A 285,321-nucleotide genomic window follows, 5' to 3' on the forward strand; every position below is an offset into this window, starting at 1 on the left:
CTCTCAACAAGTCCATGAGGCCACCCAAGAAAGCGCACTTCCCAAATTGTGCCTCACAGCTACCACATGCTATCTGGACAGTCTTCATTCTCCTCCAAAGACCTTGAAATCTGACCCCCTGGAGGATGGGCTACCTGTGACTTGAGAGCATCCATCTGAGCCGGAGTGCCTGCCTCCTTGGAATGGTGGGACCAGAGACAGCCAGAGGAGTTGCTATGGGGACCAACTGACAAGGGAATGGGGTTTCCCCCTGGTTCTTATGTGGGGGCTACAATGGTCACTTTGGGCCTTCACAGAATCTCATGCCATCTTCTCTTTTCAACCCCCAGAAAGCCCCAGAGAGACAGGAAAAACCTAATACACCATTATAGGATGGGGGAGACTTGTCTTGGCAGTAAGTAAAGGTAAAGGTATCCCCTGTGCAAGCACCGAGTCATGTCTGACCCTTGGAGTGACGCCCTCCAGCGTTTTCATGGCAGACTCAATACGGGGTGGTTTGCCAGTGCCTTCCCCAGTCATTACCGTTTACCCCCCAGCAAGCAAGCTGGGTCCTCATTTTACCAACCTTGGAAGGATGGAAGGCTGAGTCAACCATGAGCCAGCTGCTGGGATTGAACTTCCAGCCTCATGGGCAAAACTTTCAGACGGCTGCCTTACCACTCTGCGCCACAAGAGGCTCTTGTCTTGGCAGTAGGATGTGCGAAAAGGATCTAGGAGTCTTAGTAGACAAGATGTTGAACATGAGTCAGCAGTGTGACTTGGTGGCTAAAATGGCAAATGGGATTTTGGGCTGTATCAAATGGAGTATCGTGTCCAGATCACGGGAGGTGATGGTACCACTTTACTCTGCTCTGGTTCGGCCTCACTTGGAGTGTTCAGTTTTGGGCACCCCAGTTGAAGAGGGATGTTGACAAACTAGACCGTGTCCGGAGGAGGGCAACAAAGATGGTGAAGGGTTTGGAGACCAAGCCATATGAAGAAAGGTTGGGGGAGCTTGGTCTGTTTAGCCTAGAGAGAAGACGACTGAGAGGGGATTTGATAACCATCTTCAAGTATTTAAAAGGCTGCCATATGGAGGATGGAGCAGAATTGTTCTCTCTTGCCCCGGAGGGACAGACCAGAACCAATGGGATGAAATTAATGCAAAAGAAATTCCATCTAAACATCCGGAAGAAGTTCCTGACAGTGAGAGCGGTTTCTCAGTGGAACAGGCTTCCTCGGGAGGTGGTGGGTTCTCCATCTTTGGAAATTTTAAACAGAGGCTGGAGAGCCATCTGACGAAGAGGCTGATTCTGTGAAGGGTCAAGGGGGTGGCAGGTTACAATGGAGGAGCGACAGGGTTGTGAGTGTTCTGGACTAGATGACCCAGGAGGTCCCTTCCAACTCTATGATTCTATGATTCCCAAGAAACAGATAAGCAGCTTTCAGATCAAAACCTCAAATCACTTTGCTATCCAATCTCTCTAAGCTTTCTCCAGAAGCTGAATGCTTCCGCATTGCTTTGGGTTGCGATGGCTGGAGAACTTCTGGAGTCCTGGCCCCACTGGTGGACCTCCTGATGGCTCCTGGGTTTTGGACCTTGTATGACACAGCGTGTTGGGCTGGATGGACCATTGGCCTGGTCCAACTCTTATGTTCTTATGGATGACACTGGTGATAAAGTAACATCAAATTGTGCAGTCAGAGTTCTCCTTTGCCAAAGAAAAGGTGGCGTTTTCCTTCTCAAGCTATGTGTCCCCAAGTCCCCACAGGAAAATCACACACTCCTCCACCGTGCTGGAGTAGATACTTCCTCAAATATCTTTATATGAAGCGAATCCACCTTTCTCAAAGCAAAGAGACGTGTGTGTCCTGCCCCCGCCCCATTCTCAAGTTTGCCATCTGTAACTCTTTTCCTTTCGATGTGGTTCTAGGCTCTCCTTTTTTATTCCTGTAATGCCTTTTACTTCTGCTTCTGCCAGGAAACAGGAAGTCAAGGCCACATTGGGGAGGTTCATGTGAGCGCATGTGCAGATCTCACTGCTGACTTCATAATGCTTTGACTTGGAACGGCAGAGATTGCATCCCATGGCTGTCTTTAGGCATAAAAACAACCTAGTCGTAGCAGCAGCACAGATCCCGTGACATTGTAATTCTCCCAAAATACAGACATGGTAAGTTTGATTAGTTAACACTGCACATTCTCAAGACCTCACCATTCATAGCTGTGGCTGGATGATGTGCCTTGCAACTGTCCATGCAGGGCCCTGGGTGGGTTTCTGCATTCTTTTGTGCAGTTATGTCAGAGGATTCACCGCCAGATTCAGGAAACGGAGCAGGAACCCGCCTGGACGACCAGCCATCTCCTGCCCTCTCTTAACATGAATTCACCAGTGCCCAGGCTGCTCCACATGCAGGGCCTGGAGACGAGCATAAACTGGGTCATGAACTAAAGTTTGTGAGGGATTTTGGTAAGTTTAAGCAGCACGACCTTTCTCGCAGCTTGTTGTGGGTGGACCCATCTCCAGTCCAGCTCCACTGGATCCAGATGTTTGCCTCTCGGGAAGGAACTGGAGGGACGGTCTCCTGCATGTCTTTAGTTCACACAGAATCCGTTCTCAACCCTCCTCAACCCACCCCTGTCGTTTCCCCAGAAGGCACTTTCCTGGGGGCACCTTCCTGGGAGGGGGGGGGGAGAATCAGATCTCATACATCCAATCCCCACCAACCTTGGGAGGGCAGGTTGAGGAGTGTCTGTTGAAGACCCCTTGCACTGGGAGGGAGGCACATTGTACCACATCACAAACCTCATGAACCAAACCAGTTTGGCATCTAAAAGTTTGTCCGTTGCGGTTTAGGCAGAACAGAGTTGAACCAAGAACAGTCATGAATTGTCTTTTCCCAGTTCATGCTCATCCCTGGAAGAAATTCACAAGCGAGCAAATTTCCTACTTTCACCAACTATTCAAATGGGTTTTCTGCACAGGCAATAAGGGAGCCTTCTGGTTCTTAGGCACCTTCAAGTGTTACCAGAAGCCTGCAGTCAAGGAATTGCTTAGAGAAGTTCAAATCAATGCTGTGTTCATTTCCTATTCTCCCTCTGTCTTGGTGCTGTAACTCTTTTTCCTCCTGAGTACATTTGGTTATCCTTAGGGTTGCACACTTCGGCAACCCTAGTTATCCCCTCCTTTTTCTCAGGGTCAGCCCCTTCTTTTCAGCTAGCCACATGCTTCTGTGCTTCCCTTTCTGTTGCCCAGTTCTTAGCAGGCCTCTATGCAAAGACTTCATGCCTGAGTGAGGTCCTGTTCCTGGCTAACCACACAGCAGTCGCTTCCTTCACAAAATCTGAGTGGCAGATATTCTGTGGCTGCTTATTCCCTGAGCACCTGACTATTTTGTGACATCACAAAGCCTACCTGATCAGTGTCAGACCTCACCATAGCAAGCATATTGCAGTGGTTAATTTGCATGGCTAACTTGCAGATGTGCGACTTTAACAGTAGGCTTTTGCATATCTACTCAGGCCACTGATTTTTTTAAGGACAGCAAGAACTAGCAAACAAGCTCTGCACTGGAAACGCCACAAGTACAATTTTAGTTTTATTCATATTTACAATGTTCTTCATGAGCAAGTAATTCTAGTTTACACATAATATCAATTGTAAAAAAAGGTCATTTGATATCAAATTTCAAACACTTCATTTAAAAACGTCACAAACATTTGCCCTTTTATACAGGTACAATTTCATATCTACAACACTTAGAATACGGATACTTTGGCAGAGACTGAACTTCTGGGAGTGAAGAAGTCCTCGTTTTGTTTTGTTTTTTTGGGGGGGGGGTTGCATGCCAGAGCACAAAACTTCCAATAACCGGCAGCATGATAGATGGCTGGCTAGCATTTCTGATACGGTTCCTCGATACGTCACTTGCACCTGTGCCTTTAGAGCTATCATACACAACTGCTACCAGGACGCATTGCAGGAGGTCGGGTGCAAATACCATGATACTACTTGCTACAGGGAGTGCAATTTACAAATGGGCAGGTGCATAAAGACAGAGCAGTGCTCCCACTCAGAGAGGACATGCTGAATGGCATCCGAGTTGGTGGAACGCAACAGCACACGTTTGCTTAAGGATGTGAATGGCACACACGGGGCGTCAGTTGTTGCTGGCGCTTGGAGGTTCTGGAGACTGAAGGAATTCGTAGGGGTCGTGAACCATGTCCTGTTGTTCTCCTACACTTAGGTGAGAGGGACTCCCTGTATGAAAAGAAAATCATTGAACCAGTGACTGGCCGTTGCTTTAAATTTACAGTAACAAATTCACCAAGCCCCCTGAACCACACGTTGACCCGTGCTTAGACCCTTCTATTAAGAAGAGTGAGACTGAAGGTGGGTTGGAGAAGACCCTTTTCTATGGTGGCCCCAAAGCCCTGGAAGAATTCCTTAGGACCTGACATCAGAGCCCCTCTTTTTAAAATTCTAAAACACCAATCTATAGGAAATCCGCGTGAATTAGTATTTGGATTGTTCTTACGCCTGTGACATACCTTACTGTAATTTAATTTGACAGCTGTATTAATAACTGAATTGTTGAATACAGAATAATGTGGGAAATTGGCTATCTTCAGTTATTTATATTTGCACCTCAGTCTTCCTCCAAGGACTTCAGGACTATCCACGCAAATGGGGCTATTTAATTTTTGCCTTTGCCACAATCTGGGTGGGTGGGTAGGTACGTAAGCCCCAGCTGATGGTGGTTAGATTCAGATGGGTAGCTGGAATGAAACCCAAACGAACTTACAAACTAAGTTTGTTATTCCTGTTTGGTCCTTGAATCTATGCCTTATGTCTTGTTGTCTCTAACGAAGCGTATGTGCCCATGAAACCTATACAGAGAATAGCACTTTGTTGGTCTTGAAGGTGCCTAACGGGACTTGAACTCTGTTCTCTTGGCAGTTAGTTTGCCATAGATGTCAGCGAAGTCTAACAGCATCTCACAAGTGGCTTGGCTTTAAATGGAAATAAAGGAAGTTCAGGCAGCCACCCTGTGAAGACAAGACTTACCTAGATGATGCTGATCTCTTTCTGAAGCGTTTGAGAGGGAGCTGAGGTTGGAAGAAGGCCTGGATCCTACCCTGTCAGTCTGAGCCTCATGAAGGTCCTGCAGGAGCTTTGTGGTTTCATCCAAGTGCAAGTGATTGTCGTCATGGTCCAGTTCCTTCTTCACTTTGCCTGCATGACAGACCACTGATTATGAACTGGGATTGTTGGATGAATGATCAGAAAAGTCAACGTTAAAGGAATTGGCTACTTCCCCCTGCCCTATCAGTGCTCTTTTTGCATTAAAGCCTAATGGCACTGCCCACTTTCTAAAAACACTTGGCAAATGCCCAGAAAGGAACCACCCAGTGGGCACCACATTCACGACCCTGGTTATACTCAAGTAAAACAAACCAACATACACCCAGCATCTTTCTTTTTGAGGGGCTAGCGACATTTCAACATTTCTTAGGCTGACAGCTTTTAGTGCACAACAATTGTGCAGATCAGAGTTTCTGCAGCAACTTTCCTGAAATCCCAGCAGCAGGACTTCTCGTTGGTCTTCCTGGGCCCCAACCACATTCCTGGCAGCAGACCATTCCACCAGGCTGGGGCCAATGCTGAAAAGGCTCTGGCCCTGGTTGAGGCCAGTATCACTACCTTTGGGCCAGGGATCTTAAGCCAATCTTGATCTGCTGATTTTAACACTCTTTGGGGGGTACGAGGGGATAGACCTGTAGATAGGTCAGTCCCAGACTGCTTAGGGCTTTCTGTTGTATTAACTGGCATGTAGTTGTACTACGTTTGGCTTGGTCTGGAAGAAACCCATCCCTTCCACAGACTATCTAAGCACTACTGAAGTGTCCCCTCGCCCCTCAACAACTCCACTGCGACAACCTACCCAGTGAGCTCAACATGGAGATATCAAGCGAGACATCATAGGGCTTCATAGACAGAAAATCCAAAACGGAACTAGAACTGTCTCCAATGGATTCTCCAATCTGAGAAAAAGGAAAGGATCCGAGTTACAGCTACAAAACCTTAATGACAGTGGAATTGTTGGAATATTTTAACATCTGATAGGGCATACATAGAGAGGAGGGCAGAGGAATTGCATTTTACCCATTTCTTTTGAATTGCTTGCACAATCTGGTACAGTGCTAATAGTATGATTGAGAAACATTTTCTTTTTAATAAATACTTTTTATGCTGGTAGTGGTTCTCGATACCACAAACACCCCCACCGACTTTTACATGCTATTTTAAAAGCAGCACCAGGAGGAAATGGGGGGCTCTCAGGTGGCAAGCCCAGTGGCACACAAAGCAGAGAGCAACTCCTACAACGGTCAGTGGGTGGCAGTGGGTTAGCAGTGAGAAAGAAAAGGCTCTCCAGGTGTTGAGAAAATCTTGGGAGGGAAGGATGGAACAGAGCCTGTAGGCTAGAGCAGGACTGTTCTGCCACAAGGAGAAATATTTCAAGTGATGATATGGACATTCACATCCAATTGTGCCTTCACACATATCCTGGAAACTGAATGTTAATGGATTTTTCCACTGCTGTTTCTCCAGGCACTCAGGGCTGTTTTCACTGGGTTTATCACATTTTAGCTTCTAAGCCAACCCAAGAAATTTGGAACCAAGTGAGCTCCACAGGCAAAAAAGACTTGAATCTGGACTAGCCTGGTTCCAACCTGCCAGAGTTACCCTGGATGTCACAGTGGCCTTCTCCCTGGCAGGAGCTTTTCTGAGATATCAATCAAAAGGCCCTGACAAAAATGAGAAAAGGGAACTGGTGAATTCCATTTCGAATGGCATCTGTTGCTCTTCTGGATGCCTCACTTCAAAAAGACATGGACAAAACTGAGAAGATGAGGATGATCTGGGGCCTGCGGAATGTCCAGGCTGAAGAGAAAGACGTGATCTCTGCCTTGAAGTATCGGAAAGGTTGTCACTTAGAGGAGGGCAGGGAGCGGTTCCTGTGGGCAGCAGAGGAGGGGACCTGCAGGAATGGCTTTACACTATGTACAGAATGGTACCAGCTAGGTCAGGGGTAGTCAAACTGCGGCCCTCCAGATGTCCATGGACTACAATTCCCAGGAGCCCCCTGCCAGCGAACGCTGGCAGGGGGCTCCTGGGAATTGTAGTCCATGGACATCTGGAGGGCCGCAGTTTGACTACCCCTGAGCTAGGTATCAGGAAAAAACCTTTCACAATCAGAGTAGTTCAGCAGTGGAATGGGCTGCCTCAGGAGGTGGGGAAGTCCCCCTCACTGGTGATCTTTAAGCAGCAGCTGGACAGACTCCTGCTTGAGGCTGATGCTACATTGAGCAGGGGGTGAAACGAGATGTTCTGTGAGGCCCCTCCAAGTCTATGATTCTCTTCAAGATGTGAGTGATATGAGAAGTCTTACCATGCTTTGCTTGGGAGCATCTGGGCAGGTATTGCGCAATTTGTGCTCTTCCTTTATGAGCACTGGTGGAACCTAGAAGACCAAAATACATTCAGGTCATTAGAAAATCACAATATGTTTTCTCCTTTCCTGAGGCCTTTTAATGGTTCAAAGCCACAAGAAAATGTTACATTCTACTGAGGAGGCCAATATTTTGTTTCATTCACAGTAATAGACCATTCAGTAATGTACTTTATAATCTATAGTAATAGTAATATAATATATATCGCATAGTCTGCTTTTCTCACTTGGACACAAGGTGGATTAACCAGACTGAGTCATTATAACCAACAGGAAAGGACATTCAATAAGCAATGCATTAGGATTAGGGTTGTAGAACCAATCAGTTGAAGAAAAGGTAAGGTAAAGGTATCCCCTGTGCAAGCACCAGGTCATGTCTGACCCTTGGGGTGACGCCCTCTAGCGTTTTCATGGCAGACTCAATACGGGGTGGTTTGCCAGTGCCTTCCCCAGTCATTACCGTTTACTCCCCAGCAAGCTGGGTACTCATTTTACCGACCTCGGAAGGATGGAAGGCTGAGTCAACCTTGAGCCAGCTGCTGGGATTGAACTCCCAGCCTCATGGGCAGAGCTTCAGACTGCATGTCTGCTGCCTTACCACTCTGTGCCACAAGCAAAAGGACACATTAAATCAGGGGTAGTCAAACTGCGGCCCTCCAGATGTCCATGGATTACAATTCCCATGAGCATTCACTGACAGGGGCTCATGGGAATTGTAGTTCATGGGCATCTGGAGGGCTGCAGTTTGATTACCCCTGCATTAAATGCTACAACAATTTCAGAGCAGAATCCTACTTCTAGCAAACTATACGCAGTAGTATAAAGCTGTCTAAGCAGCTTTGGGAATTATTTTGTACAGTGCAACCCTATGCAGGAAAGGCCTCTTGATGGATTCATTTTTGTATAGTTTGTGGAAAGCCAGGAGAGCGAGCCCTTCTCAGGCAGGCAGTTCCATAAGATGGGGGCCACAACAGCGGTGCGGTGGAAGGCTGCAAATCCCCGGATGCATGTACTGATAGATGTTGCCTTTGCCCATTTGCAGGTGAGCCCCTGCAGAAGGCCCGACTCACAGAAGCGAAATTGTCTCAGCACAGCTTATGAGAAGACAGACCACAGAAATGTATTTATTGGGTTGCATTTGTCAACTGCCCCTTTCTAATAGCAGACTCAGCCTGGTTAACAACATATAAAAACCTGAACTTACGTAGTTAAAATCTAAGCCGCTATAAACTAGTTTCCACGTTAAAAATAACAAAATGCTCCAGCAACACCCCCCCCCCACACACAGAGGTTTATACAATCTGAATTTAAATCTCGTGTCCCAGATTCGAAAGGGGGGGGGAGGAAAGGGGGGAAGGAGGGAGCCTGTTCCGAGGCTGCTCTGGGCTTGTGCTGACCTCAGCCATGTGCCTAGCAGAGTTTCACAGGCCCTTGGCAACTCTGGTAGCTGCAATAGGGCCTAGATCTCTACTGACAGCTCATTACAGGTTAGACTTCTGTAACTCGCTCTAGGCGGACCTACCCTCGGTTTGACCCGGACATTACAGCTGGCACAAAACGTGGCTGCCAGGGTCCTCACTGGGACATCCTGGAGGGCCCACATTCAGCCGGTGCTTTGTCATCTTCATTGGTTACCAGTCTGTTTCTGGATCAAGTTCAAGGTATTGGTTTTAACCTTTTAGGCTATACACGGCTCTGCTGATCTGTGGGACCGCACATTTCCATGGGGCAATTTGCTCTGAGGGTATGAATTTGCTGGCTGTCTCAGGCCCGTGGGACATTCGCCTGTCCTCAACCAGGGCCAGGGCTTTTTCGGCCATGGCCCCAACCTGGTGGAATGAGCTCCCTGAAGAGCTACGGGCCCCGAAGGAGACTTCAGCATCCTGCAGGGCCTGCAAGACGGAGCTCTTCCGCCAGGCGTATGGTTGAGACCATGGTTTTTTTGTTACCATGGGCAGATCCCTTAACATCAGTTAGATCAAGGCCCTCACTCCCACTGAAAGAGTTCTTGGCCCCAGTCGGACAGTGGGAGAGGTTGGGGTGGGGGGTTAGAACTCTGTATTGCCATTTTTTAATGTTAATGTCAATGTTTGTTACATTTTAAGGGGTTTTAGGGGATTGGACTGGTTTTTATTGTTTTGTTTTAAACTGCCGTGAGTCCGAATGGAGTGCAGCAGTACATAAATATGAAAATAAATAAATAAATAAATTCCACCAGGCTAGAGCCACAGCCAAAAAGGCCCTAGCTCTGGCTGAGGCTGATCACACCTCTTTGTGGCCGGGGATCACCAACACATGAGGATCCACAGAGAGACAGTCCCTCAGATACCCAGGACCATGTAAGGCAGAGGTAGTCAAACTGCGGCCCTCCAGATGTCCATGGCCTACAATTCCCAGGAGCCCCTGCCAGCATTCGCTGGCAGGGGCTCCTGGGAATTGTAGTCCATGGACATCTGGAGGGCCGCAGTTTGACTACCCCTGATGTAAGGCCTTGAAGGTTAGGAGCAACACCTCAAACCTGATCTGGAACTCAACTGGCATCCAGTGGAACTGCTGGGGAGTGGGTAGAACATGGGCTCTCCCACAGGGTCCTCGAGAGGGCCTCGGCATTCTGCACCAGCCGTAATTTCCAGATCAAGGCCAAGGCCTGTGCAGAGCGAGTTGCAGTAATCTAGCCCATAGGTCAGTGGTCTGCAACCTTTTTCAGCCCATTGCCAAGGGGTGGGGAGAGAGGGTGACCGGGGGCCACGCACAGGCGCGGCAGCCCCACGCAAACGCACATGCGTGGACCTGCCGGGCATGCGTGTTTGCGCCCAGTGGGGGCGCAAAGGCGCACGTGCGGCAGTTTCACGCATGCCGGGACCTGCTGGGCATGCGTGTTTGAGCTCCCAGCTGGGGCATAAACGCGCATGCGTGACGGCTCTGCGCACACGCGAAACTGCGGTGCATGCACATTTGCGCCTCCATTGGGCGCAAATGCGAATGCGCAGCAGGTCCACGCATGCATGTTAGTGCCTCCGGCATGCAGGTCCACGCATGCATGTTAGTGCCTCCGGCAGCCGCACTCCCCCCCCCCCCCGCAGCAAGAAGCTTGCCGGGCCGCAAGCTAATCGGCTGTTTTGGCGGCCGATTTGCTCACAGCCCGGTGAGCTTCTCGCTGCGGTGTGGGGGTAGGGAGAAGGAGCCATGGCCCGCTGCTGAAGCTCTCGCGGCCAGGCACTGGGCTGCAGACCGGGGGTTGGGGACCACTGCCATAGGTGACCAGCACAGGGACCACAAACAGAACACTTCAGCCCTCAAAATGACCACAGAATAAACAAACATGAATCCAATCCCAATTTTCTGTATGAATCCAAGAAGTGGTGGGTGTATGTCTGTGTGTCTCATAACTTACTTTGACTTCATCTGGTGGCCTCACTGGAATATTTCGCCTCTGAAAAATTACATTAAAAGATTCAGCAAAGGGAGAACCTTTCTGCCATTTTCCTTCTTGATGCTTTACAACCATTTTCATCCACCAGTAGGCTTATTTGGTGTACACAGAGTATTTCTGTTAACATTATTTTAAGCAACTTTATTATTATTATTTTTTTAATAATCATGGAAACTTGAGACAGAAAACTTGGGTCAGAAAAAAGGAATAATATTTGCATTAATACAGTTAATTTTTAAAAAGTTAACTGACAGTGTTAAAGGAAGCACGGGGCTTCTATAAAATGCAAATCTGGGTCAGTGGACAGAAGGGCAGCTGTGAGCGATTCTCCCCTGCCACTGCCGTTCGGGGAAGCCAAATCCGATGTGAAAGGGCCCCTCCTCCCAGCCCTTCCCCTTCATGGAGGTGGCGGTGGAGACGAAGACTTTCCCCTCCTCCCACTTGGGCCCTGCCATTTCCCTCCTTGGCCTCTCGTCCCATAGGGAGCCTGGAGAGTCCAGGCACAGGGATGGGGGCCCGACTGTTGTCCTGGCTGCATCCCTGGGGACAAATGTCATTCTGCTAAGCCTGTGTCCGGCTCAACTTCCACAGCAATGCATCACATGTGGGTTACTAAGAGGCCTGGGGGGAAATGTCATCTCCCTTGAAATACTGGGATTCTTAACGGGGTGTTCCTTCCCAGGGGATGCTATTTACACAGGCTGCGGAAAGCTTCATCGGTCCATTTCCATGCCTTAAAGCAACAGCAGACAAGAGCCAGACAAGGGCCAGGGACCCTCTCCAGCGCAGATGCTGGCACGTTGCCGTAATTTGGGCCTTACCTGCTTTAGTTGGTAGATGGTCTTTGAGTGATCGCCGCCGGTTATCTGATCCAGCAAGTCGTCCACTATTTTTTTGCTGTAGCTTCCGGAATCTTTCACGAATTCTTGCAAGCTAGACAGAATTTTGGGCAAACACAACTCATGCATATTTGTCCACGGGGGCAGAAAGTGCCGTCAAGTCGCTGCCGACTTCTTGCGACTCTGCCTGGATTTCCAGGGCAAGAGATGGTTCCCAGGCGGCTGGCCCTTGCCTGCCTGTGCACTATGACCCCGGGCCTCCTGGGCAGGTCCCATCCAAGCCCTGCTGAACTTATAGAATCTAATGAGATCGAGCTCACCTGGGACATTCCAGATCCGTATCATGTCCCCACGCCCTATTTCTTAGAAAGCGTTTAAAAACTGTTCTCCCTTCAGACAGAATCTGAAGTTGCAACGCTTTTAGCACTTTCACACAGGGGACCTGATGTCGTTTCAATCCACTTCAGGGACCGTTTGCAAGTGGACTTGGCCCTTTCACACAGTCCAGTCCAGTCCAGTTGCAAAGCACATTGAAAGTGTGCTACTTGGAGTGCGGGCAAGATCCCTTTCTTCCTCTTAACGCCTGCCTGACTGTCCCCATTCATACGCCCCTTGACCCTCAACGCTGCCGTGAGGAGCCCCAACACCAGGGAAGGGCCAGTGGTTGCCCATGCTGCCTTAGGCCAAGCCTACCTCAAGGCGCACTGGATTCCGGTTTCATCACCATATGCTGAATACAGCAGTTCCATTTCATCTGCTTTCAGGTCATGGAATACAGAATGGTTTTGCATGGACAGACCTGCATTGCTGCTTGAAAGAAAGGTAACTGAAAATACAAGGAGGGGAGAAAATGTTTGGAGTTTCTCTCTGTAAAAAGTTGCATTTCTCAGTGTTGATGCAGACAAGTAAATGCACCACTCGGTGACTGCTGCAACCAAAGTGACCCATGAGTGTGAATCAGCTGAGAGAGACCAAACAGAGTGGTCCTTTCTCAACTTTTGTACCCTCGAGAGACCCCAGAAGTGGTGCAATTGGGCAGAATATGGTTGGGAAGCAGAGCTGTGTATAATCCGGGAACCCTCCCCTTTCCACCCCCTCCAGGCCCACCATTGTCCATTTTGGGAAGGGGGGGGTCATACCACCCAATAAATGTTTAACAAATGTAAAAAATATATGAAAAATTAATTGACTCCCACCCATTGAGGAAACCCTTCCAGGGCTATCAATGAAACCCTGGTTGAGAAAGTCTGGCCTAACCACGATTTCCCAGAGATATTCCATTGCCATCCAGCATGTACTGAGTAACTGAGTGCTGTAAACACGCAAATTAATTCTTATTCAGGGCTCTTGTTGGTTTTGCAATGGAATGGAAGTTAGAAGGCAACCAGGGTTGCAGCCTGAGAATGTCACAAGGCATGTCCCGCAGTGGGAGACACAGTTCTCAATGCCAAGAAGAGCCCGCTGGGTGCAGTGGTTAAGAGCGGCAACTTCTAATCTGGCGAGCCGGGTTTGATTCCCCGTTCCTCCTCCCCTCCACACGCAGCCAGCTGGGTGACCCTGGGCTCATCCCAGCACTGATCAGAGAGGTGTCTGAGCAAGCAGGAATCTCAGGGTCCTCTCAGCCTCACCCACCTCACAGGGTGTCTGTTGTAGGGAAAGGGAAGGTGATTGTGAGCTGCTTTGAACTCCTTCTGGTAGTGAAAAGTGGCATATAAGAAACCAACTCTTCTTCTTCTTCCAAAGGACACCCTTACCTTTGTGCCTTCTTTCATCTTTAAATCCAAGTGCTGTGAAACCAGGCAACAATTTACTGGAAAGCGAGCTCAGATCCACCGGATGGGTTTCGTCCTCTGTAGCAAGTGGGAAAGATGTTTTAGTTATTGCCCTTCTCAAAATCACATCTTAATTGTACATGTAGAATATAATGGGATTAGTACGAGAATCATGATCTATTTCCTTTTTTAATTTTACAAGCAGCCAAGAAAAATCAGTTTCTCAATTGATTCTTAATGCAGTTATGCATTTTATCATTTAAAAAAAATGCAGCCTTCTAACTCAGTGATAGTCAGCCTTTTTGGAGAATAGATGGGGGTGCTACTCTGCTCCCACGGGGCCTTGCTGTGATTTGGGCCTCTCATCCACCTTGTGGAGAAGTAGGAAAGAACAGAATGAGAGACAGGCAAGGAGGAGGGGGGCAATCCTAATTTATCCTCCAGCTGCCTGTGCCACAACTTGGATACTCACATAAATCTAACCTAAACAGCGGGAAGATTAGGTAGAATCAACATATATTTATTGTAATCTGGCCAGAGGTGCCTCAAGCCAATAGCACAATACTTTAAACACAAAGTTTTTAAAACAGAACTTCATCGCAAATTAATAAAAGCACACCTGCTCTTATTTCAGTTGAACGGGGTGGCCCAGGTGAGTCTGACCTTGTCAGATCTCTGAAGCCAAGCATTAGTATTTGGATAGGAGACCGCCCAGGAAATCCAGGGGGGCTATGCAGAGGCAGGCAATGGCAAGGTCACCCGGGAACGTCTGAAAACCCTGCAGGACCCCATGAAGTGGCTGTGACTCAACAGCACTCTCCATCACCGCAGTTATTTTTAATATATATATATTGAAAATGTCAGAACAATTACCTTCCGTTTCTGGATCCGATGGATTGACTACACTGAAGACCAAAGAACCATCCCCATTCTTTTTCAAGTAGCCAATCTGCACTTGAACACATACATTAAAAAGTATACCTCAGTTTTATGTCTGTTGACAAGGACACAAACACCCAAGTTTAAAAAGAGCGACCCGTCACACATCTTGACCTTCTGGTGAAGGTTAAAAGACCAGCGCTGCCCTATTGGCCCTTGTGCACTGTGGCCAGCCCTTGGGCAAAAGGGGACAATCATAGAATCATACAGTTGGAAAGGACCTCCAGGGTCATCTAGTCCAACTTCCTGAAGAATGCAGGAAATGGCCACAAGAGCCAAGCAAGGACACAATCCCTTCTGTCCACCTATTTACAATCTGTCTAAGTTCACAGAATCAGCCTCTCCGTCAGATGGCTCTCCAGCCTCCGTTTCGAAATTTCCGACAATGGAGAACCCACCACCTCCCGAGGAAGCCTGTTCCACTGAGGAACCACTCTAACTGCCAGGAACGTTTTACGGATGTTTACCCGAAAATCCTTTTGAATTAATTTCATCCTATTAGTTCTGGTCCAACCCTTCTGGGGCAACAGAAAACAAGTCTGCTCCCATAGAGATGTGACAGCCCTTCAAGTACTTGAAGATGGATATAAATCTTTCCCTTCGCCTCTCAGCATCTTGACTACACTGGACATGGCTCTGAATTAAGGAACAGCTTCCAGTGTTGTGGTGCTGGACTTGTGGGGTTTCACTTCCTTAGGATGTGTTGTCAGCCACCTCCTTAGACGGCATACAAGGGGATTTTAAAAATTCTGTTATTTATTGACAAAAGATATGTCCCACCTTTCTACCTTCACCAGAACCACCCAGGGGGCTAACAGATTAAAAACCTACATAATAAGAACACAGCTTATTTAAAACAGACAAAAACATGTCATTCAAACAATTAAAAACAAGTTAAAATACACATACAATGTAAAGAGGAAAGGCTGAGGGACTTGTGAATGTTCAGCCTGGAGAAGAGGAGGTGGAGGGGGGACAGGAGGGCTCTCTGGAAATCTGTGAAAGGTGGTCCCTTGGAGGAGGGCAGGGAAATCTTCCTCTTAGCAGCAGAGGAGAGGACCACAGTAAAGGGTTTAAACTATGTGTAAAACAATATCGGCTTGTTGTGTTAATTACTAGCTGAAATGTAATTTCAAATTGTAGCTCTATTGATTCTTATGGCTGAAATCCTTTTCCCCTTTAATTTTTAGTGCATTTTATTTTATTTGTATTGCTGTTCTTGTTCTAGTACCGCGTTAATAAACTGAAACTGAAACCTTGCTATTTGGAAGACATCGGTTGATCCTGTCCCGGGCTTCATCTGCTGCATGTTCCACCAAAGCCAGGACATGCTCTTCCGCTGTGCTGTCGGTCAAGCTGCAGGCATTTCCCTCTGGCTCAAATAGACAACTGTAACAAACAGAAAGTTGTACAAATAAATATGGAAGCAGAGTCCCCCCCCCCCCCCACACACACACAGCAAGGCAAGAGATCGGAGGAAGGTCTACCTAGGTGAGGTGGGGCCAGGTGAGAAGTTTCCTTTTGGCCCAAATACATGTTAAATACTGAGCTTTGTTTAACTGGTTAGTGTCGTTGAATGAGTTTATTGCTGCACATAATATTAATCTACTGCTCTTTAACTGCTGATAAATCCTGCTTAGTCATTATTTTATTCTGCTGATAATTTCTTAGTTTGATTTTACATGGATGATTTCTTTTGATTTCTTTTTTGAACTTTCCTTAACAGCAGGCCGTTCTACAGAGTGACTGCCGGCTGGCTTAGCTGGTTTTATTCTGTAAACTGTCTTGTACTTTTGTTGCAACCATTCCTATAATACAGATCGGTCTTTTGGAACCTTTTGAACGTGGAGGAACCCCTGAAGTATTTTTCAGGATTTGAGGACCCCCATGCCCCTTCAGAAAAGCAGGCACAGCAGTAAGTTGTGGAAGCCAGCCAATTAATCAACATTTATTGTTTCCATTGTGGAGAGATTGGTCATGTAGAACAAACCAGTACATTTTATTTAAAAGATGGTCAAGCTGACAACTGACCAAGAGGCTGAATGGCTAATAAAAAGAATGCACACACAAACAAATCTGCAAATTAAGCATCTTGTAAAACATGCAACTACAAGGGGGGAAATAATAAAAATAAAAAATTGAAAAAATAAAGAGAGATTTCTCTCGCCTGCAGATTTGCTCTGAGTCAGAGTTGGAAGAACCCAAAGTTCCAAATACTTCTGCAGATACTTCCCAAATTGTTCTGATGGCAGGTATGCGAAATGTTATTGAAGCAATAAAAATAAAATGAATGAAAGTACTGGCTCATGTAAACTGCCTGTTCATTAACAGCAAGAAAGCAACAAAAGAATTATCCTGAAAAGCAATGTCATTCTTAATAGAATTACTAAATGGGGACCACTATCCATTTCAAAAGTGCTTGGGGAAAAAATACAGAGCTGGGGAAAAATAAAACATTCCTGACTACCAAGGTCACCCAGCTGGCTGCATGTGGAGTAGTGGGGAATCAAGCTCTGAATTTCCCTAGGACACCAGGCTGGCTCTCAAGACACCAAGTTGGGACCGAAGAGGCCAACAAGGCTTTTGAGTCAATGCTTTCTTCATCATTCTCTGACAAGGGGAGCAGTGACCGAAAGCTCACATTCCAAAAGACTTGGTCTCTAGGGTGCTGCTAGGGATTGGTGATTTGGCTTGGGAAAGCCCCCCAAAATTCAGTGATTTCAGTACTTTGGGGGCTTATCCAAACTGAATCACACATCCTATCAGTTTAAATCAGCCGAATCAGAGAAGTCTGAATCAATTTGAAGAAGAAGAAGAAGAGTTGGTTCTTATATGCCGCTTTTCCCTACCCGAAGGAGGCTCAAAGCGGCTTACAGTCGCCTTCCCATTCCAGAAGAAGAAGAAGAGTTGGTTCTTAGATGCAGCTATTCCCTACCCGAAGGAGGCTCAAAGCGGCTTACAGTCGCCTTCCCATTCCTCTCCCCACAACAGACACCCTGTGAGGTGGGCAAGGCTGAGAGAGCCCTGAGATCACTGCTTGGTCAGAACAGTTTTATCAGTGCTGTGGGGAGCCCAAGGTCACCCAGCTGGTTGCATGTGGGGGAGCGCAGAATCGAACCCGGCATGCCAGATTAGAAGTCCGCACTCCTAACCACTACACCAAACTGGCTCTCTAATTTGGACTTTGATATGGCTGAACCGTGATTGGGCTGACTGAAGATCTGAAGATCAGCTGCTTGGTGGAGTCATTCTCCCCCAGAGACCGTTCTGAGGCTGTAGAGAGAGTGCACTCTGCAGCTTCAGAGGGGTCTTCAGGGTAAGCATTTAAAACCCCACCAAGCAGCTGATTCTGTGGATCAGCTGCTTGGTGGTGTCTTTCTTCTCTGTGGACCCTTCTGAGGTTGCAGAGACAGGAATACCCCAACCCACTTGGGGCTGGCTCAGCAGATCCCAAGTCTGTCTGCTGCCCTCCCTGAGTCCCTTTAAATGTCTCCCAAGTCACAAACAGCTGATCCCTGGAGGGGCTTCTCTTTGTAGTAGAATCAGCTGTCAGGTGGCTGATTCAGTCAAATTGATTTGAGTTACCCTGAATCAGCCAAACTCAAATCAATATGCCAAATTAGTGATTTGGTTGATTCAAATTGTACCAAATCAGGAAAACTTAAATCCGAAAAGTACTGAATTTTTTTCCAGTGCACATCCTTAGGTGCTACTGGGCTCAAACCTAGTTGGGATTAGGGATTAATTAGATCAACTGGATCACCTACACCAATCTTCCCCTGCAATATACAGCCACAACAAAGCATTGGATATGCTCGAAGGAGAGCTTGTTGTGCATGGAGGAGGGCAATGACGATGTACAGGTCAACGCTCTATGTGACCAGGCTGCATACCCTCAGAGATCCCAGGCCTTCACCAATTCTCTGGAGTCCTGCAGCAAACATGCAGGGATTCCTTAACTTACATGGCTATGCCAACAAAGGGACCCGCAAAGGCAGGAAATCTGCAAATCTCATTCTCAAACCAATGTAGGAAAAGAGGCAACATCCGGCTGAACGCAAAAGCCCTGCAGACTTTTTTTTTTTTTTACCTAATCACTTCTTTACTTGGCTTTTTGGATTTCTTGGTAGTCTCTACATTCACAGGAACAACTTCGGGCACGGGCTCCTCGACAGCCGTGTCTTCGTCACCCAGGAGAGCTGCCTGCTGAGAAAAATCCATGTCCTGCATAAACGACATGCTGCGCTTCAAAGCTAACAGCCGTTCCTAGAATTAGAAAGGACAGAGCAGCAGGGACTTTACACCTTTCCCTCATAGCCAAGGTGCTCTGACGATGGGATGGGATGGGGATGGCCATGGCATTGCGCCTAAGAGCTACTGCTGCGATGGGGATGCAACATGGAGTCGTTCATGGCGGCACGAGGCCTGAATATCGGCAGCCTAGGAAGGAAAACAAACACACGCCCAGGCAGTCACCTACCTGCGGGTGTGACTGGCCACAACCGTTACATAAGGGAGGCCACAAGCAGTAGCTTGTATAAGAAATCACCTTCCTCAAACATGTTTCAACATCTTCATGGTGCTTTTAAAATAGGCCCTGTATGCTTTCCATTCACCTCTTTTGCACCTTTCTTTATAAGTTAGGGGACAGAGTGTTATTGTGACATTCATTTGCTGCCATTATTTTGCTGTGCTTGACCAAAGAATGTCTTAGGAAATGTCTTGCAGTAAATTTCCAAAGAGCCTCCTCTGTGTCTCCTGGTTCTCTGTCAACCTTGGGCAGCAGGGACTGCATCCTTGGTATGTCTTGAGCAGTCTCTTCCATCGTTTCTGCTTTGGCAGGCTTGCAACATGGGGACATTAAGTTACAGCACTTGGTTTTTTGCTGCCAAAAGGTACCTGGGGAATGGGCTTTGGGGCAGCCATATAGGTAGGCATTCTTGAACTGACTTTAATTTCAGCAAAGGGCTAATTCTTTCAATAAAGAGATTTCTTCAGTCAAGAGTCTGCTTATTGGGGAAGTCAACTGGGCACTGACAGTGACTGAGGTTTGCTGTAGAGGGGTGGGGACTTCTGTGCTCCACAGTTCATTGATCCTCATAACCAGCAGAAGCAGATTATGCAGAAATAACAAAACTCTTGCAAGGGTCCTTAATACAAACATGTAGTAGAGTTAAGTTTCTCTTGGCACGGAACTTGGACTTTTTTGATTTGGTGGTATAGAGTATGCGTGACCCTTCATTGGCCATAAAGGGCCATTATTATAATAGCTAAAGGCAGATGAAATAATGCTCTGCTCGTTATAATATTTTTAACATGTATGACTGGTATCATGCTCCCGTGCTCTTTTACAGCTGTCTTACTTTGCTCATCATCTTGAAGCCTGTATGGAGGATCTTCTTGGCCAGTTTGTAGTACACGGTGTCTGGTCTGTTGTATGTCATTGCATTGTCACACATCAGTTTAAAGTCTGCCTGAAAAACAGAATGCAGCATTGTCACGGTTTCAGATGCTACCTGTATATGCAAATACTCAGTTACCACTACGTCACTAGATTTGTAAAGATTGTAAGAATGGGAAGTAAGGCTGATGAACAAACACCAGTTAAGACCAAGTTAACTTATGAAAGGTTCTGTCTCTGGCTTTTAAGTAAAAGCCTGAATAGCTGCTTAGTTCCTTTAATTTTGGCCAGTTTTTAGATCTTGTTCTTACAGAACAGCTAATGAAGTGGTAATCTGTGCCTGGACAAGACTGCAGGTGAGAAACTGTCCGCTACTCACACAAAAAAGCACATTTTCTATGTGAAGGAAATTATTTTGTATGGAGGGGCAGTTGTTAAGTCTCTGTCTGTCCTTTTAAATGGCATATGTCACAGGTGGCACAAATAAGACGTGCTCCTTGTCAAAGCCGCTTCTTGGCGGAAAGACAAACAGCTTTAAAAACACATTTTACATATATTCATGAGATGTTGAACCTCTTTCTGTAAGAAGAACCTAATGTTAGACTGGCCCCTGAGTTTGAAAATAGGTTGCCCACTAATAGGCAGAACGATTTTCATGATTTCATGTAAAGTCACTTTATTTCTGTGTTACTGAAGACAAAAATGATCATTGCTGAAAGTTTTCCACATTGCTATTCATTCACCTTGAATTCTGTTACTGATTTGTATTCATTGTTTGCTATTTTGTCCTTCATTGTGCCAAAGTCCATGGGATGTTTGATTATCATGGAATAGCCAGGGGCAATGGCGTCCGTGACTGGGAAAGCAAAAAACCCATGAGGATCTTTCCTTAAAAAAAACAAAACAAAGCACAGAAACACAGGAATTAAATGTTTAATACTATGCTCAGGAATATTACAAGCTATTTTTTGTCATAAAAGCCATTTTATGTCAATTACAGGACATCAAGCGTCACGTTTCAGAGAAAAGAAAAGAAAGTAATTTGAGTTCTACTCACCAAGCTCCACAGGGCCTGCAAGATGGAGCTCTTCCACCAGGCCTTTGGTTGGGGCTCGTGAATTCCAAGTAGCATCTAATAACATCTATTGCCTGCCCCCACCCCCACCATCGAATTGGACTTATTATGGGAGATCTGAACATGGTACATCACCTGGTTGCTGAGGCTGGCAGTGTTTTAATACTGTTTGATACCGTTTTAAATTGTGATTAGTTTATAAACCTCTGATTTATTATAATTCAATTGAATGGTCTTAATTTCACTGTTGTTATTGAAACATTGTACACCACCCTGAGTTGGCTGCTGGGTAGAGTAGCATATCCATCAATCAAATAAATAATAATACTTTCGGTGAGACAAATTCTTGGGTATTAAAAACAAGCAGCAAGTCCTGCCTGAAAAGCCACTTACAATCAAATGTACCGTATTTGCCGGCGTATAAGACGCCTGGGCGTATAAGATGACCCCCCAACATTTCCACTCAAAATATAAAGTTTGTTACATTACATTACAGTACTGTGGGCCACTATGTCTATCCCAACTGAAGTGCACCCGGCGTATAGGACGACCCCCCCACTTGGAGGCATGTTTTTCAGGGGGGAAAAGTAGTCTTATACGCCAGCAAATACTGTAGATGGTTTGATTTTAAATTTGGTCTATTGTGAATTAAAAGAAGAAAAGGCACCCGGGAACCCCACAATAAGAGTTTGTATTAACCCTAAGGGACACCTATATTTGAATCAAGTGGAGGAGAGGAGAACAATGCAAGCAGGTTTGGGTCCCTACTGGAGGGCAGGGCAGGGCAACCTGTAATGTCCATTTACACTGAAACTGATCCCCCTGCCCCCGTGAAAATGAATCACCTTTGTCCAATCTGGTGACCCATGAATGCCTCAAACTGGAAGAGACTCCAAGAGTTCTGTACATGCATCCACGTGAGCACGCAAAATATTTGCCCAGTTTCTGGAAAGCATTAATCTAAAAAATATAATTACTTCATCCACCTCAAATTCACAATGAATGTTTGGAAATAACACATCATGGCTTATTCTGGATCTAAGCCAAAAACTGCATGCATCAGCAGCCTGTCATTTGAGCACAGGTCTGCCCCAAACGTGAAGAAGAGATGGTTTTTATGCTCTGCTTTTCTTTCCCCGAAGGCGTCTCAAAGCAGTGTCAGGATCAGTCCCTGCTCTCTGCCATGTTTGGTTCAGGTTGATCTGAGAGACTCCATCTTTGTGTGTGTGTACCCTTTGTGCTTTTATGACTCTGTAGTAACTCTTTGAACCTCTGGCCCCCTTTGATGACCCTGAGCTTTTTCGCACCGCCTTCTCCCCTGCTGTGACACTTAGTTGCAAATGTTCCTCTGAGCTATGTTACCTACAAAGAAAGTTGCCAATTTCACCAAGGACGCTGGACCCAGAGATGGTCTGGCAGGAAGCCCAGGATGGCACCTGGTGGGGGGAATATTCCTCCCTGGGAACTGGGGACAATTGGGCGGGAGAATTGCATTGATAACTGCTTGCTTTCATTATATCTATCAGTCTTCACTTCAGATATTAGAGTGTTCAGAACTACTTCCAATTAAAGCTTTCTATTAAACCAGAAGCCTTGTTGTGAACCTTTGACAAGCACCTTACAATTGCCTTCTCTCCCTCTCCCCACAACAGACACCCTAAGAAGCAGATGGGGCAGAGAGTGCTGAGAGAGACTGCCCTGTGCTAACAGCTCTAAAAGGCCTGCAACTAGCAGGAGAAGAAGAGTTGGTTCTTATATGCCGCTTTTCTTTACCTGGAGGAGTCTCAAAGCGGCTTACAGTCACCTTCTCTTTCCTCTCCCCACAACAGACTCCCTGTGAGGGAGGTGAGGCTGAGAGAGCCCTGATATCACTGAAGAAGAAGAAGAGTTGGTTCTTATATGCCACTTTTCTCTACCCGAAGGAGTCTCAAAACGGCTTACAGTCGCCTTCCCTTTCCTCTCCCCACAACAGACACCCTGTGAGGTGGGAGAGGCTGAGAGAACCCTGATATCACTGCTCGGTCAGAACAGTTTTATCAGTGCTGTGATGAGCCCAAAGTCACCCAGCTGGCTGCATGTGGAGGAGTGCAGAAACGAACCCGGCATGCCAGATTAGAAGTCCGCACTCCTAACCACGACACCAAACTGGCAGGGATAGGGAAAAGAAGTTCAATTTTAAAAGCAGGCGGGGAGGTTTTTCCCACCCTCCCCACAAACTGTTCTCCCAGGAACATCATTTGGCCCCTTATATCTCTTTTGTTCTTACAAAAAACAATTTCATCCATTTGATAGATGAGCAGAGCAGAAGGGCATTTAAGAGACAGTTCTGCTACCAGAACATCTACACTGAGACTAAGTGCCAGAGAACAAAATCACAAACCAATCTAAAACACCTTTTTCCTAAACATTAAAGTCATACAAGATTACACACCCAGCTCAGAAAATTCAACTCTACTGTTGCCCACCAATCCCTATCATAGAACGTGCAGCCTCACCTTTGTAATTGGCGAAGAAAATGTTCCAATAATTGCTGGATAGGCGTGCTCTCGTTTTCTGCTGCAATCCAACACAAGGAAAAGCAGACGATTAATTCTTTGACAGCTCTTTGTAACCGCTGCCTAACACAGGTTCATACCTGTCTGATGTGCTGCTTGGGAGATGCATGCAAATGTTTGTGGCTCTGCAAAGATATAGTATGTAGAAATCAGCAGGCACGTTCCATTTATGACTGTCAGAAACCACTAAATGTAATATGAATACATTTATTTGTAATACAACTCCAACCCGGGGGCTCCCTTGGAGGTGGGCTGATGCGGCGGGAGGCGCTTTGCGCCTCTCGTCGCATGAGGCCGGCGGCCGAAGGAAGTCTGTGGCGGTGGGAGTGGCGAAGTGCGCGGCGAGGGTCGGCCGAAGGTAGCAGGCTTCTCGCGGCCGCTCCAGCGGCCGGGAGAAGTCAGAGTTGGGCCGGTCTGTGGGTGCTCCTCTCCCCGCATCGAAGTGGAGGCAATGGCGGCCAAGGAGGCAATGGGGAGGTGCGCTTTGCGCGCCTCCCCATTGCCTCCTTTTATCCCGGACACAGCCCGCCCTAACTCCTCCGCACCACTGCTTAGCGCTTTATTTAGTCTGTGGCGCCGCCCGCGGCGCCACGGGCAGTTTTAAGATTTCAATTCTTGTCAAGCCACCCTGAGTCTTTATGGAAGGATGGGATACAAATGCAATCAATCTATTGCTAATTACTCACCAGGCTGAGTTCTACAGGCTCGAACTGGACGATCAGGAGGTGGATCAACCTCTACTTTTTTCCCAGGATCAAAATCATCGGTCTCATTCTCTGTGTCACATAATTCCTTCTCTCTTTTTCTTTTTTTCTCTTCCTGATACCAAGAGACAGAAACATGGAAACTGGTCAATAACTGTTTGTATTGGCAAACACACAAGACTGCATATTCACATCAGATCTTCTTCAGAGAGAGTAAGGTCTTCATTAATCTGACAAGTTTACTCCGTGGCTCTACTGAAATGCCACAGTAAACTCTGGTTTGTTTACCTTAGTAAGGTAGTTAACATAAACCGTGAGTAATCTACAGAACATATATACTATTGGGACGCTCAAACCCCATAACTAGAGCCTTGTTCTGTTAGCTGTCTGGTCTGCATCCTTGCCAGGAGTACAGGCCCAACCTTTTCTGTTCCACAGTACAATTCTCAAACCAACCAGCTGAGAAACCACACCCTTTCTAGAAGGCTCTAGAGCAATTTCTGAGATCAGCTGACTGATGGGACCAATGAGTGCAAGCCCTGGAGGCATCAGGCTGTTCCCAGCAGGCTGAGCTTTTTAGTTTGAGCAACTTTTGGGATATGTAAACCCAGCATATTTCTAAGGGAATTATTTCTAAGGGATCCTGACCACCGCCTGTGCCCAGTGCACACCGAGATGCCACAGTGGTTTTAGGGCTGTTCTAGATAAAGTCAATCATGATCAGTCTTCCCTTTCTTCTATATAAAGTCATGTCGACCTCCCCCCTTCCCAAATGGCCAAGGATGGGCCTGGAGGGAGTGGGAAAGAGAGGGGCCCTGGGTGGGCATATACACAGCTATGCTTCCCAACCATAGGATACCTGATCAAACCACTTCTGGCGTTTCTCAAAGCCTGAAAATTGCTTCAGGGTTTTCTCAACGGTAAAAAAACTTGAGAAAGGCTGGTCTAGTGAACACTCCATCATATCAATTCATTCTTATGCTGAATTGACAAGATTCTGCTAATCTGGAATTTCAGAACTGGTAGTTGATAAACTTTCTCATTTGTCATGAAAACAGTTTACCTTTCTTTTCCGTCTCTCCTCGTCATCAAGATGCTTTTCTTTATCTGACTTCTTTTTCTTTTTCTTCTTCTTTTCCTTATGGCGTTCTCTCTCGTGGTCTGATCGGTCATCGTAGTAGCTGGAATCATGTCCTGATCCTGAAAGTTCAGTCACTTCACTGCCTCCAACTTTCAGTACAAGTTTCAATGGCTTTTCCAAGGGTTTATCTACATAATCTACAAATAAGGCATACATATTAACAAAAGATTTCTATTTACATATTAACAAAAGATTTCTCCAGCAGGTTGTCTAGCACAGTCACTGCTTGCTAATACTGCTCAAAGACACCTTTTCAAGGATGATCTAAAGATATGACTTCGAGTTGCTCAAAAGACAGCATTCCCACTTATGGTAATTCAACAGCAAATTGAAATAACTATAAGGGAAAAGAGGCTACAACGTCTGGAAATGTTGTCAGGCATCAAATGTCCAGACCCATTAGGGCGGGGGTCCCTATTAAAAACTGCATACTTTCCCCTGGTAGCTCTGAATGATTAATAATTCTGTGACACCCTGAAGTAAACGCTAATTGAACAGCATTTACCACCCCTCCATGATCTGCCTGTCTGTGACAGGGAATGGATGACATTTGTGACCTGCTCCAAAGCCAAAGATTCATCCGCTACAAAAACAGCAGCTCCCCCCCACTGCAGTTGGCGGAAGTTCTGCCTTTGAGGCAGCTGTGGTGGCCCATGTTTGGCCTTGGGCTGCCCCGTGGATCCCGGAAATGTTAATGGGATGTACAGAATCGAGACCATGCGGAAGAGGTCCTGGCAGTCAGATGGGCTCCTCAGTGCAACAGGCCTCCTCCTTCCCTGGAGGTTTTTAAGCAGAGGCTGGGGAGACTGGGGGGGGGGGGGGAATTCCGGAGATTTTTGGCGGCCGGGGGGGGGAATCATTGGGCCTGACCCTGGAGGGCCCTTCCCGCTCTATGGTCCCATCTGCCACCCGCAGGGAGCGGGAAGGGCGGAGGCGGCGGGCCAGCGGTCTCCCTTGCCCCGGAGCCTCCCTTTCTCTGCGCAGTCTACCCTTCCCTCCCACCCACCGTCGTAGGGCGCGGCGCCGGGGCCGGCGGGGGCGAGGGCGGGGGCGGGCGTGGACCTCCACTCGGCCTTCTCCGCCTTGTGCTTCTTGTGCTTCTTCCCCATCCCACAGGCACCAAGGCGGCCCGCTACGGCCGCGGCGGAAGCGCGTCATGGCAGGAAGTGACGCAGGGTCGCTTCCGGCCGGCCCCGCGAGGCCCGTTGGCGGAGGGAGAAGCGCGCGCAGTTCGGTTGGCGGAGCCGGGAAGGCGGCGGGTGAGACGGAGGGCCGGGGCGGGGGGCCGGGCGGGAGGCCGGGGGATGCCACCCCCCCGGGGGGGGGGAGATTACAGCCCCACCCAGATGAAGGGGGTCAGTTTCCCTGGAGGGAGGGTGGACTCCAATCCTGGCCCCACCCCCAAAGTCTCCAGATATCTCCCGGCCCAGAGCTGGCAACCCCAGGGGTGTCCCTCCGCTACACTGGGGGGTCTTGAGCAAGAGAGCGAAGTTGGAGGCCAGGGGCACCTTTAACCCCAATGTGCTGCTCTTGTGAGGGGCCTTCCGCGGCCCAGGCCCGAAGATGCGCCTGGAGTCGCCCCCAGTTCCCCCGGAGGACTCTCTGGCTCTGAGCCCAAGTAGTTGGCAGCCCTGCCTGGAGTGGCAACTGAATAGAATGGTCAGTTCCCCTGGAGGCCTCTCTGGCTCTGAGCCCCACTGAGGTTCTGCCCCTTCCCCAAGCTCCAAGTAGTTGGCAACCCTGCCTGGAGATTGCCTGGAGTGGCAACTGAATATAATGGAGGGAGGACTCTCTGGCTCTGAGCCCCACTGAGATCCCTCTCCTCGGTAGACTCCAGCGTCATCAAGTGCCACCCCCAAATCTCTAATGGCCACACCTGTTTCCCCCTATATGAGACCTCCTCTGTACAGCCAACGTTACTATCATAATGACTGAATTTGCTAGTTCAATTTGTGGCAGCTATGGAATGTATTGCATTTTATTATGTTTTTATAGTTTTAAATGTATATAATTGTTTAAACCACCTCAAGGCAAGTCACTGGGGAGGGGTGGTCTATAAACTAAACTCTAAATAAATACAATCCTCAAAGGCAAGATACTTCAAGACATGTTTGAGACAGAAGTACTATAGCCCCTTTGTCTTTTAAATCAGGTTCTCATAATATGGATGAAGCAGCAGATGACTTAAAACAGGCTCTTCTGAATGATTGTGAATTCCTGCAGGTCCACGTAGAAGTTCATCAGAAATCCAACAGGTATCTCAGTCGCAGAAGGTGTCTTGGTGTAAGGATGTCATATACTGGAAAAGGGCTTATTCTTTGTCCCCAAGGGGATGGCACGGAAGGGGGCAGGCTGAAAGGAGTTATTTGATCTCACCCAGAGGGCATGAAGAGTTTAGAAGAACCAGCCTTTCTTAGAGTTATTCTCCAATGGATGTGCCATTAAACATACAAAACTGCTGTAGAACAACTCAGACCATTGCTTGATTTAGCTCCATCACTTCCCAAGATTAAAGTCTACTATCAGTGATCTTTCAGAGCTGTAGATATCTGGAATGCCATCAGGAGAATTTTGCATGCGGCTCTTGCCCTCTGCCACTGAGCAATGGCCTATCCCCTTTCTAGAAGCCAAAGAAAATTATTTTGTGGACAGGAGGGATCCAGCTCTTTACTTTTGCTTTTCATATAGGTTTTCCATGATCAGCATGTTCATAGCTGATCAGGACATTTTCACCCATGTTTCTTTCCATCTTCCCCTATCGATTTGCTAGGAAAAGATCTTTGCAAATCAGGGTGTACTGTGTTGTGTCTAAAGGTTGTGTCTAAAGAGACCAGCAACTCTTCACAGTCATGCTTTTATATTTGCAGCCCCTGTCTTGAATCTTGGCACTCTGATGAACTGGCTCTCCATCTTCCCAGGCCATGTTTTCCCTGGCTAAAATGCACCCAAAGTCTAATCACTACACACATTCCTAAGAGATCAGTCCAGTAAGGTCACAACAATAAAACACCTGCAAGTGGAAGATCGATGAGAAACCACCACAATTAAAACAGGTTAAAAATTGGTAACGGGGAACATTACTTAAGTAAAGCATAGAAGTAAAAAATCATAGAAGAAAACATTACATATAAACAGGTCAGGAAAGCATTACATGGCAAGATCATGAAAATAGCTCACAGGATCTTGACAGCAGGAGAGGGATACTTCCTGTCATTACAGCTCCTCTTGATCAGGGCTTCATAATTCCCACAAAAAATCCTCGCAATGCTCCAATCTAACATGAAAAAATGGGAAAACAGTTTACACTGTAAGTTCTGTTGTCCTTTCTTCCTTCCCTGTGGTGCCAAATCTGGCTACTCTATTTTTGTTGAAAAAGTGAGTTTGGTTCATTAGGTGTAGTTCATGGATTGGAGATTTTTAATTAGCTTGTTCCTTTAAGCTTCAGGAGTTGAATAGCTCTTTCAAGCCTCTTGAATGGCACAGTCATGTTTTCATGGATTTTGGGTGTATTTGGTGTGGGGGATGTGCAACTATGGGTAGGGGTATGCTGATGGATCCTTTCTAACATTACTGATTTGGCTAGTTAATAATATATTTTTGTACTCTTTAGCACTGCAAAGAGAGAAGATATCGAAGAGAGTATCCTAAGATTATTAAATAGGCATAACATTGTCTTTGGTGATTATAAGTGGACTGAGTTTGATGACGTCTTCCTAACAAATAATGTGCGGTCTGTTGCAATTGTGGATACAGAGCTAAAGCTGAAGGAGAGACAGGTATTAAGTATTAAGTATGTCTTATATTATGTAATCAAATATACAAAACTCATACAGAATTCTGGGCCATAAGAAGTGGCTGCAGGAGGGGATCAAATAAACATGGCGCAGAGGTCCAACAGTGGCAGCGAGCCACAAGGCATAGGTGGAGCATTCTCTCTGGGGCTGTAATATTCTTGGTGCTTGGTGTGGGGCCACAGTGAGTGGGCTTTTGAAGGTCTGGCCCTCCCGATGGTCCCCGGGTTTTGGCTGTTTGTGACATAAGAATGGTGGAATGGATGGGCCATTGGCCTGATCCAGCTTGGCTTTTCTTATGTTCTAAAACACTTTTCTGGAAAAAACGACCAGCCACTAAACAAGATTTTTAGAAGAAAAGTAACATTTTGCATACTTGATGCTTATTAAGGTGATGCTCTCCCCCCCCCCCCCCAAAAAAAGAAAGAAAATGATTTTGGCTTTGGTTGTGATCTGAGTTTGAACTCCCTATTCCAAACTACAGGAGATGTGTGCAGCTTTCCTAGAATTTGCATTTCTGTTATGAGAAAGTTTGAAGACTCCATTAGTGATGTGTTTACAGCTCAGACCGGAAAGCATGCAGCAGAATGAGTTAAGAGAAACCAGGGTGGGGGGGAGAGAAATCCCAGGTGGACTGTACTGCTTAAGGCTACTCCTGTCTTCGAAGGTTTTCCTTAGCCAAAAATCCCTGTGGATACAAAGCTGGCACCAGAGAGAATAGCGAGGACAGAGGCTGAGTCCAGTCAGGCACCTTGAAGGCCAACCAAGATTTACTCAAGGTGGGAGCTCTCAAGGGCAAGCCCTCTTCCTCAGGCGATGAACTCCCATCACGACAGTGGGAATATAAAGCAAAAGTTAATTATGTTAAATTAGTAAATTATGTCACACATCCAAATGCAGCCATATGATAATTCTTTGCCAAAACAGCCAATCAGTCCCCTCGAATTCAGTTGTACTTCACAAAAACATAGGAGAAATAAAACTGTCTATATCAGTGATCAACGCCGTTGAGGAAGAGTGCTTGCACTTGAAAGCTCACGCCTTGAATAAATCTTTGCTGGTCTTAACAGTGCTATTGATTTTATTATGCTACTTCAGACCAACAAGGCTACCCATTTGAATCTAAGGATAGAAGCTATGTCTGATGGACATTTCTTTTCTGCTAATGGGGCATTTTGTATTGGGAGAACATTCAAAAAGTGGTCTCCGTGGTAAACTCAGTACTACTGGATTCTGCCACTGCATTCTGCTGCCCTTACAGACCAGGTCTCATTTGCTATAAAGGTAAAGGTATCCCCTGTTCAAGCACCGGCTCATGTCTGACCCTTGGGGTGATGCCTTCTAGCGTTTTCATGACAGACTCAATACGGGGTGGTTTGCCAGTGCCTTCCCCAGTCATTACCGTTTACCTCCCTGCAAGCATTTTACTGAACTCGGAAGGATGGAAGGCTGAGTCAACCTTGAGCTGGCTGCTGGGGTCGAACTCCCGGCCTCATGGACAGAGCTTCAAACAGCATGTCGGCTGCCTTACCACTCTGCACCACAAGAGGCTCATTCTCATTTGCTATAGTTAAGGACAAACTATTATTATTATTATTATTTTTATTATTTATTTGATTTGTATGACCGCCGCTCTCGGAAACCGGCTCGCGGCGGTTCACAACATTTTAATACAGATACAATATATTAACCATTAAAATTCCCCATTAAAACCCCATTAAGTTTGATTGTGATTTGTTTTGTCCACCTTGGAAAATTATGTAAATGGAATCTGAATCTCCCCAGAGAACAAAACTCCTCTACTCCTTTGAGGCCTCTTCGAAGGCTAACTGTCTTTTCCCTTTCCACTGCAGCCTATTAACTTGAGCGAATGCAGCCTTTTCACTCACATTTTTCATCTTAATGAAGAAGGCCCCAACACTGAAAACCTGGAAGAAGAGAATGAGAATATAATTGCGGCCAATCACTGGGAGTTGCCGACAGGTACTTCTGTTTGTTTTAAGGTGGTCTTCAAGGATTCAGAATGTCACAGGTTGCGCATCTGGAAAATGGAAATATTGTTTGAAATAATTCTACGGGTAGAGCCTGACTTAGGTGTAAACTTCGATGGCAGAAAACAAGTTAATGAAAAGTGAAGCTACGCAGAATTCTGAAATAAAAATACACAAAGTTCTGAAGTGAGAAATATATTTTATTTATTTTTATTTTATTTCTATACTGCCCTTCCATATGGCTCAGGGCGGTTTACATACAACATCATAGGGGGATACATGGAACGCGTCAACATACAGCATAGTCAATATACAACATCAACAACCCAGGAGTTGCAAAGATGAATGAATTCATACGTTTGCAGGGTTCCTCAAGGTTTCAAGTTGCATTGTAAGGGGGCTGTCCAGCTGAAATTGAATAGCTTAAGGCCCAGCATGAGCTAAAGAGCAATCGGAGTATAGAGGTTAGAGCAGGGGTAGTCAAACTGCGGCCCTCCAGATGTCCATGGACTACAATTCCCAGGAGCCCCCTGCCAGCAGGGGGCTCCTGGGAATTGTAGTCCATGGACATCTGGAGGGCCGCAGTTTGACTACCCCTGGGTTAGAGTGTCGGACTAGGACTTGGGAGACTCAGGTTTGAATCCCCACTCTGCCATGGAAGCTGGCTGGGTGACCTTGAACCGATCATGCACACACAGAGCCTAATCTAGGGTTATGGTGCGGTTATTGTGAGCATAAAACAGCAGAGAGTGATGGACCTTGCTTAGACTCGCTGTTGGAGAGGAAGTGAATGAAAAATAAGTCATTTCTTTGGTTGAATTCCACAGGACTTTAGACTGTAGCAGGATCATGCCCTGTGGACTTCTTTGGGGTGAAGGAGGGTGTCATATCAGGCAAGAAGGGAGAGCATTGCAGTCATTTCTCCCCCTGTTAATGGAGGCATATTGGGTGGCCGTGTGACTTCCGCTTTTTATTCCTGTGCTTTTAACCTTAAGAAAAGAGGGAGGTTTGCTTATGATTCAGACTTCTGGTGCTCCACATTCTCTTAACTTGAGTGCATCGGATTGTAGGGATGGCTTGTTAAACTGAGAGAAACCGGACAATGATTTAAACAGCACAAGTTCACTGGACTGAAATAAGATGCTTTTGATCTTGATAGCTACTTATTGAATTTAGTAATTATGTTTTGCAGCTGAATTTCATGGTCTGTGGGAAAGCCTTGTTTATGAGGATAAAGTGAAATCAGATGTAAGTTGAAACTGTTATCTAAGCTCTTCTCCCCCTCCCACCCCCGAACTCAAGGTTGCCTACAATAAGAAAAATACATAAAGAAAACTAGAGCAAAACAACCAGCAAATGAGATGCACTTCTTCCATTTAGCCCTTCAGATGGCGCTCAAGGGCTCATACCTTGGTCTGTACCCCAGCTTTATAACATCGTAGACCAGGGGTAGTCAAACTGCGGCCCTCCAGATGTCCATGGACTACAATTCCCAGGAGCCCCTGCCAGCCGCTGGCAGGGGCTCCTGGGAATTGTAGTCCATGGACATCTGGAGGGCCGCAGTTTGACTACCCCTGTCGTAGACAGTGGAAGAGGAAAAACAATCTTTAGGAAGGAAGTTACACAGCTTTAAAATATGTTCCCTTTTTACTCTTTCCTGCTAAAATATTCAACAGTCCAGCAGTTCGATTCGAGTCCGTTAGCACCTTAGAGACTAACAAGATTTGCCAGGTATGAGATCTCGCTTTGCCAGACAGGAGAGGAATGGAGCCTTCATAGCCTAGTCAGAAGGCGGGGAGAGTGTTATAAAGAAGGAGCTCAGGATGCAGAAGGGACAGTGGATAGTGTGATCGGCTTGATTAGAGCAGAGGGGAAATGCTAGAAGGGCAGAAAATGGCATTGTGATTTTTCATTGTCCCTTGGAGTTCGTCTTTTGGAGGACTGCTGCTTCCCTACAGATGCATTTAAATACATCAGGGGAGGGCAGCATACGTACGTACGTACGTATGTACGTACATACGTACATACATACATACATAAAAAGGTAAAGGTAAAGGTATCCCCTGTGCAAGCACCGGCTCATGTCTGACCCTTAGGGTGACACCCTCCAGCGTTTTCATGGCAGACTCAATACGGGGTGGTTTGCCAGTGCCTTCCCCAGTCATTACCGTTTACCCCCCAGCAGCTAGCTGGGTACTCATTTTACCGACCTCGGAAGGATGGAAGGCTGAGTCAACCTTCAGCCGGCTGCTGGGATCGAACTCCCAGCCTCATGGGCAGAGCTTTCAGACTGCATGTCTCCTGCCTTACCACTCTGCACCACAAGAGACTCATACATACATACATATTTTCAAGCTCTGGAAGATCTAATTGTGGCTCTCCAGAGCAGGAGTTCCCAGGGTGCTCATGGGTGTCGTGGGGTCCTTATCATCTTTCCTGGCGTCCATAAAAATTTTTAGAAAGTGGATCAGGCCAGGTTGGGGCTTTTGTCTGGGAGCTGAAAACATTTGGCTTTCCCAAATATTTCCCCAAATACCGTTTTTGGGATTTGGTAATATGAAGAAATACCAGTATTTTGGGGTCTGACCCTGAAAAATGCCATTTTTGAGGGTGTGTGTGTGTGTGTGTGTTTCTTGTACATACCTAATAATAATCACCCCATTTACTATCTGCTTGAAACTTCTGTATCAGGTATCCAGTTATGCCAGCCTTTCTCAACTTTTCTACCATTGAGAAGCCCCTGGACCATTCTTCAGGATTTGAGAAAGCCCAGAAGTGGTGCAGTCGGTTGGGAAGCTTGCCCACCCGGGCCCTTTCCCTTCCCACCCCCTCCAGGCCCATCAGTGGACATTTTGTAGGGCAGAGCGGGTCAGGTCACGCTACGTGATAAATGCTTAACGAACTGAAAATATGCATAAAAAACCAATGAACTCCCACCCATTCCAGAGCTGCCAAGAAACCCCTGGGTTTAATTAGAAAGCCTGGGTTACGCTGAGTAATAATCATTTGTTCTTTTACCTGTTTGTTTCCCTTTCTAATTAGTTACTCGATTATGTGACCACAACGTTACTGTTCTCGGACAGAAATGTCGACAGCAACTTGGTATCCTGGAACAGAGTTGTTCTATTGCATGGTAAAAGTACTTGGCTAGAAGTCTGTTGGGAACTGACTTAACAGAAATCCCCAGTAATTGCAGTCTTTGGCATGTTAAAAGTGTTTCACAGAAGAAAAAAGGAAATCACGAGGCACAGTGATATAGTAGTCTTCTCTATGTTTAGAGGTGAAAAGGTTATAACATAAAGTCATAAAGAGTCAACCAAAACGGGATCCTAGGTTAAGTGACCCGGTTTCTGTTTTATCTTCGTCAGTGGCTGCTCTTCCAATATACTGTCATAGTAGTCATCGTAGTATCACATTGGCAAAATTCTCATAATCGTCTGATATCAGGAAAAAAATTCACAGTTTAAAGGAGTTCAGCAGTGGAACAGGCTGCCTAAGGAAGTGTTGAGCTCCCCCTTACTGGCGGTCTTCAAGCAGCGGCTGGACAGATCCTGGATGCTTTAGACTGATCCTGCATTTAGCAGACGGTTGGACTAAATGGCCTGGATGACCCCTTCTAACTCTATGATTCTAGCAGTGTCCTTATGATTATTTGAAATTGATCGCTACATACAGATGTCCTAAAAGTAAATATTCCCTGGCTAGATTTGTAAGATAGGATGAGAGCAAGTCACTTGAGCTAGGCCAGACTGTTTATGGCATGGAAAAGAATGAATCCTACCTTCTTAGAAAGAAAGGCTTGTCATGATTACCATTAGAATATTTTGATAATTAATAGATCTTGTGATTTTTACTGCAGGTCCCCCAGGAACTGGTAAAACTTCCCTGTGTAAAGCACTGGCTCAGAAGCTGGCCATTAGACTTTCGCATAGGTAATTCCAATGAATCTGTTCATATAACTAACCATTCAAGCAGTCCTGCTTTCATCCCCTAGAATGTCTCAACCACTAGCATTTGGTTTCATCGTTTGAAGGACCGTCTTCTCCCAGATGTTCTTGTCTGGGATTTAAGATCACAGGAAGAGGCCCTTGTGACTGGTCCACAAATCGAAGAAGCTGACCTGGGAGTCTCACCAGAGAGGATCTTCTTGGTGGCCGCCCCATGGAACAGTCTCCCCCATCACATTTGGCCTTTAAAGGGCATCCGAAGACACTTTTATGTAGAGTAGTTATCAACTTCTTTACCATTGAGAACCCCCTGAAACATTCTTCAGGCTTCAAGAAACCCCAGAAGTAGCGCAATCGTGCAGAATACAGTTGGGAAGCAGAGCTATGTACGCACCCACTCGTGGCCCCTCCCCCCAACAGACCTATCATTGGGTGGGTTGACATGCCCCTTAGCAGATTTTGTCTTAAGTCTGATTTACAAGGCCTTCCCTTCATTCTGGATCCACAAGGGCTGGTCTGAGATTCAGTGGCATGGAGGAGAGACAACTCTTGAGTGCTCAGAGGTACTCTCATAAAGTGACATTCAAGTTACATGCTGTTGCTTGGAGTGCTGTGTAGAGATCAGTCGTGAGGCTCGTCTGGCTGATGGGAATTGCAGCCATGGCTCTCAGTGACCCGTAGATCACGTGCCGCTAATGTAGTGCAAGAGGAAGCAAACTCAGCAGTGCACATCACGGTGCCTGTGGAAAATACACACAGGGCAAAGGTCCAGGATTCAAGCCAAGTCACTAAAACAGGACGGGGGGGGGGGGAAATGACAGTATTTTAGCTACAGATCAGTAAAATATCTTTTTAATGAGCGCGGTTCAAGGGTGCATTTCTATGAGAGAGTTTAGAAAGTGGGGCTTGGAAGTTCTTAAGTTTGGCTGGATTGTTCCTTGCATATATAAGTTCTAGAAATCTTAAGAAAATCAGAAAGACTATTAGGCATGATGCTGCCCCTGGATTTTCATTTTTTGGGGGGGGGGGATGGAAATCAATCATAAAGAGTTCCTTGTTTTAATTCATGTCAACTTCAATTTGGCATTTTTAGGTACAGCTATGGGCAGTTAATCGAGATCAACAGTCACAGCCTCTTCTCTAAGTGGTTTTCCGAGGTAAGCCTCTAGGCAGCTTTTCTGAGATGTGAATAATTTACTTTGTGTCAAGGGGTTGATGTTTAGGAATGCTGTAAATCTGTCCAGTTGGTAAACAGGCAGACTGCTGGGGGGATGGGTGCGGAGGAGAGCACCACGGACCATGCAGGCCCTGATTCTGCTTGGGGCTGTGGGAGAGAAGGGAGCTTAATCCTTCCTTCCTGCACAGTTTCGCAGGTGCCAGATCAGTCTGGGTGGGCAACATCTGTCTGCAGGTATTATGCACTCTGGGACTTTTCCCCACCCCTCGTCAAATGTTCCGTGCCTTCCGTGCCTCATAATGAGAGGATCTGAGATCTAAAGTTCTGTCCTTTCTGCCTGGGTAGGAGCAATTATGGTTCTAGTAAGTGAACTGTGCCTGATCACCTCCTGGTAATTAGTTACATGCTGGGGGGGGGGGCAGGTAAGTCATGCCTTGCAAAGGGATTAACCTGGAAGAGGAGGAAGAAATGTATCAATTTCCAGGTTTTTTTTCCCTAGAGCGGCAAACTGGTTACTAAAATGTTCCAGAAGATTCGTGAATTCATTGATGACAAAGAGGCCCTTGTGTTTGTGCTGATTGATGAGGTAGGACAGTAGTATCATTTTATATTAAAAACTGACAGCGCTACAAAACGTTTCTGTGGTGTCTGGAAACAGCACTGCTACATATGCCTCTCTGGCTCTCGGTATTCCTGGCCGTCAGGAAGACCCTTGTTTTGCTTTATTATCATTTTTCAAAGCTCTTGCACTTTCCAGCGAGTGTGGTATGGCTTTTGTTGAGAAAGATGGCAAAAGGCAAATTATTTAATTGCTTCTAAGCCTGACAATGCTGAATTTGTTTTACGGAGATGCTCTTGAGATTTCATGCATGCATTAGATACAGGATTGCACTGTTATGGTTCTTTTGATTATAGTTCTTCGTGAAACTAACAGTCCTCTTTTTTGGGGGGTGGGGGGGCGACAGGTGGAAAGTCTCACGGCTGCACGTAACTCTTTCCGGGCAGGTACTGAGCCTTCTGACGCTATCCGTGTGGTAAATGCAGTCTTGACACAAATTGATCAGATCAAAAGGTAACTTTCCTAGTATGAAAAGAGCAGAATCCTCTTCTACCTTTGCAAAAGTAAAACTGATTAGTAAAATATCCAGTTGGGAAACCAATAGAATTGAAGAGCAGTCACAAGGGCTGAGAGAGTCATTAGACTGTACACTTTATAGTCTTTAATTTGAATTATCCCTCAGTTCATTAACAAACATTGAGTTATATTAAACCTCGGTTGTTCTAGAAAAGAGCCAGAGTCCAGGAACACCCTCAGGACAACCGAGGTTTGTGGCGGGGGGAAAGCTCCTCCCTCCCCACAAGTGTGATTGGTCTTGAAGGTGTTCCTGGACTATTCCTCTTTTCTCCTGCTGCAGACAGAAGAACTCGGCTTCCCATCTGGGTTAGCTGTCCTCTTACAGAGAATGAAGAATCTCAACCCACAATACGTTCAGATAATCCCTGCAACGAGTTCTTCCTGTGAAATCGGAGCTTGAAGACTTTGGTCATCCTCCAGGAAGAATTTTTAAAAATATTAGCTGGATCAGGGCAGGCCACTTCTGTCCGCAGGCAGGATGCACTCCTAGGATATTTTTGTGCAGTCCAGGTATTCTTTGTAAGCTCCTAAATCCTCAGCTTTTAAAAAAATAACTCTTGATCCCATGCTAAATTTTTGGTAGCAGGAGGGAGATTTTCACCCATCTCCAACTAGCCATTCATGCAGTTTCCTGGGTTGTAGTGGGAAATTGGGGAAGGTACAGAACTCCGGTTGGCAGGGCAAGGGTGCAGGGTCCAGGTTGCTGCAGGGTCCAAGCCAAAGTTTGTTTCTAGCTCTTACAGCTGAAACAAAAAGAAATTGGAATATATAATGGCAGGGGAAGAAATCGTATGTGGTCTTGGCTCCACACACCACGTACGCAAAGACGACTCTAAAATCAGACTACTGAATGTCTCAAGCTTTAAAGAATCCTTAAGCATTTCATTTGCTGTTGTGGCTTTTTCTTTTAAAAGGTTTCCCAATGTCGTTATCTTGACTACTTCAAACATCACGGAGAAAATTGACATGGCCTTTGTAGACAGAGCTGACATTAAGCAGTACATTGGGCCACCCTCCGCTGCAGCGATATTCAAAATCTACCTTTCCTGCTTGGAAGAGCTGATGAAGGTAAAAACATTGTTCAGAGTCTTCATTTAATACAGTGGAATAGGCACCAAAATGGTAGAGGTGTGACTAAACTTGATTTCTATGCATTCAGTCCTGAGAGCAGGGGTGGCCAAAGGGTGGCTCTCCAGATGTCCACAGACGACAAATGCCCATGAGCTCCTGCCAGGGGCTCATGGGAATTGTAGTCCATGGACATCTGGAGAGCCATTGTTTGGCCACCCCCGCCAAAGGGTTTGCTAAGCAAGAGATGTAGAGAAGAGGTTTGCCATTACTTGCCTCTGCCTAGGATCCCAGGTCTTCCGTGTCCCATCCTGACTTAGCTTCCCTGATCTCACAATGGGTTGGTCTGGGCCATCCAGCTCCAGGCAGATCTAATCAGGCCTTTTTTCCTTATTGGTTCCTCATGGTTATCTTCCCCCGTGGTGAAAGATTTTTTAGGAGGTTTCTTTTTGAATTAATGCAGGGGTAGTCAAACTGCGGCCCTCCAGATGTCCATGGACTCCAATTCCCAGGAGCCCCTGCCAGCATTCGCTGGCAGGGGCTCCTGGGAATTGTAGTCCATGGACATCTGGAGGGCCGCAGTTTGACTACCCCTGAATTAATGCATCACTTCTACATCGTTTTAGCATCCTCCTTAGCTGAGCTGGAGCGGTACACCCAAGTGGCCAGTGCTCTAACTGTGCTCCGTCAATGCTGCACAAATACTTTTAATGACTATGTCCCTGACGCTCAGATATTGGCCTGGTGCATTTGACATCATCATTTCACAGATCAAATGCAGCCTCGGACTTGAGGGGAACGAGGGGAGAAAATCTCTTTGCTAAGAACTGAATTTAATTCAGCACAGCGTAATCAGTCCAGCCTTCGGAATGCAATGAAAGAGCAGCACAGATTTTTAAAACCGATTTCTGTAGAGCTGCTTTCAGAAGTGCAGTGGCATTTCAGCTTTTTACTGTTCTTACACATGAGATCTTTTTCCCCCCCTGAAGTGTCAGATAATCTATCCTCGACAGCAGCTGCTGACCCTCCATGAGTTGGAGGTCATTGGCTATGTAGAGAACGACGTGTCAAAATTGAGTCTTGTTTTGAAAGAAATTGCAAGGTAGGACTCCTGAGTTCATTACTCTGCCTCTTTCTGTCTCCTGAAATCAAACTCAAGTGTCTTCTTAATCCAAGTCAAAATGAAAACATTCTCCCTTGCTGGATGTTGATGTAGTTATATATGATACACGATTATAGCCAGTGCTTTGGGGCTATAATAAGAGATTGTTGGGCTTCTAATAGCAGAGGCCTAAAAAACCTCAATTGAAGAGGTTTGGTTTCTATTTATACTTGAGAACCAAGTTCTGTCTAAAACTGGGGTTCTCTTCCTTGGGGAGATCTCTCTACAAAGGACTCTAGCATGTCGTGGAGAAGGCCTGGCTTAGAGCCCTCCTTTCTAACATGCTAGTTGTTGATGTACAGGGATTTCCTGCCCCTCCATAGAATAAATGATGCAATCATAATAAATGAAACTCAGGTACAGGTTTGCTAGCTTATACGCGGTTTTTGAGAACAACAGAGCTTGGATATCCAGTTGGTTTTGCTCTGTTAGGACAGAATATATAGTCGAAGTCTGAACCATGAGACATACTTTTGCTGCATACAGTCATGTAGCTCAGTTGAGGCTTCCTTACACGACGGTGACCTCAGCGTCTTGAAATCTTCTCCAATACAGGAAAAGCGAAGGACTCAGTGGCCGCGTCTTACGGAAACTTCCTTTTCTAGCTCACGCGCTTTACATTCAAGTAAGGTTATACTCTCTTTGTTTTGGATCTCTCCTTCTGTTCCTAGGGTGAGGCACTATGTTGAGAGCCAACATGGGGTAGTGATTAGAGCAGCCTGTCTCAACATTTTTGCCTTTGTGAAGCCCCTGAAACATTCTTCAAGCTTTAAGAAACCCCAGCAGGGGTGCAGTCAGGCAGAACACAGTTAGGAAGTGTAGCTGTGTACATGTCCACCTGGGGCCCCTCCCCTTTCCAGCCCTTCCAGGCCCGTCATTGGCCATTGGGGCGGGGGGGGGGGAAGCCTTTGGCCAGCCACGGATTCCTTCTTAACCTCCACCATGGGGTCATTGGGAGGGTAAAGCAGAGGGGAACCTCCGGATGTAGGATGCTGCTTTATGGCAGATCAGACCTCAGCCTATCAAGGGCAGCCGTGTCTGCTCAGGCTGGCAGATGTCATTTGTATCCCTCCAACCTGAACCTTTAAACTGAAGGTCTGGGATTGAACCTGGGACCTTGTGCGTGCCAAGCAGAGGCTCTTCCTCTGAGCCATGGCTGCAGAATGACATCACCCAGATTGGGTCCCCACTGGGGAGAAATGAAGTAAAGCGATAAGCATGTGCCATGGATGCTTCCCCTTGGCCTGGCCATTAACCGCGACAAAGGTGATAAGGAGCCCTTCCCAATGCACAGCAGCTGCTCCTTGGGGGATAGTTCAAGCTTTTGGTCCCATGAATGTTTTAAGTTTTTCTCAGCATTTTACTATTTGATCAGCCTTTCATTCTCACTTTTAAAGTCCTTAACACAGGGGTAGTCAAACTGCGGCCCTCCAGATGTCTATGGACTACAATTCCCAGCGAACGCTGGCAGGGGCTCCTGGGAATTGTAGTCCATGGACATCTGGAGGGCCGCAGTTTGACTACCCCTGCCTTAACAGCCTGGGACCACCATATCTTCAGGACCACCTTTCCCACTGTGAACCCCAGAGAGCTTTAAGATCCAGCCAGCAGAAGCTGCTCAGGATCCCTGCCCCCCCCCCCCCCCCGAAAGATCGGCTTGGCCTCAGGTGGAGCCAGGGCAGCCTAAGGGCATGGTCTCCTGACTGAGATCAGAGCCGTGAGCGATTCCAGATAATTCCTCAGGGTTGGAAGGCAAAGCGATTCCGCCCGGCCTGTAGTTGAGGCCTGAAAGCAGCGGGTCAGCTGGCTGGCTTCCTTGTCAGAACCCACCAATTAACTTAAATGGACATCTTTATGATCCCCCTCGTTCCCATGATAGAAGAGCGGACAACTCGTTTAATTCATGTTACTTTAAATCTATATTTTGTGCTATAATCTTACATGTGTTTGTTCTTGTAATCTGACCTGAGTCCCACAAGGTAGGGCAGATGATTTATTAATTATATTTATATACTGCCCTCCATGGAGGCTCAGGGCGGTTTACATAAAGCGTAGAAAACAATACAAGAAACAATTCATAACATACAGATAATCATAACATTAATACTATTAACACTGAATTGTAACAATGGTAACAATGCAAACAGGTCCAGGAGCAGAATGCATTGATGGATTTCCAGAAGGGAGGGGGCAGGGGCCCTGCAGGTGTTGTTGGTTATGCCTGGTCTCAACCAAATGCCTGGCAGAAGAGTTCCATTTGCAGGCCCTGCAGAACTGTTTTAGCTCCGTCAGCGCCCTGATCTCCTCTGGGAGCTCATTCCACCAGGTGGGGGCCAGGACAGAGAAGGCTCTGGCCCTGGTCGAGGTCAGGCGGGCTTCTTTAGGGCCAGGGACCATCAGCCGGTTGGAGGCAGTAGAGTGTAGAGCTCTTTTGGGGGCATAGGCGGGGAGGCGGTCCCTCAGGTACACTGGGCCCTGACCGCGAATGGCCTTAAAGGTAATTACCAGAACCTTTAGCCTGATCCAGAATTCAACTGTAGCTGGTGGAGAATGGGCTGCATGTGGAACCTCCATGCTGTTGTGAGAATCCTGGCCACTGCGCTTTGATAAATATTATTATGTATGATAAATAGTAATAATAAAGATACATTTACTTTGAAAATAACTTGGTTGTGGGACCAAGCAGTCCTTCGGAGAGGAGCAAGAATGCCTGTTCTGTTGCTGACTGTATTTTATTTTTTCTCTTCTAGTCTCCTAATGTTACAATGACCGCCTTCCTCCATGCTCTGTCGCTAGTGGTGGACAAGCAATTTGAAGAACAAGCCAAACTTTCAGACTGTGTTTGACGTTTGCTTTCCTCCTCCTTCTTGCACCACGCGTAGAGGACCTTTCACGGAATTGTGTCGTTGGGACACTTTGTCATTTGTCAAGATCCGCGGGGCTTCTTAAATCGGACTGATAAAAAAAATTGGGGTGAGGGCCATTCAGGTAGCCGAGCGCTTGTTTTCTTCAGTGATCCCAAGTGTAATTTATGCATGAAATTTTGTATGACTGAGCAATTCTTCTCCCTTGGGTCATTGTACATATTGCTGCTTTGTTTGATTCCTAGCATGGCCCCTATTTTCCACCCTTTTTAATGATTACTGTGGAGAGTTGTATTAAATATTTTCTACTATGTTCCTTTGATCCTGTGTCATTTTGTATCTTTTTCTGTGTGTGAGCCAGGTGATTGGCAGTGACTTAATTTTTCCAGGTTTTTACAAAAATATTGCTGAAACATGTATGTAAGTGATTCCTTCCTTCCCTTTGACCTTCGACTATAGTGGATAGTAGCCATCATCTGCAAGGGACCAGGCAAGGAAAATTGGTGGGTCGAGAGAAACTTTTCTCCCCTTCCCCATCCCTGCGATCCGTTTGTAAGAGGTGACTAAGAGATGCATCAGTGGGCAACAATAATGAGAGCCAGTGTGGTGTCGTGGTTAAGAGTACCAGGCTAGTAGTGCCTGGAAGACCCGGGTTCCAATCCCCACTCTGCCCTGGAAGCTTCCTAGGTGACCTTGGGCCAGTCACACGCTGCCAACCAAACCTATCTCACAGGGTTGTTGTGAGGATAAAGTGGAGGAAGGAAGGATGTAGGATGGCTTGGGTCCCCCATATACATGAAATCAATGACATTTAAAAAAAATGAGTCAACTCTAATTAATTTGCAGTGGCTGCCGATTAGCAGTGTGAAGCCAAATCATGACTTCAGTTTGTATGAATGAGTCTGCTCACATTGAGGCTCCTTCTGGCTCCTGCTTCAATTCAGTCCCTCTCAGACATTCTGCGCTGCTAAATCTGAGCAGGACAAGCGATGGTTGAAGCCACAAATGAAAACTACAGGGCTCCTATTTAGTGGGCAAACTGTTTTGTGGGGAAAGCTGAGATGCATATAGGTCATCAGCTTTCTACATGCACGGGATTTCTGCCATGCAGCTGTTTAGAAATCTGGTGTCACATTTTCCCTCCATATGGAAAAAGATTTGTGCCAAGTGCATTTTCTCCACACTCTCCAGCTACATGGGAACTGGCAGTGGGCACCTGCTACTGTTGAGTGACAGAGCGAGATCTCCAGACTCTGGCTTCACTGGCTTGCCTTTCAAGAAATGGCCTGGTTTCCTGGTTTATCTAGTACATTATTATTTTCCTCCCCTTTCATTTTATACCTATGACAAACCCTGTAAGGTAGTTTCTATCATTCCAGAGAGTGTATGAAACTAAAATATTCAGAGGAAACAGTGCTGGAGGCCACATTATGAGGAATAGGTTCAAAGTCTGTTGCAACTTTTTGGTAGGTATCCCCTTGCTATTTTTACTGCATTTTTACTGCACCTTATCCTCCCACATTCTATATTCTGATACGGCATTCCTTAAATAGTTATTTTGTTTTTGTTGGCGTTGTCTAGGGATGGGCATGAACTGTCTCACAAAGGAAAGCTTGTGATGAATTGTAATTTGCAAACTGAACAGCTCTGACACACTTCCATGAATTTTAAGGCTGTTCATGGCGGTTCATGAAGAAAGTGGTAGGCAGGGAGCGAAAAGCACGGGTTCAAATGGCTTGGAGCCAATTATACCCTTAGTTCAAAAGTGTTTTTTTCTTTTTTTTAAATGCATCTACCAAGGATATATCATGTTTGAGCTTCAGTGTGCTGAAATTCAGTTTCCCTGAATTCCTTCTTCCAGATTCTAGTCTTTCCCACTGCTGAAAGCTTACCCAAGCCTGTAATAGTGGGAAACTTTTATTGGCTTCTGAAGCTCAATTCCAAGTTTCAGTCTTTAGGGCAGCTGTAGCCACTAGGGGGCACACATGCCTCCTGCGAGCATCAGCCACCAGCCTGAGGACATGGAATCTATTTATATTCCACAGACCTTGTGGAAAAGACTCTTGTTGTCCTGCATGTTCCAGCCCTTCTGCGTTTTGCACAAAATATGTCTCACCCATAGCTCAGCCCACATTTTTTGTTGAGTGCCTAAATTGTATTGCTCTAGAAACTATATTGTTCTAGGAAATGTTTAAGAAAAAAACTTTTCTGATTTTAGCAAATTAGAATCTCCTAGTGAATGCCTCTTGGTGCAAGCATAGTGCCAGCAGATGTGTTGACTCGCAGTAGAACAGCTCAGTTGGAGCCAATTAACACTTTAGAGCAGTGGTCCCCAACCTTTTTATCACCGGGACCGCTCAACGCTTGACAATTTTACTGAGGCCCCGGGGGGGGGGGGGTAGTCTTTTGCCGAGGGACATCACTGCTGCCTGAGCCCCTGCTCCTCTGGCTTTCCCACCGGCACCCCTGATTTCCTGCCGCCCGCTGGGGGTGCTGCCAGCAGCAGCTCTGCAGTGCCATGCTGAGGAGGAGCCCCAGCCATGGTGGCTGTTGGAGAGCACCAAAGGTGAGCCTGTGGCAGAGTGGCAGGGCAGCAGCCGGGGAGGAGGATGAGGAGGAGCTTTCATGAGAGGCAGCTTGGTGTGGTTGAGAACAGTGGCTTCTAATTCGGCGAGCCAGGTTTGATTCCCTGCTCTTCCTCCACATGCAGCCAGCTGGTTGTCCGTGGGCTAGTCACAGTCCTGATAGTGCCGTTCTGACAGAGCAGTAACATCAGGGCTCTCTCAGCCTCCCCTCCCTCACAGGGCGTCTGTTGTGGGGAGAGGAAGGGAAGGCGACTGTAAGCCGCTTTGAGCCTCCTTTGGGTAGGGAAAAGCGCCATATAAGAACCAACTCTTCTTCTTTGATGCTTATACCCCCCCCCCAAATCTTGTTGGCTTTGTCTCAAGGGCTAGTGGACAGGTGGTTTTGTCTGAGGTGTTGTTCACATTTCATTCCCTAGGAACATCCCTCTCCTACCAGGGGCTTTTGGAACACATTCAATTAGCTACACAGACCTTGGCCATTCAGTACAATGAAGCAGCACTGAATTTAGCAGCCAATCTTGTGCTTGATGATGCTGAACCGTATCCCAGAAAACTAACCTTTTATAGATAATCCCTAATTTTACATGAATGGGAGGACAGGCAGAAATGTAAAGCAAGAAGTGTTTGGCTTTTCCGTTTCTAAAGTTAGAAATTAGAGTTTAGGAATGCGGTCCATTTTTGCTTGAACAAATACTGTCAACTCAACAAAGGCTTCGGAAGTTTACTCCACCCAGCCGTTTGAGCCAAAATAACTGATTTATGGTAAGCCTTCTTAATTCTCTGCCTCTCTGCATGTGGAAAAAGACATGCTTTTGATAAAGCTGATCCTTACTGCCCACAGTTCAAAATGAAGCACCAGCTAACGTTTGCCAAATGAGCCAGGCACTTCCAACTCGAGGGATGGGACAGTCGTAACTCAGTGATGGAGCTTCAGCTTTGCATGCAGAAGGTCTCAGGTTTAAGCCGGCATCCCCAGTGGCCTCAGGAGAAGAAGAGGGTTTTTTTACCCCACATTTCACTGCCCGAAGGAGTCTCAAAGCAGCCTCCAATTGCCTTCCCTTCCTATCCCCACAACAGCCACTCTGTGGGGTGGGTGAGGTGCCCTCCTATTTCCATGGCAGCCGCTGGTCAGGAAGCTCCTGTCAGATCTGGTGTAACTTGAACCCTGAACCCCTCCCATTCCTGTGTTGGCAGAACTGCTACGGAGGTGTTCTTCCCACTGTTGATAGGTTCAGGTGGGCAGCCGTGTTGGTCAGAAGCTGCAGAACAAAGTCAGAGTTCAGGCCAACAGAGTTTAATTCTGGGTAGAAATGTTTGTGGACATGTCCCCTTCCTCGGATACCTCCAGATGCCCTTAAAGGAGCCCCGGGGCTCAAACTGCTTCCCCTGCCGATGATCTTACGACTTGCCTGGCCTTGTGTGATTCCAGCAATTAGGACAGACCTCCTCTGAGTGTTTTCTTGCCTGTCCCATGGTGGTCAGAGAGACTCCTCTAAGGAGCCAGGTAGAGAGCTGGCTCATGGCTTTCAGGTGGACATGGGAGGGGGGGGAGTGTGCTGTCAAACTGCAGCCAGCTGGTGGCAACCGCAAGGCTTGAGGCAAACGGGGGAGTTGCCCTTGCCTGCCTCTAGCAGCCCTGGCTGACCCTGCTCAGCTTCTGAGATCTGATGGGAGTGGCCTAGCCAGGTCTCAACAGGTATCCATTCTGGCTCCAAGGACATAAAGGGCCCATTAAAAACGGGGCCAAGGCTGATGGGGCAAACTCAGGTAAAAATATACTCAGTCAAATTTCAGTTCTGTTTCATCTGGCTGCTAGGATAAAGATCTTCCTGTGACGATTACCTTCTGGCCTTTTATGCCTTCCGAAGAAAGCCTGCAAGAGAGACAGGTGGGTGGCATTCAAAGAGGTGTCTTATCCCTGTTCTTGACAGTCTGAAGGACAGAATAAGCTCTTGCCGTTTTGTGCCTGACTGCTATTTTGGGACCTGGATTTTAACGTTTAATGTTATTTATATAATTTTAACTATCTTCCTGTCAACTCAAAGTTGTTATTGTGTATTACAAGTTCCCCTGACGAAATCTGTTGGCAAAACGCAAAGGGAGTTTTTGGGAATTTCACTGAGCAGTAACGTTCACACTGGCCAGAAAACTTTATTTGTGGGCCAGTAACTTTTGCTAAAGCTCAAATAACCAAGCTGCAGCTATTGTATTGTGGTCATATTATCATAAGAGATTCGTCTTACGCTAAAACACGGTCCCGCTAGGAAAAGTGAGAGGCGGCAGGAAGAGCGGGAGACCCAACCCGAGAGGGACTTGGTCAGTCAAGGAAGCCACGGCCTTCATGGTCTGAACAGGGTGTTTTGGCAGCCATTAAGTCGGCTTATTTGCAAGGCTGCATTAATAGGGACAGCAACATGGACTCAAAGAGAATACAGCCCCTCAGAATTGTGCCAACGCATTTTCCCTGATTGATTTCTTTACTTCATTTGTGCCCTGGCTAACTCCCCGAAGGGGGGCCTCAGGGGCTTTCATCATTCTCCTCTTCTCCATTTTATCCTCCCTCTTCAAGAGAGGCCCCCCAGGAAGCGTCCCTGGCAGAGTGCAGATTCCACCTGGGTCTCCCGGATCCTTATCCAAAACGAGGCAGGAGGCTCACTCTCGCTGGGTACCCTGTGGGCCTCGATCCCTGCTTTGCAGAGGGCTTTGGTGGTCATGCTGCATCATGTCCCCTGGGATTTATCACTGTGCCACATAATGGATTTTTATCACAATGGTCTTTGTGGACCTCATTTGTAAATCACCACGAGCTGATGGTTTGGGAGTGGCGATGGATAAATACAAGCATAAATAAATTAAAAAAAAAAATTTATCCTTGCTCAACACCAAGGAAAGGTTAACTTTTATCGGCTCCGTGTCTTGTGGAGCTGGAGAATTTGCTAGTTCTGCTGCAGATGTTGAGTCTGCTCCCAAAGGAGAACAGCAGTCCAAATGCTACAGCTCGCTATTAAGGGGAGAACGTTCTACATAGTTGCTCAGTTCCTGTGAGATTGGCTGGAAACATGAAGCGCTGGAACGGAACCCTTCACATTTCCCGTCCCCTGAGAGCCATGCCTTCCTCTTGCCAGAGTCTCTAGAAAGTTAGATCTTCTGTCTTGAAGAAAAACGAGGGGGAAGCTGCAGGCATTTCCTGTGTGCAGTTTTGTTCACTGTATCTCAACAGATTGCAGAAGTGCAGGAGAGGGAAAAGGTTCAGGAGAGGGAAACCAGGTTGATTAAGGGGAAAGGTTAAGAGGTCTATGGGCTTGTCAGTTTAGAAATGGAGGGCAAAACAGAAGGTCATAGAACTACTCACTACTTAACTCTAGAACTTGGCGGCAGTGGTGGAACATCCTCTGAAGTCATAGCTTATGGGGACCTCGTAGGGCAGGGGTAGTCAAACTGTGGCCCTCCAGATGTCCATGGACTACAATTCCCAGGAGCCCCTGCCAGCGAACGCTGGCAGGGGCTCCTGGGAATTGTAGTCCATGGACATCTGGAGGGCCGCAGTTTGACTACCTCTGTCGTAGGGTTTTGGTGAGAGTTGAACAGAGGTGGACTTCCTTGGCAGTTTCCCATCCAAATACTAACCAAGGCTGACTCTGCCTGGCTTTTGAGATCAAGCTAGCTGGGCCATCCGGTCAGGGCACTATAAGTTAGGGGCAACCAATAAAGCTGCTGGGCAATAGATAACTGAGTGGGAAAAGGAAATACGCCATTCCTCCACAGGTAATTCAGTCGCGGGGTCACCTGGTGGTGGGTGTTAGGATAGCCCATCTTTCATGACAGAACCCAGAGTCCACAAGTGTCTGTTTGACATGAGGAGGAGCTGTTGCGATTCAGTTGGCCAACCAGGTATGCCCGTTGTCTCTGAACAGACAAGAATGCCGGACGAGGATCAGGGAGATGCAGGTTTGAATCCTCACTCAAGCTATGGAAGCTCACGGGGTAATCTCGGGCCAGTCACACTCGGACTGGCCTACCTCAGATAAAGTGGAGGAGAGGCAAATGGGGCAAGCCATTTTGAGACACCCCCCCCACACACACACACACACACCGGTGGGGAGAAAAGCCAGGTACAAATGAGGCAAATAAGGTAAAAATATGTGTGCACTTCAGTACCCAAAGCAGATTTACAATATTCTCTGTGTACATGGCTCCCCATACAGCAGCCTTTTTCAACCTTTTGAGGAGGCCTGGGACCGGTTGAGAAGGGATGTCAGCTGGCCATGCCCCCTGCCATGCCCGAGGACTGGGCAGGGGAAAGAAAGGAGGTGGTTTAAGGCAAGAGTTGGCATCCAGTCTGCGCCCCGTTCTCCAGGCATGGTAGCCAGGCGAGAACGCCAGCCCCAGGCCAATGGAAGTAGCCATTTCCCTGCCCTCACGGCAGCGCCAGCAATAGCTTGTGGCCAAGTCCATTAAGGCAGGATATGGGGAAGGCCTTGGGGAGCTGTCACGGACCCCCAGGCGCCTGGGGGAATCCTTGGAAGTGACAAAGGGGAAGGGGAGACAACCTACTGCCTGCTGTGTGCTGTTTGGAGGCAGGAGCCGCAAAGCCTTTGCCAAAATTGTGAGTTTCTGAAAAGCCTTTGGATGGTGGAGTGCTGCCGATCTTCACTCATTTGCCCGTATCGGAAGCCATTAAGCTGTCAAATGGCTCACAGGAACAAAAGTGCCTTATTTGTGCCGTTTCCTCCTGTGCCCCACGAGGAGGGGGAGATATTGTTTGTGGGCAAACTAGGCAATGAAAAGAGCAGAGCAGAACTTAACTTTATTCCCTTCCTTTTCCTTTTCCTTTTTCTTTCCCTTTCTGCAGCAAACCGTTCTCTTTGGGGAACCTCCTGCTGGCCTTAGAGTTCCCCCGCCCCACCCTGTTCCCAGGAAGCTGTTTTGCATCCAGAGAACTCCGTGTCGGTCCAATGGACGATCGGAAGAGAGGGAGGCCTGCAGCAACTGGGGGGCCGGCCTGAGCCCATTTCTCTGCAGATGTGTAGCTCAGGCTTCCAGCTTCTCAAAAGCCATCTTGAGTCATCTGGCGGACAACAGGGCTCTTTTGTTTGGGAGTTTCATGGGAAATTCACCCTAAAGCAGGGGTAGTCCAACTGCGGCCCTCCAGATGTCCATGGACTACAATTCCCAGGAGCCCCTGCCAGCATTCGCTGGCAGGGGCTCCTGGGAATTGTAGTCCATGGACATCTGGAGGGCCGCAGTTGGACTACCCCTGCCCTAAAGGAAGCAAAGGCTGTCTGAAACTGTCACAAGATGTCATAGTCCCATTGTATACGGCACTGGTCAGACCACACCTGGAGTACTGTGTGCAGTTCTGGAGGCCTCACTTCAAGAAGGACGTAGATAAAATTAAAAGGGTACAGAGGAGAGCGACGAAGATGATCTGGGGCCAAGGGACCAAGCCCTATGAAGATAGGTTGAGGGACTTGGGAATGTTCAGCCTGGAGAAAAGGAGGTTGAGAGGGGACATGATAGCCCTCTTTAAGTATTTGAAAGGTTGTCACTTGGAGGAGGGCAGGATGCTGTTTCTGCTGGCTGCAGAGGAGAGGACACGCAGTAATGGGTTTAAACTTCAAGTACAACGATATAGGCTACTTATCAGGAAAAAGTTTTTCACAGTCAGAGTAGTTCAGCGGTGGAATAGGCTGCCTAAGGAGGTGGTGAGCTCCCCCTCACTGGCAGTCTTCAAGCAAAGGTTGGATACACACTTTTCTTGGATGCTTTAGGATGCTTAGGACTGATCCTGCGTTGAGCAGGGGGTTGGACTAGATGGCCTGTATGGCCCCTTCCAACTCTATGATTCTATGATTCTATGATTCTATAAACTAGCCCCACCGCTCTACGTGGCAGGGGTTTTACTCATCACTGGTCTTGCGGTAGGTAAAGCAGCGGTAGGGTTGGGTACTTCACGTCCGAAGCGGCCATTCCCGCCTGAAGCAGCTGGCCCCACTTCAATGCCCCAAGTGCCCAACCCTAGTCCCCAGTGTGGTACCAGGGGGTGCTACGGCGCCTGTCGCCCCCTTTCCTGGCACCTGCGGAGTGTTTTTAGGAAGTGGGTGGGGCCAGTTAGGGCTTTTGCCTGGGAAGGATTTTGACGGAGTCTTAGAAATTCAGTTGGCTGTGCCAATTGTTTAAAATTGTTTCTTTTGCAGCAGCTGCCACCATAGTACAAGGATCTCACTGTCTTGTTAAGGTTAAGCCATGGCAACCATTTTGAGGCTGGTTACGCCTCCTGTGGCAGCCATTTTGTGGTGGCAGCCATGTCATTGTTGTGCCCACCATGCTGTATCAGAGGGCCAAACACTGCAAGGAAGAGCCAAAGGCTCAACATCTAAGAGGATCCTCAGGAGGAAATGGATCCTTTGGGAGATGGCCTCTATGTGGCCTTTTACCCCGCTGAGGCCCTCGTCCTCCCCAGGCTTCATCCCTCAACCGCCATGAGTTTCCCAAGCTGCTGGCCACCCTACTCTGGAGTCGCCATAGGTCTGCTGAGATTCGACAGCTTTTTCCACCAGGCTGCTGGCTTGCTTTTGTGAAAGGCAATACAGGTCTAGAGGAGGGGTCTAGCTTGGGCTTTCAGCCACGCTGCAATCTCAGTGACCATTTTCAATACTTGAAAATGAAAATTTAAGCTGTTCCTTTTCCTTGCCAGTTTTATGTCTTATTTTGAAAGTTGGCCACCCCCATTCTGCCTTTTCAGCGGGGTCATGCACTCCCCCCCCCATGTATTTACTGCTGATTTGCTCGTGATCAGCAAGTGTCTTGTCTCCATTTTTATTTTGCTTGTATTTATAATTGCATTGGGGGGGGGGGTCCACTGGGCCTTTGCTTTCAGTGTAAACAAGAAAGGGGAGGCGGCCACAGTGGAAACTTTACATTGACCCATCCAGATTCCAAGAGGTAATAAATAGACCAATGTAAACAATTCTTAAATGCTTTCTCTGCATTGGATGGAGATGTTTTCTCGAAGGGAAGGGAAGCAAAGCGGTCCCCTGCTTGCTTTGCACATTGGCCCTGGAATATTTGACATTCAGTCGTAGGGCGTGGGATGCCGGAGGAGAAAAGCCGTGCCCAACAAAGGATGTAGTGTTACGTGGCTCTAAATGGGCATGTGCAGACGTAGCACACCGAACCATATTTCCGGGGGACACTTTGTGTCTATTCCTTTCCTGCAGCCTCTCCACAGATTGAGCCGGGCAGAGGGGAGAACCCTGGGTCAATGACCCTAAGGCACTGTGGTGGTGTAGGAGGCGATTGATTCATTTATATTTACATTTATTTCCCGCCCTCTTTCGTGAGGCAAGGGGTGGATCATCGCGTGTACACGGCCGATTGCATTTGGAATAACTATCCAATTCATGGGAGGCCTCTATGTGCAGCCCCCAAATGTATGATCTGTAGCAGGAGTCCTCAACGTGGTGCCCACTCAAACCTTTTCTGGTGACCATCTAGTGTTTTTAGGAAGTGGATGGGGCCAGGGAGGCCTTCTGCCCAGCAAGACTTTGGATTGACTGTGGGAGATTTGAATGGCTGTGAGGCTTTTTTCAACATTGCTTTGGCAACAGCAGCCACCACAGCACAAGGGTCTAAATCAGGGATGGCCAGTCTGTGGCTCTCCATAGGTCCATGAACTACAATTCCCATGAGCCCCTGGCAGGGGCTCATGGGATTTGTAGTCCATGGACTTCTGGAGAGCTACAGTCTGGCCAACTCTGATCTACACTGTATTAATGAAGTTAAACTGTGGCAATCATTTTGTGGCTGCCTCCTGTCACAGCCATTGTGTTTCTGCACCACCAATAGAATATTCACCAAGGTCTTCTGGAATTAAAAATTTACTTCAGAAACACTGGCATTTGCTTTCTTCTCTACCAAGTTGTCAAATTCCACCTCTCATAGCCAGGAGATGCATGAGGAACATCAAAGATTGGCCAGTTACATTACAGTTGAAATCAGGCTCCGTTGTCCCTGTGGACATTGTAACATCTGCAATTTAATGCATGCCACTAAGCTGATAGAAAAACAGGATGTTTTCGAACTGTCTGCATCGTTTTTTGCTCATAGTCAATCTCGAGATATAGCTTATGCAATCATATGTTTTCTTTGTGATAAATGGTCTGTGGGTCAAACTACTCGAACTGTAAGGTCTTGTATTGTTGAGCATAAGTCTTGAATTAGGAATATGAATAGTGATTCCCCTGTAGAACAACGTTTCCAAAGACAGCATCAATGAATGGGATCATTTATGTTGTAGCTTTGAAAATCCTCATAAAACCTCAGTATGAACGTTATGATTTACAGAGATGTTTCTTACAGGAAGAAAGGAAGAAGAAGAAGAGTTGGTTCTTATATGCTGCTTTTCTCTACCCGAAGGAATTTCAAAGCAGCTTCCAATCGCCTTCCCTTCCTCTCCCCACAACAGACACCCTGTGAGGAAGGGGAGGCTGAGAGAGCCCTGATATTACTGAAGAAGAAGAAGAAGAAGAGTTGGTTCTTAGATGCCACTTTTCTCTACCCAAAAGAGTCTCCAAGTGGCTTCCACTCGCCTTCCCTTTCCTCTCCCCACAACAGACACCCTGTGAGGGAGGGGAGGCTAAGAGAGCCCTGAGATTACTGAAGAAGAAGAAGAAGATTAAAATTATTTCTAAAATATAGATCGTAGTTATTATCCAACCTTTGTTGTAGGCTAAGAAGTGAGATACAAACCATTGAGAACTTCGGTCCTGATATTTTAGTCAGTTTCACATGCATATAACTTTATGCATATAACTTTATGCATAATGAGGTTGTTTCACACGGCTATTCATATCTTTAACGTTATTGTTTTAACCTAGCTGATGTTGCTGAAGAAGGTTATGAAGCAAGCATAGTTGAGATTTCTTCCTTTGGTTTTCCAAGGATTGGATAATAAGCAGGACGTAAGTTTTGATTTACAGTTTGTTATATCATTTTATTGTAAAAAACGACAAACTGTCTGTTTTTGCTGTTTTTCTTGTTTATGTCCTGTTGTCTATTGATGACTGTAAGTGCAATGCATAGAAAAATGGAAAATATTAAATATATGAAAATTCATGTGATTATTGACAATCAAAGTTAAGAACACTGTAAAGGCTCCATGATAGCCTCACTATAAAGTCACACATGGACCAAATGGTCTGGATCAAAAGTGTTTCAGCTGTCAAGCATAGAGAAGTACACATGCAAATGAAAGCTTATACCCAGAATTAAACTCAATTGGTCTTAAAGGTGTCCCTGAACTCCCAACTTGGTCCTGATTCTTCAGACCCACACAGCTGTCCACCTGAATATATTCTTCATTTTGGTTAATGCTGAGATGTAAGAATACCCTTTAACAGCAGAAATATCAGAACAAAATTTGAGTCCAGGGGCACCTTTAAGATCAACAGAGTGTTATTCAGGGTGTGATCTTTCGTGTGCAGGCACACTTCCTCAGCCAGTGCAACAGGCATCGTAAGAATACAGATATAAGGAGAGAGTAAATTAGTAGAAAATTAGTAAACAGCCTCATGAAGACATCCCCAAAAACACAGCATGATAAATGAGATCGGATAATTCCTTGCTGGAAAGTTCACACCTTGAATAAATTGGTGTTGGTCTTCAAGGTGCCATTGGACTCAGAATTTGTTCTGCTGCTTCAGATCAACACGTCGATCCACCTGGATCTATTTTGATGGAAAGCAGACGTATCAGTTAACTTCTGCTGATGGGGCTGGAAACGTAGGCACAAAGCACTTCCCCGCTCAGACAAAATGTGTGCAGTTAGTGGGTTCAAGGAAAGGGGGACACAACTTAAATCTGGGCTGAGGAGAACGTATTTCTCAGAGCAGGCGGGAAAAGTGACGGGGAAATTACCCTGGCAGCAGGGAGGCCTGTCTTCCTCCAGAGATGATGTTTATCCCTCCAAGGGGTTTTGTGTGGGAGGTCGGAACATTTGCTCCGCTTCCCTCGGTCGTCTCTCAGGGACCCGGAACTCGGAATCGTTGGGCTTGTTGCCCGTGGGAACCGCAGCGACTGCCGTGGCCTGAAAAAGACAGCCGGCTGCCTCAGCCTGTTGCCAATTCTTGCTGTACTCTTCCTCGCAGATGCACAGATTAAATGTGGCCATGAAATGAACACAGATAGCTCTGAAATTTAATCTGTGGACTCAACGGAGCTCCCGCACCCCTCCGGGATTGCGTCTTTGAAGGGCTCCGAGAGGCTTGAAGTTGTACAGCCAGAAACAAATTTTGATGATGATTTTTTGGCATGAAAAGATGAGGATTAATCAGGGAAGGGCAAAGGGAGCTCTTTGGGGGCCGTGAGAGGCAGAGGGAACAAGCCCAGGGATAGGGGGGGAGATGTCTAGGGGGCCTGCAGGGAGCTTTTTGCCCTGGGTGGCTGGTTGTGTGCAGGCATCTACCGGGAGAGCTGCCTGACTGTGCCGTTACGCCAAGAAATGAAGAGGATGTTACCATTCTCCGGCCTCCTGGAATTTAAGCATGTTAGGGTTGCCAAATCCCAGTTGGAAAACTCCTAGAGATCTGGAGGTGGTGCCTGAGGTGGATGGGTTTATGGGAGGGAACTCAGTGGGCTACAGCTGCCCCAGAATCCACCCCGTAAACTGACATTTTTCTCCAGGGGAGATGGGAGGCCAGTCCTCAGGTGGGACCTGGTGGGCATCCTCTGGTTTTGCAGCTAATCTCCAGGCAACAGAGATCCCCTTGGAGAAAATGGCTGCTTCAGAGTGTGGACTCCATAGCATTATAATCCACTGAGGCCCCTCCCCATCCCAAACCCCCCCCCATTCCTGGCTCCACCCCCAAAGTTTCCAGGTATTTCCCAACCCAGAGCTGGCAACCCTAAGGGGAACTGATATCTGTTGTCTGGGGATCAATTATAATTCTGAGGCCCCCACCAGGTGGCATTAAGTTGTGACCATGTGTCATGAAAACAGCGGGACGGTCCTGACTTTTTACCAAAGGACCATTGGCAGAATGTCCCACGGCGTCCACCACTGCCACTGCACTCAGGAGGCGATAGTGAGCCGGGGAGGGAGGAAGGGGGGCCCTGCCGTGCTGCTGCGCTCAGGAGGGGACGGTGAGCCGGGGGGCGGGGAGCGCCGCCACACTGCTGCCCTGCTCTGGAGGCGATGGTGAGCTGGGGAGGGAGCGAGGGAAGGGAGGGGGGTGCCACCTTACCTCCCTCCAACTCTGGTCACTTTAGCCAGTTCCTCACCCAGGGTTTCAGGATACCCTGCCGTTTCTTGACTGCCCTGGAAGATTTCCCAAATGGGTGGGAGTTAATTTTTTATAGATGTTTTAAATTTATTGAACATTATACTGCCATATATGGTCAAGTTGACCCCCCTGCCCCCCCCAAATGGCCAATGATGAACAGCTATGCTTTCTAACAATATTCTGCATGATTGTGCCACTTCTGGGGTTTCTCAAAGCCTGAAGAATGTTTCCGGGGTTTCTGAATGGTAAAAAAAGCTGAGAAAGGCTGCAATACAGGATCACACTGACTTTACTGGCTGAAAATTATTTTATTGATCTACCAATACGCACTTAGGGGGGTTTTTGCTCTTGTCTACATCTCCTCTCCTCTGTTACACTTTGCTTTTGCAAAATATTTTGCATTGCACAGTAAAGAGGCCAGAGGAAAAGGCCTTTAGGGTGTAACTGAAGGCTTGGCTGTGCTTGGGAGAGTAACTTGTAGATTAAGGACGGTTTGCTTGGTAGCTAGTGAAACATTTCCCATTCAGCAGATGCCTTTTAAGTAACGGACTGGCAACCTGACGTTGGCGCTGTGGTATTTTAACACATGCTTTATTTCATGTCTCCTTCCAAAGCCATGACAGAGAAAAATGAACTCTCTGTGCAAATGAATATGATTTCCCTTCCCTTCCTCAGCCTGGCTGGGTGACAGCATGTTTCTGGACTCTTGATGAATAGCCCTGACCTAGCCGGCCCAGGCTAGTCTGATCTCACCAAGGCAGAGTCTGCACTTACTTTCTTTATTCCATTGTCAATCCTGTTGAATTCAGATCGCTTTGAACTCGATTCTTCCTCTCCCCCCCCCCGCCCCATTGAAACAGGAAAGTCTTCTGCACGTGGTTAAGGAGGCTCAGAAGGGGGGGGGGAGGGAGGCAAGCCTCTTTCTTTCTTCTCTTGAAGGGGGGGGGGAGAGGAGCCAGGCATGGAGCCTCTTTCTTTTCTTGGGGGGGAGGGGGAGAAGATCGAAAAAGGCAGAGGAGGGAGGAAAAATCCAGGACCGACAGAAGTTGAGAGAAATTAGGGGCTTCTCCTTTAAGGCAAGCATGTCACATGACCAGGTGTGGCCTATCAGAGGTTCTCTACCACGGAAATTTCTTTTCCAAATGGATATTGAGGATTTTCAGCACTCTGAGATATTGCACAATAAAGGTAGGGTCACACCGGATCAATCCTTCTTGCTGCAGAAGGAAAATTAAAATCGCCCCAAATCCAAACGGAAATCGCATTCTGTGTAGAGGGCAGGGACTGAATCGATCTGGGGCTGGAATAAAAGCTCCGTGCAGTTTACACCCAAGTCTCAGAAGCTAAGCAGAGTTGGCCCTGCTTGGTACTTGGAGGGGACACCACCAAGGATGCGCAGAGTTGCTCTATAGATGCAGACAATGGCCTGTGTCTGAATGTGACTCATGTCCAGTGTATGGTCTACTAAGCCTCCTAGATCCTTTTCGCACATGCTGCTGCCAAGACAAGTCTCCCCCATCCTATATTGGTGTATTTGGTTTTCCCTACCTAAATGCAGAACTTTACATTGAACTTGATTTTATTCAGTTTAGTCCACTTCTCGAGCCTATGAAGATCATCCTGTATTCTGTTGCTGTCTTCAGTTAACTTGATGGCACTTCCTACCCCTGCCAATGAGGAATGACCACCCAGTTTTGTTAGCCCCTCTTGGCTTGCCTGGTGTTCCTTGTTCCTTTGAGGGCTTCCAGCCGGTGGTCCAGGCCCCCAGACACACTTGAGAGAGTGAGCAACGGTTCCATACTAAGAACATAACCGTTGAGAGGGATAAGCTTTGCTTTTGTGGGAGATACCAACATGATCAAAATTGCCAAGTCAGATGAGGGGGGGATGAGATTTGGGGGGTCAGGCCTGAGGGGGTGGAGTTTGGAGAGGTAAGGGAGCCTCGCAGGGAATAGTGCTATAGGGTCAGTGGGCACAATGCCAGACAGTTCACCTTGGAAAGTGGCAGTTTTCTCCATGTGAATGGACCTCAGTCGCCGGGAGATCACTTGTAATCCCAGGAGATCTCCAGTCATCATCTGGAGGTTGGCACCCTAACTCTGGTCACTCCTAGATGAGCAACCTTAAATGGTGGTACAGTGGGGCTGCCAACCTCCAGGTGGGACATAAGGATCCCCCCAGGATTATTACAGGGATCAGTTCCCCTGGAGAAAAGGGATGCTTTGGAGAGCAGCTCCACAGATATCTCTGTCCTTTGGTGTAGTGGTTAAGAGTGCGGACTTCTAATCTGACATGCCGAGTTCGATTCTGCTCTCCCCCACATGCAGCCAGCTAGGTGACTTTGGGCTCTCCACAGCACTGAAAACTTTTCTGACCGAGCAGGAATATCAGGACTCTCTCAGCCCCACCTCCCTCACAGGGTGTCTGTTGTAGGGTAGAGAAAAGTGGCATATAAGAACCAACTCTTCTTCTTCTTCAGTAATCTCAGGGCTCTCTCAGCCTCCTCTTCCTCACAGGGTGTCTGTTGTGGGGAGAGGAAAGGGAAGGCGACTATAAGCCACTTTGAGACTCCTTCTGGTAGAGAAAAGCAGCATATAAGAACCAACTCTTCTTCTTCTTCTTCTTCTTCTTCTTCTTCTTCTTCTTCTTCTTCTTCTTCTTCTTCTTCTTCTTCTTCTTCTACTGCTGCTATTACTACTACTACTACTATTACTACTACTACTACTACCCAGGCACCACCCCAAACCTCCAGAAGTTTTTCCGGCAGCCCTCATCCCCCTTCTCCTCTCTGGCAGCCAGGGGGGACTTGGCAACATAAGGGGGCCGCCCCCAGATGGCTGCCTGAGGCGCTTCGGGTTCTGTGACCTTTCCGGTTCCCCCTGAATTGCTTCAGTAAATGTTGCTGGTTTTTCTAATGCTGTAACAGTCAACATTGTAGCCACATGCGCATAGCTGATTCTCATGTCCTTGTCATGGGCACGAAAGATCAAACATCCCGCTCCCCGTGAACGCTTGTTTTGACGCCCGGCCCCTTCTGTCAGGCCACCTACCCCTCCAGCCTCTTCAAAGGACGGAGCGGATTAAAGACAGACTAGTCCAAGAGGAATGAACGTCTGCGGAAATTTTGTTGACAAAAGGAAGTGCTCAAAACAGCTGGAAGAAGCAGGAGGGAAATTATAAAGAGTAACATCTGCGCTGGATTGCAATCTTGCAGGCCAGACGAAAAGGAGCAGGCCGCTCCTTCCACAAAGCAGGGTGTTTGCCCAGCCTTGCTGTCTTCCCACAGTGATCATCCCAAGAAACATGACTCTTCTCTAGCTGTGGTCACCTGAGCCAAAATAAAAACATCAACTCCTCTAGACCAGGGGTCCCCAACGTGGTGGCTCTGGGGACCATAGTGCCCACCACCACCTTTCATAGCACCTGCCAAGTTCTCTTAGAAAGTGGGCTATTCCCCAGTAAGGCTTCTGACTGGAACGTCATTCTGTGAGTAAAAGTAAGCCACGGCAGCCATTTTGTGGCTGGCTCCGCCTCCTCCAGCAGCCATTTTGATGGTTGCCCCCACCACATTGTGTCAGAACCCCAAAGGTGCCTGCTGGCTCAAAAAGATAGTGGACCCCTGTTCTAGATTTTGGTATGCATAAAATGACCCTCTTTCTCTGGAAACTGCCACCTGAAACGGTGCTTTGGAAGAGAGTCCCTTGTCCGAGCTGTAAGGAAGGAACCAGCTGCAGAACAAGTGGAATTGTTGCAGATGCCCCAGAGAAGCTTCAGCTGCAAAGATTCTGCTTGTTATATCTGATTCTCTGCATACTCTTAAACCAGGGGTATGTCAAACTGTGGCCCTCCAGATGTCCGTGGACTACAATTCCCAGGAGCCCCTGCCAGCATTCGCTGGCAGGGGCTCCTGGGAATTGTAGTCCATGGGCATCTGGAGGGCCGCAGTTTGACTACCCCTGCTCTTAAACACTCTCGATCAGAAAAAACTGTCCCTGTTGAGGGGCGGCCAAGCTGTGGCTCACCAGATGTCTGTGGACTACAATTCCCATGAGCCCCTGGCAGGAATTGTAGTCCATAGACATTTGGAAAGCCACAGTTTGACCACCCCTGGTGTGTACCATCCTGTGCAAATCTGTATTCTGTTTTCATTACAGGAGCCTATTGTGCTGGGTGAATCTGATAACCATACATTAAATGGGATACAACTTATTGGGAATTTTCCGACATTTTTCCCTGGGAGGGATCCAGAGCCTTCTGTGCGATAAGGCCATTTGGTTTTCTCTTTTCCTGTCTTTGTAGACAGGGAAATGCTCCTTCTGCTGAATTTCTCCTCACCATATTCCTCTTACAAGAAGAAGATGCAGTCCTGGGCATCTCCCCCCCCCCCACTCCATATTAATAGCACATCTTCAAGAGCTGACTGTCTTGTTAAGGATTCCATGTAATTTCAAACTGAATTCTAAGAACTGTCAAAATGAGAGCTGGTTTTAAACTGGTAATTTGGACACTTCAAGACTGACATGAAAATATGATTCCTCCCATTCTGGTATGTTATGAAGAACAGCTTGTTTGTTTACTGAGGGGTCCTGGTGCCTCCGAAATGACAGGGTGTCCATGAATATATTTATCTCCTTTCCCTCTTCCTATGTTTAGACATTTTACTTTGAGATTTGCATTGAAGGAAGAGTCCAATTGTGCTTCTGCTTCGTCATGACTTAGTGGTGCTATATTGCAGGAAGTCTTTGTCCAGCAGGGATGTGGGCTTTGACCACAAATGCCAAAGGTCTGGGGGGGGGGAGAGATGATTGTTTCCAGGACTGCGTCCCACAGAGACAACAGCAGACCGCTCCCCGAGCGAATGCAAGGCAGAGCAACACAGCACTGAACCAGAAAAGTCACCGTGCTGTCCACAAGCCCAAGTAGGGCAGCCATGTGAGTCTGTTTGTAGGAGGAGGAGGACAGAGAGTCCAGCAGGAGCACCTTCAAGACTAGACCCCAGGGCAGGAGAGGAGCTTTCGGGAATATCTGAAGAAGGGTGCAGTGACTCATGGAAGCTCATCCTCTGCCACAAATCCCATCATCCACAAAGTGTCTTGTATATCCTGAGGCCTAAGAAGGGGGGGAGGGGTGGCTCATGGCAGGCCGACCTTGTGTCCTCCGGAAGCCGGTTCCTTACAACAGGAACCCGAAGCGGCAGCAGCAGCAGCAGCTTGATTTGAGTCCCTTCAAGACTGACAGGATTTTCAGGGAAGGAGTGCTCAGGAGCCAAAGCTCCCTTAGTCCAATTGGCAGGAATTGGTCTCCCTGAAGCTGATGTGTTCGTGAGCAGTCTGGCTCACACGGAAGGTTATCCGCATGGTCCGGAGGGACCCCGGCACACGTGTTGATTAGCCTTTGAAAAAATCTCATGCTAGCAAGCTTCTTTGGAAATCTAAGCAGGGATTGGACTCCCCACCCTGTTAGAATCATAGAATTGGGAGGGGCACACAGGCCATCGATTCCAGCCCCCTGCTCAGTGTAGGATCAGCCCGAAGAAGGATCTGTCCAGCCGCTGCTTGAAGACGGCCAGTGAGGGGAGCTCCCCACCTCCTGAGGCAGCCCATTCCACTGCTGAGCTACTCAGACTGTGAAAACTTTCCCCCTGATATCTAGCTGATATCGTTCTCCACATAGTGGAGGACCTCCATGAATGCGGGACCTCTGCTGCAAACAGGAACCTTTCCTGGTCCTCCTCCAAGTGACAACCTTTCCAATACTTAAAGAGAGCCATCCTGTCCCATCTCAACCTCCTCTTCTCCAGGCTGAACATTCCCAAGTCCCTCAGCCTCTTAGAGCTTGGTCTCCAGGCCCCTGGATCAACCTCGTCACTCTCCTTTGCACCCTCTCCATTTTGCCAACTTGCTTTCTGAAGTGAGGCCTCCAGAGCTGCACCCAGGACTCCAGGTGGAGTCTGACCAATGTGGTCTACAGTGGGACTAGGACATCTTGTGATTCTGATGTGATGCCCCTGATGATACAGCCCCAGACTGCATTAGCCTTCTTTACTGCTGCATGACAGTCTGCTCATATTTAGTTTACAGTCCACAAGTGCCCCAAGATCACGTTCACGCCCCGTGCTACCCAGCAGTGTACCTCCCATCCAGGTTGCACTTTTCCCATTTGTGTGACCCAAATGGAGAACTCTGCACTTCTCCCTATTGAATTGCATCTTGTTCTCATTTGTGCATTTTCAGACCTCATTGAACTCTATGTCTTCTGTGGTGTTTGCTACTCCTCCCAATTTGGTGTCATCTGCTAATTGAAGATCATTGATGAAAATGTGTAAATGTTCCTTGATGCACTAAGCACAACCCCCAAGGTGAGTAGGGAACAGCAGATCCAGCCATAAAAATCCATCCTCACGCCCACCTCTGCTCATTGGGGTCCAGGCCCAGGATCCTGCCCAATCTGACTTTGTCTGACTTTCTACCAGATGCAGGGAGGATCTGGGGAGCCCTGTGCTATGAATGCTTCGGTGCCACGGGCTGTTTGCCCACGGACAGACTTCGTCACAGCCTTGCTTTTGTGGCTTGTTTCCAGAGAACACTTCAGGAGGATTCAAAGACGCACTCTGGCATGGTGTGTGTTCACCTGGAAGAGGGTGACTGGGGAGGCAAGGGCAGAATACGGAGGTTGCCCGCAGGGGACGCTGGGACTGGGTTTGGCAGGAAAATATTGCGTGGAACGGAAGGGAGGAACAGCCAGAAAAAGAGGCTGGGAAGTTTAAAATGGAATGCTATTTTTGTAACTGATAGAAAAAGAGAAAGAGCTCCGAGCCAGCTTTCGGGTGTTGTGTTTGCAGCAAGCTAGTCAGACTGTATCATCCCAGGGGATGGGATGGTCAGAGCTTCTGTAAGTGGACTTCAGAGTGTCCAAGGCAGTTTGGGGAGGGGGGGGTCACAGGGGCTTCTTTGCCTCTCGAGAGAACCTTCTCTGGCTTTGTCATTCCAGGGAATTATCACCCATCTGAAAGTGGTCATTGGGGTGCTTCATTGGGGTGCTTTTTTAGTTGGTTCATGGTCATCCCTGTATCGGCTTTGATTGTGTTGAGCCAGCGGATCCTTTGGCGACCACGTGTCCTTTTGCCGCTGACCATGCCGAGCATTAATGATTTTTCTAGTGAGTTTGATCGCATGAGCTTTCGCCGTAATATCTTCCCTTCTAATGACATAGTTGGTTTGCTCCTCTCTAAAACTATCTTGTTGGTGACTTTGGCTGTCCAGGGTATTCGCAGCATTCGTCTCCAACACCATAACTCGAAAGCCTCTATTCTCCTCCCGTCTTCCTTCTTCAGGGTCCAGCTTTCGCATCCACAGGTTGTTATGGGGAAGACAACGGCGTTGACTAGCCGGCACTTTGTATTAAGGCTGATATCCTCACTCTTCCATATCTGGTTCATGCCCAACATTGTGTTCTGGCCCAGTGTTAATTACCGTTTGATTTCATGGCTGCACTTTGATTGATCATAGAGCCAAGAAAGATTAAATCATCAGTACATTCAATGTCCTCGTTGTCAATCGTGACTTTGGTGCTACTGCCAGTAGTTGTCATGATCTTGCTCTTTTTGATATTTAGGTATAGACCCATTTTTTCACTTTCTTCTTTTAGTCCCTTTATTAGGGTCTTCAGATCACGCTCCGATTCAGCAAGGAGTGTTGTATCATCTGCATAGTGGAGATTATTGATGTTACAGCCTCCAATTTTGGCTCCAATCGTAGATTCTTCCAGATTAAGCTTCCGCATAATTACCTCTGCATAAAGATTAAAAAGGGTGATAAGATACACCTTTGTCTCACTCTTTGGCTGACCTTGAACCAATCAGTGTCTCCATAGATTGTTCATACTGTGGCCTCCTGGTTGGTGTACAATGAACTGATGAGGAGGATTAAGTGGGACGACACTCCCAATTCATGTAAGGCAGTGGTCCCCAACCCGCGGCTCCCTCTCCCCGCCCCCCCCACAGTAAAAAACTTCCCAGGCCGCAAGCTTGCGGCCCGGGAAGCTTCTTACTGCAGGAGGGGGGGAGAGGGAATCAGGGCTGTGCCCACGCATCGCACATGCGCAGTACTTTCGTGCATGCGCGAAAGTGCCACGCATGCGCGATTTCGCCCGTGCATGTGTGCATGTGCGGCCCAGGCGTGCATGCGTAATGCGCGGCCACAGCCGTGCATGCACGGGGCACGGGGCGCATGCGCGACATGTGCAGCCGGGCAGTTGCCCTGCCGGTCCCCAGCCTCAAAAAGGTTGGGAACCACTGATTTAAGGCATCCCATAGCTGCTTGTGATCAACACAGTCAAACGCTTTAGAATAATCAATAAAGCGTAGATAGATGGCCTTTGGATATTCGTGTGTTTTTTCAAGAATCCAGCACAAATTTGCAATGTGTTCTTGGGTACCGCGACCATGTCTAAAACCAGCCTGGACATCTGGTAGCTGAACATCAATGGTTGATTTGAGACGGTTCTGGGTGATCTTCAATAAGATTTCACTTGTGTGGGAGATCAGTTTGATAGTTTGAGCAGATGTGAGCATCACCTTTCTTTAATAATGGGATAAAAACAGACCTTTTCCAGTCTATCGGCCATGTGCCAGTTTCCCAGACTACCACTCCATACCATAGTTGGCATACTATACCATGGGGGGCCTACCACTCCATACCATAGTTGGCATGCTTTCCATAGATTTTTCCATGCCCCCAAAAGAGCATTATGCTCTGCCACCGCCAACTGGCTAGTGATCCCTGCACCTAATACAGGAGGGTAATAATTGGAAGAATGTTACACATAGGAGTAAAAGAATAAGGAGAAGGTCTGACCCACTGATGCTCAGCAATCGGTTTCAAGGTATGCCTGAAGAAGTTGATTCAGGAACCCAGGAGCATGTGCAATCCCCCATGCAGAACAAACCCCAATGTAGACCAGGAAAAAAGTCTCAGGCCCCCACAGGTGAGAGTTCTAGGTCTTCTTCCCCGCTGACCCCACAAAGCACAGGAAACACTTCACAGTCCCCCACGAGAAAGAGTTTTAGTTCTGCTCCCAAGGGTACGAAGAAACGGGGACTGGTAATTGGGGATTCCCTGCTAAGAGGTGTAGAGGCCGAAGTGTGTAGACCAGACTTGTTGTCTCGAGAGGTCTGCTGCCTACCTGGTGCACGCATCAAGGATATGACAGAACGGCAGGACAGGTTCCTCAAGCCTACAGGTCATTACCCCTTCCTTCTCATCCATGTAGGAACAAATGATACTGCCCAGCAGAACATGGAACATATTAAGAAAGACTTCATGGATCTGGGGGGAAAGGTAAGGGACCTGGGAGCACAGGTTGCGTTTTCATCAGTCCTTCCTGTAAGTGGCCGAGGCAGAGGAAGAGAGAGGAAAATCATGCAAGTGAATGACTGGCTACGTCAATGGTATTGACGGGAAGAAATTGGATGTCTGGATCATGGTCAACGATGTCAATATGAGGGGCTACTATCAGGAGACGGTGCGCACCTCACAAGGGACAAAAAAAGTATTTTTGGGAGAACCCTTGCACACCTGGTGAAGAGGGCTTTAAACTAGACACAAAGGGGGAGCGAGACGTAAATTCAGAACTTGGTGTGATGGCAAGATCTGAAGATGAGAAGATCTCAAATCTACAGGGAATGTTACATAAGCAGGGAACTGCTAGCTTACAAGGAAGTTAAAAAACCAAAACCATGAGGCACACAAAGGATGGACTACGATGTCTCTACACCAATGCACAGAGTATGGGAAACAAGCAGGAGGAACTAGTAATCGTAATAGAGGAAGGGAGCCATGACCTAACAGGAATCACAGAAACTTGGTGGGATAATACTCACAATTGGAATACTAAAATTGAGGGCTACAATCTATTCAGAAGGGACAGATAAGAAAAGAAGGGGGGAGGTGTAGCAATATATGTTAGGAATCTTTATACTTGTGAAGAAATACAGGTACCCGAGCATGAAAGTTCAGCTGAGTGTATTTGGGTAAATATAAAAGGAGTAGGAAATGAGAGTGGTATTATTGTGGGGGGTCTGCTATAGACCACCAAGCCAGTCAGAAGATTTGAATGAGATACTGCTAGACCAAATTACGCAATTTTCAAAAAAGGTGGAAACAGTGGTCATGGGTGACTTCAATTACCCAGATATCTGTTGGAAGACCAACTCTGCTAAAAATGCAAGCTCCATTAAATTCTTAACTTGTCTTGCCGACAACTTCATTTCCCAGAAGGTAGAGAGGGGCACCAGGGGCTCTGCTATTTTAGACTTGATTCTCATCAATAGGGAAGAACTGGTGGATGAGGTGGAAGTAGTGGGCACACTTGGTAGCAGTGACCATGTGCTTTTGGAATTTTCAATCGTGGGAAAGAGAAAACCTGTATGTAGTCGTACGTACAGACTGGACTTCAGAAAAGCTGATTTTCACAGACTTAAAGATATGTTGCGTAGAGTCCTATGGTCAGAAAAAGAGATGGGAGTCCAAGAGGGCTGGGAGTTTCTTAAAAGTGAAATACTGAAGGCTCAATCACAAACAATTCCCTTGAGAAGAAAAGATGGAAGGAGCCTAAGGAAGCCAAGTTGGCTCCATAAGCAGTTGTCAAAAGATTTGAGGAATAAAAAAGATTCATTTAGGAAATGGAAGGAAGGCCTTATTACCAAGGATGAGTATAAACAAATAACCAATAATTGTAGGGGAAGTGTTAGAAAAGCTAAAGCTCAATATGAGCTTAGGCTAGCAAGGAATGCTAAACATAACAAAAAAAGGCTTCTTTAGTTATATTTCAAGCAAGAAAAAGAATAGGGACACCAAAAGGACCACTAGAAGGCAAATGGGATTTTGGGCTGTATCAAATGGAGTATCATGTCCAGATCACGGGAGCTGATGGTACCGCTATACTCTGCTCTGGTTCGGCCTCACTTGGAGTATTGTGTTCAGTTTTAGGCACCCCAATTGAAGAGGGATGTTGACAAACTGGAACGTGTCCAGAGGAGGGCAACAAAGATGGTGAGGGGGTTGGAGACCAAGACATATGAAGAAAGGTTGGGGGAGCGTGGTCTGTTTAGCCTAGAGAGAAGACGACTGAGAGGGGATCTGATAACCATCTTCAAGTATTTAAAAGGGTGCCATATGGAGGATGGAGCAGAATTGTTCTCTGTTGCCCCAGAGGGACAGACCAGAACGAATGGAATGAAGTTAATTCAAAAGAAATTCCATCTAAACAGCTGGAAGAAGTTCCTGACAGTCAGAGCGGTTTCTCAGTGGAACAGGCTGCCTCGGGAGGTGGTGGGTTCTCCATCTTTGGACATTTTTAAACAGAGGCTGGAGAGCCATCTGATGGAGAGGCTGATTCTGTGAAGGCAAAGGGGTGGCAGGTTACAGTAGATGAGCGATAGGGTTGTGAGTGTCCTACATAGTGCAGGGGGTTGGACTAGATGACCCATGAGGCCCCTTCCAACTCTATGATTCTAATCCTTCCTCTGACCTCAAGTTCTGTCCTTGGCAGGATAACTCACAGAACCACAAACACAACAGCTTTCGCTCCTGAGGTTTCTTTGGAGCCCCTCTGAGAAGAGCATAGGGGTCCAGCGCCCAACAGGGAAACATCTGGAGATCTGGGGATAGAACCAGGAGAGAAAGGGATTTGAGGGGGGGGAGAGGGGGTTGAGCAGGTTATAATGCCTTTAATCCACCCTCCAATTCAGCTATTTCCCCAGGGAACCTTGTAGTCTGGAGATCAGATGTAAATCTGGAAGATAGTGTTGCCAGCCTCCAGGCAGTGGCTGGAGACCTCCTGGAATTTCTCCCCAGGAGAAAATGACCAATTTGGAAGTGGATTCATACCCCATTGAAAACCCTCCTGTCCCCAAGCCCTCCCTTTCCCAGACTCCATCCCCCAAATCTCCAGGAATGTCCCATTCTGGACCTGGCAACCCTGCTGGCAGGCTGAATTCAGCCCTTTTCAACCTTTTGACCCTGGAGGTACCACTGAGAGATTTCAGGCGCACAGTACTTGGAAGTGATGTCAGCAGGCCACCCTGCCCCCGGAAGGTCCCTCGGCAGGCAAATGTTGAAATAGCGAAAGCCCCTCTCTTGCCCACCCCCTCCACGCACATTATTGGGGACTTTGGGAGGGGCGGGTCAACCTGCCCAACTAAAGGAAGATTTTTAAAAAATGTAAAACGTTTTCTTTCCGCTTTGTTGGGAGGCAGAAGCAGAGGGAAGACTCTCCCCAGCCGCCATTTTGAAAACATGAGCACCATTTGCGGTACTGGAAGGGAAACCGTGCTCTAAACCCCAGAAGAAGCTAAAGCCACGATACTGATAGTTGGTAACTCCACTGAGAGATTCTGAAGGGCCAAGAACACGGATTCTGCTGGAGAACTGAGACCTGTTTGGATTCTGTATTTCTTTGAGCAAGGATGAGTGTTCCTTAGGTCTTCCCAGGATGCAGAGCAGAACAGATCCCCTGACTCCTCTCCAGATTTATTTATGCTGTCGGAATGACCTTCATTTGGAATCGAGCCTTTCAAGGAAGTGATTGGCCTTAATATACCCAAAACGTTTGGCCAGAATTAGTGTTTAACATGTTACTAGTTAATAATGATGGCCCTAATCTAGTTTCATGAGGCAATAACAGTAAATTAAATTATATATGCAGTTAAAATCCACATGTGCGTTTTTAAAGATTTAATAAATACAAGTCACTCAAATAAACAGACTGTTGGCACCTATCCAAGAAAGTTTGCCCAGCTTGGGCCCTGCTTACTGCAAGCCTGTGTCTCCAGCACCGAGGAAACAAGCCCCTCTCCCTGAAACGCATTGCTTCACCCAAACGGCCCTGCAAAGCATATAAACAAATACTGTTTTTGTAATATATGTTTTGCTCAAAGAATGCTGGGGTGTGTGTGGGTGAGGGGGGGGATTAAGACAGCTTGAATAATGGAACAGCACTTTGCAGGTCAGTAATCATTATCTTAGTGGGAGTTCATAAATTTATTGCAAAGATTTGGGGGGGGAGGTTTTTTTTTTTGGGGGGGGAGTCTGATTTAAAATTACAGTCAGACATTGAGAGTGAAGTAAAACTATTTCATTTTCCAAAAAACCTCCAGTGGATTTTGCAGGCACCACCATAAGCTTTTGTTCCTGGTTACAGAACCTGAAAAAGTGAACAGGGTCTGTGGAAGAAAGAGCACCATTCATTCGCATGGCTTGCCACGTGTGTTCATAAAATGGCAGGCATTCTTTAGCCGGTTCAGATAGCACTCCTTTAAAAAAATGGCTCTGAAATAAATTAGCCTTACTCGTGAGCAGACGCTAGGCTGAGAGAGCACTCTGCTGCCCCATCTAGGCCTGCCTTGAGTGTCTTCAAATGAGCCTAAAATAAAACATTGGCTTGCTGTACGGAAACTTCTGCACATCATGGCTACAGTGGCCGACTCTGAATTAGGAAATTCCTGAATATTTGGGAGTGGAGTCCCCCCAGGGGGGGGGTTTGGGGGAGGGGAGGGACCTCGGTGGGGTATAACGGGAGGGCAGTATAGAAATCTAATAATAAATAAAAATCTTTAAACCACCAGCGGCGCCACGGGCACAGCGGACTAAATAAAGCAGTAAGAGCTGGTGGGGAGGAGTTAGGGTGGGCTCTGTCCGGGATAAAAACTCGGAGGAGCGAATCAGGAGCCGCAAAGCGGCTCCTGATTCGCTCCTCCGAGTGTCAATCCAAGGAGACAATGGGGAGGCGCGCTTCTTTCATAGAATCAGAGAATCATAGAGTCGGAAGGGGCCAGACAGGCCATCTAGTCCAACCCCCTGCTCAACGCAGGCTCAGCCCTAAGCATCCTAAAGCATCCAAGAAAAGTGTGTATCCAACCTTTGCTTAAAGACTGCCAGTGAGGGGGAGCTCACCACCTCCTTAGGCAGCCTATTCCACTGCTGAACTACTCTGGCTGTGAAAATTTTTCCCCCTGATATCTAGCCTATATCGTTGTATTTGTAGTTTCAATCCATTACTGCGTGTCCTTTCCTTTGCAGCCTAATGGAACAGCATCCTGCCCTCCTCCAAATGACAACCTTTCAAATATCATGTCCCCTCTCAACCTCCTTTTCTCCAGGCTGAACATTCCCAAGTCCCTCAACCTATCTTCATAGGGCTTGGTCCCTTGGCCCCAGATCATCTTCGTCGCTCTCCTCTGTACCCTTTCAATTTTATCGACGTCCTTCTTGAAGTGAGGCCTCCAGAACTGCACACAGTACTCCAGGTGTGGTCTGACCAGTGCCGTATACAATGGGACTATGACATCTTGTGATTTTGATGTGATGCCCCTGTTGATACAGCCCAAAATGGCATTTGCCTTTTTTACCGCTGCATCACACTGCCTGCTCATGTTTAGTTTACAATCCACAAGTACCCCAAGGTCTCATTCACACACAGTGCTACCTAGAAGCGTATCCCCCATCCAGTAGGCATGCTTTTCATTTTTCTGACCCAGATGCAGAACTTTACACTTATCTTTATTAAATTGCATCATGTTCTCATTTGCCCATTTTTCCATTGTGTTCAGATCTCGTTGAACTCTGTCTCTATCTTCCGGAGTATTTGCCAGTCCTCCCAATTTGGTGTCATCTGCAAACTTGATGTGTAGTCCCTCCACCCTCTCATCTAGATCATTAATAAATATATTAAAAAGTACTGGGCCGAGCACTGAGCCCTGAGGTACCCCACTACTCACCTCTCTCCAGTCTGATGAAACACCATTGACAACAACTCTTTGAGTGCGGTTCTCTAACCAATTCCCTATCCACTTAACTATCTGAAAATCCAGATTGCAGTCCTTCAACTTATCCATCAGAACATCATGGGGAACCTTGTCAAAAGCTTTACTAAAATCCAAGTAAACGACATCAACCGAATTTCCCCGATCCAGCAAACCTGTCACTTGGTCAAAAAAGGAAACCAGGTTGGTCTGACAGGACCTGTTGGAGACAAATCCATGCTGACTTCCTTGGATCACCAAATTGTCCTCCAGATGTTTGCAGATCTCCCTTTAATATCTGCTCCATTATCTTCCCCACAACAGAGGTCAGACTCACTGGTCTGTAGTTTCCCGGGTCATCCTTCCTCCCTTTTTTGAAGACTGGAATAACGTTTGCTCTCTTCCAGTCCTCCGGGACATCTCCAGTCCTTAAAGAGGTCCCGAAGATGATGGACAAGGGCTGTGCAAGTTCTCCGGAAAGTTCTTTGTGCATTTCATCCGGCCCAGGGGATTTGAACTCATCCAGTGCAGCTAAATGCCTCTCGACAACCTCTCTGTCCATGTCAACCTGCCACCCAGACACTATCCCTTGGCTACTGCAATCTCTAGATATGCCTAAACCCTTTCCTCCCCAGGAGCAAGCGTTTTTTAATTTCTTTGCTGCAGTCCCCATCTGCAGTTATCTTGGAACCCAGGAAAATAAAACCTGTCACGACTTCCATTTCTTCCCCATCTATTTGCCAGGAACTGAGAGGGCCGGATGCCATGATCTTTATTTTCTTGATGTTGAGTTTCAAGCCAACTTTGGCACTCTCCTCCTTCACCCGCATCAACAGGCTCTTTAGTTCCTCTTCGCTTGCTGCCATTAGAGTGGGATCATCTGCATATCTGAGGTTGTTGCTATTTCTCCCTGCAATCTTGATCCCAATTTGTGACTCCTCTAACTCTGCCTTTCTCATGATGTGTTCCGCATACAAGTTAAATAGGCAAGGCAACAGTATACAGCCTTGCCCAACTCTTTTCTCAATTTTGAACCAATCAGTGATTCCATGTCCGGTTCTCACTGTTGCTTCTTGACCTGCATATACGTTTCTCAATTGCTCTACACAATTAAAGGCTTTAGGATAGTCAATGAAGCAGAAGTAGATGTTTTTCTGGAACTCCTTAGCTTTCTCCATGATCCAGCGTATGTTGGCAATTTGATCTCTAGTTCCTCTGCCTCTTCAAAATCCTGCCTGTACTTCTGGAAGTTCTCGGTCCACATATTGCCAGAGCCTAGCTTGTAGGATTTTGAGCATAACTTTGCTAGCATGAGAAATGAGTGCAATGGTGCAGTAGTTTGAACATTCTTTGGCATTGCCAAAGAGGAATGGGAAGGCGACTGTAAGCCGCTTTGAGCCTCCTTTGGGTAGGGAAACGCGGCATATAAGAACCAACTCTTCTTCTTCTTCTTCTTCTTCTTCTTCTTCTTATAGAATCATAGAATCATAGAATCATAGAGTTGGAAGGGGCCATACAGGCCATCTAGTCCAACCCCCTGCTCAACGCAGGATTAGCCCTAAGCATCCTAAAGCATCCAAGAAAAGTGTGTATCCAACCTTTGCTTGAAGACTTCCAGTGAGGGGGCACTCACCACCTCCTTAGGCAGCCTATTCCACTGCTGAACGACTCTGACTGAGAAAAACTTTTTCCTGATATCTAGCCTATATCGTTGTACTTGAAGTTTAAACCCATTACTGCGTGTCCTTTCCTCTGCAGCCAGCAGAAACAGCATCCTGCCCTCCTCCAAGTGACAACCTTTCAAATACTTAAAGAGGGCTATCATGTCCCCTCTCAACCTCCTTTTCTCCAGGCTGAACATTCCCAAGTCCCTCAACCTATCTTCATAGGGCTTGGTCCCTTGGCCCCAGATCATCTTCGTCGCTCTCCTCTGTACCCTTTCAATTTTATCGATGTCCTTGAAGTGAGGCCTCCAGAACTGCACACAGTACTCCAGGTGTGGTCTGACCAGTGCCGTATACAATGGGACTATGACATCTTGTGATTTTGATGTGATGCCTCTGTTGATACAGCCCAAAATGGCATTTGCCTTTTTTACCGTTGCATCACACTGCCTGCTCATGTTTAGTTTACAATCCACAAGTACCCCAAGGTCTCGTTCACACACAGTGCTACCTAGAAGCGTATCCCCCATCCAGTAGGCATGCTTTTCATTTTTCTGACCCAGATGCAGAACTTTACACTTATCTTTATTAAATTGCATCTTGTTCTCATTTGCCCATTTTTCCATTGTGTTCAGATCTCGTTGAACTCTGTCTCTATCTTCCGGAGTATTTGCCAGTCCTCCCAATTTGGTGTCATCTGCAAACTTGATGAGTAGTCCCTCCACCCCCTCATCTAGATCATTAATAAATATGTTAAAAAGTACCGGGCCGAGCACCGAACCCTGAGGCACCCCGCTACTCACCTTCTTCTTCTTCTTCTTCTTCTTCTTCTTCTTCTTCTTCTTCTTCTTCTTCTTCTTCTTCTTCTTCTTCTTCTTCTTCTTCTTCTTCTTCTTCTTCTTCTTCTTCTTCTTTCTTCTTCTTCTTCTTCTTCTTCTTCGGGATTGGAATGTAAACTGACCTTTTCCAATCCTGTGGCCATTGTTGAGTTTTCCAAATTTGCTGGCATATTTAGTGTAGCAATTTTACTACATCATCTTTTAAGATTTTGAATAGTTCAACTGGAATGCTGTCACCACCACTAGCTTTATTGTTGCTCAGACTTCCTAAGACCTGTTTGACTTCACATTCCATGATGTCTGGCTCCAGTTCAGTAACTACCCCATCGTGGTTATCAGGGATGTTAAGGTCGCTCTTGTATAGTTCTTCTGTATAATTTTGCCACCTTTTTAAAAATCTGGTTCTGTGATGCCCTACCTTTATCATACCCAATTTTGCATGAAACTTTCTCTTCATATCTCCAGTTTTCTCGAAAAGATCTCTGGTCCTCCCCATTCTATTGTTTTCTTCTATTTGTTTGTACTGTTCATTTAAGAAGACATTCTTATCTCTTCTAGCTTTTCTCTGGAATTCTGCATTCAATTGGGCGTATCTTTCAATTTCTCCCTTGCCTTTCACTTCCCTATTGGTAAAGCTTCCTCAGACAGCCATTTTGATTTCTTGCATTTCTTTTTCTTTGGGATGGTTTTAGTTGCTACCTCTTGTACAATGTTGCGAACCTCCATCCATGGTTCTTCAGGCACTCTCTCTCTCAGATCTAATTCCTTAAATCTATTTGTCACCTCTACTGTATATTCGTCGGGGATATGATTTAGTTCATACCTGAGTGGCCTAGTGCTTTTCCCTACTTTCTTCAATTTAAGCGTACGTTTTGAAACAAGAAGCTGATGATCTGAACTGCAATCAACTCCTGGTCTTGTTTTTATTGACTGTATAGAACTTCTCCATCTTTGGCTGCAGAGCACATAGTCAATGTGATTTCTGTATTGACCGTCTGGTGATGTCCATGTGTAGAGTCGTCTCTTGGGTTGTTGGAAAAGAGTGTTTGCTATGACCATTGTATTCTCTTGACAAAATTCTACCAGCCTGTGCCCTGCTTCAATTTGTACTCCAAGGCCAAACTTGCCTGTTATCCTGGTTATCTTTTGGCTTCCTACTTTAGCATTCTAATCCCCCATGATGATAAGCACATCATTTTTTGGTGTTTCATCTAGAAGGTGTTGTAGGGCTTCATAGAACTGGTCAATGTCATCCTCTTCAGCAGCAGTGGTTGGGGCATAGATCTGGTTTACTGTGATGTTGAATGGTTTGCCTTGGATTCGAACTGAGATCGTTCTGTCATTTTGGGGATTGTATCCCAAGACTGCTTTTCCTACTCTCTTATTGATTATGAAGGCTACTCCATTTCTTCTGCGAGATTCTTGTCCACAGTAGTGTACCTTATGGTCATCTGAATTAAATTCACCCATTCCTGTCCATTTGAGTTCACTAAAATGTCGATGTTCAGTCTTGTCATCTCTTGTTTAACCACGTCCAGCTTGCCTTGATTCATGGATCTGACGTTCCAGGTTCCTATGGAATAAAAATCTTTACAGCATCCGACTGTCTTTTCTCTACCAGTTACTTCCACAACTGAGCATCCTTTCAGCTTTGGCCCAGTCACTTCATTCATTCTGGTGCTACTCGTACTAGCTGTCTGCTCATCCCCAGTAGCATATTGGACACCTTCCGACCTGAGGGGCTCATCTTCCGGCATCATATTGTTTTGCCTTTTGAACTTGTCCATTGGGTTTTCATAGCAAGATACTGGAGTGGTTTGCCATTTTCTTCTCCAGTGGATCACCTTTTGTCAGAGCTCTCAGCTATGACCTGTCCGTCTTGGGTGGCCCTGCACGGCATAGCTCATAGCTTCACTGAACTACGCAAGCCCCCTTGCCACAACAAGGCAGCAATCCTTGAAGGGGGAATATTTAACTTGGTAATGTATTTTAAAGTTTAGAGGTAGATGAAATTTACTTGGGTTAATTTAAAGTTTATTATATATCAGGATTTTATATTTATTTATTTATTCTTATATTTATATAACACCACTCTCAAATGTCTCGCTGCAGTTTACAAGTCAATAAAAACATAATATCCCCCCCAAAATACCCCTTAATACACGACCAACTATAAAATGCCAATCCCAATCACACTGGGAGCAAGGTATTTTATCGTTCTGTAATCTGCCCTGAATTTCCAAAGACAGAGTGATGAATGAATGAATGAATGAATGAATGAATGAATGAATGAATGAATGAATGAATGAATGAATGAATGAGGAGGGTGGTGAAGGAAGGAAATATCCCACTTCTCCAAAGCTCCTTAGCTTAGAAATCAGCCACATGTGTGTGTGGGGGGGGGGAGAAGTACCATTCAGCACGTTTTGGGGTGGGGTAAAAATGGTATTTCTCATGGAAACAATTTCCAGGCTTATCAATGGGGCCGCTGTTCCAGCGCTATCTCAAACATGCACAGACTCTGACATATGTAAACACTGCAGCCAGCGGAACAATTCTGTGGAAGAAAGAGCAGCATTATGGAATGAGAACTCGGCAGGGGACGTGGGGCCATTCCTCATGGTGCCCTTTGGGCATTTAAAGGTGCTTCTAGGCTTGGGGTGTGGGTGTGGGTGTGTGGGAAAGGTCCTTGCAGCCAGCCTGCAGGCACTTAGGTTGCCATGTTCTTCTCCTGGCAGGGCACCCACATACTTGCTGATTTAAATGAAGAGTGCAGGGCTGGGAAGGAGGGATTTCACTGGATGAAAACCTCCCTCCATATTCACTTGCAGTCAGATTTCTTTCAGGAAGAAGGGCACAAGAAATGTATCTATATTAAAGTGATGATGGGAAATGTTTCCCCTTTGATTCCCCCTTTCTGCCCAGTCAGGTCAAGGTCACGGCTCTGTGATCCCTGTGTGAGCAATGTGTGGGCGACAGGGAGAGGGTGGGCATTGCTAGACTCAACACAATCTGGGGCTGTTCCTGTGACACCAGTAAGATTTCTCTGACAGGTGGATGACCCCGGCTGGGGCCCAAAAGCCAAGAAAAAACCCTGTCAGAAATATCCCTCCAGGTCAAGTCGTGGCACAGAGTCCTGCCCCTTGCTTCCCCTAACCTGCCTCCGGGGTTGCCAACTCCAGCTTGCGAAGTTCCTGGATATTTTGGGCTGGAGCCTGAGGGACGTGAGGTTTGTGGACCTCAGCAGGGTATAATGCCGTACAGGCCGCCCCCCAAAGCAGCCGCTTTCTCCCGAGGTGAGGATCGTCCCACCATGCTATGTAGACCACATCCAGCTGCAGCCAATCCCTGCTTGCAGAACCATCCCTGGTGCTTCTCTGGATGAGGACTGTGGCAGGAGGGCCATCGTAGGGGTGGGGAGAGCAGCGGTGGGGAGGGGGCCTGGCTGGCTGGGGCTGCCTAGCAGACAGGGGGCAGGAAGCCTGAGGGGCAGCCGGCGCAGGGGAGGAGCGGGAGGTCCCGGCTGGTGTTGCGAGGTGGAGGCTGGAGCTTTGCAGCTGGAAGATGGTGGGCTCTGGGAGGAAAACTTAGAAGGAGTCAGGTTTCAGCCCAACTTGGAGGTTTGCAGTGACTCACAGGGAGCCAGCCTGAGAGAGAGAGAGAGAGAGAGAGAGAGACGCCTTTGTTCCACTTGGGCTCCGAGCCGGTGGGGGAGAAGACCAGTTTCTGCCTCTGTCTGCCTTCTCCAAAATGCCCCCTAGGTAAAGCTCCCCGCTTCCTTCCTTCCTTCCCCCTGAAGCGATGCCTCTGCGCCAGCCTTTCTCCTCTCACCTCTTGTCTTCTTTCCAATTCCCTCCAGCCGTTCCCGGCAGCCCTGGAACTTGCTCTTGCTGCTTTGGGCTTCCCTGCTCCCGGTGGGGTGGCCAGCCCAGGTCATAGAAGGTAAGACCCTCGCCTCGCCTCGGCTCGGGACGGGAAGGGAAGGGAAGGGAGAGGCGCATGATTCTCCTGTCTGGCTTTGCTCTCGGCGTGAGCTGGGGCTGGAGCCGGAGCCGGCCGGAGAGAGATGCTGAGGGTTGTGGGGACTTCAGGAGGGCTCGGCTGTCATCCCTCCTGGGGCTTGAAGAAGACATCCCACCGGAGAAACTACTTGGCTGTCCAGGAAAGCTGCTCGTGCTCGTGGGTGACGTGGGGCATGTGCGGCACTGTTTGGGGGTCTGCTGAACTCTCCGGAGTCAGGTTCCATAGCTCATTGGACTTTGACAGGGGAACTTCTGACAATGTCAGTTGGCTTTTGGCACGGGGGGGGGGAGGGGCATGGACATTGGGGCTGTGTGGCCTTCCTCACAGACAGTTTTGGGGTTTGCTGTGCCTTCTTCGGGGTATCCTTGCCTGCTGAGTGCCTTGGACATGGAGTTGGCCATCCTGCTGGCGAGGCTGTCTTCCAGGAAGCTCCATGTGGGGTAACCCAGGCTCAGTTTAGGATCTGCTCTTAAAATATTCTGGCGGCCAAGTCTGTTGGACACCAGGCAGGTGATCCCCTTGTCGCCCCCCCCCCCCACGGCATCCTGGTGGGGCTGAGGCTGGGATGGGGAGAGGGCTGTTCTTGCCAGGACGGTGCTGTGCTGTGGAGGTGCGCCTGCATTGTGTTGGATACTTGGGGGTGCCAACCTCCATCTGGGTCCTGGGGGCCTCCCAGAGTGATCGTTGATCTCCAGGTGATCAGTTTCCCTGGAGGATATGACTGATTTGCGGGGTGGGCTCCGGGCATTCTCCCTAAACTGAGGCCCAGCGTGCCCCACCCACCCCTGACTCCACCCCAACCCCTGAGGAACTGCTCCCACCTAGAACTGGCAAGCCAACCCCAGGCTGTGTTCAGTCCTCCTCATTCACCCAGCACTCCTGCTCCAGAGTTTGGGGCTTCCAGGTTGCCTCCCTGCAGTTTTTCTGCCCCATCTTGCCCGACTGCCCTCCAATCACAAGTTGCCTTCTCTTCCTTGCTGGAGTCAAATAGGGGCGCTCGCTCTGCGGTGGGGAATTCCTGGAGATCTTGGGGGCAGAGGCTGGGTAGAGAGGGCTCCTTGTGGGCTAAAGTGCTCTAGTTGCCCACTTTCTGAAACAGCCGTTTTCTCCAGGGAAAACTGATCTGAGTAGCCTGGATATCAGCTGTAATTTCAGGAAAGCTCTAACTGTCCCCTAGAGGTTGGCAACCTTAGTCAAAAGGGTGTCCTTCATTCTCTGATGGAGCCAATGCAGTGGTGGCAATTGTGGCTCTCCAGAGGTCCATGGACTACAATTCCCATGAGCTGGTCAGCAGGGACACATGGGAATTGTAGTCCATGGACCTCTGGAGAACCACTGTCTGGGCACCCCTGCAATAGTGTTATGAGGTATCAGCTGGGGGATTCCTGGAGATCGGGGGGCAGAGCTAAGGGAGACCAGGGTTTGAAGAGGGGAGGGATATTTCTGGGGTAATATGTTGAAGAGTCCCCCCTCCACAGCAGCCATTTTCTCCAGAGGAATCAATCTATGTTGTCTGGAGATCAAATGTGATTCTGGGGTCTCACCAAGCCTCACCTTGAGATTGGCTACCCTAGGTTCCAGTTCCAGGTAAATCATCCCCCCCCCCCCGCATACCTCTCCTTTGCATGGTTGACTTTGACGGCCTAACTGGGTCACTCGGGTTTATAGTTTTATTGTTTGTACTGTATTTATTGTTTTATCAGAGTTTATGCTTATGGAGAATAGTAAAGTGTTGTACACAGCAGTTTATAAATCTGGTAAGACAATATTCCAAAAATAATGGATTGGATAGAAAAACTGGGAGAACTGGTGAAAATGGCAAAGCTTACGAATTTAGTAAAGGGCAGATCAGTAGAAGAATTTGAAGAACATTGGGGCTATATTTGACAGTATTTAGCTAAATAGACATTTTTGTATTAATTAGATAATAGGGTAATCTATAAGAGCCTCTTGTGGCGCAGAGTGGTAAGGCAGCTGACATGCTGTCTGAAGCTTTGCCCATGAGGGTGGGAGTTGGATCCCAGCAGCCGGCTCAAGGTTGACTCAGCCTTCCATCCTTCCGAGGTCAGTAAAATGAGTACCCAGCTTGCTGGGGGGTAAACGGTAATGACTGGGGAAGGCACTGGCAAACCACCCCGTATTGAGTCTGCCATGAAAACGCTAGAGGGCGTCACCCCAAGGGTCAGACATGACCTGGTGCTTGCACAGGGGACACCTTTACCTTTAGGGTAATCAATTTCATTTATGTAATCCTTTCTTGTTCTTTTTTCTTATTTCTTTCTATAAAAGGCTGGAGAAATATATATATGGTAAATAAGAACAATAATAGTTCATGTGGAGTCTGAGCAGACTCTGTTGACCTTGATGGACCTTAATGGACCAGTGGCCTGATTCAGAATAAGGCAGCTTTGCGTACGTTCATACTGCACCAAGCACCATGGCTCTTGGTGTAGTATGAATGTACACAACAACAACAAGCCTTTAATAGCATATAAAAGTGCAATATAAGGAGGGTATAAAAGTGTATAAGGAGGGCATAAGGAGGATGAAGGTACCTAAAGCTGCCTTGTTCTGAATCAGGCCACCGGTCCATTAAGGTCCATCACCTGGAGAGAAGGTGCAGATTTCCCGAAGTGAAATTAAGGGAGCCAGATGGATTGCTGACGTCTTTCTCTTGCCTCTTCCTTTTCCGACTGTGGCCAGCCTTACGATGGGCGATTTGTGGTCTGCCTTCAATCTAGTGTCTCCTTTGACATTATTACAGGCTGTGGAGAGAGAAATCGCAACGGCATTTTGGCAGCGGCCGCCCTCTTTCCCCGTTACTTGCCTGAAACCGCAGCCTCTTGCCCCATTTACTCGATCAGCTCCTTGCTGGATTCTGTTTCAGCAACAGTCTGTGAAACCGTGCCTGTTGGCAGCCCTGCCCAAAGGGCCCTGCGCAAACTGCCGCGGGGAGGACTTGGAAATAATGCCTCTTCCCCCAGTCTGTGTCCCGGGAGGCCTTTGGGAAGCTGACTCGTCTCCTGTGTCTCAAGGGGTGAAAGAAAGTGGGCACAAGTGGCTGCAGGGAAGTCCACAACGTGGCACATCTTTCTTGTGGCCCGCCACGTGCTTTTAGAAGGGGGCTGGGGCCGGGTGGAGCTTCTGCCCAGCAGGACTTGCGGTTGGTCACTGGAGATCGGATTGTGATTGCAGATTAAAATAATGTTGTCTCAGTAGCTGCGGTCACTGCAATTTGGGGTTTGTTCTCTGTCACCTCTCTTGTCTCGGCGGTGATCACCTAGGTGTGGTTTCCTAGGAGGAATGTGGCTGGATGGACACACACACCCCTGTGCTTTCCCAGCAGCTGTCCTGGGGGCTGCACCGAGCTTCCTCCAGCCTGGAATGTCTCTGATCCACTTCCCCATTGAGGGCTACCAGATCCTTTCCCAGGGACCCTGCATGTTTCCTATCCCTTTCACGCTGGAGGCTCAGAGTATATATCCTCAACCAGCTCCCCAAGCCATGCCCTGCAAGGGCACAGTGGCACAGCTGGCCACCAGCACATCTCTGCTTTGGACCTGTGCCCCTCCTGGGATGGACTGTGGCTCAGGGAAGAGCCTCTGCTCTGCATGCAGAAGGACCCAGCCGGGGTCACCCCCAGCATTCCCACTCTAAAAGGAGCAGGTGCTAGGCAAGGAGGGGGACCCTGGAGAGCTGCTTCAAGCACTGGCAAAGGTTGGCTACACACTTTTCTTGGATGCTTTAGGATGCTTTGGGCTGATCCTGCGTTGAGCAGGGGGTTGGACTAGATGGCATGTCTGGCCCCTTCCAACTCTATGATTCTATGATTCCTTAGGATGCTTAGGGCTGATCCTGCGTTGAGCAGGGGGTTGGACTAGATGGCCTGTCTGGCCCCTTCCAACTCTATGATTCTCTGATTCTATGCTGCCAGCCTGGGTAGGCAGTACTGACCTTGATGGACCGAGGGTCTGACTCAGTGTATGGCAGACTCGTGTGTGTGTGTGTCCACACCCAAGCAGCACCACTAGGGCTTGCCTTGGACTTCTGGTGCACGGTGAGGCAGGCCCCAGAAAGGATGGGTGTGCTTTGCTTAGGGCAACACAATACCTGGAGTCGGCCTGGGCTGGCCTTGAGCTTGGGGCAAGCAGTAAGCCTCTGAGGCTGAGCTGGTAGAAGCTCTGGTTTGAGGCCCCCCTGAGCAGCTTGGACAAAGAGACCAGGACAGGTGGGACTGCGGTTTCCCTCCTCAGCCCATACATGTGTCTGATGTGCCGTTAACTCACAAACAACTTATGGGGCTTCAAGGCTAGAGAGAGGCAGAGATGGCTTCCCGTTTCCTTCTTCCGCGGAGTCTCCCCTGGTGGTCTCCCTTCCTTGTGCCAACCCTGCTTAGCTCCTGAGGCCAGATGGGATGGGGCTACACCAGATGAGGTTTGGTTGATCAGGAAGGAACTCAGGGTGGCTTCCGGGAGATCTGGGGAACTCATGATGGAGATGAACCAGCAAGATTGTCCCCTGCAGATGTATCAGTTCTGATTCTGGTCACCTTGTGGGAAAAGGAATATGCTCTCTGGGGAGCAGGGGTGCCAGTTCCAGCCTGGGAGATTCCTGGAGATTTGGGAGGAGGGAAACCAGCTTCTAGATGGGACCCCGGAATTACAGCCCATCTCCAGGCCACAGAGATCGGTTCCCCTGGAGAAAAGGGCTGCTTAGAAGGGTGGACTCTGTGGCATTATAACCCACTGAAGTCTGCCCCCTCCCCAAACCCCACTCTCTGCAGGCTCCACCCCTAAAGTCTCCAGGTTTCCCCCGCCCAGAGCTGGCCTCCCTGTTTGCGAGCAGTGCCTGTGGAGGGAGGAACCTGGACTGAGATTTAACTCCCTATGGTTTGCCACAGAGTCTGCCCCCGAAGCCGCCGATCTCTGCAGTGGAACTGAACTCTGTGATCTGGAAACCAGTTGTGACTCTGGGAGAACTTCAGGCCCCACCTGTAGGCCGGCCCCCCTGCCGGAGAGGGAAGCGCAGAGCGAGGAGCTCTGCCTCTCTCTCCTGTCGTCCAGGCAGCTGAACATCCTCTCTTCGTGGCAGAAACGCCACCAGAACCTGGCCTCGAGCATCTAGTGACTGTTTTTAAAACAGCTCAGAACCTCACGGCTACTTTTCATTCTCGGGTCGAAACATGAAATTAGTCACTCTTGTGTAAATGGTGTGTCACGGCGTTCATTCTTTCCAGGTGACACGTTTGCTACTCCCAGGCTTTGGGGGGGCGGATGGGGGCGGGTGGGACTGGCTGCCCTCTGAGCCGGCTCTGAAGAACGAGTCTCGTGAAGGGCAGCTGGTTCTCTCTCGGCAGTGTCTTGACTGAGCGAGTGGTCGGGGGACGGAGCGCTGGGGCTGCTGGGCATCTCCCAAAGGGCAAAGGGGCTCCAGAGGGGAGAGCTGAAGTAAGGCAGGCAGCAGAAGGCTGCCCCTCTCGAAGCGGACTCAGAATATGCATCTTAGATGGGCCTAGGCTGCTATCGATGCAGGAGCTAAGAAGTTGGACCTAGGGAAGCCGGGCATTTGTGGCTAACATGTGAGGGGAAAATGTGTTCAACTGAGTGACAAGCGAATTGCCAGATCTGCTTGATTCTGCCGCGAAGGGCTCCCGTGCCAGCTGGACAGCTTTGCTTTGGGTTTCGCCACCCCTGGGGGAGACTGCCGCCAGCCCAAACCGTTGGGCCACCGTTAATGTAGCTGTGTTAGACCCCAGGGTTCGTTTTCAACACAGCGCTTGTGTCTGATTTATGTCACTGTGAGTGATTCAAATGACGTGCCTGCTCAGCACGACAAGAGGGCAAAGCAAAATTCAGTTTGGCAGAAATTGGAAGCAACTCGACAGCACTGAATGCACACACAAGTCTAGCAACACCGCAGCCTGACTAAAGTTGTCGGGAACGCTAAGGGAGCTCCAGAGAGCAAAACCTTTCTGCAAGCTGATTATTCTGGGCTCCTGTTAACAAGCTGTGCCAGAGCGTGATCTCTTGGACTGCAGCCCAGTGGAGGCCGAAGGGGACACCTTGAGAGGACCTAATTAGGTGAGGCGGAGGGGGAAAGGATGCGGTGCAGACAATGACAAGCGGCTAGACTTGTGTGCAGTTTGCTGCAACTTAGAGGGTAGAAAGCAAAGCCAGGATGGGATTGGGGCCCCTCCTCTCACATCTTAGCACAACCCAAGTTTGGTTGGGGGACAATGCCTGGACTCAGTCGAACAGATCTGTAAACAGGGTGGTTGTAGTGTTGTGATGAAAAGTGTCCTCGAGTCACAATGACGGCCCTGCAGGGTTGGCCTTCCGAGGCAGAGGTGGTTTACCATTCCCTGCTTCCGCGTCACGATCCTGAGCTGCCTTGGGGGTCCTCTTCCCAAGTTCTACCCCAGACTGACACTGCCGAGCTCTCCAGATCTGAGGAGATCAAGCTAGCCTGGGCCATCCAGGTCAGGATGGGATCGTAGTCATAGTGTTGAGTCACAACATGAATGCCCTTGTTCTGGGAGGGGGCCTGCACGTCACGTTTCCCTTACCTTGGGCTCGCTGCGTGGGATGGCGATCACAAGGCTTCAAAACACAAACACGGATCTTTCTCGTGCGCCAAAGGATAAGCGCAGGACGATGGGAGAGGGAAACGGTTGCTAAGCGGCAGACAGACAGGCACTGCTCCGTTGGCACATGTTTTATGTCACTTGGACTGCTGTGCACGTAGCCATTGAGGTCTCCCGCCATATTCAAGGCTGACCCGATCTGAGGCTGAAGACCAAGTTCCTGATGCTGCAGTACAAGTGACCGGCTGCTCTTCCCTTATCTTACATAGAACTGGTGCTACTCCATTGCTTTATCTTTCTATTACTAAAGCATCTTACTACATAGGTTAAATTTTACAACTACTAGTAGTTTTTAAAATATAGTGGAAACGTAGTATTATTAATGGTCGGGTAGGCCTCTGAGTAGGGTTGCAAGTTTTCCACTGGGGAAACATCTCTTCTACAGCGGATGTTCAGGGGAGCATCAACTGGGTGTTGGGAGGAAATAACAAAAAAATCGGAGAGAAAAAACTTAAACTAAAAACAGAATTAAGAACCAAATGGTCCAAGACATCCACATTTAAGGGCCTCATAGTGCCACATCTCAGAACGTGCCATCAAATACAGGGAAATGCATGTGTTTAGTACAAAGGAATGAAAAACAAATGACATTGAATGATGGCACACCTGGCCGATTTGGCACCTGTGGGGGGTGGGGGTGGGCTGAAGCAAAGAGAACTTCTGCACAGATGTCCAGTTGTAGCAATGAGAGCTGAGCATAGAATTATCGGGGTGGAAAATGTGGGGTTGGTGGCCTGGGGGCAGGGCTTGTTTCTACCTGGAAGCCCCCAATCATGGCCACAACGCCCTCCCTCGCCAGCCTGTCTACCTGCGTTGGCAGAAGGTGCCCACTCCCCCATGGAATGAGCCCTGGCCAGAAAAGTCCCTAAATGAAAGGGACATGCTAGAAAGTGGGCTTTGGGTATTCTGGATGGACTGGCCTCACCCAACTCTCTTCTTCTTCTTCTTCTTCTTCTTCTTCTTCTTCTTCTTCTTCTTCTTCTTCTTCTTCTTCTTCTTCTTCTTCAACACAGCCTAAAAAGCTAACAGTGGCCCGTGACCGTGCTTGTAAGGCAGTGATGCTTTGACAGGGCTGCCTGCCCTGCAAAAGAGTTGTCTGGTTGTCGGTGATGAAAGATGAGCAGCCTTGGGGGCCTGTGGTCTTTCTCTCTTCAGGGGATTCTTTCCTGCTAGCATCTGTCTTGCGTTATTAACCAGCCTGTGCAGCAACTGCCTGTTGTAAATAAGGAGTTCTGCAACAGTCAGAGAGAGAGAGAGAGTAAATATTTGCCTTTCCCCCTTGCCCTCATCCCGTCTGTGTGCAGGCACAGCTGAGGCGGTCAGTGGGCTTTCGACCTAAACTTTGTGCTGCTGAAGTTCCTGCTGGTTCCAAGAGGTCTTGGAGACTCTGCCTTAGAAACTGTCTCTGAAGCACTTCTGACTGTCCTTTAGGGTTGCCAACTCTAAAGTGGGAATTTCCTGAAGATCTGAGGGTGGAGCTTCTGAAAGGGGTGGAAGGACCACTGCCATGGGGGTGGAAGGGGTGGAAGGATAATGCCATGGAATTAGGGTTGCCAGCTCGGGGCTGGGAAATTCCTGGAGATTTGGGGATGGAGTCTGGGGGGGGGCGGAATGCGGAGAGGGGAGGGACCTCAGCAGGGTACAAGGCCAGAGAGTCCACCCTTCAAAGCAGCCATGTTCTCCAGGGGAGCTGAACGGTTCCTGTTGGCAGAAGAGGAGAGGACCTGCAGCGATGGGTTTTAAACTATATATAAAATGGCACAGGTTAGATATCAGGAAAACATTTTTCACAGAGTAGTGGAATTTGCAGTGGAATCAGTTATCTAAGGAGGTGGTGAGCTCCTCCTCACTGGTGGTCTTCAAGCAGCAGCTGGACAGCTACTTATCCTGGGTGCTTGAGGCTAGCCTTTCCCAAATTTTTAAACCAAGAAATCCCAGATATATGGGACTTGTAATCCATGGGCATCTGGAGAGCTACAGTTTGGCTACCCCGGTTGAAGGCATTTAAAAAAATTAACCATATGCCTTTCATCAGCTTTATGTAGCAACATTGGTGGGACTCCGGCTCGTAGGAGGTGGCTCTCTGTGTGCGTGTGTGTGTGTGTGTTTGTGTGTGTGTTTGTGTGGTGATGGGGAATGGGTGTTCCACTCACAAGTGCCAATGATGTGGGTGTAAATCAGAATGCGTGAAGGGGGCCATTTTCCTGCATGTGAACAGGCAGGAGTCCATAAATGTGTTGAAGCAGATGGTGGAAAGTACCTCCAGCCTCCTGCCAAGAAAGGAAACAATGACTTCAGTGAGGTTTGACTCCAAGCAGCCCGGGATTAGCCTCTCTCATCCCACTGCTTTTCTGTGCTGGATCCTGTCCCCTTTCCCAGCCCTTGTGTGTTCAGCCTTGGTAGCTTTCAGGAGCATCTTCAGGGCGTTGCCAGCTGTGCTGGCTCACAGCCACACACAGACTTCCTCGATTTCTAAGGCTATTAAAATGTTTCCCCCTAATCAAATGGGAGCCAATTATTTGAGGAGGGGGTACACAGGACCGAGACCAGGAGTAATCTGCCCCAGTAATGCAAGGGGATCTGGTGCCACCTGTGGAACAAATTCACTAAGGCCAGTTTCTCTGATGGCGAGCATTTTTCAGAATCGATTACGAAGTGAACATGCCTCAATTTGCACAGGAAGCTTCAGCCGCACGGAAAAGTTTGCAAAGCTCCTGGGCTGGACAGCGGAGGGTCTCTGGGGGCCCCTTGAGGGTCTGCAAGTGACATGAAATGGGCTCTCTCTAACCCAGCGGAGGGGTGTTTCTTGGGAAGGGACGTGTAGGACACAAATCTGCATATTGTGGGATGGTGGGGCATGATGTCATTCATTGGCCTGGAGGGTCCTAGGCTAGCCGGGTCTCAACAGAAATACACTTGGGGGGTAAAGGAAGAAGTCTTGTGCATGTTGTGCTAGCCTTGTGCATGTTGTGCTAGTTTCCCACTTGCAGGGAACTATTATAAACAGGAGAGCTTTGAAAAATGTGGCTCCTTCCTACACGTCTTAGGTGGCATAGTCAGTTCTGTTTCCTTGGCTCTGCCGCTTCTCCACCACCAGAGTCTCTGGCCTGCAGGCTTGGCTCATTCAACATGATGCTGGCTGTTTCCACCTAGACAATGCAATGCACAGCTCTCATTGCTACAACAGAGAATCTATGCAGAACTCCTCTTTGCTTCAGCCCTTTGGGTAGGTACCATGGGGCCACATGGTACCACAAAGACCCCTCAATGGGGTTCTCAAAATGGCAGCTGGGGAGGGCCCTCCCATCCTGGATCTTGGACCATCAGTTCTTGGAAGCTCAGCTGGGTCAGAGACCAGCAAGGAAGTCCAGAGTCCCTACACAGAGGCGGGCAAGGGCAAACCACCCCTGAATGTGTTATGTTTTGAAAACCCTGAAGAAGAAGAAGAAGAAGAAGAAGAAGAAGAAGAAGAAGAAGAAGAAGAAGAAGAAGAAGAAGAAGAGGAGCAAGGGTTTTGTAGAAGAGTTGCTTTTTATGCCCTACTTTTCACTACCCGAAGGAGTCTCAAAGTGTTCCACAATCGCCTACAATTCCCAGTGAGGTAAGTGGGACTGAGAGAGCTCAGAGAACTGTGACTGCCTCAAGGTCACCAGCTGGCTGCATGTGGAGGATCGGGGAGTCGAAACCAGTTCTCCAGTAGAGTGGCTGCCGCTCTCAACCACCTCACCATGCTGGCTTTCATTAAGCCGGCTGTAGGTCTTCACAATCTAATTACTGACATGTTGACATCAAAAATATACGACCGGCCCTGAATGAAAGGAGGAAGTGCCAAAACCTGTTGGCTCTGGCCTCGGAAGAGTGTTCAATTGGGGTCCTGTTCTGGCAGCATTTCTACATATACAATGTTTGCCAAAGTTGTTTTACTTCGTAATCTCTTTTGTGTTGCATTAGTGCGGCGGCCGAGGCTGTTCTTGGGATTATTTAATTATTATTTAATTCAGGATAAGTAATTAATTGCCATTTTGTGGTTTCAGTTGATAAGAGGCAGGGCCTGGGAAACCCACTGCGATATCCTGCACTGGTGTGTAGAGGAGGGCCAAAAGGTGTGTGGAGGAGGGCCACAGGAGGGCCAAAAGCCGGACTCGGCTGAATGCCTGTCATCATCCTCATCCTCATGTAGAGGTGGAAGTTTTCCTCATAGTGTAATTATGTAACTCCAGGGCCCTTCCAGGTGAGGCCTGGAGATCTTCTGGGATTACAGCAGTTCTCCAGATGACAGAGATTCTCTCCCCTGGAGAAAATGACTGCTTTGGATGTGGGGTCTATGGCATTATTCCCGGCTGAGGCAGTTCACACTACTGTCCCAGGTCCCCCCCCCCCCAAATCTCCAGGGATTTCCCAGTCCAGCATTGGCAGCTGATTTGCATCTACAGAAAACAGATGCAATCTATACAGGTGCTTCATGTGTTGTGTGGAACTGGGAGCTCCTTCTGCATTGGAACACGGGTAAATACTAGCCTTTTCCTTGTTCTGTCTCAACGTAGTGGTTCAAAGTAACCAAGAGATTTGCCTCGGCAAGAAACAAGCCACGTTTCCTTCTAAACAACACAGGCCTGTCCTGGGCTTCAAACCACAAAGGTGGGCAACTCTGCCTGTTCTGGGGCGTTTTCAGGATGGAAGGTAGTTTGAGAGAGGGTTTGTAGTTTGGGGTGTACATGCTTGTCTGGTTCTTTGCCTGTGCAAACTGATCTTGCAGGAGGTTTGTTGTCTTTGAAAAACCTACAGGCGGTTCTATTTGAACTGATGCTGAGCCCAAAAGAAAAGATGCTGTAGGAATGGATGAGTTAGGTTCAAGTCCAGTTGCTTTTTAGAGGCCAACGAGATGCTGGGGGCGGGAGCCTTGGTGAGGCAAGGAACAGTGCACCTTTTGAAGAAGAGAGTGGGGAGTTTATACCCTGCTTTACCCGCCCCGCAGGAGTCCCAAAGCAGCCTGCAAATATCTTTTCCTTCCTACTCCCTCAACAGACACTTTGTGAGGTAGGTGGGGCTGAGAGAGCTCTGAGAGAATTGCTCTGTGAGAAGAGCCCTAAGAGAACTGTGACTGGCCCAAGGTCCCCCAGCTGGCTGTACGTGGAAGAGGAGGGGGGAATCAAACTCTCCATGCTAGAGTCCACTGCTCTTAACCACGACACCGTGATGCCTCTTTGTTTTCGGTATATTCATGAAGGTTGTTCTGTTATATTATATATATAATGATTTCCATCCTTGCCCTGTGTTAACCAGCTTGTCATAAAGCACCCCAAATGTGACTTTACCAAAGGGCAACTGCAGTGTAAGATCGGTCCTCCTCAGGGCACTTCCCCCTCTTCTGCTCCCCGAGGACTCCTCTCCCCTTGGACGCGTGAACTCTTCCGAAGAAATATGGAACTCATTTCACTCTGGAGCTTTCCAAGACAGCCATGCACTCTGTGTCAAAAGACACCAGGGGTGTGTGTGTGTGTGTGTGTGTGTGTGTGTGTGTGTGTGTGTGATGTCCCAAAAAGAGTCATTTCTTGTGCTGTTTTTAGTGTACCATTTGAATCTAATTAGGGCATTTCCATTGCATCAACTTTCCTTGCTGTGTCATAGCCTCTCTGCTCACAGCTGGAAGCTATAATTCCCACCCCCCAAAGCCGCACGCACAGAGAGTTTGGATTTTGTTTGTACAGTAAAGTCCAAAGTCCTTTCAGGGCTTCTGACATCGGACGTTGTGGCTTGGTGGACGCAGTTTAACAAATGGGCTGCCTCTCCTTTGGCTGCTTCAGAAGCCTGCAGCAGGGGGAAATGAGTCTCCGGACAGAGCTCTGGGCCACACTTGGAAATGCTAGGCCTGCCTTCTTCACCGAGGCCCTTGTAAGGCCCCGTGGAGGATGGAGAACTGCTAGCCCTGTGTTCAGACGCTGGCATTTGTGTAAGCCCCGGAAGCGGAAATTGCCCGTCCTCCCTTCCCAATTTGGGCTCCGAACCCATTTCAAATGTTGCCAGCTCTTCTCTCCCATCTGAGGAGCACACTGACACTGTGGGGTTGCCACCCTCCCAGCACTGGCTGGAGATCTCCTGGGTTTCAACTGGTCTCCAGGTGACAGAGATCAGTTCCCCTGGAGAAAAAGGTCACTTCGGAAGGTGGGCTCCGTGCCATTCTACCCTGATGCAATCCCTCCCCTCCCCTCCCCGCCCCCCACATTGCCCAACTTGGCAACTTAGAAGGGAGGGACCTTTCAGAGCAGCCTTCCTCAGTCAGGCTTTCGTGAAATCCTGGGTTTCTTGACAGCCCTGGAAGGGTTTCTTGAATGGGTGGGAATTAATTTTTATATATGTTTTAAAATTGTTAAACATTTATCAGGTGACATGGCCAATGATGGCCTGGAGGGGGTGGGAAGGGGAGGGGCCCCAGGTGGGCGTATCCACAGCTCTGCTTCCAAGCTGTATTCTGCACGATTGTGCCACTTCTGGGGTTTCTCAAAGCCTGAAGAATGTCTCAGGGGTTTCTCAATGGTAAAAAGTTGAGAAAGGCTGGTTTAGAGTGACCCTCTAGTCTTGGAAACTGCAGTCCAGGGCCTAGTCTGCACACAATAGATAATGCACTTTCAATGCACTTTAGAAGTAGATTTTCCTGCTCTGCCCAGGAAAATCCAGCTGCCAAAGCACATTGAAAGTGCATTATCCTGTGTGTGCAGACTAGGCCCTGGAGTTCTCTGACTGATCTCTGGTGGAGCCATTTGACCTTAAAATAGGCTATAATCCCATGGAATTCACTCTTCAAAGTAGCCGTTTGTGCCCAAGGGGAACCGAACTCTGTAGTCTGGAGATCAATTTTAATTTGTTGCAAATCCTGCAGAGTTCCAGGTCCCTCCTGGAGGTTGGCAACCATAAGGCTAAGGCAGTGCTGTTTACTCAAATAAACCACTTTTATGAGCAAATTCGGGGGGGGGAGCCTGGGGAGCACAGGGCTTGGGGGGGCAGGGAGCTAAGTGGGGTCTAATGTCACCCGCCAAAGCATCCATTTTCCCCAGGGGGACGGACTGCTGTTGTCTGGAGATCTGGTGTCAGTTCAAAAGAGGTTGGCAACCCTAGCAGCTAACTGTGAAGCTTCTGCAATCAGTACCAGGCAGCTTTAAGAGCAGATGGGGAAAGAATGGTTCCCTCCCCACTTTTTGAGCACCACAGCCCACCTCGGCCCACCCCCCGCTCCCAGGGGCTGCTTTGAAAGGCCAGCTGACACATCTGGAGTTCCAGTTCTGGAACACCTGCATCACATGTACTCTGGCCCTCTTCTTCCACATTCTTGATTGGGTGTAATTTTTTTTAAGTGCAGGGGTCAGGGCTGCCAAGAGCCACTGTGGGTCCCTGATCCAAAACAAATACATTACAAAACAAATCACTTGGCTTTCTGTCACAGTGAACAGCATATGAATTGCTCACTAGGTAGGAAACATTAAAAGAAAAGGGACAGGATTATTGACTAGGCCATCCTTGGTGATTTACACAGTGCCCTGGGCAAGGAGAGATGGTGCAAAACAAGCAAACAAAAACAGGAGTACGCTGACTCGGGAAGCCTCCCCAAACACACGTTGCAACGAATCTGCGTCGATTCGTTGCAACGGAGAGACCCATCTAGCTAGCAGGTGGTGTTTGAGCTGCCGTTTCATCGTCGCCACGCTCCCCCCGAGTGAACCCCCCCCCCTCACGGGTGCGATTTTCGGCTGAAAATAGAGTGAAAAATAAAGGGAAAATAAACCAGCAAACGGGGCTGTGTGTTGCTTGGTGCTTAAAACAGCTCTGGGGAGGGACTGCAGCCAGGGAAGCCTCACTGGGTAAACGAAGGCTTGCCGGTGCGTTGATCTCCGCTCGCTCCGAGAAAAAAAATGGCGATCGCTTCGCCGGAAGATCAGAGGAGAGAGCCAGGGGGAGGGACTTTGTAGAAACCACAACAATGGTAACGCACAGAACTTTCCCGCTAGTGTTGCAGATTGGTTGCAGGAGTGTAGCGCTTTCCGGAGGGTGAATCCACTTTTGGGGATTTCCCTGAAAGCACTACAAGGAAGCGCTTTTTGCGGATCGGTTTTAGGAGTGTTGCAGATTGTCAACGACGTTGTGCATAACAGCAAAACAGTAGCGATTTCAATTTGCAACCATTGTGCAATTTTGAATGAGTGCGGAATGGCCCCAACTCTTCTTCTTCTTCTTCTTCTTCTTCAGTAATCTCAGGGCTCTCTCAGCCCCACCTACCTCGCAGGGTGTCTGTTGTGGGGAGAGGAAACGGAAGCCGCTTTGAGACTCCTTCGGGTAGAGCAGCATATAAGAACCACCTCCCCCTCCCCTTCATCCTCCTCCTTATTCCCTAAGCTATATTTCTTGCTGAGTTGGCCCTTCCTGGCCACACTCTCCCACCCACTACCTACATGGAATGGTGGTGTGACTTCTGCCTCAGTGTATCTGGAGAAGTGGGTGTGCACACAAAGAAATGATACCCAGAACCAAAGTCTGTAGGCCTTAAAGGTGCCACTGCACACGAAAGCTTATACCCAGAATGAAAGAACGTTTCTCTTAAAGATCCCCCTCAGCCCTGAGGTCTGCTTGAGGTGCAAATTGGGAGCTCTCTGTCCTGTCTCGGCTATTGAGAGGGGTGAGTGTGGGGAGAACTGTGGGGTGGTGTTTGGAACAGACCAGGCTGCATCGGAATGGATCTTCTGGATGTTCAGCCTGGAGAAAAGGAGGTTGAGAGGGGACATGATAGGTTGTCATTTGGAGGAGGGCAGGATGCTGTTCCCATTGGCTGCAGAGGAAAGGACACGCAGTAATGGGTTTAAACTTCAAGTACAACGATATAGGCTAGATATCAGGGGGGGGGGGAATTCACAGTCAGAGTAGTTCAGCAGTGGAATAGGCTGCCTAAGGAGGTGGTGAGCTCCCCCTCTCTGGCAGTCTTCAAGCAAAGGTTGGATACACACTTTTCTGGGATGCTTTAGGATGCTTAGGGCTGATCCTGCAGTGAGTAGGGGGTTGGACTACATGGCCTGGATGGCCTCTTCCAACTCTATGATTCTATGATTGATTCTATGATTCTGGGATGGAATCCCTTGAACCTGTTTGAGGAAGAGATTTTATTAAGACTTTTTAGGCTCAAATATTTGGAAAGATAGTTTCAGAAGATGTCTGTGCTCGATTCCAGGCCAGTGGCACCTGCAAGTCCAAACAAGATCTTTGGGGTATGGTCTTCCAGGAATCAAAGCTTGAAGGGAGCTTTGACTCTCAGAATCTTATACCCTGAAAATCTTGCCGATCTGTAAGGTGCAGCTGGGTTTGAGAAGAGCTGCAAAGATCTACATGGAGCCTTAAAAAGGGGTGATCTGGGAACTCCGCTGGTCTGTCGAGAGGCATCAGAAGCCTTCTGGTTGGAAGTACAAGGAGAGGAAGCTGATTTATCTTATTTGGAAGACTTATCCAAGCTGGGATTTGGGCTGAGCAGAGAGATGCCTTCTTGCTTGGGCTCGTACATGTGTACCCACGTGGATAAACTCTTCACTTCCTCGGGTGTTCAGAAGGTCAGTTGGGAGAATCACAATGGTCCCTCTCATACATTGAAGAGAAACTGGCAGCTGTTGGCCGGTGGGCTGGCGTGTCTCAGCCTTGTGGTAAAGCCCCAGGAGGCCTCATGCGGGCCACGGCCGTGCCACCGTGCGCCAAACGGGAAGTGCTCCATCAGGCTCAATGCTGTCATTGCCTCCCCGCCAGCAGTTTACCTACCCCACAGGTTTCTCTTTCTCCTGGGTTGTGTTCCTAACTGTATGCAGCTGTACCCATGTGCAAGGCTGCCGCCAGAGAGGGCTCCACACCTTCCTCAGGAGGCTGGTAATGGAGATGTATGGTTGGCCCAGAGCTGGTCACGGGGACGCTTCCGAATGGGCCAGAGTGCCTCCCTTCAGTAGAAGCTGAAGGCTTCACCCCTCGGCTGAGCAAAGGGGTCAGAGTTGAGCCACCGGCTCCAACGCCGAGGCAAGAAAGCCCCCCTTCAATGCGGTGATGAAATCACATGTGCTGTGCCGGTACTTCATAGCCTGCTTTATTTTTCTGATTGCTGTTTCTGTTTGCCTTCTTGGCAGGGGGATTGCGGTCTGCCTTGGCAAGCCCTGTAGCCCCAGTGGGCAAAGGAGGTGTAGCGTTTTCCATGACATGTTCTCGGCTCAGAGTTGCCGCATCCGGGATAGGATGTCTTTGGAGATTTGGGGGGTGGAGCCTGGGGGAGGCGGAGTTGGGGAAGGCAAGGGACATTAAAGGGGCACAATGCTTCTAGTCCACCTTCCAAAGCACCTTTTGCTTGGAGATCAGTTGTAGCCCTGGGAGATCTCCAGACCCCACCTGGAAGCTGTGGACTGCCTTTCATGGCTGCCTTTCATTTTCATTTTTATTATTGTTTATTTGATTTGCAGCCTGCCACTTCCTTACGTCTCGTGGCGGGTTACAACTGAGTAAAAACTCCATAAAACCCCAATTAAAATCCTAGCATAAAATCACACACAATTAAACAACTCATAAGAGATACATGGCTGAAAAAAGTACCCTCAAATCTCAGTTATCCCAGTATCTTTGAAAAAAGTAGTGGGAGGGGGAAGGGGGCCGATGGTCCTAGCAACCGTCTCATTCCTGGAAGGGGGGCATGTAGATAGATCCCCCTGTCCGTACTGACCTCAACCATAGACCTGGTGGAAGAGCTCCGTTTTACAGGCCCTGCAGGATGATCAAAGCTCCCGCAGGAGTCCGGCAGCCCTGGCTTCAGAGTTTGGGTAGTTCTATTCGCTTCAATTGCCAGTCTTTCGCCAGAAATGTCTCCATGGTTCAGTATTTTATTTGTAGCCACAAGGTTCTGAGTTTTGGGTTTGTCGATGAGATTTTAAAACCGAGATCCACATAAATAAAACATAAATAAAACATGTCTTGGACACGACCCAGGTGAGAATGCTCTGGCAGGATTGCTCTGTGAGAATAGCTCTAACAGGACTGCGACTAGCCCAAGCCCACTCAGTTGGCTGCAGGTGGAAGAATGGGGAATCAAACCTGACCCTCCAGATTAGAGGCCACCGTTCTTAGCCGCCACACCAAGCTGGCTTTGTAATGCTGACAGTCCCAATAGATCTGCTTTAGGGAATCTGGGTAGAGCATCAGCTTTTGTACACCGCAGTCCCCAGGTTCAATCCCCAGAATGTCTTCAGTTTAAAGACCAGATGAAAGACATCTTCCGGAGACCCTGGAAAGGCAATGCCAGTCAAAGCAGGCAATACTGACCTAGATAGACTAAGGGAAGAATCTGAATACGGCCCTTTCACGTGTTCAAACATTTACTGCGCAACACAGAAGGAAGAGCTTTATAAGGGCCTTTTGTTCTGCAAGGGACTCCACTGGGAATCTTGCCTTTTCAGATCAAGCCCCTTCCACTTTGTTGCTGTTGTTGTTTTAGGGAGCCTGGGGAGCCAGTGGAGACTGCAGGAGGCTGTTTGCGTCTTCCAGGAACTTTCCAAAACCCTCGATAGAAAGTGGTCGTTGAACAGACCGTATCTAAATTTGCACAAAGTTTTGCAGATTGTTCCAGAAATGAACTGCCAAAATGAGTCAGTTCTGGTTATGCAATTAAAAAAAATTCCTATTTGTGAAGTATAGTTCTGAACAGGGCCTTGTGGGGGTAAACCCACAAACTTTAAAACAGAGCCATGGAAATAACTCACGCCATATGTTAGCCTTTGGGCCAGGTCTTGTGAGTGCATCCTTTGAGTTTGAGCTCTCTGGAGCCATCCCTAATTTGAAAGACTGACCCAGATCTGGTCTTCCCCAGAGATCTTCACTGTGGGATCCCAACAGCTTGACTTTGAACAGCAGCGAGAGAGAAGTCCTAAAATGGTGACTTGGGCTGGGTTTCCGTGTCTCGTCCGGGTAGCTGTAGGTTCTACCCCAGAATTTCTGCTGATTTGTAGAGCTCCTGGGCATCACTTCCAGGTTTGGCCTGGAAATGATGTCGAGAAGTAGGCAACATCTCACCCATGATGTCTCCACTTCCCAGCTTCCTACCAGTAGCCAGGTTTAGCCTCTGGGTGTGGGTGGATGTTAAGGGCTATCCAGCTGCTTTTGACTTACGGCAACCCTATGAACTGATGGCCTCCAAAATGTCCTTTCCATTAAGAGCCTTGCTCAGGTCTTGCAAACTGGAGCCCCCAGCTTCATTGATGGTGCCATTCCATCTCCAGTTGGGTCTCCCTCTTCAAACGGCTGCCTTCAACTTTTCCTAGTATTATTCTCTTTTCCTGTGACTTGCGTTCTCACAATGGGCATGATAGCCTCCAGCCATTTTAGATTCTAGGGAGAGTTGAGGCTTAATTTGATCTATAAACCCCCTTATTTGTCTTTTTGTCATCCTAAGGGCCCCATAAAACTCCCCTCCGAAACCCATGAAACTCCCCTCTGGCTCCCCGATATTCTAATGCAGGCTTTCTCAACCAGGGTTTCGTGAAACCATGGCGTTTCTTGATGGCCTTGGAAGGGTTTCCTGAATGAGTGGGACTTACTTAATTTTTTACATGTTTTTAACATTTGTTAAATATTTTTTGGGAGATATGACCATACTAGTAAAAAAAGCCCATTGTACAAAGGATACAATGGGCGCTAGGAGCCGGGGGCCAGAGCGAGGGACGGAAGGTGACCTTAAAGAGGAGGTGGGCGGCGGCTCCTTGGCGGCTCCTCAGCTCCTCAGCGCTGGCCTGCGGCGGCTCGTAAGCGGCAGCTCCACGGTTCTTGAAGGCTGCTCGTCATCGTAGCTCCTTCTCGGTGGTGCGTGGCGCTGGCAGGCGAGTTGCTGCCGCGGCAAAGGTCCCTCCATCGATCGCGGGGTGGGCACGGCCGTTCGGTGGGCGGGCGGCGCTGCTTCCTCAAGTAATGGAGGCTCTTCCGGTGCCCCCAATCGCGGCTCCGGCGTCGATGGCGTTGCCGCTGCTTCCGGTGCCGGGGGTTCTCTCGCCGCGTCAGGCCACTGGGCAGGGAACCCCCGGCAGCCGCGCTCTGCGCGACTGCCGGGGGTTCCCTCGGGCAATGGCCTGACGCGGCAAGAGGCGCGAAGCGCCTCTCGCCGCGTCAGACTGGGAGCAACTGGCAGGGGCTTCCTCGGGCGGCGGCCTGGCGCGGCGAGAGGCGCTTCGCGCCTCTCGCCGCGTCAGGCCGGGAGCAACTGCGAGCCGCGCTGCGCGCGGCTCGCAATTGCTGGGAATCAGAGGGACCAATCGGCAGGCGCAAAGCGCCTGCCGATTGGTCCCTCCGATTGTCTGTCATGAGGAAGGGTCCAATCCGGACCCTTCCTCATCCCGGACACATCCCGCCCCAGGAGGGCTTACAGCTTTATTTAGTCCGTGGCGCCCGCGGCGCCACGGGCGGTGTACAGATATGGTTGTATTAACCCACCTACCCCTCCCCAAATGGCCAATGATGAGCCTGGAGGGGGTGGGAAGGGGAGGGGCCCCGGGGGGGGCGTGTCCACAGCTCTGCTTCCCAACCCTATTCTGCACGATTGTGACACTTCTGTGGTTTTGTGAAGCCTGAAGAATGTTTCAGGGGTTTCTTAATCGTCAAAAAGTTGAGAAAGGCTGTTCTAATGGTTGGATTTAATGTCAAAAAATAATGATGGATATCTGATGTGAGAGCAGGTCTGCTGACCTCTCCTGCTGTACAAAGTAACGCTCAGGTCATAGGGCTGCTAACCTCCAGTTGGGATCCGCAGATCTGGAATTTCAACGGATGTTCAGACCACAGAGATTAATTACCTTGGAGGAAATGGTGGCTGCGGAGGGTGACAACAGAAAGGCGAAAGGGGAACCTGCCCCCCTTCTAAACGTGGTCCAGGTCCAGGCAATAGTGGGGACACCCCTTCATGTTGACAGTTTTCCTAAGCTGTTACCATTTTTTGATTCCTAATAGAAAAGGGGCCAAACTTATTAGCTCTCACCTGCCTTCTAAATTTGCATTTCTGACCATCTGAAAGGCCAGCTGTTTAAATATTTAGCTCTCCTCTGTGTAAACACTGTAAACACTCTAAGGTAAGGATGATGTGTGGGTGAGTTCAAAAGACACCACATCCTCTTTTGGTGCCAGCGGCGGAAGAATGAATGTCTTGGTAAACACATACCGTGCCTGTGAATAGAACAGAAATGTTATGAATAGCCAGGAAGTAGGTTGGTTTCTTTCTTTCTTTCTTTCTTTCTTTCTTTCTTTCTTTCTTTCTTTCTTTCTTTCTTTCTTTCTTTCTTTCTTTCTTCCTTCCTTCCTTCCTTCCTTCCTTCCTTCCTTCCTTCCTTCCTTCCTTTCAGCCTAGGGGCCACCTAGGTACTGCCCACCTTTCCTACAGAAAACAGGAGTTCATGATTGTGCGAGAGTCATCGAATGTACATAAAAAATTACACTTGGACATTTCAAAGATCTTACCTGCTCAAGAAAGTTTGAGGAACTTTTAAGGCCAAAAAAGTTTTATTTGAGGGGATAAGCTTTTGTGTACATGCACACTTCAGGATGCTTCTGCTCAGCTACCCTAATTAGAGATGGTAGGCCTTGGTGCCCCTGGACTCCTGCTTCAGACCAACTTGCTCTAGTTCATTACCCTCCAAAACCTGTTACCCAAATTGCTGGGGAATCATGAATATAGCAAGAGGCTGGGTAACGCAGGATTTTTACTACCAATTTTTACGGGGTCTTTTTCCTGGAAGAAACCCTTCTTAAATGAAGAAGACAAGCTTACACACAGGGGAAAATATCGGGGTACATTCAAAAACACACACAGAAGCAAAAACATTCATACACTCAGTTCTACAGGGGGACAAGTTCAAGATACTGCACCTTTCTTGGATCCCAGCAGCCCAGACACAGGGTTGACGACATCAGGGGTGGACAGGAGGCCGGGTGTGGAGGGAACAGCAGCATACACAAAACACACACACACACACACACACACACTGGGGTGTGCGCAAGGCTTGATATAGTGTTTGAAATTCCCGGGCCAGCCCCAGAGACTGCCCACTAGGAGATCCGTGATTGATGATTGGTCTCTGATAATACGAGTACCTGATAGGTGGGTTTGAACTGTGAGGTCACTAGAGTGGGAGGTGTGGAGTAATCTCATCAAGTAGAACAATACCTTGGCTAGGTGTAATGTGTTGCTAATGGCCCTGTCTTTGTTTTATCAGGAAGGACTGGGGGAAGACATTTGGGGATAAGAGATGCTGCTAGGCAGAAATTACACTGGACAAGAGAGACAAATGAAGTTGCAATTAGTACCTGGAAGGGATATTCCTTTTCTGCAGATAGTCTAATGGTCTTTGGCTGGGGGGGGGGGGGTGATTTAGATCAGTGCACATTTAGCTCAGTCAATTGGGCAAAGAGGAAATGGTTTAGTCCAGCTCAAACCAGATGGAAATCTGGCCTGGCTTTTCTAGGCAAGGGAAGAGATCTAGTGAAGCCCAAACAAGATGGAGACCTGGCCTGGCTTCCTAGGTTTCTTGAGGGGCCCTGCTGACTCCATAGTCAGTCTCTGCCAGGCTGGTTTCTGTGTGTGCCCACCTGCTCAGAGTCCAGTCCTGGGCTTCTGTGCATGAAGGAGTCTCTGTGTGAGGCCCCCTTCCATTATGGGCCACCATTAGGGTAACAAACCCATTAAGATCTTTGATCTCTTCTTGGTTTTGTATATGGAGTTTATTGTCAGACTTTGTTCCCGACAATAATTCAAGAAGAACCGTATTAAACTTCAAAGCCTGATAGGAGATGATAACACTGCATCATCAGCGCATAATAAAATGAGTATTTCTAGAGCCCTAGGTCTTGGCAAGTGAAATGTGTCTTGTTTAAGAGGAGGTGCTAAAACATTTAATAACCTATTAGTGGAGCCATCAGACATTCTTGCTTGACTCCAAACTTCATAGTAAATTTTCCTGTCATTTGCCCCTCTGGCCCACATCTAGCCTGGGCATCTCATAAAGCCATCAGACATTCTTGCTTGACTCCAAACTTCATAGTAAATTTTCCTGTCATTTGCCCCTCTGGCCCACATCTAGCCTGGGCATCTCATAAAGCATCTAGATCAACCACAGCAGTCTATAATTAATTGTGGGTTTCCTGGGTTTTCGCCATAAATGAATCAGATGCCAATTTCAGATCCACGAAAGCCACACAGAGCTTTCCCTGAGCGTAGCGGCTCTATATTTCTGCCAAATACAAGGATCAATTGCAAAGGCTCCCGGAATCCTACCTGCTTGCTCTAACTGCAGCACTGATTCTGAATACGCCCAGTCCAGTAGCTTATGATAAAAAAAGGATGCTGCTTATTTACTAATCACCAGTAACACCCCAATTGGTTATAATTAGTTCTCCTTTCTTAAATATAGGAACAATAAGTGGATGTCTCCATTGGTCTCGCATTTTACCTGTTGAGTGAATGGGAATTGTAGGCCATGCCCTTCTGGAGAGCCACAGTTGGGCCATCCCTGCTCTGTAGCATAAAATACCAATAAGGTCCCTGCTGTGCCCAACTCCCACCCTCCTCTGGCTCCGCCCCTAAAATATCCAGGTGTTTCTCAGCCCGGAACGGGCAGCCCCAGAAGCCAGAAGTGTGCAATGGGACCTACTCCAGCCTCAGAGGAGAAACCTTCAGAAGATGTTGAAGGCCGTGTGGAGTTGCCATCAGTTGCTTGTGGGAGAGGAACCCCCGTTAGGGGGCAGTGACCGGCGGGAGCTTCCTGCAAGCCGTGCAACCGGGGGATTTCCGTCCGCATAGTGTGCGGGAGTATTCGAAAGGTTTAATCCACAACAGACGTAGTAGATTAGCCTATCAGTTAAAGCAATTAAAGGGCTACAGCCTTACATGTGGAAATGGTTTTTCTCATGTGCTTTGGATTATTCCTGCCCTAGGAAATAAAGGGTAACCTGGCAGAAATTCCCCATCCGGCACTGTGCAAATGGAATCAATAGCATTCTAATAGCACCTGGAAGGCCAACTCCACTTTAAGAAATATTCCGCTGTAAACTCTAGTGAATGAGACTCTTTTGTGGGGCTTGGATTGAAACAGGGTTGCTGGCTCCAGGCTGGGACATTTCTGGGGATTTGGGGATGGGGTCTGGAGAAGGCAGGGATGGGATGCCTTGTGTCATCTCTCCAAAATAATAATAATAATAATAATAATAAACAATATAATAATAAACAATCAGCAAAATTATAAAATCAATTCTAAATATAATAAAGCCATTCGGCATCGATAAGCCCCTCCGTAGAGGGATAAATTAAGCTCTTCTCTTGGGCTGAGGGCCTCTCCCCTGCCTCATCTCCCACCTCATGATATTCTCCTCCCCACAATCCCCCCCCCCCCGTTTTATCACGTCTTTCATAATGAAAAATACGAACCTACCGGGAATGACAAAGTCAGGTTCTGTTAACCCAGGAGGCTTGATAAACAATCCCCTTGTAGTGTGTGGAGCTGAGATAGTGAGGACGATGTTTATGCCCAATGGCTGCAGACAAAAGAGAGTCTGTAGGAAACACTCAGATATTCTGATTATGACTGTAATGCGGGACTTGACAGACCAGTCTTCGAGGAAGGTCTTCTACCCAGTAACCCCGCAGACAAAGATCCTTTGTGTGCCGCTTCAACAAGTAACCTTTTAGCGGCTTGGCTTCCTTTGCCAGCTTCTCAAGGCTACCTTTCAGGAAAGCGTTTTGTTAGCTTAACACTATAACTGTGCCTAGCGAGATTTTTTTCAAGTGCAATTTAAAGGCGGTCACAGCCAGGAAAAAAACACCCCTCTATTGTGTCTTGCAATAACGGCCGTTGAAGCCAACAGGAGAGATGTCAGGAATCAGGCTGAAGTCAGCGAGTAAAGTCTGCTATAAAGAAGCTTCCAAGATCCCAGACAGAGTAAGGATCCAAAAGAAAGGCTTTATTGAACAGAACAATTACAACAGCTAACATGGGCCAAGACTCATTGAGCAATTATATCTACAGAGAGTATATCTACAGTGGAAAGCATCTGGGTGAGGAGAGTATGTCTACAGTGGAAAGCATCTGGGTGAAAATAAGCGAGGGGAAAACAAACAGTGTGGTGGTTGGTGTCTGCTACCGACCGCCTGACCAACGAGAGGATGTGGATGCTGCACTTTGTGAGCAGCTTGAGAAAATATCCAAGCGGCAGGACCTTATCATCATGGGTGACTTCAATTTCCCAGATGTGTGCTGGGAGACAAACTCTGTGAAGCGTCCTCAGTCAATCAACTTTCTGACCTGCCTGGCTGACAATTTCATTTATCAAATGGTAGATGAACCCACAAGAGGTTCAGCCATAGTGGACTTAAAACGGACCAACAGGCAAGAGTTGGTGGATGAGGTGAAGGAGGTGGGGACCCTAGGGGGGAATGACCATGTCCTCATAGAATTCCTTTTGAGGTGGGGAGGCAAGGAAGCTTGTAGCCACACGCGGATGTTGGATTTTCATAGGGCAAACTTTAATAAACTCAGAGACATGATGAGTGTCATACCATGGACAAGAATGCTGGAAGGGAAGGGAGCATGTGAAGGGCGGGCGCTACTCAAACAAGAGCTATTGCATGCTCAATCAATGACTATCCCAGAAAGACAAAAACACTGCAGGAGCTCTAAGAAGCCCATTTGGATGAACAGAGAACTTCAAGAGGAACTAAGAAAGAAAAGGGAAACATTCAGGAAATGGAGGGAAGGACAGAGCTCTAAAGAAGAGTACCTACAGGTTACTAGGCACTGTAGATCAACCATCAGAAAGGCCAAAGCTGAGAGTGAGCTAAGAATGGCCAGGGAAGCCCACTGTAACAAGAAAAGATTTTTCAGTTATGTGAGGTCAAACGTAAAGTAAAGGAGGCAATAGGCCCACTGTTGGGTGCAGATGGACAAACTCTAACGGAGGATACAGAGAAAGCAGAAAGGCTCAGCGCCTGTTTTACATCTGTTTTTCCCCACAGGTCTAGAGATGGCAGTAGCCAAGGGATAGTGTCTGGGTGGCAGGTTGACATGGACAGAGAGGTTGTCGAGAGGCATTTAGCTGCACTGGATGAGTTCAAATCCCCTAGGCCAGATGAAATGCACCCGAGGGTGCTCAAAGAACTTTCCAGAGAACTTGCACAACCCTTGTCCATCATCTTCAGGACCTCTTTAAGGACCGGAGATGTCCCGGAGGACTGGAAGAGAGCAAACGTTATTCCAATCTTCAAAAAAGGGAGGAAGGATGACCCGGGAAACTACAGACCAGTGAGTCTGACCTCTGTTGTGGAAAAGATAATGGAGCAGATATTAAAGGGAGTGATCTGCAAACATCTGGAGGACAATTTGGTGATCCAAGGAAGTCAGCATGGATTTGTCTCCAACAGGTCCTGTCAGACCAACCTGGTTTTCTTTTTTGACCTTTTTTTGAAAAAATTTTTCACAGTGAGAGTAGTTCAGCAGTGGAATAGGCTGCCTAAGGAAATGGTGAGCTCCCCCTCACTGGCAGTCTTCAAGCAAAGGTTGGTTACACACTTTTCTTGGATGCTTTAGGATGCTTTGGGCTGTTCCTGTGTTGAGCAGGGGGTTGGACTAGATGGCCTGTATGGCCCCTTCCAACTCTATGGCCCATTCCGCACCAGGATCTATGTAGCAAATTGGTTGCGGAACGAAAAAACGCCATTTTAAATAGTGGAATTCGTCGTTATGCATACCTGCCTTTGTAGTGGAATCCAGTTGCGTTTCTATCGTTTCCCACAGGTTTCCAGTCTCGGCAAAAATCGCTAGGAAGGAAGCGATATTTGCCGAGCTTTGTCCCGCCCCTGGCCGTCAATCAAACGAGCAGCCAATGGGCAGCCGTTATCATGCTCCCGAAAAGCCCCTTTCCCTTTAAGGCAGGTTAAAAAAAAACAACAACAACATGTTGCAACGAATCTGCGTTGATTCGTTGCAACGGAGAGACCCATCTAGCTGGCAGGTGGTGTGTGAGCTGCTGTTTCATCGTTGCCACACTCCCCCGAGTGAAAAAAAATCCCTCCCCCCGTGCACAGGCGCGATTTCCGGCCGAAAATAAAGGGAACCAGCAAACGGGGCTGTGTTGTGCCTGGTGACTTTAAACAGCTCTGTGGAGCTCTGTGGAGGGACTGCAGCCGGGAAAGCCTCGCTGGGTGAATGAAGGCTTTGAAGATAAATGTTTGTGGTTTAGGGCTCGTGGCATCTTGAACTGCCAGGCATTAAGGACACACTGAGATGTATGAGGAGCACAGGAATCAGCAGTAGCTCCGCTCTTGGGAGACACTGTGGGAGGGACTGGGAAGCCAAGGAGGGCAGGGAGGGGAGACCCACGGGCATGGGGAGTGTGCCAGAGAGAGAAGATGACGACGTGTCCTTGAACTGAAAGGGAAAGGCATGGGATGCAAATCTTCTGTAAGAAATGAAATAATAAGGCATTATGGAATCAGGGAGCTGAGGAGGAGAATTAGGCAGAGGCCCTACAGCATGTAAAAGGTGCTCTGAATTCAGCCAGCCCACTTTGCTGAAGTTCAAGGGTTCTGCTGCCCACAGAGGAACAAAATTCCTCCAGTTGTATCTAATTTGCATAGGTCAATTAATTTAAATGTATGCACACTTTAAAAAATGGCCATTGTTGGATGGTACAATAAATGCCAATAGGACCACCCTCATTAAACTCCACAGGGCAGCCTTGTGATCTTTGCACGATCTCTTCCTGTAGAAATGTTCAGCTTAGGGATGCCATCTGTAGCCCTGGAAATTCCTGGAGATTTGGAGGCTGTGCCTGTGGGCAGCTAGCATGGTGGAGAGGTTAATAATCTGGAGAGCCAGGTTTGATTCCCCACTCCTCCTCCACATGCAGCCAGCTGGGTGACCTTGGGCTAGTCACAGTCCTGATAGAGCTGTTCTGTTTCTCTCAGAGCTCTCTCAGCCTCCCCTCCCTCACAGGGTGCCTGTTGTGGGGAGAGGAAAGGAAGGTGATTGGAAGCCGCTTTGAGACTCTTTTGGATAGTGAAAAGTCAGGTATAAAAACCAGCTCCTCTCCTTAAGATCAACTGTGAATTCATCCGGACATCTCCTGGGATTGCAACTGACCTTCGAGAACAGAGCAAAGTTGGTTCCCCTGAAGTAAAGGGTTGCTTTGAAGAGTAGACTCTCTGGCATTATACCTCACTGAGTTCTCTTCCCTGCCAAAGCCCCATCCCTGCTTCAGGTTCAACCCCTGTCATAGAATCATAGAATCATAGAATCATAGAATCATAGAATCATAGAATCATAGAATCATAGAATCATAGAATCATAGAATCATAGAATCATAGAATCTCCAGGAATTTAATCACCAAGAGTTGGCAGCCTTATGTGAATGACCAACTAGGGTGTTCCCTGCTGAATCCTGCTTAACCTGCACTAGCACACAGCAGTCTTTCTGCTCAGTCTAGGGAGGGGGGGGGATGCAATGCCTGCCTGCAAAGGTATTGATGTGCTGGCAATGAGGGGGTACTTTGTGAGGCACACTAGGCCTGGGACCCTCCACCTCTAGGGGACGGATCCCTGTCGTCTTGAGATCAAGTGCAATTCCAAGAAATCTCCAGGTTCCAGCTAGAGGTTGGCAACCCTCTGCTTTGTGCCAGCTCACCCCCGAGATGACCAGCCCAAAGGATACCACTCTGTGGTTCTCTTCCCAAGACTGCTGCCAACCCACACAATGTACTGGGACACAGCTTTAAAGGAAAAGGCAACCAAGACTCTCTTGTCATGAACCCTGGTGCATGCCCCCTCCTCTTGTTGCATTCTCCCCGTCTTCTTCAGGCCGGGTGTCATAAAACCATAAATCCCTGTGTTGGGTCATGACTGTCTCTGCATACCAAAGCTGCCCTCAGGGGGTATTCTTATTTCTCTTGCTTTTAGTGACTTGTTATTCTCGCTGGAGACTCAACAGAGGTGTCAGTTTAGATCAAAGCTGGGCCATCTGGCTCGGCTGGGAACTTTGTAACTTTTCGCAACTGTACCTTTCCCACCATCCTGACCCCTCATGCCGCCTCCCATACTTGGTCCCCCCAATGTCTGTTGTATCAGAGAATCATAGAATCATAGGCCCATTCCGCACAGATTAATTGTAGCAGGAGTGTGGCAAATTGTAATCGCTACTAAAATGCAGTTATGCACAACATCGTACACAATCTGCCACACTCCTGAAACTGATCAGCAAAAACCGCTTCATTATAGGACTTCCAGGGAAATCCCAAAAAGTGGATTCACCCTCTGGAAAGCACTACACTCTTGCAACCAATCTGCAATACTAGCGAAAAAGTTCTGTGTGTTACCATTGTTGCGGTTTCAGCAAAGTCCCTCCCCCTGGCTCTCTCCTCTGATCTTCCGGCAAAGCGATCGCCATTTTTTTTTCTCGGAGCAAGTGGAGAGCACTCTCTTTGCCAAAATGTAGGCTGTAAGATCCATTACGGTGGGGGTGGGCGTGTGGGGGTGGGGTGGTCTCTCTCTGGTTGCTTCTGTTGTTCTGTGATGTCCCATGTCCTGTACTAGTACAAAGCAGCAGAAGAAAAGTCTTTACTGTTTGATGTTTCTGTGGGTCCCTCCTCTTTCCTTTGGTGCTGAGAAACTGAGCAAGGGATGATCGGCTCTTGACCTCAGTCCTGTGTTGGAATTTAACAGTGCAGGAGACCCTTTAGATCAGGGGTAGTCAAACTGCGGCCCTCCAGACTGCGGCATTTGCTGGCAGGGGCTCCTGGGAACTGTAGTCCATGGACATCTGGAGGGCCACAGTTTGACTACCCCTGCTTTAGATTCTGCTCAATCGTGCCCTCTGCAGATCCTGCACATTCCAACACTATCATATTAACCGCAACCAATTTCTTCTAATCCCTGTGGTCATGCCAGGAGGTATTAGGAGAAATCCGGCAATGCTAGGACGGAATGCTACCATGCAAAAGGAGGCTGCTGGCCTTTGTTATCATGATCACAGCCACGTAGAGGCTCCAGCCTCCTGGTCCTGCCTGGAGATCCCCTGGATCCCCAGGATAGGAACTTCCTGATGGGTTTCAAAGGATCTCCTCCAGTTTCTTGATTGACTCAATGGGAGACTTCCCTCATTTTGAGCACACTTCCTCCCTGCTTGTCTCCAGAACCCGTGTTGAACCAGAAAATGACTGCGGCTAGCTAGATAAAATCTGCATCTCTCTCTTTCTATACACAGTTGCTTCTCTTCATAAATAAAACCGAGCCCAGCTGCATTGGCTCGGTTAGTAGCATGATGAACTACTACTCTGCAAGAGATCCAAATCACCCAGTGTGTGTGCTTGCAAATTGCTTGGTGCTCCACAAACAGCAGGTCATGCCCAAGTACAGTCTACAGTTCCGGGACAAATTGCAGGTCTGGGGAACTCACAGGGTTTTAAGAGGGCTCCTGACTTCTTCCAGCTGGGACGGACGTTCTATCTAGGTCAGGGCCTCCTGTTATTTCTGGCACTGGCCAACATGGCAGTACTGGCCCAGGCGATTTGAAAGACTTTCCTATTGAGGTTGAAAATCCATAATTCCCAACCACGGGCTTGGCCAGAGAGTTTAATTTTTAGAAGAGGAAATGGAAATGGTAGGAAAGGGAAGGGAAGGGAAGGGAAGGGAAGGAAACGTTACTTTTCCATGACAGAAAGATATCTTTGCCAGGAAACGGGGATGATCTCTGGCTGGCATGCGGTAGCCAAAGCAGGTCAGGAGGAGATTGGCCAGCAATCCATTCCTGCCCTCAATAGACCACACGTTTTATAGAATATTTTAGCAGGTTGTTCACTGCCCTGAGCCCTTCTTTTCAGCCCAGGTGGAATCCTGGAAGAAAGCTACTTCTGGACAGACCCTGCATGCCTTCCCCTCGACAATGGAGAGCTGCATGTCCTTTCCCCTGCTCTTGAGTAATCTGCTAGCATACTTAAAGCAACCCTGAAGAGGAAGGGTTTCCAGGTTCCTTCAGGCAACTGATGTGGAATGTTGTGTGTGTGTGTGTGTGGGGGGGGACTAGGAACTCTGCCATGTGATTAATAAATAACAATAACAACAACAACACCAATAGAAAGAAGAAAGCTTAGGCCACATTGTTTTCCCCCAAAACTGCATTGCACAGGCAGTGATGTCATCACGCCAGTGACCTCTGGGCAACTCCCTTGTGTGTGTGTGGGAAGCTCTGTGGTAAATCTGGCTTCTGCCATAGAGATTTTGCCCAAATACCAGAGTGTCGCCCAGAAGTCCTGGCACGATGACATCATTTCCAGTGCAACCCCTGCAAAGTGGACTAGGCTTCCTTCTTTCTGCTGGTAAGTCCCCCTGCTGGCCGGCTGATTGGCAGCTGGGGAACAGGGCCTAGCAGTCTGGCGACCCTGCGAGCAGTTGTCCTCCTTAAATGGCATTCGATAGTATACTGCCCCTGAACACGGAGGCTCTATCACAAGTAACGTCTACTCAGGGGCCTTTCCTCCTCCTTGTCTCTGTCTAATCCCCTTTTGAAATTTTCCGGACCAGTGGATGTTACCTATTATAGTAGTTTATTCAATAAATTAATTATGCAGCATGTGATTTAGTAGTTCGTTTTGGCTTTCTTAGATCAACTGTCAATAAAATTCATGACAGATGAACTGTAGCAGTGAAGTGGAGGGGGGGGGATCCTCCTCTTCATTTTCATCACCTTGTTCATTAGCTTATAAACCTCTAAGCACGGGCAGCGGTCCAGCCAAGCAATGCTGCCAAAAATGCCCTCCGCTTCTGTCTGTCGCAGATCCTGGAAACTCCTCTGGGTTCTTTCTCTCAGCCCCTGATCATTCGGGTTACACCATCTCCCCGGTTTGCACAGCCTCAGCCTCTCCCCATAGCCTTTGGTCTCATTTTGGTTGGTGTCGCCCAATCAGGTCTCAGAAGTGAAGCAGGGTTGATACTGGGAGGGGGGCCGCCAAGGAGGGCTCTGCAGAGGGAGCCAGTCACCTCCGCTTGATCCGCTGCTGGAGTCTCCATAATTCAGCCGTGGCACAACCGCCAATGCAGAAGGACGCCAGCTTCCTGCCTCTCATGAAACGGGCCCAGAGGTCATCAGGACTTCAGGTCACAGCAGTTTGTAGTCCGCAAATTAGAAGGAAATCTCTCTCACTTTGCATAACAAACTTTGCGACCAGGGGCACCGTGAAGACTCACAAAGCTTTATTTTGGGTATAAACTTTTGTGGTATTAAGCCTTGTTTGTCTCCAAGGTGCCCCTGGACCCAGACTTTGTTCTGCTGCTTCAGACCTGGAGATCATTTGTTATTGTGGGAAGTCTCCAGGGCATGCCTGGAGGTTGGCAATCCTAATTCCCCATGGGTTTCTCTGTCTCACCTTCAATAGAGAGTTTCCCCCCCACTTCCCCATAGAATTGTGGGGCACTTCTGCACTTTCCAGGGTTTCTCTGGCCTTTCTTTGCTCTTCCATCAAACCACCTGTGTTCCAAAATTTGACAAAAGGGCACAGTGACGTTTGGAGGGCTGCCCCGTGGGTGGGAAAGTTTGGCTCCCCCGCCACCCACACAAACACTCTTTCTCCTGAGACGCGTAAAAGGCTCCACGTACTCAGACACATGTTTTTGTTAAGCGTGCTAGTGGAAAGTCAAGATGTTAAGAAAATCCCTTTGCTTCACAAACTGTGAACAAGCACTTGATGTGTGTTGACCTTCAGTTGTTTTGAGATATAGAAACGCAACAGCAGTGAATGCTATTAAAAAGCTCTGCCGGTTTGCCCTCAGTCTGGGATACGTTGAGAGCCTTCAGACATTCTGCCTGCCTTGTTCCATCTCACTCAAACTCACTCGCTTCACATACAAATTAACCTTTCGTGGGAGGAGCCCTGGGGCAGGTTTGTGCAGAACCCGTTCAGTGGGAGGTGCCCTGGGGCCTTGGGGCTTGAGAAGTTACTGTGTGGACCCCAGGGGACATTTCAGGGGCAGGGACTCTGAAATTCTGGGTCATGTCCCCTCCTTCGCTGGGAATTTCCTTGCCCAGAGTTGGCATCCCTACTTGGCCCCGATTTTTTGGCAATGAGCCATAGATCTAACAGCTTTTGCTTTTTTGGTAGTTATATGGCTAAAAATATGCTCAAAGCAATATTAATTGTGTTTTGCTACAGAGAGAGGCTTTTAGTTGCCAGGTCCCCTATTTCGGGAGGGGAGGCCTGGCAGGTCCATGTTGGGAAATTTGGGAGATGGAGCCTGGGGAGGACAGAGACCTCTGTGGGGTAGAGTGTCGTAGAGCCCCCCCCCCACCAAAGCAGTCATTTTCTCCAGGGGTCCTGATCTCTGAGGTGTTGAGGTGGGACCTGGAGGTTGGCATCCCTTAGGCCTGATGCCCCCTAGTGTTCTGAATGACCAGTTCAGCAAGACAGGGACACTCAGCTCCAACCACCAAGCACTTTAGTGGAACCCGAAATGCTGAACAACAACAATAGAATTTATTGAGGCTTTATTTATAGAACCTTATTTATAGAACCTTAGAATTTATAGAACCTTTGAGGCTCCTGTCAAGTCACACAGTCGGACCTTAACGGAGGCCTGTGAATGGTCCATAGGTCTGTTCTGTGACTGGCCAAGAATCCGGAGCTGTCTCAGGTCCAAGCTCAGGGTTTCTTACAAGGCCCCTTTAAGATCAGCATGTTTGTTTAGTAGGTGGTGTGAGTCAGCAGCTGAGCGAGCCTTTTGTACAGAAACTGGTGTCTGCGGCTTTTCAATGGACTAGTTAGTGCATGGTTTTCTAGCTTGCCGTGTTCTTTTGTGAATGCGGCACAGACTAAGTTGGTGTCTCACCGATTATGTCGTGGTCTTGCAAGTCATAAGGCAATGACTGCATTTCGGGATGGTCCAAAGGCAGCTGCAAGCAAGAAAGATAGAAGCACACTTCTTATTTGAAGGAAAGAATAAGCTTTATTTATCTGTCTGAGGACAAACATTCCAAAGCTCCTGCTAGCAGCCGAAATGTACGTTCTTCATTAGACCTCCAACTTTTTCATTTGTGAAGGTCTTTTCTCCAGCATTTTCCAGACAGGACTTTCATATGTTTTTCATTTTCAGTACAAGCCTCTGTAGCATGCTGTGTCTCTGTGTGGCCTCCCCTTGACAGGATCCTTTCTCTGAGTCATCAGCTACAGTGCTGGCCTGTTCTTTCGCAATGGAGACTCTGGAGCCGTGGAGATGGTTGGGGGAGCTGGACGGAGAAATGCCCTTAAGTTTGCCTCACGCAGCGGCCGAGCAGAAGTGAACTTGTGCCTGTGAACGACAGCCTGAGTCAGGCTTTTCAACCAGGGTTTCAAGAAGCTTTGGGCTTTCTTGATGGCTCTGGAAGGGTTTCCGAAATGAGTGGGAGTGTATATGTCTTACATTTGTTAAACATTTATCATATGGCCATGTCGACCCACACCCCTCTGCAAATGGCCAATGATGGGTCTGGAAAGGGCGGGGAGGGGAGGGGCCCCAGGTGGGCGTGTCCACAGCTCTGCTTCCCAACCCTATTCTGCAAAACCATGCCACCTCTGGGGTTTCTCAAATATTTCAGTGGGTTCTCAATAGTCAAAAAGTTGAGAAAGGCTGGCCTAAGTGAACAACTGCCTAAGGAGGTGGGGAGCTCCCCCTCACTGGTGGTCTTCAAGCAGTGGCTGGACAGATCCATATCCTGGATGCTTTAGGCTGATCCTGCCTTGAGCAGGGGGTGGGACTAGATGGCCTGCATGGCCCCTTCCCACTCTAGGATTCTAGGAGTCTAGTTCAGCAGTGAAATGGGCTGCCTAAGGAGGTGGGGAGCTCCCCCTCACTGGCCGTCTTCAAGCAGTGGCTGGACAAGGACTTCTCCTGGATGCTGGAGGCTGATCCTGCACTGAGCAGGGGGTGGGTGTGACTAGATGGCCTGCATGGCCCCTTCCCAATGAGCCTATGACTTATTAATGACCTCTATGACTTCTGTGTAGTGTAGTGGTTGAGAGGTGGACTCTAATCAGGAGAATTGGGTGTGATTCCCCATCCCTCTTCCACATGCAGCCAGCTGGGTGACCTTGGGCTAGTCACAATCTCTTAGAGCTGTTCTCCCAATGCAGTTTTCTTAGAGCTGTCTGAGCCCCACCTCCCTCCTAGGGTGTCAGCTGTGGGGAGATGAAGGAAAAAATGTTTTGTAAGTTGCTTTGTGACTCCTGCATGTAGTGAAAAGCGGGGCATAATAAAATCCAGCTCTTCTTCTTCTTCTTGGAGGAAGTTCTCCTTGGAACCCTAGCTGTACCTCTTTTTGTTCCATGGTAGAAGAAAAGTAAGGTAGCCATGAGATAATTAAGTAAAAATTGCCTCGGAATGGGAAGGCAATAAGGAACGGGTCTGACTGAGCCATTTGGCCCTGGCAGTCTTTCCTGACATGGGCTCCCTGGGAATGCCAGGAACTGAAGCTCCGACATTCTGTGTGTCATGTGAGTGCTAAGCCGTGACAGCACCCTGCCTTTCGCGGGCATGCAAGGTGCACAGAGCAGAAACCTGAAGGGATCCTTAAGGTAGTCTGAGGCATGGCGTGTGGGGCGAGAGACCTGAGGCTCCCCTCTCATGGGGCTTAACTTTTTCTGTTTGCTTTTTTCCCTTGAAAGGCCAAAGGACAAATTTCCTTTCTTTGTGCTTTAAAAAAGAACCAAACTGATTTCCCTCCCCAGTCATTTTCTTCTTCTTCAGAAGACTGCAGTCACAAGATGCAGCTTTGGCCAACAGGGGCGTTCCTGAAACACACGGTGATATCCTCAACCAGTTCCAACCTTTCTAAGCCCATTGACTTCCTCTGGCTTCAAAGGGTGTAACTCCGCTTAGGACCACGCTTCTAATTAGCCGGTGCTGGCCTGCAGTTGGCGGCCGGTGTGCTGCTGAGCCCAGCTCATTCCACAGACCAGTGGGAGCGCATGATGCTCAGCTGTGGAGTCGGCTGCATCTGCCAGTGAAGAGCAGGCATGGAGAAAGGATAAAGGGGCCGTCTCATTTGGCCCTTGGAGAGGATAAAAGGCCACTTGAGAATATCAAGATGGCAGATTGAAATTTGAGTGCCAAGTGAGAGCAATTAGAGGAGCCCGTGCCAAAGTCAAGTGGGCAATAGAATCAGCATCGGAAAGCCTTCATTGGCATGTCAAACTGTATCAGAAAAAGAATTAGGGTAAGCCGGTGTCAAAGGCAAAATGGAATAAAATGACAGAATAGATACAGAGAACCCAAAGGGAACTCATAGGTGGACAGCGACACTCATCCTGACGCAACTCCATGGCACTGCGTAAAAACCTAACCACACTTTGTATTATTTCTCTCATTAAATTTGCGGATGCCACCAAATTGGGAGGAGTAGCGAACACCCCCAGAAGACAGAGATAGAACGCAACAAAATCTGAACATGCTGGTTTCTCTGGTTCGGGCAGGAGAGGCTGAGGAGGGGGTTGCTTTGAAGGGAACGGATGGGTCATAATACTTCCCGGTGAAGGATTTTTGTGTGTGCAGGGTGGGTGGGTGGGTGGGTGGGTGGAATCCTTGAGAGTAAAGGTGCCCGAGGATGAGGGGGGAAGAACACACAAGGCAAAACAGGCAGTAGCATGGTGCAAGGAATATCTCACTACCTGCACCCTCTCCTTGCTTTCCTGTAGGGAGGGATTCCTTTACATGCACAGTATTTATGACTGTATATTATGTGTCCCCGCAGCCATTCTGGCTTTCTTCTTTCCCAGTGACTGCAGTCATTGCCTATAGCTTGGGTATGCTGTCTCCTGTTTGCCTGGGGACCTGGCAGGGTGGATCCCTTGTGTGAAGGGTACAATCCTGGGGAATTTCAGCCCAGTTGGGTAGAAGCCAAAGGTGTGTTTCCCATTGAAACAAATGGAAATGAAAATGGATTTGATTCCCCATTCCTCCACATGCAGTCTTCAAGGAGCGGCTGGACAGTTCCTTCTCCTGGATTAAGGTGACCCGATTGTCCCACTTTTGGATGGACATCTAGGGGTACCTGGCAAATTTTACTTATGTTGAAATGAAAAAATATATATTTCAATACTATTTTTGCATTCTATGCATTCTATGAAAAGTTTTGTTGCTCCATATAGACCAATTTTTAAATCAAGACCCCCCCCCCCCCGGTCAATGGTGTCCCACTATACCAATGTTAAAATCTGGTCACCTTCCCCTGGATGCTTGAGGCTGATCCTGAACTGAGCAGGGAGTGGGACTAGACGGCCTCTGTGGCCCCCTCCCACTCTAGAATTCAATGAGTCTGGTTCAACAGTGGAATGGGCTGCCTAAGGAGGTGGGGAGCTCCCCCTCACTGGCCATCTTCAAGCAGCGGCTGGACAGATCCTTCTCCTGGATGCTTGAGGCTGATCCTGCACTGAGCAGGGGGTGGGACTAGATGGCCTGTGTGGCCCCCTCCCACTCTAGAATTCAATGAGTCTGGTTCAACAGTGGAATGGGCTGCCTAAGGAGGTGGGGAGCTCCCCCTCACTGGCCGTCTTCAAGCAGCGGCTGGACAGATCCTTCTCCTGGATGCTTGAGGATGATCCTGCACTGAGCAGGGGGTGGACTAGATGGCCTGCATGGCCACTTCCCACTCTAGGATTCTAGGAGTCTAGTTCAGCAGTGGAATGGGCTGCCTAAGGTGGTGGGGAGCTCCTGCTCCTGTTTAAAGCAATTCTTAGGGGCTTTCCGCACCGGGGTCCATGTAGCAAACTGTTTGCTGAACGAAAAATCGCCATTTTAAATAGTGGAATTCGTCGTTATGCATACCTGCCTTTGTAGTGGAATCCAGTTGCGTTTCCATCGTTTCCCACAGGCTTCCGGTATCAGCAAAAATCGCTAGCCAGGAAGCGCTGTTGCCAAGCTCGTCCCGCCCCTGGCCGTCAAGCAGCCAATGGGCGGCCGTTAGCATGCTCCCAAACAGCCCCTTTCCCCTAAAGAAGGTTTTTTTTTTTTAAACACACCAGTTGCAACGAATATGCGTTGATTCGTTGCAACGAGAGACCCATCCAGCTGGCAGGTGTGTTTGAGCTGTTGTTTCAACGTTGCCACGCTCCCCCCAAGTGAACCCCCCCCCCTCATGGGCGCGATTTTCGGCCGAAAACAGCGTGAAAAATAAAGGGAAAATAAATCAGCAAATGGGCTTCTGTGTTGCTTGTGCTTAGTGACTGTAAACAGAGGGACTGCAGACGGGGAAGCCTCACTGGCTAAACGGAGGCTCGCCGGTGCGTTGATCTCTGCTCACTCGGAGAAAAAAAAATGGCGATCGCTTCGCCGGAAGATCAGAGGAGAGAGCCAGGGGGAGGGACTTTGCAGAAACCGTAACAATGGTAACGCACAGAACTTTCCCGCTAGTGTTGCAGATTGGTTGCAGGAGTGTAGCGCTTTCCGGAGGGTGAATCCACTTTTTGGGATTTCCCTGAAAGCGCTACAACGAAGCGCTTTTTGCAGATCGGTTTCAGGAGTGTTGCAGATTGCCAACGACGATGTGCATAACGGCAAAACTGTAGCGTTTTCAATTAGTAACCATTGTGCTATTTTGAAGGAGTATGGAAAGCCCCTTAGTTTTTATTTATTTCAGTCACTTTATATATAAGTCTAGTAAATGTGGCTCTTAAGGTAACATGCAAAAATCCATAATAGCACAGAGGAAACCAGTGCGGGGCAGTGGCTCATTCCACACACATTAGTAAATGCACTTTCAGTGCACTTTAGAAGTAGAGTTTGTTGTTCTGCACAGGAAAATCCAGCTGCAAAAGTACACTCAGTGCAGTATCCTACACATGTGGAAGGAGCCCTGGAGAACCGGGTTTGATTCCTCACTCCTCCCCCACATTCAGCCAGCTGGGGGATCTTGGGGCAGTCACAGTTCTCTCAGAGCTCTTTCAGCCCCACCTCACAGTCTGTTGTGGGGAAGGGAAGGTGATTGCCAGTTGCTTTGAGACTCCTTTGGGTAGTGAAAAGTGGGGTACAAAAATCCAACTCTTCTTCTTCTTCAGTTTTATTATAACTCAGTTCCTGATGGAGGCCGGGGCTGACTCAAGCGCTAGTTCGGTGCTTGCCCAGGGCGAGAACTGTACCAGGGTCTTTTGGGTAAAGTAGCTTTCAGTTTCATGTAATCCTGCTTGCATTCCCTTTGTGTCAGCCCTGAGACGTCTGGCTCAAACCTAGCTGCTATGATCGTAGGCGAGCATACCCCAGTTCCTCCAAAGCCCTTTGTACAGTTCACTCAGGGTCATTGGTGAGACACCCAGCCCTCTTTCTACTGGGGCTGTTGTAAGACCCATAGAATGACTTGTGTTGAGTGTCTGAGTGTGTGGGGGGAACCTTTAGGCCAAAGGAATCCGGCCACGTCTCCTGAGGCTATTGTGGTGGGTGGGCTCTTCCTATCAGAGCTGCGGTGTAGAGGGACAGGGGGTGTGGAAGTTGGCCTTGGAATCCGGGATAGCGATGGGGCTCACATATGCACTTGGGTGTGCTTTGCTTTTGCACTCTGCGCATGTTCTCACACGATCTCCACTCGGACTGAAATTGCGTTGGTAAGACGAGCAACATGCAGCAGAAAACCTTTCCCTTGCCCGGCAGAGCTCTCTTGAAGGACTGAGAGGAAACCCCCCAGCCAACCCCCCAAGCCCTGCCCCCTGCACTTTGTCCCTGTTCCCCGCCGCCTCTTGCCTGCATCTTTTACTGGCACGTCGTGCAGCTGCATCAGCTCTTTGCCAAAGCCGACTGGAAGGGTCAAGCCACACAGACGGCAGAGTCTGTTCCAACATAGAAAAGCAATGTGGATTGTTCCCCTTTTTTCAATCAAAGGGAAAAATGAGAATTGTTTTGTTGCTTAGAGACACATTCTGTGATGTTTAGGCTGCGGCCCTGAGCACCCTTACATGGGTGTTCACTCCGGTGACTATGGCACTTGCTTCTGAGTAGACGCACCTAGGCCTGTGTGAGAAACTCCTTACAACTGGGAGGAGAACAGCAGTTTTGGAATAGTTCAAGTGCACTTTTGGCATTGCACATTTAAAGTCTGGCTGAGCAAAAGGCCTGGGCAGAAGAGCTGGTCTGTCTTTTGGGCCCCATTTTTCATTACCTGAAGGAGCCTCAAAGGGGCTTGCCATCACCTTCCCTTCCTCTCCCCGCAACAGACACCCTGTGAGGAAGGGGAGGCTGACGTTATCTCTAAGAGAACTGTGGCTGGCCCAAGGACACCCAAGGACTGACTGCATGTGGAGGAGTGGGGAATCCAACCCAGTTCTCCAGATTAGAGGCTGCCGATCTTAACTACAACTCCATGCTGGTCTTAAAGGTGTCACTTGACTCAGACCTTGCTTGGTGCCTTGAGCAGAGCACCCCTCTCCCCGTTCCTTAATTCCTGAGTGCCAGGATTCAGGAATATAAATCACGCAAAAAAATAGGCTGTGGTCTCCACAAAGTCTTTCCTTCCTTCCCTTCCCGGAGCAGGCTTAATTGAGAAACTTCCCCCCTCTTTCTGCCTATAGGGCACCAATCTCCCTATCACAAAAAGTTTCTTCATTTTTGCAAGCTGCTGAGGAGGCCAGGCCTTGGGCAGGGGGAGTGAAGAGGCCGAGGGCTGCCGGCTGCGATTGGCGAGGCTGGGAAACTCCTCCCGGAGCCGGCCAGCAGACCCTTCATTTCCCTGAGAAAAGCCATGGGTGACTGACAGGCTTCGCGAGACCCTCGGAAGACAGTGGGCTTTCCCAAGCTGGGCCTGCTGGAACCCCTGAAGCCGTCCTGGACGATGGAGCGAGGGCTTCTCCCTCTCTAGAGGCTGGAGGGAGTGGTGGAGAGCGCTGACCCTTTGGGCCGTCCCCGGGCGGGAGGAGAAGATGCATCCTCAGATAGGCTGCCTGCTCCTGCTCCTCCAGGTGGGCCTCGTGGAGGGTCCGTGGTGGTGGCAACGGCTTTGGGGAGCCCAGGAAGCCACCGCTTCACCTGCCACGACGGCTGTCGCCGCGGTCCCCTCACCCAACCCAAAGGACTCCCTGGCCAGCGGCCCCACAGCACTGTCTCCAAGACCGACCCCTCGTAGTCCCGGAGCACCTCCAGGGTCGCCCCCACCCCACGGAGTCCCCCTCACCAGCCGGCCTGTCCCAAGGAAGACGCCCGCGGAGCTAGCGCTGGAGTTTAACGTGGCCAAGAAAATCTGTCGGTGGAAAGAAAGGAAAGCAGGTAACCGTCCCTGCAAAATGCCCCTGCGGGGTCGGAGTGGCCGGTGCACAGAAACCGGATCCTGGCACTTCCCGCATTTGGGTGGGGGGGGGGTCACTTCTCAAATGGGAGCGGCGCCTCTTCTCTTGGTGGGCCAGATATTATGTTAAGGCAGCGGTAGTCAAACTGCGGCCCTCCAGATGTCCATGGACTACAATTCCCAGGAGCCCCTGCCAGCATTCGCTGGCAGGGGCTCCTGGGAATTGTAGTCCATGGACATCTGGAGGGCCGCAGTTTGACTACCCCTGTGTTAAGGGATGACTATCAGTGTGGCTCCTGCCCTCAGGAGAGGATATGCCGCCTGCCTGGGGGGCCATCTGGGGGGGGGATGTTGGGAATGGAGACCAGGGAGGGCAGCGTCTGTAGAGAGGAGGATGTGATGCCCTGGCCTACACCCTCCACAACATCTGTTTCTCCAGGGAAACGGATCTCTTTGGCCTGGAAATCAAATGCAATATTAGGACAGCTCCAGGTCCCACCTGGAGGTTGGCAGCCCTACCCTTGCCTGAAGAGTGAGGCCAAACGGGCCAGAGAGGGGTCTCCATGCCTGTCTCTGGGAGCGAGAGGGAGGAAGCTGTTTCCTGTCTTCTGCAACCTGCGTATTCCTCTGCTCTGGGACGTCCGTTGCCTTTTGGCCTTTCAATCCCCCCCCCCCTCCCGGTATTTCTTTACAAATTGCTGTATCTATTCTGATGGGTGCTGGGAGGATTCGCACCCCTCACTGCCTTGAAAGGGAAACTGAAAGGAGCACGAAGAGCCAGTCTGGCAACGTTATGTTTTTTGAATTGCCTTCTGGTTTTCTCCCTGGTTCCGGACAGTTTCCTCTTCTTTTACAGCCAACGGGAAATCCTTATCCACGAAGTCTTTTGCTTGGCCAGTGTCATTCTCGGGCAAGGCCAAGGTGTCGGTCTGTCATTCCTCTGCTAGTGTCATTTGCCTACTAGTGTCATTTGGCATCTGAAATCGCTCCAGTCTCCAAGATATGAGGACGGATCGACTGACCCTAATGCTGGTTCTGGGGAAGGGGGCTGCAATCTCATCCCCTGCCGTGAATTTGTTGGTCGAAGGGCTGGTTTTTATACCCCTTTCGCTGCCCAAAGGAGCCCCAGAGCAGCGGACAAACACTTTTCCCTTTCTCTGTCCCCAACAAAGACCCTGTGAGGTAGATGAGACTAAGAGAGCTCTGAGAGAATTGCTCTTTGAGAACATCCCTGAGAGAACTATAACTGGCCCCAGGTCGCCCAGCTGGCTGCATGGGGAGGAGGAATGGGAATCAACCCCGTTCTCCAGATCAAAGTCTGCTGCTCTTAACCGCGGCACCACGATGACTTTAAGGTGCTCCTGGACTCTGGCCCTTTCCTGAAGTCCTTTTTGTTGGCTTCTTGGTTTGGGAGCCCCCATAGTGAGGTTTAGAAGAAGAGTTGGTTTTTATACCATGCTTTTCACAACTCGAAGGACTTCCAAAGCAGCTTACTATCGCCTTCTCTTCCTCTCCCCACAAGAGAAACCTTGTGAGGTAGGTGGGGTTGAGAGAGCTCTGACAGAACTGCTCAGCAAAAACAACAGATCTGTAACCAGTCCTGATGATGGAAATTGTTGCTTTTCATCATATGGCCCCCAGACTATTGAGATTAGTCCCCCAGAGAAAAGGGCTGCTTTGCAGGGTGGACTCTGTGGCCTTGGACCCCACTGAGATCCCTCCCCAGGCTCCACCCCACGTCTCCAGGAGATTTCCAACCTGGATCCGGCAGCCTGCCCTCCCATCCCCCCGCCAGTGGCCAGTGGAAACCACCAGCCCTATTTGGGGGTTAAAGTGGGCACTGTAGCCAGCAGCAGCTTGTGGGGAGGGGCACAAGGAGGAGTCCCCCTCCCACCCTTGAAGGGACAAGGGACATTCCTAGAGGCTGTCCAGCCCCACTGGCTGCCATGCTGGGCAGGGGGAGGAAATGCTGGGCAAGGGCGGGGAGGGTGATTGATCTGTCCAGTGTGACGATGTCCTGATGTCACCGGGCAACCTTCCAGCATAGAGTTTCTAACCATAGAGTTTGGGACATTTGCTAGAGTTTCCACATGGCCTCAGCACAAGAATATCATTTCAAGGCCATGCTGGGAGTGACACCTTTGCAGGGGGATGCCAGTCGTCCCCCCCCCCCTCCGTAATGTGGCAGCCCGGCTCCTTGGCAGGCTGTGCCCAACAGCTCTGAGCTGATCCGACCCGTTACTTGCATTTTTCTTGCTCCGTCTCCAGGTCCGCCGGTGAGCCAAGCCGGCTCACGTGTTCCAGAGGATTAGCGTAAAGCCCTTCTATAGCTCAAGAGATTAGGCTGCATTCTCTGTTCTGCGGCCTCTGTGAGTTAAGTGAAAGGTTGTCCTTCCAGCTTTCCAGGCAAGCATATTAGCAGCAGAGGGGCTTCCCCCCCTTCTTCAAGCAGAGCTTCTGCTTCACCCCAGACTTCCCTGCAAGGCTCCCCTCGCTCTGTCCCTTGCCCTAAAATGTCCACTGGACAATAGGGAGGCAAGACATAATCTTTGGGCATTTCCACACGTAAGAAAAAACAGCATTGCGCCAGCGTAATGCTAAACATTATCCAAAGCAACCATTTTCTCCAAGGAAATTGACCTCTGTAGTCTGGAAATGTTGTTGCAACTCTGAAAAATAATTATTTCTAATATTAATGCGAAACCACTTGAGTAATTCTAGAAAAAATTTCAGTCACGAATTGCCGAGAGGGAGAGTTGCTCTCAAGGCCGAGTCTTCTATGCCTGTCATTTCTGAGAGAGGCTGGGAATGGAAGAATGTGCCCAAGGAACATGTTCTGAGTGTATATGTACTACGGAGGACGGAAACTGCTGCGTGTTCTAGTGGCTTTGCTTTTGTCTTGCTGGGGACGTGGTTGGGGACAGGAATCAAGCGATCTATGCACCGCAGAGAGTGTTGTTGGCAGTCAGTGTTCATGGCCACTGCACATGGCAGCGGATGCACCTTCTGTTGATATCAAGCCCCAGACCAGATTTTCAGCATTTCGCGAGCCGAATCTTTTTTTAAAGAAAGGCCACAAGCTAAGTTTAGCTATTGTATGACCTTATCCTCTGTCAAGAGATTCCTTAATAAGTTGAAGTTGGTCCTTAAATATAAAAACTGTCCCTTGAACAAGCTGTAGGCGAAACGCGTCGGAACTTGTGTGAAATAAGAATAAAAGAATTACTGAAACTGAAGAGAAACGACTCTCTTATATAAAGTCCAATTTGGATATATTTTTAATTGCCATATTGGTTTCCCAGTGTGTCTGTATTGTTCTATATTTGTCTCTTCACTGGGACCCACCCCTCCCAGTTCATTAAGAATATTAAGCTGACATGTTGCAATATATCATATTTTACCTTCTTGGTGTAGTAGTCAAAAGTGGTGGCTTCTAATCTGGTGATCTGCACTTGATTCCCAGTTCCTCCACGTGCAGCCAGCTGGGTGGCCTTGGGGAGAGGAGGAGCTAGCCTTGCCAGTCATGAGGACTTGGCTGGTTTGGTGCCGCTGCTGGGCTAGCAGAGAGAGAAGGCAGTCTATCTAGGTTGTCCAGAGCCCGCTTTCTACCACGTCCCTTTCATTTAGGGACTGTTCTGGCCAGGGCCCATTCTGCAGGGACTGGACACCTTCCTGTTGAAACTGGCAGGCAGGCTGGCGGGGGAGGGCATTGTGGCCATGGCTGAGGGATCCCAGGTAGAAGCAAGCCCTGCCCCCATATCACCAAAGCTGATTCTGCACTTACTTTGTCTTTTCTGTTGTCGATCCTGCTGAATTCAGATTGATTTGAAACCGGGTCTTCCTCCTATCCCCTCCACCCTGAATTGAAACAGAAAGTGTTCTGCACTTGATTGGGGAAGCTCAGAGCGGGGAGGGGAGTCAAGCGCAGCAGGAGGCTCTTTCTTTCTTTTCCTGAATGAATGAGGAAGGGGGGAGGATTGAAGACAGCAGCTCACAGAGAATGAGGAGGGGGAAATAAATCCAAGAGGCAAATCTCTGCTGGGAGAAGTGTGGGCTTCTTGAGCACAGTCACTTTAAAACAGGGCAAAAATAAGTCTTGGGAGGGAAGCCTTGCAACTGGGAACTAGGAAGTCTTTGAACTGATGCCCTGGCCAATCAGGGAAGTCTGCTTTGCTAGGTCAGCGTTGCAGGCATGGGGCAGGAAGTTAATCTGCAAAATGCAGAAGACCTATACTAAACTGGGTGCTTTAAAAGCAGGGTCTTCAAATATAATGACTTATATTCGCTCCTGGATATTGTGGGGGAAAGGTAGGGTCACCATGGATCAATCATGGAAGTAGCAGAGGGAAAATTTAAAGCACCCAAAATCAAAACAGAAATCAAATACAGTGCAGAGGGGAGGGGTTTATTCAAGCTGGGAGAGGACAAAAAGCAAAGTGCAGACTCGACCCAGTTCTCTGCCTACTCATTAACTCCAGAAGACTTTCTAAACTGAGAGACCAGAATGGTGAAGTGATACATTTAGTGGCTTCAAAAGAGAGAATTATTGTTCAATTCATATATGAAAGCTATTGAAAAAGACTTATATTTTCAAAAACTGGGTTATGCTGGATCTCGTTCTGGCAAATTTATAGAAGGAAATAAAACTTTAGCCATAAGCAGCCAACTGGGTGATTTCTTCTTTTCCTCTTTAGTTTGTGTAATTGGGCTAGCCTTGCTCATCCAGGTTAGGTCACAGCCCCTTACCAGCAGCGTAATGTTTGTATGGAGTATGTCTAGCATTTTGTTGCACGAGAACCATAAGTGATGGAATCCTTATCCTGTGTTTTTATCTTGCGCTACAGAACGAGGCTCAAAGGGGCACCTGGACCTCACAGAACTAATAGGTGTCCCCCTTCCTCCCTCCGTCTCCTTTATCACTGGCTACGGAGGGTTTCCAGCATACAGTTTCGGACCAGATGCTAACATTGGCCGACTGACAAGGACTCTGATACCTCAGCGGTTCTACCGAGATTTTGCTATCACTGTCACAGTCAAGCCAAACAGTGACCATGGAGGGGTGTTGTTTGCCATTACTGATGCCTTTCAGAAGAAGATTTATCTGGGAGTCCGGCTGTCCCCGGTAGACGATGGCACCCAGAGGATAATTATGTATTACACCGAATCCAGGTCTCCTGTATCCCGAGAGGCAGCTTCGTTCAAAGTCCCAGTGATGACCAACAAATGGACCCGCTTTACGCTGACCGTTCAGGAAAACGATGTTGTATTGTTCATGGATTGTGAGGAATATCACAGGATCCCATTTCAGCGCTCACCTCAGGCTTTGTTCTTCGAGCCCAGCTCAGGAATATTTGTTGGGAATGCAGGAGCCACAGGATTGGAAAAATTCACTGTAAGTATCACCACTTGATAATGCCTCTGGCTGACCTCGCTGCCAGGCTATCGCTGTACATCTGAACAGTTACGTTTCTCAGAACCTCGTGTCTCTCTGGCTAGAAGATCTGCTGGAACAGGATTTTCCAGCCAGTCAAAGAGGGGTCAGTCTCATCTCCTGAGAAAGCAGGTTCCACAGGGGTGGCTGAGGTTCCATCAGGTTCCAAATCAACCAAACTACATTTTGAGTTGGCTCCTCAAATAAGGCTCCATGCGCAGACCTCAAAGCTATAATACCTGTAAGAACATCAGAAGAGCCCTGCTGTATCAGATAAGTGGTCCATCTTGTCCAGCATCCTGTCGCATGTAGGGGCCAACCAGTTCCTCCGGGGGTTCCACAACTGGGTGTAGAGGTCAAGGCCTTCATAAGAACATCAGTAGAGCCCTGCTGGGCTAGACCAGTGGCCTATTTAGTCCAATGTCCTGTTTTACACAATGGCCAACCAGCTTGAAGCTTGTCTCCAGCCTCCCTGGGGTTGCCAGATCTGGGTTGGAAAATACCTGGAGATTTTTTTGGGTGGAGCCTGAGGAGGGAGGGATTCAGGGAGGAGAGGGGCATAATGGGGCGTAATGCCACAGAGTCCACCTTCCAAAGCAGCCGTTTTCTCCAGGGGAATTGATCTCTCTCACCTGGAAAATCAACCATAATCTCAAGCGATTTCTAGCCACCACCTCCTCCATTGGCAGAAGAGCCACTTTGGTTGGAGGAAGGCTTCTTGGAGCACGGGTGGATCCACTTTCTGGCAGCTAGTGGTCTCTGCTCAGGAGGGTGCAGTTTCTAGTGAGCGGGTGGAGGAAGTGGGAGTGTGACGCGATGAAGCACTCTGCGACAGAAGAGGTCCTCAACATGCTGCCCGCCAAATATTTTTAGAAAGTGGGCATGGCCAGGGGGTGTCCTGGCAAGGCCTCTGATTGGCAGTGCAATTTTTTTTTTAAACTGTTGCTTTGACAGCAGCTCACCCACTACAGTTTGGTGTAGTGGTTAGGAGTGCGGACTTCTAATCTGGCATGCCGGGTTCGATTCTGCGCTCCCCCACATGCAGCCAGCTGGGTGACCTTGGGCTCGCCACGGCACTGATAAAACTGTTCTGACCGAGCAGGAATATCAGGTCTCTCTCAGCCTCACCCACCCCACAGGGTGTCTGTTGTGGGGAGAGGAATGGTAAGCCGCTTTGAGCCTCCTTCGGGTAGAGAAAAGTGGCATATAAGGACCAACTCTTCTTCTTCTTCAGTAATATCAGGGCTCTCTCAGCCTCACCCACCCCACAGGGTGTCTGTTGTGGGGAGAGGAAAGGGAAGGCGACTGGAAGCCACTTTGAGCCTCCTTCGGGTAGAGAAAAGTGGCATATAAGGACCAACTCTTCTTCTTCTTCAGTAATATCAGGGCTCTCTCAGCCTCACCCACCCCACAGGGTGTCTGTTGTGGGGAGAGGAAAGGGAAGGCGACTGGAAGCCACTTTGAGCCTCCTTCGGGTAGAGAAAAGTGGCATATAAGGACCAACTCTTCTTCTTCTTCAGTAATATCAGGGCTCTCTCAGCCTCACCCACCCCACAGGGTGTCTGTTGTGGGGAGAGGAAAGGGAAGGCGACTGGAAGCCACTTTGAGCCTCCTTCGGGTAGAGAAAAGTGGTATATAAGGACCAACTCTTCTTCTTCTTCAGTAATATCAGGGCTCTCTCAGCCTCACCCACCCCACAGGGTGTCTGTTGTGGGGAGAGGAAAGGGAAGGCGACTGGAAGCCACTTTGAGCCTCCTTCGGGTAGAGAAAAGTGGCATATAAGGACCAAGTCTTCTTCTTCTTCAGTAATCTCAGGGCTCTCTCAGCCTCACCTCCCTCACAGGGTGTCTGTTGTGGGGAGAAGAAAGGGAAGGCAACTGGAAGCCACTTTGAGCCTCCTTCGGGTAGGGAAAAGCGGCATATAAGAACCAGCTCTTTTTCTTCTTCTTCTTCTTCTTCTACAGTACAAGTATCTTCTCTTTGTGTCTGAAGTTAAACTGCACCCAACTGGCTACCCTACCTGTGGCAGCTGACACCAACCACGCTATGTTCCAAAGATGCCTGTGGGCTCAAAGAGATCGGGCTACAACATCTCTCCTGGCCTACTCATGTTAGGGAATTAGTAATCACAACAGTTTTTAATTGCTTTAATGAGCATGCCAGAAACGAGCAAGAGATGGTCGTACGGATTTTCTGGCTGCCCAGTTCAGTGGGGAAGCATCCACAGAGCTGCATTTACAGGTGCCAAAGGAAGCCCTTAGACCAGGGGTAGTCAAACTGCGGCCCTCCAGATGTCCATGGACTACAATTCCCAGGAGCCCCTGCCAGCATTCGCTGGCAGGGGCTCCTGGGAATTGTAGTCCATGGACATCTGGAGGGCCGCAGTTTGACTACCCCTGCCTTAGACAGATCACAACCTGTGCCTGGGCATGCCATGCTCCTAGAAGGAAACAGATCCAAGCTCCAGGACGTCATTAGTTTAAGTAAGCCCTCCTCCTCCCGCAGAGTCTCGCTTGCAGTTAACAACCAGCTGGATTGTAGCGGAAATGGGGAAGCTAGCCAAAGGGAAAAACTGCAGCCAAATGAAAACAAAGATCTCAAGTTTTGTTTTCTCTCATTTAATTAAATGGTAATATCGACTATAGTGGAAGAATTTGGTGTCGTGACTTGTGAAAAAATGGGTCAAGAAGACTTCCTGGCAGATCCCAGGAGCCATCCAGCCCCAAGCTATGCTGGGAAAGAGCAGAGCAGTTCTTCTCGATCATTTCAAAAAGGAAGCTGGCAAAACTGAGAGAGTGCAGAGGAGGGCAGAGGAGAGGGACAAGGAGGATCCGGGGCCTGGGGACCAAGTCCTGTGAGGAGAGGCTGAGGGACTTGGCAATGTTCAGCCTGGAGAAGAGGAGGCTGAAAGGGGACAGAAGGGCTCTTCTTAAGTATTTGAAAGGTTGTCACTTGGAAGAGGGCAGGGAGCGGTTCCTGTTGGCAGCAGAGGACAGGACCCCCAGTAATGTGTTCAAACTATGTGTAGAATAGTACCAGCTAGATATCGGCGGTGGGGGTGGGAATTCACAGTCAGAGTAGTTCAGCTGTGGAATGGGCTGCCTAAGGAGGTGGTGAACTGATCAGGTGGAGGCTGATCCTGCATTGAGCAGGGACTGGGACTAGGTAGCTTGGATGGCCCCTTCCACTCTAGGATTCTGTGAGTCTAGTTCAGCCGTGGAATGGGCTGCCTAAGAAGGTGGGGAGCTCCTCCTTACTGGTGGTCTTCAAGCAGTGGCTGGACAGAGACGCTTGAGGCTGATCTTGCATTGAGCAGGACTAGATGGGCCTGTAGGGCCCTTTCTGACTCTTCATCCTATGATTCTAAGAGAGATCAAAATTCTGCCATTTGGTCCCCTCCCCCCCTTTGCATTATGCTTGGCTGTTATGTCTGGGGAAATGTAGTGTTCTCTCCCTTCAAGAGAGAAATTAACTCAATAGACTTTCACCTGTTTCTTTTGATCCATTTGTTCTTTCTGCTATCCATGTAGGGAGATGTCTTGCAGCTGACTGGATAGCACACATCATAGAATCATAGAATCATAGAATCATAGAATCACAGAGTTGGAAGGGACCTCATGGGTCATCTAGTCCAACCCCTTGCACTATGCAGGACACTCACATCCCTCTCGCTCATCCACTGTAACCTTTAGTCTTCACAGAATCATCCTCTCCGTCAGAGGGCTCTCCAGCCTCTGTTTAAAAATGTCCAAAGATGGAGAACCCACCACCTCCCGAGGAAGCCTGTTCCACTGAGAAACCGCTCTGACTGTCAGGAACTTCTTCCAGATGTTTAAATGTAATTTCTTTTGAATTAACTTCATCCCATTCATTCTGGTCTGTCCCTCTGGGGCAACAGAGAACAATTCTGCTCCATCCTCCATATGACAGCCTTTTAAATGGTTATTAGATGGTTATTAGTCGTCTCAGTCGTCTCCTCTCCAGGCTAAACAGACCAAGCTCCCCCAGCCTTTGTTCATACGTCTTGGTCTCCACACCCCTCACCATCTTTGTTGCCCTCCTCGGGACATCACGAGGCAATTGACAGAATGATGCACAGAGCTAGTTTCCCTTAACATCTGCATGCAGCTTTGGGTAAATCAACGGACAGTTTTGCTTTCGTGGTTTTTCAGTCATGGCCACTGTTAGGGAACTGGCTGGCCACAGCTGAGAAACAGGATGCTGGACAAGGAGGGCTTTGGGTTGAAGTCCACAGAGGTCAGCGTCTCACCTGAAAATCTAGGAGGAGGGGAAGACCTGGGCTGGTGGAGGAGGGAACAGAACAATGGGGAACAATTCTAGAAGAAAATGCATTTTAGAATGTCAACAGACCCAGAAATTTAGACCAAATGTTAAGACCAAATGTCCATTTTTTCTTGCTGACTATTAAATACACGTCTTTCCTGAGTCGCGGGTTTTCATGTGACCTTCGTCTACATCAGGGGTAGTCAAACTGCGGCCCTCCAGATGTCCATGGACTACAATTCCCAGGAGCCCCCTGCCAGCATTCGCTGGCAGGGGGCTCCTGGGAATTGTAGTCCATGGACATCTGGAGGGCCGCAGTTTGACTACCCCTGGTCTACATGCTGGTGTCTGGTGTCTCGAGACTGGCCATCTGTGGGGGACCCAAAAAAGCTTTCAAAAAAGAGGACAAAATGTACATGTTAATTTACATTTGCAAATCCTCTTCTATATAAAAGGCAAGCTAAGTTGCCGGCGACTCCCCTCCTCAAGCGTGGGGAGCGGGTGCTCAGTCTGTCGGAGGACACCCCACCTCATGCCTGCTCTCCCCCCACTTGGAGGCTCCCCCGGCTGAGCAGCGGCTGCTTTGGGTGGTGCTGGTTGGGCCAGGTCTTTGGGAAGCAGCTAGACTCCGCCAAGCAGCCGAGCCTCAGGACCAGCTGCTTGGCAGGGTTTCAGGTCCAGGCTGGAGGCTGCTCGCGTGAGCAGGTGGGGGAGGCTGGAGGCTGGCGTCTTTTGGGTGAGCAAGCCAGCGGAGCGGGAAGACGAGGCTGGAGGCTGCCAGCAGACCCGCTCCCCCCCTCCTTACTACAGCCTGGCGCACCAGCTCCCTCCCTTTTCTAGAGTCCATTGTATTTCCCCCAACAGTGGGTTTTATTACTACTTGATTGATACACAATTACTGTAACTGAAATTGAAATGCAACTCATAATAATTTGCCTACATATAGAAAAATCCTAGACTGTTAAAAAGAAATGTTGAGCCCATCTATTGTGCCTCTGCACAGTTTGTGTGTCTGTGTGTGTTTTAATGGATGAGCCTTCAACATGCAGACTCTCAGCTACAAAGTTGGGCCTGAGTTAAATATGCTGATGGGGAGACAGTAATCACTGACCTCTGGGCCTTTTTGCTCAGAGAGAGCCCTGGAGTGCAGGACTGGGGACTGTGTCCTAGACCAGTGGTCCCCAACCTGCGGGCTGCGGCCCGGCGTCGGGCCGCAAAGGCCATGGCGCCGGGCCGCGGCTCCCTCTCCCCGCCCCCCCCCCCCCCGCAGTAAAAAACTTCCCAGGCCGCAAGCTTGCGGCCCGGGAAACTTCTTACTGCGGGGAGGGCGGGGAGAGGGAATCAGGGCCGGGGCGCGGCCCGATCCGCGGGCGCGGCCAGGCGCGGCTCGTGGGCGTGGCCCGCGCGGTCCCTGCGGGCGCGGCCCAATGCCCTGCCGGTCCCCAGCCTAATAAAGGTTGGGGACCACTGTCCTAGACCACTGTGTATAGTTTGTACCATCTGCTTTTATAAGTAGGTTCCTGCTTTGCATTTGTTTAATGTGCCTTGTTAATAGTTGTTCTTTGCTTCACCTCTGGTTGGTTTTCCAGTTCTCCACAAGTCAAATGTCTGTTGCATTGCCTTTGGATGTTGTACAGTCTTTGTTGCTGGCTGGTCCTTGGCCTTCCTTTGCCTTGAGTTCTATGAGGTTGCTCCCAAGAGGATATTCTTCTCTCTCATGCTTGTTAGCAGCTCCTCTCGAGGAAGCCTGATTAATTTTAGATGCTAGATGCGAGGTGGCCTGGCTCATCCTAGGGGTGGGGATAGCCTGATTAATGATGTTCCTTTACTCATAGCCAGCAGTTAGGGTGTCTTAGTTTTACCTCTGCCTCTTGTCTGGAGGACTGGCTAAGAGTCACTGTGCGCGTGTGCATTTGAGATCCAGCAGATGGGAGCTTAGCCTGTTATTTCTCTATGCTTGATTTCTGCTTAATAAAATCATTTATTTGGAATTTTTGTGAACCTGGAGCTCCTGGCCATAGCTCCAAGCAGATGTTGAGGCCCAGTGAGAAAGGCAGAGTATACATCAGGGGTAGTCAAACTGCGGCCCTCCAGATGTCCATGGACTACAATTCCCAGGAGCCCCCTGCCAGCATTCGCTGGCAGGGGGCTCCTGGGAATTGTAGTCCATGGACAGCTGGAGGGCCGCAGTTTGACTACCCCTGGTATACATAATGGAAATATACATAAATAAACCAACAAATAAGCAAGATCACATGAAGGAGGTCCATCATCTGCTGGGGCTTGCACTAGTACTAATGAAATCTGAGTGCAATACTGGAGGCCATGATGCGTATATTATATAACCTCATTGCTTGGAATTTTTGGGAGGAAGGTCTCAGGCTGAGCAAACATGCTCCAATCTCAAAAAAGTTGTAAGAGTTCTAAACTTACTCTCAGCCCACTTCTCTTCCCTGCAGTTTTCCGCAGTCCTTAGGGGCTGCTACTGCTTAGTTTACATCTTGGTCAGAGGTAGCCAAGCTCCCACCAGTGTTGTGTGGGATAGAAAGGCTTTCATGCTGATCAGCTCTGCTTGTTCCATCCAGGGCTCTATTCAGCACCTCACTGTCAAACCGGACCCAAAGGCTGCTGAAGATCAATGTGAGGATGACGACCCCTACGTAAGTACTCGTGCATACATGTTCTCCACAGCAATGTCAAGGATCGGGGTTAGGAATAGCAATGGGGGCACTAACTGAACCCTGAAATAAGATTTGTCACGAATCTTGCCTTGTTTATGGTCTGCAGGCTGAAGTTCACAAATTTCCACAAACTTTTAACGCAGATGGTGGTTTGTGGATAGAGCAGAAAACAGGGGTTTAAAGGGACCCAGAGTCTCTTTGAACCCCTGGTATCTGTTCCCTGCAAAAGCTGCAAAAACAGCTGAGCAGCGGGGAGGTGCTGCAGAAGACAGCCCAAAAGAACAGCGGAGCGGAATCTGTGAATTTCCTGAGGTTTCCTGTACCCTAACTGGCCCCCTTGTGTAGATTATGGTGTCCACACAGGGCCATCCCTTCGGAATTACATATAGTGACATAATGCATGTGATGATGGTTCTCTACAAGTGTTGCATTATTTTCTTGTGAAGAACAAATCCTTCTGATCCAGGGGAGTTTTGACCAACAGTGTTGCCTTCTATAGTGGACCATGCTGCAAGGGTAAAGTTCACTTTGCAGGTGATACTGCCAGGAATTTAATGTGGAGGACATATGTGGTGTGTGGTTGCATTGAATGAATGCACTTAGTGTCCATGAAGTCCTTCATGATAACGTGCTGCAAGTTCTTCATTGTGCTCTGCTTCTCCTAGGCTTCAGGAGAGAGCAGCGGCCATGATGACGTTCAGGAACAGGAAGGTCCTGAGACACAGGAAGTGGTTCGGCCTGTCCCCACTCTCATCCCAGTAAGGACTGGACCCTTTTCTTCTGCTTTATTCTTGTTGCACAAATCCAGCCTTTGGCTGCTGTGTGTGTAGGGTGAAAGCAATGGCCACTTCATGTGTAGGGGGTTTCCAGGCAAAGGGATTTGCTGCTTATTCCTTTTATGTGCATAGACCAGCCTTTCTCACTTTTTTTTACCGAAAAAACCCGTAAGTGGTGCAATCGTGCAAAACACAGTTGGGAAGCATGGTTGGGAAGTACATGCCCACCTGGGTCCCCTCCCTTTCCCACCCCCTCCAGGCCCATCACTGGCCATTTTGGGCGGCCATATCACTCAATAAATGTTTAATGATTTTTAAATATATATAATAACGACTTATCTCCACCCATTTGGGAAACCCTTCCAGGGCCACCAAAAAATCTCAGGGTTTCATGAGCCAGCTGTTCTTGGAACAGTGAAATATAAGTGTAATAATAAAAAATAAAAATAAAAACCCTGGTTGAGAAAGCCTGGCATAGACAACAGCCCTTTGGGGACAGCAAAGATGTTTCTTTCTTAAGCTGTCTGCAGTTGACCCAACACTTGGCTATCTGCATTCCCCATCTTTGGGCGGATGACAATGTAAGCTACAGTCACTGGCTCGGACAGACCTGACTCCCAGGGACAGTGATGAGGGTCTCCGTGTTTCCTCTTTTTGTTTGTTTAAAGAGCAAATGAAGAGTCCCAGGGAGCTGCTGTCAAAATTGGGGGAGCATTGCAGGATAGGAGGGTGCTTAACTCTTTCCTCCCGTGCCCCTGCCGTAATTGGGAACACCCTAACTGCAAGGTTCTCTGGGTGCTGGGGGGAAAAGACTGGTCCAGACGCTTGAGCTTTCTCTTCCCCCATCCAGTGAGAATTGCTCCTTTGGAAGGGACATTAAATTGAATTATTGGCTTTTATAAATTCCGGCATCACATCTGCCTTTGTAGCAGGGTCCTCACGGAAGACAGAGCTATTGATATGCCAAAAGAGCAATCGCCATCTTTAGATCCCTGTAACAGGAAGTCCTTCATTGGCCAGAATTTTCTGCTGAATTTTCCATTTGAATGCTGCTCTTGGTCCTTTGTGCTGCAAGAAGGAAGTGGGTGATCGCAATAACAGAACATAAACAAGAAAGAAAAAGAATGTGTCCAACGGCTTAATCAAATATTAGAAATATAAGAGTCTCTGTTATCACTTTATTATAATTTCCACCCGGACTCAGCCAAAATGGTGTCTAGATGGTTTTCCCATTTTCAATTCAATATCTTTAATCAGTGGCAGTAATGAGTCCTCCACAAGGAAGTATTAATAAATTCAAAGCGATCTCAGTGTATTCTATCATCTTGCTTATCTTTCTTATAGTATTATCAGGGCAAAAAATGTTTGCCCGGTATAGAGAGCCAAGGCTGTAAGCCAGGAGCTTCCCATCCCCAGGGAAGCATGCCTAGCCTCAACCCTGACCCAGGTCCTTTTCGGTCCTGGCCCCGACCTGGTGGAATGAGCTCCCGGGTGAACTGCGGGCCCTGCAGGAGCTTTGGGCATTCTGCAGGGCCTGTAAAATGAGCTCTTCTGGCGGGATTATGGTCAGTGAGGACCATCTATCTATCTATCTATCTATCTGTCTGTCTGTCTGTCTGTCTGTCCGTCCGTCCGTCCGTCCGTCCGTCCGTCCGTCCGTCCGTCCGTCCGTCCGTCCGTCCGTCCGTCCGTCCGTCCGTCCGTCCGTCCGTCCGTCCGTCCGTCCGTCCATCCATCCAATGTTATGTAGCATCAGGGCTATCTGGCCCTCCTTCCTTCTCCCCCCCCCCTCTAGCAGTAGGGTTGGGGGTATATTTTGCCATGTTCTTATCTTGTTGAGATTGTAATGGATGGAATGTTTATGTCCTTTTAATGGGGGTTTTAACTTGGTTTTATGGACTTGTATAGCCCGGCACAAGCCGGCTTCAGGAGCGGCGGGGAAATAACAACAACAACAACAACAACAACAACAACAACAACAACAACAACAACAACAATAATAATAATAATAATAATACAGCCTTGGCTCTCCATACCGGGTGTGCGTTTTCGGCCCTAATTATATTTTACAAAAGATAAGCAAGACAGGGGAGGTTTGCTTTCTCACAAGGTGATGTGGTGGGGAACAAATTGATACCAGCCGGATGTACAGTCCTGACCCATCGGGGGCTGGATGCCCCAGACCTTTTCTGCTAGTGGGACGCTTTCTGCCAGTGGAAGGTGAGTGTCTCCTTCCTCCCGCAGGACTGAAGCCCACCTCCCAGCCTTTCCCCCTGGGGACGGTTTGTCTCTTGGAAGGTCCCTTAATGCACTTGGGGCTGCAGTGCTGGCGGTGGAGCCTGGCACATGAATATCGGGAGGGAGGTGATTTTGGGGTCTGCCCCCACCTCGCTCGCATCGACTCCTGGTCCGCTCCTTCCGGCCACTCCTTGTCGTTCTCTAGTCCGCCTCCAGGCAAAGAGCTGTCTGTGTGACTTCCCGCTTACAGCGAAAGGAAGGCTCCTTGGGCGAGGGAATCTCCCCGAGTTTGACATGGCCGAGGTTCCCGAGCCAAACGGTCTGGAGCCCCGAAGCCTCCTCGTGAGGCCATCCATTCTCCTCAAGCTGCACGGATTTAATGAGGGGAGGTCTCCACGGTTGTTAAAAGATTATATTAATCTAATGGCCTTGGAATGAAAAGTGCGCGGCGGGCAGAGCCACAGTCCATCACGTCTCTAAAGAGTCAGGCAGCCTTGAACAGAACTCGAAGGCATTGTTTGTCCACAGTGAAGCACAGAAATGCCGACATCCCTGGGTTTGGATTCTGGCTGGAGCAGGACCGGGGAGATTTCCATGTGGCCTTCCTTGCCAAATTCCAGACGAGAGGCTCAGCCTGTGATAATGAGCACAGCCACCAACAGATGCTTTTGGGAAGCTGATGTTCACATGGGGCTTGCCAGCCACTTAGCAAACTGGATTCCTGTGCTGGGTGGAAGCAAAGCGAGCGCAGGATCCCACGTGGGAAGACTCAGCTGCCGGCCAAAGGAAACTGCGCCCAGCGCCAGGGCTGCATAGACCACTGGGCCAGGGGCAAAGTGCTCCCGGGAGGCCCTGGGGTGCGTCCAAGGGGCCCAGCTGGAGACCTTCAGTCATGACATTGCAGACAAGCAAACCCTCCTTTGGCCCCACCTGTAGTCCCAAGTGAAGCACAGCATTTCCTTTTGGAACCAGTGACATCTAGTAAAAACTGGGGCGGGGGGAGGGGGGGAGCACACACACAGTCATCCTAAATAATTAGTGTCCTGACGTGGTCAAGGTCAGTTGCTCTAGTCCGGATCAACTGTGATGCTTCCTGACCATCCATATTCCTGAGCATTAGGAGGGAAAAGCCAAGAGACACAACTTCTCCCAAGCAGTTCTGAATTTGAAACTGTCTTCCTTCAAAAGGTGCAAAAGCTGAACAGCTTAAGATGGAAGCTGATGAAGGTCCTGGATCTGTTGACTGACCTTCCCTTGGCCTTCATACACTGGAAAGATTTGCGTAATATTAAGTGTAGATAGAACTGCATATTACTTTGAAAGGGATCTGAACAGATATTGTTAAATGTCAAAAACTATTTATTCTCCACTTCCTATGTCAAAGCCTTTTCTGTGGCCATATGTCCAGATCCTGTTTCCTTTATGTTCTTGCTTAGCAACAGGCTGGGAATCTGTCTGAAGAGATGACGTCTGGACCAGTGGGAGCACCACCGACCCTGTCAAGTAACGTTGAAGACGTGGACTTTTCAGGACATCACCTCTTGGAAGAAACTGCGGTCTCCACAGAAGTCCCAGAGCAAGGCACTGTATATTCTACTCTCTTTACCTGCATACTCTTCAGGGAAGAATCTTTTCTCTTAATAACAATAACAGGAATTGACAAAATGCATGAATGCAGAATGGTCTTTCAGAAGTTTTAGCATTTTAAAAGCAATTAAACCTACATCGTTCATTCAATTCAATTCAATTCGATTTATATACCAGCCTCCCAGCAAGCTGGCACACACAGAAGGCTTCAACTTCTACCTTCTCTTGTTCACTGACCTGTTTTTACAGGAGCCAAATGAACTTCTTTTCAGTACCTCTCTGGTTTTGATCTGTCTTCCTTCCTGGCAAATGTGATTTAACTGCGTAAGCATGACAGATATCCAAATTTGGGCTTCTAGGTGTAACCACTGTGGTACCTATAAATCAAACACTCCCCCACCCAACTCACCAGGAGAGTGAAGCAGCCACAGTAGTCCAGGAGACGTCAGCAGTGGAAGCTGGCCCTCAAGCTGGAGTTCCGCAAAGAGCACAATTTGAAACGGTAAGGCTGTAGCAGGGCTTTTCCTAGTTGGGATGGGGGACACAGACGGAGATAGCTCTGGGTTTGCCCAGGAGGCAATGTTGGGCTGGCATCCCTATGCTGAATTATGCTACCAGTATGCAGGTGGTGGTGGTGGTGGTGGTGGTGGTGGTGGTGGTGGTGATGGGGATGGGGAGGCACCATCATGCCACAGCCAGCCGATGCAAACCCCATAGGGTGTTCAAGGAAGAGCGGTGGTTTGCCATTGCTTGCCTCTGTAAAGCAACCCTGGACTTCCCTAGTAGTCTACTGACTAATGGGATGAAATTAATTCCAAAGAAATACCATCTAAACATCCGGAATAAGTTCCTGACAGTTAGAGCGGTTTCTCAGTGGAACAGGCTTCCTAGGGAGGTGGTGGCTTCTCCATCTTTGGAGATTTTTAAACAGAGGCTGGAGAGCCATCTGGCGGAGAGGTTGATTCTGTGAAAGTTCAAGGGGGTGGCAGGTGACAGTGGATGAGCGAGAGGGATGTGAGTGTCCTGCACAGTGCAGGGGGTTGGACTAGATGACCCAGGAGGTCCCTTCCAACTCTATGGTTCTATGACCAGAGCTGACCCTGCTTGGCTTCTGAGATCTGATGAGATCAGGTTAGCCTGGGCTACCTATGTCAGGGTTGCATGCAGATATGTAATTGCATAAGGAAAAGTCAGTATGTGTTAGGCTGTCAGGTTCGCTGCCTAGGAGGACTGCTGGCAGCCATGATCAAGCAGGTGTAGAGCTGCTCGATTCTGGTTGCTTCTGGACATTGTCTGTTCCTACGGGCTGTTCTGGACTTGTCTGTGACTAGCGCTAGCCTGACTGATGGTGATCTGCTCTCCACGTACTGCCCTTAGGAAAGCATCAGCTATTAACCACTAACCTTAACATTTTCACGTCCCTTATGTTTTTGTGAATGGCAACTGAACCTAAAGGAATGAGGAAAGTAAAGGAATGATGAATTCCAGCAAGGCATTATTAGTTCTTCATTATGCTGCATATCTGTTGGATATCTTCGTGATGCTCTTTACTAATTTACTGCTAATTTACTCTCTCTTTCTATCTGTTCTCTTGTGGTTCTTGTTCCGTGGTCTGAGGAAGTGTTTCTGCCCACGAAAGCTCCCACCTTGAATAAAACTTGGTTGGTCTTAAAGGTGCCCCTGCTGGACTCTGATGTTGTTGCGATTCAGCATAGGTGATCAAAGGCAAAAAGCTTAACCATTTTATCAGACAAAAGCTTAACCATTTTATAAATAACCATTTTATCAGACAAAAGCTTAACCATTTTATAAATAACTGTTAGGCTTTGACTGACTGACCAAAAGCCATTTGACAAAAAGCCATTTCCCCCTCAGTTCCACTCATACTGGACAAAAGGAGGTAGAATGGACGTAGGAGCAGATTCCTTCTGGGTCCAGGGGGCTTTGTTCTGAATAGACATGCTTCGGATTCCAGCCTGAGTGCGGTGTGTTTTCTAGGGTCAAAAAGGTGAAAAGGGCCAGAAAGGAGAGGAAGGACCCCCGGGGCCACCGGGAACCACAGGACCAGACAGAGCCCAGCCTGGGACTCACGGAGCCCCCGGGACTGCTGGAAAGCCTGGCCTGGATGGGAAGCCTGTGAGTATTTTGAACTTGCCGAGGCCATGCAGAGTGTTCTGTGGCTTCGATATCCTGGTATACCTGAGCCTGTTATTGGGGAGGTAGTTCTGCACATGCTGAACATCTGCATTGTTCCCTAGAGACGTTTGTGAACCTCGGCAGCTGCTGCTTCGTCGCCCTGTCTCTCTTTGCCTTCTTTGCCCTCACTTGGGCCTCACTGACCCTCACTGACCCAGCCAGAGGGATCCAATGGCCATCTTGGGGGGTTGTTTGGGAGCAGACAAGCATGTTACATCCTGGTCATACTTGCATGCCACTGAAAGCGCCAACAGGCATTTGCCTTGCAAAAAAATCTGGGGACCTGGATAAATGTCTGGTTTGTATCACATGTTCAGCTGTACATATGTTCACTGCCGTATGAGAATTATTCAATGCACCTGCAAAGAATGGACAAGCGTACACAGATTGTATGTGCATTCAGTGTAATGTGCTCTGGGCTTGCCTGTGGCTTCAAAGTGTCCTGTGGGTTGCCCTGACCCACGGAATTCCCTGGCAGGGAGGGACAGTGACTCTGCTGAGGATGCTGAGGGTTAAAAGGTTCACGCAGCACCCAGCCCATTGCCTTGCAGGGCCCAACTAGCAAGGCATATTGGCTGACGGCCCAAACCAGTTGGTTTTCAGAGGTTTGCTGCCTCTGTGGGTGGAGGATATTGGGATATTTGGGTTTTGCCCAGTCATAGAAGTGTGCAGGAAATAAATCTCCCAAGAAGTATGTTGCCAAAAAGGTAAACTCATATTTATCCAAGTGGATCCAGTTCACATTCACGTTGCAGTCGAAAGGAGAGAGAGAAGCCCAGTCCGGAGGGGACTCTTCTCTACCGCAAATGGCCAGCTTGCCTGGCATCATGTGTGTGGGAGGATGAGGGCATGGAGAGACCTGGCAGGAGAGACCTGGAGAGATATGTTCTCCCTGGAAGGCCACGTGCAGCAAGTGGGAGGACCAAGCCAGAGAGAGAGAGTCAGAGGGCAGCTCCGAGGCTAAGACAAAGGGAGGCATCCCATTCAGAGAACACCTGTATGCACTTAGTGCCTCCCCATCAAATGAAGGAACATTGAGTCACTCATTCCAACAGAAGCTCCTTTCAGTCCTCATGGCTAGAAGCTACTGATGGGCCTCCCCTCCGTAAATCCACCTGGTCCCCTTTTACAACCATGTTAGTTCATGGCCATGAGAGGGTCGTGGAGATCCCAAGCACGGATGAAGAACAGTAAGCTCCTAGTGGACACATTATATTCAGCGCCCAAGAAGGAGGCGAGAGCCGGGTGGGCTGCTCTTTCTCTCCCTCTGGCTCACTTAAATGACGCAACATCCCAACAGCGTCAGTTGTCCTTGGCAAGACGGAGGGAAAACCATCCAGACGTGGCTGTCCATCTGAGCAGGAAGTCCATGGAGGTGCAGAGATCACCAGCAGTGGGAATGCAAATAGTTACTCAGATTCACTCTACAGCTTAGCAACAGATTTATTTATGTATTTCTGGTTTATTTTTACTACCCTTTTTCTCCCAAAAGGATTCAAAACGGGATACAATGTTATTGGAATGGCAGTACAAATTATAACCATCCTAATCTCTGCTGTAACAAGAGCCAGAAACAGACTCCTCAGACACCTTTCTGTGCTTGCGTGTAAATTTGGTCAAAGAGTTGAGTAAGTGGCTGAAATAATAACTGTTAGTGCAGTTCAGGCTGTGGGTCAGATGCTTAAACGTATCTCTTGTTAGCAGACCTGCTTCCGAGGTCCTGGGACCTTGGAGCAGCCCCATCTTCTCCAGAGGACTTTCCTCAAGTGGCCCAAGGGAGATATCCTTCAGCCTGCCTACAGCTGAAGCATTTGTTCTGTCAACCACGTTTGCAGGGAAAGCTCACATATCTGAATGTTCAGACTTGGTATTCTTCTCAGGAGTACCACAGTTTAGAAAAACATAGAACAAAATCTAATGTTGCAGTGATCCCCGTCCAGCGTTAAAATATTACGTTCCAGCATAAACTAGTGGCAGTTGTGGTGTTGTTTTACAACTCTCATGCTGAGTTTTTGTTTTAGGGAATTCCTGGAAAAGATGGGTTAAGGGTAAGTATTCCTCCTATATACCATTCTACTCATTATGTGTGTATTATGTATCATTTTGTTTTTACATGAAGCTCACACATTGGTGGTGTCACCATGTCACTGGCTTGGACCCCCTCCACCACGAGTAAGTCCTCCCAGCCAGATACGAGGAGATTGGAGGCCCCACGTAGGGTACAAGTTGTATTTTTCAGTCATATAAACTGTAGGGCAGGGGTAGTCAAACTGCAGCCCTCCAGATGTCCATGGACTACAATTCCCAGGAGCCCCCTGCCAGCATTCGCTGGCAGGGGGCTCCTGGGAATTGTACTCCATGGACATCTGGAGGGCTGCAGTTTGACTACCCCTGCTGTAGGGCATATAAGTGCAGAGTCCTTGAGGACTGGGAGAACAGTTCTGGACAAGGAATGCATTTATCCTGTGTGTATGTCCTCTTTATTTTTAGGGGGAACCTGGAGATCATGGTGCACCAGGACAGAAAGGAGAACCAGGCCCTAAAGGAGAAAAGGTGAGTGCTCCTTTAATATAGAAGAAAATCTTTCGATTGCAGCTTGGCAGCACTTGAAATGTGGGCAAATGACTCTTCAATTACTCTGCTTGAAGGTCCATTGAAGGTGGAAAAGCAGAGGACTCTGGAGCATGCTGCCCACTTCCGCCAAATTTGAAAAAAATCCGTTTAAACTGAGACTGTAGTGGGCCCCAAAATGGCCATGTAGATCAGGAGTCCCCAAACATTTTGAGTCTGCATGCAACATTGGAATTTGGACCCAGCACCACCATAACATGGCAGATACCAAACAGCTGCCGCGGGAGTCAGAGCCAGCCCCAGCTGCTTCCCTCCAGTCACAAAGCAAAGATCCGTGGGCTGTGGTGGCAACTTCCCCTGTGGCAACATTGTAAAAAGTCTGCACAGTCAATCAAATCTCCAGTGGCCAATCAGGAGCCTTGTTGGGCACAAACCTTACCTGGCCCCACCCACTTTCTAAAAACACTTGACTGGCACCAGGAGAGGTGTCAGCTGACACCATTGCACTTATGGGCACGACTGGGGGAGCCATGGTGTAGATCGTGGACCAAGATGGAATGGACCATCCCAATATCAGGTCTCTACAAACACTGCTGTCTATCTCTACTTGGGATTCTGACTGAAACAAGGGATTGCAGGCATAAAGTGCACACTGGAAGTTCTCCCTTCCCCTGAAGAATGCTCGATTTCCTTGGGCTTTCTAAGGCTCCTGTGATCACTCTAGGAGTGACATCACAATGGGAACCAGAATCCCCAGCGAGGCAGATCTTTTCATCCGAGGCGACTGTATCTCCTTGGCTGAAACATCCTGGCGAAAGGGCAGAAGTCCTCCTGACTGGGCTACGCTAGCTGATGGCCACCGGAGTAATCAGGCCCTGCCTAGTCCTTTCTGGAAATATGCCTTCCTTCCCCTCCCAGCAGCAGCAGCTGAACTGGAATATTGATGGCCCTCCATTCCGGAGTGTACTCGGCATAATGTCTTTTTAATGGCGGAGAAATGAGTATGTGAAAGGGATTCTGAATTAATTTTGTTTTTCCTTAGAAGCGCCTTTGGCAGCTTGACAAGTGGATGTGTCGGCATAACTACCGAATAGTTCCCAGGGCCATAAATATTGTGGTGTAATTAAGAAAGCTGCAAGAAACATTTGACATCACTTTTCTCCAACCCTGATGGCATTCTCCATTTTTCTTCTTCCAGGGAGATGTTGGGGTTGGGTTGCCAGGACTTCCCGGGCTTCCAGGTCTGCCTGGACCACCAGCTCCATCCCGTGAATTTGTGAGTGTCGCTGCCTCTTGTGTGGAGCTCCCCCTTGGGTTGTCCTCCCACCCTGTGCTGTAGTGTGCCTGGGGCAGAGGTTCTGTGGTGCTATGATGCCATCTGCGAGGAGGAGAGCGAGAGGGCGGGTGAGGGAAGACGGGGTGCTTGAGAACTTGGAGGGAAGAGAAAGAGAGAGGTGAGAAAGGCGTGAGAGGAGAGTTGGATCGAAGGCCAGATTCTGCCAAGATTTGCTGCTTGCATCGCTCAGTGGCGGTTGTGTGAGAGATTTGGGAGCCCTGGAGATGCCTGTCACTGACTGTGGCAGAGAAGTACCTGGCAATTTGGGCGTGGTGCCCAGGGAAGGTGGAATTGGGGAGGGGAGGGACCTCAGTGGGGTATAATGCTCCATGATATAATGCCCCTGGGGCTCATGGTGATTGTAGTCCATGGACATCTGGAGAGCCACAGTTTGGCCACCCCTGTCATAGAGCATACCCACCAAAGCTGCCGTTTTCTCTAAAGGAACTAATCTTTGTCATCTGGAGATGAGCTTTAATTCCAGGAGATCTACAGGCCTCACCTGGAGGATGGCAACCCATTGTGCCACTTATTTCAATTCAGTTTCCCATCTAGTCCTTAAAGCCAACAGGCTGTTCAGCCAGTAAAGCAGCCATATAACCAAAAAGTTATTGCTGTTCAATATTCATTAAAATCCACTGAGGGTTCCTTGCAGCTGCTGTATATTTGTTACGTTGCAACCCAGGTCTGCTAACAGAGTCATTAAACGATCGCTAGAAAAGCAAGCAGACTTCTTATTCAAATGAGGAGCCAAGCGTCTTCCTCCCAGAGCCAAAGCAATTACACAGAAAAAGAAGAATTGCTCACTTGTTTCTCCGGAAGGCCTGCCACAGATGCAAGCTCCAGATCCCTTTTCCTTGGCCTGTATATATATATATATATATATAAAAACCTTTATTGGCATAACAATAAGAGGCAAGTACAGCCAAGCAGGGTAAAATTATAATAGAGTAAAATAAGCTAATATTATAGACTATAATACAGTAAAATCAACTGATTAAAACATCTTAATTCTAGTTTGATAAACAGCCATTAAAAATTCAGCTACACGCAATGTGGTCTCTGCAGAAAGATCGTTAAGCAGAAACTGGAGTGTAGCTTCATCATTTACTAGACCTCTGGGACAAAGTAGAGGATCCAGAAGTTTTCTGCGAAGACTCACATGAAGTTCACAGTCTAAAATAATATGTGAGGTTGAATCGGGACAGTTCGCAGAACACGGACACAATCTTTCCCTCCTTGGAACATGCTGGTATCTTCCTGCATGGCCTGTAAATTGTCCATGTAAGACAGCAAGGGGAAGAGAATTCACTCTTGCAAGAGAAAAATAATTTCTGAGAAATAACATGGGAACTGGCATTGATGGAAGTAAGAATGGCCAAAGTACATGGGTGAACCTTTCTTTTGGAAAACTGTGGGCCATTTTCCTACCACAGGGTGGCTACGAACCAAACTAAGTCTTTCGTCGGGCCAGAAGAGAGACAATCCAAATCCAGGGAGTTCAGTTTGCCTTGGAGCCCGGGGAGAAAAAAGAATGCAATACTGACTGTGAAGCCGGGCCACTGATTTATTTCTTTGTTGACATCATTTATAGCTTCTCTTTCTCCTCCTTGGGGGCCCAAAATGGCTTATATCGTTCTCCTCCATTTTGTCCTCCCAATGATAACAACAAAACTATGTTCCTGTGAGGTAGGCTGGGATGAGAGTGGGTCTCTGTTAACCTTCTCTAGTCCTCTAACCACCACTCCACCATGCTGGTTCCCACCCCACCAGCTGCAGGCGTCTAGGATTTGGTGAAGGCATTAGAGCTGACAATAAGAAGTCAAGCAGACTGAAGTCCAAGGTCAGAATTAGGGATGGGCACAAACCAGCTCACTTTGTCCCCCCCCCCAACCAAGGGTTGAAGGAGGCCCCTCCCCAAAACATTTCCTGGGCCTTTTGGCCTGCTGGGTTTGGACCATTTAAAACCACCATTTTGTTCCTCCCTTTCCAAATAGGGACACACACAGAGAGGAGTTACGTGCCTGAGTGCTGGCAGACCAGTTGTGCATCCTCAATATTTTACAAAAGTGTGAGAATCATTATGTTGAACAAAGTTTACCACTGAATTTGACCTCAGGTTAACATGGAGGTTCTGCTTGGGCAAAGTATAAAAGGCATTTGGAAGGAGGTGTGTACGTGAGGGCACGTGTGTGTTCACATACATTTAGGCTTTAATTTAATTTATTCCACCTAAAATGATATCTGGTGCAAACGTGAATGTTTCTGTTAAAGCGAAATATGTGAGAAATTTTCTGGGAATCTTAAAGAACTTTGATAAAATTAATGACATTCATGGGGGGGGGGTGGATTTTTTCTCACATCCCACCAGCAATATTTTAATTTTTCTACTTTGTTGTTTCAGCAAAGGATTGAAATGGATGGATCTGGATCTGGATCAGGCGATTTCGACAAAGACGTTGAACTTCCAAGAGTAAGTAGGTCACACTTCCTCAGCCTGGGTTTGTGAAACCCTGGGGTTTCCTGATGGCCCTCTAAGGCAGGGGTAGTCAAACTGCGGCCCTCCAGATATCCATGGACTACAATTCCCAGGAGCCCAGGGGCTCCTGGGAATTGTAGTCCATGGACATCTGGAGGGCCGCAGTTTGACTACCCCTGCTCTAAGGGTTTCCCAAATGGGTGGAATTAATTTTTAATATATTTTTAAATTTTGTTAAACATTTATTGGGTGATAGGACCATATATGGTCATGTCACCCTCCCCCCCCCATGGCCAGTGATTTTGCCTGGAGGGGATGGGAAGTGGGGGCCCCCTCGGTAGGCATGTACACACCCATGCTTCCCAACCATGTTCTGCACAATTGCGCCCCTTCTGGGCTTTCTCGATGCCTGAAGAATCTTTCAGGGAGTTCTCAACAGTAAAAAAGTTGAGAAAGAGTAAAATGGGTGCTGATAGTTTGCTGAGATTTTCTAAAGGCCTTTACAAACTATAGTACAAAGTTTGAGGTTGGGAAATATCTGGGGAATTTCCACAGATTGAAAAAAAATATTGCTATGCCAGCGAAATGGCGTAGCGCTAAAAATTATTGCACCTCCTGCAATTCCTCACCTTCTGGCTCTCTCGCTTTCATCTGCCACCTTCTTGCGCTTCTTATATTCTGCATGCCTGCTTGAAATGGCAGAAGAGAGCAACGGGCTTTAACAGCTCGTCTCCAGGATAGGGTGGCCAGCTCCAAGTTGGGGAACTCCTGGAGATTTGGGCGTGGAGCTTGGGGAGGCCGGGGACCTCAATAGGGTACAGTGCGATAGACTCCACCCTCCAGAGCATCCATTTTCTCCAGTAGAACTAATCTCTGTAGAATGGAGACGAGCTCTAATTCTGGGGCATCCCCAGGTCCTGTCTGGAGGATGGCATCCTTAATTATGGCCCAGTCCATGCTCCGGGGAGCTGCTTTTTGAAATAAAACTGTGTATCATTCCCACCCCCCACCCCCAGCCCAGTTTAACGAGGTAGAACAGTCACGGCCATTCCGCACCACCGCCAATGTAGCTAAATGTAAACGCTATTGTAAAGCGCTACAATTAATAGCGTCAGGTCTTGATAACGCACACAGATGTTTCTAGTGGGAAAAAAAGCTCTCCCACTAGAGCTGTTTTCGTCACCCACAAGTTTCCGGTCTCGCCAGAACTGCAACAAAGGAGGCTATATTTGTCCACGCTTCTTCCCACCCTGCCATCTATCAAATAGAACAGCCAATGAACTGTTGTGTTCGTGCTCCTGAAAAGGCCCTTTGCCTTTAAAAACTGTTTTTTAAAAACGCGAAAACACCAGTAGAAACGAATATTTGTTCCTTCGATGTTTCAGAAATACCCTTTTCATTGGCATAGGAGCTGGCACTTAATCGTTTACATGCTCTTCAAGTAAAAAAAAAAATGCCCCCTTGACGGGAGCAAATTCTGGCCGAAATTATAGGCAGTGTCGAACAGGGGGCTGTATTGTGCTTGGAAAGCTTAAAGACAATTGCAGAAGGGAGCTTTGTTTTCGGTTAAGCTTGTGGAGGGACTTCAGCCAAAGAAGCCTCACTTATTCATTGCTTTCGCCGGTTTAAGGGGAAAAAATGGCAATCGCGTCTCCGGAAGCTTGGGGATGATAGCTAGGGAGGAGCATTCTTTCTATCACTATATTGAGAATGCACATGTCTTTTTTGGATGTGTTGCAGGTTATTCTCAGGAATGAAGTTGGTTCTTTAAGGGGGAATCCACTTTTTACGATTCCCTGAAAAGTGCTACATTGAAGTGCTTTTTGCGGGAGTGTTGCAGGAGTGTTGCGGATTGTGTATGACGTCATGCATAATGTTAAAAAAATAGCGTTACACAACAGTTAGACTTCAGCAACATTAGCGCTGTGCAGAATGGCACTCAGAGATGCTTAAATGCTTGGGCATCATATTACAATGCTTTACAGATAACTTGTCGACTGGGAGTCTTCTGCGGTTCTTTGAGAAGGATTTTTATTCTGCTTTAATTTGTTTTCCCTCAATTATACTTGCAGTTTTAGGCATTTGTTTACACCCTGCAACTTCAGGAGGCTCACACTCATAAAGAAAGTGGGTAGCCGTGTTGATCTGAAGCAGCACAACAAAACAAAATCAGAGTCCAGTGGCACCTTTAAGACTATAAGCTGAAGAAGAGTGCTTGCACTCAAAAGCTCACGCCTTGAATAAGTCTTTGTTGGTCTTAAGGGTGCCACTGGACTCAGATTTTGTTTTGTTGTCCTAAAGCAGGGGTAGTCAAACTGCGGCCCTCCAGATGTCCATGGACTACAATTCCCAGAAGCCCCTGCCAGTGAATGCTGGCAGGGGCTTCTGGGAATTGTAGTCCATGGACATCTGGAGGGCCGCAGTTTGACTACCCCTGTCCTAAAGAAAGGCAGCCTTGCAGGCAGTGAACCTTTGTCAATCTGTCTCTTCGCCATACAGTCTATTTAAACTCCAATAAAAACCTGAACTCCTAAGGCAGGCCCTGTCAGTGGGAATGCTGTTCCTGAGCCCATGTTCCCATAAGGATGATTGGCACGATGGAGAAACCAAAGAATTAATTTGTTCAGTGTCGGGTCAAGATCAGATGCTGTGTGCAGAGTTTCTCCACAGTATCAAGTGCTACAAATGTGAACAGTCCTCTTTGGGGATTATTCTTAACAGCCCAGTCACATGCGCTGGGCCGTGACAATCGGGCCCATATTTTAAATTGCAATTATTACCTGCGTAGTGCCCCGAATGCTTTACCTACATTGTTATGAGAATCCTTAAAATGGCCTTTTAAGGCAGATCAATAGTTAGTGTATCATTTATAATTTTAGACATTTTGCAGGTGTGGTCAAACTGTGGCTCTCCAGATGTCCATGGACTATAATGCCCTGCATATGCTGGCAAGGGCCCATGGGAATTGAAGTCCATGGACATCTAGAGAACCACAGTTTGGCCACCCTTGCAAAGGCCATCACAAAATATACATACATACATACATACATACATACATACATACATACATACATACATACATACATACATACATACATACATACATACATACATACATACATGTTGTTATGTGCGAAGTCGTGTCCGACCCATCGCGACCCCATGGACAATGATCCTCCAGGCCTTCCTGTCCTCTACCATTCCCCGGAGTCCATTTAGGTTTGCACCTACTGCTTCAGTGACTCCATCCATCCACCTCATTCTCTGTCGTCCCCTTCTTCTTTTGCCCTCGATCGCTCCCAGCATTAGGCTCTTCTCCAGGGAGTCCTTCCTTCTCATGAGGTGGCCAAAGTATTTGAGTTTCATCTTCAGGATCTGGCCTTCTAAGGAGCAGTCAGGGCTGATCTCCTCTAGGACTGACCGGTTTGTTCGCCTTGCAGTCCAAGGGACTCGCAAGAGTCTTCTCCAGCACCAGAGTTCAAAAGCCTCAATTCTTTGACGCTCGGCCTTCCTTATGGTCCAACTTTCGCAGCCATACATTGCAACTGGGAATACCATAGCCTTGACTAAACGCACTTTTGTTGGCAAGGTGATGTCTCTGCTTTTTAGGATGCTGTCTAGATTTGCCATAGCTTTCCTCCCCAGGAGCAAGCGTCTTTTAATTTCTTTGCTGCAGTCCCCATCTGCAGTGATCCTGGAGCCCAGGAAAATAAAATCTGTCACTATCTCCATTTCTTCCCCATCTATTTGCCAGGAATTGAGAGGGCCGGATGCCATGATCTTTGTTTTCTTGATGTTGAGTTTCAAGCCAACTTTTGCACTCTCCTCCTTCACCCGCATCAACAGGCTCTTTAGTTCCTCTTCACTTTCTGCCATTAGAGTGGTATCATCTGCATATCTGAGGTTGTTGATATTTCTCCCTGCAATCTTGATCCCAATTTGCGACTCCTCTAATCTCGCATTTCTCATGATGTGCTCCGCATACAAGTTAAATAGGCAAGGCGACAGTATACAGCCTTGCCGAACTCCTTTCTCAATTTTGAACCAGTCAGTGATTCCATGTTCAGTTCTCACTGTTGCTTCTTGACCTGCATATAAATTTCTCAAGAGACAAATAAGATGCTCTGGTATTCCCATCTCTTTAAGAACTTGCCACAATTTGTTGTGCTCCACACAATCAAAAGCTTTAGCATAGTCAATGAAGCAGAAGTATACGTTCTTCTGGTACTCCCTAGCTTTCTCCATGATCCAGCGTATGTTGGCAATTTGATCTCTAGTTCCTCTGCCTCTTCGAAATCCTGCCTGTACTTCTGGAAGTTCTCGGTCCACATATTGACGGAGCCTAGCTTGTAGGATTTTGAGCATAACTTTGCTAGCATGAGAAATTAGTGCAATGGTGCGGTAGTTTGAACATTCTTTGGCATTGCCCTTCTTTGGGACTGGAATGTAAACTGACCTTTTCCAATCCTGTGGCCATTGTTGAGTTTTCCAAATTTGCTGGCATATTGAGTGTAGCACTTTTACTGCATCGTCATTTAAGATTTTGAATAGTTCAACTGGAATGCTGTCACCACCACTAGCTTTATTGTTGCTCAGACTTCCTAAGGCCCATTTGACTTCACATTCCAGGATGTCTGGCTCCAGGTCAGTAACTATCCCATTGTGGTCATCAGGGATGTTAAGCTCGCTCTTGTATAGTTGTTCTGTATAATTTTGCCACCTTTGTTTAATCTCTTCTGCTTCTGTGAGGTCCCTACCATTTTGGTCCCTTATCATACCCAACTTTGCATGAAACGTTCTCTTCATATCTCCAATTTTCTTGAAAAGATCTCTGGTCCTCCCCATTCTATTGTTTTCTTCTATTTGTTTGCACTGTTCATTTAAGAAGGCATTCTTATCTCTTCTAGCTTTTCTCTGGAAATCTGCATTCAGTTGGGTGTATCTTTCTCTTTCTCCCTTGCCTTTCACTTCCCTTCTTTCCTTAGCTATTTGTAAAGCTTCCTCAGACAGCCATTTTGATTTCTTGCATTTCTTTTTCTTTGGGATGGTTTTAGTTGCTACCTCTTGTACAATATTGCGAACCTCCGTCCATAGTTCTTCAGGCACTCTGTCTATCAGATCTAATTCCTTAAATCTATTTGTCACCTCTACTGTGTATTCGTCGGGGATATGATTTAGTTCATACCTGAGTGGCCTAGTGCTTTTCCCTACTTTCTTCAATTTAAGCCTAAATTTTGCAACAAGAAGCTCATGATCTGAACCACAATCAGCTCCTGGTCTTGTTTTTATTGACTGGATAGAACTTTTCCATCTTTGGCTGCAGAGCACATAGTCAATCTGATTTCTGTGTTGACCGTCTGGTGATGTCCATGTGTAGAGTCGTCTCTTGGGTTGTTGGAAAAGAGTGTTTGCTATGACCATTGTATTCTCTTGACAAAATTCTACCAGCCTGTGCCCTGCTTCATTTTGTACTCCAAGGCCAAACTTGCCTGTTATCCCGGTTATCTTTTGGCTTCCTACTTTAGCATTCCAATCCCCCATGATGATAAGCACATCATTTTTTGGCGTTGCTTCTAGAAGGTGTTGTAGAGCTTCATAGAACTGATCAACTTCATCCTCTTCAGCAGCAGTGGTTGGGGCATAGACCTGGATCACTGTGATGTTGAATGGTTTGCCTTGGATTCGAACTGAGATCATTCTGTCATTTTGGGGATTGTATCCCAAGACTGCTTTTCCTACTCTCTTATTGATTATGAAGGCTACTCCATTTCTTCTGCGAGATTCTTGTCCACAGTAGTATACCTGATGGTCATCTGAATTAAATTCACCCATTCCTGTCCATTTTAGTTCACTGATTCCTAAAATGTCGATGTTCAGTCTTGTCATTTCTTGTTTGACCACGTCCAGCTTGCCTTGATTCATGGATCTGACGTTCCAGGTTCCTATGGAATAAAAATCTTTACAGCATCGGACTGTCTTTTCGCCACCAGTTACTTCCACAACTGAGCGTCCTTTCGGCTTTGGCCCAGTTGTTTCATTCATTCTGGCGCTACTTGTACTAGCCGTCTGCTCATCCCCAGTAGCATATTGGACACCTTCCGACCTGAGGGGCTCATCTTCCGGCGTCATATCGTTATGCCTATTAGAACTGTCCATAGAGTTTTCATGGCAAAGATACTGGAGTGGTTTGCCATTTCCTTCTCCAGTGGATCACCTTTTGTCAGAGCTCTCAGCTATGACCTGTCCGTCTTGGGTGGCCCTGCACGGTATAGCTCATAGCTTCACTGAACTACGCAAGCCCCCTTGCCACAACAAGGCAGCGATCCTTGAAGGGGGACATACATACATACATACATACAATATATACTGTTAAAATCAATCTCTGACAAGCTCCCCTGAAGAAAATGTCTGCTTTGAAGGGTGGTTCCTAAAGCACGGTACCCTGGTGAGGTTCCCCCTCTCCCCAAACAGGGCCCTCCCCAGGCTCCATCCGCAGTTGCTTAGGATCAAGTGATGCCATTCCATTAACAGCCTCTCTCCTTTATCTAGGGTGCTCCTGGGCCTCCTGGGCCTCCGGGCTCCCCAGGGGAGCCAGGCCTGCCAGGCCCAGATTTGAACTCAGGAGTCCCTGGGCTGCCCGGAAGAAACGGGAAAGATGGCGACCCTGGGCAACCAGGCCTCGAGGTGAGTATCTGTTTCTGGGCAAGCTTTGGTATGTGCATGTTTGAGTGTGCACTATGGGGACTTCTACGGCCTATGTTAGCAGTACCTATGGGACTCAGGAAGGGACAAATCTCTACTGGAATAAAGAGCTTTAAAATAAGGTGACCAGATTGTCCCACCTTTGGAGGGACATCTGGGGACACCTGGTAAATTGTACTTATGTTGAAATTAAAAAATATATATCAGCCAGTCAGTAACCTTTTATTGGCATAAAATATGTATAAGACATATAAAAATAGGGTTTAAAATTTCAATAAAATAATAAAATAGGCCATGGGATTACATAACCAAACAGATCTTAAAATGATTAAATAAAGTATAAAAGATAAAATACAAGGTAGGCAGCATATTATAAAAGCATCTTAGTTAAAACTCTGGCAACTAAAATGGTTACCTCTGGGTCTTTGTCAGAGAGCAAAAATTGCAAGGTCATATTAGGCTTGTTTCCCAGCAAAGATTTTGAAGAGGCAGAGGAACTAGAGATCAAATTGCCAACATACGCTGGATCATGGAGAAAGCTAGGGAGTTCCAGAAGAACATCTACTTCTGTTTCATTGACTATGCTAAAGCCTTTGATTGTGTGGAGCACAACAAATTGTGGCAAGTTCTTAAAGAGATGGGAATACCAGAGCATCTTATCTGTCTCTCGTGAAACTTATATGCAGGTCAAGAAGCAACAGTGAGAACTGAACATGGAATGACTGATTGGTTCAAAATTGAGAAAGGAGTTAGGCAAGGCTGTATACTGTCGTTTTGCCTATTTAACTTGTATGCGGAGCACATCATGAGAAAGGCGGGATTAGAGGAGTCACAAATTGGGATCAAGATTGCAGGGAGAAATATCAACAACCTCAGATATGCAGATGGTACCACACTAATGGCAGAAAGTAAAGAGGAAATAAAGAGACTGTTGATGCGGGTGAAGGAGGAGAGTGCAAAAGTTGGCTTGAAACTCAACATCAAGGGGCTTTTTGCACGCCTTCAAAATAGCACAATGGTTGCCAATTGAAAACGCTACTGATTTGCTGTTTTGCACAACGTCGTCGACAATCTGCCACACACCTGAAACCAATCTGCAAAAAGCAGATTGTAGCGCTTTCCCCAAAAGTGGATTCACCCTCCGGAAAGCGATACACTCCTGAAACCAATTTGCAACACTAGCGAAAAAGACCTGTGCGTTAACATTGTTGTGGTTTCTACAAAGTCCCTCCCCCTGGCTCTCTTCTCTGATCTTCCGGCGAAGCGATCGCCATTTTTTTTTTCTCCGAGCGAGCGGGGATAAATACACCAGTGAGCCTCTTTCAGTTTAGAGGCTTCTCCGGCTTCAGTCCCTCCCCTTCAGTCACTAAGCACACAGAACAGAGAAGCACATTTGCTGATGTATTTTCCCTTTATTTTTTACACTTTCATTCAGCCGAAAATCAGGCCCGTGAGAGGGGGGGAGATTTTTTTTTTTTCACTCGGAGGGAGCGTGGCAACGATCAAACGATCAAACAACAGCTCAAACACACTAGGCAGCTGGATGGGTCTCTCCGTTGCAACGAATCTACACAGATTCGTTGCAATGGGTCTGTTTAAAAAAAAAAAACCTTTCTTAAAGGGAAAGGGGCTGTTTGGGAGCATGCTAACGGCTGCCCATTGGCTGCTTGACGGCCAGGGGCGGGACGAGCTTGGCAATAGCGCTTCCTTTCTAGCGATTTCTGCCGAGACCGGAAGCCTGTGGGAAACGCTACAAAACGCAACTGGATTCCACTACAAAGGCAGGTATGCATAACGACGAATTCCACTATTTTAAATGGCGATTTTTCATTCAGTGACCAATTTGCAACAAAGATCCCGGTGCGTAAAGCCCCCAAGAAAACAAAGATCATGGCATCTGGCCCTTTCAATTCCTGGCAAATAGATGGGGAAAAAATGGAAATAGTGACAGATTTTATTTTCCTGGGCTCCAAGATCACTGCTGATGGGGACTGCAGCAAAGAAATTAAAAGACGCTTGCTCCTGGGGAGGAAAGCTATGGCAAATCTAGACAGCATCCTAAATAGCAGAGACATCACCCTGCCAACAAAAGTGCGTTTAGTCAAGGCTATGGTATTCCCAGTTGCAATGTATGGCTGTGAAAGTTGGACCATAAGAAAGGCCGAGCGTCAAAGAATTGAGGTTTTTGAACTCTGGTGCTGGAGAAGACTCTTGTGAGTCCCTTGGACTGCAAGGCGAACAAACCGGTCAGTCCTAGAGGAGATCAGCCCTGACTGCTCCTTAGAAGGCCAGATCCTGAAGATGAAACTCAAATACTTTGGCCACCTCATGAGAAGGAAGGACTCCCTGGAGAAGAGCCTAATGCTGGGAGTGATTCAGGGCAAAAGAAGAAGGGGATGACAGAGAATGAGATGGCTGGATGGAGTCACTGAAGCAGTAGGTGTGAACTTAAGTGGACTCCGGGGAATGGTAGAGGACAGGAAGGCCTGGAGGATCATTGTCCATAGGGTTGTGATGGGTCAGACACGACTTCGCACCTAACAACAACAACAGAAAAATTCATGGAGGATGTCTATCAGTGGTTACTAGCTGTGGCGATGGAGGGGAACCTCTACATCCAGAGGCACTAAACCTCTGAATCCCAGAGCCAACATCAGGGGGATGCCTCAGACTCTTTGCCCTGATGCTGGCCATCTCGAGGAACTGGTTGGCCACTGTGTGAGACAGGAGGCTGGACTGGGTGGACCATTAGTCTGATCCTGCAGGACTCTTCTTATCTTCTTAGGAAGGCCTCAGCCTCCCTGCAGGCTGTCCACAGGGACTGGTTGGCCTCTGTGTGAGACAGGATGCTCGACTTGAAGGACCCTCACTGGTCTGATCCAGGCTCTTCCCTTGTTAACTCTGATCCTGATTGGCAACACAGCAGAACTTTATCTTCGCTTTCTCTATTTGCTAGTCCAGGCGGAGAGGGGGGTAATTGTGTTCTGCTTGCCAAGAAGAGGGAAATGCTAATGCAAGCTCCTTGGTCTGCCAAAGGTTTGCTAGGCCCCAGCTGGAGGCAGGGCATTTTCCATCTCCCTCCCCACAGACATACTGGCAATGGAGGGGGGGGGGCGTCTGGCATCACAGTAACCTCACTTCTGGTCACTAATGATTGGCAAATGCTCTTTGGAAAAAAGGACATCTACCAAAGAGTTTTTGCCCAAATATCAGAGCATCCCACATCACCAGTGATGTAATGGCATCTCTCTGTTGCTACTGACATTGCTGTGATGCTGGCCTAGGGCTCCACCCATTGCTGGTAAGTCTGAGGCCACCTTTATTTTTGTAGCCCCCCCCCTGCTGGCCATCTAATTGTCAGCACAGAGGTGAGGCCTGGGTGGGGCTCAGTCGAGAACATCTGGCTGGTATACCGTCCGCCCAACGCGCCACCAGATGCCCTGCCCCGCTTGCTGGAGGCGGCGGCCGCCTGGGCGTTACAGTTCCCTAGGCTCTTAATCCTGGTCAACTTCAATGTCCACGTGGAGTCGCCCACTTCAGGACTTGGTGGGGACCTGGTGTCATCCATGGCGACACTAGGGCTCTCGCAATTTGTTGCCGGTCCCACTCATCACACCGGCCACACGCTCAACTTGATTTTCGGTGCCAGGATAGAGGTGGTTCTGGAGCCAGCTTTGGCTGTGCCATGGTCAGACCACTATGCCCTGTGGGCCCGGCTTGGAATGCCACCCCCTCCCCAGTTGGGCGGCAGGCACATTTTTGCCTGCATGCGGAGACTCATGGATCCAATTGGTTTTCGGAATGCTTTGCGGGACCCGATGCCTCCTGGCAACTCACTGGTGGCGTCAGTAGAGGACTGGCAGTCCCGCCTGACAGCCGCTATAGATGAGATTGCCCCTAAGCGTCCTCTCTGCCCTCGACTCAAACGGGCCCCCTGGTACACGGGGGTGCTCTGGGAGAAGAAGAGGGAAGTGAGACGACTGGAGCGAGTGTGGCGGAAGACTCGTGACGAAGCTGCAAGAACATCTTATCGCACGCTTATGAGGGCGTATGAGATGGCGGTGAAAGTGGCAAAGCGAGAGTTCTTCGCCACGGAAATCGCGTCCGCAAGCTCTCGACCGGCCCAATTATTTAGGGCCGCCTCTGGTAGCGAGGTTTGATGGCTTCAGACGGCTCTCTTCTTCCAAAGTGGACAAGTTGCTGGGTCGGTCAGGGCGACCACCTGCCCCCTTGATCCCTGTCCCTCTTGGCTTCTCAAGGGGAGCGAAGAGGGGATAGGAGGCCAACTCAGGGATATTATCAACCTTTCTCTGATTTCCGGGGAATTCCCCGAGCGGCTGAAGGAGGCGGTGGTTCGCCCTCTCCTGATAAAACCAACACTGGACCCTCGGGACCCTGCCAACTACCGCCCAGTGTCGCACCTAGCGTTCCTGGGCAAGGTGGTGGAAAGGGCTGCAGCGGACCAGCTCCTAGCTTTCTTGGATGAAACTTCGGCACTCGATCCATATCAGTCTGGCTTCCGCCCTGGCCATGGGGTGGTGTTGGTCGCCCTGCTGGATGATCTCCATCGCCAGCTGGATAGAGGCAGGTCAGCCGTGCTGGTCCTCCTGGATCTGTTGGCTGCTTTTGACATCGTGGACCATGAGATATTGGTCCACCGCCTCACCGGTACAGGGATACAGGGTACAGCCTTGCGCTGGATACGCTCCTTCCTCCAGAACCAGACCCAGAGGGTTGTGGTGGGGAACGAGCTCTCGTGCCCTTATGGACTCCCTAGTGGGGTCCCACAGGGCGCTGTTCTCTCCCCCACACTATTCAACATCTTTATGTGCCCTCTGGCCCAGCTGGTACGGAGTTTTGGGTTGGGTTGCCATCAGTACACTGATGACACCCAGCTCTGTCTCCTCATGGACAGCCACCCAGACTCTCCCCCGGAACCATTTGCCAGATGTTTGGAAGCGGTGACAGAATGGTTCGAGCAGAGTCGCCTGAAACTCAACCCCTCCAAGACGGAGGTCCTGTGGCTGGGAAGTAGGGGGTGGGAACAGGAAACGCGTTTACCCACCCTGGCAGGGGCGCATCTTACCATCGCGTCCCAGGCCAGAAACTTGGGTGTGACCATTGATGCCTCCCTGACTATGGAGGCGCAGGTCAGAAAAGTAGTCGGCCAGGTGTTTTTCCATCTCCACCAAGCCCGACCACTAGCGCCCTACCTGTCCCCTGAACACCTGGCCACTGTGATCCATACAACGGTCACCTCCAGATTAGATTTCTGTAACTCGCTCTATGCGGGCCTACCCTTGTCCCTGATCTGGAAACTCTAGCTAGTGCAAAATGCAGCTGCTAGGGTCCTCACCGGCACACCTTGGAGGGCCCATATCCGGCCTGTGCTGAGGCAGCTGCACTGGTTACCAATTGCCGTCCGGATCTAGTTCAAGGTTTTGGTTCTAACCTTTAAGGCTTTACGCAGGCTGGGACCCACATACCTGAGGGACCGCCTACCGCCCTATGCCCCCCGCAGAGCTCTGCGCTCTGCGAGTGAGAATCTTCTGGTCGTTCCCGGCCCTAGGGAAGCACGCCTAGCCTCGACCAGGGCCAGGGCCTTTTCGGTCCTGGCCCCCACCTGGTGGAATGAGCTCCCGGGAGAGCTGCGGGCCCTGCTGGCCCTTACGTTCTGCAGGGCCTGCAAGACAGAGCTCTTCCGCCGGGTCTATAGTTGAGCCTGGGGCTGCTGTGGTACATTGACTGCTCTCCCCCAGGCTTCTTCTTGAACACCGTTGACCTCCTTCTCCTCCATCCCCCCTTTTTTTAGGAAGGGGGGTAGGAAGGGGATTTTATTATTGTGCCACCATGCTGTGATATTTGTAAGTCTTTTAATGGGAGTTTTAATGGGGTTTTAAGACACTGTAACCCGCCACGAGCCATCTGGGAGTGGTGGGAAATAAATTGAAATAATAATAATAATAATAATAATAATAATAATATTATTATTATTATTATTATTATTATTTCGGGATCTCAATATAACGCTTTGGAGTCTACCCTCCAAAGCAGCCATTTTGTCCAGCGGAATTCATCTCTCTTTCCTGGAGATTAGCTGTAAAACCAGGGGATCCCCAGGACTTACCTGGAGAGAATTTCTCTGTCTGAGAAAGCATCTTTTTTGGAATATTTGAAAGGTGATGGGGGAGGAAATTTTGGCTGCCAAGTTCACCCATTAGGCTGTCAACACGCCCAAAGGAAAAGGAAGCAAACGGCACCACATTTTTTGGCAGATTGAATTGCTCTAGGCCTGCCAGCTCTAGGTGGGGAAATATCTGAAGGTTGGGGGGGGACTTTCAAGGGGCAGGGTTTGGGGAGGGGAGGGGCTTCAGTTGGTTATAATACCAATACCATAGAGTGCGCTCTGCAAAGCCACCATTTTATCAATTCATTTCCAGTGGGAAGCATTTTGAGCCAAGAAGAGACATGTGGAGGGAGGTGCATGCTGAAACCTCCCTCAGCCTACCAACTTTTCTCCATAACACTTTCCCCTATCCCCCTGATAGTAGGGTTGCCAGCTCCAGGTTGGTAAAGCCCTGGAGATTTAGGGGTGGAGCCTGGGGATAGCATAGGGAGTGAACTCAGCAGGGTATAACACCCTACAGTCAACCCAACAAAGCTGCTATTTTATCGCCCATCCAATGAGAAAAAATAGATTCCCTGTTCTGTTTGTAAATTCCCATCATAGGAAATAATGAATGTTGGATGGGGATACCCTTTTTGAGTGCCCCTAGAATTGGCCCAATCTTTGGGATCCTCTGAACAAATTCAACTTGGGGGTTCTTTTGAGGAGAAGCTCCTGCAACCACACTGCGTGATGCCTCTACATCAACTCGCCCTCCCCTAGCCCCAAAAATATGAACTTTTTACACTTCTCTTTCCCTTTAAGGTTTAAGCAGCCTCTTGTCTGAATCTATGAACTGCACCAAATTGCAATTCAGCAATTCAAACAAGGTTGATTTGGCCATTTAAACCTATTGGGAAATGGCAATTTGGACCGAATTTGGCTGATTTGTGCCAAAATCAAGGCCAATTCAGGTACTTTTTGACTGATTCGAATTGCACGTCCCTCTGTATTGCTTCCCTCTGGTTGCTCCTTAAAAGACAGGAAACCACTTTGGGTTATTGCAAGGTTGCCATCATTGCAAAATGCTTTCTTTTTTGTGTATAAATCTGCAAAATGTTTGTTTTCAGGGTCCTCCTGGTCGTCCTGGTACAGATGGATTGGTCAGCTATGCAGGGCCGAAGGGAGAGAAAGTAAGTTCAACATAATGAGCTTCTCATCCAGATTTCTCCCTGGAATTCCCAGTGACCTGGTTATGTTACCAGAGCAAGATCAAGGCACAAACAACCTTCTGCTCTACTTCTTTTGATCCCCAAGCTTTTCTCTGACCAATGGCTGGCTGCAATTTCCTACAGTTTTTGCCAGGCGCCTAGCAGGTACACTAGGCTCAGCCAGGGCTATAAGGCCCCTGCTGAGGATGGGGAATTTCCTACCACCAGCCTCCCACCCCATCAGCAATGAGCTGGTGAGTGGGGGACTTACCAGCAACAGGGGGAAGCCCAGGCAGAAAGCTCCATACCATAGAGTTTTTACATAAATACCAGTGCATCCTGAGATGCTGGGATGGCAGCACATCTGATGTGCACCTGAAGTGATGTCACTACATCATTGGCTAGCCTAGGTCTCCACCCACAGCTGTCCCATCCACACGCCCACTGATTTTGAAATTGTCTGAAAAATAGCTGGGATATTGTGATGCATTGCTGGAGCATTACACTTACTACCTGTAGCTGTACAGTATGGGGAATGGCTTACTAGTGGAACATGTACCTCATGCACAGCCTTCTGGAAGTTTATGCCTTGTCTCTGTCCTTTAAATTTTTCTGGTTGGCAATTACTTGCGTAATGGATTCCTGTTGCATTTTGAAAGATTTTCTATATGGCTGCAGCATAAGATGTTTTCACGTGACTGAGACCTGGGCGTGGGAGGGCAAAACTATTGCCCTGAAAGAACTGGCCCTGCCTGGGTACTTGGTCCTGCATCAGTCTCGGATCCATGGTGGGGGGGTGGCAATCGTGGTCCGGAAGGTTTTCTCCTTCAGGGCTCTCCCGACATCGGAGATCGGGGGTATGGAGTGTGTCAGCATCGGTTGGGACTTGGTCGAGGGCTTGGTAATCTGGCTGGTGTACCGCCCGCCCAATGCCTCACCAGATGCCCTGCCATGCCTGCTGGAGGCAGCGGCCTAGGTTTATAATCCTAGGTGTATAATCCTGGGGGACTTCAATGTTCATGCGGATGCACCTTCTTCAGGACTTGGTTCGGACCTAGTGGCGTCCATGGCGACACTAGGGCTCTTGCAATTTGTTGCTGGGCCCACCCATCAGTCCGACCACACCCTTGACTTGATTTTTGGTGCTGGGATAGAAGTGGGTCTGGATACGTCCTTGGCCGTACCATGGTCAGACCACAATGCCCTGCTGGCTCGGCTCAGGATAACACCCCTTCCCCAATTTGGTGCTGGGTGCACCTATTGCCCATCCAATAGGTTTTTTGAAATGCTCTGCAGGACCTGATGTCTCCTGGTGACTCATTGACGATGCTGGTGGAGGACTGACAGTCCCGCCTTACAGCCGCCATAGTCAAGATTGCCCTTGGATGTCCTCTCTGCCTTTGCCTCAAGTAGGCTCCTCGGTACTCTGGGGAGCTCTGGGAGAGGAAGAGGGAAGTGAGACGATTAGAGTAAGTGTGGCTTATGAGGGCGTATGAGATGGCAGTAAAAGTGGCTAAGCACACCTATTTTGTCACGGAAATTGCGTCTGCAAGCTCTTGCCCAGCTCAATTATTTAGGCTAGTTCAGTCTCTCACCACCCTCAAGGAGGGGCGGCAAAATATTAGCAAATTGGATTTAAGCTGTGAGGCATTAGAAAGCTATTTTGCAGATAGTCTTGTTGCTCTGCTGTGACCTTCCTGCCACAGTTGATACAGAAAAGGAACTGGAGGCCTGTTGGCTGCCTTTGGAGGTGACTTTTGATGGCTTCAGGTGGCTCTTTTTAATCGAAGTGGACAAATTGCTAGAGTTGGTGAGGGCTACCACTTGCCCCCTGGATCCCTGTCCTTCCTGGCTCCTCAAAGGGGGAGGCCAGCGGATAGGAGGCCAGCTCAGGGATATTATCAATCTCTTCCTGTCGACAGGGAGGTTCCCTAAGTAGCTAAAGGGGGCGGTGGTTCATGCTCTACTTAAAAAACCATCTTTGGACCAGCAGGACCCAGCCAACTACCGCCCAGTTTTGCATCTTGCGTTTCTGGGTAAGGGGGCTGAAATGGCCGCGGGGGACCATCTTCTAGCATTTTTGGAAGAAACTTTGGCGCTGGATCCATACCAGTCTGGCTTCTGTCCTGGCTGCGGGGTGGAGACGGCGCTGGTCGCCCTGGTGGATGATCTCCGGCGCCAGCTTGATGGGTGTAGTTTCGCCATTCTCATGATGCTCAATCTGTCAGCTGTGTTTGATGTGGCCCACTGCCTTGCCATGACGGGGATACGGGGCTGGTTATGCTCCATCCACAATCGGTCCCAGGGGGCAGCAGTGGGAGAAGAGTTATCACGTCCTTATCAGTTCCCTTGTGGAGTTCCTCAGGGCGTGGTGCTCTCACCCGCTCTTTTTAACATCTTTATGCACCCTCTGGCTCAGCTGATGACACCCAGCTCTATCTCCTCATGGATGACTGCCCGGACTCCCCCCGGATTGATTCGCCAGTTGTTTGGAAGCCATTGCTTGGTGACATTAGCAGAATCGACTGAAACTCAACCCCTCCAAGATGGAGGTCCTATGGCTGGGTAGGAAGAGGGCAGACCAGGAAGCGTGTTTGCCCACCCTGGCAGGGATGCAACTGACCACCACGCTCCAGGCCAGGAATTTGTGTGTGACCTTGGATGCCTCACTTTCCATGGAGGCACAAGAAGAAGAAGAAGAAGAAGAAGAGTTGGTTCTTATATGCCGCTTTTCCCTACCCGAAGGAGGCTCAAAGCGGCTTACAGTCGCCTTCCCATTTCTCCCCCCACAACAGACACCCTGTGGGGTGGGTGAGGCTGAGAGAGCACTGATATCACTGCCCGGTCAGAACAGTTTTATCAGTGCCGTGGCGAGCCCAAGGTCACCCAGCTGGTTGCATGTGGGGGAGCGCAGAATCGAACCTGGCACACCAGATTACAAGTCCGCACTCCTAACCACTACACCAAACTGGCTCTCAAGTCAAGAAGGTAGCCTACCAGGCATTTTTCCAGCTTCGCTAGGAGAGGCTACTAGCGCCCTATCTGTCCTCCGAGCATCTGGCCATGGTGATCCATGTGACAGTCACTTCCAGGATTGATTTCTGTAACTCACTGTATGTTGGCCTACCCTTGTCTCTGACCCGGAAATTGCAATTGGTGCAGAATGCAGCTGCTCGGGTCCTCCCAGGAACATCTTGGAGGGCCCATATCCAGCCTGTGCTGAGGCAGCCACATTGGTTGCCAGTTGTGGCTCAGATCAGGTTCAAGGTTCTGGTATTAACTTTCAAGGCCTTATGTGGACTGGGACTCGCATATCTGCGAGACCCCCTGTCGCCCCTATACTCCCCGCAGGGCCTTGCACTCTGCGGGTTCCAACTTATTGGTCATTCCTGGCCCCAGGGAGGCTCGCCTGGCCTCAGCTAGGGCCAGGGCCTTTTTGGTCCTGGCCCCTCCCTGGTGGAATGAGCTCAAAGGAGGAATACCCCACCATGTGCCATCGGTGGGGGTCATCCTCTCCCTGATTCCCCAGCGAGGCGGGTGGGTTGATTGCCACTAGTTGTTTTTGGGTGGCTGCAGCAGCCATTTTGTGGCTGCTTCTCCCTCATGCAGCCGCTGGTTTGTGGCAGCCATTCTGTAACTGCCCACAGCCCTGTATAAGTCCTCCAGATGTGCCCACAGGCCCAAAGTGTTTGTGAGTCCCTGCATTTCGGTATTCTGTGGATTCCGTTTCTTCTCTTGGTTGGCCACACACCGTATATCTGACAGTGGGGACAAGTAGCCTCTGAAGAGGACCTCACCTGTTGTGTGTGGGGGGGGGAGGGGGGGTTTAGACCAGGGGTAGTCAAACTGCGGCCCTCCAGATGTCCATGGACTACAATGCTGGCAGGGGGCTCCTGGGAATTGTAGTCCATGGACATCTGGAGGGCCGCAGTTTGACTACCCCTGGTTTAGACTGTCCATAGATAAGAACCAGTCCTTGAAACAGAATGACTGAGCGGGGAAGTGCTTCGAACCCCGACATGAAGGCTGACTCAAGGAACTTCCAGGGTTTGGATGAACAGTTCAGAAAGGTCAACTGTTCTTCTGGAAACTTCCATTGGGGATTAGAGTGCAGACTGAGTTCTCTGGGCATGCACGGCTGCATTTTCTTGAAGTATAAATAGTGCTCTGGGGCTCTGTTTATAGTTCCCTCCCGAGGACTTTCAGTAAATTATTCAAGGCTCTAAATCTGAATGTTTATGCTTATTTCCCCCCTCCCCTCAAGTGCGCTATAAACCTTGGTTTACAGTACATGAGAGCATGTAAATCTCTTATTAGCCCCTCCGTTAGCCAAATTATAGAGTTAGCTGTGAGCTGTACTAAACAGAATACAAGTTCTTTTTCCACAGGCAGGCGGCCTGAGATGACGGCGTTGCATGATTGATATGGGCTGTGTTTATGTTACCAGCCCTTTCTGGTTTTGTTCTTCCTTATTCAGTGAAACTATGGGATTTGGCCCAAGCCAAAGGGCCTGTGGTTGGCCTGATTTAACTGTTCTGCCAGTCCCCTTGGTGGTCTAAGAGTTTCCATTATGTTGGGGGGGGGGGGGGTTGGCCAGAGAAGCCGGGTAGCTAGAAAGCCCCATCTCCTCATACAGTGGGGAACTGTGCCTCTTAGGGAAGCCAATTGAAGGGCCTGTGTGTCGAGGAGGCACCCCACTGTACCTCTGCATGAGTCATAGTTCTGGCCATGCCTCCAATTAGCTACTGCATGCGGTTTCATAGTTCTGTCATGTTGCTCCTGTGGGTGGGACTGGATGGTGCCAATCCACCCTTGAAGGAGGTGCCTGCTGAGGGTTTATACGAGCCAAGGGTTTTGGCCTGTGCTGGCCCTTTGGGAGACATACCAGGTCCTTCTGTCGTGACTACTGCTAGGCTTGCCTGTTGTGTGTCGGTGTTAGAGTGTGGAGGATGAATACATGAAAACCCACATTTCACCCCTGCAGGATAACTCCTGTTGTCGTGCAGGCCGGGTTTCCTCTTTACTACAACTGTGTCCCCAAGGGCAGCGCATGCACACATGAAGCTGCCTGTGCTGAATGAGACCCTTGGTCCACCAAAGTCAGTAGTGTCTACTCAGATTGGCTGTGGCTTGTCAGGGTCTCATGCGGAGGTGTTTCACATCACAGTTCTCTTAGAGATGTTCCCACAGGGCAGTTCTGTCTGTGCTCTCAGCCCCACCTACCTCACAGGGTGTCTGTTTGGGGAGAAGAAGGGAAAGGCCACTTTGAGACTCCTTTGGGTAACGAACAATGGGGTATAAAAACCAACCCTTTTTCTTCTTCTAGTAATCCCAGCCATTAAAAGTGAAGCCTGCGCCAACATGCCCTCTGTGTTCGTTTGTCTCAAATAACATCTGTAGAGAGCGACAGTTCTCCAATCCATCAGAACCTGCAGCAGTAACTGAAATGCCGATAGATATCCTTTCCCTACAGACCAGCCAAGACCAGTCAAGAAAGATCATCTGCTGAGACCGTGGGGTGGGGTGGGGTGGGGTGGGGGGACAGACATAAAGCGCCTTCGTTGCAGCCAATTTATAGCGGACCCACAGGGCTTTCCCATCAAAAGATGAGCAGAGGTGGTTTGCCATGGCTTGCTTTTACATAGTGACCACAAACTTCCTTGGTGGTCTCCTATTCAAATACTGGCTAGAGCTGACTCTGAGCCTCTTCGCTTCTGAGATCTGAGGGAATCTGGCTAGCTTGGGCCATCCACATCCAGGGTGCCATGACTATGGTACTTGCTATAAAATGAAGATACAAGAGCCTCTTGTGGCACAGGGTGGTAAGGCAGCCGACATGCAGTCTGAAGCTCTGACCATGGGGCTGGGAGTTCAGTCCCAGCAGCCGGCTCAAGGTCGACTCAGCCTTCCATCCTTCCGAGGTCGGTAAAATGAGTACCCAGCTTGCTGGGGGGTAAACGGTAATGACTGGGGAAGGCACTGGGAAACCACCCCTTATTGAGTCTGCCAACAAAACGCTAGAGGGTGTTACCCCAAGGGTCAGACAGGACTCGGTGCTTGCACAGGGGATACCTTTATCTTTATAAAATGAAGATAGCTAAATTTAGGTGTTGGTTTGAAGGAACAGAACAAAGCTTGAGTCCAGTGGCACCTTTCAAGACCAACAGAGTTTTATTCACAATATCAGCTGTCTTGTTTTGAGAGGTGCTTCTGGGCCCAAATTTTGTTGTAAAATGAAGGGCAGACAGAGTCACTTGGAACAATGCCGCCCGTTGCCTGCTTCCTTGCGCATGCGGAGCAGTGTCCTGTCTCGATCGTCTCCATTTACAGTTGTGTTTTCTTACAGGGTGACCAAGGTCCTTCAGGGGCCCCTGGACCAAAGGTAATGGGCACAACTTTGCCCACTTTTGATAACAGTTGACAAATATCATGAGTGAAATCTGGCATTCTCCCCCATGCATTGTTTATCATGCACTTCTTCGCAGTAATTTGGTGTAAATTCACTTCATATGACTCCTGTTAGTTTTGTTCATCCTGCGTTAAATAAATGGGTGCCATTATACATTTTGTCTTGGGTTCTTAGGAGCCCCCAAAGCGTTATGCTTAGGGTGACAGTTTGTTTTGAGGGGGGGGTGCCATAGCTGAAGGGTGAGCAATGGGGTGGGGAGATTGCCGTATGCTCTGGAGTCCACCATCAAAAGTGGCCATTTTCTCCAGGGGAGACAATCTCTGTAGTCTGGAGACCAGTGGTAATTCCTGGGGATCTCTAGGCCGCAGCCGTAGTGTTTGGACTTACGGGTGCATGGCGACTTTGTCATCCATCTTAGGGAACAGCCCTGATCCTTAAGTCCAAGTTGTTAAAGCAGGTTCCTGATGCTCAGTGATGAGGGACAGTCTTTGGGGAGATTCTTTAATGTTGATGCCTTTCTGTGTCTTCCAAGAAGGACCCAGAAGGATCAAAGATGCTGGGAGATGTTTGTCTCCAGGGCTATGACCTGCAGGACCTGCGGAAGATTTTCCCCTCCTGACACCATTGTGCCCCATCAGCCACTCTGCAATACAACTCGACAGACGAGGATTGGAAAATAATCAGTTCTCTTCCCTCAGGGAGATCCTGGCAGTATTGGACCACCAGGTGAGAAAGGGCAGGCAGGAGCTGACGGGGCTCCCGGAAAAGCAGGACCCCCAGGACTACCCGGGCCCCCAGGACCTCCCGGGCCGGGCTATGGATTTGGATTTGAGGTAACCTATTTAAAGAAGCTGCATTTTCAAAGACTGGAATCGTGTTTTGCCTTCCTCCCCACATCATTCCTTTCCTCACCCCTCCTCACCCCTTTACAGATTGTCCCCCAGCTCCCATTCTCCTTCCTCCCTTCCCCACATTGTTTCCCCCTCCCCTCACTGCTTTCCACTCCCTTCTTACATCCCTGTTCCCCACAGCGCCCGCACCTTCCTCTCCGTATCCCCTCCCAGCTTCCTTTTCCCCGCTGCCATCACAATTTCCCCTCACCTCCCCTCGCTTCCGCATACTCTCTTAACTCCCATTCTGTAGCCCTTCCCTCCAGACCCCATGCCCACTCCCCGTCCCCTCCTTCTCCAGTGAAAGTCACGGTGTCCCCACATACAATATTCCCCTTGGCACCCCATTCCCTCGTTCTCCTTCCAGCTTTCCCATCCTTTCGGACTGTCTGGCTTTCTGTCGCTGGGTGAGGTGGACGTTACGGGTTGGGAGGGCAGGGTGGGGCAAGTTTGGAAGTCCTACAAGAAACTCTCTCAAAATCTGGCCTCAGAAAGATGGGCAGCATCTCTCCTCAGTCTCAGGGACAGGCCTTTGGCAACTCTGCCACCAGAGATCCTTTAAACAGCAAACGTTGCTCTTGACATTGGGATCTTGTAAGGGGGAAAAATGTGTGTCGGGGGAAACCCTGTCCGGAATGGAAGGGGTCCAGTTCCAGAGTGACTCACCATTTTAATCTTGTAAATGAGACAGAGGCGTTCAGCCAGGATACAATAGATGGCACAATGATATTTTTGCAAGAACACACCCATTGGAAATGCAGTCCTTCCCTTGAATCCGGTGTTCTGAACAAGCTTTAATTAGATCCTCAATTTTCAGTGACGCTTTTGGGATCCACAGTGCGTAACAGCTAGAAAAGTGGAATGTTAGTGCTGACCTGAAACCTGGAGCAGAACTCTAGTTACATTGCTGAATTAAGGCATGGTGTTTTCTGAGGTGTAGTGCAAAGGTAAGGGGTGGGTGGGTTTCATGGACTGCAAAACACCTTGTCAGATAAAGTGTGTCCTAAGCCAGGGGTAGTCAACCTGTGGTCCTCCAGATGTTCATGGACTACAATCCCCATGAGCCCCTGCCAGCGAATGCTGGCAGGGGCTCATGGGAATTGTAGTCCATGAACATCTGGAGGACCACAGGTTGACTACCCCTGTCCTAAGCAACACATGGTTCCCTGGAGACCAGGACCTTGGTGGGGTACAATGCCACAGTGTTCACCTCTCAAAGCATCCATTTTCTCCAGGGGAACTGACCTTTGTAGTCTGAAGATGAGCTGCAATTCCAGGGGATCCCCAGCTCCCACCTGGAGTCTGGCATTCCTATTTAGGTGATGTTTCACATCTGTATGTTGGGTTCTCAAGTTGATTTTTTCCATCCATGAGATTGCAATAATAATAGAAATTCTGGCTTCATATAGTTTAAATAAGTCATGGTACTGCATGATATCTGAATTGAATCTGTGCATCTTTTGCCAGCTAGGACCTTCCCCCATTTCCCACCTCCCCACCCCCACCCCACACACACACTCAATTGTAGAAAACAGGCCGACCCCAAATATGCCCTTGCGAAGGTCTGAAACAGAAAGGCATAATTTGTGCCAGGAGTGGATGCGGCTGCCAGAGAAGGTGCGTCTCCCTCCCTCCCTCCCTCCCTCCCTCACAGCCTGCCTTTTTGCACTTAGTGGCATCTGCTATTATCAGTTAGGTGTGAAAATTAAAATATCAAGGGGCAGACAAAGAGACCCCGGCTTTGCTGGTTCTGGCGATTGCCAAAAGAACAGTTTGTGTTGCAGGAGCCACTTGGGCACAGGGAAAGCGACAGACTGTTTTCCGCAGGAGCTGGCAGAGGGGTCAGTCTGCTCTTTCAAGGCCATGCCATCATTGGGGAAGGAGAGCCGGCAGAAGAAGAGGCCAGAGTACAAGCTGTGGCTGAGGCCTGCACAGCAGTCCGGATGCCTCGTGGGGTGGTTTGCTCGGGGGCCTGTTCTTTAGGGAGGGAAGCAAAGGAAAGCTGAGCTATAGACATTCCTTCTCCTCTATCCCATGAAATTCCTGCTTCGTCCCTTGGATGTTGTATCAAGAAATAACTGCTTGGACTCGCATCTTCGTAACAGTCCAGTTTTGCTTCACAAATAAGGTTGCCAGTCCCCTGTTGGGGCCCGGGGATCCCCAATTTGGAGCCTCTCCCCCATTTCCGAGCTCTCCGAAACTGGGGAAAGTTACCAGGCATGGGAAGGGAAGGAACAGGAAGTAAACATGAGACTGTAGGTCTCTCATGGCTGTTGGTAGGAGATGAGGAGGGGCACCTTTCGGAAGCAGGGAGCAACACCAAAAATTAGCACAATGTGGATGTCATCAGAAGTGACATCGGCACATTGGGAGCGACTCTGGTTTGGAGGCAAAACTCTATGGTAAGAAGCTAATTCTACCATAGAGTTTTTGCCTGAAAGCCAGTGTGCCCCCCCCCCATGTGCTGACATCACTTCTGGGTGTTGGCAGAACTTGGTGTTAATTTTCAGGGCCATTCCGCACCGGGATCCATGTAGCAAATTGTTTGCTGAATGAAAAATCGCCATTTAAAATAGTGGAATTCGTCGTTATGTATATCTGCCTTTGTAGTGGAATCCAGTTGCGTTTCTATCGTTTCCCACAGGGTTCTGGTCTTGGCAAAAATCACTAGAAAGGAAGCGCTATTGCTGAGCTGTGTCCCGCCTCTGGCTGTCAGCCAGCCAATGGGCGGCCGTTATCATGCTCCCAAACAGCCCCTTTCCCTTTAAGGAAGGTTTTTAAAAAAAAGAACACACACACCCGTTGCAACGAATATGCGTTGATTCGTTGCAACGGAGAGACCCATCCAGCTAGCAGGTGGTGTTTGAGCTGCCGTTTCATCGTTGCCACGCTCCCCTCGAGTTGCCACGCTCCCCTCCCCTTCACGGGCGCGATTTTCGGCCGAAAACAGTGTGAAAAATAAAGTGAAAATAAAGCAGCAAACGGGCCTCTGTGATGCTTGTGCTTGGTGACTTTAAACAGAGGGACTGCAGCCAGGGAAGCCTCACTGGGTAAACGAAGGCTTGCCGGTGCGTTGATCTCCGCTCGCTCGGAGAAAAAAAAATGGCGATCGCTTCGCCGGAAAATCAGAGGAGAGAGCCAGTGGGAGGGACTTTGCAGAAACCACAACAATGGTAACGCACAGAACTTTCCCGCTAGTGTTGCTGATTGGTTGCAGGAGTGTAGCGCTTTCCGGAGGGTGAACCCACTTTTTGGGATTTCCCTGAAAGCGCTACAACGAAGTGCTTTTTGCAGATCGGTTTCAGGAGTGTTGCAGATTGTCAACGATGTTGTGCATAACGGCAAAACTGTAGCGATTTCAATTAGTAACCATTGTGCTATTTTGGACAAATGCGGAATGGCCCTCAGTGCTCCTCTCCACTCCCCAAATGTGCCCTTCCCCATTCCCCACCAGCAGCTACAAGGGACCTGGCCACCCTATTCACAGACGACTACAGCTGATAAAGTTGGCAGCTCCAGGTCAAAGTTCCTGGAGATGGGTTTTGGGGGGGGGTCTTAGCAGGGTCCAATGCCAAAGAGTCCACCCTCCAAAGCAGCCATTTTCCCCTGGGGAACTTATCTCTGTCATTTGGAGATCAGTTGAAGCTCCAGGAGATCTCTAGGTTCCACCCGAAAATTGGGACTCCTACTAGCAGAGGAGGAGCCATTTAAAAAACAAAGCCAAACCCCCTCACAGCATTAATTTAATTTTTGTTTTGCTGTCTGCCAAAGACAGCCTCCTGTGCAGGGGTGGTGGTGGTGTGTCTCTAGAAATGTTTGGAAGCCGATACCGTAACCTGCCAAGCAAGAGACTTGAATAACTTCTTCTTTGATTAGGACATGGAAGGCTCAGGAATCATCGGTTCGTCAAGTGGACCTGCCATCCTGGGATCCGGCGGGCCAGATGTAAGTGGCTGCTCTTGGCACTCTTCTAAGTCCTTGTTTTAAGTGATATACATCCAAAGGTTTGCCTCCTTGGACCAGCCCAGCCTTATCCAACCTGTTGACCATGAAGGAGCCCCTGAAGTTTTGATGAACCCCAGAAGTGATGTCATCCGGCCGCTACCCCCCTCCTAGGCACAGAAACCACAAGATATCCTGGGGAGGGGGGGGACCAATAGAAACGGCCAGTTCTCTAGCTTGTGGCTATTAAGATGGGAGGGGAAAGGTCATGGGCCCCCTCTGAGGGCTGTGGCCCCTGGTTGGGAATCTCTGCACTAGCGATTCCATCTAAGAATCCTGTGTCAAGACGGTGGCACACTGGCTTTTGCTGGTTTTTATTACTCTGAAGTGTTTGATTCTTCTTCCATCTAAATGTTTGATCATGTAGCAGCAGCTACGGCCTGCCTTCTCCAGGCTCCACCAAGAAACTGCCTTGCGGTCTGGGAACTGTGGTGTGCAGGGTGGGGTTGGAGGAAATGACTCAGGGCATGCTCTCAAGTCTGAACCAGACCTGGCTGTGACCCCATTCTCCCAGCAGTTATCCTAGGGTTTCCTCCCCCATCCCTCATGCAAGCCCATTCAAGCAAACAAGCCCACTCTTTGAAACAGAGAGTGCTGAAAAGAAGAGTGCATATTTTGAGGAAGCTGTCAATTAAAACCTGACGTCATGCCAGACACTTCCTCAGAGCCGCCGTTCTTCTTCAGCTGGAACAGCCGCTCTTCAATGAGACATTGTCAGCCCAGGTTTTGCATGATGTTGTGCAAGAGGGCAGGAAGTCTCCCAGAGCCCAGCTCCCTCCCCCCCCCCCTTCCCATGGTGGTTTCAGCACAGAAGAGAGGGTTGCCCTTGGCCTTCAGGAGCACAAAGGTGGCTCTGGGAATTTGACCTCTCTGCCAAAGCCTCAAAAGAGAGCAGCCTGATTCTTCTTCCCTGCTCCAGAATGGGGAGGGAGGGGTAAGCTGAGGTAGGAATCTGGCTCACTTTAGTAGCAGACAGAAGCTAGTGAAGCTTGTCAGGATCATAACCCCCCAGGGCCCTGCCCAGGTTGGGGTCTGTGTGATTTTTCAGCAACTTGTTGTTGTTGTTAGGTGCAAAGTCGTGTCCAACCCATCGAGACCCCATGGACAATGATCCTCCAGGCCTTCCTGTCCTCTACCATTCCCCAGAGTCCATTTAAGTTTGCACCTACTGCTTCAGTGTCTCCATCCAGCCACCTCATTCTCTGTCGTCCCCTTCTTCTTTTGCCCTCGATCGCTCCCAGCATTAGGCTCTTCTCCAGGGAGTCCTTCCTTCTCATGAGGTGGCCAAAGTATTTGAGTTTCATCTTCAGGATCGGGCCTTCTAAGAAGCAGTCAGGGGTGATCTCCTTTAGGACTGACCGGTTTGTTCGCCTTGCAGTCCAAGGGACTCGCAAGAGTCTTCTCCAGCACCAGAGTTCAAAAGCCTCAATTCTTTGATGCTCGGCCTTCCTTATGGTCCAACTTTCACAGCCATACATTGCAACTGGGAAGACCATAGCCTTGACTAGACGCACTTTTGTTGGCAGGGTGATGTCTCTGCTTTTTAAGATGCTGTCTAGATTTGCCATCGCTTTCCTCCCCAGGAGCAAGCATCTTTTAATTTCTTTGCTGCAGTCCCCATCTGCAGTGATCTTGGAGCCCAGGAAAATAAAATCTGTCACTACCTCAATTTCTTCCCCATCTCTTTGCCAGGAACTGAGAGGGCTGGATGCCATGATCTTCATTTTCTTGATGTTGAATTTCAAGCCAACTTTTGCACTCTCCTCCTTCACCCGCATCAACAGGCTCTTTAGTTCCTCTTCACTTTCTGCCATTAGAGTGGTATCATCTGCATATCTGAGGTTGTTGATATTTCTCCCTGCAATCTTGATCCCAATTTGTGACTCCTCTAATCCCACCTTTCTCATGATGTGTTCTGCATACAAGTTAAATAAGCAAGACGACAGTATACAGCCTTGCCGAACTCCTTTCTCAATTTTGAACCTATCAGTGATTCCATGCCCGGTTCTCACTGTTGCTTCTTGACCTGCATATAGGTTTCTCAAGAGACAAATAAGATGCTCTGGTATTCCCATCTCTTTAAGAACTTGCCACAATTTGTTGTGCTCCACACAAAGGGTTTAGGATAGTCAATGAAGCAGAAGTAGACGTTCTTCTGGAACTCCCTAGCTTTCTCCATGATCCAACGTATGTTGGCAATTTGATCTCTAGTCCCTCTACCTCTTCGAAATTCTGCCTGTACTTCTGGAAGTTCTCGGTCCACATATTGCTGGAGCCTAGCTTTTAAAATTTTGAGCATAATTTTGCTAGCATGAGAAATGAGTGCAATGGTGTGGTAGTTTGAACATTCTTTAGCATTGCCCTTCTTTGGGATTGGAATGTAAACTGACCTTTTCCAATCCTGTGGCCATTGTTGAGTTTTCCAAATTTGCTGGCATATTGAGTGTAGCACTTTTACTGCATCGTCTTTTAAAATTTTGAATAGTTCTGCTGTAATGCTGTCACCACCACTAGCTTTATTGTTGCTCAGGTTTCCTAAGGACCATTTGACTTCACATTCCAGGATGTCTGGCTCCAAGTCAGTAACTACCCCATTGTGGTTATCAGGGATGTTAAGCTCACTCTTGTATAGTTCCTCTGTATAATTTTGCCACCTTTTAAAATCTATTCTGCTTCTGTGAGGTCCCTACCATTTTGGTCCCTTATCATACCCATCTTTGTATGAAACGTTCTCTTCATATCTCCAATTTTCTTGAAAAGCTCTCTGGTCGTCCCCGTTCTATTGTTTTCTTCTATTTGTTTGCACTGTTCATTTAAGAAGGCATTCTTATCTCTTCTAGCTTTTCTCAGGAATTCTGCATTCAATTGGGTGTATCTTTCTCTTTCTCCCTTGCCTTTCACTTCCCTTCTCTTAGCTATTTGTAAAGCTTCCTCAGACAGGCATTTTGATTTCTTGCATTTCTTTTTCTTTGGGATGGTTTTAGTTGCTACCTCTTGTACAATGTTGCAAACCTCCATCCATAGTTCTTCAGGCACTCTGTCTATCAGATCTAATTCCTTAAATCTATTTGTCACCTCTACTGTATATTCGTCGGGGATATGATTTAGTTCATACCTGAGTTGCCTAGTGCTTTCCCCTACTTTCTTCAATTTTGCAACAAGAAGCTGATGATCTGAAACACAATCCGCTCCTGGTCTTGTTTTTATTGACTGGATAGAACTTTTCCATCTTTGGCTGCAGAGCACATAGTCAATGTGATTTCTGTATTGACTGTCTGGTGATGTCCATTTGTAGAGTCGTCTCTTGGGTTGTTGGAAAAGAGTGTTTGCTATGACCATTGTATTCTCTTGACAAAATTCTACCAGCCTGTGCCGTCTTTCATTTTGTACTCCAAGGCCAAACTTGCCTGTTATCCCGGTTATCTTCTGGCTTCCTACTTTAGCATTCCAATCCCCCATGATGATAAGCACATCATTTTTGGCGTTGCTTCTAGAAAGTGTTGTAGGGCTTCATATAACTGGTCAACTTCGTCCTCTTCAGCAGCAGTGGTTGGGGCATAGACCTGGATTACTGTGATGTTGAATGGTTTGCCTTGGATTCGAACTGAGATCATTCTGTCATTTTGGGGATTGTATCCCAAGACTGCTTTTCCTACTCTTTTATTGATTATGAAGGCTACTCCATTTCTTCTGCGAAATTCTTGCCCACAGTAGTATACCTGATAGTCATCTGAATTAAATTCACCCATTCTTGTCCATTTTAGTTCATTGATTCCTAAAATGTCGATGTTCAGTCTTGTCATCTCTGTTTAACCACGTCCAGCTTGCCTTGATTCATGGATCTGACGTTCCAGGTTCCTATGGAATAAAAATCTTTACAGCATCGGACTGTCTTTTCGCCACCAGTTACTTCCACAACTGAGTGTCCTTTCGGCTTTGGCCCAGTCGCTTCATTCATTCTGGCGCTACTCGTACTAGCCGTCTGCTCATCCCCAGTAGCATAGTGGACACCTTCCGACCTGAGGGGCTCATCTTCCGGCATCTTATCGTTTTACCTTTTGAACCTGTCCATAGAGTTTTCATGGCAAAGGTACTGGAGTGGTTTGCCATTTCCTTCTCCAGTGGATCACCTTTTGTCAGAGCTCTCAGCTATGACCTGTCCATTTGGGGTGGCCCTGCACGGCATAGCTCACAGCTTCACTGAGCTACGCAAGCCCCCTTGCCACGACAAGGGGGTTTTCAGCAACTACAACTGGGGAAAGGGCACTCACAGCTACAACTGGCTGACCCCCCCCACCCCACCCTCCACATTCAATATTTGGGGCAGTCCACCTACCCTGCCCCATTTGGGTTCCAAGGACTTCTACACACTGGGGGTCTGTTAATACAGGGTTGGTCAGACTGTGCAATCCCCATCCTGGCAGGAGAGCCAAGACTGCACCCCCCCCCCCCCCGTGAATGCACATGATAACTCTGGTGGGTTTTCCCCTCTGAGCACGCCATCAACATCCCCTGGAGGCAGCCTTTTCCTTACTGGGCTCCAGGGATGGCTCCTTGCAGAGGGGCGAGGGGGGTCCCCTGCCAGGCCTAAACTGGGTCTGTGGGATCTAGACTTGCCAATAAGCCAGGGGGGAAACGTTCTGTCCCTTTCATAGAAGTTTAATGTCTCCTTACATCTACAAGGCATATTATATGCAGCTTTTATTGATTTACGGGGAGCATTTGATTCCATCAAATAAAGGAATAAACTAGAATTTAAGCCTGCTGTAAACGTAATACAGCGGGCGCTAGCGGGGGGCACAGGATCAGCCTGGCTGCGTCGGCGACATAGCAAGGCTTTTCCCGGGGCCGGGAGAAGGCCGCGGCTCGCCCACCCACCCGGCATTGACCCGGGGCCTTCTCCCAGCCTCAGGAGCACCCTCGCCGCGTCTCAGACGCCTTCCTCTTGGGTGAGTCTCCGGCTTCGGGCTGGGCCTGGCCCGAGGCCCGGGGCGAATCCTCCCCTGCCCGGCTGGATCCCGGTGGAGTCCCAGCCGCCCCCCCCCCCGGCGTTCCCCCCAGCTTCCGTGCAGGCCTCGGAGCTCTGAGGGCCGCAGGGAAGGCTCCGCTGCCCGGGCGCCTATCTGGCGTGTCCGGGGCAGTAGAGTGAAGGCGGGGACCGTTGTGGGGTGTGGGGTGTGTGGGTGGGTTGGGAGGCACTGCATGCCTCCCAACTGGTCAGTCCATGGCCAAGGGATCAATCGCTGGCCCCCCCATCCTGGATTGAGCCCACCCCCACACCCCTTAGGCTTTTATTTATACCTCAGAGCAGTGTAAAGATTATTAGACAGAGAATCTGTGATATTGAGGGACAGACCATCGAAGCAGGAATCAATCGGACTTGTTCCCCCTGCTTTTTCAGCCTGACTTCCAATACAGGTCAGGGAGCTACTTATATGCAAAGTCTTATTAACCCGCTCCATCGTTGTGCTTTTAAGCTTTCTCGATTAAACATCTTCCCCTCAGCTGTTCTAGCAGGCAGATATAGCAACGTAACAATTGGGAACAGATTTTATCCATTAGAGCCTGATTCAGTGCCACATATTTTACTTTATTGCCCATCGCACTCTATGCTTAGACAACGACTTATTGTTCCCATCACGGGGGACCTTTCTGGCCCTGTGGACAGAATCAGACATTTGTTATCTGATAGGTCCCCAGATATAACGGGGCTGGTGGCCGAATTCTTGGCTACTGTGATACAAAGGGACAGTTCTAGACCAGGGGCATCTACAGTTGGTGGAAATTACCAATTGCTGGGCATTCTGGAGGAATCTATTGTTGGTTGCTGCTTATTTTATTTCTCTTATTTGTTTTATTTAGACTATGTGATTTTTATCAATTAATTATGAATTACCCCTATTTTCATGATATTTTTATATGCTATTAAAGGTTTTTTGAGATTTGAAATTTGTTTAATGTCCAATAATGGGCAATGGAAGCTTTTCAAGGTGTGGAGCCAGGATCCCAAACACGGTGACTATGGGTGCCCACTGATACCTTCTCTGACATCTGCCAAAGGTTTGGCTTCTGTTTGGCACTTGGAGGAAGGCTGTGTTAGACATTCAGTCATGTCTGCCTTTTGGCAAACCTATGGTTCAACTGTCGCCATGTTTTTTGATCTTGCACCACTTCTTTTAGTTGAATAATGCTCTGGCCACAATTTTGGTTTGCATGGAAACAAATGGGTCATATTCCCAAGATCAGTATTTCAGTCTGCGGATACCCTTAAAGAGCCTGGATGTTCACCTATGCATTCAGCACTTGTGAAAAGCAGTCCTCGTGCAGCAATCTCCAATTCTTGGTTTCCAATTTTTTGTTTCAGGGTCCCACTGGTGGGCCTGGTCTTCGAGGACCAAGGGGACCAAAGGTAATGGAAGAGGCAACAATGGAGTTGGGTTTGCCAGATCCGCTGCGCTACAACCAATCTATTCCTTTATTTGCTGCTCAGCATTCGTATTTTAAATATGGGGTTGGATCATGTTAGCTTTTCTATTTAGTTTCACTCAGTTCTACTCTTTACTACTGTCTGCACCTCATTTGAATTTGAATCCAGCAAATCTCAAGGCCATAATGTGTTCAGGAAATACGTGGGCCTCAGCTGAGCTCCACTTGTCAGTAAAATAGAGTTGGAAGAATGTGACGTATCATAATGTATGATGTCATAATGTTAGACTTTCCCTGCCCGGCAGCATCCAATGATGTACAGAAGAATGCTGGCGCCATAAGCCAACATCCGACCATTTTGCAATTACATGGTTCCAGAGAGATGTAGAAAGATAATGGCTGGTGTGTTGGTTTCAGACATTCTAAAATATAAAATCGTTCTCTAAATTCATGATATTCTGGGCCATTCCGCACAACTTAAATGTAGCAGAAGTCTTACCTTTGGTAAACGCTACTAATTCAAGGTTCCACATGACGTCGCACACAATCTGCAACACTCCTGCAACAAGCGCTTCGTTGTAGCACTTTACGGGAAATCCAGAAAAGTGGATTCCCCCTGAGAAAACAGCTACACTTCTGTGCACAAGCTGCAACACAACAGCGAAAGGCATGTGCGTTCTCAATGTAGCAGTAGGAAGAAAATCCCTCCTCCGCTCTCGCCGCCGAACTTCCGGCGAAGCGATCGGCATTTTTTTTCCTTAGACAGGGAAAGCAAAGAACGAGCGAGGCTTCTCAGAGGCTTCTCCAGCTAAAGTCCCTCCACAGAATTGATTAAAAGTTAAACAAAGCTCCCTAATGCAAGTGTCTTTAAAGTTCCCAAGCACAATACAGCCCCTTGTTCAACACTGCCCATAATTTCGGCCACAAATCTCGCCCATGGGAGGGAGGGATTTTTTTTTTTACTTGAGGAGCCTGTAAACGATTAAGCGCCAGCTCCTACGCCTGCAGAAAAGGTCAGTTTGGTGTAGTGGTTAGGAGTGCGGACTTCTAATCTGGCATGCCGGGTTCGATTCTGCGCTCCCCCACATGCAGCCAGCTGGGTGATCTTGGGTTCGCCACGGCACTGATAAAACTGTTCTGACCGGGCAGTGATCTCAGGGCTCTCTCAGCCTCACCCACCCCACAGGGTGTCTGTTGTGGGGAGAGGAAAGGGAAGGTGACTGGAAGCCGCTTTGAGCCTCCTTTGGGTAGGGAAAAGCGGCATATGAGAACCAACTCTTCTTCTTCTTTCTGATACATTGAAGGAACGAATATGCGTTGCTACAGGTGTTTTCGGGTTTCTAAAAAAGTGTTCTTAAAGGGAAACATGAACACAACAGTTAATTGGATGTTAAGGGGTGGGAGGAAGCGTGGAAAAATATCGCCTCCCCTATTGCAATTTCGGCGAGACCAGAAACTTGTGCATTACGAGAACAGCGCTAGTGGGAGAGCCTTTTTTTGTTAGAAACGGCTGTGCGTGTTACCGCGATCTGCCACTTTTGCCTGCAGCGCTTTTCAATAGCACACAGATTTAGCCACATTGCCCTTTGTGCGGAATGGCCCTGTTTTCCCTGAAGATGTGAGCAAAAACTTGTCCCTTTGGATTACAAATAACTTTTTGTTAAAATTGACCTATTTTCACACAGCATTTCCTTCCTTTCGAAAGAAGGAAATGCCATGAAATTAACATATTTTTGATCCCACACTAATAAATGCAAAGTCACTATAAAACCTACAAACCTTCATTTTCTGCGAAAGGAAGTCTGTTGTTTAAAATTAGAATTTTGTCCTCAGTGTGAAATTTCTCATGTACTTGTGTTTAGGGAGCCAGTGGAGATGTTGGACTACCAGGTCTAAAAGGTCTAAAGGTGAGCATTGTCTTAATCCCCTTCATAAGCAGCCGTTACTGACATGAAGGCAGATGTTTGGTGCTTGGGAATGCCTTGCAATGCCTGTTCTTTAGGACTTCGAAAGATGCCTGGTTTGGCCTGTGGTTAAGGCAGAAGTATCCCCCCTCCAGCACTGAGGTCAGACCGAGGCTGGGCTTGGTTTCATAAGGACCCAGCTGATACCATTCCTTTCCATGCTTTGGTCTTCATGCTGGAATAATACCACCCCTGGAGCGTCACTTCTGTTCTGGCCTGTATAGCCACAAGGCCAGACTACAGAGATCAGTTCTCATGGAGAACGTGGCTGCTTGGATGTATGTCAACCAATGTCTCTACCCTTCCTCAGTCCTTCAACTTAATCTCCAGGAAGCTCCCATCACAGAGTTGTCAGCCCTCGGCAAGCATGTTTGTGTCCCTCTGACCAGGCAGCTCCTCACTCTTCCCATCTTTAATCCGCTCCTGCAGAGCAGATTAAATAAAAGGCTAAGGCCTGTTGGGGAGGAGTTAGGGTGGGCTCTGTACAGGATAAAAACTCGGACGAGCGAATCAGGAGCCGCTCCTCTGAGCGGCACTCCAGGGCCAAGTGGCCAATTGGGCCACTTGGTCCATCTCCCAAACGGCCCCACCAACAGCTTCCACTCCTCCTGAGCCGCCATCTTCGCAGGATGGCTGCCAAGGACGACCCTCGCCCCACGCCACTGGACTACGGGAAAGCTCCTTTCCCGCCGCCCAGCGACTGCCCTTGCCAACGACTGCACCCCCCCCTTACCATCCTCCACCTGCCCGTACCCTCCCGAACCCCCCCCCCCACAGCACCTCACCGCTTGCGCCCGGCCTTCGCTGCCGCCGCCGCCCTGCCGTCCAGAGCCCCACAACAATGCCCACATCTCCGCCGAGATGCTCCGGCACAACACACGTCCGCTGCTGAGCCTCTCCACCGCCGCCCCACCCCGGCCCCCACGCCAACACGCAGATCCCCGGCCAGCCTCTCCACCGCCGAATTGGTCCGCCGGCCACACGTTCCACCGCGCCCGCTACACCCAGCCCTCGATGCCTGTGCGCGGCCACACACAGGATCGCGTGGCTCCCCCCAAGATGGCGGACTCACCCCACAGACCGCCGCCAGCCTCCTGCGCAGCCGACCTGCTACGTCGCGAGCCACAGCACATGGCCGCCCACCTGCCGGATCGCCGCCATCGCCCCGCAGCGCGCCTGGAACACTCCTGCTCCCTGCCAGCCTACCGCCGGTGAGTCTGCCCGCTCGCGACCCCAGCGTACAAGAGCTAGCGCCTGCTGTATCCAGCCTACAGCGGGCTTAATTTCTAGTGTTTAATAAAACAGAGACCCTGTTTTCTTTTTCCAGCGGGAACTGCTGGGACTGAGCTGTTATGCATGGCTCATTTGTACAAAGTGAACTGGGGCCGTTCCCCTTTTGGAATCACTTGAATTATGTGTTAGCTAACTGGAGTTCTGCCAGGGTAACGCTTAACAAACACGGCAGTTAATCATACCCTCACCATTAATGAGCAGTTCTGTCATAGGACAGCTTCTGCTTACTGTAATTTAGAAAACGACAGGATCCATTTGGGTGTGCTGCGTCATCTGCTGTACATAACTGTACATAGCTCGAATCCCTGGCAATCTGCAGGAGCCAGCTCCCTACCATGTTGCCTGGCAGCCATAGTGGCCCATGAAAGCTGCTTGGGCCAGGGGGACAGGCGTGGAGGTGAGTGGCAAGTTGGACAGGAGAGAAGAGTTACCTATCAGCAGACATGAAGCTGCCTTATACCGAATCAGAGAAAGGACCCATCCCAAGGCCACTAACAATCTTTTAAAAATTTATACAGAATAAAGTAAAAAGTCTTTTCATCCTTTGTTTCTTTGTTTGAGTAGAATCCAACCAAAACGGTTTCTAGATATATCCCGTTTTCAAAGGGTAGTTTTCCTCAGTGGTTGTCCTAAAACATAAATAATCAAAATTAATACCTTTTAACACTGAAAGAAGCTGTACATATATAAGTAAAGCTATGCTCTACCTCTCACTTGCATAGAAGTATATTGATAATCCAAATGGAAAATTCAACACCTGAGAAGGACATGACCCTAAAATCATTAAATATTAAATCACATAATGTAGCAGAATGCTCCCTGATCATATACAAATCTTGCCACTATTATATAGTTTAAGCATACTCGGTCCTTGGCTCTGCACTGCAGGGGGGCTGGTAATCCAACAGCCCCCAACAGTGTGTTCTATACGAACAATAAAGAAACAACTTTTTACTTTACTTTATTCTGTATATAAATTTTGAAAAGATTGTTAGTAGCCTTGGGATAGGTTCTTTCTCTAATGGTAAATGCTATAAACCGTCCCATTTGTCTGTATTTGTTTATACCGAAACAGACCTGAGAATTAAAATAGCAAAGGAGAAGTATACATGGGAGGATATGTGCAAATAAGAACAGAAATGTGCAGCTCAATCAATCCTGTAAGTTTCCAAAGTTTCCAAAGAATTCATCTGTTTCAACTGGAGGCAAGAAGAAAAGTCTTTCATATCAGTACATTTAATAATCATCAGCAAATGCAACCAAGATTAGTTTCCTAGATCATAGCTAGTTGTATAATAATTGCATGAGATCAGAGTCTCGGGTAACAGGAAAGGGGGCGTTGTACCGAATGAGAGGGTTGGCCCATCAGTGTCAGCCTTGTCCACCCACAGAGGCCCTTCTACCTGATCTCTGTCAGTGGAGATGGCAGGTTTTGAACCTTCTGTCTGCCTTTCTGGGCCATTGAATCATAGAATCATAGAGTTGGAAAGGGCCATACAGGCCATCTAGTCCAACCCCCTGCTCAACACAGGATCAGCCCAGAGCATCCTAAAGCATCCAAGAAAAGTGTGTATCCAACCTTTGCTTGAAGACTGCCAGTGAGGGGGAGCTCACCACCTCCTTAGGCAGCCTATTCCACTGCTGAACTACGCTGACTGTGAAAAATGTTTTCCTGATATCTAGCCTATATCGTTGTACTTGTAGTTTAAACCCATTACTGCGTGTCCTCTCCTCTGCAGCAAACGGAAACAGCATCCTGCCCTCCTCCGACAACCTTTCAAATACTTAAAAAGGGCTATCATGTCCCCTCTCAACCTCCTTTTCTCCAGGCTGAACATTCCCAAGTCCCTCAACCTATCTTCATAGGGCTTGGTCCCTTGGCCCCAGATCATCCTCGTCGCTCTCCTATGTACCCGTTCAATTTTATCTACGTCCTTCTTGAAGTAAGGCCTCCAGAACTGCACACAGTACTCCAGGTGTGGTCTGACCAGTGCCGTATACAATGGGACTATGACATCTTGTGATTTTGATGTGATGCCTCTGTTGATACAGCCCAAAATGGCATTTGCCTTTTTTACCGCTGCCTCACACTGCCTGTTCATGTTTAGTTTACAATCCACAAGTACCCCAAGGTCTCGTTCACACACAGTGTTACCTAGAAGCGTATCCCCCATCCAGTAGGCATGATTTTCATTTTTCTGGCCCAGATGCAGAACTTTACACTTATATTTATTATATTGCATCTTGTTCTCATTTGCCAATTTTTCCATTGTGTTCAGATCTCGTTGAACTCTGTCTCTATCTTCTGGAGTATTTGCCAGTCCTCCCAATGTGGTGTCATCTGCAAACTTGATGCGTAGTCCCTCCACCCCCTCATCTAGATCATTAATAAATATGTTAAAAAGTACCGGGCCGAGCACCGAGCCCTGAGGTACCCCGCTACTCACCTCTCTCCAGTCTGATGAAACACCATTGACAACAACTCTTTGAGTGCGGTTCTCTAACCAATTCCCTATCCACCTAACTATCTGAAAATCCAGATTGCAGTCCTTCAACTTATCCATCAGAACATCATGGGGAACCTTGTCAAGAGCTTTACTAAAATCCAAGTAAATGACATCAACCAAATTTCCCCGATCCAGCAAACCTGTTACTTGGTCAAAAAAGGAAACTAGGTTGGTCTGGCAGGATCTGTTGGAGACAAATCCATGCTGACTTCCTTGGATCACCAAATTGTCCTCCAGATGTTTGCAGATCGCTCCCTTTAATATCTGCTCCATTATCTTCCCCGCAACAGAGGTCAGACTCACTGGTCTGTAGTTTCCCGGGTCATCCTTCCTCCCTTTTTTGAAGATCGGAATAACATTTGCTCTCTTCCAGTCCTCCGGGACATCTCCAGTCCTTAAAGAGGTCCGGAAGATGATGGACAAGGGCTGTGCAAGTTCTCTAGAAAGTTCTTTGAGTACTCTCGGGTGCATTTCATCCGGACCAGGGGATTTGAACTCATCCAGTGCAGCTAAATGCCTCTCGACAACCTCTCTATCCATGTTAACCTGCCACCCAGACACTGTCCTTTGGCTACGGCCATCTCTAGATGTGCCTAAACACTTTGACCTGTGGGAAAAAACAGATGTAAAATAGGCACTAAGCCTTTCTGCTTTCTCTGCATCTTCCGTTAGAGTTTGTCCATCCGCACCCAACAGTGGGCCTATTGCCTCCTTTACTTTACATAACTGTTTGCTCCTCACATAACTGAAAAATCTTTTCTTGTTACAATGGGCTTCCCTAGCCAATCTTAGCTCACTCTCAGCTTTGGCCTTTGGTTTGATTTGGTATGAAGCAACTTCCTGCGTCCAAGTCTTATGCTCAGCCAGTGGCAAGTGAGCTGCTGATGCAGTAAATTTAGCTAGGAGAAGAGAAGCATAGAGATGCTCAGGTGGCATCCAAGGATTGTGCTGGGCAGGGAGTTTAGTTTAGTTTAGTTTTAGCCCTCCACTCCCACAAGACTCGTGGCGGGTTACAGCAGATAAAACCCCCAGATAAAATTCCCTAAAAAAATATACATTCCACAATCTCCTATACAGTCCAAGATATAATATCATATAATATCTTTTCCCTCTTAATAAAACAGTAAGGGGTGTTGGGGTGGGCTCAGTCCGTGATGGGGAGGGCAACAATTGGTCCCATGGCCCTGGACTGACAAGCGGAGGGGCCAATCGGAAGGTGCTTCGCGCCTTCCGATTGGCCCCTTACCAGGACAGACCAGAATTCCATCCAGCCAGGGGCAATCTGGAGAAATGGCTGCCAATCTGCTCCTGACCTCCGCAGGGAGAGGAGGTCAGCAGGGCTGCCAAGGGGGGTGAGAACAGAGGCTGCGCCAGCCCTTTTTGCCCCAAGGCTGTCCTAACTGTCAAGTCCAACTGCAAATCGCCTCAGAGCCCTGACAGAGCTGGCAGGAGGCTGCAGAGTGCGCTCCCTCTCCCCCCTCCCTTCAGGCCTGCTGCAAAGGAGCCTCTGACAGGCCCTGACTGAGGGGAGGGAGGTACTTCCAAGAGCAACGCAGGGGAGCCTCAGAGCATGGGGATGGGCATTCCTTTTGAGGGGGGGATTTCTCCTGCCAAACGGCTGAAAGGAAAGCCACAGAAAAGCCCCTTCTCACTTAAAATACTGCTCTGGCTGGGGGTTAGGCACAGCCAAGCCATGTGTATTTCTTCTTTGCAACTCTCTGCAGATTTGAGGCCTACTGCACAGCGTTATTCTGCACATAAAACTGGATGCTGTTGCGGAGGTTCTTGTCTCCTGTTTCATCTGCACAACAACCCTGTGCAGTGGGCCTCAAGTCTTTCAATTCAACAAGAGCTGGCTAGAGGCTGCAGAGTGCACTCCCTCCCCCCTTCAGGCCTGCTGCAAAGGAGCCTCTGCCCTGACTGAGGGAAGGAGGCCTTTCCAAGAGCAACGCAGGGGAGCCTGAGGGCCTTCCTTTTGAGGGGGGGGACTTTCCCCTTCTGCCAAACAGTTGGCTGACAGGGAGGCCACAGAAAAGCCCCTTCTCACTTAAAATACTGCTCTGGCCGGGGGTTAGACACAGCCAAGCCACGTGTCTTTCTTCTTTGCAACTCTCTGCAGATTTGAGGGCACTGCACAGTGTTATTCTGCAGAGGAAACGTTTTTTTTTTGTCTCCTGTTTCATCTGCACAACAACCCTGTGCAGTAGACCTGAAGTCTTTCAATTCAACAACAACAACCTGTGTAGGAGGCCTTAAATGTTTCTTCTCTACCACAACCCTGTCCAAAGTATCCCTTTCTGCCTGGGGAGCTGATCTTTATACTCTGCAGGTGAGCTGTAATTCCAGGAGCTCTCCAGGCCCAACCTGGAGGTTGGCTACCCCTGGGTTGGAAATATTCCTGGAGGTTTGGAGGTGGGACTTCAAAATCGTACAGTGCCTCAGAGTCCAGCCTTCAAAGGAGCCATTTTTGCCTGCAGTTCGGAGGGAGGGGTGCAGGTGTGTCCCTCCTGGCCTATGGGTTATGGCCAGTCCTTACCAGCAACTGTTTGTATTCTGGGGCACAGACAGGCAGACCAGCATCAGCCCTATGAGTCTGGAAAGTGCAGGAAGATCTAAATAAATACTTACAACCTGAAACTGTAAATAGTGAGAGGGAGAGGAAGGGAAGACAATTGGAAAATGCTTTGAGACACCTGAGGCCTGCTGGGTCACTGCGGCCCATTCCCAGTTCTCTCAGATCTCTCACAGCCCCACATACCTCACAGGTTGACTATTGTGGGGAGACGAATGGAAAAGGTGTTTGTAAACTGCTTTGAGACTCCTTTGGGTAGTAAACAACAGGGTACAAAAATCCGTTCTTCTAAGGAGCAACCATGAAAGAAGCATGTGGGCACATAACATTTTATCAACAGTGAAAAAAATGGAGAAGAAGGAACAGAGTGGACACCTGTGTACTGTGACTACCCCATGTGTATTAGGGCAGAGGGGCATTTTGGTGTCTGTGGACTAATTTCCACAAGAAGGGAAATGACGAAGAACTGGGGGGAATTGGTTGCCATGTAATCTTCCCCTAAGAAGAGTCTCCAGTCTGATTTTCCCTTCACATATCTGAGGACATGGCTCTGGAAAGCTCATCTGTAACCACTATGCCACAATTCCCAAAGGTCAGTCCTCTCCCACACTCAACTCACATTCTACACCACAGGTTCTTGACACCCATCTCTCCACACCCATGCCCTCATTTGTCACTACACCACCACAACCTCCCACACAACACATTCAGCCCCATGCCCTTACAGACTGGACAACTCCTCCCCTTCCTCTTCCCACTGCCAAGCTCTAGCACCCGTTATATAATATAACTAGAAAGAAAGCCCATTTTATCTCGAAATAAAATGGGCGCTAGAGAAGGAAGTTTGGGGGGGAAGGCCTCGGAAGCCGAAGGGCTCCGGTGGGCTCATATCGGGGCCTTCTGCCGCCCGGGCACCGGCGACTGCAGTGGGGCCAGGCAGCAGGCGGAGGGCGGTGAGTGCAGGCGAGAAGGCCGGCAGGGCGTCTTGGGTCCGTGGAGGCACGGGGCTTTCTGAGTGCAGGGAGGCGCGGGCGCGTGTTGAAGTGTTGGCGGGGCGGCGATGGCATGTCGTGTCGCGGCATACCTGTTGTCTGGTGGCGGCAGGCCCGATGGCAGCAGTCAGGCGGCGGCTGAGGGCGTTCGCAGCTCCGGGCGGGCATGGTGGCTGGTGGCGACGGTTTGGCGGGTGGCGGGAGCGACTGGCGTGGCCTCAGCGGTGGCGGCGGAGGTGGCGGCGATAGGGGGAAGCGGCGTGGGAAGCAGGCGGAGTGTGTGTCGCCCGTGGAGGCAGCAGGGCGGCGGGGCATGTCTGGCCGAGGCGATGGTTTGCAGCCAGCAAAGGAGCAGGGCGGCCGCGTCTTTGACGTGGCCGGCCTGCTCCGTTGCCGGCTGCGAACCACATGGGGATGGAGTGCAGGCAGGGAGGGCCAGGTGGCTCTTGGAGTGGCTACGCATGCTTCCCAATTGGCCACTTGGCCCCCGAGTGGCTCTCAGAGAGGGCCAATCAGGAGCCGCTTCGCGGCTCTCTGAGTTTTTATCCTGGACGGGTCCCGCCCTAACTCCTCCCCACAAGCCCTTACTGTTTTATTTAGGACGTTTAAAGATATGGCGGTGAGATCTTCTCCACTGACCCTGGTGAAGGGACACAGACCTTGGTTCAGAGCTCTCGTTGCATCGGATATGCCCTTTGCAAGTTCTTTTCAAGCTTTTTGGAACTTAGCCTGATTAGTTTTGCAGAGGGTTTTAAGAGGGCTTTAAGACCTTTTCAAAGTCCTTCTTGTGCTGTTGCATGGCTGGTTTGGCCCTGAGGGTCTCATTATACGAGAGATTAAATGCAAGGCAGTTTGGGGGTTTTGCAGCCCTGCTCACATTCCATGTCTGACCTGAATTCACCTTCAGAATTGTTTGTTGGGAGGCAACGTGCCCTCTAATTCTCCCCCCCCCCAAGCAGAGCAGTCCAGATCCTGAGCAGAATAGAACTGCCGTAACCTTCAGACGGGCCATGGGCAACGTAAGACCTGTGCAGCTTTAGACAACTGCTGAGTGGGGCTTCCCATGTTCATGAGCGGCCGCTCACATGTACAGTTTAGTACGAACACTGGGGTGGGGGGCAGATCAGGGCCATCCTAACTGCATTCTAGGCCCCCGGGCAAAGCCATACTCTGGGGTCCTTAACCACTCACAGAAATGAAAGCATAATAAAATATAATAAAATATTTAGCAGTACCTCCAGCAAAATCAGTGCTTAACCATTAAGACCCATGCGGTGCAGCAAGGATTAATCAAGACATGCATTTGGCCAATATAACATGAGCCAGCATACCAATGGGACTCAACCGATACATCATTTCCCCCTCATATAGAAACAACTTGTCCATTCATATCTCACAGGATATACAGGGATGGGCATGGGGCCCCTGTGCTTGTGGGAAACACCCCAGTGTACCTGGGGGGCAGCCCGGGGGGCAGATCCACTGTCGGGCCCTGTGCACTGGCAGGAGGGGCTTCAGCTTCCCCTCCTGTCCACCTGGCACTTCTTTCAACAGCCCCAAATGGGGGCTGCAGGTGGGGGAGGGTGTGTGGGGGGGTCCCAATGCTGATCCCACATGTCTGTCCACATGTTCAAGAAACCCAAACTGACCTGCATTTGGCACCTCATAAAGTGCGGTCTTTAGTTTCATGCTCTGGCCGCGGTTTTCCTGTTTCCGCTTCCCAACTCTATGGCTGTCAGCTGGAGGATTCTTTCTCTTTGCAGGACTCTTTCAGTTCTCTATCGACCTCCTGGAGTCTTTTATTAGTTCTGATAATATCAATTTCTCATGATACCCATATCATAATATCAATTCCAACACAATTAACATTTTTATGTGAGTGATTTATATGCCTTCCCCCCCCCCTGATCTTTCTGCCCACCTGTGACCAGCATCCCTTCCAGTCTCTACTGTCTCCTCTTGGATGGCTGCCCTTGTTTGCAGCTCTTAATCTCTCTCCAGCTGAATGTGTGGGGTAGCCCCCATATAATCTCTTGCCTCTCTGTCCCTGACACTTGCTTTTCACTCAGGTTCACATCCTGGAGCTCCGTGGATTCTTTGGCTGGCTGTTTCTGTTCTTTATGGTCTTGATTATTGCATTGTTTTTCTTTCTTACCTAATCATTTCTCATCTTCTGGTTTCTCCTCCTGCTTGGGATTCTGCTACCTACCTCTCCGCCTCCATCCTCTCCAGCATTAATTTTCTGTTCACTGGCTTCCTTTGCCTCATCATATTCTGTTTGAGTTTCTTATTATTTTTAAACTGCTCCTGCGGAGCGGATTAAATAATCGGGTAAGGGCACCTAAGGAGGGCCCTGTCCGTGATGAGGAAGGGTGCCGATAGGCCCCTTCCTCATGACTGACAATTGGAGGGCCCAATCGGCAGGCGCAAAGCGCCTGCCTATTGGTCCCTCCGATTGTCAGTCCGGCAGCAAGGGACCAATCATGAGCGGCTTGCGATTGGTCCCTTGCCGCCGGACTGACCAAATCGCCCCCCCCAAATCGCCCATGTCCGGACGCCCGACGCCATTTTCTCCCTGCCTGTCCGCCTGCAAAGGACCCTTACTGCCTGCCCGCCCGCGCCCGACGAGCCGCCCAAGACGCCCCCGGCACGCCTCGCCAACACCCCACGCACCTCCCTACCGTGCCTCGGCCTCCTGCTGCGGCCGCGACAGCAGCCAACCCGCCGCCGCCTTCCCCAGCAGCACTGGCCCCCACGCCCGCCGATCGCACTTCGCCGCCGGCCCGCAAAACCTCCCGGTGCTGCCGCATGCCTCCGCGCCTACAACGGCACACCCGCCCCCAATGGCGCCGGCCACGGCAATGGGCCAGCCACCACCTCTGCCACGAGCCACTGGCACCGGGACAGGCCCCGGCCGCAACGGCGGAGCCTCCACACCATGAACATCTGTCCCTTCACCGATCTGCCGCTGCCGAACACGCTCCACAGCCTGGGACGCCTCCCTTAGGTCCCGCACCGCCAAAAAGCCTCCAGGAACCGCAAGCCGACCCGGGACAATCTCGCCCCCCCCCCCCCCCATGGCTTACGGTCCGCGCCCGCCCGCACCCAGGACGCACTGCCACCCCCCCCCCACTAAAAGCCATTGACACCGTAGCGCCTGCTGTATTAAAATGACAGCGGGCTTAATTACTAGTTTGTTCATAAATTGTATGAATTGCAAGGCTGTATATTAACTTGCATTTTCTATGTTCTGTTGGTACTTTTTCATTCTACCTGGAATGCTAATACTAAATCCCGAGGGTCCATCACAAAGACTCCCTGGAAAGGGAGGCCAGATGGGGTGGAGTAAGGGAGTGCTTGGACCATGACAACTGCTTTCTCCTGAAATGCTCCCCATGCTTGCATTTACCCCTAGAGTCTAGGGCCTAGAAGCCACTGTACAAAGGGTCGGGGTATTCAACATGGTGCCCAGAATTTATTTTAGGATTTGCACAGGGCCAAGTAGGGCTTTTGCCTAACAGAGCTTCTGATTGGCTGTGAAGATTAAAAGGTATACAGTTAAAAAAGGACTTCTGCCTGAAATTCTGGAGACTTATTATGAGAGGTTTGCATCATTTTGCTCCCTGACATTTTGTGCTTGGTTCCGTCTCCTGTGGCAGCCGTTTTGTGATTAGCTCCCCCTCCAGCAGCCATATCCTCACCACGGTGTCAGAATTCTAGGTGTCCACAGGCTCAAAAAGGGTGAGTCCCCCTGAAGCAGGAGACCGGCAGAGGGGATGGGGCTGCTGCTCTTGAGAAGAACTGACTTGCCTGAGGGATGCCTCTCACGTGACTTTGGGACATAAAGAGCTGTGCAGTGAGTGTCCTTGTGTGTGTGTGTGTCCACAGGGAGAACAAGGTCTAGAAGGGAAGCCGGGATTTCCTGGTATTGCTGGGCGTCCTGGAGATGCCGTGAGTATGCTGCTGGATCATTCGTCATACAGGAGTTAAATGGGAATGGCCGGGGTTGCATTTTTTATTTGGGTTTGAGAAAGTAAGGCATGTCAGGGAAAGGCAAGAAAATTCACAGAAAAATTCACATTTTTTAGAATGTGCAACCGGAAACCAGATATGGAGCATCAGAAAAAAAAATGCCGTTCCAAAAGGACCTTCAGCTCATTCAAAAGTGGAAGTCATGAAATGGTTGTTTTATGTTGCCATGCTGCACAGAGTAGCTGTGAAAAGTCTAACACTCTTCTAGCACCCCAGGCCCTGCTCAGACGGATCCCTTCCCATGCCCCCAAAAAACCTCCCTGTCTTGAAGGTACCCCTCGACTCTATTCTGCAGACTCTTGTGTTATTCTCTGCCAACACTTCACAAAAATTCCAAGAGGAAAGGTGGTGGCCATGTTGGTATGAAGCAGCAGAACAAGTATTGCACCCACTGGCACCTCTAAGACTTTGTTGGTTTTCAAGATGCTACTGGGCTCAAAAAGAGGGAAGCAGGCATTCTAAAACATGGAGACCTCATTCCTGAATCGTTGTATGAAGACACCCAAAGGGCAGCGATGCACAGGACAGGGGAACAGGCAAGTGTGGTTGTAGCAGTTTGTGCTGCACATACACACGACTGTCAGCCCTGCAGCTCCAGCTTTTTTTCCCCACTGCCAGATATATTCCAGATTAAATTGCAGTAGAGACATGACTGACTTAGAACATTGGTTATGGATTCCCCCCCTGCCTTTGTCCCTCGGAGTAATTATGGCAAAGACAAACACGGCAGCCCCCACCCCGCCCCCACCCTGGGGGCTTTGCCATGTCTACTTGCCTGCCATTCAAGTCCCTTTGGATTGTCTCTAACAGCGGCTCTGAATGAAGGTGGCCAGCAATCATCATCATCATCATCACCTTGACTTTTATATCCTGCCCTCCCTCTGCTCAGGGGTTGCTGAGGCCGAGTCGCCTGCAGTGCAGGGGTGGAGGCACCTCCCTCTCTAAGTGGCGTGTGGACGTGGGCCTCACTCAGAGCCAGACTGGCCAGCGATGCTGGGCACAGGGCTGACCCATGGCCATTTTGGAAACATTTGCACCCCTAGAAAAATTGCCCCAGGATCCTACTTTGGGGGGGGAGGGGGGGAGAGCTGCTGTGGTGCTGTGCTGCAGGTCTATCTCAGGCCGGGGCCTTGCTGCAGTTTTTAACAAGTGACCAATGCTTCTGAGATGTTGTCGGCAGCCACAGGATGTAGCCATGCTTGCGGCCACTTGTCAGTTTGGTCCTCAGTCAAAAAAAAAATCAGTCAATTAAAACCCCTGGTGCACCATTCTAGGGGGAAATATTTTGGCATGTGTGAGCCATATTATTATTTCTGTCATTATTGTGTAATCATGAGCCTCCTTTTATATCTCTAATGCTAGCTTTTCGGTTAAATTCAGGGATCTAAAGGAGAAAAAGGCGACCTAGGACCCAAGGTAAGAGGAAAGGACATCTTCTGCAATTTGATGCCCATTTTGATCTCAGCATTATAGAAACAGCCTTTTAAAATGAAATCATTGTTCTTTTGTCACAGGGTGAACCAGGAGAACCAGGGGATGGTGTTATTGGACCACCAGGGCCACCTGGACCCCCTGGGCCCATTATAGCCATCCCAAGGGTAAGCATCACTTTAGATAAACCTAATTATAGAGTTACCCTTTTGCATCATTGAAACTGCATTTATTTTAGATTCGTCACCAACATTTGCCAGTTGTACAATATGGATCAAGCGATTACTTCCAAATTTGGTGAAGACCCTGCCCCAAAACCTCAAAGCATTTCAGAAATCCTCAAGCTTGTTGTCCAGTCTGGTCCACAGAGTCTCTTGTCTGCAGTTGCCTAGGTAATGCAAAATGGCTGCCGCAGTTTCATTTTAAAACCTGAAATGAGCTGTGTCACATCCTCCCATTTGGTCCACGGTCCACTTGGGCCTCGGTTATAGGGTTGCCAGCTCTATGTTGGGGAATACCTGGAGACTTTAGGGGTGGGGCTGGGAGTGGGTGGGATTTGGGGCAGGGGGATCAGAGTGGAGTATAATGCTGTGGAAAAGCAGCCATTTTCTCCAGGAGAATTGATCTCTTTAGTCTGGAGCTGAGTTATAAGTCCAGGGAGTCCCCCAGGTCCAACTTGGACACAGGCATCCCTATTTGGATTGCCAAGAGCCTGATGGAACTGGTTGTATCTTAAAAAAACATTTTTACTTTCCACATATACCCAACCCCCCCCCTCCCAACACACCCAGACAAACACTGGGGGTTAGCCCAGCATAAGCTGCCACCATCAATAGAACTTTCCCCTCATGGTTATGCTTTACCCTGTCTTTCTTGAGCACCAAGAGAGTGTGTGTGTGTGTTTGTGTGTGCGCGAGAGAGAAGCAGAGCCTCGAGGTCTGTCTCCCCACCTTCTCTCCATCTGTCTCCATCAGATCCATCCTTACTCAGCTGCCTAGTCTCTAACAGTCTTAGTATTGTGCATGAGATCTTCCCTCAAACCACCTCCACTGAACACCCAATGGCCTATCGTAAAAGAATCTTTACTGACTACACATAAATCCCAGAAAGCACAGAGAACAATCAGGGCCATTCTGCACAAGGACCAATGTGGCCAATTGCTTTCACAAATCAGAAACGCTATTTTAAATAGTGGAATCTCGGCGTTCCGCATACCTTCATTTGTAGTGGAATCCAGTAGCGTTTCATTCGTTCCCCACAGGTTTCCGGTCTCACAGGAATCGCTAGAAAGGAAGCAATTTTTTTCTGTGCTTGGTCCCGCCCCTGGCCATCAATCAAACGGAACAGCCAATGGGCAGTTGTTATCATGCTCCGGAAAAGCCCCTTTCCCTTTAAGCACAGGTTTAAAAAAAAAACACGTTGCAACGAATATGCGTTGATTCGTTGCAATGGAAAGACCCATCTAGCTGGCGTGGGAGCTGGTGATTCATCGTTATCACGCTCCACCAAGTGGGGGGAAAATCCCCCCCCCTCGCATGGGCGCAAATTTTGGCCGAAATTAAAGGGAACTGGCGAACAGAGGGCTGTGTTGTGCTTGGGGACTTAGGGGAGCTTTAAAGCCCTTCTGTGGAGGGACTGTAGCTGGAGAAGCCTCGCTGGGTGAATGAGGCTGGTTCAATGAGCCTCGCTGGTTCGTTGCTTTCCCTGCTCCAAGGAAAAAAAATTGCCATTGCTTTGCTGGAAGTTCGGAGGAGAGAGCCAGGGGGAGAGACTTTGTTGCAACTGCTACATTGAGAACGCACATGTCTTTTTCGCAAGTGTTGCAGGTTGTTGACAAGAGTGTGGCGATTTTCTGAGGGTGAATCCACTTTTCCTGATTCCTCGAAAATCGCTACAACGAAGTGATTTTGGCGCTAGTGTTGCAGGAGTGTGGCAGATTGTTCATGACGTCATGCGTAATGCAGTTTTAGTGGCGAAAAGAAAAATGTAAGACTAGTGCTATATTAAACTCGTGCGGAATGGCCCTCAGTGTTTCCAGCAGAATACTTAGGAAAGAGTTGAAAGCTACATTGCTATCAAATCCGGTACTTACGAAGAGACCGTTGATTAATACTCCTCTTCTAAGAAGCCAGAAGATACATGACACGTGGGCATGATCCAGCGCAGGACAACTTGTGGCCCCCAGCCCCATTTTAAATGAGAATGTATCAGTTTAACAATTGACCCAAGTGATTCATTGGTACTATGTGATATTGTTGCATCCCCCTCCTCCTCAAGCACCAAAATGGCTGCGGAGAGCTGTTTCAGCAGAACAAGATAATAGGATACTGTCATTGCAATTTATAAACTGCTAAATTCTTTTCTAAAGTGGTGTCGGCAGCCACCGGTTGTCCCATGCCCACCTCTAGCATGTAGTTTGGCTCTCAGAATGGAATCTCCTGGCAGGGCTTATTTTACCTATCAGTGTGTTCAGAGTGTTAACACAGAAGTTCAAGCCAGGTTAACAGTTATATAAGTTATGCAAGTTGAGAGCCAGCGTGGAGTAGGGGTTAAGAACAGCAGCTACTAAACTGGAGAACTGGGAGCCATTCCGCACAACCGCCAATGTAGCTAAATGTAAGCGCTATTGTAAAGCGCTACAATTAATAGCGGCAGGTCTTGACAACGCACACAGCCGGTTCTAGCGGGGAAAAGGCTCTCCCACTAGCTCTGTTTTCGTTACCCACAAGTTTCCAGTCTCGCCGGAATCACAGCAAAGGAGGCAATATTTTCCCGCCGCTAGCCATCAATCAAACAGAACAGCCAATGAACTGTTGTGTTCATGCTCCTGGAAAGCCCCTTTCCCTTTGAAATCTGTTTTTTAAAAACCCAAAAACACCAGCAGAAATGAATATTTGTTCATTTGATGTCTCAGAAAGACCTTTTTTGCTGGCAAAGGAGCTGATACACACTCTTCAAGTAAAAAAATTTTTTCTCCCTGATGGGTGCAATTTCTGGCAAAAAATAACTGTATTGTGCTTGGAGAGTTTAAAGGCAATTGCAGAAGGGAGCTTTGTTTTACTGTTAAGCACTTCTGTGGAGGGACTTCATCCGAAGAAGCCTTGCTTATTCGTTGCTTTAGCCAGTTTAAGGGGGGGATAATGGCGATCGCGTCTCCGGATGCTCAGGGGCAAGAGCTAGGGAGGGACATTCTTTCTACCGCTATATTGAGAATGCACATGTCTTTTTTTGGATGTGTTGCAGGTTGTTCTCAGGAGTGAAGCGTTTTTTTTAAAGAGGAAATTCACTTTTTACGATTCCCCGAAAAGCGCCACATCAAAGCGCTTTTTGTGGGAGTGTTAAAAAAATAGTGTTACACAACAGTTAGACTTCAGCAACATTAGCGCTGTGTGGAATGGCTCTGGGCTTGATTCCCTACCCCCACCCCTCCTCCACATGCAGCCAGCTGGGTGACCTTGGGCCGGTCCCCTCTCTCTCAGAGGCAATGTGAATGGGGCCAGCGGGTTAACATTTTCCCCTTCCCAGCCGAATTTGGGCCAATTGCTTCAAAAGCCTGAATGGATTAAGTGCGAAGCGGTGAAATTCTAGCCTGGGTTATTCGTAATGCTGGGTTTTAATTTACAACTTTTAACATTGTGTTGTCTTCTGTTACTTTGTAAGCTGTTTAGGACAAGTTCCCCAGGACCGGCAGCATGAAAATCCCCTCAATAAATTAATAGAATGAATAAATTAAGACTGAAGCAAACAATATAAGAGGGGAAACAAACGTCTACCCCAAATCTTCCTACTTGTGTCAAAAGGGTCAACGTACGACCAATAAAAAATGAAATATTTATTGTATAGAGCGCATATATGAAATGAAAAACATTCAGGGTCGGGATGTCAGACTGTACAATTTACAAACACTCCTGGTGGGTGAACATGAGCTGTGGACCACATAAAACCAGATGCCTTTTAGCTTCCACAGCCGCCTTCTGTGATTACAGACACATTAAATCAGGGGTAGTCAAACTGCGGCCCTCCAGATGTCCATGGACTACAATTCCCAGGAGCCCCCTGCCAGCATTTGCTGGCAGGGGGCTCCTGGGAATTGTAGTCCATGGACATCTGGAGGGCCGCAGTTTGACTACCCCTGCATTAAATACACATAAACTCATATTCAGAGAGTATTATATATTTTTCCACAACCAGTTCTCGCCTATTTTGTGTGGTTAGGCAAAGGATTTCTTATATATGATGCCGTGGGTTCATCCTCATAACTTGGATAATATGGAAATTTCATAGCACCGAATGTGTATAATGTGTAGATATACTGGTTGACCTTTTTGACACAAATTGAATTAAAACCGATTAATCTAGGCTCCTCTGCCATGGATCAAATGGCAAATAGAACCATTTCCTTTGGATAGCCCACACATCACCATAATCCTGGCATGGAGCATGAGAACTTCCGTTACCCAGCTTAGAATGTATTCAGAGGTGGTTGAGGGGTTAGAATCCGTGCCTTATGAGGAGAGGTTGAGAGAGTTGGAAAAGAGGCGGGCCAGGGACCGTAGGACAGCTGTGCTGAACTACGTAAAAGGGGGACATGTTGAAGCGGGTGGCCAGCTTGTTTGCTGCAGCTTGAGAGACGAGGACTAGGAGTGGTGGATTCAAATTACGGACAAGGAGGTTCCACTTCAATATTAGAAAGCATTGTTTCTTTCTGCCTTGTTTCTACCTTGTTTCTACCAGAGGGGATCCTGGAACTCAGCCCTGCCAAGGGGGTACAGACAGGTTGGGAAGAGAGGATTGGTTGCTCCGCCCTTAGGGAAGCATTTAAAAGGCTGCCCAGGAGCTGCAATGGAGGAATGGGTGGCCTCAGCAGGTGGCAATAGGTACTTGGTAGGGCAGTGGGGGAAAGTGGGGAAGAAGAAACCTTCTTGTTGTGTTCTGAAGCTCCATTCTGGGCACTTGCCCAACAAAAACAAACCCTGGACAGTGAGGCAGCCCTGGACCAAGAACCAGAACTAGTCAGTCCTGACCCAATGAATGCCTGGCACTACCTGTTCCTCATCCTTCCTTTTCAGACACTCAATACTTCAGATGGAAGTTTTAACCTGACTGGACTTCAAGGATTTGGCCCTCCAGTGAGTAGAGTCCTTTGCATGATTTCTTTCACCCTGCAGTGCCTCAGTCCTGGGGATTGGTCAGGTGATAACACACCTCTTCTTCACCCAGGCCTTTCATGTCTAGTTTCCTCTGAGTGCTGAGAGGGAGGGAGGGAGGGTAGGGCTTATACTTTAAATGTTCTTAAAGTGTTGTAGATTATCTTATTCTGTATTGTTGTGACCCACACTGGGATCTTTGTGGGGTATAAATTCCTAAATAATAATAAAGCAACCTGCTAAGGAGGCCATAGAATCTTATTTGTTTTTTCCTACCTAAATGCAGAACTTTACATTTGTCCCCATTGAACTTCATTTTATTTAGTTTAGCCCACTTCTCAAGCCTATCATGATCATCCTGTATTCTGTTGCTGTCTTCAGTTGTTTTTGCTATCTCTCCAGTTTAGTATTGTCTGCAAATTTAATAAGTATCCTCTCTAATCCCTCATCCAAATCATTTATAAATATGTTGAACAACACAGGCCCCAGGACAGACCCTTGGGGTACTCCACTGGTCACTCTTTTTCAAGACGATGCTGAACCATTAACAAGTACCCTATGTCCACAGCATTCCCCTGATCCAGCAAGGTAGTCACTTTCTCGAAAAAAGAGATATGGTCTTCCTCAATATTGTTATTGTTATTGCTGTTGTTATTGCTGCTGCTGTTGTTATTGTTGTTGTTATTGTTATTGCCCACCACTCCCAAAACTGGCTTGTGGCAGGTTACAGATGTCTACTAAAACCCGCCGATAAAAAACCCATTAAAACGGACAATAAAAACACAATTGGAAACAGCAACAAAATGGTGAAATTACCTCAACCCCATCCCTACTTCAAGGGGAAGAAAAGAGGGTCCAAATGACACTGACCGCTGGAGTGGGGGGGGCACTGATCTTCCTCGCCTCCCCTGGCCTCAGCCACAGACCTGGCGAAAGAGCGCCGTTTTGCAGGCGTTATTTTAAGCAGAAGGGGCAGACAGTGGTGTAGAGCAGTGCTCCCCAACCTTTCCGAGGCTGGGAACCAGCTGGGCATCGGGCCACGCCCGCGGGCCGCGTCCACACGGGCCGCGCATGCGCCATGCGCGGCCCGGCCCTGATTCCCTCTCCCCGCCCTCCCGCAGTAAGAAGCTTCCCGGGCCGCAAGCTTGCGGCCTGGGAAGTTTTTTACTGCGGGGGGGGGCGGGGAGAGGGAGCCGCAGCCCGGCGCCATGGCCTTCGCGACCCGGCACCGGGCCGCAGCCCACAGGTTGGGGACCACTGGTGTAGAGGGCAAGAGTGCAGAGGGCAGGGGCAAAGCAGCCCAAGACTCCCTGCGTACAATCCATTCACAAAGCAATTCCAGGAAATTGTAAACATTAAAAAATGGGTGTGGCTGGGAGGGGAGGGGGAGTGGGGCTGACTGCAGTTTGGGAGTGAATGGCGATTCAAAAAGAGCAGTAGTCAAGCGTCCCTGAGTGAAATATTTTCACATGCTTGTTTTGTTGTTGTTACATTCCACAGGGGCCAGACGGCATGCCCGGACTGCCAGGATTTCCTGTACGTTTTAAGTTCTAGAACTCGTTAATATGTGCCTGCACCCATGAACACGTGGCATTTGCTGCACTGCTTAATTTATATAGTTCTCAGGGACCATAAAAATAAGGCCTTACAGTCAGAGGAGGTCATGATAAGAATGCGATTAGAACTGGAAAGAACTGTGTACAAATTGGAGGGGGGGGGGTGTCAGTTGTGTCTCAGGGGACCAGCGGTGTAAGGTTTCCTTTCCAGATAAACTCAAATTGTTTCGTTCCACCCATAAAATGTTATGCCCCTCTGTTTAATGAATTAAAAAAAAAAAGATGGTTTTAATTGTAAGCCATCTCACGCAGGGCTCTAAAGAGGCAGCCTGGTAATAAATAAATAATCTCTTGAGTTGAACAGCTGAAGGGAGCCATGACTCTCCACCCCACACCACCTGGTTGGCCCTGGGGTGCTACTGGACTCAGATCTAGCAGACCAACATGGCTGCCTCATGAACTGATCTGTAACTTGGACCAGAGCTAGAAAAGGGTAGAAATGGGAGGGGCTGTGTGTGATCCACTGTACCTGGGGAACCTTCAAACAGACACCAAAAGGTGCTGAAGTCACTCCTGTAATCGCTCCTTTCCACCTTGTGATTTAATTTCACACCTTTCCACAGCTCATGACCTGGGAAGTCTCCACTGCTCTATACAGGGTTTCCCCTTCCTTTTGCAGTACGGTTTCCCACCGACCCCTCTGTGCTGGGTTCCCAGTGGGAAATTCAAAGAGAAAAACAGGCTCAAGGGATTAGGATCTTGAGCCTAGTATAACCCAACCAAGGCTGGGTTGATCATCTCAGCCACATGGGATTCAACGAGACCCAGCCTGGATACTATTAATTTCCTATAATAGGGGGTGGGATAAAAGCACAGTATGGGCATGCAGGAACAGAGGTCTGGATCCTCTCTTCACTCCCACAAGCTACTTTTAAAAATTGTTTTTCACCCTTTGCAAAGTTCCTTCCTGTCTTGACTCCAGTCCAGGACAACTGATTAAAAACTGATTAAAACGTGAATTTGGGAGACAAAGCATGGGTAGGGAGAGGTCCCCACTGCCATCTACCCTTGCTGAGTTTTAAGCCACACCAACCTCACACCCCTTACCTAAGGATTGAACAGCTCTCCAGTTCTGTGTACAGGTCTTCTGCTTTCCTGTCTAATTTATCAACTTTAGAAGCTACTTAATGTTCCTCCTGCTTATAAAAAGGCATATCATCTTTTTCTAGGGCCCGAAGGGACCAAAAGGCGACATTGGGCTACCTGGGCTACCAGGTGAGAAAGGCAAGCAGGTAAGATGCAAGAGCAGACAATAAGTCCCCAACAACCCCGTTTCGAAATGTAAAGCAGTTATTGGGACCGTGTGGATTAACATTTCCCCCATAGGAAAAGAGGCAATGTAGGGGCCCTTCCCAGGGACTGGCCACCCAGGCTGAGGAAGTGGAGAAGATCTGGGAGCCAGAGAGCAGGCAGCGGGTGGGCCAGGAGTGCTCTGGGCTGCTTACACAGAGGGCTTAGATTGGGCTGTCAGCTATGGTTGCCAACCCCAGTTTGGGAGCTTTCTGGAGATTGGGGCATAAAGACTGGGGAGGGGAAGGTCCTCAGTGGAGTACAGTGCCCTAGACGCCACACTCTAACGCCGATATTTTCTCCAGGGGAACTGATGCCTGTAGTCTAGAGATCAGTTGTAAGGTTGAGAGATATCCAGGCCTCACCTGGAGGTTGGCAACCCAACTGCCTACAGTCCCTACTTCCAACCTGCAGTCCTTTGCCATCCACCTCTGGTTCATTGCAGCCACATATCTCTGTAGAAATAAAGGAGAGCCCAAATGGGCTCCCGATGGCACCCTAAGGGAGCTGAAGGCCTTCTGCCCCCTCCCCCAGCGGTTTTCCCACGCAGAAACAGTGCTGGGGAAGGGCGTTGCCTCCCCATTTCTTCCTCCCCCACATGCACAGACTACTCCATGTGGAGCCACAGATATACACAAAGAACTCCCTCCCGCCGCACCCCCCCCCCTTGGTTGTTTTCTTGCAGGAAACTGCCTCAGGCCCCTCCCCCACCATGGAATTCTGAGCCCACCTGGGCTCTTTTGTTTGTTTGTTTGTTTAGTTATATTCAGATACCTTGGCATACATAAAACAAAATTTAAACCAGAAACAAATTCCGGGCATAGACATATGGACAACAGTAATAAAGCCTTTATGTCGTACAGCCAATCTGCAGCAGAGATAGATGGTTCTCGAGATGATCAACAGAATTTTTGCAAGGTCCACTATCTGAGAAGGCTCCTTTGAGCTCAACATTTTCACTAGATGTTTCTCATCGATGCACAGACACTTCAGTTTTCCCCAAAACCCCACAGATAAAGATGGAACATTTGAAATTTGGGGCAGTTGAATAATAGGTGGCTAAGGGAATCTGGTACATTGCACCCTTGCGGACAGCTTCTCTCCTTTCGAGGAGTTTGAAAGAAGCGGCCTCTTGATGGGTTTGAAGGGAAAGGCCCTCTTTAGGGAATAGTCATTTAACACTTGAAGATTGATTTATAAGACAAGGGGATGCCCCAGTGGCCTGGCGAACAGATCCTGTGGCTTGATGTGCCTATTATCTGAACAATCTTTTTGTGATCAGCTCCAGGTCTATGCTCTCATCATAACTGACTAGAGTAGAAAAATCTACTTAAACCAAGTGTTAAGAATAAATTTTCATCAAATCAATGTCCTTTCATTTGAGTTCTTAATTTCTACCCACTCAAAGCTAAGATTACTTCTAAGTTTTCAATCTCCAAAAATTCCAGTCTTACATTCAAATAGACATAGTTATCTAAATTTATTTGATTTATTTATAAGCTTTTGCTCACAGTTGTTGTGTAGCTGTGGGAAGGAAAGGAAAGGAAGGTCTTTATTATTACGGTACTAACCAGTAGTCAAATTACAAGGTACATAAAAACATCTGGCATTAACAAGATAAAAGAATCATTGATAACTTAAATATTATTTTAAAAAAGATAAAAACATTCCAGCTATAAGAATCATCCTGGTTTTAAAACTCACAAGCATTATCTCAAGCAATTGAGACTATCTCTACCTAAGTTGCTCCGAATCCAACCAGCTCTTCCTTGTTTTGATTGCTCTCCAAGCAAATCTGGCCACAATAGAAGTTATTTCTGTGCTTTTGTCTGACAACATGTCTGTGATTGCCTCTGAGTTGGGCTTATTCTGTAGGGAAGATCTAAGTTCTCCCCTGAATTGATCGTATAGCCTACACTGGAGTAATACATGTTCAGATGTCTCAATGCTCCCATCCTGGCAGATGCATAAACGATCACAGATGGGTAATTTTTTGAATAAGCCTTCCGTAAAAGCGGATGGGAGCATGTTATATCATAAGAGAGTAAATGATCTCCTATGTTCTGGGAAAACAAGATTAGATAAATAAGGTAATGGCCTCAAATTATTAAGTGGAAGCATTGGAAAAAGTGGATTTTTTACTTGATTGAAATCCTGTTGGCGATGGATATCTAGGATTCTTTGTTTTATCGTTTCCTTTGCTCGGTTGAAACCCAGAGACAGTATTAACTGTTTGGACAGACCATATGAGGAAAGTTTTTTCTCAAGAGTGGATATCCACAGTACAACCAATGATTCAGACATCATTAGGTAAAGTGACGTACATATCCATATTCTGGTCTGGATAGAATACATTCCTGTTTCCACCCGGATTAAAGCGTTGGAAATGCTGGTTGGTACATGGAGCAGGGATCTTAAAAATTTAGCCTGGGTCTTTTCTAGGCTGGAAATATTGGCATTTATACACAATGGGGCCCCATACATCATCTGTGCTAGAGGTTTTGCCTTGAACAGCTTAAGGGCTGCGGGAACATTACGCCCACCTTTGTGCCAGAAGAATTTCTGAATGGCACCTGAGCTTCTATGGGCATTTGAGGAAATATATGATATATGGGAGTTTCTACGGCCATTTGATTGGAATAGTACTCCCAGATATTTGTAAAATCTGACCTGTTCTATGGGTGATGAATTGAGATGCCATGTATATGTTTTAGGTTTGTTACCAAAAACCATAATCTTTGTTTTTGAATGATTGACCTCTAGCTGGTTCAATCGGCAGGAAGTACCCAATAGAACCAAGGCCCTTCTCATTCCATTTGGCGTTCTTGATAACAGGACAGCGTCATCTGCATAGAGCAGTAGAGAGATATGTTTGTTAGCTATCTTGCCCTCCTCCAAGTGACAACCTTTCAAATACTTAAAGAGGGCTATCATGTCCCCTCTCAACCTCCTTTTCTCCAGGCTGAACATTCCCAAGGCCCTCAACCTATCTTCATAGGGCTTGGTCCCTTGGCCCCAGATCATCTTCGTCGCTCTCCTCTGTACCCTTTCAATTTTATCGACATCCTTCTTGAAGTGAGGCCTCCAGAACTGCACACAGTACTCCAGGTGTGGTCTGACCAGTGCCGTATACAATGGGACTATGACATCTTGTGATTTTGATGTGATGCCTCTGTTGATACAGCCCAAAATGGCATTTGCCTTTTTTACCGCTGCATCACACTGCCTGCTCATGTTTAGTTTACAATCCACAAGTACCCCAAGGTCTCGTTCACACACAGTGCTACCTAGAAGCGTATCCCCCATCCAGTAGGCATGCTTTTCATTTTTCTGACCCAGATGCAGAACTTTACACTTATCTTTATTAAATTGCATCTTGTTCTCATTTGCCCATTTTTCCATTGTGTTCAGATCTCGTTGAACTCTGTCTCTATCTTCCGGAGTATTTGCCAGTCCTCCCAATTTGGTATCTGCAAACTTGATGAGTAGTCCCTCCACCCCCTCATCTAGATCATTAATAAATATGTTAAAAAGTACTGGGCCGAGCACCGAGCCCTGAGGTACCCCGCTACTCACCTCTCTCCAATCTGATGAAACACCATTGACAACAACTCTTTGAGTGCGGTTCTCTAACCAATTCCCTATCCACCTATCTGAAAATCCAGATTGCAGTCCTTCAACTTATCCATCAGAACATCATGGGGAACCTTGTCAAAAGCTTTACTAAAATCCAAGTAAACGACATCAACTGAATTTCCACGATCCAGCAAACCTGTTACTTGGTCAAAAAAGGAAACTAGGTTGGTCTGGCAGGACCTGTTGGAGACAAATCCATGCTGACTTCCTTGGATCACCAAATTGTCCTCCAGATGTTTGCAGATCGCTTCCTTTAATATCTGCTCCATTATCTTCCCCACAACAGAGGTCAGACTCACTGGTCTGTAGTTTCCTGGGTCATCCTTCCTCCCTTTTTTGAAGATCGGAATAATGTTTGCTCTTTTCCAGTCCTCCGGGACATCTCCTGTCCTTAAAGAGGTTCCGAAGATGATGGACAAGGGCTGTGCAAGTTCTCTGGAAAGTTCTTTGAGTACTTTCAGGTGCATTTCATCCGGACCAGGGGATTTGAACTCATCCAGTGCAGCTAAATGCCTCTCGACAACTTCTCTATCCATGTTAACCTGCCACCCATACACTATCCTTTGGCTACGGCCATCTCTAAAGGTAAAGGTAAAGGTATCCCCTGTGCAAGCACCGAGTCATGTCTGACCCTTGGGGTGACGCCCTCTAGCGTTTTCATGGCAGACTCAATACGGGGTGGTTTGCCAGTGCCTTCCCCAGTCATGACCGTTTACCCCCCAGCAAGCTGGGTACTCATTTTACCGACCTCGGAAGGATGGAAGGCTGAGTCAACCTTGAGCCGGCTGCTGGGATTGAACTCCCAGCCTTATGGGCAAAGCTTTCAGACGGCTGCCTTACCACTCTGCGCCACAAGAGGCTCACGGCCATCTCTAGATGTGCCTAAATACTTTGACCTGTGGGAAAAAACAGATGTAAAATAGGCACTAAGCCTTTCTGCTTTCTCTGCATCTTCCGTTAGAGTTTGTCCATCCACACCCAACAGTGCCTCCTTTACTTTACATTTGCTCCTCACATAACTGAAAAATCTTTTCTTGTTACAATGGGCTTCCCTGGCCAATCTTAGCTCACTCTCAGCTTTGGCCTTTCTGGTGATTGATCTACAGTGCCTAGTAACCTGTAGGTACTCTTCTTTAGAGCTCTGTCCTTCCCTCCTTTACCTTTTCCCCCAGATCCACAAAGTCTTTAAAAATATTTTCTATGGTCTGCTGGGCAGTATTATTTGTTCCTACATGGATGAGAAGGGAGGGGTAATGATCTGTGGGCTTGATGAGCCTGTCCAGCCGTTCTGTCACATCCTTGATGCATGCACCAGGTAGGCAGCAGACCTTTCGAAACAACAAGTCTGGTCTACACACTTTGGCCTCTAAACCTCTTAGCAAGGAATCCCCAATTACCAGTCCCCGTTTCTTCGTACCCTTGGGAGCAGAACTAAAACTCTTTCTCGTGGGGTACTGTGAAGTGTTTCCTGTGCTTTGTGGGGTCAGCGGGGGAGAAGACCTAGAACTCTCAGCTGTGGGGGCCTGTGACTTTTTTCCTGGTCTACGCTGGGGCTTGTTCTTCATGGGGGATTGCACATGCTCCTGTGTTCCTGAATCAACCTCTTCAGGCAGACCTTGGAACCGATTGCTGAGCATCAGTGGGTCAGACCTTCTTCTTATTCTTCTACTCCTATGTGTAACATTCTTCTAATTATTACCCTCCTGCATTAGGTGCTCCTGATTTTGTTTTGATAGATTTCCCTCCTCCTGCAGTGTAATCAATCGTTTCTCTAATCCCCGGACCTTCTCCTCCAGCAGAGCCACTAATTTGCCCTTGCTGCATTTGTACAAATTGTCCCAGAGGTAAAAAGACAAACATCCCGCAGATGGCACATGTCACTACGCAACCTTCTTCAGTCTTCATGCCAGTTTGATTCTCATGGATCTGAAATTCCAAATGTTTATGTGAGGAACAGATACAATAGTACACAAGGGTTCTTTGATGCAGGCATTCAAGACATTCTTCTGTGGCTTTTGTAGGGTGAAAAGGGAGAGCCAGGAGCAATCTTTGCCTCGACAGACTCACTGACGGAATTGATCCGCAGGCCAGGAGAAAAGGTAACGTTCTTGTCTTGTTTGTCATTCCCTCCCTAGCTCTTGTCCCACAAGCTGCTCTGTGTTCTCCTTAATCATTTATGTCCCCCTTTTCTCACAGGGTGAGCCTGGAGATGTGGGACCACGTGGGCCAATGGTGAGGTTTTTCGTGTTTGATTTTTTCCTGTTAATGTGCTCATGTTCAAAACATTGTTTCAACACGAGCACCATATTTCAACATTTGCAGTAACTTAGGAGCTGCATAGAACCATGGGTAGAACATTCATGGTAGAAAGCAGAATTAAAAACTGGACGTCCATTCATGTTTTGAAATGTCTGCCTAAGCCCTCCCCTCCTGGAATTACAACTGGGTTCCCAATGACACAGATCAGTTCCCCTGGGGGAAATGGCCACCTTGGAAGGTGGACTCTGAGGCCTCTCCCCTCTGCAACCCCCTCCTCAAGCTCCAACCCCCCTCCCCTCTAATCTGCAGGTGTTTTCCAGTCCAGAGCCTGCAACCTTACTAGTCTGTCCTGCAAACTTTATCCAGCTCTGCCCTGCTGCCCTCACGGTGCCTCCATGCCTGGAATTCCTGTGCTAAACACCAAGATCTTGGGTTGCTCCAAGGCCCAGACTTGCATCTGTTTCTGGACTCCCACAACTGCTGGTCAGGTCTAAGGCAAGCCTCTGCCACATCACTGCAGGGGTTTGGCCCAAACCTGGCCAAGGTTGCAAACTCCTTTGGGTCCACACTGGGGGAGAAAGACAAAGTAGAAAGGTACAAACGAAATGAATGGATGCAACAGCGACAGGCCATGGCAAAATCAAAGCCATGAATCAGAGCGGTCCACAAAGGTTCCTGTGCCAGTATTAGTTACACATTTGTGCCAAATTACAAGAATCAAACTCACAGGCCTTTCCATCAGCACACTTAATGGAGTGGAACATTTGCACCCTAGGGCTGGTTGAGGCTTTCCTTTAGTGTCACTTCGTTACAGGGTTAACCATGACGGTTTTGGGACAGTTTATGTGCTGCACTCATGTGCGCATGCCAAGGTGGAACGACACTTAAGAGCAAAGAGAGCTTGAGAGTCAGTGGGAATAAATTCCATTTCAAATGAGGTTTACATAATTACACAAGGGGTAGAGAAGGTAGAGAAAGAAGTACTTTTCTCCCTTTCACAAAATTCAAGAACTTGTGGGCACTCAATGAAATTGATGAGCAGTAGGCTTAGAACAGGAAGGACTTCTTCACCCAAAGAGTCATGAACATGTGGAATTCATCCCCGCAGGAGCTGGCAAAAGCTACAAGCACAGACATCACAAACATGTGGAGCAGAGGTTTATCAATGGCCTTTAGCTATATATGATCTGCCTATGGCAGTGAGCTCCAACTTCTTGGTACTTTGGGGGCAAGAATGGGATGGGTTCTGGAGTTCTGGCCTCACTAGTGGACCTCCTGATGGCATCTCAGTTTGGGCCACTGTGTGACACAGAGTGTTGGCCTGGATGGGCCACCAGGCTGATCCAACATGGCTTTTCCAATGTTCTTATGAAGCCACAAGCATATTGCATGTTCATAGTATCTCCCCTGTGTTTCTTTCCCTGGGATAATCATCCTTTTAAATTTTCTCTTTAGGGACCAATAGGGCCTGCAGGGCCTAAAGGAGAACTTGGTTTTCCCGGCCGGCCTGTAAGTACATATGTTGTACATATGTAAGTACATATGTTGCCCCCACCTCCCAGCATGCCTTATTTTGGGGAACAAATTTATCTCCTTTTTTCCCCTTTCAGGGACGCCCTGGCTTGAATGGACTGAAAGGCATAAAAGGTGAACGGGGTGTGACATTATACGTAAGTTTGAGCTGAGCGATTTCTTGTTAATAGAGCTTGCTCTGTTTAGCCTGGAGAGGAGAGACTGAGAGGGGATCTGATAACTATCTTCAAGTATTTAAAAGGGTGCCATATGGAGGATGGAGCAGAGTTGTTCTCTCTTGCCCCAGAGGGACAGACCAGAACGAATGGGATGAAATTAATTCAAAGGAAATTCCCTCTAAACACCCAGAAGAAGTTCCTGACAGTTAGAGCGGTTTCTCAGTGGAACAGGCTTCCTTGGGAGATGGTGGGTTCTCCATCTTTGGAATTTTTTAAGCAGAGGCTGGAGAGCCATCTGATGGAGAGGCTGATTCTGTGAAGATTCAAGGGGGTGACAAGTTAGCATGGATGAGCAATAGGGTTAGAATCATAGAATCTCAACCATAATGGGTGGTGAATGTCCTGCATAATTCAGGGGTTGGACTAGATAACCCAGGAGGTCCCTTCCAACTCTTTGATTCTATTGTTCTATGATTCTGAGGTTGACTCTAGCCATTATAGCCTTTGGAAATTTGATGAGAATAAACCGAGTGAAGCACATATCTGCGAGAGCCCACGGAATTTGGGTCCCCCCCTCCCCAGGCTGAATGGGGTCTTTTGCTTCCTGTTTGGGACTGCAAAAGTAGATTTCTGGATACTGGCAGGTCGTGGCTGGGGGCTGGTGCTTGGTTTGGTGGGCTGCACGTTGTGTGGGTGTGCATTTCTTAATTCATTTCACTGAACTGCGTGGCCCTGTGGGGCAGAGGGAGAGTCGAGAGGCTTCTTCAGACACTGACCCTGAGTTTGCACATGCCCATTACCAAGCAGATAAGCATTCAGCTGACAGCTCTGGGAGAAACAAATAGATATAGATAGATATAACATGGTGAGTTTCATTTCTCCACCTGCAGAACTGTGTATTGAGTGATTCACTCTCCTGAACTACAGCAGAACAGAACAAGCCTCTCTAGTGAAGTCTCTCAGGTCTTTCAAGAGTCTCTTCTGTTGTGAAAATCCAAGAGAGAAAGAGATATTTCTAAGGAGGAAAGAGTAGGCAGGAAGCAAACCTCTCACAGGATTGCTGCCTTTGAAATAACAGGATTCAGAGTCCGTGCAATTAGCTGTTCACAAATGAAAAGCGGTGCATTCCATCAGAAGGTGGAACGGGGAGGACAGACCTTCTGAAGAGGCCAGGCTTGGCTGCTGGAAGGCCCCCTCCCCAGGACTTCTCGGCCCACGCCAACATTAGCTACCAGAAGTTGCCCTCCCAATTTCCGAGAAGAATGAGTGTTGGCATCCAAGAGGGACAGGCCAGCCGCCAGTGTCTGGGTGCCGGAGGGCCCTTGTGAGGCAGAGGACCCTTGATGTAGGGAGACACGGCTTCATTCCATCTTGCAGGTGCTGCTAGCTGAGCCTCTTTGCCTACGTGGCCCTCGTCATCTTCAAAGCCAAAGTAAGGATGGGGAGAATGGGCTCAGTGTGAGGACATGTGAGCCACAGGATGGGAGAGGGAGAGTCAGGAATGATGAGGTGGACTTCTAGGGGACTTCTAGGGGCAAGAACCCATCCTGATGGGTTGGTCATAATTGCTTGACCCTGCTTAGGCAAAAAACTATAAGTGGTCTGAGGACCGTGAGAAGAGAGGCTAGCTTGGAGACTGATGGACTCAAGACCTTGGCTGTGACCTGTGTTACACAGAGAGCACTTAAGCAGTGGCCTTTGATTTCATGGCTGAAGGATTGTGCCATCTTATTCAAACCTTGAATGTGTTAGATAGTTAAGTTAGTTTGTCTTGTTCTCTGTGCTGCAAGGTTTTAGAGACAAGTGCTTCTAATTCAATAAACCTGTAACTGGAGCATTATTGAAATAAGCTATATATCTGTAAACGGCTCCTGCGGGAGCGGCAGTAATAAAGCGGTGCGAGTCCGTGATTAAAACTCGAAGGGGCCTATCGGGAGCCGCGATTGGCCCCTCCGAGTGTCAGTCCGGGCCAAGGGGCCAATTGTATTACAAAATACAATGGGCTTTACCTCTAGTGCAGGGGTAGTCAAACTGCGGCCCTCCAGATGTCCATGGACTACAATTCCCAGAAGCCCCTGCCAGCAAATGCTGGCAGGGGCTTCTGGGAATTGTAGTCCATGGACATCTGGAGGGCCGCAGTTTGACTACCCCTGCTCTAGTGTGTATACAAAGCAGTGTTTTATTGGGCACACTGGCTCTGTGAGCCCACGGGGTTCAAGCTTGGACTCCTTGACCACCTTGCTGAGCCACTCTCTCTTGGCTGGTCAGAGAGCCATTTCTGACGTCTCCTTCTGGTTTCTCTCCTCAGGGCCTCCCTGGCGTGCCTGGCCCCCCTGGCCCCCCTGGCCCTCCAGGCCAGGTGGTTTACATCAAAGGAGTAAGTACGCTCTTGGGTGCTGTTTGATGCCCAGAGAACCGTTCCACGTAGAGTAGGGCTCCCCAGCCCATTTGAACCTGCGGTCACCTTCGGGATTCTGGCCCAGCATGATGGGCACAGCCACAGAATCAGTGCCACAAAATGGCTGCCACGGAAGGCTGGGCCAGTCACAAATTACCTGCCGGCGCTTCCTTTCAGACACACAGTGGAGATCCTTGTACCGTGGTGGCAGCCGCTCCTCAAACAGTGTTGTTGTTTTTTAAGTACGCCCAATCGTATCCAGTGGCCAATCAGAAAGTGTGCTGGGCAAAAGCCCCCTCTGGCCCATCTACTTTCTAAAGACACTCGGCAGGCACCAAGAAAGCAATGACAGACCTGTCGATGGCCATTAGCTCTGGCAGCTAAAGGCCATCTGGGAGAGGTACCCAGAAGGCCATGGGCCTCTAACCAGCAAGGGGGGGGGATCATTTCCATCTTGCTCTGCTAGTGAACAGCCCCAGGGCAGCCAGAGAGAAACCCTTGGCCTGGTCTAACACTGCCAGGTCACACTCAAGATTCAGGCCAGCTGCTTCAGCAACATTAGACAGCAGTTCCCAGCTGTTCCTAGAAGCTGCTTCCATAAGACCCAAACACAAATCCATGAAACCCTGCGTGTGTCTATCTGCCACCGTACAAAAGAGCCACAAGAAAGGCGGATCGACAACCAGTTCCCATTACAAGCACGTCTGCGCGAAGGTGCAGTCTGATCCGTGAGAAATGTCCCTTCATCCAGCTGTTACAGCCATCACGTGAACCGTCATATCATTCAACGCCCAGGCTATGAAATCATTGCTGTGTTCCTTGGAGTGCTTTCTGCTGGTTGTACAAGGGATATGATCAGACACCTTTTATTAACATTGTGGGTTTTTTTTAAGTCATTATTTACCTTATTTATTTTCCTCCAAATTTTAAATAGACAGTTTTCCCAATTTCTCCCAGGCCTCAGTGCAAGACGCCAGTAAGTCATCCACCATACACGAGTTTAATTTTATCGATTGCTAAATGTGGTGTGTGTGTGTGTGTGTGAGTGAGTTTGAGCATGGCAACCAGCTCCATAGGTGAATATATATCAGCCTGTCCTGTTGCAATCCGGAATGCAGAGGCTGCATCGCTGGCCTGGGCAGCCCTCCTGAATGTGCAGAAAATCAGCTGGATGCTTGGCAGGGAAGGAGACCAACAATCTAATCAGTGAACCTGTGCAGGAAGTGCCCTCCCCACACGCTCTCTAGGGACTCCCCCAGGTGGCCAGCTGGACTTCTGCTTGCTCTTGTGGTGGCCAGACATACTCCCCGTCTGTCCCCTTCATTCCCAAAGAATTCTTAAAAGGCAGCACCCCCTCCCCCCCCCCATGTCTACAGACTTTCTTTTCTGGTGGTGGCAGCTGGTGTGTGTCCAGCCGCAGCACCAGTGTCCCACCTTATGGGTGTCCCACCTTATGCAAGAGAACGTGTAGATTCTGCACGTTATTAGAAATGCTAGGTCAACCTTACTCTGGGGTCTACATCTGGAAAATAAGAAAAGAAGTGACCCTGGCACACCCTGATCTGCATGGCCTAGGCTAGCCCAACCTCACCAGGTCACAGAAGCTAAGCAGGGCTGGCCCTGATTAGGCCTGGATGGGAGACCATCAGTTTGCTACCCAGAGGCAGGCAACGGTGAATCTCCTCTCCTCATCTCTTGTCTTGAAAGCCCTATGGGGTCACCATACGTCAGCGGTGACTTAATAGAAAACATAAATCTATGTCTAATAAAATCAGTGTCCAGTGGCACCCTTAAGACCAACAAAGAGTTATCCAAGGCCTTGAATAAATCATTGTTGGTCTTAAAGGTGCCACTGGACACTGATTCTGTTGTGCTACTTCAGACCAGCACGGCGACCCATTTGAACCTTCGTCTAATATCCACAGAAGTCCATTTCTCAGGGGTGTGCCTTGAGTCGCGCGACATACGGCCACTGTCTTCTTTAGCTACCTGCCATGGCCGCTGTATGGAGAGACAAGGTTTCCTGTTTCAGCTTCCTCAGTCCAGGATCCCTCCCAAGCTGCCCGTTTTCATTGGCCTCGAGTCAGCTGTCAGTCACGTTAAACAAAAATCATGCTGGCTGCAGATCAGCTCTGCATTGTAACATGACAGGGTGCTATCAAACCCCGGTGGCTGCATGTCAGTGAGGACAGGGAACCTGGCTTCATCGGGAAGGCCTCTTCTGATCGGCTTCTTACTAACCCTGAATTCTGAATGTGTGCTTTGAGGACCAGCCTTTTAAGATAACAGAGAGTGGTGATCCAATATTGACATGCTCTGGGGAACAAAACAAGCCAAGGTTGAAGAGAAACATAAATCAAAGGGTAGTTGTTGGGCTGAAAGTTCTTTTGACATCATTCCTGCCTCATCTAACAGACAAGAACCTAAGTGGTCTCCAAGTGTTTGTTGCCCTTGAGGGGGACAATGGACATTGCTTTATGGTGGGCTTATTTTGCCTGACCTGGATGGTCCAGGCTGGTCTGATCTTGTCAGATCTTGAGAGCTGAACCGAATCAGCCCTGGCTAGCATTCAGACAGGAGACCGCCAAAGGGGGTTGCTGTGCAGAGACAGGCAGCGGCAAACCACCCCCATTTCTGTTCATCTCTTGCCCTGAAAACCCTACAGCAGGGGAGGCCAAACGGTGGCTCTCCAGATGAGCATGGACTACAATGACCATGAGACCCTGCCAGCCGTAATCATTCTGCTCTTTCCTGTACTTGTCACGCCTTGTCGGAAGGTCTGTGTCCTGTTCTGAATGCTGCGCTTTGCTAAGGCAGTAGATAAGTTGGAACAAGTTCCGAGGAGGGCACGGAAGGTGGTCCGGGATCAGGAGAACAAGCCCTGGGAGGACAGGCTGAAGGGACTGGTATGGTTAGGTGGGAGACGAGGAGTCATACCTGAAGGGCTGCAGGTCATGTTAGATGAGACAGTGTTTGGTGAAAGGGAATAGCAGTTCTGTGTTGCCCCCGATTCAGACCAGGCCTGCAGTGAAGGGTGAGGTCACCCTCCCTTCTCACCCCTCCACAAGCTGTGATAAACCCTGGAAGGGAAGAAAAAGAAAAAGACAGGCACTCACCCTCTCTTAATGGACATGTTGCCCTATCAAGACCAGCCTTGTCCAGATCTTGCAAACTGAAGGCTGTGGCTTCCTTTATCAGGGGCCCCATCTCCTGTTGGGTCCTCCTCTTTCTCTGCTGCCTTCCACCCTTCCTAATAATCTTGTCAATTCTGGTGGGTCTTGTCTTATTGTGATGTGTGGCCCTTTCCCATCCAGGGCTAGTCACCGGGCATGAGGGGAGTGGGCAAAACTGTATGCAGGGGGCAGAGTTAAAGTTCCCTCTCCCACAGTATCGCGGCCTGAATCTAAGCTGGGGCCAGGCATGGCTGTACTCCCTCCTGTCCCTAGAAATTGCTGGGATGGCTGTCAGTTGGGATGCCTTCCAGACTCCCAGGCTGCTTCTCTCACAGAGGGCTATTATGACACAGCGCCATGACACAGCAGCAGGCCCAGACTGACACTGGGGAGATGGAGAGGGGGAGTCATGGTCATTCCAGTCCCAGAGCACACCTCTCTCCATTGCATCGGTGTATTTAGGAGGCACTCCCCCCCCAAAAAAATTAATTTGGTTAAATAAGCCACAGAAGTGCCAGCACTGTCTGTTATCTTAAACTCTCCATTCTGCTCTGTCACTGGGACAATCAACGTACTACTCTAACTGGATCAGTCTAACGCAGGAGTGGCCAAACTCTGGTTATCCAAATGTCCATGGACTACAATTCCCATGAGCCCCTAGCAGGGACATCTGGAGAGCCACAGTTTGGCCACCCCTGCACGACATGGCAACATTACATTTCCTTCCAGCTGCAGGGACGCATGCTGCATGCTGCATGGGGGTGGACCCACGGTGTGAAACAATGGACGGGCAAACAATAGTGTTTTGGCAACTTGACTAGTATTACTGAAAGCCTTACAGCTATTTCTCATGTGAGATGCAGTTATGTATTTAAGCCCTTTCAGGGGCTTTGCAAGAGAAATCTCCCCAGAAAGCACCAAGTAAATTGATGTTAATTGCATTCTGAATACATTTTCTCTGCCTGCACAGGTAAGCAGTGTTCATTCAGGAAGCCAAGAAACTACCGAAAGTAAGTTTCTTGACATCTCCCCCCCCACACACACCTTTGCTAAGTCAAGTACAGGATGTGGAATTACAGATTTTAGAGCAAAGATTGCAGGAGTCTCCTGCCCCTCCCCCATTAATACATCGCAGAGTGTGGGCTGAATCTGCACGGAGCTTTTTTTCCAATCCAAGGTCAATTCAGTACTTGCCGTCTACACTGAATGCAATTTCCATTTTGATTTTGGATGATTTAAATTTTCGCTCTGCAACAAGCAGGATTGATCTGGAGTGACCCTACCTTTCCCCCATGATATCCTGGATATTTGAAAAATCAGCATGAGTAAAGGTGCAGCTCTCTGTTTTCCCCCCGAACTAACTTGTTACCGAGCCTCCAACGTTATAGAAAAGCCCTGATTGGCCAGGGCATCAGTTCAAAGGCTTTCTCATTCCCAGGATGCAAGGTTTTACTTAAAGGGGAAGCCCTAACTTCTCTCAACAGAGTTTTTCTTGGATTTATTCTCCCTCCTTTGCTGTCTCCAATCCTCTCCCTCCCCCCAAAAAAGAAAAAGGCTCCTGCTGCATTTGGCTCCCCCCCCCTTCTGAGCTTTCCTAATCATGAGCAGAACACTTTTCTGTTTCAATGGGGAGGGGGGCGTAGAGGAACACCCGAGTTCAAATCAAGCTGAATTCAGCAGGATCCACAATGGAATAAACAAAGTAAGTGCAGAATCAGCCCTGGACCAAAATCTCAATGGGAGCTAGGTCATACTCCCAGGCACAGTGATTCAGAACCCATTTTGGAGTCCAGATTATTTCTTGATAGGCTCTGTCAGAACCAGCTGGCAGGGGATGGGGGGAACTTACTGGGGGTGGAAGGGGAAGAAGCCTGAAGAAAAGGCACAATTTCTACATCTCCTGGATGTAGAAATTACCCAGCATCATAATGACATTGGGAGTGACATTCTGGATTTAATCACAAAAGATTACTCTAAATTACTGTCAATGCCACTCTTGAAAATTATTCTGGCAGGAGTAAAGATGGCTCAGTTACCGCGGAATAAACTGTTATTTTCACAACAATGCTGGATTCCCCCACCCCCCACCCACCCCCAAATAGGGTTTTTTGGTTCCCACTGGTCACAGGAATATTCTTTGGAATCCTAGGAGAATTGATGGAATCATCTCAGGAAACCAAGCAACAATTGGATGAACATGTCAAGCTAGTCATCTACTTTGGACCATAAATCATTCAAGTTGTCTTTGTAACTTTGTTTCAGAATACCATGGGTGTCCCCACAAGCTCAAAAAGATGGGAGGCCCCAACATTAATCCCTCTGTTTAGATTAATGACGCAGCAAATGCTCAAGAGAGTCCTCTGTAATCAACACATTCATTTACTGCAGAGTGCATCTTACAGCACCATTAACACCTTCTTTCAGCTGCATTAAAAATCCATTTTTTTGGGAGTGAAATTTTTTTAAAAGTTTATTAGCCACATATTCTGCTATCTAGACCAATTACTGCACTACATCTCCCTGACTGCTGCACACATTCTCAAGATGTTATAGCTGCTGTTCTCTGTTTTGATGTAATTATTTTGTGGCATGAAGTGTTGAATTCAATTTAGGTTGAAAGCTGTTGGGAAATGAAGGGGAGACAACTTCAGTAGCACGTTCTTTATTGCCTTTTCCTTGACTCCAGAAAAGTCAAAGAAGTAGATAGCTAATGTATGCAGAAAGAAAGAAAGAAAGAAAGAAAGAAAGAAAGAAAGAAAGAAAGAAAGAAAGAAAGAAAGAAAGAAAGAAAGAAAAGGCACATTTTAAGCAAGAGAAATAAGAAAATTGGCTGAGTATTAAGAAACAGTGACTGTACAATGCACTTATTTGTGCAGACTGCCAATATCTATATTCTTTATCTGTGACTTTTCCTCATCAGGTATCCCCCCCCTTTCTGGGGATAGAAGGGGAAGAGGAGCCAGTTTGGTGTAGTGGTTAGGAGTGTGGACTTCTAATCTGGTGAGCTGGGTTCGATTCCTCACTCCCCCACATGCAGCCAGCTGGGTGACCTTGGGCTCCCCACGGCACTGATAAAACTGTTCTGACCGAGCAGGAATATCAGGGCTCTCTCAGCCTCACCCACCCCACAGGGTGTCTGTTGTGGGGAGAGGAAAGGGAAAGCGGCATATAAGAACCAACTCTTCATCTTTTGCAGCCTGGGGGTGCGAATGGAATTTTGAGAGAACGCCACCCCAAAATGGCTGCTACAGGAATCAGAGCCAAGTGCTATAATGGCTGCTGCATGGGGTGGAGCCAAATGCAGCAGCTCCCTCAGCATTTTGCAGCCATGGGAAGCATTTTCTTTTGAATGAGAGGTACCAGTAGCCCTGCTTTACAGTGGCTACCACATACTTTCTAAAACGTTTGATGAATGCCAAGCAGAAGTTCAGTGCAGGGGCAGCACACTGGAGAAAACTGCCCTGCATTTTCTATATTAGCACACCTCTTATGCAATCTTTTAAAAAATCTATATTTGCTGAGGGTATGATAAAGGACCAAAATGGTAGGGACCTCACAGAAGCAGAAGAGATTTTTAAAAGGTGACAAAATTATACAGAAGAACTATACAAGAGCGAGCTTAACATCCCTGTTAACCACAATGGGGTAGTCACTGACCTCGAGTCAGATATCATGGAATGTGAAGTCAAATGGGCCTTAGGACGTCTGAGCAACAATAAAGCTAGTGGAGGTGACAGCATTCCAGTTGAACTATTAAAAATCTTAAAAGACTATGTATTAAAAGTTCTACACTCAATATGCCAGCAAATTTGGAAAACTCAACAGTGGCCACAGGATTGGAAAAGGTCAGTTTACATTCCAATCCCAAAGAAGGGCAATGCCAAAGAATGTTCAAACTGCACCATTGCATTCATTTCCCATGCTAGCAAAGTTATGCTCAAAATCCTACAAGCTAGGCTCCAGCAATATGTGGACCGAGAACTTCCAGAAGTACAGGTAGGATTTTGAAGAGGCAGAGGAACTAGAGATCAAATTGCCAACATATGCTGGTTCATGGAGAAAGCTAGGGAGTTCCAGAAGAACATCTACTTCTGCTTCATTGACTATGCTAAAGCTTTTGATTGTGTGGAGCACAACAAATTGTGTCAAGTTCTTAAAGAGATGGGAATACCAGAGCATCTTATCTGTCTCTTGAGAAACCTTCATGCAGATCAAGAAGCAACAGTGAGAACCCGTCATGGAATCACTGATTGGTTCAAATTAAGAAAGGAGTTCGGCAAGGCTGTATACTGTCACCTTGCCTATTTAACTTGTATGTGGAGCACATTATGAGAAAGGCGGGGTTAGAGGAGTCATAAATTGGGATCAAGATTGCAGGGAGAAATATCAACAACCTCGGATATGCAGATGATACCACTCTAATGGCAGAAAGCGAAGAGGAACTAAAGAGCCTCTTGATGCGGGTGAAGGAGGAAAGTGCAAAAGTTGGCTTGAAACTCAACATCAAGAAAACTAGGATCATGGCATCCAGCCCTCTCAATTCCTGGCAAATAGATGGGGAAGAAATGGAGGTAGTGATAGATTTTATTTTCCTGGGCTCCAAGATCACTGCAGATGGGGACTGCAGCAAAAAAATTAAAAGATGCTTGCTCCTGGGGAGGAAAGCTATGGCAAATCTAGACAGCATCCTAAAAAGCAGCGACATCAGCCTACCAACAAAAGTGCGTCTAGTCAAGGCTATGGTATTCCCAGTTACAATGTATGGCTGTGAAAGTTGGACCATTAGGAAGGCCGAGCGTCAAAGAATTGAGGCTTTTGAACTCTGGTGCTGGAGAAGACTCTTGTGAGTCCCTTGGACTGCAAGGCAAACAAATTGGTCAGTCCTAGAGGAGATCAGCCGTGACTGCTCCTTAGAGGGCCAGATCCTGAAGATGAAACTAAAATACTTTGGCCACCTCATGAGAAGGAAGGACTCCCTGGAGAAGAGCCTAATGCTGGGAGCAATTGAGGGCAAAAGAAGAAGGGGACGACAGAGAATGAGGTGGCTGGATGGAGTCACTGAAGCAGTCGGTGCAAACTTAAATGGACTCCGGGGAATTGTAGAGGACAGGAAGGCCTGGAGGATCATTGTCCATGGGGTCACGATGGGTCGGATACGACTTCACACCTAACAACAACAAAGTAACAGTGCAGAGCTGATGCAAGCAAAACTGTTTAGCTCCCTCCCTGGCTGACATTAGTGCATGTAAACTTTCTCCCTCCCTTTAGATGCACAAGGCAGCCCACAAAGGTTGCCACTGGGAATATTTATAAGGAAAAAGAGAAGGGCATTTCCCTCTCCCATACACCATGCTGACTCAAGGGACTGGAATTATGTTTTTTGTCCTAGTAGATCATTATACGTATCCTACAGAGAGTCAGGCATGAACATTCGAGTCCAAAGGCACCTTTAAGTCCAACAAAGATTTATTTGAGGCTTGAGCTTTTCATGTGCAGGCACACCTCCTCAGACTATGGAACAGGGGTCATAAGAGAGAGCCAATTTACACTTCCTTAGACGGCAAAGCAGGACTAAAGAATTATCCTGGAGATTCCCTGCTGGGAAATGATGTGGTCTAGTGCTGATGCTGTCTGTCTTGTGGGGGGGAAAAGAATCCTGCTCAACTGAGATTATTGTTTTCTCAATATTTCTTTCAAAACAGGTTCCTGGGGTGTCCGTGGTCCTTTAGGGATAAAAGGTGAAAAGGGAGACCGTGGGTCACCAGGTCCACCAGGTATCATTAAAAGGCTACTTCTGATTGTAGATGGTGTACTGTTGCCATGTACATTTTTTTTTAAGTGTTGATGTTGATATTAATTCACTTTCCATGGCTCACATGAAACATAAGGAAGGAAAGGTTGGCTCGAGATGTATATACGTCTTAAAGGATACCCCTAAATGTCAGCAGGGACCCAAGAGAGCCAATCAAGGATCTTCTAAAATTTTGCAAGAGGCCCTGCTAGAGCTAAAATTGAAATAAAGTTTATTTAGAGGAGGAGTATAAATCAACTGGGCTGGGAGATTAGCAAATGTTGAGCTGTTGAAACAACTGCAAGTTCTCAATGTAATTACCAGCATGAAGAAACCCACTAAAGAGTGAGCTATTCCAGGTTTGGAGGTGATAAGCAAATTACTCCTCCCCCGATGGGAACTAGGGATGTCAGGCCCTCTGGTGAAGGGCAGACCCCCCCCCCTGCTGCCAGGTACCACTGATCAGCTAGCTGGCATGGGGTGGGGGAATAACCCCCAAACAAGGGAGGAACACCTGACATTTCAGCAACCTATGGTAGAGTATCACCAACATGCCTACGTCACTTCTGGACTATGTTGGTGGTCATGTTGGCATGTCTCTGAAACATACGATGAATCTCCAAGCTCCCAGTAAGCCCACCCCCCATCCTCTCCCAGCTACCCAAAGGGCCCAGCAACCATTGTGGGCATGCAAGGGGCCAAAGATACCAAGGAGCCAAAGAGCAGGGAACCGGTCACTACTGATCCAAGGGGACAAAAAAAACACACACACACACAATAAAAATTCACTGGCACTAAACGTCTACTTCATTCTTCAGATGTGAAAAAACTCAGTTTTATCTTCTCAATTATGCATGTGATATTAACTCCAGTATGACAGGTATTGAATGAATTGCTCTTTATGTTACTAAGGTTTACTTTAATGGATGACCATTATATTTATGAATGTATTTCAGTCCCTTGATAAATGAAATGTTACAGACTGCAGTCTTCCTCGGTGAATGAATGACCTCCCCTTAGAGGTCGATGAATGCCAACAGTATTAGAAATAGGGGTGGTCATTTTTTCAGTATCAGTTTTGGGAAGCATCAGGCACTTGTTCTAAAACAATATCTTATCAGGCTACTAGATGTCCCTGCAGATGTTCTGTATTGGTTGAAATGTTGCCTTGGGAACCAGCTTTCAAGATTTCCTCGGGCTTTCCTATACTTAGCTGTTCTGACTGTATGGGCTTTCAATGCAGGGTGCTGAGTTATGGGGAGATCTGTTTTTTGTCAGGAGGTTATCCACAGTTGAGGGATCGATAGGGAAAGTTTATCACAGACTGGTGGCTCTTTGTTGAACAGCTCTACAGCTCTTCCAGTTTTGCGGTGGTGGAGGACTAGTCAGAATGGTCTGTTTCTCACATGTCTCTCAGGAAACGCATAACTGACAGAACCTGCCTTTGTCACGAAGCCCCTGTGGATTCTTAGAATGTAAAACTTGCTCAGTCACAATTGCTTCTAGCTGGCCTCGCCGCACCACCAGAGCTTAGCAGGGCCTTGTGGGCACTGGACGCCCCAGGGATGAGAGCTGGCACGCCTGAGAGAACAGCCATGAGCCTTCAGGGAGGGCGGTATGTAAATACGGTAATAAATAAGTGACAAATCTGACAGCAAGCGAATCCTTAGGGCCTGCTCTGCCCAGTGGTCATTCTTGTGGGTTACATCCATAGCACGTTGTGACAATTTAGCCGCCTTCTTTGCCAATAAAGCCCCTCAATTCCAACCTGGATTCCACTGACCTACAAGCAGAAATATCAGGGCCTCCTCTGGCCTAATTTTGTTGTGTGGATCTTTAGTTTTGGGCAAGGGGCTTGGAACTGTTTCCTCCTCCTCTCCTTGCCTAAGCCATGAGCCTCCAGGCTCTGAAAACCAGTTGAGAGGAACGATTTGGGGCTTCCTTGAGAAGAAGGTGCACAGCTCTGAAGGAGGCCTTTCCTGAAGAAGACTTCCTTTCATCCCCTCATTTCGAGAAGCTAATGGCTAGGTTAAAAGTCCGCCATTTGGGCATGTCAGCTCCAGGGCACTTTGGGAGGAAACACATTTTCGAGACCCATTTCATTCTGGCTTCAGTCTGTGCGCTGGCTCAAAACTGCCTTGTTTGATCTGAGAGCCTCCTGGTGTGGTGGTTAGGAGCAGCGGCCTCTAATCTGGAAAGCCGCTCCTCCACATGAAGCCAGCTGGGTGACCTTGAGCTAGTTACAGTTCTCTTATAGCTGCTTCCCCAGAACAGTTCTCTCAGAACTCTCTCGGCCCCACCTACCTCACAGGGTGTCTGTTGTGGGCAGAGGAAGGGAAGCTGCTTTGAGACTCCTTCAAGTGGCGAAAAGCGAGATATAAAAACCAGCTCTTTTTCTTCTACTACTGATAAAGAAACTGGAGACTGGGGCCTAGTCTGCACACACAGGATAATGCACTTTCAATGTGCTTTGGCAGCTGGATTTTCCTGTGCGGAACAGGAAGATCTACTTCGAAAGTGCATTGAAAGTGCATTATCTATTGTGTGCAGACTAGGTCTGGGACTCTATTGGTTCTTTGTGGGAATGTTGGCACCTCTGTGGTATCAGCCTGACTAGTCGTCTGGATTATTTGCTTGAATCAGGAGTTAGACGGCATTTCTTTGTGTTGGATTTGCTCTTTGTCCAGGCAGTTGCAGAAGACAGACCAGGGAAGAGCCTTTCCTGACTCCATGTTTTGCAGGCAGCATAAGGGGAGAGTATGGAAGAATAGAATTTAAATGCAGAGAATTGTTTTGACTTTTACAAGCTGAATCTGGTAAAATGGGCCCTTTGGGAGGAGAAGAGTGCTCTTTGGCCAAAGCTCTGTGTTAGCTACACCGACGTCATGAATAGCAGGTATGCCAGCTAATATCTCTGTTAACACAGAAGAGGAAAATTAGATCTGCCACATGGAAAGGTCAAAACTGTCTCCGTGAACAATTTTCACTGATATCATTCTGAAAATAGCTGTGGACGTTGAAAAATTGGAAACTGCAGATAATTCTTTCCGCTTGCTTTCCAGGTCCTCCTCCGCCATCAACATATTTTAGCCACTTCAAGGTAGTTACTGTCTGGAAGAAGCCAGGTTATGCCTGTTTGGGTGCTTTTTTCCTGACCCATTGCAAAAGAAGCAAGTGCAATCTGCTTGACAGAAGCAAATACTCCTTGATATTTTCAGCATAACATTAGCTGTACAACATGCTGCCCTGATGATTCACAGGATCAACGAAGTGTCAAAGGCCTTCATGGCTGGCGTCAACTGGTTGCGGAGCGGCATACTGGACAGAGCACTCAACTGGCTCTTAGGAGACCTGAGTTCAACCATGGAAGCTCTTTGGATAGCCTTGGATGGCCTCTCTCTCTCTCTCTCTCTGCCTAGCCGTCTTCACTGGGCTGTGGGGATAAAATGGGAGAATCCCAGGCAGAACACCTTGAGCCTGAATGAGAGCCTGAATCTTTGGATCTAGATCCTTGCCAAAAAAAACAATAACAAAAACAACTCCTGGGCCCACCAGTATACAGGAAATATTTAATGGCTGTCCGATAGCGAGTTTCCTAATGATTTTTATCTCTCCACCAGGAAATGCTTGTTGTGCATGTAGCCTGACCCTGACCGGGTTAGCACGGCCTATTCCAGGATTGGCAGATCTCTGAAACGAGGCAGGGTTGGCCCTGGCTCATATTTGGATGGGGACCTCCAAGGAATGCCTGGGTTGTGATGAGGCCATGGAAAACCTCTCTGAACCTCCCTTGCTGTGAAAACCCCACAGGCATAAGCCAGATGGGGCTTGACAGCAAACATATGTGTATATAGAGATACGGTTTTCCAAATTTCCTTTGGCAGGAGCTTTCGTGGTTCCGCAGGGCCTGGAAAACGAAGCTCTTCCGCCAGGCCTTTGGTTGAGGTGCCCTGGCCATGTTTTTAAAGTTTTTATTTGATGTGGGATTTTATTCTGTAACCCGCCGTGAGATGTGCTACGAGAACAGTGGGTAATAAATCAAATTAATAATAATAATGATAATGATGATAATAATAAGCAGCCCAAGGTCACCCAGCTGGCTGCATGTGGAGGAGGAGCGGGGAATCAAACCTAGCTCACCAGATTAGAAGCTGCTGCTTTTAACCACGACACCAAGCTGGCTCTCTGGGGTTTGCCAGCCTCCAGCTGGGTCCTGGAGATCCCCTGGAATTACAACTAATCTCTGGAGTGCAGAGATCAGTTTCCCTGAAGAAAAGGGCTGATTTGGAGGGTGAACTCTATGGTATTATGCCCCGCTGAGGCCCCTCTACTCCCTAACTTTGCCTCTCTCCTGTCTCTACCCTAAATTTTTTCAAGGAATTTCCCAAAGCAGCGTTGGCAAGTCCAGCACATGCACAGCCTCTGTCTACATATGTTATATTCACAAATCCTCTCTGTTTCTGCCGCACGTGTACACACAAACAAATGCCGCATGCCGCAAAGTTAACAAGGATATTCCTTGTTTCCAGGGTGAAAAAGGAAGCAACGGAGGAAATGGTCTGAAAGGAGACAAAGGAGAACCAAGTGGAGAATTTTTTATGACAGGACCTCCGGGGCTCCCGGGAAGACCAGGACCTGTGGTGAGGTTTTCTCCTCCGTTATAAATTCCTCGTCCACCGGACCCTTCCCTGGCTTTTGCTCCCCCAACAACCGCAAGATTAGTCCTGCACCTCGCCTTCCTCCTCCCTTTGATTCTGAAGCCTGACAGCCAGTGTGAACATGGCTTGATGGTGTCACCTTCTTGTCCTTCAAAAGCCTCATCCTCCAACTTTAGGGGAGCATCTGTCGATTAGGCACGACAGCAAACGTGTTGAGGGGGGGGGGGGTTAGGAGCAGACCGCACGTGATTTTAACAGGCTCTCCAAAGGACTTGGCTAAAACTGTATGTTCCTAGTTTGGGGGTTTTCAGTTTGCCTTGTCCGTTTTCCAGAGTAAAACTGAAACATTGGGGATCTTCTGTTGTTCTCTCTCTCCCCCCCCCCCCCTTCTAACATTCGTTCAGAACACTGCTGGTGTGTGGTTTGCCATAATTTCCCATTTCTTCCGTTCCTTTTCACGCCTTTCCTCCATCTCTCTGACTGATGTGCCTGTGCTCATTAATAAAAGTGAGGGCATAACTGGAAGGCACGCGACAGGGAGACGCCTCCGGGGAATGCTTCGTACATGCCCAGCACTGGGATGGAGGGAAGACAAGGATAAATGTTGAGGAAAGCTTGAGTCCAGGGGCACCTTTAAGGCCAGCACATTTTATTCAAGGGGTGAGTTTTCATGGGCTTCCTCAGACTATAAAATAGGAATCAACATTACATATAAGGAGAGAGTAAATTAACAGTAAATTAGTAAACAGCATCACAAAAATATTCAACAAATCTGCAGTGTGATGAAGATGTTTAGCAGATTCAAGTGCCTTGCCAGACTAAGAAGGTGTTTATTAATTTGCTGCTAATTTATACTCTCCTGATATGTGCAGTCTGGTGATTCCCATTTCACTGTCTGAAGGAGTGTGTCTGCACACAAAAACTCACACTTCTAATCAAACTTTGTTGGTCTTAAAAGGTGCCCCTGGACTCAAATTTTGTTCTACTAATTCAACACAGCTACTCACCTGAAAGGATAGGCACTGTAAGAGATAAACAATGCAAACAGCAATTCTGGAGGCATTTGTAAAGATTATTTTTGTGTGGTGTTTGACCAATATACGTAAGCGCATGCACACATCAACAGAACATCACACACAAAGGGTTTTGATGCTGTCAGTTACAACATGTCAGTATGTTATTTTATTTTTGTTTGTTGATTTATTATTGGACTTATTGCCCGCCACTCCCGGCTAACTGGCTTGTGGCAGGTTACAAAACAGGTCCCAATACACAAGCTTCTAATAAAACCCAGTGAAAACACATATCAAATCCATCATGTGAAGAGTGTTTTTTGGGGAGTGTTTGATCATTGCACATTCCATGTCAATAACAGAGAAGGAAGAAAGAAATTGGAGAATAGCCATTTTCAGATGTTGTTTTTTAACAAAACCTGTGTGTTTTTGTTTGGACAGGGGCCAAAAGGAGACACAGTGGCTGGCCCTAGAGGCCCTCCAGGAGTACCTGGCCTACCTGGGCCTCCTGGATTTGGGCCCGTTGGACCTCCAGGACCACCTGGACCTCCTGGGCCACCGGGCCCCCCTGCAATCTACGGTTCAGGTGTGCTTCTTGCTGTCTGATGCACATATTGATAGCTGTCATTCTCCCAGCGATTCTGGGGCCGACCCCTCCTGCCCTATGTGTAAGGTGAATCCAAAACAGTTTACACAAGGGCAGAAGTCGAGGACCCCGCCAGATTAAATGGTTTAAGGAACCTGTGAACTGTTGGGAAACACGGCTGGAGCAGGTGTGGAGTAGGGCTGTGCGCTTTGGCCACCGAAGCAGCCGTGGCAGCCTGAAGCAGCCAGCGCCATGACACAAGGGGGGAGGGGCAGCGCGTGTGCCAGCACACCACTCAACACACACACACACACATGCACGCTGTGTGTGTGTGCTGACTGGGGCTGGCTGCTTCAGACTGGAACAGCTGCTTTGACAGCCGAAGTGCACAACTCCAGTGTGGAGCATCCCCCAGAGATTGTGTCTTCTTCTGCAGAGGCTCTCAACTTTTTTGAGACCTGTGAGTGCCTTTGCAATTCTGACATGGGGTGGTGAGCACCAAGACCACATCGCTTCTGCAAGAGGTGGGAGCGCCAGCCACAAAGTTGTCAGGGAGTGAAGGTATGCATAGCTCTCAGAGCAAGTCTTGAGCATTTTAGGCAAAAGCTGTGTTTAGTAGAATGCCTTTCAATCTGCACAGAAGCACTACGGGGGGAAAGCTCTACCTGGCCCTTTGTGCTTTCTAAAGAATCTTGGCAAGCGCAAGGAAAGGTGTTTGGGGGGCACCCCGGGGCCCAAGGGTGACACATTCCACAGCATCTCCTGTTCCTGAATGGGAATGGCTTGTATGCAGTCTTTTTCTTTCTTTCTCTTTATGCAGCTGCTACCTCAGGGCCACCAGGACCACCTGGAGAACCAGGATTACCAGGGAGTAGGAACTTGGTAAGGTTAGACCTGGCTCTTAGAAGCCCGCTAAGACTCTTAAGTGCAACGGAAACATTAAAACTTTCTGGCAAACCTATCAGAAAAAAAACAGAGATGAATTGCATAGTGCTGCTGTTTTGTCCCATCCAGGTTATCCTACAGGTAGCCCATCACATTCCAGCCAGCAGGAATATGGGAGGCCATACCAGGGTCTGACTCAAAGGAGGAAATCTTGTTCTTTTTTAAAAAGCATATCTTGCCTTTTGAAGAAATGGCCAAGTTGGCCATTTCATCTTGGATGCTACAAGCATGTGGGTGACTCTGCATTTTTCCCAAAGGAAAGCCTCCATGTACATTCCTGTAAAGAGCCTCTTGTGGCGCAGAGTGGTAAGGCAGCCGTCTGAAAGCTTTGCCCATGAGGCTGGGAGTTCGATCCCAGCAGCCGGCTCAAGGTTGACCCAGCCTTCCATCCTTCCGAGGTTGGTAAAATGAGTACCCAGCTTGCTGGGGGGTAAACGGTCATGACTGGGGAAGGCACTGGCAAACCATCCTGTATTGAGTCTGCCATGAAAACGCTAGAGGGCGTCACCCCAAGGGTCAGACATGACTCAGTGCTTGCACAGGGAAAACCTTTACCTTTACCTTTACATTCCTGTAAGTTGGCTCAATATTTTCCAGGTTCCTTAGAGGGACTAGTTTGTTCTCCTGCAGGGGAATCCATACTCAGACTGCTGGGCAAGTGGAGATGAGACACAGAATTTAAGCAGCTCTCTTGGGAAACTCCATTGGCCCTTTTCCCAAGGAACAAGTTTACAGATTATAAACTGTACATAGGATTTGTGAGGCACACCTGGGGGAGACAGCCCAGCCTGAGGCCGGCACCACAGCTTCGGTGCCCCCCAGCCGAGTGTGGCCATTACTTCTTGCACTGGGCACAGGAGCTCCAGAAGGCACATGGAGCAAAAGCCAATGGAGATGGAAACTAGTGAGCCGTGGAGAGAAGTCAGCCGGCTGAGGAAGAGAGGCAGCTGCCTTTCAGAGCCAGATCCTGCCGCAGCAAGCAGGCATCGATTCCACAGAGGCAACCTTTTCCCACCACCACCTGTAGAACTTTTGCCTGTCACACAAGCTTTAAAGCAGCCTGTCACGCAGCTGGGTGCTGTCTTCTCCCACTGCCATGGAGCTGCTTCCCAGTGAAGAACAGTGGAAGAACTGCCCTGGATCAGACCCACTTTCTATTGGGACCAGCTCTTGGTTCACCCCCCACCCTCGACCGGTGGCTGATCAGAGGCCCCGGAGGCCCCGCCAGAGACTGAAGTCAGCCACTGGGACTCAGCAGAGGATGCACCCTCTCTCTTTTGGGGCTCCAGTTTCTCTTAAGTTGTCTGTGGTACATTTCATTGTATTTGTTAAATTGTACCATCTACACTGATTCTCCAATGCCGTTGGAAGGCTATAAGTGAAGTCAAAATAAATGCCTGTAGCCCCTGTTAAAAAACAACCCTGTTGTAGCAAATATTCCTTGTCTTGCTTTATAATTTTTTTTCATGTACTATAAACAGTTCTTTAAAAAGATGCATATTCCTGAATGGCAGACTCTGTTGACAGATAATGCTCTGTTTTTCTGCCATGACGGTTACGGATTACAATTTCCCAGAAATACACCTGAATTCAATATCATGTGCCAGTTGCTTGTGAAAGAACAGGGTACCTGAGCTGCATAAATATTAATTCTTAGCCTTTAAACGAACATGTCCTGCATTTTTAAAATGGGCAACTAGTTGTTAAATGTGGTAACCAGCCTTCCACCTGTGTTGGTTTTCCTGCTTAAAGGTAAAGGTAAAGGTATCCCCTGTGTGTGCAAGCACCGAGTCATGTCTGACCCTTGGGGTGTCGCCCTCCAGCGTTTTCTTGGCAGACTCAATACGGGGTGGTTGGCCATTCCCTTCCCCATTGCCATTCCCTTTCCTGCTTATGCTGGTGCAAAACATGCCACTGAAAAACGCCGGCAGACATTCACAGAGGTGATTGGGCCATTTGCCTGCAGTAATGAATGTTGTGTTTTACAAATTAAGTAGTAGCTGCCCCGCTAGCGCCCGCTGTATTGGAAGTACAGCGGGCTTGATTACTAGTAATAATAATAATATTACAAAGCAGGGTCAGGTTACCACTTGCCAGAACTACTGCAGTAGAGACGGGGTTACCGGGTGCCAAGCCCCACTGATGATTAGTTGGCTGGTGCTGGGGACTTACTGGGAATGGGAGGGGACCCAGTCGACGTTGCCTGGAAGTGATGAAATCACATTAGCAACATTGGGGTAATACTCTGGTATTTGGGCAAAACTCTATGGTAGTAGCCACATTTACCATAGTTTTTGCCCAAACACCAGAGCATTGCCCCGATGTCACTGCATGGTGATGTCAGGCCTCTCTCCCATGGTTGCTAGCAGGGACTTGGCATCCCCGGAGCAGGGTTTGGATGCAGAGTGTGCTGAACGTAGATATACCGGAGTGACATGTGCCCCTTGGTCTCCAGTTTAGTTTTGGGAAGCCCAATAGCAAAACCCTGAAAGTGGCACAACCAAGTGGGTAGGGCTGGGCCAGGCGGGGGCCCCCTAGGAATGCCGTGCCAATGAGGACTGCTAGTCCACCTAGCCCCCCAGGAAGTACTGAGCCAGGGATGTTGTTGTCATGTCCTGGTCGAATTCCCCCAATAAACAGGCTCTTGGTCGAAGACATCTCCTTTTTACCGAAACGAAGGATAGCAAAAACCTACCTGGATATAAGGTGCTCCCAACCCCCCTCCCCTGGACCCCTTGGCACCAAAGCCCAGGGGCATGCCCATGCAACAAGCCCAGGAAAGCAGGAAGACAGAGGGAAGCGGTGCCTGCTGCCCGGCCCTTGAGATAGCAAAGAGGCACCAAAAAGGCCAATGGAAGTTTACTGCCGGCCTCCCCAAGGTCACAGACTTAGAATAACATTGTGTAAATTTCCCAGCTACCCCTTGGTCTTTAGTCAAGCAAAGCTTGCAGAAACAATTGCGATCATAGCATTAATATGGCATAGACAAGTTGCAGACTGAGAGTTTGAAATCAGCAGGGTGTGGATGGGAGGCAGAGCTTGTGCCCACAGAGCACCTGTTGTGCCACTGAGCCACAGCCTCTGCTGTTGCAGACAGACTGAGCGCCGAAATTTCCATCAGCCACAAGGTTCTGCCATGCTCCAAACACTCATCTCCTTGGGCTTTTTTCATCCAGATAGAAACTTCATTTTGACGAGCGATTCTTTGTATTCGATCCATTTCTCGCCTGATCTTGATTTCCCCTGTGAAAGGTGACCACGCTTAGAAATGTCGGCAGCATGGTTCAGAACGCTCACTTTGTGTCAGAAGGCACCTTGATCTACCTGAGCGAAACCAGCGAGATTTTCCTCCGTGTTCAAGAAGGGTGGAAAAAACTGCAGGTAATAATAGTTCATTTGAGGACAAGCAGCTCACTTTACATTTAAAAAAAAAACATTGCCTGCTTTGCTTTGTGTAAGGAATGAGCTGGTGCTGCGGTTAACCTGAAATGATGTTTTTTCATCTAACACCACCTGGCTTCAGTCCTTGCTTGTGTCTCATGCTCTGCTGTCTTCCAGCTTGGTGAACTGATTCCCATCTCCGCTGACAGCCCGCCGCCTCCAGCAATTTCCAACCCAGTAAGTGTCTGTGTGGTTTTTCTCATTGAGTCGGGGTTGCTGGGATGTTGACCGGTGCAATCTTTATACAGGTTTTGCTGTATTCATATTTGGCTAAGGGCTAAGTGGGCGGAGAGTGGACCGGCCCGGCCCGGCTGAGGGGCCAATCGGAAGGCAGCAGTTCTAGCCAATCAGGTGAGGGCACAATCTAGGCCCTTGCCATGACAGGCCAGAAAGCGGCGGGGAAGCAGAAAGACACCGTGAGTACAGAAGGCGGCCTTCCCCTCGGGCCTAGAAGCTTCTAGGCCCCAGGGGAAGGCTGCGCCGCCGCTGGGGGGGGGGAGGAGAAGGCCTTCCCAGCAGGCCCAGAAACGCCGCACCCGGGGGCAATGCCGCCTCTATGTGTCTGATGGGCAGCCACGGCGGGGGAGGGGGGGCTTTCAAAGCCCATTCTCACGAACAGGCTTTGAATCTAGTAGTAGCACAATATTGGGTTTCAGGAGCATTCCAGCCTCTCCATCATCAAGAGGAAGTAACATGGGACCCAGTGAATGCGTGATCTGCCGGACCCACACTTTCTGTCCCTTTAAGACAGGCAGGGATTGTGAAGATGGGGCACATGTCCCCATCAGTGCATCGGCTCATAATCTGCATATCTAACAGAGATAAATACTTTGCCTCTAATTTCAGAAAGAGAATAGTTGTCCTTTCAGGACAGAAATCTCACCTGGGGTGAAGAAAGGTGTAACATTGCAAATGTGTGTACTGAGGCCTGCAAACTCAGGGATGTGTTTCTTGGGCGGGGGTGGGAATGGGGGTAGGAATCCACAGGAAAAGAGGTTCTGTGGGCTCTAGGAATGTTTCAGGTTCACTGTGGAAGGCGATTATTGACCAGCCCAGGTGGTGCCAGCAATACACCGTCCTGTGGTTTTGTGTCTGTTTTTTAAACCTTAGTCACACATTTCTGATTTCGTTATCTGGCTGTTTGGTGATCTTACTGCTGCGCTAGTATCCTGCGATGGATGTTTTGATTCTGTTGGCTTAAATCCCGTATATTTAAAGGGCTGGCTGGATTGTTTGAATGATGAGCTGATTCAGTCCCTGTTTATTTACTGAGAAGATGGGATACAAATACCCTGAGTAAATTTTGTGACATCCAGTTAGTAGTGTGGGTCAAGAACCCTTTTTGCACTCTTAAAATCTTACTGCTTTCTTCACCCTTGTTTGCTCTGTTTCGTATGCTTCATTTTAACCTTTGAAATTTGTTGTGTGTTAAACTAATAGGAATTTCAACCCCTTCCAGCACCGTTTCCAGCTTCAAGTCCTGACAGTGAAAGGCCCAGCGTAAGTTAGAGACTTGCAATGTTCTGAGTGACATGAAAACTGAGCATTCATGCTGCTATTCTTCCATGGGAAAGCGAAAACACGTCCCACCAGCAGCTCTCCTTGCCTGCTGCCCCTCCAAATAGTGTGGAAGAAAAAAAGAAGTCGACCTCCTGTGTGCTATTATGTCACTTCCAGCTTTTTCCTGGAATGGCAACTCTATGGCTTTAATGTGTGGTGGGATTATAGAGGGTGCAACATCCTGTGCCTTGTTAGGTCACTTCTGGGGGAAACTGGAAAGTGGTGTAATTAATTAGACTTTCCAATTAAACTGTAGAATTTCTTGAGCTACTCCACATCACTAAGGGTAAATCATGTGCCTCTTTTCCCCATATTCCTACTCCTGAACCTTGCACTAGCAACCCTTCCCAGGCTACATCCTCTCAGGGGCCCTTCCCAGTGTAATGATGTAATGCAGCTTAGCAAGGATTAGCAAGGAGGTAGAGGGTGGAGTGACCTCTAAAGGGCTAAAATATTATTGCCACCCAGCAGGAAACTGACCCACATTAATGAGCCTCTTGTGGCGCAGAGTGGTAAGGCAGCAGATAGGTTGTCTGAAGCGCTGCCCATGAGCCTGGGAGTTCAATTCCAGCAGCCGGCTCAGGGTTGACTCAGCCTTCCATCCTTCTGAGGTTGGTAAAATGAGTACCCAGCTTGGTGGGGGGTAAACGGTAATGACTGGGGAGGACAATGGGAAGGCCACCCTGTACCGAGTCTGCCAAGAAGATGCTAGAGGGCGTCACCCCAAGGGTCAGACTTGACCTCCTGCTTGCACAGGGGATACCTTTACCTTTAGAGCAGGGGTAGTCAAACTGCGGCCCTCCAGATGTCCATGGACTACAATTCCCAGAAGCCCCTGCCAGCATTCGCTGGCAGGGGCTTCTGGGAATTGTAGTCCATGGACATCTGGAGGGCCGCAGTTTGACTACCCCTGCTTTAGAGGGTGGAGTGACCTCTAAAGGGCTTAAAGATTATTGCCACCCAGCAGGAAACTGTCCCACATTATTTTCAAAACAGAACGTAACTCCGCCCCTCTCCCCATAAGGGTGATGTGGACGGTCCCCTGCAGCTACTCCCCCTATTTCCCTGGATTGGAACAGGCTCCAGGAATGTCACGACATGGCCAGAATGTACACAACATGAAGTGAGTCTTCCCTTTTGGAGCGGGTGCTCCCGGAAGCAGCCCAGGAATGGATGAATGAGTCAGTGCTCTCTTTTCCAGCGGGGCTGCAGGAGAAGAGGTTCCATTCCAGAGCTCAGCCCCTCCCTCCCCTTTTTCCTTGGCTCTGCAGCCCAAGCAATGCTCCCAGCCAGCAAATCCTGTCCTCAAGAGTGCGCCCAAGAGGCTGCTCAATCAGGAGGAGATTGAGCAGTGGTCCCCAACCTTTCTGAGGCTGGGGACTGGCAGGGCAGCGGGCCGCGCCCACGGGCCGCGCATGCTCAGGCCGCGCCCGCGCATCGCACATGCTTGGTCCGTGCCCGCGCATTGCGCCCGCACGAATGTTTCATGCACGGCCCAAATCGTGCGTGCGCTGCACTTTCGTGCATGCGTGCGTGCGCAAAAGTGCCGCACATGCGTGGTTTCGGCCGCGCATGCGCGATGTGTGATGCGCGGGCGCGGCCCTGATTTCCTCTCCCCGCCCTCCCGCAGTAAGAAGCTTCCCGGGCCGCAAGCTTGCGGCCTGGGAAGTTTTTTACTGCGGGGGGGCGGGGAGAGGGAGCTGCGGCCTGGCCTCATGGCCTTCGCAGCCCGGCACCGGGCCGCGGCCCACAGGTTGGGGACCACTGCTGTGCAGGACATCAGCTGGGCAAAGAGAATCTCCAGGCTGCCTTTCAGTTAGCAAGATGGAGCCGTTCCGTGCAACACATCTTGCCAGGCTGGAGTGCCCAGCTGTGAGCAGTTCTTCTGTGCCTCTTTATGGGTGCGCAGGCATTTCTGAGAGGAGGAGGAGGGTCCCCTCCCCCTAAGCCTAGGAAGCATCACTCAACTGCGGGGCCTGTCATGGGGAGGGGGGTGTGGGACCAACCTCCAGGAGGGTGGATGGAGATCTCCTGGGATAACAACTGATATCCAGGCAACAGAAATCAGTTCCCCTTGAGAAAACCTCCCCCTCCACCCCCCAGTCCTTCCAACTTACGCATCTTGTTGCATTTTCCAGGCCTGTGCTCAAAATGTGTCTGTAACTTTAAAAATCCAAGAATGCCTCTTAAAATTTAAATCGGCCATTAAAAATTAATCCTCAGCAGATGTGTACTTATAAAAAACAAAATAAAATCTCCTGCATTTTAAACTCGAACCGATGTACATTACGTTTTTAGGCTTAGCAGACTCATTAAAACATTTCATGCTGTTGACAGATCCAATCTGTTTTCCTTGGGTAAAGAACACCAAACTGCTTGTTGTGTTTGGTAAGGATCTCTTTAAACTTCACTTTATGACTGGAATAATTCCTAATAGAATAACAGCAAAATGTCCTTGTTTCTGAAGGATTTTCAAAAGTGCTTCCTTCTTTTTATTTGTAGCAGAATGCAGTGAAATTTCTTGGTTTCCTAGGAATTTTTGTGTTTGCATTTGACTTGCAACGGGAAAAGTCATTTGATTAACCTTGACATATATGCAGTGCAGGAAGCAAGAAGAATGAATGAGAACAAGATGAAAGAAATTACGACATTTTGCTTGGGGCGGGGGGGGGGGGGGCTGGCTCATGCTTGGCTGAAGCCCGAGGCCACACTTTCAGCCTGTCTTGGTGGCCAATAAGGGTTCTCCCCAACTCGTCAGTCTCCTCGGTGTCTCTTGGAAGGGGCTGCAGCTCTCAGCCTCGGCTCTGTTCAAGGGCACTAGATGTTATTTACGGGAAGAGAGGCTGAGCCACAGGCAAGAGAACTTTGGAAACGAGCTACAGATCTGCAGTCAAAGTGTTTCCAAGGAACTCTGAATCTTACGGGGATTTAAGGAGTCTTCTACATCTTGACAACCACTTGGGCCATCCATGCCTGCCTGTTCTCCTCCCTAGGTCCCTTTCCCGGTCCGCCTTCCGTGGCTTGCCCCCTTCCACACTTCTCTAGGCCTGGCTGACCTCTCTCCCACACCCATAAATGCCATCTCTGCCAGCGGTTTCACCCCCACCCCGAGACCACTTTGTGCACTGCAACTCAGGCCAGGTGTTCGCCTCTTTCCCTTTGGCAGCTCCACCTGGCGGCTCTGAACACCCCGTTTCCTGGCGACATGCGAGCCGACTACCAGTGCTTCCAGCAAGCCCGAGCCGCCGGTTTATTGTCGACCTACCGAGCCTTTCTGTCTTCACACCTGCAAGACCTCTTGACGGTCGTCAGGAAAGCGGACAGACATCATCTGCCCATCGTGAACCTGAAGGTAACCCACCGGCTGTGCTCCTCTGTGTTCTGGAAGTCAGTCTGTGCCGCCTGCCATTTCAGGAGGAGCGGTGAGGAGGGGGGGGACACTGATGTGGTTGACCCCTACCTGTTCGTTGAGTCATCAGGCTGCAGCTGTAGCCCAGTGGGGCCGGGCTCATTTTTTGCCCTGGCTGGATCTAACGTAAACGTCACTTTCTTGGGCTGGGCCACGCATGTCATAGAACATAATGGCAGGGAGCAGAGATACAAACTTTATAAAGGACAGCAGCTGGTAAGCTCTGTGTCCTCACTACAAGGCCCCATGTGTGCAGAGGAAGACCCGCATGAGCAGCCTGAAGAGTCAGCAGTGCAGTGCTGGGCAGGACCCCGCCCCCCCCCCCACGTGCCGGGAGACAGACCCATCCCTCAGCCTGCTAGTGCTGTGAGCCCAGCCCCCAGAATAATGATGTGAAGCAGCCGAGTGTGGTGTGCTCCCCCTGACCCCAAGCTGCCAGGAATGGGGGCTGGGAAGACAAGGTGACCTCAACACTCCCTCAATGAGGGCACACAGCAAGACCCAGCCCCAGCACAACCCAAGAAGCCAGAGAAGCCTGGCCAGAAGTAGCCGCCTCCGGCCAGGGCTGCTGGCTGATCCATGATAGGGCAACGCTGAGATCATCTGCATTAAGCCAGAGATCATCTGCAAGCCATGCCACTCACACGTGGCATCCAACACCCCACCTGAGCACCACGTACACAAGGCCATGCATATAGCAGAGTCCCCAGGCCATCCAGTGACCAGTTTGACCCGAGATGCCTGGCACCGCCCTCTCACAAGGTGGCAGCCACCCCCCCCCCCGGCATGAGGCCGCCAGATGTTCCATGGGTGAGGGAGGCTCAGCCGCAGAGTCATGTGCTTGGGGGCAGAACAAGCCCCCCAATGTGTGGAATAATCTGCCAAACAATGCTCCCCCATGGGCCAAAGTGGAGGGGGAGGGAGTGTGAATAATGCAGCAGTGTTCGCTGCCAGCAGGACCCAGCAGAGGAGTATCTACACACACACACACACATGCAAACGCAGAGTACTGTAGCCATACAGGAGAGCATCCCCAGAGCCACAAGCCAAGCAGAGAGATGTACAACCTGGCCTTGGAATCCTGAGCTGGCATCAGTGTGGCTGTGGCAGCTCTGAATTTTCCAGGAAGGCTGCCATGGAAGCAAAGAGTGCTGCACACAAAGCTGTTTGGCCACACCGAAGCCACAGTCGGCAGGGCTCTGCCCACTCCCCCCCCCCCCCCCGCAACTTCTTCTCACCCCATCCAGAACAGGGGATAACCCATTTGCTGGGCCAGACCTTGCCCCCCCCCCAGTAGCACCTCCACTTCGTTGGGGTTAAATTAATGTCACATTAATCTCTACAAGGGAGATCCCCTTTCTTTCTAACAGGGAGAAGTGCTGTTCCCTAACTGGGAGTCCATATTCTCGGGCAATATGGGACAGTTTGACACCCGGGTCCCCATATACTCCTTTGAGGGTAGGAACGTCATGACAGATCCAGCCTGGTAAGTCCGCCTTCCTGCCATTTCAGGGGTTACATAGACTGAGGTGAGTAGCCCTGTTCCCCTGCAACAGAGTTAACACTTTTTGGTCTGCAAAAATAATTCCGCTTTTGGGGGGTTCAGGCTGCAGACCCCGACAAACAGCTGGTGGAGTCTGCTGGAGAGACATTTCAAGAGCCCCCCCCCAATAGCCAGTACTGCCGAAAGCCGTTGGCAGGGTCTTTAAACGTTGCTCCAATGGCGATTCGGGAAACTCAAATCGGTTCATCAATTCAGCCTCCAAATCAGCTTCAAAATTGATTTGGGTTTTTCCCTCCTGTTCAGGTAAACCAAAATGCACATCCCTAGTTATCACCGCCCCGTCCCCCCACCCCCCTCCACGCTCACATATATAACCTGCTCATTCTTTGACTGCTGAGTCTTCTGTCAAGAGCAGGTTTCCCACACCTGGTTCTTCCACCTCACGTGTAGCTCAACAGGATGTCACACAAAGAGGCTCCTTCTGGCCCAACAGTCACCCCCCAGTCCAGGGCAGCTGGAAAGCATCTTCCTACCCTTGATCACCACTTTCTCTCCCAGGAGAATTTCTCTCAAGTGGGGGGCTCCAGTCGTTCCTATTAACCACTCCTGTTTTCCATTAAGTGGCCTTGTAATTGTGTGGGGTGCTCTAGAGCAGGGGTAGTCAAACTGCGGCCCTCCAGATGTCCGTGGACTACAATTCCCAGGAGCCCCTGCCAGCGAATGCTGGAGGGCCAGCAGTTTGACTACCCCTGCTCTAGAGTGTTTGTTGGCATGAGGCCAGTCCTGAAGAGCAGCGAGATTTAGGAAAGGGTGCAGCACGCTGGTCTGTCTCCCTCAGGTCAGTGGCCACACACTAGATTCTGCAGTCTTTTCTCTACTGCAGTTCGCTTAATTTCTACCCCTTTTAAAAAGTCCCCCTCCCGAATATCTGCTGAGACACTTGTATCGCACCAGTGTGCTGTCTCAGTTTTCGGGCTGCCAACCTCCAGCTGGCATCTGGAGATATCCCACTATTTCAAATGATCTCCAGGAAACCAAGAACAGCTCCCCTGGAGAAAATGGCTTTCTTGGAGGGTGGAGTCAATGGCATTATGCCCTCCCACCCTCAAAACCTGGTCTGCCTAGGCTTCACCCCACAAATCTTCAGGTATTTCCCAACTGAATGCTGACAGTCGTGCTTTCCACCCAGAAACGCAGGGGTACAAAATAAGGATGCCAGTCGCCAGGTAGGACCCGAGCAATCCCCCGGTTGGACAGCTCATCTCCAAATGCCAGAATTCTCCCCTCTACTTCTCCAAGCTCCTCCCCTCTACTTCAGACCCAGCCCAGATGCTGGATTACTTTGGAAAGAAATTGGCAATTGGATGTCAGAACAGCCAGTTTTTTCCAGACTATGGCATGGATCCAGACGAAATGTCAATGCCTACCAGTTCCCCCCTTCAGGCTCCCCCCTGCACCCTTGTTCCTGAGTCCCCCTTCCCCACAGGAGCAGCATGGCATGGCACTCAGTGGGCTGCAGTAGGAGAGGAAAAGCGGGGACTTTTTGCTACTGGGAAGTTTAGGGCACTCCCACTTTTGGTCATTGTGTGAACTGGCAAGATCCACCTAAAAATGGTCACTGAAGTGGATTGAAACTGCATTCCTCAGCATCTATAAGTGTCTTTAGTCTGGGCCCTGTCCTGTTTGGGGGGCAGACTCAGGTGGCTCTACCCCTCTTTCTGCTTCTCCGTACCTCGGGTGGGTGAGAATGGTTGGTGTATCAGATACGGAGCTCCAAGCACTAACGGCTGTCCTTTTGAGGCAAATCACCGAGGCTCCCCTCTCCCACTAGGCCCCAGAAGGTGGTTTGGCACGGCTCAAGTGTCAGCGGCACACGGCTGATCAGCAATTACTGCGAAGCCTGGCGGACGGCAGATCTGGCGGTCATGGGGCAGGCCTCGCCACTCCGGCCTGGGAAACTCTTGGATCAAAAAGCATACAGCTGCAGCAACCGGTTCATTGTCCTGTGCATTGAGAACAGTTATGTCTCCAGCACCCAAAGGAAATAAGAGCCCGTCTGAGCCTCCTCCCACCACCACATGGAAATTAAAATTTTATTACAAAAGCAAGGTTGACACTGAAATGTAATTTTTTTAATGATGTAAATATTGTATGGCAATTGCACACTTATCCAAGAAGGCAGTAAGCAAAGAATGCATACCTCAGTGCAAAATAAATATTCCAAGAAGGTGACATTCAATCTTTCAACAGCCATTTTGACCCTGTGCGGAAACGACGAGGAAAGTCAGAGGGGCTGAGCAATCATGTGGAAATGATTGATAAAATGCAGAGGCGCTCCCCTTCAAAAGCTCACTGGGGACTGGTGCTGAAAGCTGTCATGGGAGCGCCAGGCATGGTGTGCGGGATCACCCCTGTATTGTAGGGTCCTGAACACGGCCTGGGCCACTGCAGCCCAGGGCAAGAGTGTGGTTGTTGCTACTGCTGCCCACCGACTGCTCTCCGTGGCTTAGCGGCATCCTGTTTGGCCTCCACAGAATCCAAACTCCAATGCAAAGAGGTGAAGCTTTACACACACACACACGTTAACAATGCCTGATCCCCATGCCACTGTGCAAAGTAATTTTGAAACAGCCCCCAGTTTCAAAAGAACCTGGCACCATTGGAGACAAAAAGTGGACCAGCTTGTTAACTTAGCGGGAAATTTCCCAGAGGGCCAGCGGTAGCCAGGAGAAGCCTGAGCCACGTGCTGGCCACCCCCCCCCCCCGCTCTCCTCAGGTCAGATTCAGAGCACAGTCACCAATTTGAGTCCAATAGCAACAATGAGATTTTTTTTGGGGGGGGGGGAGATGAGCTTTTGAGAGTCAAAGCTCCCTTTGTCAAGATACCTTGCCAGGGTGTTGACTCAAAAGCTTCGACCTGGAAACTCTTGTTAGCCCTTTAGGTGCTATGGGACTCAGGTGACAGCTGTTCCACTGAAGACCAGCATGGCTAGGCTGCAGAGGTGATGGCCTTCATTGCTGTGGCCCCAGTCGGTCTTCCGTCTAAGCTCATCAGCACAGGAAGCCACGCAGGGTCTCACACTGCCCCTTCGCCGTTTTAAGGATACAGCAGTTCTATTCTGCTCAGGATCTGAACTGCTCTGCTCAGAAGGGGAGAGGAATTAGAGCAAGCACTGACCCCAACCCAAGTCAGGCAGCCTCACTGGCAGTGCCAGCACCTCAAGGGCCACTTGGCTCAGCTTCCTCCAATTTGCTCCTGTGCTTCTTAGGCAGCCAGTTCGAAAGCTGGGACCTGACCCAGCAGTTTCCATGACGTTTTCCTCTGGACACCCTTTCAGTTTCATCAATTATTCCTGTGGAAGTTGAATGTCACCTGTCTGGAAACAGGTGGTATTTTGGTGCTACTGTGGTCTGACAATCCCCAAATGGTATTAAGAGGAAAGCTAGACATTGGGGGGCATCCAGAGCTGCCTGGAGTACTCACACCACTGGCCACCCGAGGTCTGGCCTTCCCACGGGTTGCTTCCTTGCAGACAGACTCTCCGAAAGCCTAGGGCCATTTCCAGATCTCCAGGCGGGACAGAGGAAAACAGGAGCTCAGGGACACCTGCGGGATGTTGTACACTTGCTTCACAGCCTCTCCGGATCTTGGTGAACATCCTGTGTTTCCAGAACCATCTACAGCTACCGCACTCATGAGCACAGCGTAATGTGTTTGTGTTCTCCATCGCAGCAGAGAGAAAGCATCTCTCAAGCGACAATAAGAAAGTGTAGTGTGTTGTTGGGAGTGTTAGCCTATGTCAATGATGCACCCCTTACTCCTTCCTGGGAAGCCTCTCCCTTCTTCAGGATTGTGTTCACACAATGCAACTGTCAGTAGGGTCTCATTTGCAGCTCACAGAAATTGTCAGCAAGCAACGTGGTGTCCCGTACAGGGGAGAAAAAAAAACCCTCGCAGTATTATCATAGTGCTGTAGACTTTTGTCTTCTCTGGATTGTCTCACAGTGTATTTTAAACAAGCTAGACACTTATAACTGTCATAGCCTAACAAAGGTATAATTGTAGGTGGAAATCACTGTTCAAAATGTAACTTAATAGCTCTACGACTTGTTTGCCAGCAAATCAGTTAAGATAAATCACTATTTTTAATTCAAAAGATGTTTGCTTCCAGAGTCCTTACAATTTGTAACCAAATGTTGTTTTCATGTGTTGTAAAAATGTGAAATCCGGGTTTCTATTTTTCCATTATAATTAATATAAAAGCATCTTCCACTGCCTCTGGGTCAGGTATTCCTGTTTCCCTAGACATAAAGGCCTACACCACTGCAGAACGGTACAGCGAGAAAGTGAGGCATGGGATCGCAGCTTGCAATTTATACCGTGACCCGGGACACAGTGAAACTCATGGACATAAGAAGGGGTGTCAAGTCCAGCATTCTGTCCAGCCACCTTTAAGAAGGCCCCAAACAGAATGACAGCAACAACTCCCAGCCCCTGTGCTCCTCAGCAACAGGCATAAAGGGGCACTCTGCCTCCGCTACTGGAGTGTTCGCTGGCAGGGGCTCATGGGAACTGTAGTCCATGGACATCTGGAGGGCCGCACTTTGACCCCCTCATGACCAGTATCCCTTGATAGCCCTGTCCTCCATGAATCTGTCCCACTCCCCTTGTAAACTCTTCCAAGCTGGTGCCAACACCACATCCTGTGGCGGGGAGTTCCACAGTTTAGCTGTGCGCTGTGTGAAGTAGTACAAATTCATTGTGAGAAAGAAGTCCTTTTCTCCGTTTCTCACAATAGGAGGACTTACAGGCACTCAATGATATTAATGAGCAGTGGGCTTAAAAAGAGATATGTCTCTCTTCATGCACAAGGTCCTTAATAGCTGAGAATTACTGCCACAAGAAGGGGCAGTGGTGACATGCATAAGCAGCCTCAAGAGGGGTTTGAAGAGACATATGGAACTGAGGTCCATGACTGGCTCTTAGCCACAAGAGAGAGCACTCGGTCTGGGGGAGTGACACTCTGTACTCTTGGTACGGGGGGGGGGGGCAACAGTGGGAGGGTTTGGGGGATTGTGGCCCTGCTGATGGACCTTCTGATGACACCTGGGATTTGTGCCTTGTGCAACACAGTTCCAAGTGGAAGCATGTTGGCCGCCTGGAACACGAAGCTCAGAATCCAGCCAAAGGACTGGATGGGCCACTGGTGTGATCCAACATGGCTTCTTTTATGTTTTTATGTCTGGGGCAGGGATGCTCTGTCTTCTTGGTGCCTAGGAGGGCACAGTGGGAAGGGGCTTCTGGAGTCTGGCCCTGCTGGTGGATCATCTTGATGGCTCCTGGTTTTTGGCCACTGTGTGACACAGAGCATTAGACTGGATGGCCCACCAGCCTGACCCAACGGGGTGGCCTCCCTTGTGTCCTTTAGTACTTGATTTTGTCTGTCCTGAATCTCTCAAGCTTCAGCTTCCATGGATGACCCTGATGTGTCTCCTTTCACTCACTTTTCCTGAACATTTTAACAGATCCTGATAAGGCAGCTGCTCTGGCCCCTTGATCACTGTAGTTTGCTCTCTTATGCCTTTCTCCAAACTCTCCGATAGCCTTTAACAGGGAGGAGACCAGAAGGACTCTGAATTTCTTTAGCCACCCAAACTCAGTGAGGTCACCATAACATGGTTGCTGCTTGATGGCTAAACAACCATCGTCACAAAGGTGCTGAGTGTGCCCTCTTCAACATCTCCTCCCCCCGGAGCAGTTTGAAACAAAGGAGACTTGCAGGGAATTGGTCTTGCAAGCAGCCCGAACTGCCCTGCCCATGGGCACCAGCCATGAGGGGACCAGCATCTCTACTACGAGGGGACAGCCTGACCCGAAGCCCCTTTGGAAACAGAGAAGGGGGGCCTGGCCCCTCTTGCAAGGAAGGGACTCTCCCGTTACCTCGTTGGGAGCTGGCCGGGCGTGTGCTTTGGTTTTCCAGACAATGGTTCGCATCACTGTCTGGGAGAGGAAGACGGGCAGAAGTTCCAAGTGGATCATGTTGGCCGCCTGGAACACGAAGCTCAGAATCCAGCCAAAGGCCTCTTTCACGGCGACTGCCGCAGGTTCTGTGGTCTGGTTTCCGAGAAAGGCAGCACAAGGCTGCTTCCAGCGCATACGCACAGACTCGTTTCAGCCCAAACAGTTCAGGGTTAACTTTTGGAAGTCCCCTTCACCCCACCCCCTTCCCTGGGGAAGCTGAGGGATGGTTTTGATCTGTGCCTGGCAGGCAGAGCTTGGGGAGGTCCCGCCTTTTCCCGTCTCCCTCTTGCAGGGACAGGAGGTGGCCCCGGCTGACTTCTCTCTGTGGGCGGTGAAGCCACTCAAGGAGGCACCCAGGAATCTGCACTTTCTGGCCGCCTTGAACTCATGTGACCTCTTTTCCTGGGGAAGAGGAGGGGGCCGGGTGCTTCTCACCCCCCCCCCCTTCAGTGTGCAGACAATTCAGGACACACAAACAGCATGCTTGCAGTTCCTGGCAATTCTAAACCAGGCCCTTCTGTAATCCTGATTTGGGCCGAGTTCCGTTTTTTGTTCCTGAGCCTCTTTTCCATGCTGAGACTCCACTCCGAAGGGGAGAGTGGACTGGAGCATCTGGGGCCTGAGGTCTTTGGCACCAGGATTTGAACCCATGAAGCCGCCCGTTGTGCAGGGTTCCCCAACATGTTCTGTGCAAGAAGCCAAGAAGGATCAGGCCTTCTCGGACAGGAGACCACAGCGGAAATCCAGGGTTGCTCTGCACAGGCAGGCCATGGCAAACCACCCCTGCCTGCCTCTTGCTTGGAAACCCCCCTGGGGTCCCATCCGTTGCTTCCTGTCCCCACAAAGCCTAGACCGGGGGTAGTCAAACTGCGGCCCTCCAGATGTCCATGGACTACAATTCCCAGGAGCCCCCTGCCAGCGAATGCTGGCAGGGGCTCATGGGAACTGTAGTCCATGGACATCTGGAGGGCCACAGTTTGACCACTCCTGTCTTAGAGCAAGGGTAGTCAAACTGCGGTCCTCCAGATGTCGCTGGCAGGGGCTCATGGGAATTGTAGTCCATGGACATCTGGAGGGCCGCAGTTACCCCTGGCCTAGACTGTTCCCCCTTCAGATTAGCCAGAGCCGACCCTGCGCAGCTTCTGGAATCGGACAAGTTCCGGCGGCCACAGTGGCTGCTAAAGAGGCCTTGGGGGATTGACCTTTCACCGCAGCCCCCCGCGGCCAGCGTTGAAGGGGCTCCGGGACTCCGGCTCTTGCCCGAGGACACTTCACTGCAGCGTCTGGCTCTTCCTCGGCTTCTCCTCCGCGGCGGCCCGCGGAAAGCGCTGCAGGGCGGTCGGGCCGCGGCGAGGAGTCCCGTGCGAGCCGGGCCGTGATGCCCTGCCAGGACCGAGGCAGGCAGACGCGGGCCCGCCGGGGAGAGGCCTCGCGAGCGCGCGCGCCCCGCTTGTTGTCCGGCCTGCGGCGGCTGCGGCGCGGGACCCGGGGGCGTGGCCGGGCGCCTCTGCCCGTCCAATCAGAGGCCCGCGCCGCCGGAGCCCGCTCGCCCTGGGGCGTGGCCGAGGGGGACGTGGCGGGGGCGGGGGCGGGGGCGGGGGCGGGGCCGAGCCTGGGCGGGCGGGCGGCGCGCGGGCGCCTCTCCCGGGCTCTGCGAGGGGCGCTGAGGCGGCGGGACAATGGCGGCGGCCTCTCCTCACCCGCGGGCCCCGGCCTGGGCGGCGGCGGCGGCGGCAGCGGGTGGGCCGATCCTCTGGCTGCTCCTCGCCCTGCCTCCGGCGGCGACGGGTGAGTGGCCCCCTCGGGCCGGGGGGGGGGCGGGCTGGGGGAGGGGCCGGTCCTGCCGCCCTCTTCGCCTCAGGCAACATGGCGGGGCCGCCGCGGGGGGGGAGGGGAGAAGGGGCGGGGGGGCCGACACAAAGGGGGGCGGGGGGGCGAGACGAGCCTCTCTCTTGGGGCCGAAGTTGCGCGGGCGCTGCAAACTCTCCTCCGCGGAGCATCGCCCCCTCCCCCCCCGCCGCTTTGTCTCCTTCCTTCCCCCGCCCGTCCCCCCCTCCCTTGGCCGCACTTGGGACTCTGCGTCCAGCTGTCCGGCGCCGCAGCCCGCCTGCTCCGCTCCGCTCCGGTCTGCTGCGTGGCGGGCGAGGGGCCCCTCGGAGGCGGCGGGCGGGTGAGCGGCGTCTTCGCTCTGGCTCTGGCGAGGTCTGCGCGGGCAGGGCGCTCTCCCTCTCTCGCTCTCTGGGCCCCGACCAAGTTTGCGCCTTCTCTTCGGCGCGCCGCCACGTTTGCGAGGGAACCGACCGTGCGGCATCCCGGGCGAAGTCGGGGGGCAGCGGGAGAGCTTCTCTGCTCTCCCGGCCCCTCGCCCGACGCTTCTCCTGGGGTCCGACGCGGCGGGGAAGAAAGTTCGAGCGGACGCGAAGTCGGTGTGCGGGAAATGCGGCAGTGCTGGGAGACGGGCTTTTGAAAGCGCGGTCAGACAATCGCACGCAGAGTCGAAAGCTGTTTTATCTATTAGTGAGTTTCGACTAGTTTTTGCATGAGAAATGGGATTGGTATGCAAGGACGGCAGGAGCAGGACTATAAAGCCAGTTTCCATTGTCACTTGATTGCACCACAGAAACCTATTGCATTGAGTGTGGCCAAATTTGAGGCATCTATACTCAGATTTCTTGGCTTCCCTGTACAAATCTCCGTGTGCAGTTATAGCTAATGTCTGTGTGAACAGATTGCATGGTAAATATTGTACCATGAAGCACTATGACAATTTAAATTTGAAGTCTGGATCTTCATGGTTTTATATACATTTCCAAAATCTATCAAATCATCAGAGCTTGTGTCCCACAGAAATCACAATTTGCCGTTTTGTGATCCCATGATAGGGCACACTGATGGATCTCAATCATAGAGTTGGAAGAGTCCATACAGGTTCCTGTTGGCAGCTGAGGATAGGACATACAGTATTGGCTTTAAACTATGTGTAAATCAATCAGAGTAGTTCAGCAGTGGAATTGGCTACATAGGGAGGTGGTGAGCTCTCCCTCAGTGGCAGTCTTTAGTCAGTGGCTGGACAAATATTTATCCTGGATGCTTTAGGCCAGGGGTAGTCAAACTGCGGCCCTCCAGATATCCATGGGCTACAATTCCCATGAGCCCCTGCCAGCAAATGCAGTTTGACTACCTTTGCTTTAGGCTGATCCTGCACTGAGCAGGTGGATGGTCTAGATGGCTGCTTCCATCTCTAGGGTTTTGTAATTCTGTCTAGTCCAACCCCCCGCATTTATGAATCCGTATGACTTTGACATGAGGTAACCCTAAATCCACTGACTGATCAGAGCTGACATTGCTTCCTGGGGAGTGAAATCTGAAGAACCAACACATTAGGGCACCACTTCGGAGCAGGACACTAAATAGACAGTGCAAAGGAAAGCCAGTTTGGTGTAGTGGTTAGGAGTGCGGACTTCTAATCTGGTATGCCGGGTTCAATTCCGCGCTCCCCCACATGCAGCCAGCTGTGTGACCTTCGGCTCACCACGGTACTGATAAACTGTTCGGACCGGGCAGTGATATCAGTGTTCTCTCAGCCTCACCCACCCCACAGGGTGTCTGTTGTGGGGAGAGGAATGGGAAGGCGACTGTAAGCCGCTTTGAACCTCCTTCAGGTAGGGAAAAGTGGCATATAAGAACCAGCTCTTCTTCTTCTTCAAATAATTGAGGATTCTCTCTCTCTTTTAGATAAAAGCAGATGTTTCAGATGAATCTTATAAACACAGTTCATATTGAAACCCACTAGCAGTATAAAACAATGTTGCATCCAGCATCTCTAATGTGGTGCAGAAATCTAGGACTGTGACATGTAGTATGATCCTGATGAATTTTGCAGGCAGGGGTTTTTGTTGTTGTTGGTAATTATGCCTGTAAGTTACATTGCATTCCTGTCTACAAACAACATCATAAAAATAATAGATTCAGCTGAGGTGGTATGGCTGTGGCATGAAAGCATTGATCTGAGTTACTGATCTTAGTGGCTTTTACATTAAGACATTCTAAATTCTGATCATACATGCCTGCCACATGGTCTGCATCATAAAATAATGGATTAAGCATCTCTTGTGATTCAAAAATCTTATTTATGAAGCATGGACCCCCCCCCCATGCGTTTTTACGTGCAACTGCCTCAGATTCGCCATCTGTAAACCGCTCCGCGGTTAAAATAAAAGCCTAAGGGCAAGTTGGGAGGAGTTAGGGCGGGCGCTGTCCGTGATAAGAACTCGGCAGGGCGAATCAGGAGCCACGAAGCGGCTCCTGATTCGCCCCTCCGACTGTCACTCCTGGCCCAAGCAGGCAATGCCTGCTTGCTCGTCGTCGACTGCGCCTCGATGCGGGGAAAGGAGCAGGGACGGCGCGTCGAAGATGCGGCGGCCCTGCTCCCTTCCAGCCGCACACCCTCCCAACTTCAGCCCGAACCCGCACAGCATGCCCACGGCTCCCGCTCGCCCTTCCCTCGATGAATGTCCCAACGCCGCCGGCCTCCGGAACCCCACCACCGAACCCCACCACCGCCCCCACCGACCCAGGCAAGCCACCCACCGCCGCTACACCCCTAAGCTTACCACCCTCCCCATCCAGCCCCATCCCCACGCCCCACACCGCCTCCGTCGCTGCCCGCGCCAACACCCACCCCCCAACAAGCCGCCCCAACTCCGCCGCGCTTCCCAAACAACACCCTACACCCCCCACATGATCCTTTCCCCCCAACCCACCCACCCACCCTCCGACGCGCCCCTACTTGCCGCGTCGCCGCCTGCTGCCTTCTCCCACGCCCACTCCGAGCCGTTAGGACGCCGGTCCCAGGCCGCGCCCCACACACGCGGCTGGGACAACACCACCAAACTGATCCATGCATGCGCGCCGTCCCACGCATGCGTCGCTCTGTTCCCCCACCCTATCCCCGCCCACCCAACCCAGCCAGACCACGCATGTCTAGACTTCCGGACATGCGTCACTCTCCTGCGCCTCCCCCTCCCCCCCAACCCCGACCGCCCGATCGACTCCCGCTGCCCAATGCCACACCGGCCCATTCCCACTCCGCCCTCCACCCACGCTGCCCGAGCGCCGCCTCGCAACCTCCCCAAACCTCTCCTTCTGGCCCATTTTTATAAATGGGCTTTGTTTCTAGTCTAATTATATTGCACTTTGAAGATAGAATCATAACAAGCAGGAATCTAATGAGGTGTTGCTTGGATCTGAAGCACAGGTCCTCATGCATTTTGTTTGTAAACAGTGTCCCAAAATTTGTAATCTAGCCATAGTTCAAAGAAATCTGTTCCAACTGCAGGGGTATAACACCCATATGTGGTGATGGGTCACCATAGTTATATACAGACTGTAAGCCCACTGTGTTCTTTGTTTTGAATGCTCATGCCATGACTTTTAGCTTGAAAATCATGTATCCAATGTGTCCTAGCATTTCAGTGGTTGAAATCCAGAGTTCATGACAAAGATTATTATCTAAGAACTATAATTTATTGTTAATCTTGTGGCGCAGAGTGGTAAGGCAGCAGAAATGCAGTCTGAAGCTGTCTGCCCATGAGGCTGGGAGTTCGATCCCAGCAGCCGGCTCAAGGTTGACTCAGCCTTCCATCCTTCCAAGGTCAGTAAAATGAGTACCCAGCTTGCTGCTGGGGGGTAAACGGTAATGACTGGGGAAGGCACTGGCAAACCACCCCGTATCGAGTCTGCCATGAAAACGCTAGAGGGCGTCACCCCAAGGGTCAGACATGACTTGGTTCTTGCACAGGGGATACCTTTACCTTATTAGGTTGTTGTAGTGCTGACAGCAAGGGGGTTAGATCCTGCTGCATCCTAACTATTTTTCCAGTTAAATCCTAAAATGCTTAACTTAGTAATGAATTATGTATCCATACTCCCCATCTACTAAGTGATCCACATACAATGGAGAGGGGTCATTCTAGAGCAGATGGGATGGCTCCACATATGATTTGTGGTAGAGTTCCTTTCCTCCTTCCCAATTCTAGAAAATTGGAACACCCAACTCACATTTTTTTAATCTTTAATAAACAGGATCATTTTGCACAACTTTACCATAGTCTGGCTTTGTTCAGATAGGGAATATTCAGGAAGAAACTATCCCAGCAAGTCAGGAAAGGGGCTTGTGTATTTGTGGCTAGAACAGTGGTTCTCAACCACTAATGCCGCGGCCTTTTAATACAGTTCCTCATGTTGGGGTGACCCCCAACCATAAAATAAAGTGTTCTTTCACAGAAATTAAACCGAACCTGACCATTGTATATAAATGGTATATAAATTGTTGAGTGCCTTGAGGAGGAGCAGCAACAGCGGCGGTGTCCCCCCCTCCCCCCCGGGCCAAGCTGCTCACCCTGCTGCAATGCCTGTGAAAGGGTCATTCAGCCCCCCAAGGGTGTCCTGCCCCCCCCCCAGGTTAAGACCCACTGGGCTAGAAGCATACTCACTGCTTGAGGGGAGCTGCTGCTTCCTGTTCCTTTACATGTTATGTGTTTTCATTTGCAAAACCAATGAAAGAACCAACTACATGGATTGGGATGTAGGAAACTATATTACAAAAAGGATTAACTTTTGCTCATATACCTGGCCCTGGAACACCTAGCCGCAGTGATCCATGCGACGGTCACCTCTATACTGGACTTCTGTAACTCGCTCTACGCAGGCCTACCCTTATTATTATTATTATTATTATTATTATTATTATTATTATTATTATTATTATTTCGAGTTACAGTGTCTTAAAACCCCATTAAAACTCCCATTAAAAGACTTTAAAATGTCATAACATGGTGGCACAATAATAAGATCCCCTTCCTACCCCCATTCCTAAAAAAGGGGGGGTGGAGGAGAAGGAGGTCAACGATGTTCAAGAAGAAGCCCGGGGGAGAGCAGTCGATGTACCCCAGCAGCCCCAGCCTCAACCATAGACCTGGCGGAAGAGCTCCGTCTTGCAGGCCCTGCGGAACGTTGAAGGGTCCCGCAGGGCCCGCAGCTCACCCGGGAGCTCATTCCACCAGGTGGGGGCCAGGACCAAAAAGGCCCTGGCCCTGGTCGAGGTTAGGCCTGCTTCCCTAGGGCCGGGAACGACCAGAAGATTCTCACTCGCAGAGAGCAGAGCCCTGCGGGGGGCATAGGGCACTAGGCTGTCCCTCAGGTATGTGGGCCCCAGCCCGCATAAAGCCTTAAAGGTTAGAACCAAAACCTTGAACCGGATCCGGACAGCAATTGGTAACCAGTGCAGCTGCCTTAGCACAGGCTGGATGTGGGCCCTCCAAGGTGTGCCGGTGAGGACCCTAGCAGCTGCATTTTGTACTAGCTGGAGTTTCCGGATCAGAGACAGCGATAGGCCCGCGTAGAGCGAGTTACAGAAATCTAATCTGGAGGTGACCGCTGCATGGATCACAGTGGCCAGGTGTTCGGGGGACAGGTCGGGCACTAGTAGCCGAGCTTGGCGAAGATGGAAAAATGCCTGGCCGGCTACTTTCCTGACCTGCGCCTCCATAGTCAGGGAGACATCAATGGTCACACCCAAGTTTCTGGCCTGGGACACGATGGTAAGATGCGCCCCTGCCAGGGTGGGTAAATGCGCTTCCTGTTCCCGCCCCCTACTTCCCAGCCACAGGACCTCCGTCTTTGACCCGGAAACTACAGCTGGTCCAAAACGCAGTGGTCAGGATCCTCACAGCAACACCGTGAAGGTCCCACATCCAGCCCACCCTCCCCCAACTGCTATGGCTGCCAGTTGAATTCCGGATCAGATTAAAGGTTCTGGTAATTACCTTCAAGGCCATTCGCGGTCAGAGCCCAGTGGACCTGAGGGACCGCCTCCCTGCCTATGCCCCCAAAAGAGCTCTGCGCTCTACTGCCACCAACCGGCTACTGGTCCCTGGCCCCAAAGAAGTCCGCCTGGCCTCAACCAGGGCCAGAGCATTCTCTGTCCTGGCCCCTACCTGGTGGAATGAGCTCCCAGAGGAGATCAGGGCCCTGATGGAGCTTAAACAGTTCTGCAGGGCCTGAAAAAGGGAGCTCTTCTGCCAGGCATTTGGTTGAGACCAGGCATAACCAACAGTGAATGAAGGGCTTCTGCTCTCCCCCCCCCCACCCCCCGAACTTCACCAGAGCGCTCTGGACCTGTTGTGCCATTGCGCTGTTGTACTGTTATATTGTTATGCTGTTACAACCACTGTTATTAATATTATATTGCATGGTTATCAATGCAGATTGTTTCATGTATGGTTCATAAGTTCAATGTAAACCGCCCTGAGCCTCTGGGGAGGGCAGTATATATATATAATAAATAAATAAATATATTCCTACTGTTATGATGGTCAGTTCATAGTCTGACAAAGAGTGCTTGCACTCAAAAGCTCACGCCTTGAATAAATCTTTGTTGGTCTTAAAGGTGCTACTGGACTCTGATTTTATTAATGTTGCACTGTTAGTTTTCTTTTGCTTTGGAAGTAGGTTTTATTGTATTTGTGGATCGTTACTGGTTTTCCTGTTTGTATTTGTGCTCTGCCATGGGAAGAATGGGAGTTTCCGAAGACAGGGCGGAATATAAATCCCACAATAAATAACTATACAAGTTTAATAAATACATCAAGTGAACTGGCTCCATCTGGAGGTTGAGCTGTCCTGATTGCCACCTACTTTTGTGTGTGTTGCTGTGTGGGAGTTAATTGCATGCAAGTTGACCTGTGTGCTGCTAGCTGAAAGATGGTGTGGGATACACGAGACTCAATTGCCTCTGGATTATAATGGAACAAATCAAACACTTCAAAGTAGTGTGAATGCGCACAAAAGCTTATACCTTGAATAAAACTTGTTGATCTCAAACTTTGTTCTGCTGCTTCAGATCAACACTCTGACCCACTTGAATCTATCTTGATTAGAATTAGTTTCAGTTTGTCTTGCCTGCTGATACCAAGGCTGCAGTTAAGAAGTGTGAGTATAATCTTTGTGAGTTTGATCTGTATCCATTCTGGTTGGATAAGCAGTAATTAGTTGCTTTGCTTCCAGAGCTTTTATGAATGCATCATTTAGAGAGCAGAGTGCCAGATGGCTTTGAATCTGTAGTGGCTTGATTTCTCCTTAAACAAATCTGCCTCCAGATTTCGGTTCTGTAGGCAATTACCATCCTGTTTCCAATCTTAGCTTGATGGTGAATGTTGTGATGGTGAACCTGGCTCTCAGGTTTTAACCCACAACTGCTTTGGATTTAGGCAGGAAGGCTGAGACTGTACTTGTGGGCTTACTCAATAACTGGTTTCCAGAGAGAGTGGCAGACAAACCCCTTTGGACCTTTTCCCCTATTGACTTGTCTGCTAAGAAACTGCTGCACATTGAAGATTGTGAGGCATGTTCTTGGATGCATATTGGTCTGTTGAGCACTGGCTTTTTTGAAGTGAATGTGGTTGAGAGTTACTAGCAGTTCCCCAAAGCTGCAAGGTGTCATTAGGAGGACCTTTTTCAAAAAGAAAAACAGATGATAAGTGCTGTAGATAAAGGCAAGAATACTCCCATTGAAGAACCCTAATTAGCTTCCAAATGTAAGGACTTCCAGGACAATATTGGGATGCAGTTTGAAGCAATGGTCTTCATCTGTTCCAGAGACTGAAACTGTTCTGGAGAGGTCACCATGGGATCTGTCTATCCCTGTTTCTGTGTACAGTTAATAACTGGATAGTATTTTAGCTCATCTTTAACCGCTCCTGCGGTTATAAAATAAAGCCCTAAGTGCTATTGGGGAGGAGTTAGGGCGAGCTCTGTCCGTGATAAAAACTCGGAGGGGCGAATCAGGAGCCGCTTCCAAGTGCCACTTAAGGGCCAAGCAGCCAATGGGGAGGCGCACGAAGCGCCTTCCAATTGGCCCCCTCACCAGGACAGACCACAATTCCATTCACCCAGCCCAGTCTGGCTGCCAGTCTGCTCCTGACCACCGCAGGGAGAGGAGGTCAGCAGGGCTGCCAAGGGGAATGAGAACAGAGGCTGCGCCAACCCTTTTAGGTGTTTGGGCACTATGGATTAGAGAGGTTCAGGAGGTGCAGTGATGTCCCCCGCAAGCAGGAAGGTGCTTTCTGGTGCCAGCAGAGGGATTTTTGCTGGAAAGAGAAAAAGGGGTGTAATCATTTGATGGGCAGCACATTGTGGGTGCATCGTCAGAGGCCCCATGCGCATGTCATGGAGGCTCCTTTCATAGTCTGTGATGTGCGCAGGGGAGCCTGATTGCATGAGAGGGCAGAAGCTAAGGAGGGCTCTGCGTGGCCAGTAGCTGGATGGGAAACCATATAGGAGTTTGGGAGCATCTCTGCCTGTAGAGGCCTATTTGTGTGTCTGTCTGTCTGTCGTCCTTCCCAGTATTCTTCGACCCAGACATCCAGCCACCCATTCACCCCTTTACCTGCTTTCTCTCTCCCATCCATGCCTGTCTGTTGTAAGTGTCTGGCTTTCTGTATGTCTTCCGTTATTGGCCCCATCCCTGTATCTCCCTGTCTCTGCCTCCTTTCCTTCTTGCCTTGCATCTTTCCTGTGTTCCTTCCCTCCTGGCTTCCTTGTTTTCAGTCTCCTTCATGTGTTTTTTCGTTTTTCTCTGTCTCTCTCCATCTCTCTTTCTCTCTCTCGGTGTCCTCCTTCCTTCCTGCATTCTATCCTTCCATCCAAGCATCCATCTATCCCTTTATCTCCTGTATTGCTGCCAGCGATACCTCTCTCTGCGAACTTGCTCACTCTCTGTATTTCTTGCCTTCTTCCTGGCAGCCCTGCATCTCTCCATCTCTGTTTCTGTCTCTGATGTTGGGGGGCGGGGGGGATGTGTGAGCTCTCGGTGTCCGTGGCGTTCATTTCTGTGTCTCCCTGCTTGTATCTGTCCAGATCTATCTATGTGTCTCAGCCTGTCTGTCTTCCCTCCCTGCATTCTAGTGTCTCCATGCTTTCTGCCAGGCATCCATTTTTCGGCTTTCTTTCTAAACTGGCTGGCTGGCTGGGGAAGGAGGGAGGGAGAAGGGACTGCCTGGGACCTCTGGCCATTCGTGTGAGATATCTCCTCGTTGTGTCTTTCTGTGTGTCTCTGCTGTGTCTGGCCATATCTATCGCTGTGTATCTGGCTGTCTCCGTTCCTTCCCTGCATTCTAGTGTCTGCATGCTGTCTCCCAGGCATCCTTTGTCGGCTATGTTTGTAAACTGGCTGGCTGTTCGGGGGAGGAAGACGGAGGACGGTGAAGGGCTGGAGCAGGGACTGCCTCGAGGCTCTGGCCATTCCCTGGACTGGGGTTTTTTCGTGCCGGGTATGTCGGGCCTGGAAAGCTTGTTTTCCGGCACGAAGCCCTGTCCAAGGCCCCCTCCCACCCCAGGATCCCGGCTTCAGCGCAGGGAAAGGAGTTGAGCCACCGCGTCTGTGACACAGCGGCCCAGCTCCTTTCCCCGCTCCGAAGCCTCACGCGGTGGGCCTGCTCACCCGGTCGGGCCACTGACATCTGGGATGGGCCAAGGGGCCGATCAGGAGCCGCGCTAAGTTTGGTTTAATATAACTAATATTATTATTTTTTCTTTGTTACAGCTTTACAGTGTGTTTGCCTTCTTTGTGCGAAAGACAACTTTACATGTACAACAGATGGACTCTGCATAACTTCTGTGACTCGGAATGGAGATAAAATCATACGCAATAGCATGTGCATAGCAGAAATTGATCTGATTCCTAGAGACAGGCCATTTATTTGTGCTCCATCGTCAAGTGAAGGAGTTACTACTGTGCCTCATTGCTGTGACAAAGATTTCTGCAATAGAATAGACCTTCCAATTCCAACACCAGGTAAAAAAGAGTGTGTTTTTGTAAGTTATTTTAAAATGTAAAGGTAAAGGTAAAGGTATCCCCTGTGCAAGCACCGAGTCATGTCTGACCCTTGGGGTGACGCCCTCCAGCGTTTTCATGGCAGACTCAATACGGGGTGGTTTGCCAGTGCCTTCCCCAATGTAAAATGTACAATGCATAATATATGAGAGAACATAACGTCCTGATAAAATGAGCACAGAATGTGGATTAGCCGAAGCATTTTGAAGTGTGTCTACACAAGACCCAGGATGGTGTAGTGCGGCAGTTCTCAAACGCTTTTAGCTGGCGACCCTGAGGGCGGTGGGGTTGGCGCACACATGGGCAGGGGGTGCGCTCGCAGGCACACAGCACTCGGCTGGCGTAGAGGTGGCCATTACCAGGGCTCCTCCACTGCTGCCCACCGCCGGTGCCTGGGGTGAGCGAACAAGCGTTTCCTGCACCGGCTGCCAGGCGCAAGCACAAGAGCCGAGTACCTCTGCTGCTGCTGGCTTGGCTGTGGTTGGGCCCGGGCAGCTGCCTAAAGCCGCCCTCGTCGTCCTCCAGCTTGCTGCCTTCCCGCCGTTAAGGCCGCACCCCCCACAGAGTTTGCAGGAGACGCTGGGGCAGTAAGCTCAGGGCACACACGTCGTGCTGGTGACGGCTTTTTCTTTCCGCCTCCCTACATCTCCATTGGATCGCGGCAGCCAGGGGAAGTAAGGCGGGCAGGGCTGGCCACGTGTTTCGAGGTGCAGAGGAGCCTGCCAAGTGCCTCCCACTCTTTGGCGCTTGGTCACCTGGTTTAGTGGTGGGGGTGGGGGGGCTGCGTTTTTGGAGGCGCGGCAAGAATAAGAAGAATATTTGGTTCATATATGCCGCTTTTCTCTATATAAAGGAGTCTCAAAGCGGCTCACGATCGCCTTCCCTCTACTCTCCCCACACCAGACACCCTGTGAGGTGGTGTAGTGGTTAGAGTCCAGGACTAGGATGTGGGAGATCAAAGGCTTTTACGCACACTGGTCAAAATAGCGTGATGCCCGCCACATGGCGAAGTGCGATAGTTTATATCACCTCACTGGTGCTCCACATCTTAGAGCAGCTGTTCTCAACCTTCCTGGGGCTGCGACCCCAACTTTTGCGATGGCGTGCATGGGCGGGGTGTGTGGGCGCGTGCATGCACACAACAGTCAAGTTGGCATGGAGGTGGTGAGTGCCATGGCTCTGCCACTTCTGCCCGCCGCTGCCAAAGTTGGGGGTCGCGATTCAGGGAAGAGGCGACCATGGGGAAGCGCCTCTCTCCATGGCTGCTGTACCTGGCCTCTTCGCCTGCCTCTGCCGCTGCGAGACAGAGAGAAAGTGCAACCGGGAATGGCAGGCAGAGAGGACAGCCCACCGCAGGCACCACACCTCCTCCCTGCCTGCAGGCTACAGAGGAGATGGCTCTGGGATGCTCAGGGCCTCTTGCTTGTGCCCCCGGGTCAGCTAGGGCTCCTCAAGGGCATGGGAGTTGGTGGGCGCTCCTTCCCCTCATCCTCGTCCTGGCAAATGGTTGCTACTGCATATTCCTGGGGGCAGCCAGTCAGGCAGGCGGCAGGCATTCCAGCGTGCCACTTGCACCAGCAGTAGCAGTAGTGAGCTCTGGGCGAGCGTAGACAGGATGGGAGCGAAGGGAAGAGAAGGTATCCATTTGGGGACGAAAGGAGACGACGGGGGCGGGGAGATCTGCCTCAGCCGGTTCTGCCTCCTGCCGCCTGTGGAAGGGGCCAAGCGACCCCAAAGGCTGAGAACCACTGCCCTAGAGCTGTCCTGCCTTTTTTCTACCTACTTTTCGCACATCTTGCCCTCCTTATTTGCTGCTGGAAAAGACAGAGCAACACAGTTTAATCTTGTTGTAGTTTGACCTTTCTATCACTGTCAATCCCCTCCCGGCATAGCTGGTTGGCATTTTAAGTTCTGACAATTGCCGAATTAAAAAAAAAAATTATGCTCATTTGTTGAAATGCATATCCGCATATTCATTGAGGCATAGGATTGTTGAACTTGATATTTATTTTGATAGTTTAAGACAGATTTCATGTCGATCAAGCCTCCATGCCCACATGACACACCCACGGAACACCTGAATAAAGCTTCCTGGAAGCACACCTGTCCATCATTGTTCTTTGTCTGCCTCGTTTGGGTGACTGTTCTGGGATTAACTTCGAAATGGAGAATCTTCTGCTTGCCCTGCTGACCCAGATTTACATTCTCATGGGACGAGTTTATGTCACCCTCTTGCAAATGAGGGCAGACATGGCCGTGTTCTAAGAGAGGATGCTGTGGATATGGAGGAGGGTTCATCCTTGAGGATTCTTCCCCAGCTGTGCCCTGCAAAGCCAGACCTTGAGTCTGTTGAGGAGGGCTCACAGGACAGCAAAGCAAACATGGTTCACTCTCTCCGAAGTGCCTTTCCCCAAGCAAATGTGGGTGGACAAGAGAACCATGGACTGGTGGGATAATTTCATACTGGCCGCCTGGAGTGATGACAAATGGATCCTCAACTTCAGGTTGTCCGAGAGACCCTTTAATGAAATAGTCAATGTGCTTTGGGGGAGGCTGGAGCGCCAGCAGACATGGATGAGGCTGCCTATCATGGTGGAGTAGCAGGTGGCCAAGCCTTCTCCCCCTGGATCGGAGGACATCTGCAAGAATGGGTTTTCCCTTCGGCTTCTCAGGGAGGCAGGGGTTAATTAAACATCCTCCCTCACTTCCTGTCCTGTGTGCAGCGTCTCATTCCCCAGTCTTTCCCCTGCCTGGAGATAGGGAGACAGCATACACAGAAATCTCTGCTACTTTCATTTCTCTAAATCCTTTCTCTCAACTTTTCTAGCCTTCTTTCCCTCCTCCCACCCCTCCCTTCTCCCCTGTCCTCCTGTTTCATTGTTTGCTGGTCAGATTAGCGGCTGCCTGGAGGGGAGATTAGTGAGAGTGGTAGGAGAAGCCTGCTAGGCCTGCTAGGCCTGCTAGTGGCTTTTTGACGGGAAAGGAGCTGTGATGGCCCTTTTGAGAGCCTTATTCATTGCAGCTAAGCGCCTTTGGTCCCTGATTGAGTTCTTCTGGGACAATGAAGACTTCCTCTCAGCAGAGGAACTCCAGGTTCTCTTAGGGGCCTTGGAAAGAGAGGCAACAGAAGTACTTCAGGTCTCTTCTGTCGATGTCCCAGTGGTGGCCATCCGCTCTCCAGGTGCAGTCTCTGAGGATGGAGAGGGGAACATTACAGATACAGTGGCACTCCACAGAGCGCATGGGGCAATGGCGACGACAGTAAGAGCGATAACAATAACGTGTCCTTAACAGGGCAGCTATCGTGTGGGCAAGAAACTTGATACAGCAATTGCCAGCTGACAGCGCCAGGTTTCTTGAAGGAGTCAATAGACTCTTAAAGACTGCTTCCTCCATGGCAGATGCAGCTCCAGACAGCATAATATTTAATTCCAGGGCCAGGGTGTCCAGCACTGCGGCAGGCAGGTTTCTTTGGCTAATAGCATGGCCTGCAGAGATAAAAACATAACAAGAAACTATCAGGACAGCTTATCCCTTTGTTGGGAGATCATCTCTTCGGCCCTGGAATGTTTCCTCATCAAAATGAAGGATAGGAGTGATGCCTAGATACGTGAGGCGCAACACTGATAACAGACCTTCCCCTGGTGCCTTTTGCACGCAGGGTGCCCTACAGCAGCGGTCCCCAACCTTTTTATCACCGGGGACCACTCAACGCCTTTTATTGAGGCCCGGCGGGGGGGTAGTTTATTCCTCTACTCTCAACCACTGCCCTAACGCTCTGGTCGCTATGGTAATGTTTAAACATCCCTTCAAAATAAGATACAGACATGCCACAACAATGAACATAAGGAACATTTTATTTTCATGGAAGTTTTAACTCATGACAATGACAAATCAATGGGAACCCTGAGCTTGTTTCTCTGCAACAAGATAGTCCCACCTGGGAGTGATGGGAGACAATAACACCCGAAGTGTGTTGTAAAGGGCCGGGGGGATGAAGTAAAGGGCCAGGGGGGGGGGACAGAAGGCGTCCTTCGAGGCCCACCTCCAATTAGTCGAAGGACCACATGTGGTCCACGGCCCACAGGTTGGGGATCGCTACCCTACAGAACCTTTGCCAAGACAACTGCAGAGGATTGTGGTCACACTTCCGAAGGGGGCAAAGAAGAGGCAACTTCTGCCCCAGATGAAATAGGGGCACAGGTAACAGAAGTGACAAGATAGATAGAGGATAGCTCCCAGCCCAGAGCATGACTGTGGAGCATTCCACAGGTAGACAACTGCAAAATCAATACTGTGGAACAAGGTTACAAGATAGAATCAAGTACCTTCCACCAAATAGATTTTGATCTGTGTAATAGATCATCTTCTCTCCATCCAGGCAATGGAGGGCCCATTTCAGAGCGCTGCTGAAGTGTACTCTTTCTTCTTCCGGTTCCATAACCAAATGGGGATTGGAGAGCTTTCCTGGACCTGAGGTTCACAGGCAGGTACATCAAGCTAAACAAACAAACAAGCATAAAAACAAAAACGTTTTGCATGGACACACTCTGCTGCATTGCGGAAACCCTTCAGGATGTAGCATTCCTCACCTCTTTTGGACCTCGCTGAGTATACATTCATGTACCCATCTACCTACCACACCGCAGATTTTCTGGTTCTGCAGAAGGAAGATCACTACCAGTATTGAGCCCTCCTGTTTGGCCTTGTGACTGCGCCGAGTTTTTTCTCTAAGGTATTGGTCAACCTAATCCCGATCTGAACATCAGGAATGCATTTGCATCCATATCTCTATGACATTATTGTGAGATCGAGTGCTTGAGCCAGCTTGCAGAGCAGCACCTCACAGGTGCTGAAGGTCTTACAGGACATTGGTTCCATAGTCAACAAAATTAAGGGTATTTTTCACCAACACAGTCGATTCTCCTCTTGGGGGTAATCATAAATACGCTAAAAAAGTTCTTCCAGGGAAAAAAGTTCCTCAAAATGTAGAGCTGATGAAGAAGAACATGTCACTGCTGACTCTGGAGAGCGCGCAGGGTCTATTAGTGGTGAATACAGATGCCTCCAAATGACATACAAGGGGGATACAAAAATTCCTCAGGCCATTGCATTCTTTCATAATAGTAGGACAAGACAGGTCAGTCAAGATCAAACTTCAGTTGGAATAGAGTCTCACCTGGTGGGGCAAAATAAACAATCTCACCCAGGAGAGTTTTTGTTCAGTGTCCTGACAGTTTCAAATCTTCACAGATGGGAGTCTGAAAGGTTGGTGGAGGGGGCTGTCTTGGACTAGACCCATCGTCGTGCCTCTGCAATAGGCTAGTTCGCCCCTTCGTGAGTGACTGTCCAGGGCTCCTGGATGAAGGAAGGGGCACCCCTAACAATCAACACGCTAGAAGTGAGAGCCATCTCACTGGCAATACAACACTTCAAGCAGTGGGTCATGCACAGATACCTTCTGATATGGATGGACAACATAGTGACCAGAGCCTACCTCAACAAATGGGGATTCCCAATCCATAGCCTTCTGAAGGAGGTAACCAGGATTCTAGAGTGGTCGGAAAAGAATCTCCTGTCAATTCAGGCAGAACACACCAAGTGAATCCTAAATACACAGGCGGACTGGATAAGGTACAGGACCTGCGAGAAGGAGAGTGGTCACTGAAGACTGATTTATGCCCAGATTCTATCATATGAAGCAAAAAAAATCATACAACAGAAAGCAGCGGGCATCCTGGTGGCGTCATACTGACCCAGGAGACCCTGATTCTCAACTATAGTACAACTGACAGTGGAACCACGATTCAAGCTTCCATAGATGCCAGGCCTACTACACCAGAGTCTCTTATGGTATCCAGATCCAGACTGGATGAGAATGACCATCTGGAAATTGAACGGAGACATCTAACCGATGCCAGGTACTTACCGGAGGTTGTAGGAATAAACCTAGGTTCCAGGAGAGATTAAAATATTAGATTTTACAATGTCACCAGGAAGGCCTTTGTGAGATGAAGAAGAAAGAAGGTGTATTTTCCTAAAGCTTTCAGTAACAGTGATTCTGAACTTCCTACAAAACATGGTGGCTTAGGGTTAAAACCAGCCACCTTAAGAAGACAAATAACAGAAAATGCGACTGTTTGTCCACAGACTTTAAAGCCTCCACACATCGTTCGGTTTCTCGAGGGGGGAAACGACGAAGCCCTGCCACAAATACATAGTTCTCCCACATGGAAACTGAATGTGGTCTTACAAGCTCTGACAAAGGCTCCATTTGAGCCTGTCACAAAGGCTTTGTTAAAAGACTTGGGTATAAAAGTGATATTCTCATAGCCATCACATCAGAAAAATGCATGTCAGAATTGGAAGACTTATCCAAAGAATCAGACTTGTGTATCCTTCACAAGGATAAGGCAGTGCTACGCCTAGAACTGACCGTCAGATCTAAGATAGACACCATAGTACACAGCTCACAAGAAATCATTCTTCCATTAGTCTGACTGGATCTAAAACATCCTACAGAATGAGAATGGCACAATTAGAGGTTCTGAGAACTCTTAAAGCATATCTAATTTGCACAGAAAGCATAAAAAGATCTGACATTTTTTTCCTTTCTGTAGCTTCTCTGAATATCGGACAGAAGATGTCCAAAGTAGTGATCACTAGAATTCTGAGAACCTACATGGCTGAGACATACAAATCACTTACTTTGTCAATACCTACAGGGATCACTGCACATCTCACTCGCAGGGCATTTACTAATACAGCTTTCGTAAACAGAGCATCAGTTTTAGAAGTCTATAAAGTGGCAATGTGGTCATCTATTGCCACGCTTACCAGGCACTACGGGATTGATCAATATAGTTTAGTTGACGCTGCCCTTGGCAAGCGAGTCTGGCAGCATGTTCTGGAACCAGTCTAAAGTACCCACCCGGGTATATTGGGCTCTAGAAGGGCCCATTCTTGCAGATGTCCTCCGATCCAGGGGGAGAACGACCATTGGACTTAACGAAGAGGGTCCTTCTCCCCTGGAATACGGAGGACATCTGGCCCTCCCGATCTGATTCCGGAACATGAAACACTATTCCGGTAGCAAGAGACAGGTAAGCCTAGCGAAAGGCAGCATATTTCCTCTTTCCTTCCTGTTCTTTCTGTAACAAAAAAGTTTAAACATTAAGATAATTAATCTGTTTAAGGTTAATAAGTTCTAGTTTCAGTTATTCTACTCTATGGCTTTCGGAGTGTCCAGGCTGGGGAATGAGACGCTGCACACAGGACAGGAAGTGAGGGAGGATGTTTTAATTAACCTCTGCCTCCCTGAGAAGCTGAAGGGAAAACCCATCCTTGCAGATGTCCTCCGTATTCCAGGGGAGAATACCTCTTCAGTAAGTCCAATGGTCCTTCTGGTACCTTGCCGGCCCTACGTATTACAGAATGTCCACCGTGGGTGAGATCGCCGTTGGAATGTCCACCATGTGTGAGATTGTGCTGGAGTTCTGTTTCACCATGGAGACAGAGCTGTAGAGTTAGGAGGTGTCCCTGGGTGACAAAATTGGAAAGGTCTGTGGACCTCGTTAAATGGCCAAACTGTTTTTTCCTAGGAAGTCTCGCAGCAACAAGTAGGGGTTGTTCTTTGCCCCCCAGCAGATGCTAGGCCAGAGGGCAAGAACTTTGCAATTGATTCTCAAATCGATCATTTATCCTTTGTCTATTTTTAAAATGCAAAGAATAGATGAGTTTGAAAGGCTGGGGTTCCCACATTGTTTTGCGGCAGTGGATGGTTGCCACATCCCCATAAGAGCTCCGGAGTTTGGGAACAGGAAGAATTTTTGCTCTGTGCTCCTACAGGGAACGGTTGACCACTCAGGATGTTTTATAGATGCCGAGGTGGGCTGGAATGGAAAACAACACTACGCCTTTGTCTTTCACAAGTCAAACTTGCGCACTGCCATGGACGTCGGGGTCTTTGTCCCTGGAAACTCCACAGTGACTATCGAGGGAGTCCAAGTTCCAGTACTGATCCTGGGTGATGGTGCATACCCCTAAGAAGGTGGCTCATGACACCATACCAACGGTCACAAACAGATATGCAGAGCCATTACAAACTTAGGCATTCCCGCGCAAGAAACGTGGTGGAGCGAGCCTTTGGAAGGCTTAACGAATGATGGAGGTGTTTGTCATCAAGGCTTCATGATCACCTTGACAACGTAACTCTTGTGATAGCTTGAGTGGAGAAGGGGCAGGAGATCATGGTTTCCCAGGAGGAGCCAGAAGCAATGGTGGTTGATGAAGAGCCACCCATCACTGACCAAAGGAAAAAGGATTTATAATGAGGGAGTCTTGGGTAGAGACGCCATCGCTAGGTACCTTGACAGTCACAGAACTAGAAGATGACTGTCATTTTTTGTCAAAAGTTGAAATAAAGTTTGCTTTGTTTGTTTAAAGATCCAGCTTCTCTGCTCTTGCATTACTTATAGGGTTGGGGAAGGGTGCTCCTAGCCACATTTTGCCTTGTTCGTTTAAAGGTCCAGCTTCTCTGTCCCAGTATTACTTATATGCATCTTGTGGGAGGGTTTCCCGCGAGCTGGGTAAGGGAGCTCCTTGCCACAGAAAAAAAAGTTCACCCCCTGTGGTGCTCTGTGTGCAGCAGGGAAATCAGTTAAGTTCTCATGGCCCACTCTATTGGACAAGGACTTTGATACATTTTTTTTAAATATGGGGAGGGGTGAATAATTGTTGCTCTACTGGAAAACCGCCCTTCTCCAACATGCCCGCACCACGCAAGGGAGCCTTTTGGCAAAAGCATGAAGTTGAGGCTCTCCTGGAGCTGGTGCGGGCTTCGAAGAGCCTGCCCTGCATCATGGCCAGCACGCACATGATGACCTGGAGGGCATATGTGGTGCTGGCCATCAAGGTGGCGGGACGGGGCTACCACCGCACCTGGGAGCAGGTGCAGACAAAATTTAAAAGGCTGAAATTTGATTTCCTTGAGCAATGGCAGGGCTTCTGCAGGAGAGTGAGAGAACTCCCTTCCACTCCCAGAGTGGCCATCTGGGAGGCAGCAGGATGCCCTGCATTGGGACAGAAGAGGCATAGGTGCAAGTTCAAAGGAAGGAAACGCCTGTGTCTTCTTGATTCCCCCTAGTAAAAACAGAACTCTCCCCATCACCACCCACAAACCACCACAAACCTTGAAACATTACTTGAAGGGAACACCAGCATTGTGATGTGAACATTCACTCACTGCTCTTGGCATGTCCAAGAGAAAAGATGAGCACAAGCATTGCTATAACAAAATAAACCTTTTATTGTTAACAAAACCGTGGGTGGTTGCATGGGGAGAGTTCAGTGGTGGTGAATACTTGTCCCTGGGCTTTATTAACCTTTTCCTTCTGACATGGGGTCTTGAGGGGCTAGTTCCAGGAGTGGGGTGTGTGTGGTGGTGCTGGGGGGGTTGGTGTCTGTGGGAAGGTGGGGTGGGGTGGGATGGCCTGTTCCCTGTTCTCCCTGGCCTCCATGAAGAACACAATTCTCTCCACCAGGTCTCCCATTTGGTTCATGGATTTGCACAATCCTGCGAAGGATTGCACTGTTCTCTATGGAGGCATTAAAAGCTTCCCTTACTAACCTTCCTTCCTTCCTTTGGTTTTCAGTCTCCTTATTGGAGATTGCCTTCATCATGTCCACGCACTCCCTCTCCAAACACAGCATGGATGGACCTGCACTGGTGCATGCTCTCCTCTCCTTGCTCAAGGAGCCTCTGGCCAAGGTTCATGAGACATGTCCCTGTCAATGCCATTCCCACATTAGGCTCTCCCCAGCAGAGAAGGCACCCTGGGAACCTCAGTTCGCGCAGGCCTCTGCTCTGCAGGTTCTTCCTCCTTCTCTCCTGAAAGTTCATCTGCAAATTAAATGAAAAATAATTACTTATTTGGGGGGAGGGGGGTGGACTCAGTTCTCCACACAGCTTCCTTCTATTTGAATCAGCTTTGCAGCAGTCACTGCACGTTCCTTCCCCTCTTCCCTGAGGAGAGATTAGACTTTCAAAGGGAGAGAAAGAGGCATGTGCAATGCTTACCTCCTGACTTTCCAGTTTCCATTTATGTGGAAAGAAAACCGCTTGCAATCCCTCAATTAGACCGCTACTGCTTACCTCCAGGGGCTTGCGATCATCCTGCGAGGAGCATCAGGCAGGATTGGTAGAGTGGGTGGGATGTAGTCTGTGGAGAACATAATTGTTGACAAAGTGCATAAAACAAATAAAGCTGAGGGTATTTCTGTGCCACCTTTACAGAAGACAACCCTTCTCCGTAGAGGGTCATTTCCTGCTGCTCACAGGCAAAGTCAGCACCCTTCGCAAATACCCGGGATTTCCATGAAAGAGCACCCACCAATCTCAGTGGATGAGGAGTCACTGTCCCAGTCTTCCTTTGCCTGTGGTGAGACTTGCTCACTGGCTTGCATTGAATGTTCGGGAAGTTGTGTCTGTGTTAAAAAAAAAGCAACATGCACCTCTAGCAGTCCAAAACAGCCCCTAGAACCCCCGGAGGAAGGGATAATCTGGTTAAAATGTTGTTTAACACACCCAGGACCGCGTGCTATGTGGGAGAAAGGCAGAGGAACAGAGGCATAGGGAGCCCTGCCTAGCCCCCATGGAGAAACGAATAAGCGTAAACAGGTCAGGCAGGCCAGCCCACAACCCTGGAGCTCCATGCTTTCCTGAGGCTAGGGAATTGGGTGTCGGAGTGAGGCTTCCTCCATCAGGATTGGGACAAGATTTAGGGTAACATCTCTGTCCTCTCCAGCTCCATATGGATCCAGGGGCGAGACCTTCCAGTGGAGGGTCCCTCGTTGGGATCATTCTCCTGCTGCTGGCCGGTACCTGCTTCCTCTTGGTTAGCATTAGGCTTTGGCCAACACTTTTGGGCCACCCTTTGCCAGCGGAAATATTCCGTCCTCATGGTCTTTGTCTTGGACCAGCACTCCAGCCCTGTCCTAATGTGGCCACATCTGCATGGCCACCTCCTCAAAAACCTCCCGGTTCCTGTGGGAGGCGCTAAGGGAGAGCCAGTTTGGTGTAGTGGTTAGGAGTGCGGACTTCTAATCTGGCATGCCGGGTTCGATTCTGCGCTCCCCCACATGCAGCCAGCTGGGTGACCTTGGGCTCGCCACGGCGCTGATAAAACTGTTCTGACCGGGCAGTGATATCAGGGCTCTCTCAGCCTCACCCACCCCACAGGGTGTCTGTTGTGGGGAGAGGAATGGGAAGGCGACTGTAAGCCGCTTTGAGCCTCCTCCGGGTAGGGAAAAGCGGCATATAAGAACCAACTCTTCTTCTTCTTCTTCTTCTTGGACCTTTGCCTCTGCAAAGATTGCTGATAGGTCTCGTGCCTCCACATCCCTCCAAGTAGGCCCCCTGCCACTTGCCTGGAAGCTTGATGCCTGCGAGGAGGATTTCATCTCGTGCAAGGAACAAAAGGCAAAAGATGGCCCTCTGGGGGAGGAGCTTTTGTTTTTCTTGCTTCCCGTCTCGCTCCGGCCAAGGGAATTCTCAGCTCCTAATTGGATCGGGAGCATGGCTGGCCTCATTGACTGGCCAGATAGTGTCCCAAGTGCAATTGAATTCTTGCTGGCAACATTTCCTATGGTTGCTGCCAGTCAGTGTGCTGGTGTGGATATGAATACGCGTTTAGCCACGTTTTTATGTAAAAATAAAAAGAAAGGGATGTGAGCCGAACAAACCCGTTTAAGCATGCGGGGTGCCTTGAAAGCTGCTTTTGTTTCATGAGTTGCCCGTTTGAGAATGGCAAAGCACTCACACTTTGGGGGGCACAGACAATCCTTAGGCAGATTTTCCCGGGCAGGCAATGAAAATGTCGCTTTGGCAAGGCTAAATTGGAAGCTTTATTATTTTGGGAAACGAGGACCTAGGAGGAGCATGCTTTGCGTCACATATAAGGTGCTTATGTGTATCTGTGGCCTCGCCGGGGCACACGTCCGTCTGTTTGTTGCTCCAGGGAGTTTGCCATTTTTGTAAAGAAAGTTCTGTCCCTGGCAAGAAGGGAGAGGGAGGCGGATGCGAGGGCAGGACATGACAGAGGTGACTGTAGCGCTTCTAAACCTCCATGTGTTCCTTGTGCTGGTTGCCTGCCGATTGTCCGCCGGGGGTAGCACTTTTTGCGATTCCTGAAGTCATGCTTTAAAATGGAGGATGTAGCGAGCAATTTGCTGGCCAGGTATGGTATGTGGGTGATGTCATGCGGAGCGCCTGGAATATGGCATCTTCATAAGGTAAGCATGACACCACATTTATGGCATGCAGAAAAGCCCCAAGATTTGGATCTCTCCTCTGCCATGGAGGCTCACTGAGCGAACTTGGCCCTGTTGCATACTCTCAGCCTAACCACAGAATTGGTGTGAGGATGAAATGGAAGAGAGGAGAAGGATGTGAGCTGCTTTGCGTTCCCATTGTGGAGAAAGGTGGGATATAAATGAAGTAAAATGAAATAAACCAAAATTATAATAATCTTGCCATTATTCTCTTTCTAGCACAAAACTGTCTTTTAAACAGCTCAGTTTCCTTCCTCTAGCAAACCATGTCATTCCCCTAGGCCAGTGGTCCCCAACCCCCGAGTCCGGGGACCAGTACCGGTCCATGGATCAGTCGGTACTGGGCTGCGGCTCCTCCTTGTCCTCCTTCTCGGCTGCTGCCTTGGGGGCTGCCCCACCACTCTGCTGCCAGCTCACCTTTGGTGCTCTCTGGCGGCTGCCATGGCTGGGGCTCCCCCTCAGCGTGGCGCTGCTGCTAGCAGAGCTGCCCAGCGGGTGGCCAGGGAGTCAGGGGCACCAGCGGAAAAGCAAGTGGAGCAGGGGCTCGGGTGCCAGTGGTGACGTCCCTCGGTAAAAGACTCCCCCCCTCCTCCGGGACTCAAGTGTTGACCGGTTGGGAATTGTCAAGTGTTGACCGGTTGGGAACCACTGCCCTAGAGCATGTGATTCCTTCTGTCTTCCCCCCCCCCCTTTTTTTGACCAGTGGGATCCCAGCTAGCTGCATAGGATCATTGTTTGTCCCTTGAGGATTGGAGGAGCAAAACCCTGTGCAGCTTTATGCCATTACAGTCAATAAAAAATGACATACTGTTAAATAGACATCCCTTTTATGTCTTTCCTTCTACCCACCTCTAGGTCCTGCACCAGGAAAGCTTCCTTCTAATTTAGGACCAGTGGAGCTGGCGGCTGTTATTGCTGGACCAGTATGTTTCGTCTGCATTTCACTCATGCTGATTCTGTATATCTGCCATAATCGTGCTGTTCTACACCATCGTGTTCCAAGTGAAGAAGATCCTTCCATGGATCGCCCCTTCATATCTGAGGGCACCACTTTAAAAGATTTAATTTATGATATGACTACTTCAGGCTCCGGTTCAGGTAATGCAGGGTTTTTAAATGCATGCTGATAAATTGCTTTTTGAAGAAGGCCATGTGATTAATAGCGACAACTGCTTGTTAAATAAAACAAAACAATAGGGCCTCCGTGGGAATAACCAACTTCCATCACTGCAAAGTTGTGGTTGTAGCTAGAGGCAGCATCTCTTTGTGTTACAATATGGAGTTTGACGGGCCAAGCCAAACTACACCTAGCCACAGTGATCCATGCGACGGTCACCTCTAGACTGGACTTAAGTAACTCGCTCTACGCAGGCCTGTCCTTAGCCTTGATCTGGAAACTACAGCTGGTCCAAAACGCAGCGGCCAGGGTCCTCACAGCAACACCATGAAGGTCTCACATTTGGCCCATTCTCCATCAACTACAGTGGCTGCCAGTTGAATTCCGGATCAGGCTAAAGGTTCTAGTAGTTGCCTTTAAGGCCATAAAGGGCCCAGTGTACCTGAGGGACCGCCTCCCTGTCTACCAATCGGCTAATGATCCCTGGCCCCAAGGAAGCCTGCCTGGCCTCAACCAGGACCAAAGCCTTCTCCTTTCTGGCCCCCACCAGGTGGAATGAGGAGATCAGGGCCTTGACAGAGCTAAAGGAGTTCCCCGGGGCCTACAAAAGGGAGTTCTTCTGCCAGGCCTTTGGTTGAGACCGAGTGAAAGTGCAATGTCCACAGGGGCGCTGCTCCATCCCTCTCAGAAATCCATTTATGCGTTCTGCCCGGGACCTGTTTGCACTGTTACCCCTGTTATAGCTATTAATGTGAATATTATTGTTGTAGTTATTTACATGTTATGGAAAAACTAAGTTCCATGTATTGATTTTTACATTCCATGTAAACTGCCCTGAGCCTCAGGGGAGGGCAGTATATAAATATAATACATAAATAATTTACATATTAAGTATTAAAAAAAGAGGTAGGAGACTCCCTGTAAAAGTGGACCCAATAAAGAACGGAACCTCTTAAGCAATGTCCTGCTTGTTGGCATGGTACACTTGCTCTTAGGCTGTTAACCCCCACGAAGCCAGTGCTGGAATCCAGGGTGTCACCCTCCAGCTGCTGCAATCCTTCCTCCAAGGTTGTAGATAGTGGGTGATGACAGGAGAGAGAACTTACCAGTGGCATGCCGTATCAAATGGGGTTCCACAGGGAGCTATTCTCTCTCCAATGTTGGTGAACATATACAGCATCCCCTCAGCCAGGTGTCTGAAGCTTTGGCCTTGGAAACTCTTAGATAAAATACAATCTGATTTATTGTATTTATTTTGACACTTTAGTGGTTTAGAGTGGTGGACTTTAATCTGGAGCACTGGGTTTGATTCCCCACTCCTCCACATGCAGCCAGCTGGGTGACCTTGGGTCATTCAAAGTTCTCTTAGAGCTATCTCAGCCACAACCTCCCTCACAGGGGTCTCTTGTGGGGAGAAGAAGGGTAGGCAATTGTTAGCTGCTTTGAGACACCAATATGGAAGAGATGTCTCCCCCCTTTTAAAAAAAATGCTGTAAACACCCTCAAAGTGGAATTTTTTAGGCTGTGTGGGGGTAGTATACACTGTAAAAACTAATAGATTCTTTATATATAATTTGGGATGGATCCTGTCATTTTTCTACTGGTAGAAGAATTTTGTTACTCTTTCCCCATTGCTCCTTGAAACCCCTAAAAAGGCGGCATCGTGGATTAGAATCCTGTATGGAGAAAAAGTCTCATGGGAAAGTCTCATGGGACAGTGACATGGGGGATCTGACAAATAACCCTTCATCCACATCATGTCAGAAGAAGGGCACCAAAATCCACCTGACTCCTTACTGGAATGACAGATAAATGTAGAGTCATAATGCTTTTTTTCTCAATCACTCAGGTGTGACATTTCTTTACTGCTAGTTACAAAACATTTCTTAATTTTGCAGGTTTACCGTTACTTGTCCAAAGGACAATTGCAAGAACAATTGTGCTGCAAGAAAGTATTGGTAAAGGTCGTTTCGGAGAAGTCTGGCGAGGAAAATGGAGAGGAGAAGAAGTTGCAGTAAAGATTTTCTCCTCAAGAGAAGAACGCTCCTGGTTTCGTGAGGCTGAAATCTATCAAACTGTTATGCTACGTCATGAAAATATTCTTGGGTTTATAGCTGCAGACAATAAAGGTTAGGAAGATTCGTGATTTGCTAGGCTTGTAAAATTCGTTATGCCATCCGGGTCCTAACTTTTCCATATCACAAGTGGGAAATGGAGAGCATTGGCATGGGCTCAGGAAGAATGCCAGATAAGGGGCTACAAGAATGAGCCCTGAATTTCTCAGACTAGAAGATAATTCAAATACTTGTAGAGAAAAATAAATCCCTCTCTTTTATGTAAAATGCTACTAGTGACTTTTAATTCACAGAATTTTTCTCTGGCTTCCAAGCATTCTGGTCTCACGACTGTATAATTTCCATCTTCAACTCTGTATCTGATGGCTGTGTAAATCTGATTGATATCAATGACATTTAAGTAGCTCAAATAATGTGTAGAATTCAGCCTCTGCCATTCCTTGCTCCAAGTATATTACAGTACTTTCTATTCATTGTTGAGTGAAATACTGACCAGGTATGAATTGTTGAGATTTTGTTTTTGTTTTTTTAACTTAATATTTCTGTTTTTCAGATAACGGTACATGGACACAGCTGTGGCTCGTGTCCGATTACCATGAGCACGGGTCTCTCTTTGATTACCTGAACAGGTACACAGTTACTGTGGAAGGCATGATTAAACTAGCTTTGTCTACTGCCAGTGGACTTGCACATCTTCACATGGAAATTGTTGGCACTCAAGGTAACTTGCCACATGGAGTCTGCAGCCTGAAATATAGATTAATAGCTCATGGAAAGGTTTAGGAGAAGCATTATATGAAGTTCAGGTTTTGTTCTCAAAGAATATCCATTCTGGTAAAGTACATTTCTCAATTAGTCTGTTCAGTTTCAATTCTAATGTGCTGTATGTATTCCCATTTCCCCTTTTAATTCTCTGCCTAAAGTAGTTTTGGTCAGTTACCCTTTGGTTTCATTTTTAATGTGAACAAAACAAAAACACCTAACTTTTATTTGGCTAATTTTAGTTTTCCATTCCTTTTTCTATGGATCATAAGAAATAACACCACATCAGATGCTCGTGCTTCTTGAGTGCATTCCAGATTTCTGTATGTGGTCTCTGAACAGCAACAAAGGAACTGACTTTTGTGATAAATCTTGCTCCATAGCCATGTCCAGTCATTCAGCTGTGATTGCTTCCAATCAAAAAAGTACAAATGGGTAGTTTGACTTGGTGTAGTGGTTAGGGGTGCAGACTTCTAATCTGGTGAGCTGGGTTTGATTCTGCACTCCTCCACATGGAGCCAGCTGGGTGACCTTGGGCTCACCACGGCACTGATAAAACTGTTCTGACCGAGCAGTGATATCAGGGCTCTCTCAGCCTCACCCACCTCACAGGGTGTCTGTTGTGGGGAGAGGAAAGGGAAGGTGAATGGAAGCGGCTTTGAGACTCCTTCGGGGAGAGAAAAGCGGCATACAAGAACCAACTCTTCTAATAGTAAGATCGTCAGACCAGGAGTAGTGAGATGGTATGAATCAGAGGTTCTCTTTCACCAATAGCCAGGTCATCTGTCCTTTTTGTGTAATTGTGAGGTGCAGTCAGTGAGTCGCTGTGTTGTAGTGGTTAGATCATTGGAGTGGAACCGGGCTCAGATCCTCACTCAGCTTGTAGGCTGATTGTGGGCCAGTCACGTTTTCTCTGCCTAATCTCCCTCAGGGCTAACTCTGTGCTGGAAAGGGCTCTGTATGGGAAGGCTGGGATCTTAATGTGGTAGAATTCTTGAGCCAGTAGACAAAAGAGAAAGGTGGACAAAAGGAATGCTCAAGCGCTAGAATGGGAGATACCAGCACTATATAGCATCAGTTCTCAGCATTTTTGGGATAGTGACCCACAGGTCCACATTTACTTGGTATGGGCCATCCAGGGCCAGCGCAGGGTTTTTTGGTGCCCTGGGCAAATAATGACCCTGGCACACCTATAGTTCAGTATTCCATTTTCTACAGTGGCCAACCAGGTGGTTCTGAGAAACTTTCAGGCCTCACACAAAGAATGCAGCTGCCCCCACTATGATCCCCAGGCAAGCGACATTGTAATATACAAAGCCTTTGCATTTGGGATTACATTCAGCCTTTGACGACTCTGACACACAGGTTGGGAAACATGCTGTCAAGTACCTTTCCATGTGGATGCTTCAGTAATGACAGAGAGAGTCCATCTCTTGATTTGTACATGGCAATATTTCATGGATTATACTGAGTCCTGGGCTAAATCTGCACAGAGCTTTTATTCCAATCCCAGGTTGATTCAGTCCCTGCCATCTGCACTGATTGCGATTTCCATTTTGATTTTGGGCAATTAAAATTTTTCCTCTGCAAGAAGCATGATTGATACAGGGTGACCCTACCTTCCCCCCGCGATATCCCGGAGTGGATATAACTCACGATCTTTGAAAAATCGGTATGAGTAAGCTGTCTGCTTTCCCTGAAATAACTTGCTGCTGAGCCTGTAGGGGCTTCCCAGGCTTCCCTTAAAGGGGAAGCCCTAACCTCTCTCAGCAGAAGCTCCTGAAGCTCTAACGTCTCTTAGCAGAGATTCCCCCATCTGCTAAATCCAATCCTCTTCTCTGTTCAAGAAAAGAAAGAGGCACCTGTTGCACTTGGTTCCCCGCCCCTTCTGAGCTTCCCTAATACGTGTAGTACACTTTCTGTTTCAATGGGGAGGGGAGGGGATAGAGGAAGACCCGAGTTCAAGTCGATCTGAATTCAGCAGGATCCACAATGGAATAAACCACGTGCAGAATCAGCCCTGGATATGACTCCTACAGCAACTGAAGCTCGATGAATGTGCTTCAGCCGTGTGTCAGTGCACTGTGTGAGATCTTGTTCTCTTCTCGAAAACAGTCAGATCAATCTGGCTTAAGGATGAGAAAGCACACCTTTGTTTGTAACAATATCAACAGTGGCAATAATTTGATGTTTCATAGAATCATAGAACCATAGAGTTGGAAGGGGCCATGCAGGCCATCTACTCCAACCCCCTGCTCAACGCAGGATCAGCCCTAAGCATCCTAAAGCATCCAAGAAAAGTGTGTATCCAACCTTTGCTGGAAGAGTGCCAATTTTATCTACATCCTTCTTGAAGTGAGGCCTCCAGAACTGCACACAGTACTCCAGGTGTGGTCTGACCAGTGCTGTATACCGGGGGTCTCCAACCCCTGGGCCGTGAATCGGTATCGGTCCATGGATCAGTTGGTACCGGACTGCAGCCCATCCTCATCCTCCTCCCCGGCTGCTGCCTCAGGGGCTGCCCTGCCACACGTCTGCCAGTTCACCTTTGGTGCTCTCCAGCGGCTGCCATGGCTGGGGCTCCTCCTCGGCATGGCACTGTACAGCTGCTGCTGGCAGCACCCCCAGCGGGCGGCGGGAAGTCAGGGGGGCCAGGGGGAAAGCAAGTGGAGCAGGGGTTCAGGCGGCGCTGATGTCCCTCAGCAAAAGACTACCCTCCTCGGGCCTCAGTAAAATTGTCAAGCATTGACCGGTCCCCAGTGATAAAAACGTTGGGGACCACTGCCGTATACAATGGGACTATGACATCTTGTGATTTTGATGTGATGCCCCGGTTGATACAGCCCAAAATGGCATTTGCCTTTTTTACCGCTGCATCACACTGCCTGCTCATGTTTAGTTTACAATCCACAAGTACCCCAAGGTCTCGTTCACACACAGTGTTACCTAGAAGCGTATCCCCCATCCAGTAGGCATGCTTTTTATTTTTCTGACCCAGATGCAGAACTTTACACTTATCTTTATTAAATTGCATCTTGTTCTCATTTGCCCATTTTTCCATTGTGTTCAGATCTCGTTGAACTCTGTCTCTATCTTCCGGAGTATTTGCCAGTCCTCCCAATTTGGTGTCATCTGCAAACTTGATGAGTAGTCCCTCCACCCCCTCATCTAGATCATTAATAAATATGTTAAAAAGTACCGGGCCGAGCACCGAGCCCTGAGGTACCCCACTACTCACCTCTCTCCAGTCTGATGAAACACCATTGACAACAACTCTTTGAGTGCGGTTCTTTAACCAATTCCCTATCCATCTAACTGTCTGAAAATCCAGATTGCAGTCCTTCAATTTATTCATCAGAACATCATGGGGAACCTTATCAAAAGCTTTACTAAAATCCAAGTAAACGACATCAACCAAATTTCCATGATAAAGCAAACCTGTTACTTGGTCAAAAAAGGAAACCAGGTTAGTCTGACAGGATCTGTTGGAGACAGATCCATGCTGACTTCCTTGGATCACCAAATTGTCCTCCAGATGTTTGCAGATCGCTCCCTTTAATATCTGCTCCATTATCTTCCCCAGAACAGAAGTCAGACTCACTGGTCTGTCATTTCCCCAAAGGATTTAAAGAGCTTTGTTTCATGTCACCTCAGTATTTTAGTTTGTGTTTTTTTTAATGTTGTACAGATTATTTAAGGCTTTTGTCATTCCACTTTGTTAGCCATTGCAAGTTTTAAACAGTGCCCACAGGTTTGGGAATACATTTATGTATGCTGCTTAATTTGACAGGAGAAGGAAGCCCAAATTCAACACTGAATTTGAATTTCAGTGTGTAATAATGCAAGGCATTTCTGTTTATATAATTTGTGTGTTTTATTGCAGGGAAGCCAGCTATAGCTCACCGAGATTTGAAATCAAAAAACATATTAGTAAAGAAAAATGGAACATGCTGTATTGCAGATTTAGGTCTGGCAGTAAGGCATGATTCAGCTACAGACACAATAGATATTGCACCAAACCACAGGGTGGGAACAAAAAGGTAAGATCATTCTTAAAATATATGTAGTTACGTAGTGTAAGAAAGCTGACGATCGTGGCTCTAAATTTGAAAGCAGGAATCTTCTTAAGGTCTGCAGAAACCAGATTTTCCTGGGTTTCAAAGTGAGAAACCTAGATTAAAATCCCCTTGGTTGTAAAGTCAACTGTTTCATATCCTAACCTACATGATGGAATCCAGCTGCTGCCAGTTTTTAGATAAATGCCAGGGTACAGCTGTAAAAAAATATCCTTTATTTTTCATGTCCTAGAATCATGGAGTCCTCATGGGACCTCCAGGGTGATGTAGTCCAGGAATCATGGGACCTCCAGGGTGATGTAGTCCAACCCCCTGAAGAATGTAGGACATTCACAACTACCTGCCCACCCACAGTGACCCCAGTTCCATGCCAAGATGATGCCCCCCCCCAAAGAAAAATATACCAGAATCCCTGGCCAATCTGGCCTGCAGCAAATTGGCTTCCCGATCTCAAAATGGTCCTGCTATCTAGGAATGTAGCCTTCTGGTAGGCATCATGTGAACTAGTGGCCCTGTGGGTGGACCCCCCCCCCCTCCTGGCTTTTCCGGAACAGGACTGCCCTTGGAGTGTGTTATGCCTATGGCAGGAAAAGTCATGTATGTGCTAGCTCCCCAGGGTGCCCCCGTTATAGGAGTTTTTAAGCTAGGAAGAAAATGCCTGTAGCTGGTCTGTGTGGGCACAGTCCCAATGTGTGTCTACACAACAGATGTCAATGGATGACAACTACAGGTAAGTGCACATAACTTAGTGTTTGGAAGAAGCCTGGACTTTCGTATAGGCCAGATGCATTTCCTGCTATTAGTGGAAACAAGACCCCAATCTTTCCTGTTTTTGCATTTTGTATTAATAGCTTTTGTGTTCGCTGGCTGTTTTACAGTGCACCCTGGTGGCCAGAGAGATACTAGACAAGAAGTATTTTTCAGATACTTCAAGAAAGCCAAATGTTCCCTTTTCTTTCCATAGCTGTTGTCAGGGTAAGGCACAGGCAAGTGTTGGCTGCTTTACCGCCTTATACTAAACGAAGCACCTCTACATGCTCTTAGGCACTAAGGGATATAGAGACATCAAGGGGAAAGTCGGGTGATTATTTCTTCCCTTATGACTGCAGCCCTTCTTATGTGGCTTCAGGGCCTCACAGTGGGGTTACCAACCTCCAACTCTCGTGGGATTACAGCTAATCTCCAGTTCAGCTGCAGAAAATGGATGCTTTGGAACATGGACTCTATAGTTGTTCGATTTTAAAAATAGAAGCACTGAAATGTGGGTTGGGTTGAAAAGTAGATTAAGGCCAGTGGTAAATGTTCATGGAGCTGTCTTTGGATATAATGCGTTAGTTAGCTGCCCGAATTGACTCAGTAAGTGTAGCTGCCTCCAATCGCTATGTTCAAAAACTATCATGTTGTACATGATACACATTGCTTTTATTTTGATAGGTACATGGCCCCAGAAGTACTGGATGACTCTATAAACATGAAACATTTTGAATCTTTCAAAAGAGCAGATATTTATGCAATGGGGTTAGTGTTCTGGGAAGTAGCTCGCCGATGTTCAATCGGTGGTAAGTACGAAAAGGAATAAAACAGAATTTACTTTGTAACTATCTTAAGACAGTCTGTAAGAGACTTCTTTCTTCCGACCATCTCAGGAATTCATGAAGACTACCAGTTACCCTATTACGACCTAGTCCCTTCCGATCCCTCAGTTGAAGAAATGAGGAAAGTTGTTTGTGAACAGAAGTTACGGCCCAACATCCCAAACAGATGGCAAAGCTGTGAGGTGAGATTTTCTTGTAGAGGTATTGAAGCGCTAAACAGGGTTGGCCATGTTCAGTACTTGGATGGGAGACCTCCAAGGAAGACTGAGGCTGCTGTGTGGAGAAGACAATGGAAAGCCACTTCTAGTCACGCAGGGGGTCACCAGACTACCGTTACAAGTCAATGGCGTGTTCTTATCAAAGTTTAAATGTTTAGAACTGTTTAAAGAAATTTGCATGTATTCTTGCTAAAGACGAAGAGAGCCTTTGTGCCTTCTTGCAGGAGATGATTCGCTGTATGCCTTTAAATTGGAATCACAGAGCTGGAAGGGACCTCCAGGGTCATTAGTCCAACCATTAGTCCACAATGCAGGAAACCCACAACTACCCCCCACCCCACCCACAGTGACCACAATTCCTTGGCCAGTGTATGCCCCCCCCCCCCCAAGAGAAACCCCAACAGCAACAAAACAGAATCCCTGGCCGTTCTGGCCTGGAGAAAATTCGCCTTCTTGACCCCAAAGTGGTGATTGGCATTTCCCTGGGCATGCACAAAAGGGCCACAGAGCCAAGCACTGAAACAACCCTTCCTGCCCACGCACTTACAATTTGCCTAAGTTCTCAGAATCAGCATTTCTGTCAGATGACTCTCCAGCCTTTGCTTAAAAACTTCCAAAGAAGAAGGACCCACCACCTCCCAAGGAAGCCTGTCCCACTGAGGAACTGCTTTAACTCTCGGGAACTTCTTGCCAATGTTTAGCTGAAATTTCTTTTGAATTATTTTCAACCTATTGGTTCTGGTCGGATCCACTGAGGCATGCTTTCTCAACCAGCGTTTCATGAAAGGGGCAGAACACCTTATTTTTGTACACTTATGTATAACATTCTTATACATGTCATTTATGGGACCCATCTAATAATTCATGTTAAGGCTGAGTAGTTACGGAACAGAAAAATGATTTCTGAGAATCTGTGGCATGCTGACCAAAGTTTGTTTGTTTTTTTCCAGGCATTACGAGTAATGGCCAAAATTATGCGAGAATGTTGGTATGCCAATGGTGCCGCAAGACTAACAGCTTTACGTATAAAGAAAACACTGTCACAGCTCAGCCAGCAAGAAGGCATAAAAATGTAATTTTGGAGGTGCTACTGAAGGAAACTCTTAGAAGTCCACATCTGCACTTAACCTTGTGTGTTGAGAATTGTTCTACCTCACTGAGGGAACAGAAGGATGTGGCTGCCTTTTTATACGACATAGGAAGAACAGTGGTTGCTGTGGATGTGGTAAACAGTTAATTGTACATATACTTACTGTGCACTATGAACACCTCTTTCCCCCCCGGGGCACTCAGAAACTTTTGTCTAGTCTAGCTTCAGTCCTGTGTACAGGCTACCACCAGTCTCTGAATCGTGTGGAGAACATGAAGAATATGCTTAAAATAATGGAGCTGGTGGACACGATTGATACAACACATTGAAGGATTTCTTGAAGTTCTTTCTATAAGCTGTTTGCTTTGTTCATGATGGTACCCTGTATATGCTGAACCACTCTAGGATTCTTCTTCAATTCAGATGATAGACCTTCCCCCCCTCCCCCCCCCCCGTGGCTACTAAGACTATATCCTATTGGACATTTCTATCAGGATTTACAGACATGACCTCATTCATCTGGAGGAACATACACAACATATGCAATTCTATTTTGTATACTCCTGTTATTTTGCTTCAAAACATCACATGCCTTCAAAATAGATTGTACTGTACCAGCAAGTGCCACTTTTTAATCTTAATGCAATTCAGTTGGGACATGCAAAGTCTTTGGTGTTTGTGTACATGCGGAATTCCCTTTTTTAACCAAAAGTTCTCTAATTCTGTAGAAATTTAAATAGCATACAAGTGAATTCAATAATATTGTTTCAGTTGTACATCATAAGTTGCAGTGCCGGCAACTGTTTACAAAGAGTGCTATAAGATTCTTTTAAAATTTGGTGCAAGAACTAATCTGCTAAACAAGAGTACCTCTCTGGTGCTGCCTTGTCTCTCCTGCTTTCACATCAGTGCTTTGTTAACAAGTAAACTGTGTTTTTTGCAAGGTCAGTGCACGTGGGCAAACATGTTTTTGCATGTGGTTAGCCTTGCTGGATGTAGTTCACATGTGCAAAATTGAAGTTTTCAAAACCTCTGGGGCTGCCATGTGGACATCTTGCTGGATTAGTTCAGTACGCATATTAGTCAACAGATGGTTTGGCCCTGCCAGCTATATAGCTGCAGTTCATGACAGATGTTTTAAGAGAGGAAACATTGTGTGCCACAGCACTTTGTACAGCTCATGGTTTCTCTTGAAGATCTCTGGTTTGCAGCTTCCATCCATTATTATGTGACAAGTGGAAGCTGGTTTTTTCTCAGTATATCTGACACAATATAAAACTTGGATGCCCATTAAATGGATTTATTTTTCATAATAATGGGTGAAAAAAACCAAGCAAGATTACATGCCATTGACATCTAGAGCACTGACAAATATGCATCTGTATAGTACTTACATGTCAAAGTGTGTTTGATTTTGCACATATTAAGACTTGCGCACACATTGGGTTGCTACTATAATTTCAAAATAATTGCATTTAAGAAGAAACAAGAAACTAGTTCTTAAGCTTTTGAATATGTTGGCAAACAAGGAATCAGAAGTTTGTCTTTATTTAACCCATGTTATGAATTAAAAGTTAAAATCTATTCTGGATTGTAATCAGGTGCTGGGTGGAAATAATGACAGCTAATTGTACATCAGCTATCTTGACTACTCATAATTCTCCCAATTGATTTTTCTATTTCAGTCTATAAAACTTCCATAATTGTGAGAGTTGTAAAACAATCACTGCAAAGTAGCTCCACACAATATTTAATTATGAGATTATTATTATGAGATTATTTTGAATTCTTAAAATAGGCTTTGCAAAATGCTGATTTCATATTGTGAAAACTGTACACAGCTATTCGGGGCTGGGGCTGTGACATAACTTGAATTTTATTCATGTTTTCCAATGTTTGGCAATGTCTTATGAATGAGTATATATATTACATGGAATTTTTAAAGCCTGTTGCCTGTGTAACGTTGAACATGGGCCTCTGATATGCTGACCCCGGTGCGTATTTTTTAAAATGTTCTGCTCTTTCGGAACCTGATGGGACCAAATTATTTCAGCACCCAAACATATCTTTTCAAGGATGCACCAAAAGTATTTCTGATATAATACCGATGCAAACAAACAGTTGTAAATATTCTCTCTCTCATTCTCTCTCTCTTACTTGATTATAGGTTTTCATTAAGCTTGTCTTTTGAATAGCATTTAAAGTTTTATTTCAGGTAAAAGACGTAAAAGTATACAAAAACAGTACACAAATTCTGTAACTTCAAAGTCTTGGATGCATTTCTTGGGTTATTAGACTTTGTCAGGGACTCTTGAGCACCGAGAGCCTTTTATCACATTTCTTAATTTGCCTTTATAGAACTTGGCAGCCTTTCGCACAGTCTTTGTCTGCAGCGTCCACACAGGGGTATCGTTTGGCAAATTTAGTCAAGTGTTGTAAAAAGTACTCTGGCAAAATAATGGTTTTATCCCTTGGGTGCCATGGCTCTTTTTTTAGTTAGCCTGTTGTGGTTACAGTGGTATATTAATTATGTTACTTGTAAAAATATATTGATTTGTCACTTGCTTTAAACATAAATTACCTCTACAAAAGACCAAGGTACATTTACCTCATTTGTATATAAGGTTTAATATTTTTTTCAGAACATTCACAAGGTTGGCAATTTCATGTCTATTAAAATATGGGTGCTCCAGCCCATCTATTTCCAGCTTTTCTGGTACTTAACCGGCTGCAGTCCAAAGCTCAGCATGTGCTTGGAGGCACTTGGGGTGCCCATTAAGGCATGGCAAGGCTTCCCCAGCGGCCTCCCTCTTGATGTGCTCTTATACGGATGTGTGCCTCCATGGTGCTCCCTGGGAAAGCCTTACCCGGGTGGGGACTGCGTGCACGTTGTAGCACTTGGATGTTTAAAAAGGTCCTGTATTGAGCTATTTGTGTATTTTGTCTTGTGCTGAAATTGCATACTTTTATTTCCATGCTGTATTTTTTTGCAAATAAGTTTGCTGTTTTATCAGTGTATCACCAGCCTTTCCAGAGCTATGTGGATAATGACGTATACATTTTTAAAAATGTTTTGAATTGTAGATTTTGAAATTCTGTACTGATGAGTGTCACTTTTAAAGCCTTATTGAATTGTTCCCTGTCCCCGTATATGCCTGATAAGTATGTATTTGTAGAGTACACACCAGTGGATTGTAAATAATAATAGATGAGTGATAATTATTAAGTACTAACACTACAGTAGAAAATAAAGCAATGACAGATTTTCTTTTTTAGTAAATACTTGCATCTCTGTTGTTTTGAGGAAATTTTATTTATTTATTTGGATTTCTATACCGCCCATTCTTTGTGGCTCTGGGCGGTTTACATTGAACATTATATAACTTACACGGAATATTATACAGGCTGTAACATTAAAACATTACACTACATCATTAATAATACAATAACAGATAACAGCAACATTGGGAGGTAAATTATTTCAGTCATGGGGGAGGGGGCATCTGGGGAGACCAGCAGATGTTCCGAGTCGGTCGGCCTCAAGCGAATGCCTGGTGGAAGAGCTCCCTCTTGCAGGCCCTGCGGAACTGTGGAAGTTAGGGCAGGGTCCTGATCTCCTCAGGGAGCTCGTTCCACCAGGTGGGGGCCAGGACCAAAAAGGCTCTGTCCCTTGTTGATGTCTGACGCTCTTCTCTGGGGCCAGGGATCCGCAGCCAGTTGAAGGTGGCAGAGCGTAAGTATGCTGCCCTAGCTGGCCACACCCGGGGAGCCGGGAGGCAGCAGCGGGGGTGTGACATCAAGGCTCTTTTGGGGGTATAGGCAGGGAGGTGGTCTCAAATACAATGGGCCCAAACTGCGTACGGACTTAAAGGTGATTACCAGAAACTTAAGCTTAATCCGGAATTCAATTGGGAGCCAGCTAAATTGTTAGGAGTACTGGCCAGGTGTGGGATCTCCATGATGTATTAGTGAGAATCCTGGCCGCAGCATTCTGGACCAGTTGTAGTTTCTGGATCAAGGATGAGGGTAGGCCTGTGTAGAGTGAGTTGCAGAAGTCCAGCTTAGAGGTGACTGTCGCATGGATTACTGTGGCTAGGTGCTCTGGGTCGAGGTGGGGCGCTAGTAGCTTGGCAGAAGTGGTAGAATGCTAGTCGCGCTACCTGGGCTTCCATTGTAAGGGAAGCATCCAGGATCACGTCCAGGTTCCTGCCAGAGTGCATTAGTGAGAGCTGCACACCATCCAGGATGAGCAGACACACTTCCTCCCATGGTCCTTTCCTACCCAACCACAGGACCTCCGTCTTTGTAGGATTGAGCTTCAGGCAACTCTGCTTGATCCATTTTGTCACTGCTTCCAGACATCTGCCTAAGGGTTCTAGGGGGGAGTCAGGGCGGCCATCCATCAGGAAGAAGAGCTGGGTGTCATCTGCATATTGGTGGCAACCCAGCCCAAACCTCCGCACCAGCTGAGCCAGAGGGTGCATAAAGATGTTAAATAAGATAGGAGAGAGGACTGTTCCTTGTGGGACTCCACATGTGAGCTGGTGTCGGTTAGATACTCTCCTACCACTACCCTCTGTCCACGGCCCTGGAGGAAGAAATTCAGCAGAGGAATTCAGGTCTGAAGTTGCAGGCTGGTGAAAAGAGAGTCCTGGGACCACCACCCCTTTCTCCAGATCTTGCCGGACAGCCAATGGATCTGCTCATTGTACACCTCTTGGTAGGAGATGAGCACCTCACAGATCTTCTCCCCTTTCCTGGCCTCAATCTGCTTGTACAGCTCTGCCATGGTGCAGTACATGATGCCCAGATAGTCCTCGGACCCCAGCATGGTGTGTGTCTTGCCAGTCCCCGTCGTACCATAAGCAAACACAGAACAATTGTAGCCATTCAAGCCGCCATCCAGGATCTCTTCGATGGTGTTCTCATAGAATCAAAGAGTTGGAAGGGGCCATACAGGCCATCTAGTCTAACTCCCTGCTCAACGCAGGATCAGCCCAAAACATCCTAAAGCATCCAAGAAAAGTGTGTATCCAAACTTTGCTTGAAGACTGTCGTGAGGGGGAGTTCACTACCTCCTTAGGCAGCCTATTCCAATGCTGAATTACTCTCACTGTGAAAAATTTTAACCTGATATCTAGCCTATATCGTTGTACTTGAAGTTTAAACCCATTACTGCGTGTCCTCTCCTCTGCAGCCAACGGAAACAGCATCCTGCCCTCCTCAAAGTGACAACCTTTCAAATACTTAAAGAGGGCTATCATGTCCCCTCTCAACCTCCTATTCTCCAGGCTGAACATTCCCAAGTCCCTCAACCTATCTTCATAGGGCTTGGTCCCTTGGCCCCAGATCATCTTCGTCGCTCTCCTTTGTACCCTTTCAATTTTATCTACGTCCTTCTTGAAGTGAGGCCCCCAGAACTGCACACAGTACTCCAGGTGTGGTCCGACCAGTGCCGTATACAATGGGACTATGACATCTTGTGATTTTGATTAGATGCCCCTGTTGATAAAGCCCAAAATGGCATTTGCCTTTTTTACCGCTGCATCACACTACCTGCTCATGTTTAGCTTACAATCCACAAGTACCCCAAGGTCTCGTTCACATACAGTGTTACCTAGAAGCGTGTCCCCCATCCAGTAGGCATGCTTTTCATTTTTCTGACCCAGATGCAGAACTTTACACTTACCTTTATTAAATTGCATCTTGTTCTCATTTGCCCAGTTGCCCTGAGGTACCCCGCTACTCACCTCCCTCCAGTCTGATGAAACACCATTGACAAGAAGACCTCAAAGACCTCTGCTTGAGTCTTCGCCGAATACCCAAATACTTCGCCGAATACCCGGTCAAAAGCGGACTTCAGGTTCTTGTCCTTCTGCCCGCAGAGTCGAGCCCTTGGAAGCCTGCCAAGATCCCTGGAAGGCTGGTCTCTTCAGGATCAAAGACCAGCAGATGGACGCTGACCACCATTTAAGGGCCATTCTCCGTATTCTGTTATCGGCTAGGCGGTGATCTAGGAGCAATTAGGGCTGTCTCTACCCACCCCATGTCCAGGCCGGAAGCTGACTGAAATCGGTCACGGGCTGAAGTTTCTTCCAGGAATGCTGATATTTGGTGTGCAGCAGCCCTTTCAACTAACTTCCCCAGAAACGTTAGGTGTGAAATAGTTGTCAGGTCCCTGAGTGGCCAGAGATGGTTTCTTGAGTAACTTGCATACCACTGCCTCTTTTAATCCCTCCGGGAATTCTCCTGTTGAGACGGAGAGGTTAATTATTTCCCGGAGGGGGCTCCTATTCTTCTGTCGTTGTTGGGAGCCATGATGGGCGTGGGTCTAGTGGGCAAGTGGTTGGCCTCGTTGCTACTAGCATCCTGTCCCCTTCATTTAGTGAGAGTCATCTGAAGTGACTCATTGTTCTCTCAAAAGACGGCCAAGGGGCCTCTAGTTCACTTTCTGTGGCTGGATCCAACGGTCTCTGTGGGTCTCTGTGGGCCAATGGTCGCGGAGTTGGGCAGGTGCTCGGCTCATTGGATCTGACGGTCCCCGCAGCTGAGTGATCCGACGATCCCCGCGGCTGGGTGATCTTCATGGGTGGGCCTGAGAGAAGCGGAGAAGCCAGTTCCTATGGAGGTGGTGGGCTGGGAACGGTGGGAACGGTGGTGGCTCCGGTAGTCCAGGAGCGGGTCAGGAGTTCCTGCAGTGGTGGTGTGCTAGAGCAGCGGTCCGCAATCTTTTTGAGGTTGCGACCCGTTGCCAAGGGGTGGGGGGAGAAGGCGACCCGGGGCCCTGTGCATGCGTGACAGCCCTGTGCAAACTCGCATGCACATGCGTGTTTGTGCCGCCGGCATACCGGCGTCCGCGCTTCCCTCCCCCCCCCCACAGCAAGAAGCTTGTTGAGCCACGAGCTAATCAGCCGCTTTGGTGGCCGATTTGCTCACGGCCTGGCGAGCTTCTCCCTGCAGGGGTGGGTGGGAAGAAGGAGCCACAGCCTGCTGCCAAGGCTCTTGAGGCCCAACGCTGGGCCGCAGACCAGGGGTTGATGACCCCCATGCTAGAAAGCCAGGGTCAGCCGGGCCAAAGTGGAGCCGGGAAGCTGGGAGCAGGGCCAAGAAGTGTGTCTTCGTGGTACAGCCCCCGATGGTCTGGGCGACGTTGGCGATATTCTGGAGCAGCCTTGGCTGCCCACTGTGGCCTCGTGTGACTCCCTGGCGGCCCAGCAGCAGCCTGATGGTGTCGGCTCTTGTTGTCACAGCAGCAGAGGCGGCGAGGCCCAGCACTGCTCCTGGTGTTCTGGGTTGGTCACTGGTGTGGCTCTCCACTCCCAGTGCGGCTCCTGACTCCCAGTGCGCCACCCTGCTCCTTGGGCGTGGGCCGCCTGGGTGACTTGGTTTTCTGTTTTTAAATTTGTCTTGCAATTTCTTCTTCCGTTTGTTTTCGTTGGATTTGATCTTGTTGGGCTTGTTTGTTTGTAGTTGCCATTGTTCCTTTCTTCTGAATCCATTTGCAATTTTAATTTTTTGCAATTTTAAGTTTTTTTCTCCTTTTTTATTTTTGTTTCTGTCAAACGTACAGGAAACTCACAACAAACTTCTTAATAAAGAGTTTTATTGATTAGTACTATACGCAAGAGACTGAGAAGTCAATTCTGACCCGAGGCCAGATTTGCCCCAGCTTATCAATACATTTCTCCCGCCCAAAACTTGACAGTTCCCAAGGGAGGGGGGCAGGAGAGAAAAGACATATGTGTAACAAAAACAGGATTCATTCTCACAACCTTGAAGAGGTGACAACAATCCCGTGAGCCCACAACAAGATAAGGTTAACATAACATCACTACTCATTTTTATAGCTAGAAAAACTACAAGGCCTGGGGCAAGCAGGCGCCAGGTCCAATAAAGTAATATAACTGACATGGAGGAACTCAGGCTAATTTATGACAGAGATTCTACAATCCTGACATCCCTCCGCACTAAAATTAACTTCCCTCCCCCACCTAGCCGGCATCTACAGGACGGGGGCAGTCAGGGAAAGCACGGTGGAAAGCCCGGAGAAGGCGGGGCGCCTTCACGTTTGCAGCATCAACCCACTCTTTGTCTCCTGAAGGGAAATCCTTCCAGTCAACCAAATATTGGAGACGGCCCTTGTGCCAGAATCTGGTTGACCTCATAGTGGGTGTCTTTATCGATGTAAATCGGCACAGGTGTAGCTGGAGGGGGGTGCCACTCGTCCGGGGCAGGGGCTCTCCGCAGCAGGCTGGAATGAAAAACCGGATGCACATTCCTGTAAGTTTTCGGCAAAGCTAGCTCCACAGTTACAGCATTAATTAGTTTCACAACCTTGAAGGGCCCCACAAATTTGGGACCAAGTTTCCTTGATTTTTGTTGGCAACGTAAGTTCTTGGTGGACAAATAGGCCAAGTCCCCCACTTTCCATACGGGCGCAGGTGTCCTTTTTTTGTCTGCCTGGGTTTTATAAGCTTGTTTCGCTTCTTTGAGACAAGCAACTATCGTTGGCCATCCTGCACTAATTGTCTCGGCCCACTTATTGACATCGGGAGCTTCGGGAGAATTCAGCTCCCAGGTGGGAGCAGCCACTAAATCAGTCCCGTACACCACCTTAAAGGGGGACACACCCGTGGAAGAATGGGCCCCATTATTGTAGGCAAACTCAGCTAGTGGTAACAGGGCAACCCAGTCATCCTGCTGGTGGTTGATAAAACAACGCAAGTACTGTTCGAGGATTTGATTCACCCTTTCAGTCTGGCCATTAGACTCTGGGTGATAGCCCGATGTGAGGGCTTGCTCCACCCCCAACAGTCTCAAGAGCTCCCGCCAGAACTTGGCAACGAACTGGGGGCCCCGATCCGTCAGCAGGCGCCCCGGGATCCCGTGCAGCCGTAGTATGTGGGTCACGAACAATGAAGCCAATTTGGCTGCAGAAGGCAAGCCAGCACAAGGGATGAAATGGGCTTGTTTGTAAAAAGCGTCCACCACCACCCAAATGACGGTTTTCCCCTGGCTGGGAGGCAGGTCTGTGATAAAGTCCATTGTGACATCAGTCCACGGACGGGAGGGGGTGGGCTGGGGTTGCAACAATCCCTTTTTCTTCCCACCAGCTGGTTTAGAGACGATGCAAGTGGGGCACCCCTGCACATATTTTTCCACATCCTTGCGCAGAGTTGGCCACCAGTAATGTCTCCGGATCAGGTGCAAGGTTTTTACAAACCCAAAATGTCCAGCGGTTTTCGCATCGTGACAAAGTTTTAAAACGTCTCCGCGCGCCG

The 285,321-nt window shown here is 48.6% G+C and overlaps 4 protein-coding genes and 1 long non-coding RNA gene across 11 annotated transcripts; 3 read left to right on the forward strand and 2 right to left on the reverse strand.

Annotated features, from left to right (window-relative positions):
* Nucleotides 1-3,566: 3,566 nt before the first annotated feature.
* On the reverse strand, nt 3,567-26,501 carry BRD9 (bromodomain containing 9). Of its 3 annotated transcripts, none has more exons than XM_077302957.1 (17): nt 26,360-26,501; nt 25,276-25,490; nt 24,195-24,327; nt 23,449-23,509; nt 20,622-20,766; nt 19,841-19,951; nt 18,568-18,680; nt 15,734-15,866; nt 14,412-14,487; nt 13,521-13,616; nt 12,460-12,592; nt 11,749-11,860; nt 10,889-10,927; nt 7,435-7,506; nt 5,926-6,025; nt 5,049-5,216; nt 3,567-4,241 (listed from the first exon to the last, which is right to left on the reverse strand). In XM_077302957.1, exons 1-17 carry the CDS (start codon nt 26,460-26,462, stop codon nt 4,141-4,143), a joined length of 1,911 nt encoding a protein of 636 aa, XP_077159072.1. In that variant the 5' UTR covers nt 26,463-26,501; the 3' UTR covers nt 3,567-4,140. The 3 variants fall into 3 exon arrangements, with proteins under 3 accessions (XP_077159072.1, XP_077159071.1, XP_077159070.1); XM_077302956.1 differs by having other exon boundaries at nt 18,568-18,683; XM_077302955.1 differs by having other exon boundaries at nt 18,568-18,743.
* TRIP13 (thyroid hormone receptor interactor 13) lies at nt 26,485-42,810 on the forward strand. Its single transcript, XM_077302959.1, has 14 exons — nt 26,485-26,612; nt 27,506-27,608; nt 28,964-29,129; nt 30,998-31,127; nt 32,328-32,383; nt 34,178-34,268; nt 34,995-35,067; nt 36,176-36,239; nt 36,759-36,845; nt 37,225-37,331; nt 38,309-38,462; nt 39,452-39,564; nt 40,180-40,249; nt 42,375-42,810. Exons 1-14 carry the CDS (start codon nt 26,510-26,512, stop codon nt 42,468-42,470), a joined length of 1,413 nt encoding a protein of 470 aa, XP_077159074.1. The 5' UTR covers nt 26,485-26,509; the 3' UTR covers nt 42,471-42,810.
* Nucleotides 42,811-54,245: 11,435 nt separating this feature from the next.
* LOC143820319 (uncharacterized) lies at nt 54,246-77,904 on the reverse strand. The gene is made up of 3 exons (XR_013225306.1): nt 77,490-77,904; nt 56,317-56,390; nt 54,246-54,801 (listed from the first exon to the last, which is right to left on the reverse strand). It is a non-coding gene; the product is annotated as an uncharacterized LOC143820319 (long non-coding RNA).
* Nucleotides 77,134-239,019, forward strand: COL15A1 (collagen type XV alpha 1 chain). 5 transcript variants are annotated; one of them, XM_077302953.1, is made up of 43 exons: nt 77,134-77,419; nt 77,518-77,600; nt 123,474-124,021; nt 130,930-131,004; nt 131,691-131,783; nt 135,476-135,620; nt 135,986-136,128; nt 137,625-137,762; nt 139,844-139,870; nt 140,313-140,375; nt 141,592-141,669; nt 144,134-144,202; nt 150,758-150,892; nt 158,147-158,209; nt 164,574-164,609; nt 165,335-165,469; nt 169,403-169,471; nt 175,893-175,937; nt 177,817-177,861; nt 189,171-189,233; nt 190,695-190,730; nt 190,829-190,912; nt 195,815-195,874; nt 197,393-197,428; nt 198,678-198,740; nt 204,456-204,533; nt 204,631-204,666; nt 206,149-206,202; nt 206,304-206,363; nt 208,693-208,761; nt 209,717-209,758; nt 212,926-212,965; nt 217,658-217,729; nt 220,809-220,846; nt 222,276-222,386; nt 223,859-224,003; nt 224,824-224,885; nt 228,201-228,329; nt 228,507-228,566; nt 229,830-229,889; nt 233,116-233,301; nt 234,729-234,844; nt 236,694-239,019. In XM_077302953.1, the coding sequence occupies exons 1-43, from the start codon at nt 77,409-77,411 to the stop codon at nt 236,908-236,910; spliced, it is 3,918 nt and encodes a 1,305-aa protein (XP_077159068.1). In that variant the 5' UTR covers nt 77,134-77,408; the 3' UTR covers nt 236,911-239,019. The 5 variants fall into 5 exon arrangements, 4 of the variants coding, with proteins under 4 accessions (XP_077159068.1, XP_077159069.1, XP_077159066.1 ...); XM_077302951.1 differs by lacking the exons at nt 77,134-77,419; nt 77,518-77,600 and adding an exon at nt 118,066-118,610; XM_077302952.1 differs by lacking the exons at nt 77,134-77,419; nt 77,518-77,600; nt 209,717-209,758 and adding an exon at nt 118,066-118,610.
* A 3,475-nt stretch (nt 239,020-242,494) lies between these two features.
* On the forward strand, nt 242,495-279,320 carry TGFBR1 (transforming growth factor beta receptor 1). Its single transcript, XM_077304549.1, has 9 exons — nt 242,495-242,672; nt 252,487-252,738; nt 265,963-266,205; nt 268,123-268,353; nt 268,853-269,020; nt 272,945-273,101; nt 274,572-274,696; nt 274,784-274,914; nt 275,901-279,320. Exons 1-9 carry the CDS (start codon nt 242,564-242,566, stop codon nt 276,024-276,026), a joined length of 1,542 nt encoding a protein of 513 aa, XP_077160664.1. The 5' UTR covers nt 242,495-242,563; the 3' UTR covers nt 276,027-279,320.
* The last annotated feature ends 6,001 nt before the right edge of the window (nt 279,321-285,321 follow it).

The sequence above is a fragment of the Paroedura picta genome, chromosome 11, assembly GCF_049243985.1.
Source record: "Paroedura picta isolate Pp20150507F chromosome 11, Ppicta_v3.0, whole genome shotgun sequence".
Classification (NCBI taxonomy): Eukaryota; Metazoa; Chordata; class Lepidosauria; order Squamata; family Gekkonidae; genus Paroedura; species Paroedura picta.

What these genes read in the sequence shown, in the direction of transcription:
- BRD9 (XM_077302955.1), bottom strand. Translation starts at nt 26,462, where the DNA reads ATGGGGAAGAAGCACAAGAAGCACAAGGCGGAGAAGGCCGAGTGGAGG. An exon ending in CGGCGCCGCGCCCTACGACG is followed by an intron (nt 25,491 to 26,359) that starts GTGGGTGGGAGG and finishes CCTTATTTGTAG; the next exon opens with ATTATGTAGATAAACCCTTG. An exon ending in AGGAGAGACGGAAAAGAAAG is followed by an intron (nt 24,328 to 25,275) that starts GTAAACTGTTTT and finishes TCTTGGTATCAG; the next exon opens with GAAGAGAAAAAAAGAAAAAG.
- TRIP13 (XM_077302959.1), top strand. Translation starts at nt 26,510, where the DNA reads ATGGCAGGAAGTGACGCAGGGTCGCTTCCGGCCGGCCCCGCGAGGCCC. An exon ending in GTTCATCAGAAATCCAACAG is followed by an intron (nt 27,609 to 28,963) that starts GTATCTCAGTCG and finishes TGTACTCTTTAG; the next exon opens with CACTGCAAAGAGAGAAGATA. An exon ending in CAAATTGATCAGATCAAAAG is followed by an intron (nt 37,332 to 38,308) that starts GTAACTTTCCTA and finishes TTCTTTTAAAAG; the next exon opens with GTTTCCCAATGTCGTTATCT.
- COL15A1 (XM_077302951.1), top strand. Translation starts at nt 118,268, where the DNA reads ATGCATCCTCAGATAGGCTGCCTGCTCCTGCTCCTCCAGGTGGGCCTC. An exon ending in AGGTGGTTTACATCAAAGGA is followed by an intron (nt 208,762 to 209,716) that starts GTAAGTACGCTC and finishes AATTTTAAATAG; the next exon opens with ACAGTTTTCCCAATTTCTCC. An exon ending in CTCCAGCAATTTCCAACCCA is followed by an intron (nt 228,567 to 229,829) that starts GTAAGTGTCTGT and finishes TTAAACTAATAG; the next exon opens with GAATTTCAACCCCTTCCAGC.
- TGFBR1 (XM_077304549.1), top strand. Translation starts at nt 242,564, where the DNA reads ATGGCGGCGGCCTCTCCTCACCCGCGGGCCCCGGCCTGGGCGGCGGCG. An exon ending in GGAAATTGTTGGCACTCAAG is followed by an intron (nt 269,021 to 272,944) that starts GTAACTTGCCAC and finishes GTTTTATTGCAG; the next exon opens with GGAAGCCAGCTATAGCTCAC. An exon ending in ACAGATGGCAAAGCTGTGAG is followed by an intron (nt 274,915 to 275,900) that starts GTGAGATTTTCT and finishes GTTTTTTTCCAG; the next exon opens with GCATTACGAGTAATGGCCAA.